Consider the following 288,358-nt stretch of genomic DNA (forward strand, 5'->3'; position numbering starts at 1 on the left):
AAAATGTTACGAGCTCATATGCCAGATCATAAACATATCGTAACATCAAAAGTAACTTTTGTCAGTTTTATCAATCAAATTGTACATGGTTGTATAAGACAAATAAAGCTCTCTCATGCAAACATCTGTGAAAAGTTAAACAGTATTATTATTCCAGTGATACAGAATTTTAATGGCGAATAATATTGGAGTGAAGGTACAGTTTCCTATTTTGACCTGGTAATTACAATACTCTAAATATTACAACAGTTCTTAAATATACCCGGATTCATTCCTCTATATATAAATGCACTAAGAACATCCAAGAATCTCAGACGTGTTCCAGAAGTTCGTAATCTGCTGTATGATAGGAACAGTTATTGGTACAATCTTTCATTGTTGCACAGCCTTGTATATTAACATACTCTAGTGGAGGGAATAAAACTGTACAGCGGGTGTTGTTTCCCTTTCTATGCTTGGTACATTTGATGGATGAAAGCAAATGAATAAAATTACCAGCTATTGTGTTTTCCTTATGTTGGTTGCAGGAATATGTTTAAGAAAAACAACAATTCATATATACGTATGTCTGTATGTATGTATGTATGTATCTATGTATGTATGTATGTATGTATGTATGTATGTATGTATGTATGTATGTGTGTGTGTGTGTGTATATGTGTGTGTGTGTGCGTGCATGCGTGTGTGTGTGTGTGTGTGAGAGAGAGAGAGAGTGAGTGTTATGTTGGTTGCAGGAATATGTTTAAGAAAAGCAACAATTCCTATATAGGTATGTATGTATGTATGTATGTATGTATGTGTGTGTGTGTGTGTGTGTGTGTGTGAATGAATGTATTGTGCTATTTTACTGTTTAAATTAGAGACTTGAAATCTTGAGGTATTATTGCAGATGTTCTGCTGTTGCGTACAATAGTTTTAGAATTTCTGTCCGTATCTTTGACGTAAGATTAGATGGGGAGTTTAGCTATGCATGTATATAAAACGTTTAACATAACCTCTGAGTTTCACATGTGAGAACATATAGGCTTCCCATGATGACCGTTTTTGAAATCCATGCCATCTCTTTGGAAATACTCTCATCACAAAAATATCATAGAAATGTATTAAATGAAATATTACATATCGTATTCTCCTAGCACAAAATCTGAACAGTCTGTGGGTGTGTGCGAATAATGTAAAAAAGGATACGCCGTATTTTAAAAGCCGAATCTTATTAGTTCCAATATATTACTGTTTTTGTATCAGCTTCTATAGGTTAGAAGACATTTTGTTTTCAGAACATGTGAATTCGACAGGAAATACAACTTATTTATTTGGTTTGTTTAAGTACAGATATTCGTCAACGTTGACTAATGTGTCAACACATATTATTTGAGATTTGATTTAAACCCGTGGGTCGAGACCCAAGGGAATACATGCGTGGTCCTTGAGTCATTGAAACCCGTCGGTCGAGACCCAGGGGATACATATGTGGTCCTTGAGTCATTGAAACCCGTGGGTCAAGATCCAGGGGATACACACGTGGTCCTAGAGTCATCATTTAGAAACTGCTGAGATACGAACGCAACATCCATGTGAGAATTTACTGACATATAAAAATAAATTCAGAATCGAGACTAACCTTTTCCCCTTGGTCTCATATTACCTTCAGAGAACTTGGCCCCTGTTTGTGACCTGGAAATTATTGACAACCACACCTTATAATATTATATTAACATACATACAAATACGATATTGAACTGAGACTGTATTCGGTGTTACTCTTGGGGTTCAGGTAGGGGAAAGGAAGTTGTAGTCAAAAGAAAAGCTCTTGGTTGTGTGTTTGGTTAAAAAACATGTTCTATGTTCACTTTACGTTATTGTATAGAACTTTCTTCTAACAATTTATACGTTCAATATATATTTAAAAATAAAATTGAAACACAAACATAATATGAGGCTGAAGTGTTATTATTTTCGAATAAGAGAGAATATGTGTTTCTGTATTAAAATATAACTCAATTAAAAACTTCACAAAAAGGGAGGATTTATTGTTTATGAAGTTAATTAGAAGAATTAATCATTCATCAGGACATTTGGGACTTTTCAGAAACTTAACGAATCACGAATGAAACAGAAGCAATGATTAAAATCAACTATAGTGTTACATTTTAATGACTGACAGGGACCGGATAAATATTTACCCATAAAATGAAAAGTAGAATTTCTCGTTTTGTCCTGATCGGTATTTTCAACTTATTTTCTGAAATAAAGATTTATTCTCTAAAACATCGCCACAGTCATGAGAACATTTCTTGAAGTAATTAATTAATTAATTAATTAATTTAGTTAGTATGTACGTGTGTATGTATGTACGAATGCATGTATGTATGTATGTATGTATGTATACATGCATGCATGTATGCATGTATGTATGTATGTATGTATTGGCCGAGTGGTCTAAAGCGCTCTCCGTTACGGATCACTGCCAGCTCACCTCTGATTGCGCCGGTTCGAGTTTCGGATTCAGCCAATGTGGGTATGTGACAAAGCTTGCCAGTAGCTTCTCGTGGGTAGGTGGTTCTTTCCGGGATTTTCCCGGCTTCTTCCTTCACCATTAATACTGGCCGCCATGTATAGCCTATAATGTACTGAAAAATGGTGTTAAACCCCACAACAACAACAACAACAACAGCATGTATGCATGTATGTATGTTGTATGTATGTATGTATGTATGTATGTATGCATGCATGTAGGTAGGTAGGTAGGTAGGTAAGCATGTGTGTATGTATGTATGTATATATGTGTGTGTGTATGCGCGCGCGCGTGCCTGCGTGCATACATGCATGATTGCATGGAAGGATGGATACATTTAGTTTACTGCATACATATTTTGTATCTTTATGAAGTAATGACATATAGTACAGTCTAGTCATGTTTGTTGTTATATTCCTTGTATATACCCTATCTATCTATTTATCTATCTATCTATCTATCTATCTATCTATGTAAGTATGTATGTATGTATGTATGTATGCCTGCATGCATCTATCTATTTATCTATCTATCTATCTATCTATCAGTCTGTATGTCCGTCTGTCTATACATATATCTCTTTGTTTGTCTGTATGTCGATCTAAGGGATCTACCTGTCAGTTTTCTCAATGAGAGTAGGGCGTAGGATTTTCTTTTGAGCCACGATATTTACCTTCTTTTACCTCAAGATAAATTGTTTTCTGAACTGCAGTAATGGATCTGATAGTTAATGCTTTATTCCTATTAACCATTGCAAGAATATTTTTATCAAGCTGTTTAGGGGCCGGAAAATGTTTTTCAAACGATCTCATCCTCCATACTCCCCTCCCCAACTAAAATTTTTGTTTCAATTTGATTACAAACAGATCACAGTAATACACCTGTGGCATATCTGTATACATTGGGAATTTGAATCTAATGTTTCCGTGTCCTCTTTGTCCAATCCAATTATAATATGCAGTTACATTTGTGAGTAGTTATAGAGGCTACTATGGAAATACCACGTTATAAATGGTCGATATGTTATGGTGGCCTGTGGGAATTTTACACGAATGACCACTATATTATGATGTGGAAAATTGACATTGGCGGCTACTATAGCACAAAATTATGGACGTTTAACATGGTATGACACTAAAGCACTATATTAAAATTTAATATGGTGTGCGGCTATGGGTCTAAAACGATAATTTAACATTACTGATGAGAGTATGTCCCTCTCAAAAGATAACATTATGGATGATAATAAGGCCTCTTGAGGGGAACTTCATTACCACCATTCCCTCGGTGGGAATTTAGCATTAGCGATCTATAATCCATATGGGAAGTTAAACTGAGCTATCTATATCTCCCTATCGAAACATGCCATTATCGGTTAATTGGGTAGTACGGGAATATAACATCAGAGGTTTACTTCCCATATACAATTGCAGATGCCACAATTGACATCTGTGACAATTTTACATTACTCATGAAGTTGTGGGACTTAACTGAATTGAACACAATGGGACATTCTCGGCTTATGAGACATAAACAAAGCAAATAAGACATACCTAACAAGAAACCGGACTCACTATGTCTGGCCAGTAAGTATATTATCTGGACAACACCTAATATCACTGAACACACACACACACACACACACACACACACACACACACACACACACATATTCTGACTGAGCAATACCTAATACCTAATTTGACTGACCAACAAATATTTTGATAATCAATACCTACTTTGACTGACCAATACATATTGAGACTAATGCTTAGCTATTTTGACCGAATATCTTATTATTATAACTCAACAACATTTATTGTTACTGCAGCAAAACATTTTTGTCCGAGCAACTTCTGTTCTAAATGATCAATGCCTATTATACTCATTCTGACTGGCAATATATATTTCACTGACCAACACATATTCAGACTAACCGCTCTCTTTTTAAAATGGATCATACCTTTATAAATGAGTAACACCAAATTTGAAAATCCAAAACATGTTCTGTAAATGACCGGTCCAATAACGACGCAAATCTAGCTTCTTTAATCCTCTATAAATGGCAACATATTCAATCTAACTTTTATAGCAATAGGACAGTTTACCTCATTCTATAAATTTGCAGTTGCAACATTGTATAAACTGTGGCAAAAAACGTCCTCTCAAGTTCTCAGTTTGACGCATGGGTTTGTGTACTTGCAAGTGGGCACTCGTAAAGTACAATGCTGTTTTTAATCTCAGAGAAATTTATTATTATTGCCAGTATAGACATCGTGGGAAATATTTCATGCGGTGAACAAACGGGCCGATGGACCTAAGTATGCCCGTTACAGACTATTTACTATATGATGTCATATCGATGCACGATTCAAGTTCAGTTAGGTAAGTTCGTTGTCGACTGTGTACTTCATAACTACGCATCATCGTACAGTGCGATTAAATAACTTCATTGTCGACTGTACGCTACATAATGCCTGGATAGATAAATCCTTGCAGTTTGTTATGTTATTTCCTTGTTTACTGTACTTTCCATAATGCCGGATCGATAAATCCTTGTAGTGTTTTACGTTAATTCCTTGTGTACTGTACGCGATAGAATACAAACTTACAGAGCCGATACTTAAGTGTTTTGTCGATTGTACGCTACATACTGCCTCAACATTGCTTTCATGTTATTCGATGTTGGCTGCGATTCGTAACATTGCATCGATATGTACTTACGCGGAAAGACTTAAGTTTGTCCTCACTGTAACTCAAGACATTCAGTGGCATAATGGCATTCAAGTTTCATATTTATACTTGCTTCTATTGTGATTGTCCAGGGCTTTATTGGGATACGTGACATAGATATTATTGCTCTTTTTCAAACGATCTAACGATTTCTAAATTCAGCGTAATGTGTCTGGAATTTTTATATTGAGTGGAGAGTTATACTTCTGTTTACCTTGAAACCAATATGCAAATCCACATAAGGGAACGAAGGAAAAATTGTTGTTTGCTTAAAATTAATCAGAGTTAGAGAAGGGACGTGGTAGGATCACAAACGTACACATACACACTGACGCAAATACATAAAAACATTTACGATATACAGCAAGGTAGGGTATTTTAATTTCTTTTTTAATACCAAGGAGGACATTGAGATCGTAACACGGAACACCAAAACATGTACACAAAGCATCATCGCTGACAATAATTTGTTTTGTCTCTGGAATGCTTGTTAGCCTTGAAACGTGAATGGATGGATGGTTATATGGATGGACGGACGGATGGACAGACGGAGAGACTGACATACAGAGTGACAGATATATATATATATATATATATATATATATATATATATATATATATATATATATATATATATATATAGATAGATAGATAGATAGATAGATAGATACATATATAGATAGAGAGATAGATAGATAGATAGACAAATAGATGTTAGGCGTGGAGAGTGGAATTGGAGAAATTAGTAGAGCTTAGAGAGAGATCTTCCGCACTCTTGGAATTACCATTCTCGAAATTGCATTGAGAAAGAAACAACATGATTCAAACTAAGGAACGAAAATAAAGTAGCGACTCTTATTTCCAGATGAACAAGAAAAAGTAATGAAGTTTGATTAAGAATCTAGGTGTGAATCTAATTTTTAGTTGCAAAAGTATTTATATTTATTTAAAATAATTTAAAGATTGTCGTCTTTTCTGTGCTCAGTAAACACGTATGAGTTCTACTTAATCTACAACAGAATACTCTATATACGTTTTAAAATAATCGATAGCAGAGCTTCACATTAATCGCATAACCTTTCGTTAGAAGACTCCAAAAGGAAATACTCAGGTAATTAAATCATTGACAAAAAGCAACAATTTCACAGTAACTGTACAATATTTTTGATACATATTTATTTATTTATTTATGTATTTATGTGTATATATATATATATATATATATATATATATATATATATATATATATATATATATATATATATTTATTTATTTATTTATTTATCGACTCATTTATTTATTTACATGCAAGTAAGTTTGTTAATATATAAATATATAAGTGTGCAGTATTACCGGTTTACATCGGTTCTTATTTCCGTACTTTTTCCTTTCTTTCATTTGTTCGGTAACTTAGGTCAGTAGGAATGTGCGGAAAGTCACGAATAATCTTGTGACAAATTTGACATTGGAAAACATTTTCATTTTGCACGACAAAATAATTCCTAAAATGATTACTATTTTTTGCGACAAAAATAGCTGTATCACTCAAAGATTAACTTCAAACATTACAAACGTAGCTATATTTATGAACCTTTATTCACATTTTTGTACAAGTGTCAGCTCATAATAAAGCGGGATGCTATTGCATTTTATGGATGGGGAAATGAAGCAAGACGACTAACAAGACCAGGAACAACAACATCCACAGGAGGTTTTAGTTAGTGAGATTAGGTGTTGTCAGTCAAAATCGCTATTGATCAGACGGGATGGATATTGATCAGTCAGAACAGTGTTTGGTATGTCAGGACAGGTTTTGATCAGTAAAGATATGTATTGGTCAGTCACGGTACATATTGGTCATTTTAACTGTATATTGGTCAGTAAACATAGGTATTTTAGTCAGTCAGAATAGGCATGGGTCAGTTTAAATATATGTTGATAAGTTATAATAGATATTGAGCAGCAATGAAATATATTGGCCAGTCAGAATAGGAGTTCATCAGTCAGAATATGTTTTGGTCAAGCAAAATAAGATTGAATATGATTATGTATTGGCTAGTAGAATATGTGTTGTAACATTTGATAGTCATAATATATATGTTTGAGTCAGAGTAAGTATTGATCATTAGGTTTTGGTCAGCCAGAATAGGTATCGACTAGTGAGTAAATATGTGATGGCCATTCAGAATAGATATTGGTCAGTTCAAATAGGTATTAGTAAGAATATATGTTTAGTTATAAAATGTGTTGGTCAGTTAGAATAGTTTCTAATAAGTCATAATTAGTTTCGGTCGTTTTTAAAAAACCTAGAAAGTCATGTCATAATAATTTCATTAATCCCTATCGTGTCTTTCTTAATGTAAATTCCCATAGTGAGTTATAAACTAGTAATGCTAAATTTTATTACCACCCAATAAACCGCAAATGTTAAATTCTCCTACACGACTAAAAATCAATAATGTTAAATTTCCGTAGTAGTCCATAAACCTCTAATGTTATAGTTTTATAGGGGTTATGCACAGCTAATCTAAAAGTCCCTTGTGGGTATATACTGTCCAAAGTGTGCAGTAACATGAATTGCCATGGAGACCATGCAGTCTCAAATTTCTCTTAGCGTCGTCCGTAAATGTTAGATTTACATAGCCCCCCATACTGTTCCATTACGTTAAGGTTCCGTAGGGTGCAATAGTGTCTCACAATGTTAAAGTTCCATATCGTGCTCTATTGTCCCACAATTTTAAAGTTCCATATCATGCTCTATTGTCCCACAATTTAAAAGTTCCATATCATGCTCTATTGTCCCACAATTTTAAAGTTCCATATCATGCTCTATTGTCCCACAATGTTAAAGTTCCATATCATGCTCTATGTCCCACAATGTTAAAGTTCCATATCATGCTCTATTGTCCCACAATGTTAAAGTTCCATATCGTGCTATATTACCAAACAATGTTAATTGTCCATACCGTGTAGTTAGTCTGGGACATGGGCGCTGTCTCATTGCCTCCGGAGAAACCACGCACGAAATTTTGTTTTATATTCGCCCTGAACTAAGATATAAGTATACTACATCTTCCTATCTTCTTAACACTAGACGTCTACTTCAATTCACTTCAAACTGTAATTAACACAAAACTAATAACATTATACGGTGTCCTGAAATATAGGTCTTTTACTATCAATTTTTATATTTATCGTAAATTTTTCTATTTCAAAACTTAATATAAAATATGTAAACGGAACCTGACGTTTAATTGTTTGAGCTGTCTCATACAGAGATCTCAATAAATATTCAGGCATAGTCTTTCATCTAATCGAAACGCCCAACATAACTTCAGATGATTTAAATACTCTATTCTGGACGGAATAGCAATATTTGACATTTGACAAAAGAAACTAGAACTCGGCATTGACACAACTAAAATTCTAAATAAGATGCAAGTCATTGGTCTATGTAGGGCCCTATGTTGAAAATACGGATTGGACTTGAATTGTGCCACGAATAGGTCACGTCAACCAAATATTTTGCTCAAAGAGCGTCAGTCTTCAGTAAATTGGTAAGAGAACTGGAATAAAAGCCACAGTCCAGATACTTGAGGCGGATTGATAAACACCACACGGTGGAACTAATAATATTCAGCCAAGCCCTTAGCTTTTTTTTCCCGTAACACCTCTTCCTGCCAAAAATTAAAAGTAGTCGAAACCGGTCTGTGCAACTTACTTACCTTCATGTACAAATTCCGTTGTTGCGATTTGAGTCGACATGACATCCTTCTTGTAATTTGTAAAACCTTATGCTAACAGTATGACCAACGAAACAAAAACAGCGCTTATTTCAAATATGGATACCAAAGAATTGCGTAATGTTTTGTTTGTTTAGTTTTATTTCCGAAATAAGAGTTGACTATTCTTTTACTTGTCTCAAATGTGTATCATTACTTAACACATTTTAAGTACACATTTCCGAGGGTCAAAGCTCAGTTTCAATGTTTACAAGTTATCAAAAACTTACTGTGAACCTTAGATTTAAAAATTTGCATATCCTTAGTAGTGAATAGGGGCGATTCAGCCTCAAGGGGAATTAGCATTAAAAACCACCCTGGGCCTGTTTAGCCTCTATGTAAATTTAACATTAACCACCCTGGGCCTGTCTAGCCTCTATGTAAATTTAACATGAAAAAAAAAATCTTGGGCCTGTTTAGCCTCAAGGGGAAATGGAACAGGGGAGAGGGATAAAACACACACACACACACACACACACACACACACACTATAGACAACAGACATTTTTTTTAAAAAAGGGGTAGGCAATGAAAGTCAAGTTCTTTTCGAGACCTATTAGGGGCCCTGAAAAGGGCCTTTGGTTTTATATTAATATACCCTTAATATTAACATTAAGGGCATCTGTGAGATCTTCTTCTTCTTCTCAAGCTGCGTCTGACTGCAGAGCCATATACTAAAACTCTCTTGAGGCATCCTTGCCTCTCCACATATATCCTACGTATCCATAGGCTGGTGTCTGTCCTATGGACAACTGTCCACTTGGATCGGACATACATTGGTATGTCCGTCCGGAACATCATGGAAGACACAAGTGTTGATGATTGCACGTCGGTCCACATGTTGGTGCCGAGAACAGGTGAAGGAATGCAGTGAACTGCGCTTATTTATTGGGAGAGGAAGGATTGAAACGGATTGAGTTCATTGACCAATCCAAACACGCGTTACAAAATTCAGTCAGCCCACGTCCAATCCGAAGACAGCCGGCTGTGACGTCACATGTCCTATATAGATTCGCTAGCGCCTGTGAGCAGCCAATCCATGCGGCAGTTTTTCAACATGACGGAAGCGCAGAAAACGATAAATTGGGGTGTACCAGCCGTGGGGACTACCCAAGGGAACCCGGACTTACTTTCAGAAGAGGTGAATTGGGATTTTGTGGATTTTCTTACCTCGCAAGAATTTGTTCCGGAACCTTCGCCACCTCTTCTTCATTACTGCACGTGGAAAATTTAGATAGAGACAGAAAGAAGAATTGGAGAAATTTATACAACAGCAAAAGGAAGCGGAACAAGCTTTTCTCCTACAGCAACAGCAGCAAGAAGAAGAGGTAAGAAAAAACAAGAAGAAGAAGAAGCAGCAGCAAAGAAAAGAGGGTGTGAAAGTCAAACGGTCACGGTACTGTTAGACATTTTAGCAGAGTTAAGAAGTCTGAAACAAATGTATCAGACTTCTTTATTACGACCGAAGAGAATACGACCTTCCCGAGCTAAAGACTCCAACCCTGTGACTAAGCCTACCGTACCGCCCTTAGTGATTTCAACCACATCATCATCATCAACAGTACGCAGTCCGTGGCAAAGGCTTAAGACAGTTAAAGCTGATTGCTTAAACTCACCCCTACCCCCAAAGGCCCTTTTCAGGGCCACCCATGTCTCTCGAAATTAGATAGACTTTCAATTGCCAATAACTAAAAAAAAAACATTTTACCCCTATAGTACGTGTCTATGCATGAGTGCGTGAGTATAGCTTCTTACTTTAAAATCAAAACCCAAAGACACTTACCTTTATATCTAATTTATTCTTTTTATAAATATTTACAATCCAATTCACAATTCACAACATAACACTTTAAAAAGTTCATAGACTTCTTCAATCTCATTGTACACTGTCTGTTTTTTGAATTTATTCACCTTCACAGTCTTTTCCTCCTCGTCCTCCTCACTTTCTTCCCTTCTTCTTTTCTTCTCCTGTTTCTTTTTCCTCACCTGTCTGCTTTCTTCCTCTTCTTCTTCCTCTCCAGTATCCCTCTCTTCTTCTGACTCCTCTTGTTTCTTAGGGCAATCTGGAGACTAATGTCCTTTTTCTTGACAATAATAACAGGTATCTTGACTTTTGTCTCTTTTAACCCCTGTTTTGCTTTTTTGACGGCCTGGACACTCTGAAGACCAATGCCCTTTCTTCTGACAGATATAGCAAGTATCTTGACTTTTATCTCGATAGGAGGGTGAGTAGTCCCTCGGCTGGTCTGAAGAGAATTTTCGGATGACCCCTCGCAAAGCTCTGATGAAACGTTCGATCTGTGTAGTCTCTTCCATCGTTGTGCTCGGTTTGAGAGTGAAATGAATAGTGGAAGGACAAGACACACACCCTTTATATACGCTGGTCTGTCATGACTATAAAGTAACCCATGGTGTTTAAATTTTAGTCATTTGACGTTTTGCTATCAAGATGAAACGATCCAATTCATTTGAGAAGAAAGAAGAAGAAAGTAAGAAGCAGAAACGTTATCTATTGCCTCGTACCAGAGCTGAAGTCTTGGCACAAATTCATGCCAGTGATTTTGAAGAGGACATGAGTGAACCAGAACCCAAACCCTCTAAACGAAGTTCACCGCCCTTAGTCAACCCTGAAAAGTACTATTCCATTCAAGAGACGGAAAAGCGTCCCTCTAGAAAATTTAGAACCACGGCTTACAAATACACGGTGAAGTTTAAGGATTTTAAGTCCGAAGTACCGTTAGAGAAAGCAGAAGGGTTCATCACCGAGATGTGGGATTCTTTGCTCACCACACTCAAGCGACAATAAGTCAAAGAAGACGATCGCTTGAGACTTTCCATACAACACGACGGCTTGAAATCCCCTGTTTGGATCTAGTTTAGCAGCCCTGCAGAATTGACCGCTTCCAAAGTCATGGACAAGATTCAACACGTGCAACAATCTAATGACCAGTTTGACATCACCGATGGAAAAGCCACACTGGACATGACAAAGGTCTCTCCTCCTCAAGGGACCGGACAACGCAAGAAGGTGTTATTGGTGAACGGTCTTCGGATCACCAAAAAGAGCCTCGTCCAAATTCACAATTCTCAAGACCAGATGTGTTTAGCCAGGGCTATTGTGGTGGGACGAACCTATGTTGACAAAAACGACACGGCAGAATGGAAAAGAGCCTGGAAAACTATTCGACAATCGGACCGAGCCAAACAACGAAACGAAGCAGAACTCCTGTTACAACAAGCCGGCTTGCCCAAAGACACACCCTGTGGCATTCCTGAGATGCAAAAATTGCAAGATATCCTAGCTCCACGCTACACCTTTAAGGTGCACCCTCAAGAAGTGCGCGGACCTCTGTTTTTTCGAGGGAAAGACTTTAAGGATGGAAAATACATTCACCTTTATCATCACGATGAACATTTCGATACCATTACCAGTATCACCGCATTCCTCGGATACAGTTATTACTGTGAGAAATGTGACTATGGCTATAACAATCGAGAGCAACACAAACATTGTGGATCGAAATGCTCAGGATGTTTGGCCTCTCAACCCTGTCTGTACGAAGGACAAGAACGAGTGCATTGTCCTGCTTGTCTGCGCACGTTTGTCAGTCCTGCCTGTTACCAACAACATCTGAAGACGCAAGGTTCACAGCAGAAATGTGCTTGTCAACTCCTGAGATTGTGCCCTACGTGTGGACAAGGCATATGTACCAATACTGTCAAGGCACACGTATGTCGAGGAAAGAAAAAATGTCACATTTGTCACCACATCGTGGACTTGGAACATCAATGCTGCGTGCAAAAAATACCAGTCTCAACCAGAGAAAGAGGACAGTCACAAGAAGAAAAAAGGCAATTGCATCTTTTTCGATTTTGAATGCATGCAAGAGACTGGCATTCACATTCCTAATTTCTGCGTGGCTCATCGAGCGTGCGAGAAGTGCATTCAAGAGCCTATTTTCAGTCATTGCCCTCACTGCAGCAAGATTCCTGGAGGGCGTGAAAAAATCTTTCGAGGACCGAACACATTAGCCGATTTCGCTCAATGGGTCTTAGACCCCATCGACAAGACGTGGAGCCAAGAGGACATCGAACGTTACGAAGATTGTCATCGTCATGCCACGGTGATAGCTCACAATTTCTCCGGATACGATGGACAGTTTCTTTTGAGATACTATACGGAACAAGGCACCGAACGTCCTAAAGTGACTTTGAACGGAACCAAAATCATTTTCATGCAAGTGGGACAAGTACAGTTTAAACATTCTTTGAGTTACTTGGCCATGCCTTTGAGTCGAATGCCTGAAACGTTTGGAATGACAGAAATGGTTAAAGGGTACTTTCCACACTTTTTCAATACGGAAGCTAATCAACACGCCGTTCTACCCCATTTACCTGAGACTCACTATTACGACCCCGACAACATGCGTACCGAACAACGAGAAGCTTTCTACGCTTGGTACCAGGCTCACGCCTCCGACCCTTTCGAGTTTCAGGAAGAAATGCTAAAGTATTGTCGTTCCGACGTGGACATTTTACGGCATTGCTGTGGAAAATTTCCAGAACTGTTCATGGAACACGGAGGGGTCGATCCTTTGAAAGAAGCTTGCACCATTGCCAAAGCGTGTTCCTTAGTGTAGCGGCAACGATTCATGCCTGAAAACACCGTTGCTGTCATCAGTCCTCAAACGACCAACTATGTCAAACGTCAATACTCGGTCAAAGCCCTACGCTGGTTACATTACTTGTGCGACAAGGAAGAAAAAAAGATTCAGTATGCCCGCAACGGAGGAGGCGAAAAGACCATCGGAATGCATTCGGTCGATGGCTGGGACTTAGAAAACCCCAAGATCGTGTACGAGTTTAATGGTTGATTATTTCACGGATGTACCGTCTGTTACCCTGACCGTGGCACTAAAAGTCAGTTTTCACAACGAACCATATAAACTTGTATCATGCCACTTGTCACCGACGCCTAAAGTTAGAACAGGAAGGATACCAAGTGGTGGAAATGTGGGAACACGAGTACTATCAGCGTTTGAAAACCGATCCCGAGTTTAAACGCCTCGTGGAAAGTTACCAGTTCATGGACCTCCTGAACCCGAGGGATAGTTTGTACGGAGGAAGAACCAATGCCACCTGTTTTCTGTACCAAGCCGACGAAGAGAAAGGAGAAGAAATCAAATACTTGGACGTGCGTTCGCTGTATTCCTACGTGTGCAAATATTGTCGCTTTCCTGCAGGGCACCCACAATTGTTGACGGAACACATCGACCTGAAAACATTCGACAATACAAGGCTTGATCAAATGTAAAGTTTTCCTCCCACCGACTTGTACCATCCCGTGCTACCTCACCATTGTCAAGATAAACTGATGTTTCCTTTGTGCCGTACTTGTGCCGAAACGTGCAACCAAGACCAACCTTGTCAGCACACCCAGGAAGAACGTGCCTTGACGGGGACGTGGGGTAGCGTAGAATTGTTCAAAGCTCTGGACATGGGATACCAGCTGTTAGAAGTGTATGAAATTTGCCACTTTCCCAAGACACAACAATACCGCAAGGGAGACCCCACTCAGAAAGGCATTTTCGCAGACTACGTGGATGCCTTTTTGAAACTAAAGCAAGAAGCCAGTGGTTATCCTTCCTGGTGTCCCACTCCCGAAGACCAAAAGACATTGAAAGAGAAATACTGGGTACAAGAAGGTATTACTTTAGAGCAAATCGAGAAAAACGAAGGCAGGCGATCGTTTGCCAAAGTGATGCTAAATTGCTTGTGGGGTAAAATGGCACAACGACCGTGTTTACCCAAGACGGAATATTTGACAGAACCTTCCCGCTACTTCCAGATGATTCACGACAAAACTAAATTCATGAAACACGTGGACGTCGTTCGCGAAGATTTGATCTTAGTAAATTACGAAGAAGATCTGGACTTTGTAGAAGCCGACCCCTTTGGAAATGTCGTCATTGCGGCTTACGTGACAGCTTATACTCGCTTAAAATTGTGCGAAGCTTTAGAAGTGTTAGGGGATCGCGTCCTGTACTTTGACACGGACAGTTGCATTTACATCGATCACCCGAGTCAACATCACCCTGACATCGAAGGAGACCGTTTAGGAGCCTGGACAGACGAGCACCCCGACGACAAGATTCTAAGTTTCGCAAGTGGCGGTCCTAAAAATTACGACTACGAATACCGGGACAAACAAGGAGAAGTGCACACGAAGTGTAAAGTGAAAGGATTGACTCTGAATTATCGTACCAGTCGAGTGGTGAACTTTTGACGTATTGACATCGTCAGTCGACCCTTGGAAAAAGTCTATCAAATCGTGTACCAGAAGCGAGTGCGACTTCCCAATCATTTCACCTTACCGTATGGACACGTCGGTATTGGTCTGTATATAAAAAGGAACCCTAGGCAAGATCGATAGTTCATTGTGACTACCAAGACCAAGCGAAGAAGATGAATACTTTCAGAGAAACACAAAACAAGCTGAGACAGGCACAATTCATGTTTGGGGTTTCTGAAGTGGAATGCGATTGTGAGCCTTGCGATGGGAACGATGCTGTACGCAGTGACCTTAACGATGCCGTAAAGCATCATGGGAACTTTGTTCTCACTGCCCCTATCATGGAAAGTGATGCTGTGCGTGTCAAACCTGAGGGATGCGAAAGTGATGCCGCTTGTCCTCTTGGACACTTTACTGGCTTTCGTTTTAAATGTGGATGTCCACCTTCACGTCTACCCCCCTACGGATGTCATCCAGCCCTGGGCAAACTCCTGTCCATGTCACCCAACCCTCATCGAAACGAACCTGTGAAAGACGAATATTCGTTTCCTGTGCGTCTGTCGAAATACTGCGACTTTAAAAATCGTCTTCAATCGTTCAAAAGAAAATGGCCTTAGTATCTGGAAGGACCGACCCCCGAAGAATTAGCCAGAGCCGGATTTTTCTACTTGGGCGAAGGGGATAAAGTCAAGTGCTTCAGTTGCGGTGTGTCACTTCACCACTGGGAACCACAAGATTCGGCCTACCTAGAAGATTCTCGTTGGTCACCGAATTGTCATTACTTACCCTTAGTGGGACCGAGACATTGAAGTAACTTACCATGTCGTTGAAGAAGAAACCAGATTGGTTAGGATTCAAATGTTGGACATCACCTAGACTAGCATTTAAGCTCCATTTCAAAAATGATATTGAATCATTACCTAAAGAACTGCAGGAGAAGATTTACAAGGAAGTTTGGCAGGGACTTGCCAGAGTTAAATCTCAATGGGTAACTGTAGAACTTTTGTGTCGAGAAATTCACAAGAGGAAAGTGAAAAAAGTCAACCAGTGTGTTAGATTTCTCTGGGTCAAGTGTACATTCATCCTATTATATCACTCTAGACCGTTTACATCAAAATATTTCAATGAGATTCTTGGACGTTACCCTGAATGGCAGTGGTCAGAAATTACTTACTATGTGGATTACTTTTGCTCTAGGAGAAGATTGTGAATTCTGACTGACCTATTCATAGATCCTTTGGTAGAAAACATTCGTGGATTGCCTGTGGAGTTGAGAGAAAGGATTTACCGAGAACTGGTCAAAATTCAAGTGAAACACAAATGCAAAGTCATTCATCCGTTTTTAAATTGTGCTCTTTTTCTAAAGTATAAGAAGACTGATCATGAGTGGATATTACATCAGTCACAAAGGTAAATGAGGCTATTGGCCACCACCCAGTGATTCCGAAAACAGTGTGTATACTTAATGGATACTTTACAAGAGAACATTTGGGCTTGCCTGTGGAGTTGAGAGAACGCATTTACCGAGAACTGGTCAAAATACAAGTCAAACGTAAAGAACAATTACATCCGTTACGTAACCAGATGTTTAACCACTGGTACCTAAATGCTATAAGGGAACTGATTCGTCAGAAATTGTTTCAGTGGTCAGACGTTGTTCAACACTTTGAGGTCACAAACGATCGACATGTTCATGTTTTTCGTAACTTCGAGATAAACCTACTGCAACGAATTGAGGAAGAAAAGTTGAAGAATTACCAACATATTTTATGTAACATCTGTTTATAGAAAGAGGAAACTTCTGAACGAACTGTAGAATGAACTTTGGAGTGTAGGTTAGCACACAGAGTATTTATATTCCTTACTGGAAAACGAATATCTCTAGGCAGAAAGTACATTTATTGCATCCGAAAAAAGAGCATAAAAACAGGCTGTCATGCCAAGTCTTTTATCACATGTGATTGAACAGATTCCGTGGAAGGAAGTCAATAACTATATTCAAACCGTGGATCATTACCATCACTTATTACAAGAACTGTATCCGTTTAATTTTAGTCGACAAGTGGTGAGTGTCTTAGTGACTTGTTTTCTGGGATTTCGTTTACCTGCCGATTCCTTGTGGACTCTTTACGAACAGTACTTAACACCCCATTCAACATGAAAGTGGTGCCTTTAAATGTTCACGAGAGACTCCTTTTGCTGAAAGCCTTGCGTTTTCATCTGGATACTTCTCGACCTCTACGGGAAGAAAAGATTCGTCAACTTTTAGCTACCGAAGACGTGTATGACGATGTGTGTGTAGTTTGTGACTTATACCCCCATTGGACAGATGTACGTGCCTGGAAAAAAAGGGGTTTTGAGGCTTGGACCCAAGAAGTGGCCCAGTATGCTCGAGAGTTGTGATCCTTCCTTTCAACGTCCAAAGAAAAAAGTTACTTTTCAACCTGTGTTAGTGACAGTAGCCAGAAGAAGAACTCGTCACTCAGGACAGGACTGTCGTTGACATGCCTAAAAGACCCTTTCGGGAGGACACTTGTGTGACCTTACCCCCTGTTGAACTGGTCAGAACATTACCCAAAACATGTTGTACAGAAACTTGTTTCTATTCCACGTTAATAGTTTTCATGTGCCTTTTATTCTTGTACTTAAGCCTTTGGCTTTTATGTACTTTTGTCTTTCGTGTTCATGTTTAAAACATTCAATAAACGTGTCATGAAAAAAGTATATAAACTCATTGTCTTGTCTGTTTTCGTGTCACAAGTGACATTCCTAACACTATGGCTACCTCTGCTGTCTCTGCTCCCTCTTCCTCCACTGTCAAAGTCATCGACGAACACTTAGATCGTGCCAGTTGGGAGGCTTTGTATATTCGCCATCCCTTTAACATGCTCATTGCTGGACCTAGCGGTTCAGGCAAAACCGAATTCGTCAAACGTTTGATCGAACATAAACATCATTTGATCGATCGGCCACCTCAACGCATCGTGTGGTGTTACAAAGAGTGGCAATCGGCGTACAGTCTCTTGCGAGAAAGTCAAGGCGATTCCATCGTGTTTGTGGAAGGCATTCCTAAAGAAGACGACGAAATCGTCTCTGACTCCCGTCAAACCCATTTGGTCATTTTCGACGACATGTTAGGAGAAGACGAAGAAGAAATTAAACTGTGGTTTACGCGCAAAGGGCATCACCGTAATGCCAGTGTCGTTTACATCACTCAAAATTTGTTTCAACAAAGTAAAGCCCACAGAAAACTAGTCGCAAGAGAGGCACTTCGGCCAGGACACAACCTTACACTCGCAAACCACGACCTGCAACGGCGGTGACCGTATCTCCGGTAGCCTCAGGTTCATTCACTTCTCCGTTGATGTCACCAAGAACTGAAAAGTACTTGGAAACGTTGATCACACCAAGAACTTCTCCGTTGATGACCCCAAGAAGTTCCCCAGTGTCAGGATCCTCCAATTTAGCGGCAGTGGCCGCTGCTCACAAAGTACCTTCTCCCAAAATCAAAGTTCAAGAAAGATCGGGCATGTTACATAGTTTACTGGATTTGTCCAAGCAAGAACTGGCTCGATTTAGTCCGTTGCGTACCCCTGCACGACGTGTTGATACGCCGTAAAGACAATCAGTGGCGACGCGTTCCAGTATAATAAAGGCCTGCAACCAAGTAGTGGTATCAGTGAACTTCCAAAAGATGTCATCTCCAAGAAGTGCACACCGTCACTATCGTCAAAAAAGAAAGAGACAAAGGCAGACTCGTCATCCGACAAAGCGTTTAGCCAAGCATCGACGTTACCTTAAGAAAAGATACAGTCGTTCAAAGAAAAAGAGGCGTCAACAAAGGAGAGGATTCCTTGGTGATTTTGGAAAAAACATTGTCACCTTTATGACAAAGCGATAGTCCCCCAAAAAGAAGATGTAAGGGCGTTTGTTAAGTCATCGACGTTAGTGTATGTTTGGTAAATGTCCCGGAACCCACAAGCAAAGGTGTCAGCCTCCAGAAAACATTCCTCTTCTAAACCCCAAGGGAAGAAAAGGAAAGGACTGCCACCACGTTTAGTCAAACATGGGGACATCCTATCTGTCCTGTCCAAAGTTTCTCCACCCCTGCGAAGAAAACTCATTCAATCAGCCTCCAAAGAGGTCATCAATACCGTGTGCGAATGTTGTTTGAACGTCTTGAAAGGCACGATCCCTTTGTCCAAACACCAGAAACTATGCTTAGGCAAACATCCTCACGTTCTTCGGCAAATGGTTCAAAAGAAAATTCCCATTCGTCAAAAAAAGAAGATGTTGGTCCAACGTGGAGGAATTTTACCCCACTTGCTAGATCCATTACTGAAAGGAGTCTAGGGAACCGTATTGGGTGGACTGGTGGGAGCAAGATAAAAAGACCCTCTGGAGTCCCAAGATCTCAGAATCGACCCCTGACATCCCATGGAAGGACTAAAACTAGCTTTAGTGCCTTACAAACGATGGATGGAATACCATCATTGGCAAGAACAACGCACCCCGCATTTACCTCCCAATCCCCATTTGAGCGAGATGTCCCAGTTACAACACGAATTGCAGTCCTTGATGGATCGCCAAGATTTGTCCGAAACAGAAAAATCGCAAAAGTACGGTCAACTCTTGCAACGACTGCAACTCTTTCACCAGAAAGCCTCAGACGAAACAGCTCTTCCCACTCTGAAAGATTTTAAAACCTTGATGAAAAGTCCAGCACCATCACTACTACCACCACTATCAGTGATCAAGACAGAAAAAGGAGAAGAAGAAGAAGAAGGGTTTCAAACTCAACCAGAAAAAGTATGCAAGTTAACTATACCACCTACCTCCAGAATTGGATGGATTAAAAAGATGCTGACCACTCCTTCTTCATCAGAAGACAAAAAGAAGGTGAAGACAGAAGTGGAACAAGAACCGATATCCCCCGCTCAGAGATCCTCCTCTGCGACACCTATTGCCTGTCGCACACGTAAAGCATTGCAATCCAAGAAAATACCCCAAGAGAAAAAGAGTAGCATCTTCCAAGAGTGGGTGCCTTATTAACAAACCAAAAAGATGGAGAAGGCTTTAACCAGCATTTCCTACGATCCCTCTCATCCTGCAGGTTACGCAGGAGTCAAAAATTGTATCGTGCTGCCAAATCTCGACTAAAAAGTCTCCGTTTACCTCAAGTGCAACGATGGTTACAAGAACGAGCTATTTACACAAACCCATTCGACGCAAGTTTTCCAGAAGTCGCACCCGAGTGGAAGGCATCGATCATCAATGGCAAGCCGATTTAGCCGATGTCTCTCATTTAGCCAGCTACAATCGCGGCTACAAATATTTGTTTTGTGTCATCGACGTCTTTTCCAAATTTGCCTGGGTCGTGCCATTGACTTCCAAATCGAGCAGTGAGTTAGTGCGAGCCCTGCAACGGGTGTTGAAACAAAGCGGTCGTCACCCTCTTCGATGGCAAACAGACAAAGGTACCGAATTTCTGAACCAAGCTTTCCAAAAACGAATTAAAGAAACGTGACATTCATTTTGTTACCACCGAGAATCCTGAAACCAAAGCCAGCATCGTGGAACGTTTTCAACGCACTTTGAAAGAACGCATGTGGAAATATTTTACGCATCACCACACTCTGAAGTACATCGACATCTTACCGCACCTGGTGCAAACGTAAAAGCAATCTTACCATCGAAGCACTGTACGTGCCCCGCAAGAGTTGACTCCCGAGAACGAAGTGCTGGTGTCTGATCGCCTGTTTGGTACGTCCCCGACGAGAGCTGTCCCCAAGAAAAGTGGAATGTTGGCCGTAGGAGATTGGGTACGCATTGACAAAACCAAACGCACTTTCGACAAAGGTTACTTACCTAACTGGACCACCGAATTGTTTCATGTCACTGGACGAGTGCATGGCCGTCATCCTGCCGTCAATAAAATTGGAAGACATGAACGGAGAAGTGCTCAAAGGAACGTTTTACTTACCTGAGTTACAACGTGTCACCAAAAAAGAAGACGACGTGTACGACATCGAAAGCATTCTCGAACGCAGAACCCGTAAAGTAGACAAACGACGTGTGAAAGAAGTCAAAGTACGTTGGAAAGGATATCCACCCAGTTTGATTCTTGGATCGACGCTTCGCAAGTCATCGACTATAAAAAGAAGTGACCATCATGCCCTTTCACACAGATGCAGCTACGGCGACCACTCCTTCACCCAGCTCTTCTCTGCAAGATTTGCAAAAACAACCTTTGTGGGTGTGGTGTGGAGAACGTGTGCCTAAAACGCAAATCGTCTTTTTCTGTCAAATCGTTGTGGTTTATTGTATCATCGGGGCAGCCATCGCCAATATGAGTTCGCAAGAAGGAGACAAACAATTGTGGACCATTTTATTAAGCATTTGCATCGGTTACCTGCTTCCCAATCCCTCCCTGAAATTCTCCTCGAACGGGAACAACGGGAACCTTGTGTCCAGTACCAGTGCCAGTCACCACTCCAATAACAACAATCCCATTTTAGGCGGAGACACGCCTCTGACTTCTAGTAACCCCTCGGACAGCCAGAGAACTCTGGAATTATGAGCAATAACAACCAGTTTTACTTAACCTTACCCAGTGGTTTTGGTAGAAATCATTCACCCGACGCAAGTCCTCAATCTCCTTCCCAATCAAAATTTTTTACGGTGGAAGTTCATGACGAACCCTTGCAAAAGTACTTGAATAGCCATGTCAAATATGATCACAAAACCTATGATGACAAAACTCAAAAGTGGTCCTACCACTTGTTCGTTCCTTCAGGCTATTATTTTAGTGGTCAACATTTGGTCAGCACCATGACCTCCAGATTTAATGTCGTATTTCTTAAAGATTTGGAAAGGGTCAAAAAAAAAGTGTCACCATGGAATACGACAAAGCAGCTTGTCGCTCCCTGATGAAATTTGACGGGGGTAAAATCATGTCTATTTTATTTTGTCCTGAATTGTTTGACATGTTGGGCGGGGACATGGACATGAGAATGACCATGATCAAGAAAAACGAATTACCAGTCATTTCTGACAACGATTCTTTTAGCAAGTTATTTCGTTCCCCGGTACAAATGAAACAAGGACTGAATTTGATCTTTGTGTACTCTGATGTGGTGGAGTACAAAGTGGTGGGACACGCCTCCGTACCGTTACTGCGTGTCATTCCTTTCAAAGTGGATTCTGCAACGAACGCTGAGAAGGAAGGTGGAAACACTTATCACGTTCACCGCTAATTTGTACATCATCACTATTTGCCTGTCAGCAAGTCTTATTTGGACACGGTCAACATTGCTATAAAAGGAGATCTGGGACAAAATATTCCATTCACCAAAGGGAAAGTCACGGTGAAACTCTATTTTCTAAAACGGTTCTCTTACGATTTGTAAGTCATGTATCCAGTGTACCGAGAGGTTGCTCGACAGCGAGGACACGGTTTAGGAGATATGTTAAAATCGGCCTTTCGTTCGGTGACTCCTGTGTTGAAACCGATGGTGGCACGCGGATTGCACTCCTTGAAAGATGCGGCATAGACACAAGGCCATAGTCGAAGAGGGAATGATAAAGAAGGAAAAGGAGAGAAGACAGAGGGAAGAGGAGGAAACGAAAATAGGAGAGAGGATGACTTACAATATACCAGAGACAGAGGATTGGGGTGCTGAAGCCAATCATCCTCCCTCTGCGCTCCCAGTCAAAAGAGTGAAAGGAGATTGGAGTAGAAGATGCGTTTACGGTGCCAGGCCAGGGAGGTGCAACCATTAACCAGGTGCCCTGGAGTTCAAAACAAACAGCCCTTTTCAGGGCTACCCCAATCTCTAGAAAAGAAATAGTAATCGATTTGCCAATGTGTGTATGTAGAGTAGTATATTTATAAACAATCACTCTTTTCGTGTTAAGATTGTATATGTTTATGTATATGATTGTGTGTTTGTTAGCGATCACGTAGGTTAGTGTGGATAGTAGATTATTGGGTTTTGTAATCACTCACGTATGTTTGTGTGGATAGTAGATTTGGGTTTGATTTTAATGCTTTGCGTGTGTGGATAGTAGATTTTGGGTTTGTTTATTGCTGCTTCGCGTATGTGGATAGTAGATAATACGAGATGAGAAAAGTAGGGGATGTTTTCCTTCACGTCCGCGTGTTTTAAGTGATGATCTAGGTAATATAAGATTTGAGTCTTAGGGATGTTTTCGTTCACGTCCGCGCTTTTCGTATAAGAACCCACAACATTCGTCATTCGCGCCATTCTACGGAATAAGCGAAAAGAAAATGGTAGCTGTAAATGACCTGTTCAACAACTTAAAGGAAACATACTATTGGATGATATACAGTGAATATGTAGTGGAAAGAATTGAAAGAGAATGGAGGATAAGAAACAGTTTGTACTTTGCTAACAAACTAATAGTAACCAGGGAGAAGATAGAGGAGTTAATAGAAGAAGAAGCGAAGAAGTTGAGAGGGTTTATTAATCTTCCCTATGTCAAAATTGGAATGTTAAAAGAGGCCTTGGATAATGTTGTAGAAGTAAGGTGGTTTTTTTTGGAAGGAATGGTGAAATGGTCAGATTGGCCCTTTGTCAAAAGGGGTCTGGAAAAGCTGAAGAAAGCTGAAGAACTAATCAGAACAGTGATGGTGGAAGAAGTAAATAAGATAAAGGAGAAATGGAGTAAAGAAAGAAAGGATAATGAAAATTTAAAGAAAAAGGAAGAGTTTGAGAGGCTCAATCAGAATTGGATAAAAGTTCAGTAACAGTTCAGAGCTCTAGGCCATCCTGACTGGATGCCAGAAAAGGAGAAGAAGAAGACAGGAATAGTGGCAAAAGTGAGAAGATGGTTAAAGATGTGGAGGAGCAGCAGAGGGGGCGAACAGACCGATTTTGGAAACGTCCAAAAACCGAAATAAGCCTTCCTAAAAAAAGGATTAATAACCTTAAAAATCAAAATAACTAACTACAGAGGCTGCTCTCTCAAAGAGTCCCTAGAGTCCCTAGGTTAGTTCATGTTATTTCTCCGCGATGGCGAGTATATTACAAAAAACGAACCAACTTGAGGGCATGGCCCCCTCTGCTGCTATTAATGTATCCAAATATTTTATCAAGTCCGATTCGATATCTTGTTCTAGGATCGTGCAAATTTATTGTTATAAATTCATGTGGGGTAGCTTGCGCTCGTGAAAAGAAATTTCTGAATTTAATTATATCCATATCACCGCTGCACCAGGTTTGATGAATATTTCGCAACGTGTGTGTATCAACTCCATTAAACACAACTAAAATATTACAGTTATCTCTGATCACTATTGGTATTTGTGTGTATCGTTGAGTAACATAAATGACATCGGTGTTTTATGTCTACCTCGAGAAAAAATCCTAGCTGGATTTGATTGCTTATCCAGCATCACATCATCGTATACAACTAAATTATTAATAAATCCGTCTATGGAATTAACTGATGGTGCTTCATCAATATCGGTTATAAACTCGATAACATCGTTATCATTATCTATTCGCGCGTTTTCATTAAAATCCTTAAGTACATCATAACATCGTTGATCATCAACTGACGGGGCTACCAAATACAATTTATCCCACTTTAACCATCTCCATTATAAGATTGAGTAACAACTGTGTCTTTCCACTTCCAGATGGTCCTATTATTATCATTCTGATGGAATTTGGTAACGCAGGATGGTGCTTGACAGGTTCTCGTTTTCTTGTCGCTGAGAAATCAATTATATCCATGCTGTACAAAATATCCATGGATTTATATTGTGTGAAGTGCAGGACGCGTACCCCGACGGATACACTAACAACTATTACCACAAAAAATAACAGATCAGAGGTTACGGGCAAGTGTACGCTATGTGGTACAAAGAGATTTAAATTTATTCCCGGTGATAATTCAGGGACAAATTCAGCGTTAAAAAAAAGCAACGAGGAGGTGATATTGCAGCAAAATTAACAAAATTACCCGGGACTCCATGGGCTAAATACCCAGGAGAAAAACATCTACCAGGATATAATTATTGCGGTCCTGGTACTCGACTCGATATCAGGCTTGATAATCAGGATCACCCAAAACCAGGCGAGGAACCAATAAACGCTATTGATAAAGCATGCCATGCTCATGATGTTGCGTATAAAAGCAGTGACGTACAACATAGGCATATTGCAGATGTGAAATTAATTCATGCGTTAAATGCTATAAAAAATAAAGATATCAACGAAAAATTAGCTAATTGGTTAGTAAGATCCGCGATGAAGGGTAAATTAGCACTAGGGGCTGGTAATATATACAATGGAATCGATTTATTATTCCCCAATTGGATACTGGAAGGGTAAAGCAGCATTTAGTAAACTCGCTGATGCAGCAGCGGTTAAACATTCTACTGCTAAAGCGTGGTTATCCAAACAGGCAATATGGCAAATTTTCCTACCGCCAGCTAAGCAAATTCCATTTGCACATTTCAGTGTCAGTGTTCCTAATGAAGTTCATCAAGCTGATATTCTGTTTTTACCACTTGATACTATACGTAGAAAAACGTACAAATACGCGCTAACTGTTGTTGATGTTGCAAGTAGATATAAAGATGCAGAATCCCTATCAACGAAAACAGCATCTGAGGTAGCCGATGCTTTTAAACGAATTTATCAACGAGGTGGTCTACGATGGCAACAGCTGCTACAAGTTGACCCTGGCAAGGAATTTCTTTGGCCATTATCATCGTTAATGAAGCAACATAATGTCAAAATACGACGAGGACAATCTGCAATTCATCGTGATCAGGCAATTGTTGAACGATTTAATCGAACACTTGCTGAGCGGTTATTTGGATATCAATACCTACACAACAACGTGATCTTTCAGCCCAGCCAGTATTAGGTAATATCACTATCAGGTATTTATACGAGCCCGGTGAACTTGAAGGAGGTAAAAAAGAGCGACTGATCCTATTTGGAGTATGACGACGCACAAGATATCCACCGTGACAAGATCCACTGGTAGACCCGCAATCTACAGACTCGATTCAACTGCTCCTCAACGTGGATTTGTACGTGAATAATTAGAGATAATTCCCGATGACACACAATTACCACCCGAATCACTTAACTAGAATCTCTACGTCGGTTACATTCAAGACAGGTCAACATGATATTTTCTCGTGTATGACCAAGATTGTTATTTTTTCTATCTACGGTAAATTGTCTTGGATCATTTTTCAGATACCGCCATAACATTATGCAATTACAACTTGCACAATGATTATTCTGTTACTGTTTCAGCGCATTAATAAAATCAGCATCAAGATCAAAATCACGTTTGTTTTTTTTGTCACCTTGTTTATAACCAGATAATTTTTTTCTTATTATATCGCTTTGACTTTCGTCAATATCATCACTAGTAACTGACGAGTCCATAACGATTCGTCTCAATTGAGATATTTTTCTAACTCGAGAAACTGCAAGATAAACTAGGTTCGACCATTCGATACGATCACCAACGATCCAAACAACTTTATCAGTAATAGTTAATCCCTGAGATGAATGAATCGTCATCGCGTATCCAAGCGTCCACGGGGATTTATCAGCACGTAGAGCATCTTCAACAACATCAACATCAACTGCAACAATATCATTCAACACAAGATTCTGTTTCCTTGACTCGGTCTGTCCTGGTATATCAACGTCAATATTTTGCCGTCGCGTATCTGGTGGTCGATAACATAACGGAACTGGCAACGTTGGAAACTTTTCTCGTTGTAACTGAAACAACTCCTGTTGCAGTGTATCACGAACTATCTTTCTACTTGCAACTATCAAATCGTTTGGTCTTCAGGCGCGCAGAAAGTCTTTCTTGGGTGTTTCTGAAATTATCTTGCGCATTACTTCACACTGAATATTATTCGGTTGTAGTCTGATTAATTTTTTAAATTCTTTCAACGTTGCATCAAGTCCGCTATGATCATCAACCACTTCTTTGAAGTCGTCAACGAAATTTTTCAGCCAATCATGTGGAGATGGTCCAACTACGGGTGGTGGTTGACCGTGATTGCCGCACATTATCACAGCAGTATTTCTTGTTAATAACCAATCTAGAAATGTTTTTAGTGTTTCTAGCGGTACAGTGCATATTTCATCCCATATTATAATCCTTGGAATGTATTTCTCCCCCATCCTTAAAGATGTCCATATATCACTCTTCCATCGAAAGAAGCTGTGATAAGTATATGATTGTACTCCTCGTTGTTTCATTTCTCGCGCGAGTCTGTGTGTAGGTGTTAGCACAATCATATCTGAATTCTGAAATAGTTCGATAGCTCGAGTGGTTTTACCAGAACTGCCAGGTCCGTTTAGATAAACTGTTTTGTGTCTAGTTATTGGATTGTATACCGATGGTGCAGAAGATATCTGATTATTTATGCCTGATATTATCAGGTAAATATCTTTAACCGCAACATCAGCGGATTCGGAATAATCGAGTATATATTCCTTTTTTATTCTCCACGTACCCCACGATGCACAAGTGCCTATGATTAATTTTTATAACAGTATTGAATATTTTTTACTTATATAAAACGAATCAGTTGCAACTCTGAAAGCGAGTGTAGAAACTTTATTTATCATCGATAATAGGTTTATTGAAACGTACGCGAGCATCGATGATCTTAAATGAGTATACTGAGTTGACTTACCGTCCATGTAGCTCACAATTGTACCTAGTTTAGTTCCATTTGACAAGAATTCTATTTCTCGACTTATAAACGTATTTCTGTTCGCTGTATCAGCGATTATAAAATCTAACTCAGCATCATCCATAATCAGTCTTGTACAATGTCGTCTGTGATCATATGATCCTCCTTGGGTAAACTTGCCGATTATTTTTCTACCAAGATCTTTTGTAATTTTATTCTCGTAATCGGTTTCATCCGAATACTCCTTTTGTTGTGGTAACCAAACTTCGGTTTGTTTCCGGTATGATATAATTTCTTCACTTACAATCAGCCGTGTTAACATCGCACAATCGAGCATATACCGCAATAGTACTATTGGTGTCCACATTTTTTCTGAAAAATGTTTTCCAAACCAAAAATAACAAATTGGATGAAGTCCTTTAGACATTTCGAATGACTCGATGCGAGCGAATCCAGTCAGGTCAAAATCCGGTAATGGTCCATTTATCGATACTCGCGTCATTTCGTGCGTCGGATGACCGAATCTTTGAAAGTATACAGAACAATCTCCGTATCCAAGAAAACTTCCGGGATAACATGCAATCATATCAACTGAAATAGCATCTCTGTGATCGTATTTAGTATTCCATAGTCCGCCGTGTCCATATTCGACACAACTGGATACTCTGTCATCAAGAAAATCAAACCTAGTTCGCTTCCACAAATTTTTCTTTCTAGCAAAATGAGCCGCAACTGACGGAACAGTAAAACAGTTCCTCAATAGTTCGTCAGTATCATCAGTATATTGCAGTGCAAGATTTTTCATTTTCTCGTGAAGAAGATATGTTCGATAAATAACGCCATTTGGTCTCACAAACTGATCAAATTATTTTTTCGTCGTTAGAACTCTGAAATAACCATACTGACACAGGATCGTTTTTACTTATTACTTATAATAAAATCAAACATATCTCCGCGATAGTATTTAACAGTTCGATCTCGTGGAAATATTGTTACTGCTTTAGTCCGCGCGTGTGCGTTATGAACAATAATTTCGATTGAAGCTCCTTTTGATCTATATTTTGATTCAAACAAAATCTCTCCTGTTATCGTCGCTACGGTTATTGGAAATTTTAATCTTTTTATAACTCAGCGACATCTTTGATAGACGCACCGGTATCTCTAACCATTTCTCCCCACGTGTTTATTATTTTACGTCTTTTATCCGTTAGTCCGTTTCCACGAGTCGAAACGGTAAAATCTTCTGTTACTCGCTCGGCTACCCAGTTTATTTTTGAAAATTTCATCGGCGCCAGTTTATCAACGCTGGGTTTTTCATTTATCACATAGATTCCATAAATAACCGCTGTCACAGGATATGCTCGTTCATAATACGGTTTGTCAATACCTGTCAATAGACCTGGTTTGGAATCTTTACTTAGTACGACAGTTTTTTTTATTACCGTGGACAGGATCATATTTGTCACGGATAATCCAATCATCTGTTTCTGTCAACACGACAAATTTTATTCTGAAAAGATATTTGCGATTATCAAGATAGTTAATGTTAATTGCTGCTCGTTTGTCGTTCATCATGGCGTCGATGATATCTTTGTTGCGTATAATCTTGAACGTTGACCAGACATGAGATGCACCATCTGTGTAAAATTCTTTCTTGGCGTCGTGAATTTTATTAATCAAACTTTTGTTTTTCGGATCAACCAGATCTCGCATCGGTAGGTTTGGAGATATTCTGTCGAGACTAAATTTATCTCCGCTCAGGGGCTTTATTCAGGATAATCTATCGAATTCGTTCATATTATATTTCAAACAAATATTTAAATTAAAATATTATGTATACAATGTCTCAATCCAAATGGCTCATGGTGGGTTCATTGACTCCTTGTAATAAATCCTGTAAAAAGGAATTCTGCGGACAACACATGCAAAACGTTCACCGTGGAAGCTTAGGACTAATGCCATGTCTACGTTGTGGTGCTGGGTGCAAAGAAAAACACAGTTGTGTGCGTGTTGTGGTGGTGAACGATACAGAGAGCTTAAAGATAGTATGACAGAAAAAGATAACGTCAATAACAACGCTATAAAATCCGTGGAGCATTATCTAACTAAGTTTTCAGACAAAGTATGATTTAAACAAATAATATTATTGTATAATGGAGCAAAATAAGTTTATTCCACATCCTACAATAACAAACTACGAATCAAATATTGATGGTATGATAAGACACTGTCGATTGAAAAAAACCAGTTGGTTTTGTTAATAATACTGGCTATCTATTGTTTACTGCAGCGAAGAAAACTTATCTCTGTCATCGTTTCACATACGAGTGTCACAAGGGGTTGATCAAAGACGGTCTTGTGATCGATCACATTAACGGCGTGAAAACCGACAATAGTTTATCCAACCTTCAGGCTGTAACACAGTGATAATTCTGCACATGGTAATACTTGGAGATGTAAAACAATTGTAAGGAGGGCAGTAAAATCCACAAACATAGAAACTGGCGAAGAAATTATATTTCAATCAATGAACGCGGCTGAGAAATAATTTGATATTAACTCGCGTGTGGTAAAATACGACGCAGAAAATATTACCAAATCTATTCTTTCCTGTAAATATAAACAGAAAATCACCTTCCAATATTGTTAATGAGATAAACTATCATCACTACCTTAAATTGTATATATTAACCATTTATTGTTGGGGGGGGGGACCCAGCATTGTATAATCGCATACTACTTATTTTTCGGTTATGCTAAAGGGAGATAATTTTGTAATATAGATTTATTCGTAGATTTCCGATTTTTATGGTTGTAATTGGTTAATTAATCATCTACGTCGTAATTAATATCAGTAATTATATCAAAGAAAAATACTTATGGTTTCTAGCTTACAAAATAGATAAAGAAACGTATTTCACATCGTACAATATAGCGAGTTTTTTTTAGATCTGTTATGAGAAATCGAGGCAAAACACGCTGTTTTTAATGCAGATATTTACAATCTGTTCAGAAATGCACAAGCATTTAAACCGATGTGTAGGTAAAAACGTTTGATGGTGCAGTGGTAGTATGTAAATATATTTTATCAAGACAGAACACGCTGTTAGTGCAAGATATTTACAATCTGCTACGAGAAATCTTGGCAGAACACGCTGCTCTCATTTACATATTCAGAAACCGCTGTTTTAATGCAGAAATATTTACAATCTATTCAGAAACCGCTGTTTTAATGCAGAAATATTTAAACCGATCTGTACCTTTATAATAACCTTTGAAACAAATATTGTTAGATTATTCGATAGCTCAGCTGATAACGTATCTGGCCGTGATACTCGAGGCCCCAGGATCGAATCCCATGACTGACAACTGGTCGGTGGTTACGCATATTAGCGATTTTTATAATCAATTGGGGCACCGCCAGCCCCCCTCCGCTCAACAGAACCCTCCAACCGCACGTCACTGGTGGTTGATACATGTTTTGTATCACCCACGGTCTGATTATTGGGGTGTGTGTTCTGTTGAGAGTAGAAAATGGCCTCATATATGTTTGTGCAGTACTTAATTAAGATTTCATTCATTGTATATATTTCATTTCATTCATTCATTGCATATATTTCATTTCATACTTACTGAACTTGCTAAACACTCGAATAGAGGTTCATTTCATTTATGTATGCTTGTGGCGTCCTTAATTAAGATTGTTATTCATTCATTGTATACTTACTGAACTATCTAAAACACTCGAATAGAGGTTCATTCATGTCATTTATATATGTTTGTGCTGTCCTCCCTCTTGGGCCTCTAGACCGTTGTTTGACGGGTTAGGGGCTCTCATAGGGGGTAGTGTCTCGTGTGACCGTTGAACTTGGTAGAATGCGGTGGCAAGCTACGAGTTCTGGGTTGTGCCGTCCTTAATTAAGATTGTCATTCATTCATTGCGTACTTACTGAACTTGCTAAAACACTCGAATAGAGGTTCAATCATTCATTGAATATGTTGTGCTGTGCCCCTTCCTGAACTTGCTAAAAGACTCGAATAGAGGTTCATAAGGGATATTTTTTATTTTAAAAATATATATATACCGTATAATAATGAACTACGAAAATATTAATGATGTAATTGTTGCTATTACAAAATTGCAAAAAGATGGAATTAATATATCCGATGAACTAAATCCTCAAAAAATAATTTCTGATTTTGAAATTTTACAAGAACGTAAAAACCAAGGAATACACACACTATCATCTGAATACAAGTTCATAAAACGGATTCAGGTGGCGATGTCCCGGTCACTAGCTACTGTAGAAGATGGTCAAGTGAAGGAATTCGTTCCTCTCTCTGCCGCAGTAGAAAAAATTAGATTAGAGTTATCCCACGAATATGAGGCAAAGAAAACGATTAGTATTCGTATAAGACAATTAAGAAAAATTATTTTAGATCGTGAAACGATCCAAAGTAACCTCGTTGGTGAAGTAGTACAAAATAATTCTGATGAAAATGAAAATGAAATTTTCGGTAACTGGGGTCCCTGTCAACGCTGACCACGTGTAATATATATTTATTCTGAAATATTATATATTTATTCTGAAATATTATATTTATTCTGAAATATTTTATTCATTCTGAAATATTATATATTTATTCTGAAATATTTTATTTATTTTGAAATATTTTATTTTAATTTATCATAGATCTTTGATCTTAATATTTTATTTTATCATAGATCTTTGATCTTAATATTTTATCTTATCATAGATTTTTGATCTTAATATTTTATTTTATCATAGATCTTTGATCTTAATATTTTATTTTTTCTGAAATTGATGGGTTAGTTGGTACTCAGAATCATGCAAACCAATCAATTTCGCAATTTTGATGGGCTAGTTGGTACTCAAAATCATGCAAACCAATCAATTTCGTAATTTTGATGGGCTAGTTGGTACTCAGAACTATGAAAATGATCAAATTTTCAGAAAAAATAAAATATTCCAATACTTTTTAGTCAAATTTGTTATTTTAGTGGATTTGTCAAGGAAAATTGATGAATTTTCCAATATCATTCTGGTCAAACCTCAAGCGGTTCTCTAATTGATTTATCGATAAATCGTTAAAAATCAGTAAAATTAGCTCAAAAAATTAGATTTTTCATGCGATTTTTGTTAATTTTTCTGGTAATTTTCGAAAAAAATGAGAATTTTTAAAGATTTATCGATAAATCAATTAGAGAACCGCTTGAGGTTTGACCTGACGAAAAACTGTAATTTGACGAATTTTCCTTGACAAATCGACTAAAATAGCTGAAAAAAATAACAAATTTGACTAAAAGTGTTGGAATATTTCTGATAAAATAAAATAAAATAAAATATTTCTGATCAAAGATCTATGATCAAAAATCATTACGATAAAAGTATTTAAGACATAAATCATTACGATAAAAGTCTTTAAGATTTCACATGTAGATTGACAATCAATCCCTCCCCACGCAGGTCAATTAATCGTCCTATGTGGTCTGTGAGTTTGAAATTTATTCGTGACAAATACTGATTATGTGTGCGTAGATAAACAGGATTGGTTGGTACTTGCACAATCAAATCCCCAGGGGGAACTTGTGGTGTGAACGTGTATAGGATATACAGTGGTTCCTTGACTTACGAGTTTAATTCGTTCCGTGATGGAGCTCGTAACTCAAATTACTCGTATGTCAAATAAATTTTCCCCATTGAAATTAATTGAAATGCCATTAATCCGTTCCGGATCCCCAAAAAGACCGCAATTTCTTTGTTACATGTTTTTAAATAAGAAAAATGTACTTATTAATAACGAATATTGTATAAAAACACAATGCAATAAACTGGTTTTATTAAGTATAATGTACAGCATTTACCTTGGAGATCAGACGACTTGAAGATGCTGACGCAGGTGGAGGAGAAAGGCTGAAGTGAATAACTGAATCTTATTCGCTGATTTTTGCCCTTTTCGCCACGCTTTCCTCACTTTCATCTGCAGGGGTTTTCGATAAAAACATGTCCAATGAGGTCTGTTTCATCCTCTGTTTCAGAATATTTCTGAAATGAGTTAAGCAAGTGTCATTAAACAGCGCAGTCGCACGCCCAGTTGCAACTTTTTCTGGGTGTTTCTTTTGAATAAAGTCTGAAAGTTTCTATTACATTCCCAACATTTCCTTTATATCACTTGTAGAGATCATCTCCTCAACCTCCGCCGCGTCACCTATTTCCTGCAAAACCTCCGTGTGCTGCTGCGTCTGTAGCTCCTTTAGCTCCTCCGTTGTCAGTCCCTCAGAGTGCTCCTCGATGAACTCGTTGATGTCACCTTCATCCATGTCCAGGCCCATGGACTTGCCGAGGGATACAATCTCCTCCACCACTGCCGCTTCGGGTTCGAGTCTTTCAAAGTCCGTTTCAGACACAACCTCAGGCAACAGCTTCTTCCGCGCAGAGGTCAAGGTCCTCTTTGTAACACCCTGCCAGGCCATATTGATAATTCTGAGGCATATCACGATGTTATAGTGGTCCTTCCAAAACTCTCGAAGGGTGAGGTTTGTGCTCTCCGTCACCTCAAAGCAGCGGCGGAACAGGTGCTTGGTGAAGAGCTTCTTGAAATTAGAAATCACTTGCTGGTCCATGGGCTGCAGGATAGAGGTGGTTTTGGGTGGAAGGTAGAGAATCTTTATAAACTTGAACTCTTCGAGGATGTCATCTTCGAGGTTTGGTGGGTGAGCAGGTGTATTGTCCAGGATGAGAAGGGCTTGCAGGGGTAGGTTCTTTTCCTGGAGATATTTCTTAACGTCAGGACTAAAGACCAAATTCACCCACTCCACAAAGAACTGCCTGGTGACCCACACCCTCGGGTTTGCCCTCCACATAACCTGCAGTTTTGCTTTCAGAATCTTATGTGACTTAAAGGCTCTGGGGTTTTCCGAATGATAAACGAACAGCGGCTTAATCTTGCAGTCGCCGCTCGCATTGGCGCACAGTGCGAGGGTTAGCATATCCTTCATGGGTTTGTGGCTTGGCATCCTCTTCTCCTCTGCCGTTATATTAGTCCTCCTTGGCATCTTCTTCAAGAAGAGTCCTGTCTCGTCACAGTTGAAGACTTGCTGAGGGATGTATCCTTCTACTGCTATAATTCCAGCAAAAGTTTTGAGGTAATCCTCAGCTGCCTTCATATGCGTGCCCGCTGCCTCACCATGCCTGACAACGGAGTGAATGCCGGTCCTCTTTTTAAAATTCTCGAACCAGCCCCAACTGGCTTTAAACGGCTTGCCCGATGCCTCGTCCGTCGAAGTGCCTGGGGTCTGCTGCAGAAAATCAGCATAAATAGCTCGTGCCTTCTCGCAGATTATAGCCTCCGTCACGATATCTCCTGCGAGCTGTTTCTCCGTCAACCACATCATCAGCAACTTCTCCATATTTTCATGGATAGATGTCCGCTGTTTAGAAATTATTTTAACACCCTTGACTGGTGTTATAGCCTTTATCGACTCCTTTTGCTTCAGTATGGTGCAGACCGTAGAAGTGCTACGCTGGTACTGCTTCGCCAAGTCGACTACACGCACACCTTGGTCATGTTTTTCGATAATTTCTTTCTTTAATTCAATGCACGTCATCCGCTTCTTCTTCTCAGCACTGTTTTTCGCACTCACTTTCCTTGGATCCATGGTTGGAAAAAAAGAAGTTTTGCAAAATAACTGCAAGCACAAATGCGAGCACAACACTGATGCTTCCACTGCGAGCTAACCGCTTAAAGTGAACGAGTGAGACACGAGATGCTGGGCGGGTGTTGCCACGTTCACTGTGGCGTTCGCTGCGCCAACTAGCGGTGGGGTATCTGAAGCTGGCTCGTAACCCGAATTTTTGCTCTCAACTCAAAGCAAAAAATCGGCAGAGAGACGGCTCGTATCTCGAAAAACTCGTTAGTTGGGACACTCGTAAGTCAAGGAACCACTGTATCCTTGTTAAGCCTGATTTGATTTTCCAAGATCTATTTGATAACTGCCATCGATCACATCACAAACTAGATTAACCGCGATTGTCGATGTTATATTAACGATTCCCGGAGATATGTGTCTGCCGCTGCCGTGTGGATCATTATTATATCTAAGAACAGTTGCTGGTGGGGCTATTTTTTCCACGCATCGATTATTTCAGGAAAATATTCATCAATGACATCATTAATAGATTTTCTTAATCTATCTGGATTATAATCAGGGAACTTAAACGTTGCAATGTCAGCTTCGTGTATTTTGTATTTGGTTGCGAAAAAACTTCTATAATCGCCCGAAGATTCAAAAACCAAGTTTATGATCCTATTATGAAAATATTCAATGGTATCAGCTATATGATTTAAAATTTCTATTGGTTTAATAATTTCTTCACGCGTAGATGTCCAATCAGACAAATATTCATAAAAAGAACACGCAAATTAACTAGTTGTTCTTTATGGTCTGAATTTATAATATCAATGACATTATTGATATTTATATCGTAAAATGAATTATACAGGTTATTACCGTTATCAGCGTTGTGTAAAAGCCAATAATATTCACCAGTTCGCTCGACACGAAATTGATCCCGTTTATCCCATACCCGTTTTTCTATGTTCCACCAAAAACTCGTATAATTCATTTCAATATTATGATGAAAACTTTTCGTCGATGTAAAATCAACCCGAGTTGGTTTTGGGATCTGTGCAGGTATTGGTGGTGATATTTCAGGCCAACCTAGCACGTTTCTGATTGATGATTGATAAATATCAACGACATGATCAGGAGAGTTTATTTCGGTTGCAGAAGACAGTGTTGGTTCATGAATATTAATTGATATTTTTGCTTCTTTTCCGGTTATTGATTTTATTCTACGCGCAAATTCATCATTGATTTGTTCGATCTCATAACTGCGAGTTGGTATTACGTGAACGTCATACTCGGCCCGCAACGTGGATAATTTACCATCTACGGTGTTGTAGTTGACGTCAACGTATTTTTTTGTTGCTGTGTCTTCGTCGGATGCTGGATCTCTTAAAACTACTATCTTATTTCCGTTCATGCTGAGTTCACCTGTCATGGTGTCACCGGTGTTTCTTACACGATTAGCAACACTTGCTGTAATTTGATCTCTGATGGTTGTAAACGATATACTTGAATCCCTGATTCTGCCGCCGTCAGTTAAACACGGGTATATTATCCATAACTGCACGAGTACTCGTCGAATTATATCATTCCATTTGATATTGCTGGTTTTTAGTTTTCCGTATCGGTCCTGAAAAATAACAACCTCATCTGGGTCAACACCAGCCAGGTTCATAATATCAGCGAGTTCATCTTTAGTCGCGTACTTCGACAGATCAATGTCATCAGACTTTTTCTTAACGCGTGAAGAAGATCTTCTGTAAATATCAACCATTATATAAGATCTAAGATCTAAGATCTGTTTAAAACGAAGCGGTTGCTTGTATAATTATGCACAACTTTATGTGGCGGTTTGGATGATTTTGATATAGCGTTAAGTACATTAATTACTTCACGGCCGCATATTGGCGGATCTGTCATTGTTTGTGTGGGTAGCGTTCAATACCAAACTTGAGCGTGAAGTGGTGCAACATACTTGATAAACTCACGCGGTGGAGCTAACACGTATGAATCGAAATAAACGATTCCACGTGGATCAACCGCGTATGATACCCAATGAGTACCAGGTCCTGAATTCGAGTCAAGATTAATAATACCTGTTTCGAGTTTGTTTGGTTGTTTCGGTAATTGATCTCGCATAAAAACACCTCTAAAGGCTTTTATTTTTAAATTTTTAGCAGCATCAAGTAAATCAAAATTTGATGCTGGAACGTCTAACGTGGAAGCCTTAGACCTCTCCCCCAACGAGATCCTGGTAATCTTAAGCCGCGTCCCTTTTTTTTTGTATCCATTTCCTGTTGCTTTCTTTAGAGCCATTGCAGCAGCTGTTCCAACAGAACCTAACGCGGCTGCTTTTGCTACGGCTGGAGCAGCAGCAGCTATTAGCGCTGGAATAGCCGTAAGAAGTGGAAATATACCACCTATTTTAACCATGTCTTTGATGGCGCTCGGGGAAAGATGAAATTGAACTCCAGTTTTTTATTCCAGGGCTTTATTGAAATGTTTAATCTGATTATTTGTCAACGATAATTTGTTTGGACCACCACCCATCTGATCTCGTTTTAGTGATATTTTAGTTCCGCATTTGTTGGCGGTTTTTGATTGAAGCTTTTTTACCTGACCAGGAGTCAGAGTAACATTAACATGACTATACGACATTTTTTATATAAATAATATTTTTCTGAATAATTAAAGATTTTCCGCTGGTGCATCAACGACTCTCATTCGACCACTACCACCTTCAAGTAACATGGCTTTATCGCTAAGTATGACCGCGATTGCTCTGTAATTAACATTACCGGTATTTAATGTTGCTTTGAGATGTATATCAACGACAGATTGTTTTGAGAGATCAAGATGTTCTAATGAAAAATAATAAATCGGATATAAAGTTCTGAAATCATGTTGCGATATTTGCAATCCAGTATCAACATTTTGATCATGTCCCATAAATGACATCAAACGATGATATGCACGTCCTACATAATTTTGTGCATAATTTAGTTGTATATTCTCTGTTGGTTCTTGTTGTCCGTTTATCCGTAAGGAAATATTTGTGAGACCTAGTTGGTCAAATATCATATGAGAACGAGTTTGTGAGTTTAAACGATTAGTTTCCTGAAACGCAATAAAAATATGTCGTGGTGCAGAAACACCCTGTTGTGATGCTATATGCCATGTAAACTGACCGTTAACGTTAGTTTGCATGCTATCCGTGCTTGTTGTTAACCATGACAACAAGAATTTACCACCAGTGTCCATGAAAGAAATCAACTTTTGTTCTTCTGCGATCGTTGGAGTCATTACCGGCATCCACAGTGAAAGTTTCGATAATACTACTTTACCAGCATCACCAGCGGGTCTCCACAGAGCACCATTATCATCACCTTTTCTCATTAGAACAACCGTGTGTCTAGCTCCAAAAATAACCTTTCTAACATTTCTACAAAATCCAAAAATATGCGATAGTGGAATTGTACATGAAAAACCTCTGTTGCCTACTAGCAACATATTTCTACGTACTGCAAATCCCAAGTTGAAATTTTCATTAGAACGATGAACCACTGGCGCCACATCAGCATCAGCGTTATTGACAAAATTTCTTGGTCGTCTTATATTATACTGATCGCTTTCAGGGTTATTAGAATTATCTTTCACAAACATCATTGTGGGACCTGCTGATCTTGTATAATCATCAGAATATCTTGCCAACCCTATTATTGTTGTAGCAACATCGACATCTTTCTCAATCGATTCGATATTTTTTCCATCAATCATATACGTGGCGCTATCAAATAATGCCATGATCCCGTTGTTGACAAAACCAATTTTTACTGGATCTAAGTAATTAGTATCATCCGTTTTTATAATTGTACCTTCTACCTCAATAAAAGCATCAGCGGGTAAAAAGTATCTACTTGTGTCATGAACTTGTAGTTCAATTCTTCCACGTTGATCTGGTACTCGTGCGTCATAAGAATAAAACTGATAATCACGTACGATTCATCCTTAAGGACGAGTGCTTCCATGTCAAATGCTGTGTCGGATACGCGCTTGAACATTTTATTATAATTATTTTTCGTCTAACAAGTTGATTACCGCGTTCGGGAAATTCCACTTCCGGATATCAAACTTGAGATATTATTTCCAGATTCACCTGCTAACGCCGCCAGTTTTTGATTTGCAGCCTGATTTATTATTTTACTGACATCTGCAGGCATCACCTCAGGACTTGGTAATTTTACTGGTGGTTGTTGTTTTCGTCGCAATAATCGTGCTAGTCTTTCTTTGATCGCCGAGAACGCCTTACCAGCAACATTGATAATTGCACCAGGAGCTTTATCACGAACAATATCAATGACCTTCATCGATAATTGTTTTGCAACGGGTGCTACTTTTGGAGCTATCCTTGTAAATAATCCCTGAATAACATCACCAAGTCCATCTCCGTAAGTAGCTCTGTAGATTGGTAATCGTGAGTTTACCGCTCTGACCTGCACGGGTTTACGATGATTATTATGTATGATCATCTTTTTTAATTTACCATTTATTTAACAACTAGTCATCAACAAGTTCATCGATAAGTTCTCGGTAAACGCCAATATCCATGATACCACCTTGAAATAATCGCCGACAAATATCAGCTGCTTCATTAATTATTTCTGGTGAGTTATTTCCGGCACGTTTTCCCCCTATGAGAACTTCTAACCGTGACACGTCATTGAGAATATTGTCAGGACGTAAACCAGAACCTTTTTTAGGTTCATCTTGAGGTGTTTTAAATACTGGTGGTTGCATTACCGGATAAAATGATTCAGTGGTGACCAGGTGTGTGCCAGGTGAATCACTTCGAAATCCACGTGGTGAATCTACCGGTGTAAATGTCATTACCGGCGCAGAAAGTTTTTTTACGTTGTAAAGGTGGAGGAAGCTGATATGAGGGTTCTTGCTGCGGTGGAGGAAGTTGATATGAAGGTTCCTACTGGGAGAGTTGTTCTTGTTCTAGTTGTTTTATTCTCTCTCTATAAAGTCTTTTAACTTCTTCATCAAGACTTTTGTGTTCTGGACCTCTAGCTTGTTTTTTGTTTCTATATACGCGATATGTCCATTTAATAAGATTATCATCACTTACTTTTTCATGACGGGGTTTTAAAATATTAGATTTATTAAATATACCTAATAATATTGTTTCGGGTAATATTTCTCTTTTAGTATTTCTAATATCTTCGACAAACCCTTTCCTAAATCTTGCAATCAATTCTACGTTTCCTTCTGCTGGTTTGGGTTCAGATGCAAGTTCTTTTCTCACGTCGGCGACTTCAGTTCGAAGTTCTCCAATATCTTCAAGTATTTCTTCACCAACGGGTGGACGTTGAGCTGCAGCTATATCAGTTGGAAGGTCTCTTAAAATCCTTTTTGTTTTCTTGGTTCTCGCCGCTATTTTTTCAGTTTGTTCTGCGGTTTGTTTTAATACTGGAAAAATACCCTTTTTCCTCTTCTCATCTTCCTCCTTAATATCTCCCCATATAGTTTTTTCAACAGCCCCCGCAGCTTTTTCAGCAGCGGCTTTTTCTGTAGCTGTAGTGACGGGTTTAAATAGTTTTTTAGTGCCTTCTTCGTACTCAACGTGTGCTTCCTGCTGCGCTTGTAGTTTTTTTCTGAATGAATCTCTAACAGGAAGAAATTTTTTGATTGCTTCTAAGCGTTCTCGAGCTATCCTTGCAGTATGAGATTCCAGATATACCATTGTGTTATAACATAATGATTTAATTAATAGCAGCAGAAGGGGCCATGACCTCAAGCTGGTTCGTTTTTTGTAATATACTCGCCATCGCGGAGAAATAACATGAACTAACCTAGGGACTCTAGGGACTCTTTGAGAGAGCAGCCTCTGTAGTTAGTTATTTTAATTTTTAAGGTTATTAATCCTTTTTTTAGGAAGGCTTATTTCGGTTTTTGGACGCTTCCAAAGTCGGTCTGTTCGCCCCCTCTGCTGCTGGAGGAGTTAGAAGAAGAAGAAGAAACCCAAAGGCCCTTTTCAGGGACCCTTCATAGGTCTCGAAAAGATCTTGACTTTCATTGCCTACCCCATTTTGTTTTATAAAAAAAAAAGAAAAGAAAAATAGAGACCCCTCCCTGTTTCAATTTTCCCCTGTTCCATTTCCATAGGCCCATCAGGTCGGGACCATATTAAAATAGGGTCCCGACCCTGTTCCATTTTCCCTTGAGGCTAAACAGGCCCAAGATTTTTTTTCCATGTTAAATTCCCTTGAGGCTAAACAGGCCCAGGGGTTTTTGCCCATGTTAAATTTATATAGAGGCTAAACAGGCCCAGGGTGGTTAATGATAAATTTACATAGAGGCTAAACAGACCCAGGGTGGTTTTTAATGCCAATTCCCCTTGAGGCTGAATCGCCCCTATTCACTACTATCCTTGCAGCAAGTTAAGAAACTAGCGAAGGGTTTTTGATTGTTGAAAGTTACATCACTTCTATCGGTTCGCTAATTTAATCACGACCCCAGTTTGTAATTAATGAATGAGAACTAAATATTCCTCAATAATACACTGTTGCTGGATTGAAACATATTCTCTTTATATATTTTAGATGCTCGTTTTTGATATAAGTGTTAACCAGATGTCTGATAAAAATAATAACATTGTATGAATAATTTTGATAATAAACCCACGGATATTAAGAATTCTGTTCAAGCACTATGCCACAACTTTATAGGATGTTTGTGTCACCACAGTCAGTATTTTACATTTTGATATAAAACCTTGCATTTAGGTGAAAAGCAGGAACAGTACAATTTTGCCTCGTTGTAACTTACAAAGTATTCAATGTATTCAAAAAGTATTACCGGTAACGTAATTTCACAACATAACGTGACCAAACGTTCAACACCAGCCTCGGTCTGCCAACAACCTTGTAAATAAGTATGTGTATATGTACGAGACAGCAACAATATACTAAAATTATGCATAGCTTTAATTATCTCCAATTATACATTGTTTTACTAACGTACCGGTAAAAATTTAACTCAAAAGTGGCTCTTTCTCTTTAATACTATTTTTATAAAGTCACCAAAAAGTAAAAATGTTGAGAAGTGTAAGGTACATGTCTGAGAAAGCCAGAAAAGATTTGTATTGGTTCATAAAAAGCCACACAAGAATTGTATTAGTTGATGCAAGGACAGGCAAGTATTTTATTGGTTAAAACAAAGCCAGACACGTTTTCATTGTTTGGCACAGTTCTAATAAAACGTGACAACTATTTAAATTCAGATTTGCATGATTTGTTCTAAAGGAAAACAAAAAGAGTACAAACAAACAAATAAACAAACAAATCATATTAGAAAATAACAAACTTCCGTCCACATACTCAGTTAAAAAAATCATGATCGTTATATACAAATTTATTGTATTGAGAGCTATACATGTAGCTAACGCAAAGTTGAATAATAAACAAAAATCAGAAGAGACGCACAGTTCAGCTCATTAAAAGAACACTCTTGAAATCACCAAAATTACTCAAATGTATTTATAAAATTCATTCTGTTACCATTAAAAGAGAGTTGCTATTAATTCTAACTTTTTGCTGTATCTTTGTTAGTATTAACCATGTACATATTTATTATGTCATGCACGTATACTATTTGTCTTGGAAGATACATACAAATGTTAATTTAATAACCTCGGTCATGAAACAACATACTTTGTTCTGAAAATTAGTCACGAATAAACTTAATAGTACAAGAACAATTGAAAATTAAATATGGAGTTACAACATGTCGAATTGCAACACCAATATTTAATCTTTTCTGTGAATCGTTTCTCCGGTGTTTCTTTTCTCGGAATGAGTTGCTTCAGTGTCCCTGACCTTTCTTTTTCCTCTTACAACGAGATACCAAACAAGGCACGAGGTGGCTGCAGCTATTACAAGACCCCCAAGAATAAGCAGGAGCTCATCTAAAGCAGGAAATGAAATTAATATTTATCAAGAATCTTGTCCTTTCCAAAAACAGACTCTATGGATACATATGTTTACGTTATTATCTGGAATGGAGGAAAGTAAAAATAAACAGCAGGGTATCATTTTATAGAGTGCCATAAACACGGAAAATATAGTAAGAAAAACAAACGAAAAACAAAACACGTGCTAATAGATCAATGCAAGTAAACTATATACGTCATTCGGTCACAAATATCTCCTGAAGGAGAAGGAAATCTTTTCATTATTTAGGAAAATGCTGTGAATATAAAATCAGAATGTTTGTAAGTCGAATTTATATCTAGGCAATAGTCTGTTAGAATATTTGCATGATGCCTGAATATACAATATTATTTCTATGATATACAAAATTATTTATATAATATACAATATGATTTCTATATTATGCAATATTATTTCTATAATCAAAGCTTTTAATAAAAAGTGAGCAATTTTTAAAAAATTATATCCTTCTGTCTGTTCATCATCTTTTGTCTTTTTCTGAAATATTTCTTTTTTTATTTGGCGTTTAGATCGTTATAATAAAAATCATTCAAGTACAAAAGAAAAAATACTCTCTTCGTCAAGGAGTTTAGATTTACAGAGAGAACGAAATCAATCATGAATTTGGTTATAGGTCTCGCCTATCTACCAACTTCAGCTTCAAGTCTTTGAGATTATATTCTACAGTTATAAGTTGTATTTCTATATTCCAAGCAATATATGCAGTCAAAGTAAAGTTTTGATCCAACATTTGAAATATTTACGTAAAATAACTATCCACTACTGGTTTTAAGACGATCCATATTTTTAATTTAAAAAATAGGAAATATGTTTTTGTTACCGACCTCTTGATTAACCCTGGATTAACCCAAACTTCACAGATAGCTAATCAAGATTATAGGTCTATAAATAAATATGCCCAACTTACTTTACCAAGTAGAGCTTCTAAATCGTTCAAAATAGTTTGGGATATATGCAAAGACATGCGATGATTAAGTTACCTCTAATAAGTCTAAAGTAAACCTGACAATGTGCTGAATTCACCAACCTCTTGGTCGAAACAATTTAATCGACTGGTCCGTATTTTCCGCATCATGTTAGTACTCTGTTAGTTTAAAAGAGAATATTTTTCCTCGTTCTTGCTCGTAAGGTTTGATCGTATACGACATATGATAGCCATTATTTCCATTCCAAAATCTTCAGTCAGTACAGATATAAGGAGACAGTTGAGCGACCCATTCGGAAATGACGTCACATTTAGCAGTTACAAGAACCTTATTCAGGAATTAAGGCAGTTGGTAAAACTGAAATGAGTCACTTGACGTTAGGTAAAGCGTTAAATGTCAGAACTTCCGTAAGAATAATTTATACCAGAGATTTGTCAGTTTATAAATATTGGTCTACAAATTAATTAATTACATTTTAAGAGTATAATCCTTTTTGATTTAAACGTAGTTTATTTAGTCAATTGTGCAAACGGATTCGGCATCAAATTCTCACATTCTTAGATAAGCCATCGTCCATATAAATACAGTTGTAAAAATTAATCAAACATGACAAGAGGCAGAAAAAAAACCCAACAACAAATTATGCCTGCTGATAAGGATGAAGCTTAAAGAAAAGGAAACAAGAAGAGATATATCCAAGGCAGATAGAGAGATATCCAAGGCAGATTGAGAGATATCCAAGGCAGATAAGCAATGATATGACTGAATTTCCCTTGTGTAGTGCTTTCAATCATTTTACTGAAATTTAGAAATTTGGTAGTATTTGTCCAGATTAAGTTGAGCTGACACGTTAAAAAATGTAATACTTACAAAAACACGGAAATCAATTAGAAAAGCAAAATGAGCTATAAAAAAACATAAACAAAAACACCCATAGTCTGATTTGGTACTGCGATATTACAAAATCAGTAATTCAAATTGCTAGTATTGGTAATAGTGGTAGTGTTGGTGATGATGGTGATAGTAGTAGGGGAAGGATTAGTAGTAGTAGTAGTAGTAGAGTAGTAGTAGTAGTGCTGATGATGGTGGTAGTAGTAGAGGTAGTAGTAGTAGTAGTAGCAGCAGTAGTAGTAGTAGTGATTTATAGTAGTAGTGTTGGTGATGATGGTGGTGGTAGTAGTAGTAGTATGAAAAATATGTATTAGTAGGTAAAAAAGAGAAAAAATAGTGATGATGGTGACTGTGATTATATCTGCAGCTGTATCAGGAAAACACAAATAATAAGAAGAAAAATAGGTCAGCGTGTGTGTGTTTGTGTGTGCGTGCGTATACGTGCTTGGTTCGTTTGTTTTCGTTTATGGAGTTATGTCTGTTGGAGTACAATGAGAAATGTGGAGAAGAGAGGGATGGGTAAATTTATAACCTGAAAAAATATTGATATCGCTTTTACATCTTTAATTACATTAGTATTATTCTTATTTCACAAAGATTTTTACAGTTCTTATTTAATGTGGAGATAATCTAATACTTACACAAACAGAGATTTGTATTTCCGACCTTTTTGCAGTCACAACGGTGACCTCCACCAGAAAGTCTTTTGCACGTCATCAACACGGAACAAGTGCACGCGTCAACCTCTGCTAATATAAATATATTCTTTTCATATGAATTAATCACAAAAAACGGGTAAAACACTTTCGTATGAACTAATCACAAAAAACGAGTAAAACACATTCATATGAACTAATCACAAAAAACGGGTAAAACACTTTCATATGAATTAATCACAAAAAACGGGTAAAACACTTTCATTCATTTTAAGTTATGAATCAAGTTAATGACTTGTCCAAATGATTCGAGTTAAACATAAATTATTACTTGGTATTATTATTATTATTATTATTATTATTATTATTATTAATTAATTAATTAATTAATTAATTAATTAATTAATTAATTAATTAATTAATTAATATATTTGAAACTGGATACACTCTTTGGAGTAGAACGTTTAAAAAAATGCAATAATGAACGTAAATACAGTCAATGTGAACCTGAAAACAGATTAATCAACAGTGCTACGTCGGCCTATGTTTACATAAATGAACGAGTTTATTTCGACTTATATGAAGGGTTGAAATAAATAAATAAATACAATGAACAAAGTCCAATATCAATTTAAGAGCATGCCTTTTACCAGGCACTTAAATTCTCTCTTATGTCAAGTATTATTTTCATACCAAAATGAAAGGGATAAAATATTGCAAATACTAAACCTCTGCTATAAAATATACAATGGTAACGTCAGTGGTAGGATTCGAACTTTTGGTCACGAGTCAGGCAAGATAATACTGTCCCATCGCGGTTTGTTAATTCTTCAATTCAAAGATAAGTTTTGTAATAACCATATAACTTTCGAGTCATGTTAGAAATGTAATATTCCAAAATAAAATTATATCCATTTATTATTTTTGACAGCTAGGATGAGAAGCCTTTAGTCAAACAAAGAACAATAGGCAATTTTGTCATTAAGGGTTACCGAAGAAATTTAACTGTTGTTACAGCGCTGTCGATGCCATCGCATAAGGTCGAGAGGGTTGTTGCTTTTTATGAAACATGCACAAGTTTAATTTAAACAAATATTTAATCATTACCTGTGGTGCCATTATTATGTTGAAATGCTGTGTCATTTCTTCCCGAGAAACCTGACGTTATTGTTGTTGTTGTCTTGTCTTTATTCGTTATTACTGGAAAACACAAGAAATTGAAAACTGAAATATAGTGAAAGCTCTTAAGACAGAAATCTAAGTGAAATGAAAGCGCCCTAAACACTGAAATAATTTTATGATCCCATAGTGTTCATTTATTCTATAAAATGAATTTATTAAACACAAAACTTCTCTAAACCAAACTTCCATTTTGGTTTCAAATGGTTTCGGTCTCGCCATGTCTAAAATAATGTTGTCAACATGATTCTGTCGCTCAAGTTGCTCACTAGTGCTTTTATGGTATTAGTGACTCTCGGAGGTCTCGGCAGAGAAATTCCAGGCATTCATTTATTTTTGTTTCTTTTAATGTTTTACTTAATAGCACACAGTTAGGTTATTTCATTCCTATACGACTGGAGCAAAGTGCCTTGACCAGGGACACACTGAGGTATGGAGGGGGATTACCGCCATAATTATATGCGTGTATTTCCTAATCTTCCTTGAAGCATTATTGTAAATGACTGTTTGCAATTGCTACTTTCAGAATTCTATCAATGTATATTGTATATTCATTGATGCAAATTATACGTGGCAGTTTGCATGTGCTACTTTCCTTTAGCATTATTGTAAATGACTGCTTGCAGGTGTTACATTCATAATTCTAGTCATGAATTTTCTATTTTTCATTGATCCAAACTGTAAATGGTTGCTTGAAAGTTTTTCGATCTACTTTCCTTCTGCGTCATTGTATCTTGCGATTTGACAACTACTGAAATGATTCTGTAGTTTGTCGTATGACAAACGCTATGTCAGTTATTAAAAGTTTTGTATATTTTGTTTATAAACTTTACAGTTACCTCATTCCAACTGCTGTTTTCATACAGATTTGGCAACATTGTAAATACTAATTTTTATCAGTATCGTCTTTCTTGTCCAACTCGTGTCGCCGTCTGTTTTCATAATGGCATACTAGAGATTAACTTGGCATTATGACAACAGACGGCGTTCTAAATTTCTAAAGTTTTCCTTTACCAGATATAATGAATGCTCCCCACGGAGCTTTACGGCATTCATTTTGTGTCGATAACAATTTCAGTCCCTTTTTTAAGGTGTACGTTAGCAACAAACTTTTAATCGTCTCTAAAACCATATGCTTTCTGAAGATCTAAGTAATTTATAGCACTTTACGAAAACAAAAACGCATACACTACAGCAGGGTGGTCATTCTTTTTTAACCCCAGTTTAACGCACTTAAGTATTCACCTTCACCGTTTAAGAAATCTACTTCTTAGTGATATCTCTCATTACTTCCGAAACAGTAATCATTTTAGCAAAGTAAGGATTAGAAATGACAATTATATATTCCCTCGAAATCTTCTTAACGAGCTTTCATCAGACGAACCCTGGTTGTAAGGATTGTATTGTACGTCACCCATTTTAACGCACCTCACAGACGTCTATCTTTTCCTGTGATACTCTTGTACATAAGCTCACGCGAAAATAAAATATTTCAGAGCAACATCAATATTACATAAAAAATTATAGGTAAGATGACATTAAAAAAATTAAGCATTCCTTAAAGGTGTTCTTATTCTTATCACGATCTTCATTTTGGAAAATATTTTGCCGCAAAAACCCGAAAAAATCAAACTGTGGAAAATCATGTTCGTATCATAATAAAAATGTTTGCTTGCGATTAGAAGTATCAGATTTAGTGTACAATTTTTTCCAATACTTGATTTGCATTGTTAATTTACAGAACCTCAATCTTTCACTGTATTTATATAAAAAACCAAAACAGCTATAAAACTGGTTTGCATCCTTTAAAACTTTTGTCTCGAAAAGTGGAAATGATCAGAGGCAAAAGATGTTACAGGAGATTTTACTTTTATGTATTGTAATTCTTCCCATTATCAAAGCAATTAATGATTTGGATCAAGAAATTTAAAGATATAAATATAGCACCTTTAGGTTCTAATTATTCATCTGCTCGTTGTCACATTAAAGATTAAAACAAAGCTTTAAAGAATTTGTGAAATATGATTGTAGTGATGCATGATTATAATATTTTAATTGTGCTGCTCTTTGAAATATAAAAGCAGTTTAGTGAATTATCTATGATCAAGGAAAGAGAGAAAGATCGATAGAGAAAGAGAGAATGCGCCAAAACTGCATATTTCATTAAGTTATTGTAATTGTATGCAAGTATCCTGGTCGATGAGTGTGTTTTGGGTCAGTCTTCAGCAAGTATCAAGAAAAGAATAAACTCTACTGATCTTACGCGATAATTATACAGGGTAGAATTTTACAGATCACTGTCTTTTAATTTGGTTTTTATTCTATTTAATTGCCTACATGTATCCTGGGTAGTTAAGGGTGTTTTGGGACAGTCTTTTGTTGTTTTAGGGTAGTCGTGGGGTCATTCATTTGGTGATAAATACCAGTATGGGGAAAAAAACTATCCTGATCTTACTCGATAATAATGCAATGTAGGATTTTACTGATAAATATTCTTTTCAAGGTTTGATTCAATATAATGGCATACATGTATCCTGGGTAGGTGAGAGTGTTTTCGGACAGTCTTGAGCTAGCACCGTTACATTCAGGGTGACAAATACAAAAATTAAACTGTTGGATGTCTAATCCATTCATAAGTTGTTGGAAATAATCAAACATAAAATTTGCTGGACAGATTTGGGGAGGCAAACAAGTGTTAAAAACATTGCCTAAACTTTTAGAACAGTTTTTTTTTAAATATTCTTCAAAGGAATAGACTATGGAAATCTTGAGGACGTACACATTATGGTGAACAAGTATTGGTTGCTTGACTTGGTATTAGGCAAAGAACCGACAATCTACCATTTTTCTGTTAAATGGCTTGTCAAATGGTCAAATGCAGGAATAGGTTGTAGATGTGCCTCAGATATCTTCTGATTGGGATTTCTTACCATTTGACAAATGTGACAAGATATATGGTACTTAAAAAAATCACTTTTAATATTCGGCAAACAAAAATGACTCAGTATCTTGTGATAAGTCTTACTGACACCAAAATGACCAGCTTAAGGAGTTTTATGAGCTGGACTATGCATTTTCTGTCTATATGACTTTGATTACTCACTGATCACTCATCACCAGCAGGTACATCAGGTGTCTCCATTTTCTCTTAATGACCCCATTTTTCACAAATTAACAAACTGATACTTTTGTCGCTTTACTTTCTAAAACCCAGTCTTGTGTCTTCTCTGAGGAATAGTACTTGGGGGCCTATAACTCACATTAAAATGACTTGCATGCTTATAAAGTAGCTGTTACTTTCTGCTCAGATATCTTACAACTGCAGTCGGAGATTGGCTAGTGTTTTAAATTATTCTAGGAAGATACCAACTTATGAATATCTCTCTGGCTCTCTCTCGCTGCTGAGTGATTAAGACATTTAAGTTATGGAATTTACCTTATCCATTGTTCTAAGGCACAGACATTAGGGATAAGAGGCCTAATTTACGCTTTAATCTCAGGTCCAGGTTCATAAATGTAATAGTTCTGTGAATGTCAAAGTATCAGAAATAACAAATAGCAAATAAAATATAATCCTTTTCATAGCTTTTTACTCAAGTGCAATAAACATTTTATTTTATTGCCCGCAAAATAAATTCATCAAAAAGTGAGCATTTTTGTACAGTGTATATATTGAATACAGATCCAGTAATGGAATGTTTTTGGGGATTAATTCTTGAAACAGACACTAGGGAATATAACCTGACTGTTCTTGAGTCATAATTTACAAATGTATGTGGTACACAAAAGGCATTGTGTCTTGGCCAATCCAGGATTTACAGTTTTAATTCCTCAGAATTTGCATTGATGAGTGTATGTCCAATCTAAAAGCCAGACTGTGTGAAAAGCTTGTCTTCATTCATGTTTTATTCACGTGAAAGTGAAAAATAAAAGGGATTGGCAAATAAATATATAAGAACAATGTAACAAAACAATCCTGGTATTTGTTCCTTATAATAGCCTACCTGTATTATAATTTTTGTTTCAGACTAATTCATCTAACAATATCGTTTTGATCAATGCCGGTTTAAATTAAACATTTCTTTTCTTATATTTCCTATGAAAAGTTAAAAATAGGACTGGATATTGTTTTTATTTATTTTGCTTTATTACATAGTTGTACTGCGCTGATACTTTTTGTGTCATGACAATATTAACTTATATTTTAAACAGGATAAAACAATGATAAAATCACAGACAAATGAAGATGTTTATGTGGGGTGGTGGGGTGGTGGATGCTACAACAGTCTGACCTGTGAGTAGCCTTAAAAACTTTACAAGTTTTTTAGAAAAAAATATGTGTGTGTGTGGGGGGGGGTGTCTTACACTTCTAACAGAAAACAATCACATCTGTAGAAGATACATCTAAAAATTTGTATTAATCTTTTTAACTACTACATTCATTTCATATCCAAATGTATCAAGCACTTTTAGTACTGTATTGTAGCATTAATAATACAAACAAATTAAGCTGGTTACTGTTTGCTGTAGCAATGTTATTTATATTCAATATATTATATTTTTATAATTGCTACCAAACGAGTCTGATGTTTTATCAGTGAGGTACCACACAATCAGTCATCTTATCAGTACTATAAATATCGCTTCATATATAGATAAATACGGTTTTAAATAATAAAACAATGTAGTTTCTAGTTTTATATATGTCGAAATAAAGCATCTCATAATTGTATGGAAGTGTTCTTTATGTTTACATATAGAAAATATATTTCATACTCAAGAATTTCTTTTCTTATATAATGAAATAAGTTCATATTTTTGTAGCATATATGTTTTGCATGGGATGTCATTGTTTCAAGTCATTTGCCTCTTGCTATTGTATTTTAACTGGAGATTTAAAATTAAATTGCAGATATGACATACTTGTCACAGACAACTAGTGACAATACTTGCTGGCTATTGCATAATAATTCATGCCATACATATATAAGAATTCTGTATAATTTGACTATTTACCTTACTTTTTGTTATATATATATATATATATATATATATATATATATATATATATATATATATATATATATATATATATATATATTTAAACTGCCACTGTAAACTGCAGATTAACAGCAAAATTTAATTACATAGGGCTGAGAGAATAAACAGAATCCTCATCTCTGTAATGTACTCTCTCTCTCTCTCTCTCTTTCTCTCTCTCTCGTGAATAAAGAAGAAATGAAAACATGGTCTCGAGGTGCAATTATCTGCAATTTGCTCAACCTTATGAGGTCTTTACTGCTACAAAAAGCAGAAATTGCACTGCACTCTAAAATAATAAATATGCTCTAAACTGATAATATTGTGAATGAGAATATATAAATAAATTAGGGCCTTAAATTTTGTTTGAAAGCGGCTACCCTATTCTGCCACCGTGCGGCAGTGGTAAATTAAACAGACAAAATGCTCAAATAAAATGGGGTTGGAAGGGTCAGCGGAAATATAATGTTGTGTAAATGGATCTAATTGTATACAATTTGATACATTTAATTTGTTTTGTGCTACTTGCAGGCCACCTCTCTTCCGAATGTTAATACTCTGAGACATCAGCTGCTGTAATTTAATTCGAATGATATTTTAAATAAAACGCCCAAACATGCCGTAAAGTGGTATAACCTCTTGTTGCTAGGGTCAGGGGAGTAGTCGTATGTAAGAAATGGACGTGTCAAAGCGCCATCTGTTGTCATAACGAGGCATTATTGTATACTAACTTCCTTGATTCTAACTTGTAACGTGCTTGATGCTACATTATAGTCATGATTTTGGAACGTGCAATTTGTGTAACGTGTGACATAGCAAGTTTATAAATAGAACGCTAAAACTTTAAATAACTGACATAGCATTTGTCATATGACAAACTACAGAATCAATTTAGTACAATGACGTAGGAGGAAAGCAGATCTAGGCACTTTCAAGCAGCCATTTACAGCTTGCATCAATGAAGAATAGAAAATTCATGACTAGAATCATGAATGTAGCACTTGCAAGCAGCCATTGACAATATTGCAGAAGGAAAGTAGCACTTGCAAACTGCCACGTACAGTCTGCATCAACGAATAATACAATATACATTGATACAAGTATGAAAGTAGCACTTGCAAGCAGCCATTTACATCATTGAATCACGGAAGATAAGAAAATAAATGCATACAATTATGGCGGTAATTTCCCTCGATACTGAGGAAGCTGACCTAGGATGATTGGAACTCGCACACCTTTGGCCACGAGTCCAAAGCGTAACATCGAGAAAGTTACCTGTAGTTATTCGATTTCAAAAATCAGCATATCTTCTAACATTTAAAATTATTTGTCTCATATACAAAAATAATTTATAATTTAAGTAAATAGTTGATTTTCTGATAATAGAAAGTCATCTAATTTTCTGATCATAGAAAGTCATTGGATTTTCTGATCATAGAAAGTCATTGGATTTTCTGATAATAGAAAGTCATCGAATTTTCTGATCATAGAAAGTCAATGGATTTTCTGATAACAGAAAGTCAGCGTATTTTCTGATAACTGAAAGTCAGTGCCATATTCCAATGACAATGCAATGAAAGTCATTGGATTTTCTGATCATAGAAAGTCATTGGATTTTCTGATAATAGAAAGTCATCGAATTTTCTGATCATAGAAAGTCATTGGATTTTCTGATCATAGAAAGTCATTGGATTTTCTGATAATAGAAAGTCATCGAATTTTCTGATCATAGAAAGTCATTGGATTTTCTGATCATAGAAAGTCATTGGATTTTCTGATAATAGAAAGTCATCAAATTTTCTGATCATAGAAAGTCATCGAATTTTCTGATCATAGAAAGTCATTGGATTTTCTGATAACAGAAAGTCATCGAATTTTCTGATAACTGAAAGTCAGTGCCATATTCCAATGACAATGCTTATTTCTCTTCAAGAACAATGATCAATAACTTGTAGCGTCAGAGTTCTAGGACAGTCGAGTTCTAGGACAATCGAAGCGTAAGTTAAGTGAATGAAAAATATATTAAATTTAAGAAGAAATTGAATCAAAACGCTCAAATATCTAGAGCTAGGTAAAGTATAACATTTGTGGAGCCATATGCAAACTCTTTTTCTCAAACGTTAAACGGACATTTTGGACACAAAATTTGAAGGTGTGTCGTCATTGTATATAGTCAATGCAATATTTGTGCTGTGTGAACTTTTGAAATAATTACTGGATGTTAAAAAATTCAGTTGATAAGCTGAGTTTCATCGTTAGTACTATTGTTATCATTTAATATAGGCTGCTGTTTGATGAACGTAAGTTTGTCTTCAACATATACCTAACATCTAAATTTTGAAGAAATGACGATTTGGCCGTAAGTGCCATTTTCTACATGATGCTGAACACCAATTACTTGTGACATAACACATAACCACATGTTGAACTCCTCAAGATGCCAGCATCCATTGTTAGAGGATACTGGTAACATCTAGATTCGATTTTGTTTCTTACATACGTGTATTTTATGGTTGCTTCATTTCTTGAAATAAGAAAATACGTCTCTATTCAACTTTCATTCGCACAAGAAATGCCGAGTATTATAGGAGAATGGCGTGCCCGACAATCACGATGTGAAGCAACGAATGTGCCGGAGAATATTATACCGCCTCTCTCTGTTGAAATATAAAGAAAGTTTGACTATAGCAGAGGATAGGTGTACCCGATACCTACAACGTAATAAGAATAGCGTACACGTCATGACTCATTTTTGTATCCAATGATGAAATGTCTCCTTGTAACTTCCTGTGTAAGTGTATTTAAGGGGTTGTTGATTGGGGCAGTGATCTTTCGAATCGTGCAAAACAGCATTTTTAAGACAAAGCGACTCACTTAAAAAGAAAATAGGAATAATTTGTTATATGCCCTTTGGGGATCTTTGTTGCTCTAGACTATTTAATTTAATAATTTTGCAAGATCTCTCCCTATGTCAAAAGAAATGTTCACTAAGAATGTATACAAGCCATAGTCATAATCAAAACGACCGCGCGTGACAAACGTTAGGTTGAAATCATTTTATACTCAATCCAGACGCAATGCAACACCCTTATATTACTAGCGTCAACCACAGTAAATGTGAGAAGATTATCCAAAAAAAATAAATACAAGACATGGGTTAAAATTGTTGGATAGTACATTATCAGTGCGTAGCTAATTATTTCAACCTATTTAATTCATTTTCACCATCAGGGTTAAATTGAATTTAACTGGTCTGGAATTCATGTCCATTCCACTAAAACACCATGTCTTACTTAACGATATATACCTGGAATTTCAGTCCATTCTGCTAAACTTCTATGTTGTATCTAACAATACACACCTATGCTGCAATCTTGACCAGTAAACTTCTATGTTGTATCTAACAATACACACCTATGCTGCAGTCTTGACCAGTAAATGCAGGAGGACAGATACATCTAAAGTTCCCCACTTCATCTTTACAGGTTCCTTCGTTGAGACATGGGTTACCATCACACTCATTTATATCTGGAAGGAATCATGCAACCGCAGCAAAATATCATGTATGGCCTATATCCTTGTTCTAAATCCGGCATTTTATTACAACAATGAATTATAGGATATCCCATTTCGAATTTTTCAATAATACAACGGAAATGGTCGATGATGTTCCGTGTGACTTAGCTCTCTGAACTAAGAAGTAGAATGAACCTCAGTCGCTTTGTCCAAATTACCAATTTCTAGAAACTTGACATACTCGAGTATTTTACAAATGATCCTTGTAGTAAATAATAAATAGAAATATAATGAGACAATACATTTAAGCCTATAGGATGTCTAAACCCATGACTACTACTACCACTACTATTACTGCTAAATAGGATGTCTAAACCCATGACCACTACTACCACTACTATTACTGCTAAATAGGATGTCTAAACCCATGACTACTACTACCACTACTATTACTGCTAAATAGGATGTCTAAACCCATGACCACTACTACCACTACTATTACTGCTAAATAGGATGTCTAAACCCATGACCACGGTCGCAACACTACTACTACTACCACTACTATTACTGCTAAATAGGATGTCTAAACCCATGACCACTAATACCACTACTATTACTGCTAAATAGGTTGTCTAAACCCATGACCACTACTACCACTACTATTACTGCTAAATAGGATGTCTAAACCCATGACCACGGTACTACTACTACCACTACTATTGCTGCTAAATAGGATGTCTAAACCCATGACCACGGTCGCAACACTGCTACTACTACCACTACTATTACTGCTAAATAGAATGTCTAAACCCATGACCACTACTACCACTACTATTACTGCTAAATAGGATGTCCAAACCCATGACCACGGTATTACTACTACCACTACTATTACTGCTAAATAGGATGTCTAAACCCATGACCACGGTCGCAACACTGCTACTACTACCACTACTATTACTGCTAAATAGGATGTCTAAACCCATGACCACGGTCGCAACACTACTACTACTACCACTACTATTACTGCTAAATAGGTTGTCTAAACCCATGACCACTACTACCACTACTATTACTGCTAAATAGGATGTCTAAACCCATGACCACGGTCGCAACACTACTACTACTACCACTACTATTACTGCTAAATAGGATGTCTAAACCCATGACCACTACTACCACTACTATTACTGCTAAATAGGATGTCTAAACCCATGACCACGGTCGCAACACTACTACTACTACCACTACTATTACTGCTAAATACTGCTGATACTTCGACCACTACTGTTGTTCTATGGTGACTTCACGATAGAACAAGAGTAATTCAACATTCACTGACTAATATTTCAATTATGATTTCACAAGTAAATGGATATTATCTTCCACTGATGGATAAATACATGTTTAGAAATGTGTTTTGCTACAAATATGAATATTATAGTAGAGCTGTGCTGTGAAAATCAACTTTAAATTTGAAACTGAAACCTAGGTTGTGTTTGAAATAAATACATATATGCTACATCGAATTCTTATTACTTTTACTCAGGCTGGTTTTAATACAGTTCATTTTCTTAACGTTACTAGTCGTTTTTATCAAGAACGAATAATTATGCATGTTCGTAACTCAGTTTTGGAATTGCTTATTCGCACATTTTGTTTGTTTCAGGCCAGTCACATGAAAAAATGATTAGGTTTCACAAGATCAGATTGTGGCAACACGTGCCTCAAAGAGCACGTTATGTCAAAATGGTTTTGGACGCAAAGTTTGAGACATTAAATAAAAGTCCCGAAAACATAACAATCTCGTCGTGCAGCTGAGTTTTAGTGGATACCTAGCTTTTAATTGACCTAAGCGCTTCTGTCTGTCACTAAGTCTTCGTCGAACAGTATTACAAAACTGAAACAACCAATCCAAAAAGTAAACGACATATAATGCGCTTAACGTTTCTAAGATTACCTGTCTCGCAATTTTGCCCCGTGAATCCTGTCTGACATGCGCAACTAGAGCTATTCACTCCATGAACACATGATCCATTATTTAGACAGGTCTTGCCAGAGCAGTTATCTGTACCTATAAAGGAGATTTCTTCGTAAATCTTTGCTGCTCACATTATTGAAAGAATACATCACATAAAAATAGACTTGAAAATTCACGAAACACAATATGGAAAATAATTAAGTAATACAGGAATCAAATGAGAGTTTGGTGCTAAGATTGATCTATTTACAATAATGCAGATGCTATATTTGTTATCAAAGGTCACCGTCGTTAAAAATTTTTATGATAAACGCATCTCGGTTACAAAGTGGTTTTGAGTAAAGATTTAGATTATAAAAGCAACGTTTTGTTCGCTTTGTCACATTTACTGTATTTTACCTGCGTTACAGCAAGGTCCCGTATATCCATCTTGGCAAACACATCTCCCAGACACATACTTTCCATGGATACAGGTCTCACTACAGTTTGAGTAGTCATACACGACCACCTCAGTAATGTTGTACGTACTACGGCAGTCAACGAGTGACCCATTGACAGTTGGACAGCAGAGACCTTTGGAGCGCCATTTGCTTCCTCCACCGCACGTAGTGCTGCAAGTGTTCCATGTCGACCAGAGCCCGTACGACCCTTCTGTAATGTTCGGAGGACAAATTCCCTTTACAGTCACGACGGAAGCCACAATGACAACCAAAGTTTGAAAAATCATACTTAAAATTGTGCGGTTGCAGGGTGTCGTAAATTTTGAAGATAACAAGGAAGTTATTTCATGAACGATTTTCCATCAAATGCAAAGATCCAAACCATGTCTGCAGTATTCATAGGGTATGTTTTCAGTTGCAGATCCCTGAACAGGGCTGCGCATGTCATGTTAGGGCATTACGACAGCAAATTCCGTGGAATGGTCTGTTTCTACCTGAGATAATGTTAAGTTAATTTTATTTCAGCCGTACAAACATAAATTATTGTTTATGTCACGAAGTAGTCTTATACATAATACAACATATTGGAAAGGTCACAAACATTGGCCTACTTGTGACCATAAGTAAATTGCACCTTTTGATTCATAATGAAATTTTGGCTTCATCAGAAGATTCGTTTGGCAAATTTTAATCAATACGGTATATTTCATGTGATTATTTGCTATGGAATTCAAAGGAAAATTTTTACTTTCAGATGCCTCCTTTATCCATGTGTTTTAAATTCCATTCCAACATTCATTCTTCTGAATTCTAGTTTTAGATGAATTGGTAAGTGCGGGTTTCATAAACTTTTTGTACAGTAAGTACAAAGTCTTATAGGTACATATTCATCACAAACACACACACACATACACACACGCGCGCGCGCATGCATATTCTAACAGAAACACACACACACACACACACACACACACACACATATATATATATATATATATATATATATATATATATATATATATATATATATATATATATATGTATATATATATATATATATATATATATATATATATATATAGAGAGAGAGAGAGAGAGAGAGAGAGAGAGAGAGGATGCAGTAAAAAAAAATTATCACAAGAAACAGCATAATTGGTGTGAACACAACCCATGTGATCGTGGAATCTACTTAAGCCGTTTTGAAGGGCACAAAACTCCGTAGAACAATTACACAAACGAGTCAAGAACAAATTATAAAGTGTAATTTCTTTACGGATGATACATGTTTAGTTGCTGTGTATATTTAAAAAAGAATACGTTTGTACAGCGATACTGGTTACGATGCCTCTGACGTTAGCGCCCAAAAGTAGAAAGTAGTCGTTTAGCACAAACGATTCCATGTTAGTGACGTTAGCAAGGTCAGTTTTGAACGATGTCCGCCATCTGGACGGTTGTCAAACGCTATCAAATTAAAAGATATATCCTATATAATATTGTGCTTTAGTTGCAAGGATTAATGGTGGTTCATGAACTGGGGCCAATTAAAAGAAAAGTTCCAAACATGTTAATGGATCCCAAGTTATGACTTTTCTGTTAGCAAGAATAACGAAAAAATCAAAAAGCCAATATATGTTGATACTATGTACGTTTTGTAACTGTTTCAAATGAGGTATATTGTTATTTTATTTCGTTGAAGATTCAAAAGCATTAAGGACATGCTCTCTCTCTCTCTCTCTCTCTCTCTCTCTCTCTCTCTCTCTCGGTGTCTCTCTGTGTCTCTATGTCTGTCTGTCTCTCTCCCTCTCCCAATGCCGCCTGCGAAAACTGACATACTAAATTTAATTATGCTTTATCCATGCTTGCAATGAATTCTTTATGGATGGGCGGACCATAGTAACCTTGTAGATTTGCAAAGGTTTGAATTAAGATATGGTCTTTAGAACGAATAATTGTTATTTTAAGTAAACAATATTATATTAAAACTATTACGTAATAATATAAACAGGATGTAGGACGGTCTTCTTTATAAAAAAATTCAAACTTCTCAACATGGTTAGGAACTTCCAAGTGGAGAACTGAAGTTCTAGAATCAAATTTAAAAAAAAAAAAAACAACAACAAAACATGGCTGCCTAATTTGATAACGATCTTAATATTTAATCCACAATGATTATGAAAAATAAGCTACGTATTTTGTTGTTTACAAAATAAATGTCACTAGCCAAGTACATCATTAACCTAATTTTGAACAAGGTCAAATACAAAATACAGATGTTCATAACACATAATCATTAGGAAAGCCATTAAACAGTGTAAATTAAATGTAAATAACAATATATTCGGATTATATTCCTTACTTTTGATTTCAGTAACCCAACATATGAAAGGCGATGTTTTGTTGGGTTTGAAATCTATTGGCTTGTTATCCGCCTTGAGAAAGTGATTCCTAAATCACATCCAAAATAATTGCTGGACTGTGCTGTTTCATGTTTCTCGCCCCCTTTACACACATATATATCTTACTATATATATATATATATATATATATATATATATATATATATATATATATATATATATATATATATATATACTCTAATGAAAGGCCATAATGACATTCAGTTTTTGACGGGATATATCGAAATATTCTAATTCCAGATTAACTTTACTAAGCAGTAACATGACTGTTTTATACTCGAGTCGTCAACCATTTGTTTTCTCACCAGACGCCCTTTGATCTTTCTTTGACTAGGGCTGAAGTTTAGCATGTATCAGTATATGTGGCTCCTTACGGTTTGTGGTCTCTTTTGAAAGCCAAGGGACAGTGCTAATGTGGCTCCTTACGGTTTCTGGTCTCTTTGAAAGCCATGGAACGGTGCTAATGTGGCTCCTTACGGTTTGTGGTCTCTTTGAAAGCCAAGGGACAGTGCTAATGTGGCTCTTTACGGTTTGAGGTCTCTTTGAAAGCCAAGAAAGTGTTAATGTGGCTCCTAACGGTTTGTGGTCTCTTTGAAAGCCAAGGGACAGTGCTAATGTGGCTCTTTACGGTCTGTGGTCTCTTTGAAAGCCAAGGAACAGTGTTAATGTGGCTCCTTACGGTTTGTGGTCTCTTTGAAAGCCAAGGGACAGTGTTAATGTTGCTCCTTACGGTTTGTGGTCTCTTTGAAAGCCAAGGGACAGTGCTAATGTGGCTCCTTACGGTTTGTGGTCTCTTTTGAAATCCAAGGGACAGTGTTAATGTGGCTCCTTACGGTTTCAGGTCTCTTTGAAAGCCATGGAACGGTGCTAATGTGGCTCCTTACGGTTTGTGGTCTCTTTGAAAATTAAGGGACAGTGCTAATGTGGCTCTTTACGGTTTGTGGTCTCTTTGAAAGCCAAGAAAGTGTTAATGTGGCTCCTAACGGTTTGTGGTCTCTTTGAAAGCCAAGGACAGTGCTAATATGGCTCCTTACGGTCTGTGGTCTCTTTGAAAGCCAAGGAACAGTGTTAATGTGGCTCCTTACGGTTTGTGGTCTCTTTGAAAGCCAAGGGACATTGTTAATGTGGCTCCTTACGGTTTGTGGTCTCTTTGAAAGCCAAGGGACAGTGTTAATGTGGCTCCTTACGGTTTGTGGTATGTTTGAAATCCAAGGGACAGTGTTAATGTGGCTCCTTACGGTTTGTGGTCTCTTTGAAATCCAAGGTACTGTGCTAATGTGGCTCCTTACGGTTTGTGGTCTCTTTGAAAGCCAAGGGACAGTGCTAATGTGGCTCTTAACAATTTTTGGTCTCTTTGAAAGCCAATGGACAGTGCTAATGTGGCTCCTTACGGTTTGTGGTCTCTTTGAAATCCAAAGGACAGTGCTAATGTGGCTCCTTACGGTTTGTGGTTTCTTTGAAAGCCAAGGGACAGTGCTAATGTGGCTCCTTACGGTTTGTGGTCTCTTTGAAATCCAAGGGACAGTGCTAATGTGGCTCATAACGGTTTGTGGTCTCTTTGAAAGCCAATGGACATTGTTAAATGAGAAGGGCGGCCATCATTCTGTCAATGTATAATTTGCGCAAACTTTGGATTTATTATGATGATCATAATGTGAGGTAACTCTTTAGTTTGCTTTTGAATGCTTCCGTTGGTAACACGCAGCGTCTCACGCTAGTCTTCGCAGCTTCTTGTTTTCTGCATCACGCGATTCAGTTTTAACCAATCTTTATGCTTATTACAAAGAACTTGTTAAATATATGCTTCTACGTGCGTAAATGGACACTGATATTGTGTGATATAATACTTTTGTTTTTAAATGTCTCAACTTAGCAATATATGGTACCCTTAGAGCTAGGTTTATGTGAAAAAGCACTTGTAAAATATACATTATTAATGTAACTATGAATGTGTTCTGCATGCAATAATCAATACATTATTAATGGAACAACTATGAATGCATTTTGTATGCAATAATCAATACATTCTTCTATTAATGTATTCGGTATGCAATAATCAATACATTCTTCGTGTAACTATTAATGCATTCCGTGTGCAATAACCAATACAATCTTGGTGTAACTATTAATGCATTCTGTATGCAATAATCAATACATTATTAATATAACTATTAATGCATTCTGTACGAAAAAATCAATACATTATTAATGTAACTATTAATGCATTCTGTATGCAATAATCAATACATTCTTTATGTAACTATTAATGCATTCTCTATGCAATAATCAATACATTCTTAGTGTAACTATTAAAGCATTCCGTATGCAATAATCAATACATTCTTAATTTAACTATTAATACGTTCTGTATGCAATAATCAATACATTCTTCGTGTAACTATTAATGCGGTCTGTATGCAATAATCAATATATTCATTATGCAACTATTAATGCATTCTGTATGCAATACTCAATACATTCTTCGTGTAACTATTAATGCATTCCGTATGCAATAATCAATGCATTCTTCGTGTAATTATTAATGCATTCTGTATGCAATAATCAATACATTCTTCGTGTAACTATAATCAATACATTATTAATGTAACTATCAATGCATTCCGTATGCAATAATCAATACATTCTTCATGCAACTATTAATGCGTTCTGTATGCAATAATCAATACATTTTTAATGTAACTAGTAATGCATTCTGTATTCAATAATCAATACATTATTAATTAACTATTCATGCATTCTGTATGCAATAACCAATACATTCTTCTTGTAAATATTAATGCTTTCTGTGTGCAATAATTAATATATTCTGTATGTAACAGTTAATATATTCTTTATGTAACAATCAATATTTTTCAGAATTTAAAATTGCAGAAATTCACAATGTGACAGCAAGTCGTATCAGAACGCACTTCTTATATTAATATTAAGTGTGGCTATACAAAAATAATTACAGTAAGAAACATATCCAAAACAAACAAAAATTTCAACCGCTTCCTCTGCCACATGTATGAAAGTCTGTCCCAACGTAATGGGTTATCGATCGAAAAATGAATGCATTTTGAAAAGAAAAATTTCCGAACGTAAAACTGCATTTAAACATTTTGACATATTGGATTTATTGATTCGTTGACAAAACAAGTACATAAGAAGCAAGTGTCAATATCACGAATTTTTTATTTAATGTTTCGTATTTTCAATTGCAATGTTTAGAACCACATCATAATTTAATACTCACACTTTTCTTTTCTTGTTGGTAAAAATGATATTGGAGTTTAAAAGACGCATGTAATACCAAGTAATATAAAAAAATGATCCGCAAAAAATGATGATTGTTATGGGTGTTAATATGCTAAAAATATAAACAGAGTAACAACAAAAATCTCATCAAGGTTGAGCCAAATAAATGATGGATGAAAAAATGGGTCACAGCACTGAAATGTATTCGTTTGCTAAACAATATTTTGAAACGTGTTTTATATAATCATGTTGCTGAAATTCATCTTAATATATACCCATGATTTCTGCAGTTGTATTTATAGCTACGGAAGTAGCAGCTGTGTTAGTGGTGCTGTTTTTGTGTGGTATTAGCTGCGCTGGCAGCAGCAACATTTGTAATAGTAGAAGTAGTAATCATGGCTGTGATTGTTGTTGAATGTGTTGAATGACGATGACGACGACGAAGAAGAAGAAGAAGGCATTAAAGAAACACTGAATTATTCACAAGGGCGAACATCAGTTGTTCAGGCGTTAATCAGTCGTATCGGAATCCGCCGCCATTGACGTAGTGTCAATACATAAATATCGGGCACCTGCTACTCGTGCATGTGTCTGAAAATATGAACATAAGTAAAGCCTAATACTTGGCTCTGCTGTTGCGAAACAATATGAGCACAAAACTGAACTCATGATTAAAAATACAACCAAAGATTGCTCTACTCTTAGCTTTATAAAACGATGATTATCCAGAATCTTGTCAGTCCTATTCCCACAATACAGGTCAAATTTCAAGGATCTTCAGAAACACTAAGTATGTTTTGAGTTTTGAAGGTTTGAATATCGATCAAATTGCCTGACTTCATAGTGTTGTACACCAGTTTTATAATCGTGACTATGGGGGCTCACACACGATAAATAACATTCGCCACTAAAAAATTCCTGACTACATAACTAAATACACTAGAGATAGTATTCACCAAAATACTGTCAAGACTACTGAGCTTGGTACATTGAGACAATATCCACCACAACAGCTTCGTGATCATAAACATCCGGTCAGGTACAATATAGATAATACTTACCACAACAGCTTCATCAGCATGATAATCGATCCTGGTACAAGAGGGATGACATTTACCGCAAATAACGCCTACCTACCAACCCCCTACACAATACATACGAACATACATACATACGAACATACACACACACACACACACACACACACACACACACATAATTACATACATACATGCATACATACATACATACATACATACATACATACATACACACACACACATACATACATACATACATACATACATACATACATACATACATACATACATACATACATACATACATACATACATACATTGGCTCTCTAGAGAAATTACGACACGATTTTTTTTAACACTTGTAGATTTTTAAGAGAAGGAATATACTTATTTTCAAAGGATTGTTTAGGTGAAGGTGAGCAGTCTTCGCGATAATAACTATTTCCATATGTGTTTAGGATTATTGCACAATTTGGCATGCCACCTGTTACTGGGGTACCTCACTAATTAAAATATAGAAAATAAATGGAATTGCCCATGATAACCTGGGACGTGATTTTTAATAGTTTACCTGTTTATCTAAATCTTTAGGGTTTATTATAATCTCTTCGTTGGTCAAAATGATTTCTTACATTATCAATATTACCTTTTGTACCTGGACAAAACCAAATATCCCGCGATTAAGTCAAGTTTAATCGTGTACCTCCCTGGTCAGGACCTTGCCAATTAACCTATTTATCGATACAGAGAACTGAGATTTTGTCAGGCAACAATCTTTTTGATCAAAACGGAAGTATCTGTCGATTAAATAATTTAGAAATATAATTTCTGTCAGTTAACCTAACCAGGATTGTTTTGTTCTTTAACAACCTATTTATTCGTTTATTACTCAAATATTGTTCTTTTGTTGCTGAAATTTCATAGTTCATCATTTTTAATCATTTTGCGGAAACTTTCATTATATCTTGTGATTGAAGCTTTATAGCTTAATTGTAGATTATTAACAAGCATTTTTTCATGATAAAGCGCAAAATAGGTACACCTGGAAGTTAAAAAAGTGAATTTAGGTGCGGACTATTTCCTTTTATACATTACCTGCATTAACTGGCATCATGTTTATTTCTGTGTTGTTGTTTTTTCGAGTCATTAAGTGGTAGTAAAATTTCTGTACTTCTAAAAGTTATATAACAAACCTGTCTCTCATAATTGTTGTGTTTTCTACAGTGTTTAACACCGTTCTGGCCAGTGGTAATGGTGACAAACACGTGACAAGAATATGGGGGCTCGAAACATACCATTGTATCAGTCCTGATTGGCTGCTGTGGTGTGTTCCTTGGCCAAGGCACTTAATTGTAATTGAGACGTTAAGAACTACACGTGTTGCTGTGATATAAAACATCAAACTTCAAACTTTAATTGGTCTATATCATTTCATTGTTTCTTCGTGAAGAATATTCGACGTTTCTTGACTTCGATAGTTGGGATTATCGAAACCTTTTAAGCTGGGTCAAACTCAAGGGTCGTATCTATATATGCGTTTACACAATCTTGAAACTAAACGTTTATTAAATATAAATACATACAGTGTAGTTCGTGTACCGACAGGAAACAATAATGAGTTTTTTATTTGTATTAATATACTTTAAATTTCACTAGTATATATAAGTCAATAAACTTTCCATAATTACTTCAGATGTATATCACTCAAAATACTTCTTGCCCCGTTTGGTCGTTTTCACTTCCTGCATTTCAGAGATTAAATTGGATAACGAATAATATTTCATTTTCAGAATATATTATCGCCTCCTCTGAAAAAGTCATGCTTCTATTTTAATACATCCTAACGTTAGTGTACTTAGTACCTGTTCATTGAGGGGGCTTATGGGGATTCTGGGAGCTGCCATTTTGAACATTTGTCTTCACTGAACAGCGCGTTGAACTGCGTGTTCTTTTGCTAACGCTAGACAGAAATAAGCTTCACTGACGCTAAATGAAAGCAGAATAGAGGCGTCACAATATTCGCTTCATTGTGCTTGTTGCAAATGCAAGCAACATCATCTTGTACAGCTCCTCTTTCAGAACTGCTTAACCAGTGCGCCTCTTGCAAAATTATACAGCATACATAATACTGGATACGTTTCGTATGCATAAACCACAATTCACGATTAATTACAAGATCAACCCACATGTTCTCATAAGCCTACGCGTATGGATGTGACAATGCATAACTTTAAGAGGTTTAATAAATACTATTTTCCACACAGATTACTATTTTGAAATCACCGACAGATTTAATATTTTCCCCGATATCTTCAACCAGAAATCAATGCTGTGACTACGTCAAGTAGTTGACATGTTCTCACCAAGGATTAAATTGTAGTCGTTTGATTGACACAAGCTATAATACGTTATACCAGAAGACGAATGTACTTCGGTTCTTTAAATACAACTTGGAAGCCCGAAGTCTCTAATTTTGACATCAGTCTATGTGCTGCTAATTTGATAATTTATAATTTTGCAAAGGTCTAGACCAAAGAAGATAAGCGTACTTATGGGATATTATCATTAAATATATGGACAATATAAGATACAGATGTTCATAGTTTGTTGGATATACTATCTGTATACCCTCTCCCACTCATTGGCCTTTTCATGTTAGCTTATTATATACATGACGTGAACAGCAAAGTCGGATACCTCGATGTGTAAGGGACCCAAAACTAAGTGATTTAAGTTGATTGGTGACGAGAATAAACCTTGAAATGTGCATTGACATTAGTTGATATATCGTAGTATACGATATCTAGTTTGCTGTTTTCCTTTTCTTTGTTTTGTCCTCTCATGATCGCCCTGGTGCCCTAAGTGCTTAGAGTGTCCGCCTCGGATGCGGGAGTCGCGGGTTCGAATTTTGGCCGAGTCATACCAAAGATTTTTACAAATGGTACTAACAGCTGCCTCGGTAGGCGAACAGCTTTTAAGAGGTTAGTGTTAGGACTGGTCGGCCTGGTGTCAGGATGATATGAATGGGTGGGACATGATGCTATACGTCTTCGGCATGATGCTCCAGTGCTAGACATCACTATGAACTAGCATCGTATTGATATGACTGAAAACTTGTTAAAGCTACGTTTTTCAGAGTTTGGATAAACACGTCTTTCAAGAATAATTCCATTATTATATGTTCTTTTTTAATTTCATTTAAGAAATGAACTTCAAATTTACATGATTCGTAAAGTCCTGAAGCTTGTACATTGATTGCACACTTTATGAATGGCTGTAGCGAAATGTAGATTGTTGGTGTGATCAATTGTTAAACTTCTCCGTTTCATAAATCCTGTTAATATTAAGTTCAAATCTTGTTATTACAAAACATTATACACGTAATAAACAATATAAACCAATAAGTAACACGTTTATGGTTTTAACAATGTTTATGAATATTACAAAAGCGGATAAATGCATATGCAATTCATATGTAATGTTTTAACTTAAAGCTTCTAGCGTTCTGTATCACGTGATTTGATTTTAACCAGTCATAATGATTTCTGCTAATAACGTGTTAATTGTGCAATTACATTATTAAATGTACCTTGCCACTGTTCGATTAAGTTCTTATTTTTTTGGTAAAATTTGGATCTGAGTCATAAATAATACACGCTGGTACTAGTTTAAATTGAAACGGATTTGTAAAATACGTGTGTGTGCTTGTTATATTTTGGTTTTTAAAGTAGTAATACAATATTTTCAGTCATATCGCTATATTTTCTGCTGTGTGGCAGTTCATAGTAATGTCGCAGACATGTAGCATGATGTCCTACCCAGTCACATTATCCAGACACCAGGCCGACCAGTCCTAACACTAACTACTAAATGACGAGCGCCTAGAGAGGTAGCTGTTAGTACCATTTATATAAGTCTTTGGTATGACTCGGCCCGGGTTCGAGCTTGCGACCTCCCGCATCCGAGGAGGACGCTCTAGCCACAAAGGTACCTGAGCGGTTATTGTAAAAATACAGATTCATTACGTAACTTTCAATACATTCTTTATTCGTTATATAACAATCAATACATTATTTATGTAACAATCACTATATTCTGTATGTAACAAACAATATATTCTTTATGTAACAATCAATATATGCTTTATGTAACAATCAATATATTCTTTATGTAACAATCAATATATTCTTTATGTAACAATCAATATATTCTTTATGTAACCATTAATATATTCCTTATGTAACAATCAATATATTTTTTATGTAACAATCAATATATTCTTTATGTAACCATCAGTATATTCTTTATGTAACAATCAATATATTCTTTATGTAACAATCAATATAGTCTGTATGTAACAATCATTATATTTTTATGCAACAATCAATATATTCTGTATGTAACAATCAATATATTCTTTATAAAAACAATCAATATATTCTTTATGTAACAATTAATACATTCTGTATGCAACAATCAATATATTCTTCATGTAACATTTAATATATTCTTTATGTTACAATTAATATATTCTTTGAGCAACAAGCAATACTTTCCACAATTTAAAATTGCATAAAATAACGATACGATGGGAAATTGTATGAGAACATAGAGTCCGACCACTTACTTCCATCTTTTATTATAAAGTATAACTCTATAAACTAAAAACAATAGGAAAAAAAGCCCAAGCAAAGCTTTCTATGTTGCGTCCTCTGCGTCATTTTTTTTTTGAAGTCTGTCTTTTAAAAAAGAAAAGTTTCAGAACCTGTAAATGGCATTTAAAATTTATTTGAAAACGTTTTAATATATCTGCTATATTTATTAGTTGACAAGTCAAAACAAGTACGAAAGAAATATGTGTCATTAACACGAATCTTTAACTTAATATTTCGTCTTTTCAGTTCCAATGTTTTAATTCACATCAGAATTAATCGCTCCCACCTTTCGTTTCTTGCGTGCAAAGATGAAAGTGGAGGTCAAAAGGGCGCACCCACCGACTACTGAACCCAGGATTATAAACAAATGATCTGCAAAGAAATAAATATTGCAAATGGTGTTAATATGGTATTAATGTGGTACAAAATAGTATCAATTCTGTGTTAAATAATTGCAGGAGGAGAAAAATTTACGTATCGAAGAAATGTTCCCAGCTACATTGAAATGTAGTCAGTTACTATACACTGTCTTTTCACGTATTTTTAATCCTGCTGCTCAAATTTTTCTTACAGTATAATTATACACTCAACAGTAGTATTTGTAGTTGCAGTATTAGTAGCAGTGGTAGTGGTTTTATATGGTGGTGATGATAGCTGTGTTGGCAGCAACAGTTGTAGTAGAAATAATAATTGTAATCGTCGTTGTGATTGTTATTATTTCATAATGCCACTGAGCTAGCCATTAGCAATACTGTGAAGTTAAGAAGGCTGACAGGAAAATTATCATATAACGAGATGAAATTTCCTCATCATATTGGACAAACGTTTAACAGTGCTGCGCCTATTACATTAACAGTCTCAGGACATAAATCTCTGAGAGAAAAAAATCCTTGTCTGAGACTGAGACATGGCAGCCGTGCATGTAAAAAAGAATAATCATTACGTTAGATGAAGGAGAAGACGACGAGGGCGACGACGATGACGACGACGGCGACGAAGAAGAAGAAGAAGAAGAAGAAAGAAGAAGAAGAACTTTAATTACGTAGGCAAATATCAGTTTTCCCAGCTTTGATACAGTCGCATCGGAATCCGCCACCGTTGACATTATGGCATGTCATGGTTATTGAGCACCTACTGCTCGTGCACGTTTCTGAAAATACGAATAAAATAAAAGTTTAATACATGAATCTTCTGTCTGAGCTTACAAACTGCACTCCTGAACAAATTAAAACAAAAGCTTGCTCACCAATAACTCTGCACTTAGCTGTGTAACATCAACATTATTCGAAATCTTGTCATTCCTTTCTCTCTACATGCAGATGAAATTTCAAAGATCTTGGACGACATTACGTATGTTCATGGGGTTTGAATCTGAGTTAGATGCTTATGCACAACAACTACATGACTAAGGAGTCTGGTGCATATGTTTTGTGATAGAGACTATAGAGGCCGATATATTAAAAGCCACAGACCCCAAAACATTTTCCTGACTACATAAGTTGATACGCTAGAGATAGTACTCACCAAAACACTGTCAAGACTACAGAGCTTGGTACATTGAGACAATATCCACCACAACAGCTTCGTGATCATAAACATCCGGTCAGGTACAATATAGATAATACTTACCACAACAGCTTCATCAGCATGATAATCGATCCTGGTACAAGAGGGATGACATTTACCGCAAATAACGCCTACCTACCAACCCCTATACAATACATACGAACATACATACATACGATCATACACACACACACACACACACACACACACACACACATAATTACATACACATACATACATACATACATAAATACATACATACATATATACGTACGTACGTACATACATACATAGATACATACATACATTTTTACATTCATACATACATACATACATACATACATACATGCATACATACATACATACGTACGTACGTACATACATACATAGATACATACATACATTCTTACATTCATACATACATACATACATACATACATACGAACGTACATACATACATACATACATACATACATACGAACATCCATACATATGTATGTGTATATGTATGTACGTATTGGTGTATGCATGTGTATGTATATGTGTATATATGTGTATGTGCGCATATGAATGTGTGTGTGCATGTATGTGTATATGAATATATGTGTGTATGTGTATGTATGTATGTATGTATGTATGTATGTATGTATGTATGTATGTATATATATATATATATATATATATATATATATATATATATATATGTATATGTGTGTATATGTGTGTATATGTGTGTGTATGTGTATATGTATATATGTGTATATATGTGTGTATGTGTATGTTTGCATGTATATATATATATATATATATATATATATATATATATATATATATATATATATATTCGTGTAAGTTTGTATGCGTATATATATATATATATATTTATTTATATATATATATATTTATATATATATGTGTGTGTGTGTGTGTATGTGTTGGTATATAAATATATGTATATATTTGTGTGTGTGTGTGTGTGTGTGTTTGTTTATGTATATTTCCTAGAGATTTCTATATTTTTTCTGTATTTAGATATCTCATTTTGTAAATGCATTGGTTGACGATGTATATATCATGCTTGCGTTCTCGTCTATGATGTGTCTCATAATCCTATGATATGTATAATATGTATCTTAGCAACCTGATATACTCTTTGTTGTAGAGGTTACTAAGTCATTTAGAAAGACAGTCATATATAAATGCATCCACGCACGCATACGCGCAAACAAGTATATATATGCATAAATACATCACATGTAAAAAGAACTACATATAGAATTGCACTGTTATAAGTTTTCCATTTCCTTTTCGTTGCTATCTCGAAGTTAATGTTAAGCACATAACAATATAGACGTATTAACTTTTCGAAATATTATCATCATCAAGCAATTGTTAAAAGATCAGTGCCATGCTCAGCCAAATGACTGCAGATTTGCATAATTGCAGGTATTGAGATATTTTGTTTTGTCAATACTGTAGCTGACACAGTACTACTGTTGTATTTTTGTCACTTTTCTGTTCTATTTTATGATCTTGTATTATCCTGAATTTGATTAATCTGATGTAATCTCTGCTGTAGATGAAATAAAGTCAGTCAGTCAGTCATACATACATACATACATACATACATACATACATACATACATACATAAATTCATGCATACATACATGCATACATGTATGCGCACATACATGCATATACATACATACATGCGAACATCCATCCATCCATCGATACGAACATACATACATACATACATACATACATACATACATACATACATACATACATACATTCATGCATACATACATGCATACATATATGCGCACATACATGCATACTTATATACGTACATACATGCATACATATATGCGTACATACATGCATACTTACATACATACATACGAACATCCATCCATCCATACATACGAACATACATACATACATACACACATACATACATACATACATACATACACACACACACACACACACACACACACACACATATACATATACATACATACATACATACATACATACATACATACATACATGCATATATGTTGGCATCCGTTAGTCTCGAGAGACGATGAAACTACGCCCATGAGAGATGTCCCGGTTGGTGGTTGTGCTGCGTCTGCTGTGGCTAAGAAGTCCAATGCGGGAGTGGCAGTCCCTGTTGCACTTGCTGCACTTGAAGGTTGCGCCAGGTGTTGGTTGGAGCTGCTTCTTCTTCCTCTGCGATCGTCTTTCTTCAGCTAGCAAGCGTTGCTTGTTCTCTCCGGCTTTCAGACCAGTGATCAGAGCATGTCGCCAACTTGATCTGTCTAGAGCGAGCTCTTCTCAGGTGTTGACATCGATATCAAGGGCTTTCATGTCGTGCTTACAGACATCCTTGAAGCGCAGATGTGGCCTTCCGATCGACCTTTTGCCAGAGGCGAGTTTCGAATAAAGAATGTCTTTGGGGATCCGTCCGTCATCCATCCGACGTACATGTCCCAGCCATCTGATGCGGCGTTGGCGGAGGAGTGTGATCATGCTGAGAATCTTGGCACGCTCGAGCACCTCGTCGTTTGTTACTCGATCGCTCCAGGTGATCCCGAGTATGCGTCGGAGGCATCGCATGTGAAAGGCGCTCAGTCTTTTCTCCTGTGAGGCGTACAGAGTCCAGGTTTCACTGACGTACATGAGAGTGCTTAGCACACATGCACGGTACACGGTGATCTTAGTGTTCATGGTCAGCATGCTGTTGTTCCACACTCTCTGTGACAACCTTGATAGAGTTGTTGATACCTTTCCGATCCGCTTGTTGAGCTCAGCATCGAGCGAGAGGTTGTTGGTGATGGTAGAGCCGAGGTACATGAACTGGCTCACCACCTCAAGTTCGTAGTTGTTGATGATGATGCTTGGGGGTTCCGCGTCCTGAACCATCACGTTTGTTTTCTTTAGGCTTATGGTTAACCCAAACTCATCGCACGCTTTAGCAAAGCGGGCCATGAGGCGCTGAAGCTCAGCTTCTGTGTGGGTGGCTAGAGCAGCATCGTCTGCGAAGAGCATGTCTCTGATGGTTACTTCACGTACTTTGCTCTTTGCCTTCAGTCGTGCCAGGTAGAACAGTCTGCCGTCTGATCGTGTGTGCAGATAAATCCCTTCTGTGGACGTCCCAAAGGTGTGCTTGAGCAGGACTGCGAAGAAGATGCCGAAGAGCGTGGGGGCAAGGACACAGCCGTGTTTAACTCCACTGCGGATGTCAAAGGGGTCGGATGTTGAGCCATCGTACTGCACTGTGCCTTTCATGTCATCGTGGAAGGACTGGATCATGCTTAGCAGCTTTGGAGGGCAACCAATTTTCGCCAGGATTGTGAAGATTCCGTCTCTGCTGACCAGATCGAATGACTTGTGAGGTCTATAAAAGCTAGGAAGAGGGGTCTGTGTTGTTCTCTGCATTTTTCCTGCAGTTGCTTGACAGAGAAGATCATGTCGATTGTGGACCTCTCTGCGCGGAACCCGCACTGCGACTCTGGGTAAACTCTGTCAGCAAGCGTCTGCAATTTGTTCAGGATGACGCGTGCGAAAACTTTACCCACGATGCTGAGAAGTGATATGCCCCTGTAGTTGTTGCAGTCGCTTTTGTCGCCCTTGTTCTTGTACAGGGTTATGATGTTAGCGTCTCTCATGTCCTGAGGCACTGCACCCTCGTCCCAGCACTGGCAGAGGAGGTCATGCAGGTGTGTGAGCAACACGCTACATCCGCACTTGATGAGTTCTGCTTTGATGCCATCCTTCCCTGGGGCTTTACCTAGGGACAGTTTCTCTAAGGCCTTCTTTAGTTCGTCTACATTAGGTTTCTCGTCCAGTTCGGCCATGAGAGGGAGGTTTTCAATGGCATTGAGGGCATCATTGGTCACGTGGTTCTCTTTGGAGTACAGTTCGGAGTAGTATTCGACCAAACGCTGCATCTGCTTGCCCTTGTTGTGGATGGTATCGCCTGTGGCAGACTTCAGTGGTGCTGTCAGTTTCTTCGTGCGACCCATTGTTTTCTTTATGCCATCGTACATGCCTCTGATGTTTCCAATATCTGCTGCTGACTGGATACTCTGACAGAGCTGAAGCCAGTATTCATTGGCACACTGCCGTGCTAATCTATGTACTTAGTTTCTGGTAGACCTGTATGCCTGTAGTGTCTTCTGGCAGGGGGATCGTTTGTATTGCAGGTGAGCACTGCGACGCTCTTATATGGCTGGCATGAGTGTGGCAGAGTTAGCCTCAAACCAGTCATTGTTCTTTGATTGCTTCTTACCAAAGATCCGTGTGACTGTGCTGTATACAGTCTCTCTGATGTGATCCCATCTTTCTTTGGCACTGCCGTTGGGGGGTTCTGAGTCAAACGTCTTGGAAAGAGCATAGGTGAATTCCTCAGCATTATCTGGATATGATGTCTTGCTCACATCAATGCGTGGTTGACCCTCTTGCCTAGAGCGGTGGATCTTCTTTGGCTGAAGCTTCATTTTGCAGCACACCAGCGAGTGGTCGGTGTTGCAGTCAGCACTGTGGAAGGTACGGGTAAGAAGCACACCCTTCATGGCTGACCGTCTTGTAATGATCAAGTCCAGCTGGTGCCAGTGTTTAGACCGGGGATGCCTCCAAGACACTTTGTGCTGTGGCTTTGTCTGAAAGAATGAATTGGTGATGCTAAGTTCGTGGTACGAGCACATCTCTAGAAGGCGCTGCCCATTCTCATTCATCTTCCCAACGCCAAACTTGCCAAGACAGGAGGGCCAAGAGTCATGATCGGCACCCACCCTAGCATTGAAGTCGCCCAGCAAAATTAAGTTCTCTTCCTTGGGAATTTTGTCGATGAGCGAGTTTAACTCATCATCAAACTCATCCTTGGTATCTGTGGAGGATCTTAGTGTGGGAGCGTAAACGCTGATCAGGTTGACAGGCACGTTTGTGGTGTGGAGGTGGAGGGATAGTAGTCTTCCATTTCCTTGTTGGCAGGGTTCTATCATCCCCAGCAGAGTGTTCCTGACAGCGAATCCAACACCAAACTCTCTGGCTTCATCTGCGTTCTTTCATTGCCAGAAGAATGTGTAGTTCTTTTCTATGAGGGACCCAGAATCTGGTAGTCGTGTCTCCTGTATTGAGGCGATGTCGACCTGGAGCCTTGCAAGTTCGTCGTTGATGACTGAAGTCTTACGAACATCATTGATTGTCTGGAGATCACCTAAAAGCCCAGTCAGCAACGTCCGGACATTCCAGGTACCTAGCTTGAGGATTGAAGCTTTCTTTTTTATTTTTATTTTGTTATTTCTTGATGCAGTAGTTGCAGTCCTCTTGTCAAGAGGTACTCGCGTACCTTAAGCCTCACGCACCCAGCAAGGCAGGCGAACTGTGGCGGGACGGCACCTTATTGGCTGGGGGCTACCCAGTTTGAGGCGGGCGGTATCTGTCCAGTGAAACATGTTGTTCTCTCCCGCCGTCAGAAGCAACCCCTGGCGTCTGGCTCTACGCCAATCGAGCGGTGACTTATAACCGGCAAACTGCTGCTTCCCGTGTTGCGTCGACGCTGTGGAGCGAAGCTGGAGTGTCCTCTCCAGGTGCCCAAGCCTGGGCAGGGTGATATGGATAACCAACTGTTGCCCATGCAGCTGATCCACCCTCTCCACGCAGCTGATGGATCAAAGGGAATGGACAAGCCGATACGTCATGGCACCAGCTGCGTCGCAGGAGTTGCCGAGATGACACTGAAATCAATGCCAAGTCGCCTTAGGGACTCCGTCTCCGGATTTTCTGTTGAGGTTTACTCTCTTAGCCTTTCCCATGAGAGGGTATAGTCGCAAGACAGCGAAGGTTTGAAAACGGAGTTTACCTTCTCCTAGATGGGCGACCACCCACGATTAACGAGCCCCATCTGCCCGAAGCATCTGGTTTTAAGGCGCCAGAAGCTCGCCTGTCATCCCTTCTCCAGTCACTTTAAACAGGTTCCGCCACTCGTGAAGGCCTGAAGCTGGATTTGGTTGTCAGAGGCTCTATCAGACGCAAGTCATTGGGAGATTTCCAAGGGAAGTGGTTGCTTATCTCCCACATCCGCCCCCGGCGATGACAACCCTTGAAACTCATGCATACATACATGCATACATATACATACATACATACATACATACATACATACATACATACATACATACATACATACATACATACATACATACATGCATACATACATACATACATACATACATATATACAAACATACATACGTGCATACACTTGACACACGAAATTAAGTGTGAGTTTACAATTGACGAATGAGGTAGACAAAATGCCACTGTCTTTTTCAGAGCGAAATGTATAAATGTATCTAGGAAATTTATCATACGAATTTTTTTATATATCAAATGCAGATCTTTAGGAGAAGAAACTTTAGCAAAAATATAATTTTCAAAGGATTGTTTTGTTCAGGTTAGCAGTCTTGACGATAATAATTCATTCAATATGATTGTTGAACATTTTTGCATGCAATCCGTTTAAAGACACATCACTGATAAAGAGATCGAGAAGAACTGAAATTGCCCATTTATATATCACCTGGGATGTGATTTGTAATAGTTTACCTGTTTATCTAAATCTTTAGGATTTAGTATAATCTCCTGTACTAAAAATGCAGTCTTACCTTATCAATATTACCTTCTGTGCTCAGTCAAAGCAAGCCTAATTATGTACCTCGAGAGCCAGGTCCCTTCCAAGGTAACCCATTTATCGATATATCTTGTCAGCCAAACCCCTTCTTGATCGAAAATGAAGTTATTATGGGTACAGTAATTTAGAAATAGCATGGAGTCTTTTACCGGACCCAACCAGGAGGTACTGTTTTATTTAACAACCTTTCTTATTCGTGCATAACTCGAACGTTTTACTTGAAAATGCATATTTCGTCATTTTAAAATTATTTTACAGGCACTTTCAGCATTTCTTGTAATTAGAGCGTTAACTGTAGACTATCAACAATTATTTTCCCGATACAACAAAATATTTGTATACGTAGAAGGTAAAAGTGCAAATTTACGGAATGAACATTATTTAAGTCCTTTACTTCGGTTATTAATATGTATAATATTTTGTATTTGTTCTATTTCGAGCCAATACAATAAAAATAAAAGTTTTATAATTGTATGGTAAAATCTTTATCCAGAAAAATACATAATGAATCTGTCATTCATAGCAGTTTTGATTTGTTAAGTGTTTAACTCCGTTGTGGCCCAGGGGTTATCGTGCAGAACACGTGACCGGGAGATTGGGCTTTAACTCATACAATTTTATCAGTCCTGATTGGCTGCCGTAGTGGTCACTAGGGCATGGTACTTATAACTGTCCCTTCACAGTATAACCTACACGTGTGGCTTTGCTATAAAATGTCAGAGAAACAACCTTTAATTCGGTCGATATCCTTTCAGTCTTTCTTCGGTGAAGAGTATTCATACAGCATTCATTTTGCTATTTAATCCAGACGAATCACTGGACATATTAAAAGGGACCTTATAAAAACAGTTGCTTAGTTTCGCATTCGTTGACAGTTTTGCCACAAACAACACTCGTTAAGAAAAGTTATTACTTAGGAACATTATTAGATTCTTCGCTAATGCTTTAGTAATTTTACATTTATAACGATGCAGTCATATTTGAAAGATGCTCCGTTGTTATGGTGAAAGAGCCATTACGACTTTTTAGGAGAGTAGGTATATGGTAGGTATGTGGTTTCCTCAGTATTCTAATATAAGATTTTAATATCATTTTTGTGTCTGGATTTCTGCACAGACTGAAAAGTGACTACTAAATTTTATCATACCTAGCACATGTGCGGCAAATTCATATTTTTATAATTGATGGATTTAAATGAAATAATACATATTATTATCTTAGGCTGCTCCTGTGTAACGTGGGTCACATTTTATACTCAACTATACATACCTATCGTACAGTTAGGACCGACGTATTCAGGAGGACAGGTGCAGTTAAAGTAACCAACGTTATTGTTACAAGTTCCCCCATTGTAACACGGGTTATTGTCACACTCGTTTATATCTGCAAGAAAACCCAAATTCTAAGTTTAAATTTCTTCTTGTTTCAAATCAAATTTTATTTCTTAATCAGAAAGTAAGCATTCTTTCGTATAGCGAGTGGAATACTATATTTTTTTATCGGTACAAAAGTTTATTAAATGGATTAAGAACAGAGTATAAAGGACTAGTCATGATATCACTGTCATTTACATGATATCACTGTCATTTACATGATATCACTGTCACATTTACATGATATCAGTGTCATTTACAAATACACTGTCGTTTACAAATACACTGTCGTTTACAAATACACTGTCATTTACAAATACACTGTCGTTTACAAATACACTGTCATTTACAAATACACTGTCGTTTACAAATACACTGTCATTTACAAATACACTGTCGTTTACAAATACACTGTCATTTACAAATACACTGTCGTTTACAAATACATTGTCATTTACAAATACACTGTCATTTACAAATACACTGTCGTTTACAAATACACTGTCGTTTACAAATACAATGTCATTTACAAATACACTGTCATTTACAAATACACTGTCGTTTACAAATACACTGTCATTTACAAATACACTGTCATTTACAAATACACTGTCATTAACAAATACACTGTCGTTTACAAATACACTGTCATTTACAAATACACTGTCGTTTACAAATACACTGTCATTTACAAATACACTGTCCTTTACAAATACACTGTCGTTTACAAATACACTGTCATTTACAAATACACTGTCGTTTACAAATACACTGTCGTTTACAAATACACTGTCATTTACAAATACACTGTCGTTTACAAATACACTGTCATTTACAAATACACTGTCATTTACAAATACACTGTCATTTACAAATACACTGTCATTTACAAATACACTGTCGTTTACAAATACACTGTCATTTACAAATACACTGTCGTTTACAAATACACTGTCATTTACAAATACACTGTCATTTACAAATACACTGTCATTTACAAATACACTGTCGTTTACAAATACACTGTCATTTACAAATACACTGTCATTTACAAATACACTGTCGTTTACACATACACTGTCATTTACAAATACACTGTCATTTACAAATACACTGTCGTTTACAAATACACTGTCATTTACAAATACACTGTCATTTACAAATACACTGTCGTTTACAAATACACTGTCATTTACAAATACACTGTCATTTACAAATACACTGTCGTTTACAAATACACTGTCATTTACAAAAACACTGTCGTTTACAAATACACTGTCGTTTACAAATACACTGTCCTTTACAAATACACTGTCGTTTACAAATACACTGTCATTTACAAAAACACTGTCGTTTACAAATACACTGTCGTTTACAAATACACTGTCCTTTACAAATACACTGTCGTTTACAAATACACTGTCATTTACAAATACACTGTCGTTTACAAATACACTGTCATTTACAAAAACACTGTCGTTTACAAATACACTGTCATTTACAAATACACTGTCGTTTACAAATACACTGTCGTTTACAAATACACTGTCATTTACAAATACACTGTCGTTTACAAATACACTGTCGTTTACAAATACACTGTCATTTACAAATACACTGTCATTTACAAATACACTGTCATTTACAAATACACTGTCATTTACAAATACACTGTCATTTACAAATACACTGTCGTTTACAAATACACTGTCGTTTACAAATACACTGTCATTTACAAATACACTGTCATTTACAAATACACTGTCGTTTACAAATACACTGTCATTTACAAATACACTGTCGTTTACAAATACACTGTCATTTACAAATACACTGTCATTTACAAATACACTGTCATTTACAAATACACTGTCGTTTACAAATACACTGTCATTTACAAATACACTGTCGTTTACAAATACACTGTCATTTACAAATACACTGTCGTTTACAAATACACTGTCGTTTACAAATGCACTGTCATTTACAAATACACTGTCATTTACAAATACACTGTCGTTTACAAATACACTGTCATTTACAAAAACACTGTCATTTACAAATACACTGTCGTTTACAAATACACTGTCGTTTACAAATACACTGTCATTTACAAATACACTGCCGTTTACAATACACTGTCGTTTACAAATACACTGTCATTTACAAATACACTGCCGTTTACAAATACACTGTCATTTACAAATACACTGTCATTTACAAATACACTGTCATTTACAAATACACTGTCGTTTACAAATACACTGTCATTTACAAATACACTGTCATTTACAAATACACTGTCATTTACAAATACACTGTCGTTTACAAATACACTGTCATTTACAAATACACTGTCATTTACAAATACACTGTCGTTCACAAATACACTGTCATTTACAAATACACTGTCATTTACAAATACACTGTCGTTCACAAATACACTGTCATTTACAAATACACTGTCATTCACAAATACACTGTCGTTTACAATTACACTGTCGTTTACAAATACACTGTCATTTACAAATACACTGTCGTTTACAAATACACTGTCGTTTACAAATACACTGTCATTTACAAATACACTGTCATTTACAAATACACTGTCGTTTACAAATACACTGTCATTTACAAATACACTGTCGTTTACAAATACACTGTCATTTACTAATACACTGTCGTTTACAAATACACTGTCATTTACAAATACACTGTCGTTTACAAATACACTGTCATTTACAAATACACTGTCGTTTACAAATACACTGTCATTTACAAATACACGGTCATTTACAAATACACTGTCATTTACAAATACACTGTCATTTACAAATACACGGTCATTTACAAATACACTGTCATTTACAAATACACTGTCATTTACAAATACACTGTCGTTTACAAATACACTGTCATTTACAAATACACTGTCGTTTACAAATACACTGTCATTTAGAAATACACTGTCGTTTACAAATACACTGTCATTTACAAATACACTGTCATTTAGAAATACACTGTCATTTACAAATACACTGTCGTTTACAAATACACTGTCATTTACATGATATCACTGTCATTTACATGATATCACTGTCACATTTACATGATATCAGTGTCATTTACAAATACACTGTCATTTGCAAATACACTGTCATTTACAAATACACTGTCATTTACAAATACACTGTCGTCGTTTACAAATACACTGTCGTTTACAAATACACTGTTATTTACAAATACACTGTCGTTTGCAAATACACTGTCATTTACAAATACACTGTCATTTACAAATACACTGTCGTTTGCAAATACACTGTCATTTACAAATACACTGTCATTTACAAATACACTGTCATTTACAAATACCCTGTCGTTTACAAATACACTGTCGTTTACAAATACAATGTCATTTACAAATACACTGTCGTTTACAAATACACTGTCATTTACAAATACACTGTCGTTTACAAATACACTGTCATTTACAAATACACTGTCATTTACAAATACACTGTCGTTTACAAATACACTGTCATTTACAAATACACTGTCATCTACAAATACACTGTCATTTACAAATACACTGTCGTTTACAAATACACTGTCATTTACAAATACACTGTCGTTTACAAATACACTGTCATACACTGTCATTTACAAATACACTGTCGTTTACAAATACACTGTCATTTACAAATACACTGTCATTTACAAATACACTGTCGTTTACAAATACACTGTCCTTTACAAATACACTGTCGTTTACAAATACACTGTCATTTACAAATACACTGTCGTTTACAAATACACTGTCGTTTACAAATACACTGTCATTTACAAATACACTGTCGTTTACAAATACACTGTCATTTACAAATACACTGTCGTTTACAAATACACTGTCATTTACAAATACACTGTCGTTTACAAATACACTGTCATACACTGTCATTTACAAATACACTGTCGTTTACAAATACACTGTCATTTACAAATACACTGTCATTTACAAATACACTGTCGTTTACAAATACACTGTCATTTACAAATACACTGTCGTTTACAAATGCACTGTCATTTACAAATACACTCTCGTTTACAAATACACTGTCATTTACAAATACACAGTCGTTTACAAATACACTGTCATTTACAATTACACTGTCGTTTACAAATACACTGTCATACACTGTCATTTACAAATACAAATACACTGTCGTTTACAAATACACTGTCGTTTACAAATACACTGTCATTTACAAATACACTGTCGTTTACAAATACACTGTCGTTTACAAATACACTGTCATTTACAAATACACTGTCATTTACAAATACACTGTCATTTACAAGTACACTGTCATTTACAAATACACTTTCATTTACAAATACACTGTCATTTACAAATACACTGTCATTTACAAATACACTGTCGTTTACAAATACACTGTCATACACTGTCATTTACAAATACACTGTCGTTTACAAATACACTGTCATTTACAAATACACTGTCGTTTACAAATACACTGTCGTTTACAAATACACTGTCATTTACAAATACACTGTCGGTTACAAATACACTGTCGTTTACAAATACACTGTCATTTACAAATACACTGTCATTTACAAATACACTGTCATTTACAAATACACTGTCGTTTACAAATACACTGTCATACACTGTCATTTACAAATACACTGTCGTTTACAAATACACTGTCATTTACAAATACACTGTCATTTACAAATACACTGTCATTTACAAATACACTGTCGTTTACAAATACACTGTCATACACTGTCATTTACAAATACACTGTCGTTTACAAATACACTGTCATTTACAATATACACTGTCATTTACAAATACACTGAAATATGGGTCATTATTGATACACCAATATCACTTTTCCTTTACTACAAATAAAAACAGAATAAAAATTTAAATCAAATACATGTTATGCAACTAGTATAAGTCCCCGATCTTTGTAAATTGTTTTTTATGATCTACTGGTCATTACTTAAGGAAATTCTACTGCATTATTACTTTTATTAGCGGGACAATGATTCCGTTTTAATTTACTTCTTTGTTTGCCGTTTGTGTCATGTATACATACATATATATCTATATATATATATATATATATATATATATATATATATATATATATATATATATATATATATATATATATATATATATATATATATATATATATATATTAGTAGGGGTGTATGTAAATTGCTACTAGCCACTACTGACGTAAGCTACATGTTTAATTTTATTAGCTGGAAAATTTGAATGTTTTTGATTTTTGTTGTGGTTGTCGTGTGGTCATGCAGATTAGACATTATATATATATATATATATATATATATATATATATATATATATATATATATATATATATATATATATATATATATATATATATATGTATATATATATGAGAAAGAGAGACTGTTGAGCAAAAGGCGCCTCAATAAAATACCTTAAGTTCATTAAGTTAATCTTTGTCACAGACTGCAGGAAACACTATATAGTAAATTAGTACAAGATAATTGTATGATAATATTTTGAATTGAAAATAAAGCTTTACCTTCTTGCTTAAAATCAACAATAATTATAAGTAATTTTATCTCCTTAATTGTGTTTTAGGATACTTGTGTGATTTTAATAGGCAAGTGCATGGTTCCACTATGCATTTCGGAGACTTATTCTGATAAAACATGCAAGATTATTTTTAATTTTATATGAAAACTGATTATGTTATATCTTATTCACTTTGTTAAAAGGTAACCACATGAGGTTTTAAAATTAAGTGTCATTGGGTGTACACAAATGTGAAAGAAGTCTAGCCACATTATTTTTGAAGGCTTTCATCTCCGGTTGTGACATCAGAACAATAACCCCAAAAAGGTAATAGGAAATAATTAATAATAAATTAATTAATAAATGGTAAATCTTGATTGTGGCATTTTTTAATTTTGAATAAGTTGAAAAGATTTTGCTGAATAAAAGCATATATGTTTTCGCAATGACAGTAGTATGAACTGTTATTACTAGATTTTTTTCATGAGTGGTGTATTCATGCATTTTCGTCCGTATTATACAAAAATATTTTTTTTCATTCTTCTTTTCCTTAGATTAGGACCAATTAGTTAATCCTTGTTTTTCTATAGAGATTGTCGCATAGCATTGTTGGCACATCAAGTTTGACCAGTCAGAATGTAGCTTACTCTGTACTTCAACATAAGCTTGCAATTCATCCGCATTCGTCATTGTATCAAAGTAATAAGACGCCAACCGGAAGTTATTGATAAATCATTATACCAATGTAGCAAGACGCCAACAAGAAGTGATTGATAAATCATACCAATGTAGTAAAACGCGAACGGTAATTGATTGATAAATCATCATACCAATGTAGCAAGACGCCAAAGAGAAGTGATTGATAAATCATACCAATATAGTAAAACGCCAACGGGAATTGATTGATAAATCATCATATCAATGTAGCAAGACACCAACGAGAAGTGATTGAATCATATATCTATGTAGCAAGACGCCAAGGGGAAGTGACTGATAAAACATCATATCACTTTAGTAATACGCCAACGGAAGTGATTGATAAACAGTAACAACACAAGTGTTCGTAAAATAAACCCCAGATGTGTTAATGATTTCAAATCAGTTGTTTAAATACAAATATGTTAGATTTGAACATACATAACTTCCTAATTTATGTAGGAAAATAAATGTGATTAACAAGGTCCCATCCTTTTGAAACTTTTAAGACTAATACACGATTAAGATTCGCTTTTTATATTTTCTGATAACAAGAATTAATTATGTATACAATGGCCGCTTGTCATTAGTGGAATTGTCGAAAACCTTATATTTTCTTAAAAAGCAAATTACGTTATGATAGAAAGGACACAACAATGGTATTGACATTTGATTCGAGTACGTCTGACAATATCGTCAGTTCATTATATTTATATTGGACTGGAAATGATCCAGTTTGTATATCATAGCTCATGGAGGACGTAATGCTGTAATTGAGGTTGTATACTCCAAATCGTAAATAACTGTACATTGATTCCATCAAAAGTGCTATGTGTTATGGTCAGTTCATCTAAAAGATAAGAGAACATCTGAAGTTTAAAATTATGATCGTCTGTCATTTTGAGGACTCATTGTTTATGGTCTGTCATTTTGAGGACTCATTGTTTATGGTCTTTATTGCTAAATAAGTATGAGTGATGACGTAATATGAAACAAAATTTGTAAAGAATTCATTTGTAAAAGAAATCCTACTTTCCTATATGTAATTTTTGTAGCGTTAACTTTTGAAAGGTAGAGTTTGGCGATTTTAAATTCGAAGCCGGAACAATATTTCGGAAATACTTCCAAACCTCGGTGGTAATGTTGATGCATTCGTCTAGCATGTTGCTGCAATATTGATTCACACGTCTATGATGTTGTTTCTATACTGATACATTAATTCACAGGTCTATGATGTTGCTTCTATACTGATACACTGATTCACACGTCTATGATGCTGTTTCTATACTGGTACATTGATCATGGATCATGCTGCTGTATTAATGCATGGGTCTGTGATTATGCTGTATAATTGATACAGGACTTTGCTGTATTAATACATAGGTCTGTGATGATGCTGTACAATTGGTACAGGACTTTGCTGCATTAATGCATGGGTCTGTGATGATGCTGTATAATTGATAAAGGACGTTGCCGTATTAATACTTGGGTCTGTGATGATGCTGTATAATTGATACAGGACTTTGCTGTATTAATACATGGGTCTGCGATGATGCTGTATAACTGATAAAGGACGTTGCTGTAGTATTGATATATTAGTATAGGATCTTGTTATTGTAATGATACATTGGTTTAGGTGTTGTAGTACTGATAGATTGGTATAGGTTGTTATTGTTTTGATACATTAGTCGAGGAAGTTGTTATACTGATGCATTAATGTAGGGTGTTGTTGTAATGTTACACATGTCTGGGTGTTGATTGTCTACTGATTCATTTGTCTCGATGTTAAAATTGTATTGATACATTGGTACATTAGTATGTTGTATTTATACTTTGGTCTAGGTTGTTTTTATTGTACTGCTACATTTGTCTAGGGTGTGTTGTAATAGTGATACATTATTCAAGCATGTTGTAGAATTATGTCCTTGATCTTCGATAAGACTAGTTTCAGTACTGCATTTTTTTGTATATCACGTGACTAGTTAATATATTTATGCACTGTTCAGTTTGTTTATGTAGCTCAACAGCAAAAACTGTACTGGATGCCCTTTCACCACTCCCCATATTAGGATGCAAAGCACTACTGGAATCCAGGGAGGTTAATCTTGTAGTCTCAGAAAATTTGATATTAAAGTGTTAATTCCCTTGCAAAACATCTGCTGCTGTGTTAAAATGCTATCGGAAGAACAAAAACGAAGTTCTATTCTAAAGATGGTTACAGGAAATAATGCCGACTGAAACAGTGACATTAGTGAAATAGATGAAATATTCCTTCTTCATCGCGATAAATGAGATGCTTCGTACCATCTTCATTGTGGTAAACTATATTCTGCATTCCTTCTTCATCGCGATAAATAAGATGCTTCGTACCATCTTTATTGTGGTAAACTATATTCTGCATTCCTTCTTCATTGCGATAAATAAAATGCTTGGTTCATTCTACATCGTGACAAATGAGATGTTGCGTTTCTTCTTCATTGCGGTATGGAAAACAAACGCACACCTGTATGAACCATATTCGTTTAAATCAATCAATGAAATGCTTATGTCCATTTTGAATGATAGAGCATATTGATATTGTTAAATTTTAAAATTTATAATGTATAATACAATATTTATTTATGATCTGCATGTTTATAATACAACAATTTCTTTATCTCAGAATTAATTGACATTTACACCAAAACGAGGTAAAATATGAGAGGAATATAGACTACAGTCTTTGTATAATGTTTATAGGATAGTCAAATTATAATTGCCAAAATCATTCCGTTAATAGACTACAGTCTTTGTATAATGTTTATAGGATAGTCAAATTATAATTGCCAAAATCATTCCGTTAATAGACTACAGTCTTTGTATAATGTTTATAGGACAGTCAAATTATAATTGCCAAAATCATTCCGTTAATAGACTACAGTCTTTGTATAATGTTTATAGGATAGTCAAATTATAATTGCCAAAATCATTCCGTTGATAGACTAATCATATACGTTAAGAAACAACTATTCGCAAACTGCAGTGTTGGTTAGAGATAATCCTCGCTGACTGAAAATAAAGAAACCAATTTATTCTTCTTCTTCTTCTTCTTCTTCTTCTTCTTCTTATTATTATTATTATAGGACATGTTACATTTGTAATTATTATGCTTCAGTTGCCATGGAAAAGATGATTTATGGGGAAGAATACTCCGAGAAGATTTTAGGAACAACGTTTTGGCATTAAGAAGCTGGGATGAATATAACAAGCTAAGATGGAATTGAATGTCAAAATAAAAGAAGATGTGGATAGAATGCAATAACTTATATCGTTTGTACCGGCAGAGACACAAGGACAAGAAATGATCCCATAGATGAATGGCCCTAAACTACCTGGATACTTTTCTATGCCAGAAACTCCCTGGATACTTTTCTATGCCAGAAACTCCCTGGATACTTTTCTATGCCAGAAACTCCCTGGATACTTTTCTATGCCAGAAACTCCAGAAAGTTATCATCTTAACCAGCTTCTGTTTTAAATCAGACACGACCCTTATTAATGTGTTGGAAATACGTTTTTCTTCCAATGTGTCTATATCCTGTTGCATATTTAATGTTCATGGATAACGGTATCTTTCCACGCTTACACACCAGGCGTTTAATGTTCATGGATGACGGTGTCTGTCCACGCTTACACACCAGGCGTTTAATGTTCATGGGTAACGGTGTCTTTCCACGCTTACACACCAGGCGTTTAATGTTCATGGATAACGGTGTCTGTCCACGCTCACACACCAGGCGTTTAATATTCATGGATAACGGTGTCTTTACACGCCTACACACCAGGCATTTAATATTCATGGATAATGGTATCTTTCCACGCCTACACACCAGACATTTAATATTCATGGATAACGGTATCTTTCCACGCTTACACACCAGGCATTTAATTTAGTCCTGTTCTTCGCTTGCTGTATCTGTCTACCACAAACATTTTATCTTCAAGAGACTTTTCTTCAATAAAATTAAAGCAAAAGTTGTATTCACCATGTAGTTGTTTTTTTTTTTTAAATTTGAAACAAAGTCTTATTTAGCTCTTGTATTTGCAGAAAGAAATATATTAAGTTAGTTTTGAAGAAATGGCATTACAATTTATGACTTATAGTTGGTTCTTCTTTGAAATTCATAATTAAAAATGCAGACATACTGAAAGGTTGTTCTTTGTACAGTAAATAGGTCATTATAGAGTGACCTGTAAAATATACGTGATCTCATCTACTACAGGTTTTCGTACAATACAAATCATTGTTTTATAGGCCACTACATACTACAACTTAACATATGTTCCTCGACTATTTATATGTCACCCCCATCATATTTTGTGATGCTCATCGTTGCTTCTTAATCCAAAACAGTTTTGGGATTATTCTACCTCCAAAAAATCCGTCCCTACCATAGCAAGCTGTAAAATAATAATTACATGTAATTAATAATAATAATAATAATAATAATAATAATAATAATAATAATAATAATAATGTTATTGTTATTATTTATATATAGTTTCTATCATTATTAATTCTACATCTGTGCAACGATTACTCCCACAATGATAATGTATGAGATATTTAAAAACCATTCAAACGTTTAAATTACCAGCGTCACAATTTGCTCCCGAGAAACCAGCTGGACAGGTACAATTATAGCCATTTACATCATCAACGCAAATTCCACCTTGTTGACATGGATCACTTGTACATTCGTCTATATCTGTTGAGATAAAAACAGACTCATAACTACAACGTTTTCAACGTTACGTATTATCAGTGGGACACATATAACACATTTTACTTTCAGGAACATACCGTATGTGACCAAATATTAAAGAAACTGCAGTTAAGCAGACGCATGGTGGGACAAATACTTTGCCCAGATAAAATGCCAGAGCAAGTGATATTTTGCAGCGTCGTAAATGTAATCAATGGTCGAGCAAATGAATCATACAGCTTGTTGAAGTAGTTAAAGAATCAAATAAGGACACAATTCCTTAATATTCCTCTATGAATTTACTATCGTTCAATCAGGTGATTTTTCTATGCCTATTAATGGAATGAAACACTAACATACCTGTCTCACAATTCCGTCCCGAGAAACCAGCAACGCAGGTACAGTGGTAGCCATTGACTTGGTCAACACAAGATCCTCCATGTTGACATGGGTAACTCGCACAGTCATCTATATCTGTAGAAACATGTTTGACTTGTATTGTTGACTGATACATCTAGTAGTCAATTGATAATTGTTCTATTCTTTGTAAATTAGTTCTATTACATAGCCAAGCAAATATTAATATTATTGGAATATGATTTTCAGGTGAATATATTTGTTTTGTCTGTGTTTTATTTAATTTTAAGAAACGCGATTGTTGGGATGCCTGTGTCGTCTTGCTGCAATGGAATAGAACTGTAATAACTCGAACAGAGATTTAATATTGCAAAAATGTTGTTACAAGTTTAGCACGATAAATTTTGAGAGTACTTTGAAATTTATATGTATATTTTGCTGTTGGTGTTTTCGTGTACTACACAGGGTCAACCGTTTTCCGAATTTCCAAAGAAACATGGAGCCATATGTAAAATATGCTTGGTCAGCACAAGATCCTCCATGCTGACACGGAGAACGCGCACAGTCATCTATATCTGTACAAATGTATTTTGTTGATTCGAACATGCCGTAAGAACTATTGATATATTTTATTCTTTCAGATTTAATTGTATCGCAAGCCAGGACAGTTATTAATATTATTGCAAATATATTGCATATATTCCTGCCGAAAATTATTATTTTCCTGGTTTTGTTTTCTCTCTTTACTGTGCTTTTGTGTGAAGAAAACGCGATGGTTTTGGTTTGTCTGCAGTAATGCTACATTCTAATATTCGTGAAATAAAACGAATATATTATTTAGATTTAATATTCCCTAATTCTATTATTAAGATGGCAGCGTCCTAAAAGTTGAGAGTGCTTTCGAACTTATATTCTCAATTATCGTTGGAGTGTTCTTGCATTGCACATAAGTTAGTGCTTTCCTAGGTTCAAAATATACATGGAGACCTACGTAGAATATGCTTATGTAGCCAGGTATGAAATAAACAGATGGATCCGCTAAATGCGGGGAAACGGGCTTAATTAATTATCCTACTTTATCATGCAAGGTTATTCCGTCGTTTCAAGGGACAGTACCTCAGTAACTAAGATCTGATTTAAAAGTAGAAAAAATCGGTGGTATTATAGAGAGATTATTTTTCCTAGATGTTTCGAAATGGGCGTAAATTGTTCGAGCTTTTCGATTGCTGTTTATGTTCCATAAGTTTTTATTATCTTTTGATTACATCATTTACTTATCCAGTGTAAGGATGTAACTATCGGATGACCACGCTTAAATTGGAATACTCTTCAGATTATACAGTAATAACATGAGTTGCATGTCAGAGATCTTTTCAGGGTAATCAAGGACTATTAATAATAACAACATCTACTAGTGATTATTGCGTTTCTATCACGTTACTGTATAATTGGGACCATTAACGTTATACAGAATCTCATCTCATGATGTGGGAGTATATCAGCTGCAATTTGCAATTTACCTGTCTCACAATTCGATCCACTGAAGCCATAAACACATGTACAGTGGTAGCAATTGATTTCATCAACACAAGATACACCATGCTGACATGGAGTACTTGCACATTCGTGTATATCTGAGAAAATATTTTTTTTTGTATATTCGCAGACACACAAAATTTGTATCAAAGGGATGTTGTTTTAACTTCGCTTGAAACATAAACAGTTTATTTTTTTTACTTAAGCTTACTTGTACCATTTCCATTTTAAAATGCTTCATGTTTGGTTTATTTACCACGAGTAAATAGAACTGAAAATATTAAGAATATACGACTCTAAGGTACCCGTAGTAAATACGATATGTTCCCCCTTGTTACAAGGGCTAATGACACAGTCATTAACATTTGATGGGAAAATATAAAACTCGGTATCTTCATGTAAATGGATTCCTATTGAGAGGAAATCATACTTGCTGCAAGAAAATGGAGGCTGTATATTTATTATGTGTTCTACGACGTTCTTATTCCATATGTAGCCTTCACACTGAAATGTCAACGTAATCTGACTTTTGTATTCTGCACCAAGCCATTGAAGCAGTGTTATATATTATTGTTGGTGACATTTCTGTTTTAAACCTTATTTACCATGAATTGTTTTCAGTGTTTATCTTTCAAATACTTTCGTTGTCTCTGAAATTCCCGTGATATATTGATTCTATGATGATAGAATTACACTATTTACCTTGTAGCATATGACGATTTCAGAAGAAATATTTTGTTATAAAAATATTTTTAAAGGAAATAAATGTACTGCAGAATTAACAAGAGTCGAATAATTGTTCCGTTGCTATCATCTATCGGATACAACCTGGTAAAATTAAATTTGAAAGAATTTTATATAACAATCTAGGAACTTGTGCCGATTAAACAGAAGTTCAAACTATTTAGATGGTACAGAAATATAAATTTTATTCGCCATTGCTTCATTCGATTATCTTCAAACAAGGAGTTCATTATTTTGCACTAATATTGCAGACGAAATTTCAATTTACCTGTCTCACAATTTCGTCCGGTGAACCCAGGAATGCAGGTGCAATGGTATCCGTTGACTTCATCAACACAAGATCCTCCATTTTGACATGGATCAGCTGCACATTCATCTATATCTGTACATATATTTATCATTTATTATGGTTTACATAGAGGTATTTTGGGTGGTTGTACATTGCATATCGGAAATGATATGATCGTATACATGTACACACACGTTTAACTCGTATTGCTGAAACAAACCTGTAGTAGGATATATTTATTTGTTTCATTCGCTCAAGATCATTACTATTCCACACCAGAACAAATAAAAGTATTATTGTAATTCATTTTGACATTATTTTCATTGCTTATTGTCTTTATTTGCTATTTAGTTTTAAAACGTGGATTATGTGTGTGCTTTTGTTATGATGCCACATACGAATGTTACTCTAATGAGTCCAAAATCGTAATTTGATTAGTTGCTAGAAACTTTAGGTAATATTTGAGTACATGTTCTATAACATTCGTATTCCATCCGTAGCCTTCACTTTGAGTTTTTCAACGTATCGGGCGTTTCTCTTTGTGTACCAGAAGATTCGATTGATGTAAGGTCTTATTTTTGTGACACTTCAAAGTCCAGTTGTATTTACGGCGTACGTCATTTGCTCTCCATCATTCAACTAGTTTACCATCGAATGACATACAAATGAAATACGCATCCTTTGATGACGGCTATACAGCATTTGGATCAGAATTCACGTCGATGTCAGTAGAAATGTTATTATTTCAAAAGTAATTGAAGAGAATATAAAATTATTATAGTATTAACAACAATCAATAAGTTGTTCCATTGCTGTACAATTTCATGGAAACAGCGTCAATGTAGAATCCATAGGAAAATATCGAGATATTAAGGAATATATTGATTCCTACTGAAATAACTTCTTTACTGACCAGCGACTGTAATAATGATTAGAAATATGGGTATTATCTTTTTGTGTTTCCTACATCATCCTTATGTCAACAATGGCCTTCTAGCAAAGCTATTTGACCAAAGTTTTTCTTACTTAAGAGGATAAAAAATAAATAATTGTTAAACATATGTTTGATGCAAGTCATGCTCAGCACTGGAATACGTACGAAGAAGATCTCGAGTGGATCTTTGGCAAATTATATTTTCTATTTTTCATGTATAGAGAAGATAAATGAGGATCGAATTTTTTTGGCTTGGAATACGCGTAATGTTTTGAAAAAATATACTGACAATATACAAAATCATTTCCACCAAATACAAATGTGAAAGGAGAAATCTAGTTTTGATATATCCTGCATTTCCTGCCCTTTTGCGTATTAATTTGAGAAAGAATGATGTCCAGCAAATAAAAATAAAACATAGGCTAGGTACTATCGTTATCATTTTGATAGGAAGACAAAGAAGGTATAATTGCCATTAAAATTCCGTAACATTCAATGAGGTGATAGTTCTATGCCAATCATTCGAATACAACCCTAACTTACCAGTCCCGCAATTCTGTCCCGAGAAACCAGCAACGCATGTACAGTGGTAGCCACTGATTTGGTCATCACAAGATCCTCCATGCTGACACGGAGAACTCGCACAGTCATCTATATCTGAACAAACATATTGAACACATACTGTTGACTCGTACATGTCGTAAGAACTATGGATATGTTTTATTCCTTCAAATTTAATTGTATCGCAAGCCAGAACAAATATTAACATTATTGCAAATCACTTTACATGGATTTCGGCGAAACTGGTTATTTTCCAGGTTTTCATTTATCTCTTTACTGGTTTTCTTTTTAACCCCCCCCCAAACCCCCCCCCAAAAAAAAACCACGAAGGTTTTGGTGGTCTGTAGTAATGCTACATAATAATATTAGTGAAATAAAACCAATATATTATTTAGATTTAATATTCCCTAATTACGAATGCTTTGGAACTTATATTCTCAATTATCGCTGGAGTTTGTCTTGCATTGCGCATAAGTTAGTGTTTTCCTAATTTCAAGATATACATGGAGACGGACGTAGAATATGCATATATAGGCAAGTATAAATTAAACAGATGGATCACCTATATGAGGGGAAACGGGCTTAATTAAAGTCTCCTACTTAATCATGTCAAGTTTATCTATCGTTTCAAGGGACAGTACGTCAGTAATTAATATCAGATTTAAAAGTAGAAAAAATCACTATAGTGGTATTGTAGAGAGATTTATTTTCCTAGATGTTTTGAAACAGGTGTAAATGTTTCGAGCTTTTCCATTGCCGTTTATGTTCCATGAGTTTTTATTATCTTTTGATTACATCCAGTGTAAGGATGTAACTATCGGATGAGCGCACTTAAATAGGAATACTCGTCAGATTATACAGTAATAATATGAATTGCATGTCAAAGATCTTTTCAGAGTAATCATCATCATCATCATTGGCGACTCGGTCTCGAAAGACCATGCGAATAGCGCCCTTGGGGTGTTGCCTGTCTCTGTTGGCAACGTCTGCTGTGGCTGTGCAGGCCTATACGTGAGTGACAGACCCTACTGCAGTTGGTGCAGACATACTGGGAAGTCTGCATTACTGTGGTTGCTGTTGCGTTCTTCTTTCTCTTACGTTTCTCTGCCACCAACTGGCCTCTCCTCGCATCAGCGACTGATATGCCACTGTTTACCATCAGTCTCCAGGTGCCTCGGTCCTCAGCCAGCTCTTCCCAGCCATCGGGTGAAATGTTGCATGCCTTCATGTCCCTCTTGCACACATCTTTGAAACGGAGTGAGGGGCGTCCGACTCTTCTCATGCCAGTGGCCAGCTGTCCATATAAGATGTCCTTTGGCAGCCTTCCATCCTCCATGCGTCGGACGTGACCCAGCCATCGAAGGCGGCGTTTAATTAGCAGGGAGTACATGCTGGGGGTACTTGCACGCTGCAGGATCTCACTGTGTGGAACACGGTCTTGCCAGCTGATTTTCAGGATGCGTTTTAGGCACCGTATATGGAAGGAGTTGAGCCGGCGTTCTTGCCTCATGTAGGTACTCCACGTCTCACTTCCATATAGAAGGGTGCTGAGAACGCAGGACTGGTAGACTCGGACCTTGGTGTGCTCTGTCAGCGCGTTGTTTTCCCAAACCCTCTTTGTTAATCGAGCCATGATGGTGTTTGCCTTTCCAAGCCTTCTGTCCAGCTCCATATCAATCGAGAGAGTGTTGCTGATGGTTGACCCTAGGTAGGTAAAGTTGTTGACTGCTTCCAGGGTGACACCGTTGATTTTGATTGAAGGGGCAATGGTGGTATCTTGCACGCTGACATTTGTTTTTTCCAAGCTGATTGTGAGACCAAAGTGCGTGCAGGCAACAGCAAAACGGTCTTCCAGTCTCTGGAGGGCTTCCTCGGTGTGGGCCACAAGAGCTGCGTCATCTGCAAAAAGCATCTCCCTGATGAGCACAGCTCTCACTTTGGTCTTTGAGCGCAGTCGTGCCAGGTTGAACAGGCTCCCATCAGACCTGGTGTGTAGATATATGCCATCCGTGGACGTGTCGAAGGCATAGGACAGGAGCAGGGAGAAGAAGATCCCAAAAAGTGTTGGTGCCAGCACGCAGCCCTGCTTCACACCACTGTTAATTGGGAAGGAAGTTGAGGATGATCCATCATACAGGACTGTTCCCTTCATATCTGCATGGAAAGAGATTATCATGCTGAGGAGTTTTGGGGGGCAACCGATCTTACTCAGAAGTTCAAAAAGGCCCTTCCTGCTGACCAAGTCAAAGGCCTTGGTGAGGTCGATGAACATCATGTAGAGTGGTTGACCTTGTTCTCTGCTCTTCTCTTGGAGTTGTCGTAGGGAGAAGATCATGTCTGTCGTCGACCTGCCTGCTCTGAAGCCGCACTGTGATTCCGGGTACACACGGTCTGCCAGCAACTGCAGCTTGTTGAGTATGATGCGGGCGTACACTTTACTAACAATACTCAAGAGCGAGATCCCTCAGTAATTATTACAGTCACTGCGGTCGCCCTTGTTTTTATAAAGGGTCACAATTGTGGCATCACGCATGTCTTGGGGGACTACTCCTTCCTCCCAGCAGCGGCAAAGTAGCTCGTGCAGTGGTTTAATCAATGCTGGTTTTCCACGTTTGATAGCTTCGGGTGGGATGCTGTCACTACCTGGTGCTTTGTCGTTTGGAAGGCAGTCGATTGCTTTGCTGAGCTCCTCTAAGGTTGGCACTTTGTCGAGCTCTTCCATGGTGGGCAGATTCTTTATGCTGCTGAGGGCTGCATCAGTGACTGACGTTTCTCGGGAGTATAGTTCTGAGTAGTGCTCCACCCATCTGGCCATCTGTTGCCCACGGTCTGTGATCTTCTCTCCCGTCAGGGATTTCAGGGGAGCGACCCCTTTCACTGTAGGGCCTAGAGCCTTCTTGATGCCACTGTACATGCCTTGGATGTGTCCGGACTCGGCACTTCGCTGGATCCCTTCACACAGTTGTTGCCAGTACTCGTTCGCACACTGTCTAGCAATGCGTTGGGTGTTACTTCGGGCACTTTTGAGAGCAGCAAGCGTCCGTTCATTAGGGCATTTTTTGTAAGCTATGAAGGCTTTTCGTTTCTCCTCGATTTGTGGTTCCATCCTTGATAGGTGTGCATTGAACCAGTCCTGGCTGGGTCGTTCCTTCTTGCCAAACGTTGACATAGCTGTACTGTAGATGGCACCCTTCATGGCGTTCCACTTGGCTGTAGCGTCATACTCAGGCAGGTCCTGGAGAGCCTTGTTCAGGGCAGACACATACTCCTCCACCTTGGCAGGGACTGACATCTGTGCAGTGTTTATGCGAGGACATCCTTTTGGTTTTGTGCGGTGTAGCACATGTGGCTGTAGTCGCACTCTGCTGCTCACAAGGGCATGGTCGGAGTCACAGTCTGCACTGTGGTAGGTTCTGGTGGAGAGGACGCTGTTAAGGGCAGAGCGCCTGGTGATGACCAAGTCGAGTTGGTGCCAGTGATGAGATCTGGGGTGTTTCCATGACACTTTGTGTTGTGGCTTACACTTGAAGAAGGTGTTTGTGATGCACAGGCCATGGTAGGTGCATAGCTCCAGCAGTCTCTGGCCGTTTTCGTTGGTCTTTCCAGTGCCATGATATCCGAGGCAGGTAGGCCAGGACTCTTGGTCCGCACCTACTCTGGCATTAAAGTCGCCGAGGAGGAATAGTGGTTCATTTTTGGGGCATCCTTTGATCTGTTCGTCCAGCTGCCCATGGAACTGATCCTTCACGTCTTCTGATGACGTGAGGGTTGGGGCGTAGACACTGATGATGTTGACAGGACCTGAAGTAGTGGTGAGGCGGATGGACAAGAGACGCTCAGTGCCCCCTGTTGGAGGTTCAACCGAGGCCAGGAGATTGTTTTTGATGGCAAAGCCCACTCCGTGCTGACGGGGCTCCTCAGGTTCTCGACCCTTCCAGAAGAAGGTGTAGTTTTCCTCTCTGAGGGAGCCACTAGAGGCGAGCCTGGTTTCCTGGAGGGCAGCTATGCTGATATTTAGTCTGGTGAGTTCTCTATCGATGATGGCCGTCTTTCTGGTGTCGTCCACTTCTCTGAGGTCGTCGGAGATGCCTGTACACATGGTGCACACATTCCAGCTTGCAAATCGAAGAGCTGGAGTCTTCTTTATTGGTTTCTTGTTTCTTTTGTCTGGTGTGGAATTACCGTCTGCTTGTCATGCTGAACAACACACTGAGCTCCAGACACCCACTGGAGCAGGCAGACGATGGCGGGTCAACACCTTATTGACCGGGGGCTGCCCGGCTTGAGGCGGGCGATAGTTGGCCAGTGGGACACGATGATCCCTCCCACCGTCAAAGCTGACCCGTGGCGCCCCTTCCCAACGCCAATCGGGTGGGACTTATAACCCGTAAACTGTCAGCTTCCGTGTTGTTTCCTCACTCAGTAGCGAGACTGGAGTGTCCTCTCCAGGGCGCAAGCCTGGGCGTGGAATATGGAGATCCTGGGCTGCCCAGACGTCAGGATCCACCTCTCGTCCTTGCTGGTGGGGTCCAAAGGAATGCTGAGCATGACATTTGGCACCAGTTTGGATGCAGGAGCTGCCGGAAGGAGGTCGTAGTCGACCCCCAGCCGCCTTAGGGGCTCCACTCCTGATTTTCTGTCTGGGTTTACTCCCGTAGCCTTTCCTTCTCCCGAAGATATCCACAAGGCAGTGGAGCCATAAGCCAATGGATGGGACTTGGTTGGTTTTGAATCAGAGTTTCCTTCTCCTAGATGAACTGCCTGACAAGGCTAACGAGCTTCATCTGCCCGGGTTTGGGGTCAGAGTTTCCCTTCTCTTAGACTGGTTGCCTGCCAAGGCTAATGAGCCCAGTCTGCCCACCCAGTTATACCGCCGAGTACTCGGTCGCGCCACACAGCAGGCTCTGTTAAAACAGGGGGCACCGCGTGAAGGTGCTGCTGTGGACACAATAGTGTAGGAGAGGCCATATGCAAGTAACCTCCTGCCCCGCAGAGCGAGACAGTGGTCCTGCGGCGATCACTACACCTGGGAAGGAGAGGCTATGAGAGACGCTTCACTTTCCTTTGGCAAGCGGGACGTCAGGCCCAGGCCACGCACCCCCCTAGGACTATTAATTAATAATAACATATACTAATGATTATTGTATTTATATCACGTTACTGTATAATTGGGACCATAAACGTTTTACAGAATCTCATCTCATGATGTGGGACTATATAAGCTGCAATTTGCAATTTACCTGTCTCACAATTCGATCCACTGAAGCCAGCAAGACATGTACAGTGGTAGCGATTGATTTCATCAACACAGGATCCACCATGCTGACATGGAGTACTTGCACATTCGTCTATATCTGAGAAAATACTTTAGTATTCGATGACACACAAAAGTTGTATCAAAGGGGATGTTGTTTCAACTTTGCTTAGACATAAACAAATATTTTACATTTTCTTACACTTCTTTGTACAATTTTCATTTTAAAATGTTTCTTGTTAGGTTTATTTACCACGAGTAAATATAAATGAAAATATAAAGAATATATGACTCTAAAGTACCCGTTGTAAATATGATATGCCCCTCCTCTCTTGTTACAAGAGCTTATGACACAGTCACTGATATTTGATTGGCAAATAAAAAACTCAGTATCTTCATTTAAACGGACTCCTATTAAGAGGAAATGATAATTGTCGCAAGCAAATGTAGGAGGTATATTTATTATATGCTCTACAGCGTTCTTATTCCATATGTAGCCATTATACTGAGTTATTTCACCGTAATCTGACTTTCGTATTTTGCACCAAGCCACGGAAACAGTGTAATATGTTACTGTTGGTGACACATCTGTTTTAAAAATGTATTTACCATTAATGGGCTACTTTGTTTATCTTTGAAATAGTTTCGTTTTTTTTAAATACCCGTGAAATACCTACTCAGTGATGATGGAATTACAACATTTACCTTGTAGGTTATGGATATTTCTAGAGGATTGTTATTGTTATAAAAACATTTTTGAAGCAAACAAATGTATTGCAGAATCAACAAGAGTATAATAATCGTTCAGTTGCTATCACCTATCCCATACAAACTGGTAAAATCCAATGAAAACCAAATGCATGTGAAAACTAAAGCCTTTTGCGTCTTAAAAAGAAGTTTACAATACTTTTTTGGTACCTAACTGTAAAATTCATACGCCATTGCTTCAATCGATTATCATCAACCATGGAGTTGATTATTCTGCACTAATATTACAGATGAAATTCCAATTTACCTGTCTCACAATTTGGTCCAGAGAACCCATGAATACAGGTACAATGGTATCCGTTGACTTCATCAACACAAGATCCGCCATGTTGACATGGAGAAACTGCGCATTCATCTATATCTGTAAATATATTTATTGTTTAGTATGGTTGACATACAGGTATTTTGGGTGGTTGTGCATTATATGATCATATACATGTACGAATATGTTTAACTTGTATTGCTGAACAGACATGTAGTAGGATATAGTTATTAGTTTCATTCGTTCAAATTCATTCCTATTCCACATCAGAACAAATAAAAGTATTATTGCAATTCATTTTACACGAATTTAAGATTAATTACATTATTTGCATTATTTATTATCTTTCTTTCTATTTAGTTTAAACAAAGTGGATTGTGTGTTTGGTTTTGTTATGATACCACATAGGAATATTACTCTGATAACTCCAAAATCGTAATTTGGTTAGTTGGAAGACAATTAAGACAGTATGACAGACTGAATGATGAGCACATGTTCTATGCTATTCGCATTCCAACCGTAGCCTTCACTCTGTGTTATTCCACCCTATATTTTTGTGACACTAAAGAATCCACATTGTATTTACGGAGTTCGTCGTTTTGGTCACTATCATTCGACTAGTTTACCATCGCCTGATATTAAAAGGAAATGCGTATACTGTGATGATGGCTATACAGCATTTGGTTCAGAATACATGTCGATGTATGTAGGAATGTTATTATTTCAAAGGTAACTTAAAAGCATATAAAATTATTACAGTATTAACAGCAGTCAATAAGTTGTTTCATTGCTGTAAAATGTTATGGACACAGTGCCAATATACAATCTATAGCAAAATGTCAACCTATTAATGGATATATTGACTCGTACAGAAAGAAATTCTTTGCTGACCTTAGATTGTAATAATTCTTAGAACTATGGGTATTATCTTCTTTGCAATACCTAAATCATTCTTATGTCATCAGTGACCTTCTGTGAAAGCTATTTGACCAAAGTTTGTCTTACTTAAGAGGATCAATCACAAATAATTGTAAAACATTTGGTTTTGTACAAGTCATGGTCAGCACAGGAAATCAAAAGATACATGGCGACGGGCGTAGAATATGCTTATGTAGCAGCAGAGGGGGCGAATCCGACATTTTGTCCAATCGTTATTTTGCTTGATTATTACTTCTGCACTCAGCGGATCCGGTGTAGTCAGCGCTGGTAAAAAAAAAACGACGACGTCGTTGGGGGATCGTCCAATCGTCATTTGGTTTAATTAATACCTTCTGCGCGTCGATCCCCAGCGTTGTCAGCGTCCGGTAAGCACATCGACGACCGCGTCGATGTCATCGCCCCCTCTGCTGCTTACAATGAGGGTCTTTATGATCTTACAAACAGAGTGATCACTAACTCCTCCTCCTGTAGATCAATTGGGTTATTTGACTGATCGGTGAGTTTAAAATTAATTCTCGTTAAAAACCGATCATGGCATCGCATATAGACCGGATTAATCGGATTCTCAACGATTAAATATCCCGGAGGGGCTGTTGGTGAAAATGAATAAAGGATATATCCCTGTTGAGCTTGATTTGATTGATTGGTATCCACCTGGTAACTCCCTTCGATAGCATCACACACTAGATTAATTGCTATCACCGATGCGATATTTACGTTGTATGGAGCAATATGCCTACCATCATCTCCGTTATCGTGTCTGAGGATATGAGTTGATGAACTGATAAAATCATTAAGAGACTTTCTTAGTTCTGGCGCGTTGTATCCTGGAAACTTGAAATCAGGTAAATCGGCTTCTGTGATATTATACTCGGTTAGGAATTTTTGTTTATTATCATCGCTGCTATCGGATATTACTTTAACGATTCGTTCATTGATATATTCCATGTCTGATATAAGTTGATTTAACACCTCAACGTGTTTTTGTGCTTTTGTCTCTCGTAGCTGTTCTAGTTGTAATTGGTAATAATGATTAATTTCGGCAAACATATCAGTGATATTCTTTAAACTAATTACGAATGTGGTGTGCAATTTAGGAGTTTCCCCATGCTGAAAATACCATTGCATGTTATTCCTGTCTTGAAATGCAAATATACTGGGTAATAACGCGTTTTTCATATTATACAATTTATTTTGATAATTGGGATTAATATCATGATACGATTGCTTGTCCGCGGGGGTTTTATGAGGTGGATTCTCAGGCCATCCTAGTATGGTTCTTATTGAACTGTTATAAATATCAACCATATACCCCGGTGTGCTTATTTCAATCGTCGACGATAACGTCGGTTCATGAACCGTAATAGCGATTTTTGATTCCTTTCCTGTGATCGATTTTATCCTGCGTTGAAATTCTTTATTGATTTGTTCTATTTGGTATGACCCAGTTGGTATTGTAACCTCCTCCCAGTCTGGGGTCCCATCGGGTTTATTTGTCCGTGCAAAAACCAGCGAGTTATTAGGTTGTTGTCCGTTAAATGCGTCCGCTCGGATATTAGGCCAACTGTGATATACTCGCAATTTTGCCAGCGCTATTTCCTTCACTGGAACCGGCGACGGGAAGTTCACACTGAATTCGGGTTTCGTTGACGTTATCGATATCATATTTGTTTGTACCGGAGTGGTGTTCTCCGCGATCCGCTGAAGTAATTGAAACCCTTCGGGGTTCAGCGACATTATTATTATTTGTTGTCTTTAGTGTCTAATTTCAACAACCAGGTGGTTCCGGCTTCCAGTTGAAAATCCTCGATTTTTGACATCGCGGAGCTATACAACTGGACCATCGTGGAGAATTCAACATCGGATACGAACAAATTATCAATTGACAACGAGATCAACCCGGATAATTTCGAGTACGCGTCGGATACTATTTGATGTTTTACTGTATACTCGTTGAGTTTTTTCTGAAAACACGATGATATCTTCCTAGTGATTGCGTTGGCGACTCCAGCAATTGTTGTCATCGCGGAGACGGCGATTGGAACAGCGATCGGGGCTATCGTGGTCACCGTGGATAAAACGACGCCGGTACCGGCCACTATACCCGACACCGAGTACACGACCGCGTCGATGGCGGTTATTTTTCGGCGGTATTTTTTTATTTTTGCACGGTATTGTTCGGAAAGCGTTTTCAAGTTCGCGGAAAATTCTTTTGCGGTATCGAATCGATATTGATGTGACGTCGGTGATACCTCTGATTCAATTTCCTTGGTGGTCATTTTTATTTTAAAAGAGCTAGTGTTTTTAATTACTTAGATTCGCTACAAATTCCACATACCATGTGATGTTTGCCCCGGCTAGATTTCTATCAACGGCATAAATTGTAAACAGTTCAGTTGCGTTCTTGTCTATAATTGTTGATATTGTATTGTTAAACCCGGATGAACTCGACGATAATATATTAAACTGCATCATTGAAACCAGTGTCAGTCGATAAATACCCTTAATAGTTGCGGTAATATTTACTGTATTCTGTGTAGGAGTCCAATCGAATGATCCATGCCGAATTGTGTATACTGTGTTGATGATGTTCTCATGAGGGGTTTTTATTTTTTCGAGTTGCTCTGCTACTCTCGGTAGCCCGTCTTTAATCGCTTCAACATCAGTTCTGATTATTCCTACTTCCCGCCAATGCGCGTCTATATTATTCTTGTTCGCTGCAACATTAGTTTTGATTGTTTCTATTTCACGTGTATTCTCGGTCATACTTTTTTTGTTCGCTGCAACATCAAGTTTGATTGTTTCTATTTCATATGTATGCACGTCTATGCCTTTTTTGTTCGCTGCAACATCAGTTTTAATTAATCCTATTCCCCGCCAATACGCGTCTACATTTTTTTTGTTCGCTTCAATATCAGTTTTGATTGTTTCTATTTCCTGTGTATGCGCGTCCGCACTCTTTTTGTTCGCTTCAATATCAGTTTTGATTATTCCTATTTCCTGTGTATGCGCGCTCATATTATTTATGATCGTTGTAACATCAGTTTTGATTGTTTCTATTTTCCGTCCATGCGAGTCTACATTATTTATGATCGTTGCAACATTAGCGCCGATTATTTCTATTTCCCGTTCATGCGCGTCTACACTCCTTTTGTTTGTTGCAACATCAGTTTTGATTGTTTTTATTTCCTGTCCATACGCAGTGATATCATTTATAGTTATTGTAATCTCATCCGGCTTGGTATTTTTTTTACCAAAGAATTTATCAAAGTTGTCATCGATCCTGTTAACATTTTTTCGCAACGGGGGTAAATTGGCCGACATCGCCGTAAGTTCCGAAATAGCATTTTTTATTATTACAAGATTTGGTTCGTCTGCCGTCGGGGGTCCCCGAAAAAAACTATCGACAATGTCTTGCACATCGGCGAAATGCGTTAGCATCGCCTCGAACCGTTCTTCATGCAAGTTAATTTCACTACGTAAACCCTTTAACGAATTTGACATGGTTATATAATTGTCGCCAAGTGTACTTATTTTTCCATTTATCGTCAAGATGGATTCATCCGGTTTGAGTCGTCCGTCGCCGGTATACAACGCGATAGCGTCCTCGGCGGCATCACGCTGTCGTGTTAAAACATCATCCAGCGACACATTACTGGATTTCAATTTACCCTGGCGGTCTTGAAATACAACTATTTCGCCTGGGTCAACACTTGTTAAATTCAACGTATCAGCGATTTCATCCTCGATTAGTTTTTTTATGTCATCGGTGGCGGGCGTTTCCGTGGGTTTTTTCAGCGCCGAAACCGGTCGTCCCCAAATATCAATCATTATTATTGTAAATGTTATTCTCTAAAATCCGTTGAGCTTCTACGACCCCACTAGTGTATTCGTTTACAACCACATGAGGTGGTTTCCGCGATGATGAAATCGCCGCGAGCACGTTCAATACCTCGCGGCCACATATCGGTGGGTCACTTAATCGCTGTGTTGGCAGCGTGGAATAAAAAACCCGGGCTGAACACGCCCGGGCTGAACACGCCCGGGCTGAACACGCCCGGACATACCGCATGAACTCTTTCGGCGGGGCTAACCCGTATGAATCAAAATAGACGATCGCACGCGGATCAATCGCGTATGCAACCCAATGAGTTCCCGCTCCGGAGGACCCATCGAGGTTAATTATGCCGGTTTCAATATTCCTTGGTGCCGCCGGTAATTGATCCCTCATAAAAACACCTCTGAAGTTTTTTATCGCTAGCGCGTTTGCGGCGTCTATTAAATCAAAATTAGACATGGGAGTCATTGACTCCTGCGTTAATAAACGGTTCCCGGTAGTCTTAGACCCTTTCCCGAGTACCATGAATACGGGGTTCCCGGTAGTCTTAGACCCTTTCCGGCCACGGATCGTTTTTTTAATAGCCTTTCCCGGTTGCCTTCTTCAATGCCATTCCCGCCGCGGTATCAACGGCTCCTAACGCCGCCGCCTTAGCCACTGCTATGGCCACCGCGGCAATCAACGCCGGAATCGCAGCTAACAACGGAAATATCCCACCGGTCTTTTCCATGTTTTTAATCGCTGCGGCCGAAAAATCTATTTGAACACCCTTTTTATTCTTCATCGCATCATTGAAATGTTTTATTTGACGCGCCGTCAACGATATCTTATGATTACCACCCGCCATCTGTGACGGCTTCAGCGTTATTGTGGTTCCACATTGTTTAGCCGACTTTGATCGTAATTTCTTGACTTGACCATCAGTCAACTCTACACTGACGACACTATACGACATTTTATTGTAAACGCGTTTTGTGCTTTCAATTACATGTTTTCCACTGGCGCATCAACGATTCTCATTCGTCCACCAACACCTTCTAGCAGCATTGATTTATCGCTGAGAATGACAGCAACCGCTCTATAATTGGCACCAGCCGGGGCTATACGAGCTCGGAAGTGTATATCAACGACGGATTGTCTCGTTAAATCAAGATGTTCCAACGAAAAGTAATAAATCGGATACAGGTTTTTAAAATCAAGTTGTGATATTTGCAAACCAGTGTCGACGTTTTGATCACGACCCATGTATGACAGCAATCGATGATACACACGTGCGATATGGTTGTCGCCGTAATTAAGCTGTATATCCTCGGATGGTTCCTGTTGTCCGTTTATTCTCAGCGAAACCTCCATGACTCCTAATCGATCAAATATCATATGGCTGCGTTCTTGACTGCCCAATCGTTCCCTATTCTGTAACGCTATGAATATATGACGCGGGGCTGAAACACCCTGTTTTGATGCCAAGTGCCATGTAAACGTATCGGCGACGTTATCCTCTTTAGCATCAGTTGTTACCGCTAGCCAACTCAACAACGATTTTCCTCCCTGTTCCATAAATGCTAACAATCGTGCTTCCGTGGTAACTGATGGAGTCAGCACCGGCATCCACAATGCCATTTTAGTTAAAATGACTTTACCGGCAGCGACGCCAGCAGCATGCCATATTGCATTGTTATCATCGCCCCTTCGCGTCAGGGCAATTGTATGCTTAGCCCCATAGATGACTTTTCTAACATTTCTGCAGAATCCAAATATGTGATGGAGTGGAATCGCGCATGAAAACTTTCGGCGTGGTCCTTGCAACATCCCTACTCGTGTTGCGAATCCCATATTGTAATTATCGTTGATACTCTTTATAATATTGAAATTAGCGCCTGGTCTTGCTCTGCGGTCTGGGTTATTTGCTTCAGCCTGTGGGTCAGTTGCGGTATCTCTTTCCACCAGCACGTTAACGTACTGAAGATGGTCAGCGTTATCGGTGGAGTCCTTTGCGAACATTATAGATGGGCCCGCCGATCTTGTATAATCATCCGAGTATCTCGCCAACCCAATTATCGTCGTTGCAACATCAACCTCGCGTTCTATTGATTCAATTTCTCGCCCGTCAATAAGATATCTGGCGCTCTCAAATAACGCCATGATACCGTTGTTGACGAAGCCAACTCGAACACGATGGTCATCTGCGTATGGTGCATTATCGGCGGCATTTGTCACGAGTTCTCCCTCAATTTCGATAAACGCTTCACACGGCAAAAAATATTTACTGGTATCTTGGACTTGAAGTTCAATTCGCGATCGTAGGTCAGGTTGCGCTGCATAATAAGAATAATATTGATAATCACGGACAGAATCATCCCTGCGCACTGGGGCGTCCATATCAAACGCGGGGTCAGCGGTTCGCGCAAACATTTTATTATTATTCATGTCGGTGTTTTCAATTGAAATCCATCAACGTCGTTTTCGTCGTAGACCACTCCCCGCTATCGCGTTCATGAGCGCGTTGGTTGCCGCATCGGCTGATGGCGAAGTCGCCAACGACTCTAGTTTTTCTTCCACGGCGTTATTTATTACTTTACTGACATTCGCAGGCATCACTGTCGTTGATGGCATCTGTTTTTTTCTCCTGGATTTTACCAATGACATTAGTTTGTCCCGCGCGGCTGAAAGCGCCTTTCCGGCAACATCTCCAATGGCACTAATACCCTTATCACGAATAACATCAATAGCCTTCATTCCTAATTGTTTGGCTAACGGCGCTACTTTTGGAGCCATTCTTGTAAATAACCCCGCAATGGTGCTACCGAGACCATCTCCATAGTACGCGCGGTAAACAGGCAATCGCGAGTTTACCACGTAGACGAGTACTGGTTTATCGTAGTTGTAGTGTATGATCATCCTTATTAAAAACACCAGTTTTCCAATTAGTGATTGTGATCACCAGTGATTGATTACCCCCCCCCCCACCGCCGTGTGGAAAACCGGAATAAATTTTATCAAAATTTCCTTGGGTTTTTGCCCTCGATAAAAATCCGGTTTTTTTCTGGTTTTTTCTTGATTTTTAGTCATTTTTGGTCGTTTTTTGTTGCCTATAGTCGTTTTTTTCTCGATTTTTCAGAAAAACATCGATTTTCTCTAAATGATTTCCTTGGGTTTTTGCCCTCAAAAAATGGCCAAAAACAGTCAAAAAATGGCCAAAAACAGTCAAAAAATGGCCAAAAACAGTCAAAAACGGTTAAAAATTAACAAAAACGATAATTTTATAATTTTATAATTTTATAATTTTATAATTTTTTTGATCATCCACGAGTTCGTCTGTGAGCGTTCGATATGCATTAATGTCCATGATACCGCCTGCAAATAACCGCTTGCAAATATCAGCGGCCTCATTGATTATTTCCGGAGAGTTATTTCCGGCTCGTTTTCCTCCAATTAGTACCTCTAGCCGTGATATATCACTGAGAACACTGCCAGGACAGGTAACGCCGTAGGATTCTTTACCAACAGAGTATCCTTTTCCTTTTTTTGGTGTTCTACTCTTAACTTCCTTGTGGAATTCATCGTAATCGGATTTACTACGATGTAGTAATGCGTCTCTATGTTTACTCGCTAAATACACTATTCTTGCCCAGTCCTTTAACGACTTTATATTTTTCTCGTAACCGCTATTGATATGCTTCTTATCTCGTATGCTCTTAGCAAAATTGTTGGCAGCAAAATTAATTAATTCTTCCCTGCTGCTGAAGCCTCTAATTTGATCTATTGTGCTCTTCTTGAGTATAACACGGGGTATATTCTCCTCTTTTTCTTCCGGTTCTCTTGCGGTGGCGCCTAGTTCTTCTTCCGGTATTTCTTCTTCTGGTTCTTTCGCAGTAGCACCTAATTCTTCTTCGTCGGCCATTGTAACATAAGGTTCTTGTGGTTCCGTTATAGCGAGTGGTGGTGGCCTCCGTGTTGTAGCAGCCGCTATTTTCGCAGGGAGTGTTTCTAAAGACCTTTTTGTTTGTTTTGTCTCTGCCGCTATCTTTTCAAGCGCATCGAGGACGGGTACAGTTGCCGCCGTAACATCTTTGGTCGCTTTAGTTACCGGGGCAAAGAGTTGTTCGCTTCCAACAGTAAAATCGGTTTGTAGTTGCTGCCGCGTTTGAAGTTGTTCTCGGACCCTGTCTCGTAACGGTATGAACTTTTTAAGCGCTGCTAGCCGCTCTCTGGCTAGCCGAGTAGTAAGTGATTCGCCTACCATTATTGCAATTGCGAAGCAATTTCTAATTTCTCGCCGGAGTTTTCGTCTATAATCCTTCTAATGTTTTTGATCTTACTAGAAATCTCCCGGCGTCGTTCATAAACACGTCCGAGTCTTTTTCGTATTATTTCAACGGCAGTGAATAGTCCAATGAATGCATTTGCGTCATTGTGGTACAAGTTTTCATTAATCGTATGTTGTAATCGTTTTATAAAAAAGTACTCGCGGGCCAGGGTAAAACGCCCCCGTTTCGATTGTTCGTTAATAATTTCATAATCGGATAATATTTTTTCACTGTCGAGACCATCAGATAATTCAATTCCTTGATTTTTTAATTTTGAAATCTCTGCTAATATATTATTGATGTCTTCGATATTCATTATTCTTATAGAACATCTTGTTTTTAAATAAAAAAAAATGAAACCCCGTGTATCAATCCCGAGGTGTTCATACTTTGTTTTCTTCCGGAATGGACAATTTATTGTCATGGCGACTTCGTCAGCGCCATAGGCGCCGGTGACTTCGTCACTCGCTGGTATTTACATATGAAAATCGAATTCTGTGCCCAGTCTTTTTTGAGATTGCTGTTTGATATACTCGTTCTGCTACTTTTCGTATTGAGGCGATACAAATGTCAAAGTATCTACTGGCTTCATTCATCGACTGAAATATTTTTTCCTCGTGAGTTGTTGTATCAAATGACTTTACGGGTTTTGCTTTCTTTGGGTATTTACCGGTTTGGCCTTTTTTGGTATTTTGACTTTGCGAGATAGCTTGCAAGTTTATAAGAGAATTATCAGTCTTATTATTATTAATATGATCAATCACAAGTCCATTTTCGATTAATCCGTGAAAACATTCATAGATGATTCTGTGAACAAAATATGTCTTCTTTCCAGCACCAAATTGCAAATACCCGTGATTATTTACGGTACCAACCGGCTTCTTCAGTTTGCGGTTTCTAACAATGCCGTCGCGAGATGCCTCGTAACTGACGAGCACAGGATGCGGCTGAAATTCTTGGTCCATTTGTATAATAATACTATTTGTCTAATTTATTATTTGGTTTAATTATAAATCTTTCAACATAGTCTTGGGGGGTTTTGATGACAAAGTCGGCGGTGGGGTCAATGACGGCGTTTTTAATTCGCTTGTCATAATAGCGTTTTAACTCTCTGTATCGCTTTCCGCCACAATTAATACACAACTGCGATTTTCTCTTACACCGACGTGACAAACCAAGCACGGTAGGGGGCCAAGAGAACCATTACGAACGCTTTGTAAATGATACCCGCAGAATTCACCTCTACATGATTTATTGCACGGGGTTGTCGACCCAATCATCAACCATTTGCATTTATTCATTATACTATATTCTTTCATTTAAATACTTGTTTTAATTATATGGATGAGTTCGAGAGATTGGCAGCAATTAAGCCCCGGAAAAATATTAAGTTCAATCTCGATAGAGTCCTCAAGGACACACCAAAAGCGTTAATAAACGATAGAACCCTGTTGAGTAAAATACGCGATTGTATCGATGAATTCAAGCGTGATGGCGCATCTCATAGTTGGTCAACATTTCGAATTGATGGCGTTGTTGATGCTACCATGAACGACAACCGCGCAGCAACGATAATATCACAACTTGACGGTAAAAGGTATTTCTTCAGAGTAAAATTCATTGTCCGGGTGGAATCAGGTAATTGGATCATACGTGATAAATTTGAACCAGTTCTCAGCGACATGAAAACAGTCATTGTTAGCCGCGACTCCAAGCCGGGGCTGTTAACCGGAATTGACAGACCATACTATGAACGAGCGTATCCTGAAACAGCAGTTGTTTATGGAATATACCCGTTAAATAAGAAACCTGATATCGGAAAACTGAAACCAATGAAACAGTCAACGGGGATAAATTGTGTAGCAGAACGAGTAATAGAGCATTTTACAAATGCGTGTCGAGGAAACAAATTGACTGATTTACGACGTAGCAAAATCAACCAGTGGGAACTAACCGTAAAAGAGCGTGGAGCGACCATCAGCGACATAGCGAGATTAGAAACGTCGTTGAGATTTCCAATAACCGTTACAACAACAACCGGTGAAGTATTATATGAATCAAAGTATAAATCAAATGGAGCCCCAATCAAAATTATTGATCATAACGAACACGCGTGGACGCCCGCGATCACAATATTTCCACGGGATAGAACAGTAAAGTATATACCCGAAGAATTCTCCCGGGATGGTTTTCTCGCGGAGAGGAAACTATTTGATGCTATTGCCTACTTGTGTAAAAACGACCCTGTATCAGTGTGGTTACTTCGCAGCGCTGTAAACGATGCGGATACCTTTGATCAGTTTGTAAGACCAAACGGCGAATTATATCGCACTGAAGCATTTCACAACAGGATGAAAAAAACCGCCATGGAATTTGAAGAGCATGATGAACAACTGCTAACAAATTGTTTTACGATTCCATCGGTTGTAGCTCATGTTGCAGCAAGGAAAAATGCGTGGAGACCAACGCGCAAGGAATTTCTGCCGGATGTACAATCCAGTTGTTTGGAATACTATCACGGTGGACTATGGAACACTGAATACAGCCGCGACGCTATGATCTCGGTTGATATGGTTGCCTGTTATCCAGCGAGTTTTCTCGGGTATGGATCCGCCGCTGAGTACTTTAGACGATTTGGACACCCCAGTCATGAAATGACTCGTGTTGCTATTAATGGACCACTGCCTGATTTTGATTTAACCGGATTCGCTCGCATAGTATCATTTGAATTCGCGGCAGGACTCCATCGCTGTTGCTATATTTGGATCGGTAGACACATAGCTGAAAAGAAGTGGTTGCCAATAGCGCTGCTACGGTATATGATTGATTGTAGCATGCTAGTTTCGTTGATTGTCAGTGACGCAATTATATCATACCGGGCGCAGACTGAAGTCTGGTTACCAGAACCGGAGCGTCTAGATAGCATAATTGACGAGTCCAGAAAAAACATTGATGCCGACGAGGAATATATCATCGAATGGTCCAGGAGGATATTTAACCAACGAAACCGCGAGGCAAAAGATCTCGGTAGAAGAATAATTGGTAAGTTCACACAAGGTGGAAAAAACCACGACTACAAACGATATTGCTCACGGCTGATTATAGATGACGCAGAATATGATTTCGTAATCAAGGACGCAGTGGCAAAAAATAGATACGTGAACTGCAAAACAGCTTTCTTGTCCAATGGAACGAGGTTGGGTACAGTTGTTACCTACAGCGACGGAGACAGCCCGGCGTATCCACATTTGAGGGCGTCTATGCTGGGTTATGCCGCTATCAATTTATTCTCGATGATAAATAGATTCCCCGATACCGCGGTTAGAGTAGCCGTTGATTCGTTTTATGTTGACGTAGCGTATAAGGAAAACGTAGCCGAGTTTACTAGTCCGGACGAGAGTTGGGGTACATGGAGAATTAAAAATGAAATACGACGCGATTATTCCCCGTCAGCAGATGTCACCGTTGAGAACAACTACTTACGCGGTGATAAATTGTCAGAATGGTCTAATGCACCATCGTGTTCTGATCCAATTTGTAGACACAAAACAGTTTATTTAAGCGGCTGTGGCGGGTCAGGAAAGACGACTCGGGCAATTGAATTATTTCGTACGCGGGCAAGTATAATCGTGCTTACACCGACCCATAGACTAGCGCGAGAGATAAAACAACGAAATGTTGACGCCGTTACTTATCACAGCTTTTTTCGATACAGCGGCGGTGAGTGGACTCCTGATCGAATGGGTGAAAAATTTATTCCCGACATTATCATCTGGGATGAGATATGTACTGTTTCGTTAGATACTTTACAAATGTTTCTTGAGTGGTTGCTGCGCGCGAATACAGCGGTAATCATGTGTGGGGACCATGGCCAACCACCACCATTTGTCGGCGAGGGTCCACATGATTGGTTAAAGGGTTTTGTGGACTATTATGAAGAAACTGATACTGATTACCGAGCACTTGATGAACAACTGCGCGAGGTTAAAAAATTAATCAGATTACAGCCGGATAGAATTCAATGTGAAATAATCCGCGAGGTGATTCCGGAAACGCCGTTAAATGAATTCTGGGAAACATGGAGACCAAATGATTTGATTGTAGCGAGTAGAAAGATAGTCAGAGACACACTTCAGCGGAGGTTGTTTACGTTGCATAAGGAAAAGTTTCCAACGCGTCCAGTGCCGTTATGTTATAGACCCGAGGATACACGGCGGCAGAACATTGAAGTTGAAATCCCGGGCCCGACAGCGTCAGGGACAAAAAAACAAATTCTCGTGCTGAATGATATTGTGCTCGTTGATATCAGCGTCGTCGAGGACGCGCTACGTGCTGATAAATCCCCGTGGACGCTAGGATACGCAACAACAATACATTCCTCGCAGGGACTAACCATCACGGACACAATTGTTTGGATGGTTGATAATCGCATCGAATGGTCGAATCTAGTCTATCTTGCAGTGTCCCGAGTACGAAGGATAAATCAGCTTCGAAGAATTGTTGTTGACGAAGCCACCGACGAAGCCGGCGACAAAGTCACCATCGATGCAAGCGTCATTGATAGAAAACTCTCGGGTTACCGCCAACAGGATAAAAAAAAACAGCGGCGTTTTGATATTGATGCCGAATTAATAATTGCGTTACGACAACAACAGAATAATCACTGCGCAAGTTGTAATTGTGTAATGCGCTGGCGTTATTTGGATAAAGACGCTCGCCAATTTACCGTGGACAGAATCGATAACAGTCTCGGTCATGTCAAAAACAATGTGAGGTTAACTTGTCTTGAGTGTAATAGACGCAACGGCGCTAGTTAAGACCACGCGGGGGTAATTGAGTATCGTCAGGTATCACTTGTAGTTGCTCGCGAGTAAATCCGCGCTGAGGAGCAGTTGAATCCAGTCTGTAGATCGGTGGTCTACCAGTTGATCGTGTTATCGTTGATATGTTATGTGTGGTAACACTCCAAATAGGATCAGTAGCCCTTTTTTTACCGCCTTCAAGCTCTCCTGGTTCATATAGATATCTCACGGTGACATTGCCGAGAATCGGCTTGAAAACGCTATTTATTTTTGATTTTCCGGGTATATACTCGTATTTAATCGCGTCGCTGAGCTTCATGTTGATTGCTCGGGTAATCTCGTTATTTAACGCTGCAATTACGCCTGGCAACCTTTTGACCCATTCACGAGATCGTTTTTCTTGGATGAATTCCTTCGCGTATTGATATCCAAATAACCGTTCAGCGAGAGTCCGATTGAATCGTTCAACAATTGCCTGATCACGATGTAGCGCAGTATGACCTCGTCGTACCGCGACGCTATGATGTTTCAGCGTTGATAAAACAGCGCCGCGAAATTCACTACCGGGATCAACTTGTAATAGATTTGGCCAGCGCAGAGAACCTCTTTGATAAATTCTTTCAAACGCAGCGGCTACTTCAGTTGCTGACTTTGTTTTTAACGGCTCCGCTTGTTTGTATCGACTCGCAACATCAACTACGGTTAGCGCGTATTTGTAACCGTTGTCATGCGGCAAAAATAGTATATCAGCCTGATGAACTTCATTAGGTGCGCTGACATCAAAGCGCGAGAAGTTGATTTGTTTAGGCGGTGGTAGATAAATTTGCCATATAGCCTGTTTGGATAACCAATTAGCCGCAGTGGCCTTTGTTACCTTTGCAGCGCTTGCAAGCTTACCAATTGCGGACTTCCCCTTCCAGTATCCTCTCGGAGAATAATAGATGGATTCCATGTTGTTATTATAAACGCTAGCGTATTCAATTACCAGCGCGAGAAGCCCCGCTTCCAATCATTAATTTACCTTTCATAGCCGATTTTACCAACCATGAGGCCAATTTTTCTTTGACGGATTTATCAGGAATAGCATTTAACGCGTGAACTAATTTTACGTCCGCGATATGACGCTGTTGCAGATCGCTACTTTTGTAAGCAACATCATGAGCATGACACGCCTTATCGATAGCGTTTATTGGATACTCACCGGGTTTGGGCTGATTTTGATCATCGAGTCTGATATCTAATCGTGTTCCGGGGCCACAGTAGCTATATCCTGGGAGGTGCTTTTCTCCTGGATACTTTGCCCACGGTGTTCCGGGGAGTTTTGATAACCTGGCTGCAATATCACCTCCTCGCTTTTTTTTAAAACATCCCCGGGTTTAATAGAAATAAATCTAAATTTCTTTGTACCGCATTGTGCACACTTACCAGTAAGGGCCGATCTGTTATTTCTTGTTGTAGCGGTTGTCATATCATTTGTGCCAGTACGTACTCTACACTTCACACAATATAGATCCATAATTTATGTATAGAGATATGAATATAATTGATTTTTCGGCGACTAAAACAAGAGAACCAGTTAAGCATGTTGCAGCGTTACCAAACTCGATCCGGATGATTATCATCGGACCATCTGGATCCGGCAAGACGCAATTGTTACTCAATTTAATAATGAGATGGATGAAGTGGGATAAGTTGTGTTTGGTTGCTCCTAGCGTAGATGATCAACGATGCTACGAGGTGTTGAAAGATTTCAACGAGAATGCATCAGCGATCGCTAAAAAAAATGTTATTGAGTTTATTACGGATGTCAATGATGCACCAGGTATCGATGGTATTGATGGCGACGTTAACAATCTAGTCGTGTACGATGATGTTATGTTAGACAATCAAAAAAACCCAGCTAGGATATTTTCCAGAGGCAGGCATAAAAACACCGACGTGATATATGTCACTCAGCGATACACTCAGATTCCAAAAGTAATCAGAGACAACTGTAATATTCTTGCTGTATTCAACGGCGTTGATACACACACGCTACGAAATATTTGGCAAACATGGTGCGGCGGTGATATGGACTTTAATGTTTTTCGAAACTTTTTTAGTCATGCTCAGTCGACCCCACATGGATTTGTAACGATAAATTTACATGATCCTCGGACACGATATCGTATCGGACTTGACCAAATATTCGGTTAGTTGTAAATAATTTTCATTGTAAATAACTCCTTAGCAGCAGAGGGGGCAATGACATCGACGCGGTCGTCGATGTGCTTACCGGACGCTGACGACGCTGGGGATCGGCGCGCAGAAGGTGTTAATTAAACCAAATGACGATTGGACGATCCCCCAACGACGACGTCGTTTTTTTTTTACCAGCGCTGACTACACCGGATCCGCTGAGTGCAGAAGTAATAATTAAGCAAAATAACGATTGGACAAAATGTCGGATTCGCCCCCTCTGCTGCTTATGTAGCCAGGTATGAAATAAACAGATGGGTCCGCTATATGCGGCGAAATGGGCTTAATTAAAGTATCCTACTTTATCATGTCAAGTTTACCCTTTGTTTTAGAATTAAACAGATGGATCCGCTAAATGCGGGATAACGGGCTTGTTTAAAGTATCCTATTTAATCATGTCAAGTTCAGCTGTCGTTTCAAGTGACTGTACGTCAATAATTAATATCAGATTTAAAAGTAGAAAAAATCGGTATAGTGGTATTGTAGAGAGATCTATTTTCCTAGATGTTTTGAAATGGATGTAGGTTTTTCGAGCTTTTCGATTGCTGTTTATGTTCCATGAGTTTTTATTATCTTTCGATTACATCATTTTCTTATCCAGTGTAAGGATGTAACTATCGGATGACCACACTGAAATAGGAATACTCGTCAGATCATGCTGTAATAATATGAGTTGCATGTGAAAAATCTTTTCAGAGTAATCAATGAATGTTAATTAATAATAACGTCTAATAATGATTACTGCATTTCTATCACGTTACTGTATAATTCGGACCATAGACGTTTTGCAGAATCTCATCTCATGATGTGGGATTATATAAGTTGCAATTTGCAATTTACCTGTCTCACAATTCGATCCATTGTATCCAGCAACACATATACAATGGTAGCGATTGATTTCATCAACACAAGATCCACCATGCTGACATGGAGTACTTGCACATTCGTCTATATCTGAGAAAATATTTTGGTATTCGATGACACACAAACGTTGTATCGGGGGGATGTTGGTTTAGCTTTGCTTGAAATATAAACAATTATTGTACGTTTTCTTACACTTCTTTGTACAATTTCCGTTTTAAAGTGTTTCTCATTGGGTTTGTCTAAGAGGAGTAAATATAACTGAAAATATTAAGAAAATAGAACTCTAAAGTAACCGTAGTAAATATGAGATGTTCCTCCTTGTTACAAGGGCTTAAGACACATTCATTTACATTTGATAGGAAAATATACAACACAGCATCTTGATACAAATGGATTCCTGTTGAGAGGACATGATACTTGTTTCTAGGAAATGTAGGAAATATAGTTATTATATCTTGTACGACGTTTTTATTGCATATGTTGCCTTTTCACTGAGTTATTTCACCGTAATCGACTTTCGTATTCTGCACCAAACCATGGAGCCAGTGTAATATGTTAATGTTGTTGACACTTCTGTTTTGAAAATGTATTTCCCGGGAATGGTTTTCGGTGTTTATCTTTCAAATACTTTCGTTTTCTCTTAAATGCCCGTCATATTCTTATTCTGTGATGATGGAATTACACCATTTACCTTGTGGTTTATGGTTATTTCTAGAGGATTGTTATTGTTACAAAAATATGTTTAAAGCAAAACAAAGTGTTACAAAATTAACAAGAGTCTAATAATTTTTCCGTTGCTATCACCTATCCCATACAAACAGGTGTATTCCAATCTGAATGAAATGCATAGGAAAACTAAAACCGTTTTCTCGCTTACAAAGAAGTTCACAACACTTTTTTTGGTATCTAACTGTAAATTTCATACGCCATTGCTTCAATCGATTATCATCAAACATGGAGTTGTTAATTCGGCACTAATATTACAAATGAAATTCCAATTTACCTGTCTCACAATTTGGACCAGAGAACCCATGAATACAGGTGCAGTGGTATCCGTTGACTTCATCAAGACAAGATCCGCCATGTTGACATGGAGCAACTGCGCATTCGTCTATATCTGTAAATATATTTATTGTTTAGTATGGTTGACATACAGGTATTTTGGGTGGTTGTGCATTATTTGATAATATACATGCACGAACATGTTTAACTTGTATTGCTGAAACAGACATGTAGTAGGATATTGTTATTAGTTTCATTCCTTCAAATCCATTCCTATTCCACACCAGAGCAAATAAAATTATTATTGCAATTCATTTTACACGAATTTAAGAGAAATGACATTAGTTTCATTATTTATAATCTTTCTATGCTATTTAATTTTAACAAAGAGATTCAGTGTTTGGTTTTGTTATGATACCACATACGAACATTACTCTGATGACTCCAAAATCGTAATTTGGTTAGTTGCAAGACAATTTAGACAGCATGATGGACACATGTTCTATGCAATTCGTATTCCATTCGTAGCCTTCACTCTGTGTTATTCCACCATATCTGGCGTTTCTCTTTGTGTACCAAAGCATTCAATCAATGTAAGGACTTATTTTTGTGACACTTGAAAGTACACTTTATATTTTGAATACACTCCAGCCCTGTTGATCTCTGTTGTTTTTTTCCACAGGGGTCTGTTCTTGGACTTGTTCTCTTCATGTTATACACTCACCCGCTCTCAAGTGTCATAGATAATCATCGAGTGTCTCATCAATTGTACGCTGATGACACCCAAATATACAAATCTAGCAACCAAACTGAAGTTGATGATACCATCCAAGGAGTAGAGAGGTGCGTTTCTGATGTGAAATCATGGATGTCATGTAAGAAGCTGCAGATGAATGATAATAAAATTGAGGCCATTCTGATCACAACACAAAGACTTTCTCATTTACACTCTTTACCTCAAACAATAAATATCAGCAACACCAACATTAAATTCACAGAATCAGTACGAAACCTGGGTGTTTCTCTGGACAGTACTCTCACATTGCACCAACATGTCATGGACATATGCAAGGATGCACATCTTGAGCTGAGACGCATCAGCTCCTTTCGCAAGCATCTTTCAGTTGATGCCACTAAAACACTTGTGTGTTCATTAGTACCTTCAGGAATTGACTATTGTAACTCAGTTCTGTCTGGTTTTGCTCCATATCTACTCCAGAAACTTCAAAAAGTTCGAAACACAGATGCTCGGATCATACTTAGAATACTACGATTAAAGAACACCTCCCCCTGCTATGTATCCTACACTGGATATCCATTCGATCCAGAATCACAAAATTTGTTCTCTGTGCTACGTTTCACTGACGGACTCTAGTCCAACATACCTATCGGACCTCACCCGTGTGCACACACCAGCAAGATACTTACGCTCCTCTTCTGACAATCTTATACTCATTATTCCGACTATGAAAACAAAGTCATATCGACCGAGTTCTTTTGCATACCAGGGCCCAGCAACGTGGAATGAATTGTCCACTGAATTTAGACACAAAGAAACAGTGATCCCATTCAAGAGTGCTCTAGAAACTCACTTATTTCGACTGCAAGAACAAGCTTAAAGACCTAATAATGTTTCCTACCTTAAATATTCTCAGCATGTTTTTTATGTTTTCTATTTAAATAGTGTTTGATTTTGTAATCATATCATTATATATATATATATATATATATATATATATATATATATATATATATATATATATATATATATATATATATATATAATAATAATAATAATAATAATAATAATAATAATAACAATAATCGCTCTTGAGTATTGTTGGTAAAGTGTACGCCCGCATCATACTCAACAGGCTGCAGTTGCTGACAGACCGTGTTTATCCAGAATCACAGTGCGGCTTCAGAGCAGGCAGGTCGACGACAGACATGATCTTCTCCCTACGACAACTCCAAGAGAAGAGCAGAGAACAAGGTCAACCACTCTACATGATGTTCATCGACCTCACCAAGGCCTTTGACTTGGTCAGCAGGAAGGGCCTTTTTGAACTTCTGAGTAAGATCGGTTGCCCCCCAAAACTCCTCAGCATGATAATCTCTTTCCATGCAGATATGAAGGGAACAGTCCTGTATGATGGATCATCCTCAACTTCCTTCCCAATTAACAGTGGTGTGAAGCAGGGCTGCGTGCTGGCACCAACACTTTTTGGGATCTTCTTCTCCCTGCTCCTGTCCTACGCCTTCGACACGTCCACGGATGGCATATATCTACACACCAGGTCTGATGGGAGCCTGTTCAACCTGGCACGACTGCGCTCAAAGACCAAAGTGAGAGCTGTGCTCATCAGGGAGATGCTTTTTGCAGATGACGCAGCTCTTGTGGCCCACACCGAGGAAGCCCTCCAGAGACTGGGAGACCGTTTTGCTGTTGCCTGCACGCACTTTGGTCTCACAATCAGCTTGGAAAAAACAAATGTCAGCGTGCAAGATACCACCATTGCCCCTTCAATCAAAATCAACGGTGTCACCCTGGAAGCAGTCAACAACTTTACCTACCTAGGGTCAACCATCAGCAACACTCTCTCGATTGATATGGAGCTGGACAGAAGGCTTGGAAAGGCAAACACCATCTTGGCTCGATTAACAAAGAGGGTTTGGGAAAACAACGCGCTGACAGAGCACACCAAGGTCCGAGTCTACCAGTCCTGCGTTCTCAGCACCCTTCTATATGGAAGTGAGACGTGGAGTACCTACATGAGGCAAGAACGCCGGCTCAACTCCTTCCATATACGGTGCCTAAAACGCATCCTGAAAATCAGCTGGCAAGACCGTGTTCCACACAGCGAGATCCTGCAGCGTGCAAGTACCCTCAGCATGTACTCCCTGCTAATTAAGCGCCGCCTTCGATGGCTGGGTCACGTCCGACTCATGGAGGATGGAAGGCTGCCAAAGGACATCTTATATGGACAGCTGGCCCTGGCATGAGAAGAGTCGGACGCCCCTCACTCCGTTTCAAAGATGTGTGCAAGAGGGACATGAAGGCATGCAACATTTCACCCGATGGCTGGGAAGAGCTGGCTGAGGACCGAGGCACCTGGAGACTGGTGGTAAACAATGGCATATCAGTCGCTGATGCGAGGAGAGGCCAGTTGGTGGCAGAGAAACGTAAGAGAAAGAAGAACGCAGCAGCAACCACAGTAATGCAGACTTCCCAGTATGTCTGCACCAACTGCAGTAGGGACTGCCACTCACGTATAGGCCTGCACAGCCACAGCAGACGTTGCCAACAGAGACAGGCAACACCCCAAGGGCGCTATTCGCATGATCTTTCGAGACCGAGTCGCCAATGATGATATATATATATATATATATATATATATATATATATATATATATATATATATATATATATATATATATATATATATATATATATATATATATATATGTTATAGGTGTTGTCTAATGTTGTAAAGCGCATAGAGCTTCTAAAGATTAGGCGCTATACAAAGTCCTCATGATTATTATTATTATCATTATTATTATTATTATTATTATTATTATTTACGGAGTTTGTCGTTTTGGTAACTATCATTCGACTAGATTACTATCACCTGACACAAAAATGAAATGCGTATACTGTGATGATGGCTATACAGCATTTGGTTCAGGATACATGTCGATGTATGTAGGAATGTTATTTTTTCAAAGGTGACTTAAAAGCATATAAAGTTATTACAGTATTAACAGCAGTCAATAAGTTGTTCCATTGCTGTAAAATGTTATGGACACAGCGCCAATATACAATCTATTGGAAAATGTCCAGCTATCAATGGATATATTGACTCGTACAGAAAGAAATTCTTTGCTGACCTTAGATTGTAATAATTATTAGAACTATGGGTATTATCTTCTTTGCAATACCTAAATCATTATCATATCATCAATGATCTTCTATGAAAGCAATTTGACCAAAGTTTGTCTTACTTGAGAGGTTCAAACACAGATATTTGTAACACACTGGTTTTGTACAAGTCATGGTCAGCACAGGAAAACGTAATCGAAGGATCTTGAGCTGATATTGGCACTTTACATTTTCTATGTTTCGTCTAGAGAGAAGATACATGAGGAATGAATTTATTTAGCTTTGAATACGCATGATGTTACTGAAAAACATACGGACTACATACAAAGTCATTTCCATCAGATACAAATGTGAAAGGAGCTATCTATGTTTGACATCTATCACATGTCATGTCCTTTTGCTTAATAATTTGAGCAATGTTTATGTCCAGCAAATAATTATAAAACATAGGCTAGGTACTATCGTGCACCTTTTAACAGGAAGACAGGGAACGGAGAATTTCCATTAAAAGTCGTTATCATTCAATGAGGTGATTGTTCTATGCCAATTATTCGAATAGGACCCTAACTCACCAGCCCCGCAATTCTGCCCCGAGAAGCCAGCAACGCACGGATATATTTTATTCTTTTACATTTAATTGTATTGAACGCCAGGGCAATTATTAATATTATTGCACAGAATTTGACATATATTTCAACCGAAAAACGTTAATTTCCTGGTTTGGTTTTCTCTCTTTACTGGTTTTCTTTTTCAAGAACACGCGATGGGTTTGGTGGGTCTGTTGAAATGCTACATACTAATATTCGGGAAATAAAACCGATATATTATTTAGATTTAATATTCCCTAATACTATTATTAAAATGTCAGCATTCTAAAGGTTGTGAATGCTTTGCAACTTACATTCTCAATTATCGTTGGAGTTTTCTTTCATTTTGCATTAGTTAGTGTTTTCGAAGTTTCAAAAGATACATGGCAACGGGCGTAGAATATGCTTATGTAGCCAGGTATGAAATAAACACATGGGTCCGATATTTGGGGGGAAACGGGCTTAATTAAAGTATCCTACTTTATCATGTCAAGTGTACCCTTTGTTTAAGAATTAAACAGACAGATCCGGTAAATGCGTGATTACGGGCTTGTTTAAAGTATCCTTCTTTATCATGTCAAGTTCAGCTGTCGTTTCAAGTGACTGTACGTCAATAATTAATATCAGATTTAAAAGTAGAAAAAATCGGTATAGTGGTATTGTAGAGAGATCTATTTTCCTAGATGTTTCGAAATGTGTGTAAATATTTCGACCTTTTTCTCGATCGCCGTTTATGTTCCATGAGTTTTTACTATCTTTTGATTACATCATTTTCTTATACAGTGTAAGGATGTAACTATCAGTTGACCGCACTTAAATAGGAATACTCGTCAGATTATGCTGTAATAATATGAGTTGCATGTCAAAAATCTTTTCAGAGTAATCAAGGACTATTAATTAATAAGAACGTCTAATAACGATTATTGCATTTCTATCACGTTACTGTATAATTGGGAATATAACCGTTTTACAGAATCTCATCTCATAATGTGGGACTATATACGTTGGAATTTGCAATTTACCTGTCTCACAATTCGATCCATCGAAGCCAGCAACACATGTACAATGGTAGCGATTGATTTCATCAACACAAGATCCACCATGCTGACATGGAGTACTTGCACATTCGTCTATATCTGAGAAAATATTTTAGTATTCGATGACATACAAAAGTTGTATCAGGGGGGATGTTGTTTTAGCTTTGCTTGAAATATGGTCAATTATTTTACGTTTTCTTACAATTCTTTGTAACATTTCCGTTTTAAAATGTTTCTCGTTAGGTTTGTCTAAAAGGAGTAAATATAACTGAAAATATTAAGAAAATAAAACTCTAAAGAAACCGTAGTAAATATGAGATGTTCCTTCTTGTTACAAGGGCTTATGACACATTCATTGACATCTGATGGGGAAATGTACAACTCAGCATCTTCATTTAAGAGGATTCCTATTGAGAGGAAATCATACTTGTCTCTAGGAAATGTAGGCTTTATATTTAGCATATGCTCTACGATTTTCTTATTGCATATGTAGTCTTTTCACTGAGTTATTTCACCGTAATCGACTTTTGTATTCTGCACCAAACCATGGAACCATTGTAATATATTATTGTTGGTGACACTTCTGTTTTGAAAATATATTTCCCGTGAATGTTTATTCGTGTTTATCTTTAAAATACTTTCGCTTTTTCTTAAATGCCCGTCATATTCTTGTTCTGTGATGGAATTACACCACTTATCTTGTAGGTTATGCCTATTTCTAGAGGATTGTTATTGTTATACAAATATTTTAAAGCAAATAAAAAGTCTTGCAGAATCAACAAGAGTCAAATAATTTTTTCCGTTGCTATCACCTATCCCGTACAAGTGCTTAGTTCCAATCTGAACGAAATTATACGAAAACTAATGCCTTTTGCCGCTTAAACAGAAGTTCACAATATTTTGTTGGTACCTAACTGTAAAATTCATACGCCATTGCTTCAATAGATTATCCTCAAAACATGGAATTGATTATTATGCACTAATATTACAGATGAAATTCCAATTTACCTGTCTCACAATTTCGTCCGGAGAAGCCAGGAATGCAGGTACAATGGTATCCGTTGACTTCATCAACACATGATCCGCCATGTTGACATGGAGCAACTGCGCATTCGTCTCTATCTGTAAATATATTTATTGTTTAGTATCGTTGACATACAGGTATTTTGGGTGGTTGTTCATTATAGAGTTATATACATGTACGAACATGTTTAACTTACATTGCTGAAACAGACATGTAGTAGGATATTGTTATTCGTTTCATTCGTTCACATTCATTCCTATTCCACATCAGAACAAATAAAATTATTATTGCAATTCATTTTACACGAATTTAAGAGAAATGACATTATTTTCATTATTTATTATCTTTCTTTTCCATTTAATTTTAACAAAGTGGATTGTGTGTTTGGTTTTGTTATGATACCACATACGAATATTACTGTGATGACTCCAAAATCGTAATTTGGTTAGTTGCAAGACAATCTAGACAGTATGATGGGCACATGTTCTATGCAATTCATATTCCATCCGTAGCCTTCACTCTGTGCTATTTCACCCTATCTGGCGTTTCTCTTTGTGTACCAAAACATTCAATCAATGTAAGGACTTATTTTTGTGACACTTCAAAGTCCACTTTGTATTTACGGAATTCGTCGGTTTTGTCACTATGATTCGACAAGTTAAACATCGCCTGACAGGAAAATGAAATGCGTATACTGTGACGATGGCTATACAGCATTTGGTTCCGAATACATGTCGATGTATGTAGGTTAGTTAGTATTTCAAAGGTAATTTAAAAGCATATAAAATTATTACAGTATTAACAACAGTCACTAAGTTTGTCTTACTTGAGATGTTCAAACATAAATAATTGTAAAACATTGGTCTTGTACAATTCATGGTCAGCAGAGGAAAACGTGGACGAAAGATCTTGAGATATTGGAACTTTACATTTTCTATGTTTCGTCTAGAGAGAAGATAAATGAGGAATGAATTTATTTAGTATGGAAAACGCGTAATGTTACGGAGAAACATACGGACAACAAACAAATTCATTTCCACCAGATACAAATGTGAAAGGAGTTATATATGTTAGATATCTATCGCATTTCATGTCCTTTTGCTTAATAATTTGAGCAATGTTTATGTCCAGCAAAATATTGAAAACCGTAGGCTAGTTAATATCGTGCACATTTTTGCAGGAAGACAACGAATGAAGAATTTCCATTAAAAGTCGTTATCATTCAATGAGGTGATTGTTCTATGCCAATCATTCGAATAGAACCCTAACTTACCAGTCCCGCAATTCTGCCCCGAGAAACCAGCAACGCAAGTACAGTGGTAGCCATTGACGAGGTCAGCACATGATCCTCCATGCTGACACGGAGAACTCGCACAGTCATCTATATCTGTACAAATATATTTAACATTTATTGTTGACTCGAACATGCCGTAAGAACTATGGATATGTTTTATTCTTTCACATGTAATTGTATGGAACGCAAGGACAATTATTAATATTATTGTAAACAACTTGACATAGATTTCAGTCGAAAATGATTAATTTACTGGTTTTGGTTTCTCTCTTTAATTGTTTTCTCTCTTAAAAAAACGCAATGGTTTTGTTTGGTCTGTAGTAATGCTACATTCTAATATTCGGGAAATAAAACCAATGTATTATTTAGATTTAATATTTCCTAATGCTATTATTAAAATGTCAGCGTTCTAAAAGTTGTGAATTCTTTGACGTTACATTCTCAATTATCGTTGGAGTTTTCTTTCATTGAGCATAAGTTAGTGTTTTCCAAGTTTCAAAAGATACATGGCGACAGGCGTAGAATACGCTTTTGTAGCCAGGTAGGAAATTAACAGATGGGTCCAATATATGCGGGGAAACGGGCTTAATTAAAGTATCCTATTTTATTATGTCAAGTTTACCCTTTGTTTTAGAATAAAACAGACGGATCCGCTAAATGCGGGATAACGGGATTGATTAAAGTATCCTACTTTATCATGTCAAGTTCATCTGCCGTTTCAAAAGACTGTACATCGATAAATTAATATCAGATTTAAAAGTAGAAAAAATCGGTATAATGGTATTGTGGAGAGATCTTTTTTCCTCGATGTTTCGAAATGGGTGTAAGTTTTTCGAGCTTTTCGATTCCAGTTTATGTTCCATAAGTTTTTATTATCTTTTGATTGCATCATTTTCTTATACAGTGTACGGATGTAACTATCGGATGAGCGCACTTGAATAGGAATACTCGTCAGATTATACTGTAATACTATGAGTTGCATGTCACGGATATTTTCAGAGTAATCAATGACAATTAATAATAACATCTACTAATGATTATTGTATTTGTATCACGTTACTGTATAATTGGGACCATAGACGTTTGACAGAATCTCATCTCATGATAATGGACTATATAAGGTGCAATTTGCAATTTACCTGTCTCACAATTCGATCCACTGAAGCCAGCAACACATGTACAATGGTAGCGATTGATTTCATCAACACAAGATCCACCATGCTGACATGGTGTACTTGCACATTCGTCTATATCTGAGAAAATATTTTAGTATTCGATAACACACAAAAGTTGTATCGGGGGGATGTTGTTCTAACTTTTCTTGAAATATAAACAATTATTTTACGTTTTCTGACACTTCTTTGTATCATTTCCGTTTTAAAACATTTCTCGTTAGGTTTGTCTAAGAGGAGTAAAGAGAACTGAAAATATTAAGAAAATACAACTCTAAAGAAACCGTGGTAAATATGAGATGTTCCTTCTTGTTACAAGAGCTTATGACACATTCATTGACATCTGATGGGGAAATGTACAACTCAGCATCTTCATTTAAATGGATTCCTATTGAGAGGAAATCATACTTGTTTCTAGGAAATGTAGGCTTTATATTTAGCATATGCTCTACGATTTTCTTATTGCATATGTAGTCTTTTCACTGAATTATTTCACCGTAATCGACTTTTGTATTCTGCACCAAACCATGGAACCATTGTAATATATTATTGTTGGTGACACTTCTGTTTTGAAAATATATTTCCCGTGAATGTTTATTCGTGTTTATCTTTAAAATACTTTCGTTTTTTCTTAAATGCCCGTCATATTCTTGTTCTGTGATAATGGAATTACACCATTTATCTTGTAGGTTATGCCTATTTCTAGAGGATTGTTATTGTTATACAAATATTTTAAAGCAAATAAAAAGTCTTGCAGAATCAACAAGAGTCAAATAATTTTTTCCGTTGCTATCACCTATCCCGTACAAGTGCTTAGTTCCAATCTGAACGAAATTATACGAAAACTAATGCCTTTTGCCGCTTAAACAGAAGTTCACAATATTTTGTTGGTACCTAACTGTAAAATTCATACGCCATTGCTTCAATAGATTATCCTCAAAACATGGAATTGATTATTATGCACTAATATTACAGATGAAATTCCAATTTACCTGTCTCACAATTTCGTCCGGAGAAGCCAGGAATGCAGGTACAATGGTATCCGTTGACTTCATCAACACATGATCCGCCATGTTGACATGGAGCAACTGCGCATTCGTCTCTATCTGTAAATATATTTATTGTTTAGTATCGTTGACATACAGGTATTTTGGGTGGTTGTTCATTATAGAGTTATATACATGTACGAACATGTTTAACTTACATTGCTGAAACAGACATGTAGTAGGATATTGTTATTCGTTTCATTCGTTCACATTCATTCCTATTCCACATCAGAACAAATAAAATTATTATTGCAATTCATTTTACACGAATTTAAGAGAAATGACATTATTTTCATTATTTATTATCTTTCTTTTCCATTTAATTTTAACAAAGTGGATTGTGTGTTTGGTTTTGTTATGATACCACATACGAATATTACTGTGATGACTCCAAAATCGTAATTTGGTTAGTTGCAAGACAATCTAGACAGTATGATGGGCACATGTTCTATGCAATTCATATTCCATCCGTAGCCTTCACTCTGTGCTATTTCACCCTATCTGGCGTTTCTCTTTGTGTACCAAAACATTCAATCAATGTAAGGACTTATTTTTGTGACACTTCAAAGTCCACTTTGTATTTACGGAATTCGTCGGTTTTGTCACTATGATTCGACAAGTTAAACATCGCCTGACAGGAAAATGAAATGCGTATACTGTGACGATGGCTATATAGCATTTGGTTCCGAATACATGTCGATGTATGTAGGTTAGTTAGTATTTCAAAGGTAATTTAAAAGCATATAAAATTATTACAGTATTAACAACAGTCACTAAGTTTGTCTTACTTGAGAGGTTCAAACATAAATAATTGTAAAACACTGGTTTTGTACAATTCATGGTCAGCAGAGGAAAACGTGGACGAAAGATCTTGAGATATTGGAACTTTACATTTTCTATGTTTCGTCTAGAGAGAAGATAAATGAGGAATGAATTTATTTAGTATGGAAAACGCGTAATGTTACGGAGAAACATACGGACAACAAACAAATTCATTTCCACCAGATACAAATGTGAAAGGAGTTATATATGTTAGATATCTATCGCATTTCATGTCCTTTTGCTTAATAATTTGAGCAATGTTTATGTCCAGCAAAATATTGAAAACCGTAGGCTAGTTAATATCGTGCACATTTTTGCAGGAAGACAACGAATGAAGAATTTCCATTAAAAGTCGTTATCATTCAATGAGGTGATTGTTCTATGCCAATCATTCGAATAGAACCCTAACTTACCAGTCCCGCAATTCTGCCCCGAGAAACCAGCAACGCAAGTACAGTGGTAGCCATTGACGTGGTCAGCACATGATCCTCCATGCTGACACGGAGAACTCGCACAGTCATCTATATCTGTACAAATATATTTAACATTTATTGTTGACTCGAACATGCCGTAAGAACTATGGATATGTTTTATTCTTTCACATGTAATTGTATGGAACGCAAGGACAATTATTAATATTATTGTAAACAACTTGACATAGATTTCAGTCGAAAATGATTAATTTACTGGTTTTGGTTTCTCTCTTTAATTGTTTTCTCTCTTAAAAAAACGCAATGGTTTTGTTTGGTCTGTAGTAATGCTACATTCTAATATTCGGGAAATAAAACAATGTATTATTTAGATTTAATATTTCCTAATGCTATTATTAAAATATCAGCGTTCTAAAAGTTGTGAATTCTTTGACGTTACATTCTCAATTATCGTTGGAGTTTTCTTTCATTGAGCATAAGTTAGTGTTTTCCAAGTTTCAAAAGATACATGGCGACAGGCGTAGAATACGCTTTTGTAGCCAGGTAGGAAATTAACAGATGGGTCCAATATATGCGGGGAAACGGGCTTAATTAAAGTATCCTACTTTATTATGTAAAGTTTACCCTTTGTTTTAGAATAAAACAGACGGATCCGCTAAATGCGGGATAACGGGCTTGTTTAAAGTATCCTACTTTATCATGTCAAGTTCACCTGCCGTTTCAAAAGACTGTACATCGATAAATTAATATCAGATTTAAAAGTAGAAAAAATCGGTATAATGGTATTGTGGAGAGATCTTTTTTCCTCGATGTTTCGAAATGGGTGTAAGTTTTTCGAGCTTTTCGATTCCAGTTTGTGTTCCATAAGTTTTTATTATCTTTTGATTACATCATTTTCTTATACAGTGTACGGATGTAACTATCGGATGAGCGCACTTGAATAGGAATACTCGTCAAATTATACTGTAATACTATGAGTTGCATGTCACGGATATTTTCAGAGTAATCAATGACAATTAATAATAACATCTACTAATGATTATTGTATTTGTATCACGTTACTGTATAATTGGGACCATAGACGTTTGACAGAATCTCATCTCATGATAATGGACTATATAAGGTGCAATTTGCAATTTACCTGTCTCACAATTCGATCCACTGAAGCCAGCAACACATGTACAATGGTAGCGATTGATTTCATCAACACAAGATCCACCATGCTGACATGGTGTACTTGCACATTCGTCTATATCTGAGAAAATATTTTAGTATTCGATAACACACAAAAGTTGTATCGGGGGGATGTTGTTCTAACTTTTCTTGAAATATAAACAATTATTTTACGTTTTCTGACACTTCTTTGTATCATTTCCGTTTTAAAACATTTCTCGTTAGGTTTGTCTAAGAGGAGTAAAGAGAACTGAAAATATTAAGAAAATACAACTCTAAAGAAACCGTAGTAAATATGAGATGTTCCTTCTTGTTACAAGGGCTTATGACACATTAATTGACATCTGATGGGGAAATGTACAACTCAGCATCTTCATTTAAATGGATTCCTATTGAGAGGAAATCATACTTGTTTCTAGGAAATGTAGGCTTTATATTTAGCATATGCTCTACGATTTTCTTATTGCATATGTAGTCTTTTCACTGAGTTATTTCACCGTAATCGACTTTTGTATTCTGCACCAAACCATGGAACCATTGTAATATATTATTGTTGGTGACACTTCTGTTTTGAAAATATATTTCCCGTGAATGTTTATTCGTGTTTATCTTTAAAATACTTTCGTTTTTTCTTAAATGCCCATCATATTCTTCTTCTGTGATAATGGAATTACACCATTTATCTTGTAGGTTATGCCTATTTCTAGAGGATTGTTATTGTTATACAAATATTTTAAAGCAAATAAAAAGTCTTGCAGAATCAACAAGAGTCAAATAATTTTTTCCGTTGCTATCACCTATCCTGTACAAGTGCTTAGTTCCAATCTGAACGAAATTATACGAAAACTAATGCCTTTTGCCGCTTAAACAGAAGTTCACAATATTTTGTTGGTACCTAACTGTAAAATTCATACGCCATTGCTTCAATAGATTATCCTCAAAACATGGAATTGATTATTATGCACTAATATTACAGATGAAATTCCAATTTACCTGTCTCACAATTTCGTCCGGAGAAGCCAGGAATGCAGGTACAATGGTATCCGTTGACTTCATCAACACATGATCCGCCATGTTGACATGGAGCAACTGCGCATTCGTCTCTATCTGTAAATATATTTATTGTTTAGTATCGTTGACATACAGGTATTTTGGGTGGTTGTTCATTATAGGATTATATACATGTACGAACATGTTTAACTTACATTGCTGAAACAGACATGTAGTAGGATATTGTTATTCGTTTCATTCGTTCACATTCATTCCTATTCCACATCAGAACAAATAAAATTATTATTGCAATTCATTTTACACGAATTTAAGAGAAATGACATTATTTTCATTATTTATTATCTTTCTTTTCCATTTAATTTTAACAAAGTGGATTGTGTGTTTGGTTTTGTTATGATACCACATACGAATATTACTGTGATGACTCCAAAATCGTAATTTGGTTAGTTGCAAGACAATCTAGACAGTATGATGGGCACATGTTCTATGCAATTCATATTCCATCCGTAGCCTTCACTCTGTGCTATTTCACCCTATCTGGCGTTTCTCTTTGTGTACCAAAACATTCAATCAATGTAAGGACTTATTTTTGTGACACTTCAAAGTCCACTTTGTATTTACGGAATTCGTCGGTTTTGTCACTATGATTCGACAAGTTAAACATCGCCTGACAGGAAAATGAAATGCGTATACTGTGACGATGGCTATACAGCATTTGGTTCCGAATACATGTCGATGTATGTAGGTTAGTTAGTATTTCAAAGGTAATTTAAAAGCATATAAAATTATTACAGTATTAACAACAGTCACTAAGTTTGTCTTACTTGAGAGGTTCAAACATAAATAATTGTAAAACACTGGTTTTGTACAATTCATGGTCAGCAGAGGAAAACGTGGACGAAAGATCTTGAGATATTGGAACTTTACATTTTCTATGTTTCGTCTAGAGAGAAGATAAATGAGGAATGAATTTATTTAGTATGGAAAACGCGTAATGTTACGGAGAAACATACGGACAACAAACAAATTCATTTCCACCAGATACAAATGTGAAAGGAGTTATATATGTTAGATATCTATCGCATTTCATGTCCTTTTGCTTAATAATTTGAGCAATGTTTATGTCCAGCAAAATATTGAAAACCGTAGGCTAGTTAATATCGTGCACATTTTTGCAGGAAGACAACGAATGAAGAATTTCCATTAAAAGTCGTTATCATTCAATGAGGTGATTGTTCTATGCCAATCATTCGAATAGAACCCTAACTTACCAGTCCCGCAATTCTGCCCCGAGAAACCAGCAACGCAAGTACAGTGGTAGCCATTGACGAGGTCAGCACATGATCCTCCATGCTGACACGGAGAACTCGCACAGTCATCTATATCTGTACAAATATATTTAACATTTATTGTTGACTCGAACATGCCGTAAGAACTATGGATATGTTTTATTCTTTCACATGTAATTGTATGGAACGCAAGGACAATTATTAATATTATTGTAAACAACTTGACATAGATTTCAGTCGAAAATGATTAATTTACTGGTTTTGGTTTCTCTCTTTAATTGTTTTCTCTCTTAAAAAAACGCAATGGTTTTGTTTGGTCTGTAGTAATGCTACATTCTAATATTCGGGAAATAAAACAATGTATTATTTAGATTTAATATTTCCTAATGCTATTATTAAAATATCAGCGTTCTAAAAGTTGTGAATTCTTTGACGTTACATTCTCAATTATCGTTGGAGTTTTCTTTCATTGAGCATAAGTTAGTGTTTTCCAAGTTTCAAAAGATACATGGCGACAGGCGTAGAATACGCTTATGTAGCCAGGTAGGAAATAAACAGATGGGTCCGATATATGCGGGGAAACGGGCTTAATTAAAGTATTCTACTTTATCATGTCAAGTGTACCCTTTGTTTTAGAATAAAACAGATGGATCCGCTAAATGCGGGATGACGGGCTTGTTTAAAGTATCCTACTTTATTATGTCAAGTTCATCTGTCGTTTCAAAAGACTGTACGTCGATAATTTAATATCAGATTTAAAAGTATAAAAAATCGGTATAGTGGTTTTGTGGAGCAGCAGGGGGGGGGGGGCGAATCCTACATTTGGCTAAAACGTCATTTGGTTTAATTGATACTTTCTGCAACTCAACGATCTAGCGTCGTCAGCGCCTGGCAAAAAAAAAAAACGACGTCGTCGTCGGGGGGTAATTGTCCGAAACGTCATTTAGTTTAATACACTTTCTGCGCGCCGATCCCGGTGTCGTCAGCGTCCGGTAAACACAGCGACGACCACGTTGATGTCATCGTCGCCCCCCCCCCCCCCCGCTGCTACACATTACAATAAAAATTATTTACGATCTCACAAATAGAGTAACCACTAACTCTTCATCTTGTAAATCAATTAGATTATTTGACTGATCAGTAAGTTTGAAATTAATTCTTGTTAACAATTTATTATGGCATCTCATATAGACTGGATTAATTGGACTTTCAACTATTAAAAACCCTTTAGGAGCCGTTGGTGCAAATGAATAAAGGATGTATCCCTGTTGCGCTTGATTTGATTGTTTGGTATCTATCTGATAACTTCCTTCAATTGCATCGCATACTAAATTGAGCGCTATCACCGTCGGTATATTTACGTTATACGGAGCAATATGTCTGCCGCCTCCATCTGGGTCATTGTTGTATTTAAGGAGCGTTAAATCCTGTTTAGGCTCGGCGAGAAAATCACCGATAGACTTCTCTAGTTCGCGCGCGTTGTATTCGGAAAACTTAAAATTCGGTAAATCGGCTTCTGTGATATTGTAACCGGTTAGAAACTTTTGTTTGTTATCATCGTTGTTATTAATTATCGTCTGAATGATTCGTTCGTGGATATATTCCATGTCCGATACAAGTTGATTTAACACTTCAACGTGCTTTTGTGAGTTTGTCCGCCGTAGTTGTTCCAGCTGTATCCAAAAATTACGATTGATCTCAGCGAAGTAACCAATGATGTCAGATAACGTGAGCGCTATGGTAACAGTTGATTCATCTGTTTTCTTAACGATAAAATCCCATTGTATGGTTTTTTATTTGTGAATATAAATCTTTCGGCTAATCTTTCTTTTCTTATTTCAGATAAATCATTTCGGTATGATAGATAAATTTCATTGTATGATGGCACACTTGTGTCAGGTTCAACGCGTCGTTGAGGTTTTATTTCAGGCCATCCTAGTACGGTTCTTTTTGAACTGTTATAAATGTCTACGACGTACCCCTCCGTGGATATCTCAATGGACGATGACAACGTCGGCTCATGAACTTTTATAGCTATTTTTGATTCCTTACCGGTGATTGATTTTATTCTACGCTGGATTTCAGCATCAATGTGTTCAATTTGGTAGGACCCAGTTGGTATCGAAACCTCTTTCCAGTCTGGTGTTCCATCGGGTTTATTACTGTTTGCGAACATCAGCGAGTTATTTGGTTTCTGATCATTAAACGCTACTGATCTGATATTAGGCCAGCTATGATACACCCGTAATTTCGCTAGCGCTATTTCCTTTACATAAATCGGCGAAGGAAAGTTTACACTGAATTCAGGGTTTGTTGACGTTATCGATATCATGCTTGTTTGTATCGGAGTTGTGTTCTCCGTGATCCGTTGAAGCAGTTCGAGTGACATTATTGTTATCACTAAAGTTATTTTCAATTTCTAATTTCAACATCGCGGAGGTATACAACTGGGTCATCGCGAAAAATTCAACATCGGATATAAACGAATTATCTATCGACAGCGAGATCAATTCGGATAATTTCGAGTACGCGTCAAATACTCTTTGCTAGCGAACTGTATACTCGCTGAGTTTTTCTGAGCACACGATGATAGTTTTTTTTGTAATTGCGATTGCAATCCCCGCGATTGTTGTTACCGCGGAAATAGCAATCGGAGCTATCATTGTAACCGACGACAAAATAACACCCGCGCCGGCCATGATCCCGGATATCGAGTATACAGCAACGTCAATCGCGGTTATCTTTCGATGGTATTTTTTTATTTTTACATGATATTGTTCCGAGCGCGCTTTTAAATCGGAGGCGTATTCTCGCACAATGTCGTATCTGTAACGTGACGGCGAATCCATTTATTAAATACATCACCGTTATATTAATTGACGTTAGGTATAACACCGGTTGCAAATTGTGATTTTCGCGTTCGTGGTGTCGCTGTTGAACATTGTATCGTAGCCGGATTACCGTTGCGATACCACCGCCGTGAAATTAATAATCGGCGGAGATGCTGTCAAGATTTGGTGGAATAGCAGATACATATTCTAGTATCCAAGGTACTTTTGTTCTAACTATTTCGTCGGATGTAGATACGTGAACCGCAGAATATTTTCTGGCATCGTTTATATATGTTATTGTGTTAATACCAGTTCGGTCCGGTATCGCGACAAGCAACTTAAATGGAATACGATGTAATGTTGTAAATCGATAACAAACTCGGAAAGCTACAACCAGCTGTTTTCACTATCAGAACTTATGGAGGCTTTAGACAAGGCCCATGATACTTCCGCTGGGCCTGACACAATACATTACCAGTTTTTAAAACATCTTCCAGAATCATCTTTAACATCTCTTTTAAAACTCTTCAGTGATTTATGGATTACTGGTAACCTACCTAAAATATGGAAAGAAGCAACAGTAATACCAGTTCCCAAACCCGGTAAAGATAGTGAAGATCCTACCAACTATCGACCTATTGCACTCACAAGCTGCATGTGCAAAACAATGGAACGAATGATCAATTCTCGGCTTGTATGGTACCTGGAAACTAACAATTTAATATCTCCTTTCCAAAGTGGCTTTCGTTATGGACGGAGCACCAACGATCATCTGGTTAGACTAGAAACATTCATTCGCGATGCATTTATCAAGAAAGAACATTTAGTAGCGGTTTTCTTTGATTTAGAAAAGGCCTATGACACAACATGGAAGTACGGGATACTAAAAGACCTGCACGATCTAGGTCTTCAAGGCCGTCTGCCCTCTTTCATATCCAACTTCCTCTCCGACAGAGAATTCAAGGTACGAGTGGGCTGTACTCTCTCAGATTTGCACGAGCAAGAGATGGGTGTGCCCCAGGGCAGTATTTTATCTGTGACACTTTTCAATATCAAAATTAATAACATCACCAAGTGTTTGACTCCTGGTGTGGATTGCTCACTATATGTTGATGATTTTCTCATATGTTATCGGTCAAAGCACATGCATACAATTGAAAGACAACTACAGCAAAATATCAACAAGATTCAAAATTGGGCTAGTACGAACGGTTTCAAATTCTCGAAATCAAAAACGGTATGTATGCATTTCTGTCAATTACGACGACACCACGATGAACCTAAACTCACGCTGGACGGAACACCTATTCCAGTTGTTGAGGAAACAAAATTTTTGGGTATTATCTTTGACAGAAAACTGACCTTTATTCCACACCTAAAAAACTTGAAAGCCAAATGCTTAAAAGCACTTGACCTACTTAAAGTAGTAGCACACACTGACTGGGGTGCTGATAGAAAAGTCATCCTGAATTTATATAGAACGTTTATTCGCTCCAAACTAGACTATGGTTGCGTTGTGTATGGTTCTGCCAGAAAATCGTATCTTAAAATGCTTGATCCAATTCATCATCAGGGAATAAGACTGGCTCTGGGAGCATTTAAAACATCCCCGTGTGAAAGCCTTCTAGCTGAGGCGAATGAACCACCGTTATCGCATCGTAGAGAAATGCTTTCAGCACAGTATGCTCTCAAATTAAAATCAAACCCTCTGAATCCTGCTTTTTCGGCTGTTTTTCAACCCAAATACAAAACTTTATACGAAAATAAACCAAACGCCATACCTTCCTTTGGCATTAGAATATCATCCAGCCTTGACACTACAAATATAGCTCTTTCAAAAATTCAGAAAACATCCATCTCCGAAACACCACCCTGGCTAATTAAACAACCAAAAGTACGTTTTACGCTACACGATGGAAAAAAATCCGAAACAAACCCTTCTATCTTCCACAACTCTTACCATGAACTCCTCTCCGAATTTAAAAACTACACCAGAATTTACACTGATGGATCAAAGGATGAGGAAAAGGCTGCTGCAACCTTTGTTTGTGGAAATCACACAACGCAAGTTCGCTTACCAAATGGAGCATCAATTTTTACAGCCGAAATCAGAGCAATAGACCTTGCTCTGCAACATATAGAAAAGAACCGTATTTTAAACAGTATCATCTTCTCCGACTCGCTATCAGTACTCCAGTCACTACACAATAGAAAACTGGAGAACCCATTATTGAAAAACATACTCGTAAAAAATACCGAGCTGAGTGTCTCCCACAATATAATATACTGTTGGTTACCTAGCCACATTGGTATTAAAAGTAACGAAAAAGCAGATCGCGCTGCTAAAATGGCCCTTTCTCAAGAACCATCTGATTTTAAAATACCATATACTGATTTTAAACCTTGTATCAGAAAGTTCTTACGTCAGAAGTGGCAGGCATCATGGAATGATGCTGTATATAACAAACTTCATGCAATCAAACCAACTCTAGGAGAATGGACTCCTTCCTACAGAAGCATTCGTAGGGAGGAGGTAGTCATTGCAAGAATCCGAATTGGTCATACTTATATCACCCACACCCACATACTAAAAGGTGAAGACCCACCAGAGTGCGTTTCTTGCAATGAACCATTCACTGTCAAGCACTTTATGATAGAGTGCTTTGACCTACAACCTACGCGCGATCGTTATTACGTTGTGCATGACATGAAAGAACTTTTTGATAATATAAACATCACTCGTATTATCGAGTTCTTGAAAGCCGTAAATATTTACTCAAAACTCTGACTTTTATGCTATCACCTTGTGCAGTTTTATGCAATATATATACCGTCCCATTTTAATACCTATTCATCTTTTTTACATCTCCCGTTGATCGGGAAGCTTTATTTTGCACCGTTACCATCTTACCGTTTTTAATTTCAACCATTTGTTCTTTTATATCGCTGGTCGATATAGAACCTTTTATAAGTTTTAAAAGATTATACAAGTAACACTTTGTTTGGCGCTAAATAGCCTAAAAGTGCTGATGCGCCGTTAAAAAACAAACAATCAATCAATCAACGATAACAACCTTGTACACCTTGATGGTCAAACGTCACACTATTGCGGTCACCACCCTTGACCCAATCGAGGACCCCACTAGCTACCGTGTACACGATGTTATCAACATGCGCGGCGGGGTGTGGAATTTTTATTTTGTTGATGGACGTGCTAAGGTCCGTAGCCATCCTAGCGAGTGCGAGTGAATCCTCGGTAAGTTTTGCGATATCGTTTCTATCCTTATTAATAATGTCACCTAAATCATTTTTTACTTTGTCGATCAATTTCGTTTTGATATCTTCAAAAAACTTATCAGCGACGCCGCGGGCGGATTTTTGCTCGTTAATGAACGTTTTAATTTCAGCGAGGGTCGGTGTAGATATAGCCAGGTCTCCAAAAAAATCCGCTCTAAGCTCGTTAATCTTAAGTCGTTGTTGAGACATAATATGATTGCGGATGTCATGATAAGTTATTGGGAAGTATTGGGGGTCGACAACACCCGGGAAAAAATTCTCGATGATCTCGCTGACCTTAAGTCGTTGTTGGGTTGTTATATGCAAGTAGATGTTATAAAGACTCTTTTGAATTTTTTCAAGGCTCATGTAGTTAACCTCGGCGGGAGTAAACAATTTATTTTTTTCGTAGTTATAAAAGAAGTTAGTAAAAAGGTCTTTGAACCTAATCTGTTCAAGGTCTTTAATATACCCGTTGTCGTGGTTATGACTGTCAATGAACGTTTTAATTTCAGCAAGAGTCGGTGTAGATATAACCGGGTCTCCAAAAAACTTATTAACGATGTTTCTGCGAAAACTACTATACCTTCGTATATGATCTTCCAACTCACTAGCATGCCTGGCAATCGCGTCTGTGATCGTGGATACAAGCTCACCCGGTTTCAATTTACCATCGCTGGAATACAACGCCATTTTGTTCTCGTCGACACCGTGTTGTCGTGTTAAAATATCATTGAGTGACACATTACTGGTTTTCAATTTACCCTGGCCATCTTGAAATACAACTATTTCGTCCGGGTCAATATTTACTAAATTTAGTGTCTTAGCGATTTCATCTTTGATTATTTTTTTTACATCTCGTGTTTCCACGATGGTTTTTTGCAGCGCTGACAGAGGCCGTCCCCAAATATCAGCCATTGTTATTGTAAAAACACTAGTGATTTCAATTTCGAGTTTCAACCCGACCACTCGTATATTCATTTACGACCACATGAGGGGGTTTTCGCGATGATGAAATCTCAGCAAGGACATTTAATACTTCACGGCCACATATCGGTGGGTCATTTAATCGTTGTGTTGGCAGTGTGGAATAAAAAACCGGAGTTGGAATATGTTGTATATAACGCATGAACTCGCTCGGCGGTGCTAATCCATATGAATCAAAATAGACAATCGCGCGAGGATCAATCGCGTATGCGACCCAGTGGGTTCCTTTCCCGGTGGAATTATCGAGATTAATGATGCCTGTTTCAATGTGCCTTGGTTGTGCCGGCAATTGATCTCTCATAAAAACCCCTCTGAAGTTTTTTATCGCTAACGCGTTAGCGGCATCTATTAAATCAAAATTGGATAACGGAGTCATTAAACCGTTCCTGGTAGTCTTAGACCCTTTCCGCTGTACCATGAATACGGGGTTCCTGGCAATCTTAGACCCTTTCCTCGCTTCTTTTTTTTATGCCCGGATCCCGCACCGGTTGCTTGTTTTAGTGCCATTCCTGCCGCGGTACCAACAGCTCCTAACACCGCCGCCTTCGCCACTGCTGGGGCAGCCGCCGCAATTAACGCTGGAATCGCAGCTAACAACGGGAATATCCCACCGGTCTTTATCATGTTGTTGATCGCTGCGGCCGAGAAAGTAATTTGAGTACCTCGCTTGTTCTTGAGCGTATCATTGAAATGTTTTATTTGACGCGTCGTCAATGATATTTTATTTGGGCCATCAGCCATCTGCGACGGCTTCAACGTTATTGTGGTTCCACATTGTTTAGCTGATTTTGATTGCAATTTTTTAAGTTGACCAGGCGTCAATGTAACACCGACAACACTATATGACATTTTTATTTAATTACAGATTGATCTAATTGCTACATGTTTTCCACTGGTGCATCAACGATTCTCATTCGTCCACCAACACCTTCCAACAGCATTGATTTGTCGCTGAGGATGACAGCAATAGCTCTATAATTAGCAATAGCGCCGCGAGTTACATCAGCTCGGAAGTGTATATCAACGACGGATTGTCTTGTTAAATCAAGATGTTCCAGCGAAAAGTAATAGATCGGATATAGTTCTTTAAAATCATGTTGTGATATTTGCAAACCGGTGTCGACGTTTTGATCACGACTCATATACGACAGCAACCGATGGTACACGCGTGCAATATGGTTTTGACCGTAATTAAGTTGTATATCCTCAGATGGTTCCTGTTGGCCATTTATTCTCAGCGAGACGTCAGTAACGCCTAATCGATCAAATATCATATGACTGGATAATTGATTATCAACTCTCATCATATCCTGCAACGCAACAAATATATGACGCAGAGCCGAAATGCCTTGTTGTGATGTCAGTTTCCATGTGAATATACCATTGATATTTGATTGCTTAGTATCTGTTGTTGTTGTTAGCCAACTTAGTAATGATTTTCCTCCCTGCTCCATAAAGGATAGCAATCGTGCCTCTGTGGTAATGGATGGAGTCATTACTGGCATCCACAATGACATTTTAGTTAAAATGACTTTACCAGGGTCATTATTTGGATTTGCAAGATCCGCTGGAATTCTCCAAATTGCATTTCTATCATCACCTTTTCGCATAAGCACCACGGTATGCTTTGCTCCGTAGATAACTTTTCGCACGTTTCTACAAAATCCAAATATATGATGCAGTGGAATCGCGCATGAGAAAGATGTACGCGGTCCTGTTAACATTGATATGCGTGTTGCAGCTTCGAGGTTGAAATTGGGATCGCTGTTTATAATCATATTCTCAACATCAGCGTTAGCGTTATTAGCATTATTTCTTGGTTGTCTTACCACAAATTGCGAGTTTCCAGCAGTGTTTCTAGTATCCTTTGCAAACATCATAGATGGACCTGCTGATCTTGTATAATCGTCGGAATATCTTGCTAGCCCGATTATTGTTGTAGCCACATCAACATCGCGTTCTATAGACTCGATCTCTCTTCCATCAATGAGATATCTTGCACTCTCAAATAGCGCCATTACGCCGTTATTGACTAAGCCAACTTTGGTACCATCTGGATACGGTGCTGGTACAGCAGGAGTATCGGCCTCTGTTACAAGTTCTCCTTCGATTTCAATAAACGCTTCACACGGCAAAAAGTATTTACTGGTATCATGGACTTGAAGTTCAATTCGCGATCGCATGTTGGGTTGTGCTGCATGATAGGAATAAAATTGATAATCACGGACAGAATCACCCTTGCGCACTGGTGCGTCCATATCAAACGCCGGATCAGCTGTTCGTTTAAACATTTTATTATTAATACGCTGATGCATCTAAATCATTGTCGTCGTTTTAAATTCTTTGAATTTTGTCGTGATTTTAAGCCACTTCCCGCTATCATGTTTGCGATGTCATCTCGATTATTGTTTACCAACGACGCTAGTTTTTGTTCCACTGCGTTATTTATTACTTTACTGACATTCGCAGGCATCACTGTCGTAGATGGTAGCACCGTTGACGGTTGTTTTTTTCTGGATTTTACCAATGATATTAGTTTGTTCTTTGCTGCAGAAAGTGCCTTTCCGGCAAAATCTCCAACAGCGCTAATTCCTTTATCACGAATAACATCAATGGCTTTCATCGATAATTGTTTGGCTAGCGGGGCTACTTTTGGAGCCATTCTTGTAAATAACCCCGCAATGGTATTACCGAGACCATCTCCGTACCACGCACGATACACTGGTAGTCTTGAGTTTACCACATACACGCTTACTGGTTTATCATGATTGTAGTGTATAATCATTTTTTATAATAAGTGTGTTAGTGTTTTCCAATTAGTGATTGATCACCAGTGATTGATCAATCGCTGTGATACCCATCCACGAGTTCGTCAATGAGTTCTCGGTATACATCAATGTCCATTATACCACCGGTAAATAAATGCCTGCAAATATCAGCGGCTTCATTAATTATTTCCGGTGAGTTATTTCCGGCTCGTTTTCCTCCGATGAGTACTTCTAGCCGTGATATATCTTCGAGGACATTACCGGGACATGAAACGCTAGCGTTTCCAACTAAGCCGCGACCCCAAGCAAAGCTTGGAGCAGAGTTTCCAACGAAGTTTTTAACTCTGGAGTTTTTAACTCTGCTTGAATATCCCTTTCCGCTTGTTTTTTTAGAACCAGCTTCTGCTTTTACGTCTATTTCTTCCGGAATTGGGTCCTCATAAGGTGGTGGTTGTGGACCACCTTTAACCATAGCTAGAAAATCTTTATAACCAGGGTGGCCTGTGGCTGAGATTCTGTCTCCACCGTGGTTTGCTAGATATATTTTTGATGCCCAGACCTCTTTGTCTTTTATAAAATTATTAAAGTTGCCTTTTAATAAATTCACTCTTTTCCCCTTTGGAAAATTTTCTTTAGCAAAATCAACTAATTCAGAATCGGTATTGATGTTTTTAATTCTACTTAATGCTGCGTCTGTGAATATATTTTCAGGTGAATAGTATTTTCCTGCAGCTGCACCTTCTTGTTCTTCAACTTCGCCTGGTCGATGTACCAGTGGTTCACGCGCTGGTGTGGAAACATCAATATCATATTCTCGCTGGGTTTTTATATCACTTGATAGTTGTTGTATCCCTCGCTGTGTTTGTTCGGTCTCTGCTGCTATCTTTTCAAGCGTATCAAGCAGCGGAGCCTTTTTCTTTCTTTGTTCCTCAGGGGTATCTCCGTATATCGCTTGTTCGGTGAGTTTTTTTACATCACTGGTCGCTTTAGTTATTGGGTTAAATAACTGTTCACTTCCAATAGCAAAATCAGTCTGTAATTGTTGTCGTTGTTGTAATTGTTGTCGGACTGGTATACATTTCTTAATTGCAGCTAATCGCTCTCGAGCTAATCTAGTTGTAAGCGATTCATTAACCATTATTGTAAATTGCGCTACAATTTCAAATAAAATTTTCCACCCGGGTTTTCACACACAACTATGCTGGCTAAAAAAAAATAAAGTCGCATCTCAATATACAGGCAAGGGTTTTGTCAGATGTAGACATACCTACTGGCTACTCATGCGGATAACCCAGCTAGATTAGCGGTGGGGCTCTCTACAGGGGGATCTTCACCCAACATTCTTTTTATGCTTTTCACCTTAGCGATGACCTCTCGCCGTCGCTCATAAGCACAGCCGAGTTTTTGTCGTATTGTTTCAACGGTAGTGAATAGCCCAATGAATGCTTTTACGTCATTGCCATACAGGTTTTCATTAATCGCATATTGTAGCCGTTTTATAAACGCATAACATCTGGGTAGTGTGTAACGACCCTTTCTTGAGTGCTCATCAATGATTTCATATTCCGATAAAAATTTTTCATTATCAAGCTTATCAGATAAAACAATTCCTTGATTTTTCAAATTTGAAATTTCATTAATTATATTATTTATATCTTGGATATCCATTATTGTTATAATATATTATATCTCTAATTTTACAGTCATTTTGACCACCCTCGTTATTTATGATAAAACGGTATTATCTCCACTCAAGTGATGTGGGGCAGACCGTAGGTATATTAAGGACGGTACAATGCCGTATTATCTCCACTCAAGTGATGTGGCAGACTATAGACACATAAATCTCCAAGAGGAGGGCCTAGCGCGGCATATACCGTACTAGTCCCCCCCCCAGAAGATGTGGTATGACGTAGATGATTTTCGCATAAATCTCCAAGAGGACTACTAGTACTAGTCCCCCCAGAAGATATGCTTATAAGGGCGAAACCCAGCGCATAAATCTCCACAGGGAAGTCTAACTCAGCAAACACCGTGTTATGCCTCCCAGAAGATATGGTTTGGGCTTTGGTGGTTTTAGATCACAATGCGATGAAGGGATGATACATATATACCTATAGTCTGCAATCACTCAAGTGGAGATAATACAGCATTGTACCACCCTTAATATGCCCATAGTCCTCCACACATCACTCAAGTGGAGATAATACGGCATTAGGGACGGCACAGACAGCACAACATGTAACGACGGGGCCGGATCTTCTACGGCCATTCGACCAATCAAAAGCAACCCATGAAATTAACCCGGTTGCATGATTGACAAAAAGCCAACCACACGCCCGTGTCAATGGCGTGAGTTGTTTTGTTTTGGTCGAAATGGCTTTCGAAAGCCCCAGGCTTTATACCTTTCATACCGTATATAAGGTGACTAATACGGCGATGTCAATCCGCAAGGTGTGTTATTTTTATTTTATTGAATACTTATTAGTGGCGTTTCACAGCATTTCAACAACACTGAATACCTCAATGAAATACTAAAAAAAATCATACAGTTGTTTGTAAATGCCGTGTATTTGATTTGTTTGTCCACAAAAAAAACAGATTGAGGTGTCGTCGAGGACTCATTAACTGTTGGCGACTCTATCGACTTTGTCACTGGCGACTTTATCCCCGGAGGAGTTATCTCCGCTGGTGTATGAAAACTTAATTCTGTTATTGAAGCGCTTAGAAAAAGCCGTTTTAGTTATATTTTCTGCCGCTCGCTGTACTGAAGGTATACAAATATCAAAGTATTTCCCGGCTTCATTCATTGATTGAAATATTTTTTGTTCGTTAGTTTTTGTATCAAATGATTTGATGGGCCTCTTTTTAACCGATCTACAAGTACCAGTTTTCCCTTTTTTAATATTTTGACGCTGCGTAACCGCCTGAAGGTTTTCAAGAGAGTTATCGGTCCTTACGCCATTTTTGTGATCAATCACAAAACCGTCTTTGATCAATCCGTAAAATGCTTCATAGATAATTCTATGAACGTAATATGACTTCTTCCCAACAGTAAATCGCAAATATCCGCTATTGTTTACACATCCAACTGGCTTCTTCAGTCTACGATTTCTGACAACGCCATCGGGGGATGCTTCATAATTGACAAGCACGGGGTGGGGTCTGAAGTCTTGGCTCATTTGTATAACAAATGCTACTTGTCTAATTTATTATTTGCTTTAATTATAAATCTATCAATGTAGTCTTGTGGGGTTCTGATGACTTTTGTCATTGACTCCGTCAACGACGAGGTTAATGATTCGTTTGTCATAGTAGCGTTTTAGTTCTCTGTATCGCTTACCGCCACATCCGAGGCATAATTGTGATTTTCCTCTAACGCCAATGTGACAAATTAAGCACGGGCTGGGGCCTTTTGAACCGTTTCTTACGCGCTGTAAATGATACCCGCAGAATTCGCTACGGCATGATTTGTTACACGGGGTTGTTGACCCAATCATAAGCCATTTGCAGTGGTTCATTATATATAAATTTCTTATTTAAATACTTGTCTTAATTATAATGGAAGCGGAGTTCAAGAGATTAGCAGCAATTAAGCGTTACAAAAATGTTAAATTTAATCTTGATAGAACCCTCAAAGATATGCCAAAACGGGCAATAAATGATAACAGCTTAAAAAATAAAATCCGTGACTGCGCTGCTGAATTCAAGCGCGATGGAGCATCTCATAGCTGGTCAACATTTCGAATTGATGGTGTTGTTGATGCCACCATGACCGACGAAAACGCAGCCATGAAAATCTCACAACTTGGCAGCAAAAAGTATTTTTTTAGAGTGAAATTTATTGTCCGTGTGGAATCAGGCGGTTGGATTATACGAGACAAATTTAAACCAATTCTCAGCGACAAGAAAACAGTCATTGTTAGCCGCGATTCCAAGCCGGGTCTGTTAACTGGAATTGACAAACCCTACTATGAACGAGCATATCCTGAAACAGCAGTTGTTTATGGGGTATATTCGTTAAATGAGAAACCTGATATCAGAAAATTAGCGCCAATGAAATACTCGTCGTCGCCACTCAATTGTGTAGCAGAACGAGTAACAGAGCATTTTACAAATGCACCCCGAGAGAACAAACTGACTGATCTGCGTGCTAAAAGAATTAACCAATGGGAACTAACAGTAAAACAGCGAGGAGCAACTATCAACGACATAGCAAAATTAGAAACATCACTGAGATTTCCAATAACCGTTATGACAATAACCGGAAAAATTTTATACAAATCAAAATATAACAAAAATGGAACCCCAATTAAAATTATTGATCATAACGAACACGCATGGACGCCCGCGGTCACAATATTTCCACGAAACAGAACAATAAGGTATATACCCGACAAATTCTTGAACGAAGATGGTTTCCTCGCTGAAAAGAAACTATTTGATTTTATTGCGTGTTTAAGTAAAAACGACCCCGTATCAGTGTGGTTACTTCGCAGTGCTGAAAACGACATGGATACCTTTGATCAGTTTGTGCGACCAAATGGTGAATTATACCGCACTGAAGCGTTTCACAACAAACTGAAAAAAACAATTAGTGGGTTAGAAGCCATCGATGATGAACAATTATTAACAAACTGTTTTACAATCCCGTCGGTTGCAGCACATGTTGCAAGAACGAAAAATGCGTAGAAACCAACACGAACTGAATTCTTGTCAGACATTGAGGATAGTTGTTTAGAATTTAGTCATGGCGGTTTATGGAACCAGAAATACGACCGTGAAAGCGTCATTTCAGTTGATATGATTGCTTGTTATCCAGCGAGTTTTCTTGGTTATGGAGAGTGTACTGAGTATTTCAAACGATTTGGACACCCCGTACATGAAATGACTCGTGTTGCAATTAATGGACCACTTCCTGATTTTGATTTAACCGGATTTGCTCGTGTAGTATCATTTGAATTCGCAGCAGGACTTCATCGCTGTTGCTATATTTGGATTGGTAGACACATGTCTGAAAAGAAGTGGCTGCCAATAGCGTTATTACGGTTCATGATTGATACAAAAATGTTAATTTCGTTGACAGTCAGTGAAGCAATTATATCGTATCGGAAACAAACTAATGTCTGGCTACCAGAACCGGAGCGTCTTGATAGTATAATTGACGAATCCAGAAAACATATTGATGCCGACGAAGAATATATCATTGAGTGGTCCAAGCGGGTATTTAATCTACGAAACAGAGAAGCAAAATAACTGGGTAGAAAAATAATTGGGAAATTCACCCAAGGTGGAAAAAAATGCGACTACAAACGACATTCTTCACGGCTGATTATGGATAACGCCGAATACGACTTCGTAATCGCGGATGCAGTATCTAAAAACCTGTATGTGGATCGCAAGGACGCTTTTTTATCCGATGGAACAAAATTAGGTACAGTTGTTACTTATAGCGATGGCTACAGTTCTCCGTATACACACCTGAGGTCGTCTATGCTGGCTTATGCTTGTATCAATTTATTTTCAATGATAAATAGATTTCCTGACACTGCGGTTAGAGTTGCAGTTGATTCATTTTATATTGACAGTAGTGCAGTTGCTGAATTCACTAATTCGGATGAAAATTGGGGATCATGGAGAATTAAAAAAGAAATGCTGTGTGATTATTCTAAGTCAGCAGATGTTGAAATTAAAAATAATTACTTACACGACGATAATTTATCAGAACTTTCTAATGCACCACCGATATCAGATCCTATTTGTAGATACAAAACAGTTTATTTAAACGGCTGTGGCGGGTCAGGAAAAACGACTCGGGCAATTGAATTATACCGAGGGCGAGCAAATATGATTGTGCTAACACCGACCCATAGACTTGCAAGAGAAATAAAGCAACGAGGCGTTGATGCTTGTACTTATCATAGCTTTTTTCGATACAGCGGCGATGAATGGACTCCTGATCGAATGGGTGAAAAATTTATCCCCGGTGTTATTATTTGGGATGAGATATGTACTGTTTCGGTAGATGTATTAAAAACGTTTCTTGATTGGTTGTTAACGAAAAACTGCGCAGTGATAATGTGCGGAGATCATGGCCAGCCACCACCATTTGTCGGCGCGGGTCCACATGATTGGCTGAAAGGGTTTGTTGATTATTACGAAGAAATCAATACTGACTATAGAGCACTTGATGAACAATTACGCGACGTCAAGAAATTAATTAGATTACAACCTGATAAAATCCAATGTGAAATAATCCGCGAAGTGATTCCGGAAACTACAATGAATGATTTTTGGGAAGCATGGAAACCAAAGGATTTTGTAGTGGCAAGCAGAAAGATAGTCAGAGACACACTTCAGAAAAAGTTGTTTGCGTTGCATAAAGAAAAATTTCCAACGTTGTCAGTACCGTTGTGTTATAGACCCGTGGATACTCGGCGGCAGAATATTGAAGTTGTCGTTCCTGGCCTGACAGAAAAGCAAATTCTAGTGTTAAATGATATTGTACTGGTTGATATCAGTGTTGTCGAAGACGCATTGCGCGCTGATAAATCGCCATGGACGCTGGGTTATGTAACGACGATACATTCCTCGCAGGGATTAACAATAACGGATACAATTGTTTGGATAGTTGATAATCGCATTGAGTGGTCAAATCTAGTTTATCTTGCAGTGTCCAGAGTACGGCGAATAAATCAGCTTCGAAGAATTGTTGTCAACGATGACACAACTAGCATCGTTGATGTTAGCATCATTAATAAAAAACTCTCTGGTTACAAACAACAAGACAAAAAAGATAAACGGCAATTTGATATTGATGCCGAATTAATAATTGCGTTACGACAACAACAGAATAATCACTGCGCGAGTTGCAATTGTATAATGCGTTGGCAGTATTCGGATAAAGACGTTCGCCAATTTACCGTAGACAGAAAAAATAACAGTCTCGTTCATGTCAGAAACAATGTGATGTTGACTTTTCTTGAGTGTAATAGACGCAGAGGCGCTAGTTAAGACCATGTGGTGGCAATTGAGTATCCTCGAGTATCACTTGTAATTGTTCACGTGTAAAACCCCGCTGAGGGGCAGTTGAATCCAATTTATAGATTGGAGGTCTACCAGTTGATCGTGTTATGGTTGATATGCTATGCGTGGTAACACTCCAAATAGGATCAGTAGCCCTTGCTTTGCCACCTTCAAGCTCTCCTGGTTCATATAAATATCTCACGGTGACATCGCCTTGGATTGGCTGGGAAAAATCTTTTTTTGATCTTCCGGGTGTATACTTTTTTTTCATTGCGTCGCTGGGCTTCATGTTGATTGCTCGGGTAATCTCGTTATTTAACGCTGCAATTACGCCTGGTAACATTTTAACCCATTCACGAGATCGTTTGTCCTGGATGAATTCTTTTGCGTATTGATATCCAAATAACCGCTCAGCAAGAGTCCGATTGAATCGTTCAACAATTGCCTGATCACGATGTAGCGCAGTATGACCTCGTCGTATCGTGACATTATGATGTTTCATCACTGACAAAACAGCGCCTTGAAATTCCTTGCCAGGATCAACTTGTAATAGATTTGGCCAGCGCAGAGGACCTCTTCGATAAATCCTTTCAAACGCAGAACCTACTTCAGTTGCTGACTTTGTTTTCAACGGCTCTGCTTGTTTGTATCGACTCGCAACATCAACTACAGTTAGCGGCAGAAATAATATATCAGCTTGATGAACTTCATTGGGTACGGTAACATCAAAATGCGAAAAGTTAATTTGTTTTGGCGGTGGTAGATAGATTTGCCATATAGCTTGTTTGGATAACCAATTAGCCGCAGTGGCCTTTTTCACTTTTGCAGCGTCCGCGAGTTTACCAATTGCTGCTTTACCTCTCCAATATCCTCTCGGAGAATAATAAATAGATTCCATATTACTTATAATTAGCACCCATCATTAATTTACCTCTCATAGCTGATTTTACCAACCATGAGGCCAATTTTTCTTTGAAGGATTTATCAGGAATAGCATTTAACGCATGAATTAATTTCACATCCGCGAGATGTCTGTGTTGCAAATCGCTGCTTTTATAAGCAACATCATGAGCATGACACGCCTTATCGATAGCGTTTATCGGATGCTCACCGGGTCGGGGCTGATTTTGATCATCGAGTCTGATATCAAGTCTGGTTCCGGGGCGACAGTAGCTATATCCTGGGTAGTGCTTTTCTCCTGGATACTTTGCCCACGGGGTTCCGGGGAGTTTTGCCAATTTGGCTGCGATGTCACCTCCTCGCTTTTTTTTAAAACATCTCCGGATTTCTTAGAAATGAATCTAAACTTCTTTGTACCGCATTGTGCACACTTACCAGTAAGTGCTGATCTGTTATTTTTAGTTGTAATCGTCGTCACGTCGTTCGTGCTAGTACGCGCTCTACACTTAACACAATATAGATTCATAATTTATTATTATAATATGAATGTAATTGATTTTTCGGCGACTAAAACAAGAGAACCGGTTAAGCATGTTGCGGCGCTACCAAACTCTATCCGGATGATTATAATCGGACCATCTGGATCCGGCAAAACACAATTGCTACTCAATTTAATAATGAGATGGATGAAGTGGAACAAGTTGTATTTAGTTGCTCCCAGCGTAGATGATCAACGGTGTTATGAAGTGTTAAAAGATTTTAACGAAAATGCATCAGAAGTTGCAGGAGAAAACATTATTGAGTTTATAACAGATATCGATGAAGCGCCAAGCATCGATGATATCGATGGAAGCGTTAACAATTTAGTCGTGTACGATGATGTTATGTTAGACAATCAAAAAAACCCAGCCAGGATATTCTCACGAGGCAGGCATAAAAACACCGATGTGATATATGTCACTCAAGGGTATACTCAAATACCAAAAGTGATCAGGGACAACTGCAATATTCTTGCTGTGTTTAACGGCGTTGATACATATACACTACGAAATATTTGGCAGACTTGGTGCGGCGGTGATATGAACTTTAATTTCTTTAAAAACTTTTTTAGTCACGCTCAATCAGTCCCACATGGATTTGTAACGATCAATTTACACGACCCTCGGGCGCGGTATCGTATCGGACTTGATCAAATATTTGGTTAACCCATAGCAGCAAGGGGGGGGGGGGCGACGATGACATCAACGTGGTCGTCGCTGTGTTTACCGGACGCTGACGACACTGGGATCGGCGCGCAGAAAGTGTATTAAACTAAATGACGTTTCGGACAATTACCCCCCGACGACGACGACGTTTTTTTTTTTACCAGGCGCTGACGACGCTAGATCGTTGAGTTGCAGAAAGTATCAATTAAACCAAATGACGTTTTAGCCAAATGTAGGATTCGCCCCCCTGCTGCTTGTGGAGAGATCTATTTTCCTCGATGTTTCGAAATGGGTGTAAGTTTTTCGAGCTTTTCGATTCCCGTTTATGTTCCATGAGTTTTTATTATCTTTTGATTACATCATTTTCTTATACAGTGTACGGATGTAACTATCGGATGAACGCACTTGAATAGGAATACTCGTCAGATTATACTGTAATACTATGAGTTGCATGTCAAAGATATTCTCAGAGTAATCAATGACAATTAATAATAACATCTACTAATGATTATTGCATTTATATCACGTTACTGTATAATTGGGACCATAGACGTTTTACAGAATCTCATCTCATGATAATGGACTATATAAGGTACAATTTGCAATTTACCTGTCTCACAATTCGATCCACTGAAGCCAGCAACACATGTACAATGGTAGCGATTGATTTCATCAACACAAGATCCACCATGCTGGCACGTAGTACTTGCACATTCGTCTATATCTGAGAAAAAATATTTTAGTATTCGATGACACACAAAGCTATATCAGGGGGGATGTTGCTTTAGCTTTGCTTGAAATATGAACAATTATTTTACGTTTTCTTACAATTCTTTGTACCATTTCCGTTTTAAAATGTTTCTCGTTAGGTTTGTCTAAGAGGAGTGAATAGAACTGAAAATATTAAGAAAATACAACTCTAAAGAAACCGTAGTAAATATGAGATGTTCCTTCTTGTTACAAGGGCTTATGACAAGTTCATTGACATCTGATGGGGAAATGTACAACTCAGCATCTCCATTTAAATGGATTCCTACTGAGAGGAAATCATACTTGTTTCTAGGAAATGTAGGCTTTATATTTAGCATATGCTCTACGATTTTCTTATTGCATATGTAGTCTTTTCACTGAGTTATTTCACCGTAATGGACTTTTGTATTCTGCACCAAACCTTGGAACCATTGTAATATATTATTGTTGGTGACACTTCTGTTTTGAAAATGTATTTCCCGTGAATGTTTATTCGTGTTTATCTTTAAAATACTTTCGTTTTTTCTTAAATGCCCGTCATATTCTTGTTCTGTGATAATGGAATTACACCATTTATCTTGTAGGTTATGCCTATTTCTAGAGGATTGTTATTGTTATACAAATATTTTAAAGCAAAGAAAAGTCTTGCAGAATCAACAAGAGTCAAATAATTTTTTCCGTTGCTATCACCTATCCCATACAAAGTGCTTAATTCCAATCTGAACGAAATTATACGAAAACTAATACCTTTTGCCGCTTAAACAGAAGTTCACAATATTTGGTTGGTACCTAACTGTAAAATTCATACGCCATTGCTTCAATAGATTATCCTCAAAACATGGAGTTGATTATTATGCACTAATATTACAGATGAAATTCCAATTTACCTGTCTCACAATTTCGTCCGGAGAAGCCAGGAATGCAGGTACAATGGTATCCGTTGACTTCATCAACACATGATCCGCCATGTTGACATGGAGCAACTGCGCATTCGTCTCTATCTGTAAATATATTTATTGTTTAGTATCGTTGACATACAGGTATTTAGGGTGGTTGTTCATCATATGATCATATACATGTACGAACATGTTTAACTTACATTGCTGAAACAGACATGTAGTAGGATATTGTTATTCGTTTCATTCGTTCACATTCATTCCTATTCCACATCAGAACAAATAAAATTATTATTGCAATTCATTTTACACGAATTTAATAGAAATGACTATTTTCATTATTTATTATCTTTCTTTTCCATTTAATTTTAACAAAGTGGATTGTGTGTTTGGTTTTGTTATGATACCACATACGAATATTACTGTGATGACTCCAAAATCGTAATTTGGTTAGTTGCAAGACAATCTAGACAGTATGATGGGCACATGTTTTATGCAATTCATATTCCATCCGTAGCCTTCACTCTGTGCTATTTCACCCTATCTGGCGTTTCTCTTTGTGTACCAAAGCATTCAATCAATGTAAGGACTTATTTTTGTGACACTTCAAAGTCCACTTTGTATTTACGGAATTCGTCGGTTTTGTCACTATGATTCGACAAGTTAAACATCGCCTGACAGGAAAATGAAATGCGTATACTGTGACGATGGCTATACAGCATTTGGTTCCGAATACATGTCGATGTATGTAGGTTAGTTAGTATTTCAAAGGTAATTTAAAAGCATATAAAATTATTACAGTATTAACAACAGTCACTATGTTTGTCTTACTTGAGAGGTTCAAACATAAATAATTGTAAAACATTGGTTTTTTACAATTCATGGTCAGCAGAGGAAGACGTAGACAAAAGATCTTGAGCTGATATTGGAACTTTACATTTTCTATGTTTCGTCTAGAGAGAAGATACATGAGCTATGAATTTATTTAGTATGGAAAACGCGTAATGTTACGGAGAAACATACGGACAACAAACAAGTTCATTTCCATCAGATACAAATGTGAAAGGAGTTATATATGTTAGATATCTATCGCATTTCATGTCCTTTTGCTTAATAATTTGAGCAATGTTTATGTCCAGCAAAATATTGAAAACCGTAGGCTAGTTAATATCGTGCACATTTTTGCAGGAAGACAACGAATGAAGAATTTCCATTAAAAGTCGTTATCATTCGATGAGGTGATTGTTCTATGCCAATCATTCGAATATAAACCTAACTTACCAGTCCCGCAATTCTGCCCCGAGAAACCAGCAACGCAAGTACAGTGGTAGCCATTGACGAGGTCAGCACATGATCCTCCATGCTGACACGGAGAACTCGCACAGTCATCTATATCTGTACAAATATATTTAACATTTATTGTTGACTCGAACATGCCGTAAGAACTATGGATATGTTTTATTCTTTCACATGTAATTGCATCGAACGCAAGGACAATTATTAATATTATTGTAAACAATTTGACATAGATTTCAGCCAAAAATCGTTAATTTCCTGGGTTTCTCACTTTACCAGTTTTCTCTCTTAAAAAAACGCGATGGTTTTGTTAGGTCTGTAGTAATGCTAGATACTAATATTCGGGAGATAAAACCAATGTATTATTGACATTTAATTTTCCCTAATTCTATTATTAAAATGTCAGCGTTCTAAAAGTTGTGAATGCTTTGACATTATATTCTCAACGTTGAAGTTTTCTTGCACTGCGCATTAGTTAGTGTTTTCCAAGTTTCAAAAGATACATGGCGACTGACGTAGAATATGCTTATGTAGCCAGGTAGGAAATAAACAGATGGATCCGCTATATGGGAGGAAACGGGCTTAATTAAAGTATCCTACTTTATCATGTCAAGTGTACCCATTGTTTTAGAATTAAACAAATAGATCCGCTAAATGCGGGATAACAGGCTTGTTTAAAGTTTCCTACTTTATCATGTCAAGTTCATCTATCGTTTCAAGGGACAGTACGTCAATAATTAATATCAGATTTAAAAGTAGAAAAAAATATAGTATAGTGGTATTGTAGAGAGATCTATTTTCCTAGATGTTTCGAAATGGCTGTAAGTTTTTCGAGCTTTTTGTTTGCCCTTTATGTTCCCTGAGTTTTTATTATCTTTTGATTACATCATTTTCTCATTCATTGTAAGGATATAACTATCGGATGACCGGACTTAAATAGAAACAATCGTCAGATTATAGTGTAATACTAAGAGTTGCATGTCAATGATCTGTGCAGAGTAATCTATGACTGTTAATTAATAATAACGTTTAATAATGATTATTGTATGTATGTCATATTTCTTTATAATTGGGATCATAAACCTTTTACAGAATCTCATATCATGGTGTGGGACTATGTAAGCTGCTATTTGCAACTTACCTGTCTCACAATTCGATCCACTGAAGCCAGCAACACATGTACAATGGTAGCGATTGATTTCATCAACACAAGATCCACCATGCTGACATGGAGTACTTGCACATTCGTCTATATCTGAGAAAATATTTTAGTATTCGATGACACACAAAAGTTGTATCAGGGGGGATGTTGTTTTAACTTTTCTTGAAATATAAACAATTATTTTACGTTTTCTTACACTTCTTTGTACCATTTCCGTTTTAAAATGTTTCTCGTTAGGTTTGTCTAAGAGGAGTAAATAGAACTGAAAATATTAAGAATATGCAACTCTAAAGTAACCGTAGTAAATATGAGATGTTCCTTCTTGTTTCAAGGGCTCATGACATATTCATTGACATTTAATGGGAAAATATACAACTCAGCATCTTCATTTAAATTGATTCCTATTTAGATTAATTATGTTTGTTTCTATGAAAGGTGACCTGTATATTTATTATATGATACACGACGATGTAGCCTTTACACTTGAGTTGTTTCAGCGTAATCGACTTTCGTATTCTGGTCCAAGCCATGAAAGTAGTGTAATATGTTATTCTTGGTGTTTTAAAAATGTATATTCCATTATTAGTTTTCGGTGTTTGCCTTTCAAATAGTTTCGTTTTCTCTTAAATGCCACGATATTCTTATTCTGCGTTGATGGAATTACACCATTTGCCTTGTTGTTTATGTAGATATTTATAGGAATGTTATTGTTATGAAGATGGTTTTAAATAAAGAAATCTTTTGCAGATTCAACAAGAGTGAAACAGTTGTTCCTTTGCTGTCATTAATTGATTACAAACTGGTAAAATCCAATCTGATTGAAATTATATGTAAGTTAAACACTTTTGCCCCTTATAAAGAAGTCGACACTGTTTCGTTGGTACTTAAAGATAAATTGCTTTTGCCATTTCTTCATTCGCTTATCCACAAACATGGAGTTGATTATTCTGCACTAATATTACAGATGAAATTTGAATTTACCTGTTTCACAATTTCGTCCGGAGAAGCCAGGAATGCAGGTACAATGGTATCCGTTGACTTCATCAACACAAGATCCTCTATTTTGACATGGAGCAATTGCGCATTCGTCTATATCTGTAAATATATTTATTGTTTAGTATGGTTGACAGACAGACATTTAGAGTGGTCATATATTGTATATTCTCCATGGGTCGATAGTATACTTGTACGAATATGTGTAACTTGAATTGTTGATTCATAATTGTAGAGGGAAATAGCTTTTTGTTTCGATCTTTCAAATTAAATTATATTCCATACCATATCAAATATTAATAGCATTTCAACTAAATTAAGATAACTTAAGATCAATGTATTCTGGTCTTTATTTTTTGTTTTTCTCTTTAAAAAAATATACTTTCAACTTCATTACATTGTTAAAATTACACTGTGGTAAACTGGTAGGGTGATTTGAAACTAATTCCTTTTATTGTCATTGATTTCTTGCATTGCGAAGGATTGAATATTTTCCTACTTTCCAAAGATAGAGACAGATCACGAAATATACTACTAAACAATGGAATCATTAAACAGATGGATCCGCTGTATCCTGAGGAACAGCTAAGGGAACCTGCGAAATCATGACAAATTGCCCCGTTGTTACAAAGTCCACTGACACATTATGCTTAGATAGAAACCGAAAATTGTGATTGCTTCGTTTTATCATCATCATAAGTTGAGATGTTATTTCGGACTAATATTATAGGTGAAATTGACATTTATTCGTCTCACAATTCGACTGGGGAAGACAGTAAAGCAGGTACAATTGTAACGGTTGACTTTATTCACAGAAGATTCCCCATTTTGATATGGAACAACTGACCATTCGCCTATATCCGTTCAGATATTATTTCTTCTACCTTCCATTTATTGTACGTATTTGTAACTGGCGAAAGGTACAAAATGCGTTCCTTCGTCAGAACTAAAATTTCAATGCAGAAGAGTTATCGCTTATCTTTGGCGTTTTGATTTTCAGTTTTTCCTCTGGAGAGTGCATAAATGAGGAATGAAGTTCTTTTTTTTTCTTTCAATATGCTTATTTGTATGAAACAAATCCATGAAAATCATACAATTCATCTAGACTGGCAAAGGTAAAAACATGCTTTTCAGATATCTTGAATTTCATTTCTTTATCCCTAATAAATGGTCCAAGTCAGCACACGATCGTCCATGCTGACATGGGGAACTCTCATAGTCGTCTATGTCTGTACAAACATTTTAAACTTGTATTTTTGACTCTCACATTTTAGTTGGAAATATGTATTTGTTTATTGATTTAAATGTAATCCTATCGCACACCCTAGTAAATATTAATAACATTGCAACTCACCTCGCATGATAATGGTTATTTTTGTTTTCGATTTCTTTGGTTTCGTTTTGTTAAGTAACACGATGGAATTTATATTCCGTAACTGTTCTTAAAACGTCACTATTCTCAATGTTGAGAGTACTTTGAAATGTTTCTTCCCGTTTAGAGCTGGTGTTTTCTTGCGTTTTAGAGACCAGAGTGCTTTCCTAATTTTCAAATGGGAGAGAAAGGTAGAATATATTTTTGAAACCATGTACCTGTTAAACATGTGGATCCGCTATATCCGGGGGAACATGTGCAGCTAAAGGACCCTACGTTATCGTGACAAGTTGCTCCGTTGTTACATGGGCTACTGGAACATTCGTTAATATCTGAATGTAGAATAAAACCACAGTATAGTCATTTGAATGGATTCCTGCTGAGCGGAAATCATAATGGTTGCACGAAAATATAGTTAGTTTCTTCAATATATGTTCTACAACATTGTTTCCAATCGTAGCATATACATTGAGTTATTTAACCGTACATATTATTTCGTTTGGTACACCAAATAACAGAATCAGTGAAGGCTAACATGTTTAGCAACGCATCTGTCCAAAAAATTAACTTCCGTGAATGATTTGTGGTGTTTATATTTTAACTATTTTTCTTCTGTTCCGAAATTAACATGCTTGTCGTATCCTGTAATGATGCAATTACGACATTTACCTTAGAATTTATCTTGGTTTCGAATGGAATGTTATTGTTATCAAAAGCAAATTTTTAAGGATCGAAATCATTACAGGATGAACAACAGTCCAATAAGTATCCAATTGCCGTCACACCATCCATACACACTGGTAAAATGCAGTATTTAGGCAAGCATAAAGAAAATTGAAAAACATTGTCTGTTTAGTCCTGATACCAACACATTTGATACATAGACATACATTGTCGTGGCCATCGTCACGTTTCATTTTCACTGAGGTGATAATTCCATATTTATATTACATGTGAAACCTTTACATGTCTCACAATCTCGTTATGAGAACCCAGTTAGTCATGTAAAATAGTATCCGTTGACTTCTTCAAGACAAGATCCACAATTTTGTCATGGAAACCTAGCACATTCGTCTATATCTGTTCAGACATTGTATTCTTTAGTATAGTGGAAACGCATATGGATTGGTCATTGATTATGCATGGGTAACAATATATTTGGAACAAAAATTTTAATCAAAGTTTGTCAAAATCTCCATCTGATCTAGTTTAATAGGAAAGTCCTTTGATTCAAACATTTTATTTAGTTAAATGGCGAGAGGTTTCGAATGTGATCATATTACAACGTATCGTTAAGGACTACCGCATTCTCAAACTTGTTTTCTATTCACGTTTCCTTATTCTTTCTTTTCACAGAGAGTAGAAATAAAAGTTTAATTAATTTATAAACATGTTTCGTTATCTAAATAAAACTTTGCTTCCTACACACAAATGTATTGGTCAGTAGATCATGCAGATTGGAGCACCTAAAGAAACCATTTTGTCATGACAATGTTATATTCCATTAATGACCTCTGCAACATTCATTTGATGTATGATAGGAAATATAAATACCACATTCGTAAAGAGTGAGCAATGGAATGATTCCTACTGAAATTAATTCATAGATGAACTGATAACGTAATAAATATTAGAAATATAGTCTGGAACGTGTTTATGATTTTCACACCATTATTGTGTCATCCAAGGAATTGTCTCAAATATATTTTACATCTTTGTGTTACTTAAGACGATCGAACATAAGTCATTGTAAAACAATTGATTGTAAAACTTTGTACAACTGCATAAATTCCAATCCGGAATCACTGTTTAACACTGGCTTTCCCTTCATGATGTCAGTAAAGTCTCTTATTTCCTTCCTCGTGGTACTGTTCTTTCTACCGAGAACTCTGACGTTATCCAAAGAAATAGTATGCCCTGATAATTTGCAGTGTGCACAACAGTCATGAATTCACTTTTTGGTGTACAAGTGTTATTTTCCACAATTGCCACAATGGTGTTAACCAATGACTTGACACTTTTTATTCAAATAAGTTGGTCTTTTCGCAGATGGTGTTATAGAGTTTGTGGATCATATTAGTTGCATATTTATGGAACAGGTTTTGCAATCTCTCGGAGATTTCACCAATATATGTATGGGAAACAGTTGCACATTTATCTCTTTTCTCCTTCTGATGTTCCTCACTTGTTCATTTTTATTTCAGGAAACACCAACATCCAGTCTTTGTAACCGTTGACCAATTACGCTTATTTGATACGATGCACCTGCAACACCCGGTATTCCTCAACAATAACAATGCTGTTAACAAAATGCAACAGCGATCGCACCACTGATCTCTTGTGTTCAAAATGATGGATGGAGCTGGACTTGTGGGTAGGTTTGAGGTAAAGGGTAACTTTTGTTCCTTAATTATTACCTACAATGTCAACACAATTATCAAATCACGGCAACTCCCCATTCTAAATGGACTGAATATTTGTAAAATGGAATTGAAATGCACTGTGAATTGTTCAATATTGCATTCATGCATCAATGTGAAGTGTCATCCACATAACGAAACCACACAACCTGAGGATGGGGTGCAGTGCAAATAGCATTGAGTTCAGAGTATTCCATACTTATTTCCGCATTTGGAGACCCTGGTGAACCGTTTTCTGCCTTGACATCCTGTTTATAAAAATCTCCTTGATATACACAAAATTAGTGTTCAAGACCCATTTAAAAAGAGTAGTTATTTGTTCTAACACCCAAACAGTGAGTTTTGTTAAATTTGTATCATCTAAGAGTCTCCTTTGGATGACAAGACAAGGTCTGGTACAAAAGGCGATCATGTAATATGATACTAATAAGTTCTCTGGGTTTTGTCACGTGGTCAACATTTAGTTGACAACGTGGCTTCAGTTCAGACGTCATTTCTCTGATGAAGTCCTTACGATAGTTCCAAAGCGTAGGAATTACATCCTGTCATGCTATAGAAAGTTTTCGTAATCTGAGTTAATCCTGCAAATCAAATATGAAACAAAGGAGATGTAACCTGAAGGAACACTGACTTACCAGTCTCACAATTCTGTCCCGAGAAACCAGCAATGCAGGTACAGTGGTAGCTATTGACTTGGTCAACACAAGATCCTCCATGCTGACATGAAGAACTCGCACAGTCATCTATATCTGTTCAAATATGTTTAACCTTGTATTGCTGGTTAATACACGTAATATCAAATATCTAATGTGAGAACAGTTATCCCAATATAGCCATGGGATGGATTTCTACTGAGTAGAAATTATAACAATTGCAAAAGAATATAAGATTTGTTTTTGTAACACGTCTCAGCTCAAACTGTATTTTCTGTGAATGGTATTTGTTGTTTATATTAATCTACTATATTTTTCTCATGAAGTGACGTGTTATTACTAATTTTTTGATGTGGAATTCCAGCATTTACTTTAGAATTGTACTGTTATTTATAATACTTTCTAATGCATAGGAAAATAGTAAAGAATGGATAACAGTCCAAATATTATACCACTGCTGTCTCCGCTTCCATACAAAGTTCGAAAATGGAATCTATAAGAATGTAATCAGGGGGACGAATGCCTTCTGTAGCTTACAAGATGGTCCAAAACAGACGGTATACAAAATAATAAGTGAAATGACCATCGGTGTATTAGACAATGTGTAAGCATTGAGTTGATAATTATGGCCAAATGTTACAGGTGAAATTGTAATTTACCTGTCTCACAATTTTGTCCTGAGTAGCCAGGGATGCACGTGCAATGGTATCCGTTCACATCATCAACACAAGATCCCCCATGTTGGCATGGAACACCGGCACATTCATCAATATCTGTATCAATAGGTATTCTTTATTATGGCTCACGCATGTATTTTTTGTTCAATGGAAATAATATGACACTAAAATATTTATAATAACTAGTCAATAGAAAGGTCTTTAAAATCTCCATCTGGTCAAGTTTAAGGACTGTTTGAACTTTTACATTCGATTTATGGTTCTTATATTGTTACGAGTTTAGGCTCCTACAAAAGTAACAAGAAAAAAGAGAAGACAACAAGCTTTGTAAAATTTAACAAATAATTTATTCCCTTAGAATAATAAAGTAAAAATTAGAAACAATACTTATGGTTTCACGAATCAAATCCAAAAATAATCCAAGAATAAAAAATGGATGTTCTAGAATGAAAGCATCCTAATAAAACTGAATTTGAATCCTGATGAAATCCAAAAATGGAAGGAAATGACGTATTATCTGATCAGCGTCGTTCTGTTGTGTCAACATTTGTTTGTTGAATTACAGAAAATATTGTTCTTTTGTTTGAATTTTGTGTATATTTCGATAAATGTCTTTCTCCAAGATTTAATTTAGAGCAGTAGTATTTCCAGGAAAAACAAACAAGTCATAACATAAAACACTTTATCATCTCAAGTGTTATGGCAAGAATAATCATTATTTCTCAAAACATCAGTAATAAATCTAAGCACAACGCAAAACAGATGCCCAGATGTGGGTCAATCCAAGTATGGTATCGATTCTTTTTTATCAATCTTACTCTGAGAAAGAACAAAATAAAAGTTGTTTACAGAAATCTTACTGGTCCTTAATCAAGGTCAGGAACTAGTTCATCTTTAGATACAATGTCTCTATAAAGTTGTTTACAAATAATTTTTTAGTCAAAACTAAGCTCTAGTACAGTAAATAAAGTTATATTGCAACAGCATGTAATGGAATAAAAGAAATTAAACTTACCAACAAACAATTAAATTAAAGCAAATATAAATTAAATCAAATATATCTAACATTTCCCCCATAAAGAAAAATAAAGGTTTATATAATAAAGCTTTATTTTTACCATAGATCTATTATGCATGAGGTTTTATTTAAGAAGTCTTCTGTATTATACAAAGCATATATGAAAAAATATTTATATACACAGAAAAGCGCATCTTCTATTAAATTATATTTTCCTTTGATGTGTCTGACGTCAATATTATATTCCTGAAACAACAAAGTCCACGTCAGTAGTCATTGATTTATTTTCATCTTGCCGAGGAAAGTAAGGGGGTTGTGACCACTAAACACAATAATCGAAGAAGGAACTGAACTAATATAAACTTCAAAATGATGTAATGCCAATATCAAAGCCAAACATTCCTTCTCGATTGTTGAATAATTTCTTTGGTACTTGTTTAATTTCTTAGGAAAATAGCATGCAGGATGATCAACACCATTTTCATCTTCTTGAATCAATACTGCTCCAACCCCGACATCACATGCATCAATAGACAGCTTAAATGATTAGTTAAAATTTGGAGCTGTAAGAACTGGCACGCCTCCAAGTATGGCTTTTAACTTATCAAAAGCATCCTGATATTTGTCAGTCCAAAGAAACCTTTTTGTTTTGCTCAATACATTTGTCAGGGGTTCAGCAATTATGGAACCATTTAAACAAATTAGTTTCCAGCCATACCTAAAAATCGTATCAGTTGCTTTTAACTAACAGGCACACGAATTAAGAGATAGCCTTGACCTTAACATCTATACGTGTAACATGTTGATGTCCCACGATATATTCAAGAAATGTCAGACTAGCACAGCACAACTAACTGTTGGATATTTTAATTGTCATCATTGGGTCTGTCAAAGAATTTCCGAATTGTTTCTAACGATTCTTTTAAGGCGTCGTTGTAGATGATGACATCATCGATATAATCATCACAAGTATCGAGACCAAAGGTGATCATATTCATTAAACGTTGAAAAGTACTAGGCTAATTATTTATCCCTAACGGCATCACTTTATATTGATAAAGTCCATCTGGAGTCCCGATTGATGAAATTTCCTTCCCTCTTTCCGTCAGTGGAGGTTGCAAAAATCGTTTCAGAAGGTCTAATTTGGTGACATATGTGGCATTTCCGATTTTATCATTGCAGTCATCGATTCTTGTTAATGGAAAAGAATATGTTTTGGTCACACAGTTCACCTTCCTGTAATAAGTGCACATACAGAAAGTTTTATCTGGTTTCGGAACAAATATACATGGTGAACTCCAGTGACTTTCACTGGGTGCTATGAAATCATTCTCAAGCAAATATTGGATTTCTGTTTTCAAGTATTCCTGTTTGCGAGGGTTCATCCTGTATGGATGTTGTTTCACAGATGTGGAATTTTAAAATTTCAAAGTCATGGAAATTTTTGTTCATGTAGGAACATGTGGAAATAAGTGGTCATTTCTCAAATATTAGCTGTTTAAGTTCATTCCTTTATTGCTCTTGCTAATGTAAAAAAAAAAACTGGTCCAGATTATTCACAATATCTGAATTACGAAGATTTGTCACTCCAACATCAGTGGAGCTTTATGGTTTTACTTCACTTAAAACTTCAATGAGTGGGACAGGTACAACTAAATTAATTGCATGTTTAACCTGGCTATCTCTTTCAATACACTTATACTTCTTTCAATTATATAGATCCCAGGAGTACTATCATGATAATTTAACTTTGTAAGGGCCTTAATATCTAATCTGAAGAATGATCAAGAGAGACGGAACTAAATTACCTGACTGAAAAAGTTCTCTCCATTGAAGTTCTGTCAAAACATAATTTTACTTTTGACTTGAACTGCTGAATACCAAATTCAAGCGTAATTGGCTGGAAAATTCCGGACCTAAAATCTGACTCTTGATCAGATTGGACAAATTCAAGAAGGCTAAATTGAATATAAAACTTTTTATCAATGTTGTTACTATGGTTTTAACTTTAATAGTCCTCAAAGGAATGGCATCTGAAAACCTGCTTGACGTACACATTATGGTCAACATGTATTGATTACCTGACTTGTTCTTAGGTAATGGACTTATTCTATCAACAATCTAGCATTATTCTGCTAAATGGTTGGTCAAATGCAGGAATAGGTTGCAGATGAGCCTTTGATATCTTCGGATTAGGTTTTACTACAATTTGACAAGTATGACAAAATGTGCAATATTTACAAACACCACTTTTGAATTTTGGCCAATAGAAGTGAATCAAGATCTTGTGATAAGTCTTATTAATCCATAAATAAACAGCCAAAGGAATTTCATTAACCCACCTCACCGTAAAACAATCAATGTCTAGTGAAAGGTATGGTTGGAAGTGGAACGTGCACGAGTAACAGCTTGTACTTGTATTTAACACTTTAGTTTTCATGTGTCCTCACCAGGACAGAATAGAAAGATGAAATGATTGTATCAAGTGTTACATATGAATAGTTGCAAACAAATAAATAAATGTAATTCATAATGAAATCATTTTATCGAAAGTATAGAGGCACAAGTCAAATATAGTGTCGGTATAACTTGTATTTTGTTTACTTTTATATATTACTTTGAGCTAATCAAGTGTCATGCAAATCAATCATAAAGCATAAGAAATATAAGCAGATGGAACACATACTTACCAGTCTCACAATTCCGTCCCGAGAAACCAGCAACGCAGGTACAGTGGTAGCCATTGACTTGGTCAACACACGCTCCTCCATGCTGACATGGAGAAATCGCACAGTCATCTATATCTGTTCAAAGATGTTTATATTGTATTGATAACTTGTAAATGCAATAGCGCATATGTATTTTTAATGTGTCAAATTTCATTCATATCCCATAGCAGAACCAATATTGATACTCGTTATTTTCGTCGTTTTGCTTTCTTTGTTTCTTTTTGTTGTATATTTAAGAAACAATAGGTTTGGTGGTTATGGTATGGTGCCCCGTAAGAAGAGTACGTTAATAAAATCAATAAACGATTTGGAATTATCATTCCCTAGATGTGTTTGTAATGTCAGTGTTCTAAAACTTGAAGTGCTTTACAATTTTCAATCTCATTTATTGTTGTTGTTTTCTTGCATTACACATGACTATGTGTTGTCTTAATTTTCAAAGATAAATGAAGACAGATTTAGAATATACTTAGGAAACCATGAACCTATTAAACAGGTGGCTCCACTATATCCAGGAGAGCAAGTGCAGCTAAAGGAAGCTACATTATCAACACAAGTTGCCCCGTTGTTACATGGACCACTGGAACATTCATTGATATCTGATGGAGAAACATACAACTCAGTATAGTCATTTTTATGGATTCGTACAGAGTGGAAATCATACCAGGTTTACGAAAATCAAGGTACTATGCTGAATATTTGCTCTACGGCATACTAATTTCAATGGTAACCTAAACACTGAGTTATTTTATCGTAAATTGTCTTTCGCTTCGTACACCATAACACAGAAACAATGTAAGATTTTATTTTTAGTAACACTTCTCAGTTTACTGTATTTTCAGTGAATAATATTTTGGTGTTTAATTTGAACTACTTTACTTCTTTTATGAAATTAACGTGTTATTTTTATCCTGTGCTGTGGAATTACAGTATTCACCTTAGAATTCATGACGGTTTCTGATGGAAATGTAATGTTATGCAAAGTCCCTTTTAATGCATTGGACAATGTTATAGGAGGACCAACAGTCCGATAATTGTTTCATTGCTCCCCTCCCATCCGTACAAAGTGTTAAAATGCAATCTACAACAATGTAATCAGATGGAAGAATGCCTCCTGTAGCTTAGAACGTGGTCCGAAATAGTTGATATAAAAATATAAAGTGTAAAGGCCATCGGTACATTCGACAATCTTTAAGCATTGAGTTGATAAGTATCTCCTAAAAAACATAAGTGAGTTGTAATTTACCTGTCTCACAATTTGGTCCGGAGAATCCAGAAATGCAGGTACAATGGTATATGTTGATTTTATCAACACAAATCCCCATGTTGGCATGGAACACTAGTACAGTTATCTATGTCTGTACCGATATGTATTATTTACTATGGTTGACCCTCAAATGTGGTGGTCATTGAATGTGTATTGAAAACAATATGATTCGAGAATGTTTCTAATAACACTTCAATAGCAAGTTCTTCACAATCTCCCTCTTGGGTACTTGAAAATCCCTTTTAACATTTACATTTGATTCATAATTTATATTTGCCTAAATGACACAAGCTGTAGAGAATGATCATAATAAAAACGTATCATTAAAAGAAAGATCGCATTCCTAAACGTATTTTCGATTAATATTTCCTTTTTGTTTCTTTTGATAGTGCATAGGAACAAATGTTTATATTCATGCTACATTATTAAAGAAGAATGAAGCTGTTTGTATACTATGTGTCTATCACAAATATTATGACAGGTAAATATGCAGATTGCAGCAACGAAAATAACAATTATTATCACGACAAGTCCATGCTCCAATCAAGACCAGTGACACATTTATTGATGTATCATATAAAACAATAAAACCATTGTCTTTAAAGTGGTCAGTACAATAATTCATAATGATTGAAATTCATAACTCACTGGCTAACATAATAATCATTAAAATATGGACAGTGTCATGTATGTGCTTTCTACATCATGAGTGTGTCAATCATTGCGTTGTCTTGACGTTATTTGATCACATTTGGGTCAATATTTGAGAATCGAACACAAACAAATCATCGAAAAACAATTGATTGCTTGCGCAATTCTTTGTCTGAAGTTGAATATGCACAAGTAAGATTTTGTGCTTATATTTTACACTTTAGTTTTCGATGTTTTCCCTCAGGACACAATATAAACAGAGAGCGAATGTATCAATCTTTGATTAATAATCGTTGTATGATAAAAATGTACGGAGATCATAAAGAAATCATTTAAAATAGAAATTATAATGATAAAGGTCAAATATACTTTTGATAGATCTTTTTTGCGGCTAATTTTGTCTAATAATTTGAGATATTCATTAGCAGCAGAGAGACTGAGCCCACCAACTATTTCGTCAAACAGAACCTTCTATCGAAAACACTCTTGAAAGAAGTATTGTCTTCACAAAATAAACCCTTCTAGACAGAAAACACTGATAAATAGGCTTTCTTCGCTGACCAGAAGGGTTATCTCATGAAAAATGTCTACCTATATAACTACTTCTCGATACAAGGGTCTACTAGACGAAACATTCAGTGTTGTTTCAGTCTCTCTGCTGCTCCTGGAAAAATCCTTTAGGATTTTAATGCTTGCATTTCTAATCCTTTAGGATTTCTGTGAATTAAAAAATTATAAAATCAATAACAATGGCAAATATCGGAGAAGCATATAGTGTTAGATTAGAAGCAATTAAAAAATTTCTTCCTGTCCGCGATAGTTTTAGAGAAAAACTTCAACAACGACAGCAAGCACAAGTTGAATTTGCTACGGGTACATAACAGTTATTTAAACCCGTTACAACAGCTACTGAAAAGGCTGCGGCGGTCACTGAAAGAGCTTTATTGGGAGATATTACGGAAGAGGAAAGAGAAAAGGGTATTCTTCCAACGCTAAAACAAACCGCTGAGCAAACTGAAAAAATTGCAAGGAGAACTAACAAACAAAAAAGATTTTACAAAAACTTCCAACTGATATAGCTCAACCTCCACCCACCGCTGAAGAAGTCACTAAAGTCGCCGAAGCTGCTGCACCCAAAGCAGCAAAGGAAATTATTAAACTGACTGCAAAATTTGATCCGGGTTTTATTAAAGTCCTTAAAAACACACCAGAAGACAAATTACCTGAATTTATATTAGATGGTTTATATGACAAACATAAACATTTAAGCGAGAAATATAAGTCCACGACTGATACCAATTTTGTTAAGTGGGTGTATCGTGTATACTATGATAAGAAAACGGTCAAATCTAACGATTCAAAATTTTCAACCCTTGTAAATGCAATGAAGAAACTTGACGAAAGTAGACAACAAGGGCTTCCACCTCCCTATTCACCGCTATTGGAGGAGCGTCCAGATGAAAAAGATGATGATATTCTTGAAGATCTTGGCCTCCATGGAGCTACAGGTAGTGGTCTTGGTGGTCACATTACTTGTCCTAATAGTGTTCTCAATGATGTATCGCGGTTAGAAGTTCTCATCGGAGGCAGACGAGCTGGTAATAACTCACCGGAAATAATTAATGAAGCAGCTGGTATTTGTCAGCGATTATTTCAGGGTGGTATCATGGATGTTCACGCGTATGGATAACTTATCGATGAAATCATTGACTGAAAGTCATCGAGTTAGATAAAAAAAAATAATAATGATCATACATAACGCTCACCGTGGACCCGTCGTGGTCAGGGTAATAAATTCACGACTACCTGTTTATAGAGCAATTTACGGAGATGGTGATGTTATTCAAGGTTTATTCAGAAGCCTAGCACCCAAGGCAGCTCCGATTGCAAAACAACTATCAATGAAAGCTATTGATGTTATTAAAGATATAGCTCCTGGTGCTATCGGTAATATTGCCAGCAAGGCATTTAGTACAATCAAGGAAAGATTAGCGCGATTACGCAGGCCAGTCAAATTACCAGCCACCGCAGAGATGCCTGTGGATGTCAGTAAAGTAATAAATCAAGCTGCAAATAAAAAACTAGCAGAGATACTGGATCAACCAATAAATACAAGTATGCTATCAGGAAGTGGTTTTCGTTTTAGATGACTATGATTTACTATAAAATGTTTAAACGCGTGTCTGATCCAGCTTTCGATATGGATGCACCAGTACTCAAGGATGAGTCTTATCAGTACTATTCTTATGAAGCACGAGAACCAAATCAGCGGAGCAGAATTGAATTACAAGTGCAGGATACAAGCAGATATTTTTTGCCCGCGGAAGCATTTATTGAAGTTACAGGTGAAATCGTAACAAATGTTGTCGCTAATACACCATATGCAGCTGATGTCCAAGTTGGCTTTGTAAATAATGGCATCATGGCACTATTTTCCAGCGCCAGATATCTCATAGACGGCAAAATAAATTGAGACAATTCAAGATAATGTTGATGTTGCTACGACAATTATTGGGCTGGCAAGATATTCAGATGATTACACTAGATCAGCTGGCCCAACTATGATGTTCGCCAAAGACAATTCTAACTTTCCTGATGGAAGACCGTATTTGGAGGTACAAACAGCACGAAATACTGCGGTTGATCCACAACCCGTTGGGATGCCGCCTAGACCAGGTGATGCATTTTCGATATTAAGACCCAGCCCAGAGTACAACTTAGGGTTTGAAATACGAAAATCAATGTTGAAAGGTAATAATAGAGAATTTTCATGTGCGATTCCACTGTCTCACGTCTTTGGATTTTGCAGAAATGTTAGAAAGGCCATTTTTGGAGCCAAACACACAGTTGTTCTTCATCGAAAAGGTGATGACAATGATGCTATCTGGCGAGCAGCTGGCGTTGCTGACGGTAAAGTAAATATAAAAAGACTTGCTCTGTGGATGCCGGTGATGACTCCGTCACTCGCTGCAGAACAGCGGTTAATTTCTTTCATGGATCAAGGTGGTAAATCAATAATGTCGTGGCTAACAACAACCACTGACGTTAATCAAAATTATATTGATGGGCTATTCACGTGGCATATATCATCACAGCAAGGTGTTGCGGCACCAAGACATGTCTTTCAACTTAATTTACGATTAAACAATCAAGAACGTTCTCATATAATATTTGATCAACTTGGTATCACTGCAGTATCCTTGCGAATAAACGGACATCAAGAACCATCCGAGGATATAATATTGAACTTTGGCACTAATAATGTAGCACGTGTATATCACCGTTTGATGACATTTACGGGACGTGATCAAAATATTGATACTAGTTTGCAAATATCACAGTTGGATTTTACGAGTATGTATCCGATTTATTACTTTTCGCTGGAGCATCTTGATTTAGCTGAACAATCTGTTGTTGATTTACACCTCAGAGCTAACGTAAACTCAAGTAACCCTTACAGAGCAATCGCGGTCATACTCTCTGATAAAACAATGCTACTTGAAGGTGCTTGTGGACGAATGAGAGTCGTTCATGCCCCAGTGGAAAATATGTAACATTGCTAGCAGCAATATGTAACAATTAGATCAATCTCGTATTAAATAAAATGTCATACAGTCATGTTAATGTCACTTGGACTCCTGGTCAGGTGAAGAAATTACAATCGAAGAACCTGAGCACATGTGGGACAAAAATAGCACTAAAACACGATCAGCTATTGGGCGGTCCAAACAAACTGTCATTAACTAAAACCCAAGTAAAACATTTCAATAAAGCAAAGCAAGCAGCTACTGGAACTCAACTTGATTTCTCTCCAGCCGCGGTCAAAGATATGGTTAAAACAGGCGGTATATTTCCTCTTCTCGCCGCGATACCAGCACTGATAGCTGCTGCTGCCCCCGCAGTCGCTAAAGCAGCCGCGTTAGGGGCTGTTGGAACAGCTGCTGGAATGGCACTAAAGAAAGCCACAGGGAAAGGATACAAAAAATGGGACGCGGGTTAAGACTTCCAGAAACTCCACCCTCATGGTACCCAAAACGGTTCTGAAAACCGCTGGTTTTCTACCGATGTCAAATTTTGATTTGCTTGATGCTGTTAAACAATTAAATATAAAAAATTTCAGAGGCGTCTTTATGCGAAATCAATTACCAACACGACCGAATAATCCAGAAACCGGAATTATTAATCTTGATAACAGTGATGGTCCAGGAACTAACTGGGTTGCTTACGCGATCGATCCACGTGGAATTATCTATTTTGATTCGTACGGGCTAGCACCGCCAATTAAGTTTCTGAATTATGTCAGCAGAGTACAAAGTACTCTGGTGCCAGGCACTGCAATTTGGTATTCAACGTTACCAATACAAACACTGACCGATCCTCCGATATGTGGCCGTGAAGTTTTAAATGTTCTCGATGCAATCTTGAAATCGAAGATTTCTCCTCACAAAGTCGTGCATGAATACACGTTGAAATCACAGATGTGATTTCCAAATTTAAACAATCCCATAACTAATAATGGTTGATATTTACGGAAGATCAAGCAGAACAAAGGAAGAAAAAAAAAGATATCGATTTATCAAAGTATGCGACCAAAGATGAAATTGATAATCTTTTAAATCTAACTGGGGTAGACCCAGATGAGGTTGTAATTTTTCAAGATCGACATGGCAAGCTAAAAGCCAGTAACATTAAGTGGAATGACATAATTCACAGGGTCCTTTTAGCTACCGCGGACAACATCGCTGTATTCACTGACAGCGGCAGAATCAGAGATTCGTCGATATCAATTGCGATGCTGCGAGATGATGCACGAAAAGCCGCAGGGGATTGTTGTTGTTGTTGTTGTTGTAGGGTTTAACGCCATTTTTCAGCACACGATAGGCCATATATGGCGGCCAGTATCAATGGTGGAGGAAGAACCCGGGAAAACCCCGGAAAGAACCACCGACCCACGAGAAGCTACTGGCAAGCTTTCTCACATACCCACATTGGCTGAATCCGAGACTCGAACCCACGCAGAAAGAGGTGAGATGGCAGTGGTCCGTAACGGACAGCGCTTTAGACCACTCGGCCACTCGGGGCCCCACGCAGGGGAACGTGTAAGTCCGGTGATACAATGACATGTGAACTCAGCATGAACGGTAACAAAATAACCGTTTTAAGATATCCAACATCCCCGGAAGATGCCGCAAACAAACAATATGTAGACACCGTTGACAGTAAACTAACCACGTTGCGGGCTGAGTATGATGTTCACGTGGGCGCGTTCACAAGACTTCGAAGAAACTTTGCAAAAACTGATGATGCCGTGGATAAGTTCTTTGGGACTCCTCCAGTTGTCGACATAAACCTTTCTGAAATCAAACAAAATCTTATTGGTAACGCCAGCGAAGTCAACGCGATTAATACCCGATTAGGTGTAGTCAGAACAGATAGAAGTTTTTCAGATCAAATCGCGTTGATACAAAATAGCATTGACACGATCAAACAAACACAGCAAGATATCGTATCGGGAATTCCTGAGATCGTTAACAAAACCAGTCTGATTAAGGTCCCCACTGGAGTTACCCCCGGGCATATCATCAACATCGTATATACAGTATCATCGGGATTCGCAACATGGTCCAAACAAAATAATACTATCAAATATACAGCAACAGCCACAGGCGTGTATGGACTGTCTGTGTTCAGTGCCGCTAAATTTGAGATCTTCACAACATATCCCTGGAGACATTCCACCGATAAGTATTCCGGGGTTGTGACTATCATATTAAACAAGGAAACCGAAGAAACATTTATACTGGAAGCCGCAGACAAGAAATTAACCGCAACATCTTATTGGTGGTGTTTGGAATTTGTAGCTGAAACGCCTCAATTGGTTACCGCGTAAAATAATAAAATGGCATCAGCGACAACTCTAATGACAGAGTCATTAAGTGCGCAGCAATATAGATATGATCAAGTACGCGAATGGCAGTCAGAGTTAAAAGATACTATTGACAAATGCGCAACAAAGATAAAAAGTACAAACGGCGTGTATCTGTATTAGACACAATAGTGTATTCGGTATCCGCGGTAGTTGCATCTACTGGGGTGCTATTATCAGCGCTGACCCAGGGACAACTGCAATCGCGGTCACAATTACAGTTTCAACATCAGCGACAATTGCAGGAGTTGCTAATATAATTGCGAAAAAATATCCTCGTGTGCGCTAACAAAATTACACGAATATGAAAAGTTAAACAGCGCAGCCACGAGCACCTACTCGAAATTGTCGTCGCTGATATCATCCAGCCTTGACGATACAGTTATATCCGATTCCGAATTCACGTTGATGTCCAGCGCATACAACAATTACGAAAACACAAAGTGCTTTTCAAAGAACTTTGATTTGAAAACGATGAATATAAATAATGACGGAGATACTTCAAAAGATAGCCGCAAACACAGCTCCGGTAAAAACATCAATGATAACAATATCTTCGAAGCAACCAGAGTTTAATATTAATTTTCCAACTGCAATTCCAGTAAAAGAAATCGCACTGGCACAATTACGAGTATATCACAGTTGGCCCAACATCAGGTCGACATCATTTCACGGACAGTTGCCAGATAATTCATTTGTATTTTCGTATCAGAATAACCCCGACGGTACTCCAGATTGGGACGTCATTCATTTACAAACAGGGTCTTATCAGATAGAAGAAATCAACAAAGAAATACAGCGTCAAATAAAGCGTATCACGGGAAAAGAAGCAAAAATATCAATAAGTGCTCACGAGCCAACGTTGTCAACGATCATCGAAGTCGCTTCACCGGGTTACGCCGTAGACATTTATAACAGTTCAATCAGAACAGTATTAGGATGGCCTGAAAATCCACCACCGACACCACCGATACCACCAGAACCAAAAAAGTCTGATTATATCACTGACGCGCAGTCATATCACGGAATTACCCCGTCATACAAAGACCATCTGGATGTTATCAAAAGTTCAACGTTGAGTAGTGGTTTGAGCTCCTACAGTGCGGACGAAATTTATTGGTTTTTTGGTTATGACGGAAAACCCCCAGATGCTGCTTCTTGGGCTTCTTCTGGTTATGAAAGAGGACCCCAAAAAGATGTCTTCGGTCTTGGCCCAAAAGATAGACTTCCAATTAATAATATCATATTATAATAATGTCCAAAAAGTCTTCGATTTTCAATGAAAATGCAAAGCATTTTCCAAAGACTCCCAAGAAATGCAAAGCATTTCCGAAAAAATATGATGATGATGAAAATGTCTCTGACATTTGCACCGACAGTGATTTTATTGTTAGTGACAGTGATCTCTCTGACAGTGACGACAGTGATTTTATTGTTAGTGACAATGATCTCTCTGACAGTGATTTTATTGTTAGTGACAGTGATCTCTCTGACAGTGATGTCGGCAACAATAACAGTGCCATCACCATTAAAATAAATTATATTAAATGATAAAAAAATATAGCATGTATCAGCACGTACAATGTTCCATCCACGACAAACAAGTACTTGAAGAATATATCAAGAAAGCATCAAGCGGAACGTCGTTGATAGGTGAAGTTAAAATAGTTATTGATAAATACGGTAATGATGATTTTTTACTGACAGAATCACAGTTGAAACAACTACAAGAGAATCATATCACAATGATCATGTGTTTTCCAGACCAAGTCATGAATTATGCTCACTCGTGTATTTCACGGGATCATCTTGATAAGATAATGCAGTAAAAACGCTAGCGTTAGAAATGTCAAAGACTTTTCCAGAAATACTCTTTTTGCTAGTAAATCGGACGGTAAAAAAAGTAATATTTCTTTTTTACTTCGATTTCACTTCCTTGATTTTATCAAGATACTCGATTTCCAAGTAAATCAAGGTGAGGTATTTATTTCCTCGTTGACGCTGTCATCGCTGACTTCTGAAAATCCTAAAGGATTTTTAATGTAAGCATTTTCAAGGGACATACAATGTTTCAATTTTCTAACGCGATTATTTATTATCTTTTTTGTTTCATACTCGGCTGCCAATGCCAGCCTGATCTTTTCAATTGCACGAGACAATGGAACAAATTCATTTATTTGTGCTTCTTCTACGCTGGCCAGCGATTTATACAAATTATTTTGGATCATCTTTATGAATCGATATTGAGCAGGAAGAATATAATGCCCTGCGCATTTAGCTTCATATAATGATTCAAAATCAGACAGAAATGTTTCAGGATTTAGTGATATATTAAATCCTTGTTTTTCTAATTTTTTAATAGCATCAATCACATTATTGATATTTTCGTGATTCATATTTATATAAATATTATATCTTTAAAATAAAAAAACATCACATCTCATTTGAGTCTCTAGGGTGTCTTATGACATCCTACCAAACTCAGGAGCGGAAACACGACCCCCAATGAGCCCCTAACCTGTCAAATAACAGTCTAGAGAGCCCAGAGGGTGTGTTTGCGAACGACGAGACATTCCCCATTTGTGAACCCCTAGCTTACCATTTGAAATGCTAGCAAGGGTTATATAGGGACAACACATAACATATAACTTATCCTAGGTACTTAATTCTAACTTATCTTAAGATGGTACAACATATAGACAGCGGGGTTATATTCTACGTCCAACAAAGTTGCACTCCCTCCCCGAAATCAATCCCGTTGAGTGGTAAAAGACCACCCCTAACGGGGCGATAACGGAGAAAGGTGTGCAACTTCGTTGGGTTTCGAAACACCGTATATTATTCGGACGATATTGTATATAAACCGACTAATACCTGGAAGTTCAAAAATAGCTCAGCGTGTTAAAATGTTTTTTCTTAAATATGATCGTGTGGAAAATACAGCTGTACCATAACCCCGAACAAGTGTAATAAAATAGTGATAGTGTCTGTAAAAAAAAAAGATAAATACGCGTTTGTCCCTGACAAAGTCAGGGATAAAATCATTCTTGACATTGTCACCTTGACTTTGTCAAGGGGAAATAAAGGGAAGTTATTTACTTCCTTGTGCAAAAATCCGTCTGCATTGCACAAAGGGAGGGAACTAATTGCATGAGATATGCCTAACGGAGTTATCTCCGTTTGGAAAATCCTCGTGATAATGAAAAATAATTTTCTGCTTATTATATTGTTTTGACAGAGCTGATTTATATATTTTTTCTGCGACTTTTCGTGCTGAGGGTGCACAATTACCGAAATACTTGCCAGCTGCATATATCGATTGAAATATTATTTCTTCATTTGTATCTAAATTTATGGATACAACTGCCCTAGACTCTCTCTCCCCCCCCCCCCAGCATTCCCAGCCCTACAATTTTGGCGTTGCGTCACAGCTCTCAGATTGGATAAATTATTATTAAGTCTTTGTCCATCAACGTGATCAATTACAAGGCCGTCTTTGATTATCACTCGAACGCGAACCTATGATTATAATAATGTTTTTTTCCAGCAACAGTAAATCTAAGATAACCAGCATTATTAACGACACCAACTGGTTTTTTCAATCTGCAATGTCTCACTATTCCCTCGCGAGATGCTTCATAATTCTTAATGGTTGGATGTGGGACAAATTCTTGATTCATTTCTACTATAATGTATTTGTCTAATTTATAATTTGTCCGAAAACTTAGTTATATAATCACTCTCGGATTTCAGCGCATCTCCATTACTTTTTTATTGTAGTATCGCTTGAGTTCCCGGTATCGCTTTCCTCCGCACCTTGACATAACTGTGTGTTACCCCTGACCCCAATACCACATGGAAGACACGGTATAGGTCCTGTGCTTCCTCGTGTGATGCTTTGTATGTGTTCACCGCAGAATCCTTCCTGCAGGGCTTATTACAGACTGTTACAGATCCAACTTTTAACCACTTGCAGTTATTCATTTGTATGTATATAATATTTAAATTTAAATATTTGTCTTAAATATAATATGAAGGAGTTATTTGGCGCCGGGAGATTCGATCTTGACAGACTAAACAGAGACTCACGGCGACGGAATCTAACTGATCTATTTAATATTATCAGGAATGCCAAAAAAGAATTCCGCGACGACGGCGCATCTCATGTATGGTCGTCATTTAAAATTATCCGCAACATTGACGAAATCATCGATGACAGCATCGATGTTGACGAAGTCATTGATGCTACAATGACTGATTCCCGAGCAAAAACAATTATTGATTATCTTCCCCTTGATAAACATCAACGCGGTAAGAAATATTTTTTCAGAATAAAATTTATTGTGCAAACAGATTCCGATACGTGGATTATCCTTGACAAACTCGACCCCGTTCTTGCTAACGGAAAGACCATTCTGTTAAGTAAAGATTCCAAACCAGGAATGCTGACCGGGATTGATAAACCATACTACGCTCGAGCGTATCCTGTGACCTCAGTCGTTTATGGAATCTATCCGGTAAAAAAAACAAAAATTGATAAACTCACCCCGATGAAAATGACTTCGTCATTAATGACTTCATCGTTGGCGTTAAATTGTGTAGCCGAGCGAGTAATGGAACATTTTAAAAACGCAAAACGAGGAAACGGTTTAACCGACCTGCGACGTGAAAAAATAGCAGCATGGGCTGAGCAAGTCAAGGATACTGGGGCATCAATAAATGATGTTGCTGTGCTATCAAGTAAATTAAAATTTTCAATAACAGTAAAAACACTAACCGGGGAAATATTATATAATTCGAAGCGTTATAAAAAGTCAGGATCACCGATTGAAATTATTGATCATAACTCTCATGCCTGGAGTGAGGCAGTTACAATATTTCCACGAGATCGTGTTGTAAAATTTTACTCGGAAAACATATTTGATGTTATTTACACACTGAGTAAAACCGACCCTGTGTCTGTGTGGTTATTTAAGAGTTCCGAAGATGGCGAATATGATCAATTTGTAAAACCCAACGGTGAATTATACCGGATGGAGTCGTTGCAACAACAAATGAAAAAACTCGCAGAACAATATGTGAAAGAAAACATTGAGCAGTTATTGGTTAATTGTTTAACAGTTCCAAGTGTTGCCGCTCACGCCGCAAGAGAAAGAAATTCGTGGAGACCAACCCGAAGTCAGTTTCTTTCGGATATACAATTGAGTTGTGTCGAGTATGGGCATGGCGGGTTGTGGAATACCCGGTATGACTACCGGGATATGATTTCAGTGGATATGATTGCTTGCTACCCAGGAAGCTTTCTCGGGATGGGCGAGTGTCGCGAATATTTTAAGCGATTTGGACATCCCACGAACTCGATGACACGAGTTGCTATAAATGGTCCTTTACCCGACTTTGACCTGACAGGATTTGCTCGTGTGACTTCGTTTGAATTCGCCGCGAGACTTCATCCGTGCTGTTATGTTTGGTTTAGCAGACACTTCTCAGAGAAACGCTGGGTATCAATAGTGTTATTGCGATATATGCTTGACAGCCGAATACTGGTATCGTTGACTGTCAGTGAAGCAATCAATCATATCATATCAACCGCAGACCTCAGTTTGGTTGCAAACACCGGAGCGTATCAGTCTCGATGAAGTTATTAGCGAGTATGCACGAGAGAGTCCAAATACCCCGATGGATGTCATTATTAAAGAAGCTCCTAAAGTTCCCAAGATCAAACTTAGCAATAGTGAAAAAACAGCAAAAGATCTCGGACGAAGAATAATTGGTAAATTTACTCAAGGTGCTGCATATAATCACAAACTACATCACTGGCGACTGATTATCGATGACGCTGAATTGGATTTTATAATTGCTGACGTTGTTGCGAGAAATATATTTTGTAATCGGGAGGATGGGTTCTTGTCGGACGGGAAAAAGTTGGGCACAATTGTAAGTTATATCGACGGAGAATCGCCTCAGTACACACATTTAAGATCTTCAATGCTGGCTCATGTTTCTATAAATTTGCTATCAATGATAAATCGATTTCCTGACACCGCAGTTAGAGTTGCAACAGATTCATTTTATCTAAGTAAAAAATATTCAGAATCACTGGCTCGTTTCACAATGAAAGTCGAAGACTTTTGCGATGAATCATGGAGTTCGTGGAGAATAAAAGCGGAGATGTTACCTGAATATTGTGAATCCGCTGATGTTGCAATTAAGGATGATTATTGTAAATTAGAAATGTCAGAGACATTTTCATCGTTGTTGCCATCTGTGTATGATCCAATCACTAGACACAAAACTGTTTATTTAAACGGGCCGGGTGGGTCTGGTAAGACAACTCGAGCGATTGAATTATTTGGAAAATCGGATATGATTGTGCTAACACCTACACACAGGATTGCCAGGGAGATGAAACGAGGAGTCAATTCTTGTACTTATCACAGCTTTTTCAAATACAGCGGCGGTGTGTGGACGTCAGATCGAATGGGAACAAAATATATTCCCGAGAAAATAATTGGGGATGAGATATGTACGGTGCCCTTGGAAACATTAAAAACATTTCTTGATTGGCTGCTAGCGAAAAATACTACAGTGATTATGTGCGGCGATCACGGTCAACCACCTCCGTTTGTCGACACATCTCCACATGATTGGTTAAAAGATTTTGTTGATTATCACGAAGAAGTGTCTGATGATCATAGAGCACTTGATGCAACGTTGAAAGAATTTAAAACATTAATCAGATTACAACCGAATAAAATTCAATGTGAAATTATGCGCGAGATGATTCCTGAAGCTTCGATGAGCGACTTTTGGAGCTCGTGGAAACCAGACGATTTGATCGTGGCAAGTAGAAAGATAGTCAGAGACACACTTCAATGGCAGCTATTTCAATTACAACAAGAAAAGTTTCCAATGTTGCCAGTGCCGTTATGTTATAGACTAGCTGATACGCGGTTACAAAATATAGATGTTGATATACCAGACTTAGGGAAACAGAATTTAGTATTGAATGATATTGTGTTAGTTGATATTAATGCTGTCAAAGATGCACTAAAAATGAATAAATCCCCGTGGACGCTAGGATACACAATGACAATTTATTCATCTCAAGGACTAACTATCAGTGATACAACTGTCTGGATCGTTGATGATCGAATCGAATGGTAAAACCTAGTCTACCTAGCGGTGTCCAGAGTCAGAAGAATATCTCAACTGCGAAGAATTGTATTGGAAGATTCAATAGCTGATAAAATTAATAATGAAAACAACAGCATCACCGGTGGTGATGTAATAAAAAGAAAACTCGCCGGTTACAGAGTGACAAAAAAAATAATCGCGATTTCGACCTTGATGTTGAATTTATTATTGAGTTAAAACAACAGCAGAATAATCATTGCGCGAGCTGTAACTGTATAATGCTATGGCAGTATTCGAGTAATAATCCAAGACAATTTACCATAGACAGAAAAGATAACAATCGCGGTCATACACGTGATAATATCATGTTGACCTGTCTTGAGTGCAATCGACGTAGAGGCGCTAGCGCTAGTTAAGTGATCGGGGTGGTAATTGTGTGTCCTCGGGAATTACTTGTAATTGCTCACGTGTGAATCCACGTTGAGGAGCAGTTGAATCCAACCTGTAGATTGCTGGTCTACCAGTGGATCTTGTTATGTTAGATATCTTGTGTGTGGTAACACTCCAAATAGGATCAGTCGCTCTTCGTTTACCACCTTCAAGTTCACCCGGTTCATATAAATATCTAACTGTAACATCACCCAGTATCGGCTGTGCTGAAAAATCCCGTCGTTGTGGTATATGTTTTTTTGTCATCGCGATGGCAGGTTTCATGTTGGTTGTTCGAGTAATCTCATTAATTAGCGCAGCTATCACGCTTGGTAATCTTGCAACCCATTCACGAGATCTCGTATCCTGAATGAATTCTTTCGCGTACTGATATCCAAATAACCGCTCAGCAAGTGTTCGATTGAATCGCTCAACAATTGCCTGATCGCGATGAATTTCAGTATGTCCTCGTCTGATGGTGACGTTATGTTGTTTCATCAGTGATGATACTGCACCCTGAAATTCTTTGCCAGGATCAACTTGTAATAGATTTGGCCATCGCAGACCACGTTGATAAATTCGTTTAAACGCAGAAGCAACCTCAGATGCTGTTTTAGTCGTTAACGGTTCAGCATCTTTGTATCTACTTGTAACATCAACTACAGTTAACGCGTACTTGTATGTACGTCTTCGGATAGTATCATGTGGCAGAAATAATATATCAGCCTGATGAACCTCATTTGGCATACTAACATCAAAATGTGCAAAGTGAATTTGTTTAGGACGCGGTAGATAAATTTGCCATATTGCCTGTCGGGATAACCAATTTTTAGCAGCAACTTTTGTAACTTTTGCTGCTTCAGCGAGTTTACTAATTGCTGCGCTACCTCTCCAATATCCGCTTGGGGAATAATAAATCGACTCCATTATATACCAGTACCTAGCGCTAATTTATCTTTCATTGCGGATTTTATCAACCAGGATGCTAACTTTTCTTTGAAAGGTTTATCAGTGATGGCATTTAACGCATGAATTAATTTCACGTCCGCGAGATGGCGTTGTTGCAAATCCTTACTTCGGTAAGCTACATCATGAGCATGACACGCCTTATCAATAGCATTTATGGGATACTCACCTGGATTGGGCTGATCCTGAGCATCAAGTCTGATATCAAGTCGGGTTCCAGGACCACAGTAATTATATCCTGGAAGATGTTTTTCTCCTGGGTATATAGCCCACGGTGTTCCTGGTAACTTGGCTAACTTGGCTGCGATATCACCTCCTTTTTTTAAAAATAAATTTAAACTCTTTTGTGCCACATCGTTCACACTTGCCTGTAAGCGCTTGTCGATTATTTTTTGTTGTAATTGTTGTCATATCCGCAGTTGAGGTACGTGCTCGGCATTTCACACAATATAAATTTATATTAATTTTATGATATATAAAAATGTCAAAGACATTTCAAATGGAGATTACTGACTTTTCTGCGTCAAAGCGACGAGAGCCAATCAAACATAACTCAGTGCTACCAAATTCTGTTCGAATGATTATTATAGGTCCACCTGGGTCGGGTAAGACACAGTTGTTACTTAATTTAATAATGAAGTGGATGAAGTGGGATAAATTATATTTGATAGCCCAATCTGTGGACGATCAGCGATGCTACAGCGTGTTAAAAGATTTTAACGAAAGTGCAAAATCGATAAGTGAAGAAGATGTTGTTGATTTTATAACTGATATTGATGAAGCACCGAGTATCGATGATATTGATGGGAGTATTAATAATTTAGTCGTGTACGATGATATCATGTTGGACAAACAATCAAACCCTGCCAGGATATTTTCACGTGGACGACACAAAAACACTGATGTGATTTATGTAACTCAACGATATACACAAATACCAAAAGTGATCAGAGATAACTGTAACGTTCTCGCGGTATTTAACGGCGTTGACGCACACACGTTACGAAATATTCATCAGACCTGGTGCAGCGGTGACATGGACATAAATAAATTCAGAAATTTCTTTAGTCGTGCTCAGGCAAAACCACACGGATTTGTAACGATAAATTTACATGATCCTCGGACACGGTATCGAGTTGGGTTAGATACAATTTTTAGTTAGAAACGCTAGCGTTTCCAGAAATCCTAGGATTTCTAATGCTTGCATTTTTAGTAATACTTTGTATTTCGAGCAGCGGAGAGACTGAAACAACACCGAATGTTTCGTCTAGTAGACCCTTGTATCGAGAAGTAGTTATATAGGTAGACATTTTTCAAGAGATAACCCTTCTGGTCAGCGAAGAAAGCCTTTTTATCAGTGTTTTCTGTCTAGAAGGGTTTATTTTGTGAAAACAATACTTCTATCAAGAGTGTTTTCGATAGAAGGTTCTGTTTGACGAAATAGTTGGTGGGCTCAGTCTCTCTGCTGCTTCATTTGTTCTTTGAATCAATTATAAATCATAAAAAATGTAATCGAATAGAACACTAACTTACCAATCTCACACTTCCGTTTTGAGACACCAACTTCGCAAGTACAGTTGTAGCTATTGTATTGGTCAGCACACGATCATCCATGCTGACATGGAGAACTCGCACAGTCATCTATATCTATTTGTTTACCTTATAGTGTAGACTCATACATACAATAGCGAATGTATATATCGTTTAATCTGTCAAACTTCATTCCTATCTAATATCAGAATAAATGCTATTGTTATTATAATTTAGCTTCATTCAAAAATCTTCAAGCTCACAGTTAATAATTCTACACTAATATTTCCAGTGAAATTTATTTTACCTGTCTCACAATTTAGTCCCGTGAACCCAGAAACGCAGTTACAGTTGTACCCGTTGACCTGATCAAAACAAGATCCACCATGTTTGCATGGAACAATAGCACAGTCGTCTATATCTGTATAGATATTTAATATTTATTATGGTTTACAAGCTCATGGAGTGATCATTGGTTGTGAATGGGAAACTGTATGACACTAGAATTTTTATCATTACCATTCAAAGGTTGTCGAAATCTCAGTCTGGTCCAATTAAAAAGCAACTGTACTTCTGAATTCCATTGCTTTTTTTTCTTATTTGTATGGCATATTTTTGTAGCCTACGTTGACTAATTTTCAAAGATAAATGTCGAAAGACGTAGAGTGGTTTCATCATACAACGTATCATTGTGTTTCCAATCCACGTTCCCATTTTCGTTTTAAGAGTATATGACAAAATGATTGATTAATGTTCATACATATTACGTGGTTGAAGTAAAGCAATGCTTTTGATATGTGTCTATCCCACACTTTTGGCAAATCTATAATTCAGGTAGGAGTAGATAATGTGACATCCATTATCATCACAAGGTCCTGTTCCATTAGGGACGACTGGCATATTCACTAATATACAATGGGAAAAGTGAAGGCAGAGTCCTTAAGAGTTATTAATACAATGATTAAAACTGAAAGAAATTCTTAGCCTGCCTGTTAACATATAATCATTAAAACTATGTGTAGCATCTTGTCTGCGCTTTTTGAATCATTGTTAATTCAACCATGGTGTGCTCTCAAAGCTGTTTGACCAAATGTGTTCTTACTTAAGAGGAACAAACACAAATCATAGTCAAACACTTGATCGTTGGTGGAATTCTTGGTTATATCTTGAATATACGTGAGTAAGAGCGTATGTTTGTCTTAGACCTTTACGTTTATCTGTTTCTACTATGAAGAGAACATAAATATGTAATGAATGTATTTAGCCTGAATACCGTAATTTTATGAAACAAATGTATAAACATCATAATCAATCATTTTCAATAAATAATATTGCTAAGGATAAATACACTTTTGACATCTTTTGTATTTCCTCTGCTTCTGCCTACAAATATTACCCAGGCATGTGTCCAGCAAATAAAATACAAAGCATGGGGGATGCAATGTTGTGAACAGCAGTGAGGGTGAACAGACCTCTTTTTAGAAGAAACGTCTTTTAAAATAAAACTTCATACGAACAAAATGAAAAATATATGGCCAATAACGCCAAACCGAAGCTTCTAACAAAAATCCCGAGTTTGTCTAATTTGGTTAGCTCATTTTGTTACTTCATCTTTGTCGTTCGTGTTTCCAAATATGTATGCGTGTTTTGTTTACCCACCATGACACTCATTTTTGGTCGCACTCTCCCTGCTACTCTTTAGATAAAGAATTCGAATTAAGAATTATTTATATGTCTCTTAATCCCGAACGTGTAGCAGGAAATGAATTTAAAAATATTATAGATGAAGCAAAAGGAAATCGTATAAATGAAATAATACGAGTCCAAAATGAGTCTAAATCAGAGTTAGATAGAACTAATCGACTTATAAATTTACTGATGAGGAATCTAAAAGTTATGAAAATATTATGTATTTTTTAACCAAAGATTGTATCAAGACCTATACGATAATGCGACCGAGGATCGTGTAAATGTATTATTATAAATCCGTGTGAGGTAGCTTGTGCTTTTGAAAAGAAGTTTTTGAAGTTAATCATGTCCATATCCCCTGAACACCAAGTTTGATGAATATTTCGCAGAGTATGTGTATCGACTCCATTAAACGTAACTAAAATATCACATTTATCTCTGATCACATTAGGAATTTGTGTATATCGCTGAGTAACATAAATCACATCTGTGCTTTTGTAACTGCCTCGAAAAAATATCCGAGCTGGATTTGATTGTTTGTCCAGCATGACATCATCATATACTACGAGATTATTAATAAATTCATCGAGGTCATCTACAGATGGGGCTTTATCACTATCGGTGATAAAAACAATAATATCATTGCCATACTCGTCCATAAATTTTGCGTTTTCATTAAAATGTTTAAGCTTATCATAGCATCGCTGATCATCTACTGATGGAGAAAATATATACAATGTATCCCACTTGAGCCATCTCTTTATCAGATTAAGCAACAATTGCGTCTTACCAGACCGAGATGGACATATGATAATTGCTCTGATATAATTTGGTAGCGCTGGATGATGCTTAAATGGCTCTTGCTTTGGTGTCGCTGAGAAATCAATGATATCCATGCTGTAGAAATATAATAAATTATATTGATCTATATTACTTTTGATGCAGAGCTCCCACTTTTACAAGTGGATTAACAACAATAATAACAAAAATAAAAAGACTCTTCTAAAAGGAGTTCGGTTCACCCTCTCTGCTGCTGTTGTGTTATATTTAAGTAGTAAATCATTGAAATAAAGACAAATTTTCGTTAACAATCATTCATTTACTTATGTTCATTCAGTGAGGTGATTGTTCTATGCCAATTAATGGAATGAAACACTAAATTACCAGTCTCACAATTCCGTCCCGAGAAACCAGCAACGCAGGTACAATGGTAGCCATTGACTTGGTCAGAACACGATCCTCCATGCTGACAAGGAAAACTCGCACAGTCATCTATATCTGTAGAAACATGTTTAACTTGTATTGTTGACTCATACATGTAGTACCAAATAGCTATTTGTTTTATTCTTTCAAATTCAATCCACTTCCATATCGGAACATATCTAAGTATTATTGCAACTCATTTCTCACGAATGGCACATTAATGTCTTAGTTTTCTGGTTTTCTCATAACTAACGCGATGGCTTCCGTGGTTTTGGCATAGTGCCTTATTGAAAAACACCTGCAATAAATCCAATATAGTACTTAGATCTAATATCTCAGAAATGTTGTTAAAGTTTCTGAATAGTAAATCTTTGAGAGTACTTCGAAATGTATGTTCCCATTTATTGTTTTTGTTTTCTTTCTTGCATTGCACAGGATTGCATGCTTTTAATTTCCAACGAGAATAGGGACAGTGGTAACATATACTTATGAAACCATGTACCTACTAAACAGGTGGATCGGCTATATTGGGGGCAACAGGTGCAGCTGAAGTAACCTACACTATCATGACAAGTATCTCCGTTGTTACAAGGGCCACTGGCACATTCATTAATATCTAATTATAAATGGAACACTGGGTAAAATGATTCGTTGATATCTGATTAAAAATGGAACACTGGGTAAAATGATTCATTGATATCTGATTAAAAATGGAACACTGGGTAAAATGATTCATTGATATCTAAATATAAATGGAACACTGGGTAAAATGATTCATTAATATCTAATTAAAAATGGAACACTGGGTAAAATGATTCATTGATATCTGATTAAAAATGGAACACTGGGTAAAATGATTCATTAATATCTAATTAAAAATGGAACACTGCGTAAAATGATTCATTAATATCTAATTATAAATGGAACACTGGGTAAAATGATTCGTTGATATCTGATTAATAATGGAACACTGGGTAAAATGATTCATTGATATCTGATTAAAAATGGAACACTGGGTAAAATGATTCATTAATATCTAAATATAAATGGAACACTGCGTAAAATGATTCATTAATATCTAATTATAAATGGAACACTGGGGAAAATGATTCATTAATATCTAATTAAAAATGGAACACTGGGGAAAATGATTCATTGATATCTAAATATAAATGGAACACTGCGTAAAATGATTCATTAATATCTAATTATAAATTGAACACTGGGGAAAATGATTCATTAATATCTAATTAAAAATGGAACACTGGGGAAAATGATTCATTGATATCTAAATATAAATGGAACACTGGGGAAAATGATTCATTAATATCTAATTATAAATGGAACACTGGGGAAAATGATTCATTAATATCTAATTAAAAATGGAACACTGGGGAAAATGATTCATTGATATCTAAATATAAATGGAACACTGGGGAAAATGATTCATTAATATCTAATTATAAATGGAACACTGGGGAAAATGATTCATTGATATCTAAATATAAATGGAACACTGCGTAAAATGATTCATTAATATCTAATTATAAATGGAACACTGGGGAAAATGATTCATTGATATCTGATTAAAAATGGAACACTGGGTAAAATGATTCATTGATATCTGATTAAAAATGGAACACTGGGTAAAATGATTCATTGATATCTGATTAAAAATGGAACACTGGGTAAAATGATTCATTGATATCTAAATATAAATGGAACACTGGGGAAAATGATTCATTGATATCTGATTAAAAATGGAACACTGGGGAAAATGATTCATTGATATCTAGTTATAAATGGAACACTGGGGAAAATGATTCATTGATATCTGATTAAAAATGGAACACTGGGTAAAATGATTCATTAATATCTAATTATAAATGGAACACTGGGGAAAATGATTCATTAATATCTAATTATAAATGGAACACTGGGGAAAATGATTCATTAATATCTAATTAAAAATGGAACACTGGGGAAAATGATTCATTGATATCTAAATATAAATGGAACACTGGGGAAAATGATTCATTAATATCTAATTATAAATGGAACACTGGGGAAAATGATTCATTAATATCTAAATATAAATGGAACACTGCGTAAAATGATTCATTAATATCTAATTATAAATGGAACACTGGGGAAAATGATTCATTAATATCTAATTAAAAATGGAACACTGGGGAAAATGATTCATTGATATCTAAATATAAATGGAACACTGGGGAAAATGATTCATTGATATCTAAATATAAATGGAACACTGGGGAAAATGATTCATTAATATCTAATCAAAAATGGAACACTGGGGAAAATGATTCATTGATATCTAAATATAAATGGAACACTGGGGAAAATTATTCATTAATATCTAATTATAAATGGAACACTGGGTAAAATGATTCATTGATATCTAAATATAAATGGAACACTGCGTAAAATGATTCATTAATATCTAATTATAAATGGAACACTGGGGAAAATGATTCATTGATATCTGATTAAAAATGGAACACTGGGTAAAATGATTCATTGATATCTGATTAAAAATGGAACACTGGGTAAAATGATTCATTGATATCTAAATATAAATGGAACACTGGGGAAAATGATTTATTGATATCTGATTAAAAATGGAACACTGGGGAAAATGATTCATTGATATCTAATTATAAATGGAACACTGGGGAAAATGATTCATTGATATCTGATTAAAAATGGAACACTGGGGAAAATGATTCATTCATATCTAATTGGAATTGAAAAATGGGTAAATTGAGATTATAATGATTCATAATACTATGAAATTCCAGATTAACAAATGTATACCAGTCGCAAAATGTTCTCAGAGTTATTTCACTGAAAGCTGTGTTTCATTAATGATGCTGGCCAGGAAACAATTTGGCAGTTGATTTTCATAGAGATTTCTCTGCCGAAATAAAAAAAAATCAATTTTAGATTGGTGCCTATGTTCTAAGACTTCTACTTCTATTTTGATCATACATCATATCCATGTTAATACAATAAACATCCGATGATAGCACTTGAATTGAAATATTTGTTAGATTATGAAATAATAATATCCACAACAGGTCAAAAATCATTTCTGACGAATAAAGGTTTATTAACGAATAATACAAGATATCAATGATTGTTATATTGCTATTACTTTTACTGTATGATCGGGGCCATCAAAATACTCCGGAAACTCATCCGAAAATGTTGAGCTATATCGGGTGGAATTGCAATTTACCTATCTCACAGTTGAATCCAGCGTAACCAGAAACACATGTACAGTGGTAGCCATTTACTTCATCAACACACGATCCGCCATGCTGACATGGAGTACTCGCACATTCGTTTATATCTGAAAATATATTTTAATATTCACATACACAAACATATTGTATAAAAGAGAAATTTGATTTAAGTTTACTGGAAATACAAACATTTTATATTGGTTCCTTAAACGCTGTTGCATAATTTCTATTATAAAATTGTTCATGATATTATTTTTCCAAGTGTAATCGAATAAGAAAAAGTTACTAAACATATGCAACTATGGTAATCTAGGTAACTATGACAAGTTCTACCATTGTTACTAGAATCACTGGGACATTTATTGATATCTGTCAGAAAGCGTTAAACTAAATAAACCTACAAATGAGAAGGTTGTTTCCTTTCTTTGGATAAGGTATGACTTTCAGAGTTTTTACTTTGTCAGAGCATAAATATTTTAGAATTCAGAACAAGAATAAAATGGGAAACAACAGGCAAAGGATGATGGATCAGCCAAAGTTGCTGTGTCTAAAAGTCAACCCACGCGGACCTTGACTCTTTTCCAGTCACCATCTGGAACAGTAGAAGTCAGTTGTGAGATCTTGATTGCATCGAGCTAAATCATTTATTACTGATGAGAAAGATCGAATTGACGAAGTAGAGCATGTGCAATCTACACAACGAGGAAATGGATTTTTAGAAGTAGAAAACAACCCAAAAATAAAACCATTAGTGGCCCAAATAAAAACCAGTATCGGTGTGCCATACATCCACGGTACATCAGAAGTCCTAGCTTGATTATTCAGACAACATGGGATTAATGTATATCACAAACCATACAATTCGTTAAGAGAACAACTTAAACATGTGAAGGAAAAAAAAAATAGTGAAAATAAATGGTACGGTTTATATCAAATATAGTTATTGTGGAAATAACCATATTGGTGAAACAGAGAGATTGTTAGAAACAAGGAGTATGGATCACATCAGTAGAGAGTTTTGTGGGATACTTGAACATTATCGCATTATTCCATGCTTCCCAAGGTCATCACATAAGGACAATAGATGGAAAAGGAAAGAGAAAGGTACTATTAAAAAAGTCAGTACAGGCCAACACCAAACAGGTAAGAGGGGCTTGAATTGCCAACCATCTACACCAGTCTCCTCGTATCAGGTGATCGTTAAAGGTCACGCGATAACCAGTAGTCGCCGATGGAGGCATTTCTAAGTCTAAGATATTTATGCTCCGAGAAAGAGAAAATTCAAACAGTCATAAGTAAAATTACTTTATAGTTATTTAGTCGGATATGAAACCATATCCTACCTACCTAAATTGTATTGCTAAATGTATCTGATATTGTGTATATATTGTCAACATCATCCGGATGTGAATCGTAATATTTTCCCCCAGGTATGTACTGTATTTCTTCTTTCTTTAGAGCTTTCCGAGCATAAATAATTGAAACACTTGATTATAGGCTAAATTTGCACCAATGATATGAAATTTCCATCGGTGTCCATCTTTAACATTTGTATTACTGTTTTAAAAGTATATCACTTTGTAATGTAGGAAGAATGTGAAAGATGCTGATTCCATTTACGTTTAAAAGAAATGAATACACAGCATCTAACAAACATCAAAAAAATAACATAGGCGAAAAGAGCTTCAATAAGAAATGAACTTTAATATAGATGCTTTAATATTTTGTCATTAAAATTCTTCATAAATATACTTAATAGTAACGTCCTCCATTACAAGTCTTCAGGAATATGTCTAACATTAAAGTCTTCCATTAAAGGTCTTCTGGATTATACCTAATATTAAAGTCCTCCATTACAAGTCTTCAGGAATATACCTACGTTTAAAGTCCTCAATAACTTATATTTAAATATGATTTCAATGAACACCACTTCATTCGATAATTAACTACCACTGCATTGTTTGTTTTATACAATATTACGTGTTAAAATATAATATACCAGTGTCACAATTCGGCCCGAAGAAACCCGGAACGCACGAACAGTGGTAGCCGCCAACCTCATCAACACAGGATCCACCATTACGACATGGAATACTTGCACATTCGTTGAGATCTGCATAGACATGAACGAACGTTTTTCAGTTTGAGCACAAATGTTTTAGATTTTATTATGAGTAAAACAGCTGCACAAATTATTATTTAATTGCATGTATTATCCAGAAGACAGAAAAACATCTCTGTGATTCGAACATAAAATGTATACGCTCATGCATTTTATCCGAATAATTACGTGAAAATTTAATATTCGTTTGGATTTGTGTGTTTAATAAAGACCAATGTTTCAAACACTATTAATCTTAAAATGTCCTGATAACTTCGTAACATATTTAGCGATTTAATACCACATTTTAGCGTAGGTTTAAGACAGAAATCTTGAAAATTGTAACATTTGACTATGTGGTTATCAGGCAAGTAGAACTATATCCTGGATAATCGGTACATGTGACATTTTGGATGTTATTATGCCACGTTAATTAGCACATGACGGTTTTGTACACCGTTAACTTTACATTGTCAGAATCGTGCACCCCTTTCTGCTGCATTACAAGTGTCTCAATATTGTATCGTGTATTATGAGCTACTTGTAAACAAACCATGTACACTCATGTCGCTCTTGGTTGATTAGATTTGTTTTTGAATGAAATATACAAGTTCATAATGCTGCGCGCCTAGCGAGGCACTGCTATTACAATTGTTTTAAGTCTTTGGTAGGACTCGGCCAGGGTTCGAACTTGCGACCTCCCGCATCTAAGGCGTTTGGGAGATGCTATGAACACATTCATATTGTTACTGTCTATTGATAAATCTACGGACGTGTCTTTACTTTGAGATACATAATAAATTCAAATAACTTTGTTTCAGTTAGTGTATACCTTTATTATCAATTCTTTATGTAGGACAACGAAATTAGTAAAAAGGTCACAAACACTTCCCCTCATTTTAATGAGATTTTTATAGAACAGGCGTGTTGATATATTCACTATACCATGAAGAATTATTGCCAATGTTTACAGAGAGGCGATTGAAATGTTGATATTTTTTTAAAGCGTACAAAAAAATATGTACAGAGAGAGAGAGAGAGAGAGAGAGAGAGCATAACAAATTAATACTCGATGTGACTGTTTATTTTTACAAACGGGCCTACTGTACATATTCCATTGATGGTGATTGCGCCTTGAAATTATGTCGTATAATGTTAGAACGCTCACGACTTGTAAAATATGTCACTGGATAAAGGCAACCAAAATTCAACAAATTCATTATCTCCCAGTTTTAAACTGCCTATCATATCTTCGTTAATTATCTGATTTGTTAAAATTACGAACTAATGTCCATGTAATCAGCTATTTTCCACTGTTGGCGTTGGCAGATTAAACTGCTGATGAATGAAGTAAGTTAGTTGAAACCCGACTAAAAAAATCAAAGCAAACAAAGCAAAAACCAACCAACAACAACAACGTAAATACACACACACACACACACACACACACGCAAACACAAACGTATATTCACTTGTCACCTGAACTTTGACCATCGTTTTATTCTTGAGAACGTGTATTGGTTATTTTGCACACATTTAGTAAATATGCACAAAAATGTTGCGTTGGTACTTTTCGAGGAAAACCAAACCCTTTTGAACATTTTTGGACTCTCCCCCAACAATTGACCTGATCGGGCCCTGTAGCTGAATGTTTAGGAGACATATAAGCCAACACAGAATGAAAATGCACACAATTAAGAAGAGACATATAAGCCAACACAGAATGAAAATGCACACAATTAAGAAGAGACATATAAGCCAACACAGAATGAAAATGCTCACAATTAACAAGCATTTAAATGTAAAAATTGTGACACGTTGTTTGCTGAGATTGCCCTTTTAAGAAAGTACTTGAAAATACATACCTTGGAAATAACATGCACATGGGAAGTTTCTGACCAAGTTTTTTTCTTCTTTTTAGCATATTCAATCAATAAGGAGCACATGAAAGACTGTGAAGAAAAACCACACAAGTGTGGACTATGTGATGCGTCATTTAAAGATAGTAATGTTTTAATATAGGATGTGTTACAGCCTATGTTAATTCGCACTGTGGAAAAGACACATAATTGTAAATTTTGTGATAAAAGCATTTCACAACGGCAACACTTAAAGAATCACAAAGAAACGCACAATGGACAGAGAGCAAAACCAGATGTGAAGTTTGTGAATAAACCAGGCACCTGAAAATTCATAAGAGGTCACATTCGGGAGACTAACATACAGATGTTATCTTGCAAGAAACGTTTAGTGCGAGTTATTCTTTAAAGAAGTACATGAAGTGTGAAGTGTATGGCATATTGTTTAGTCACTATAAACAATGGCAAGGCACATGAAAATAGTACATGAAGCGTGGTGCCTATGGCAAATTGTTAAGTGGCTATAACAATGGCAAGGCACATAAAAATAGTACATGAAGCGTGGTGCCTATTGCAAATTGTTAGGTGATTATGACAATGAAAATAGTACATGAAGCGTGGTGCCTATGGCAAATTGTTAAGTGGCTATAACAATGGCAAGGCACATGAAAATAGTACATGAAGCGTGGTGCCTATGGCAAATTGTTAGGTGGCTATAACAATGGCAAGGGACATGAAAATAGTACATGAAGCGTGGTGCCTATGGCAAATTGTTAAGTGGCTATAACAATGGCAAGGCACATGAAAATAGTACATGAAGCGTGGTGCCCATGGCAAATTGTTAGGTGGCTATAACAATGGCAAGGCACATGAAAATAGTACATGAAGCGTGGTGCCTATGGCAAATTGTTAGGTGGCTATAACAATGGCAAGACACATGAAAATAGTACATGAAGCGTGGTGCCTATGGCAAATTGTTAGTGGCTATAACAATGGCAAGGCACATGAAAATAGTACATGAAGCGTGGTGCCCATGGCAAATTATTAGGTGGCTATAACAATGGCAAGGCACATGAAAATAGTGCATGAAGAGGTGAAGACTTTTAACTGTGAATTTTATAGCAGACTAGTTTTAACGCAGTTAATATAAAAAAAAAATATGTCAGGAAAAAGACACGGTAGATGGAAAGGACATTTTGGTTTAGATTTCTAGGGTTTTAATGCCTTTTTCCAGCACATGAGACGTGCTATACATGGTAGTCAGTATATTTGGTGAATGAAGAACCTGTGACGACCACAGGAACACAATCGACCCAAGGAATGAAAAGCTTGTGCACCCACCCACCTCGGTCGATCCAAAACTGGACCTCACGCAGACAGCGAGATGTGTGAGTGATCTGTAAAGGCGAGCACCTGAGGTTATTCGTCAACTCAGAGTCTCGGGAAATGACAGACTGTGATAGCAGATTTCTAGAAATAAAGGATCATTAGGTGAAGAAAAACAAAACACTGATAAATCATATGATCAAAAAGCCAGGATAAATAAACACGATATAAAGGTGCTGATATGTCTACATTGACAAAATTGCAGACCATAAAACTGTCAGAAAATATTATTACTCAAACGGAACATGAGTTCTCAGGCATTCACTGAGTTACGGTAAGGTATCATGCATATGATCAAAAATCATAAGTGTGCAGTTTTCCATTTCATTACATCAAAAATCAGGAAGATAATCATTTCAGGAAACTAAGAATTCATTTTGTGTTTAGTCCAGATGACCAGATGAATTCTAAAATATGACAATAGCTATAAGAGAGATGTTTGACTATGAGGAATATGTTGGACAATCTGATTTGGCCACTAACATCTGCACTAGACTTGATGGTTCTACCCGGGGTTTTTCCGGGTTCTTCCTCCACCATTAATACTGGCCGCCATGCATAGTCTATCGTATGTTGAAAAATGGCGTTAAACCCCACAACAACAACAACAGCAACAGACGCTTAACGACATCATCTACGCTGTCTTGCATTTTTTCTCCCAAAAGCCATGAGTTAAATGCAGATCGTTAATCGGTGGATGCATGTAGCAAGTACAAGCTCGATGTAATGGTGAGCGATGTTAACAGATTGTCCCATATATGCGACAGGTCGTAACGACCCCTTTCTCTGTTCGGCATCGGATTGTGCGTACAGATGTGAATCGATTCCTTACCCACCCACCCCTCCCCCGACTTGTTCTCGATCCCGGATTTTTGCTAGATCGACAACAATGATTTTTTCTTGTCCATTATCAAATTACTACACAATTAAGCGTTCACTAAAGTACATGTGTGATCCTATTGAAGTCATTTACACATGTGTTCCTATAGCAGTGAATTACATGCTTTTTCTTGCTGCAGTCAATTACATGTGTGATTCAATTGCAGTCAAATACATTCTTTATCCTATTGCAGTCAATTACATGTGTGATCCTTTTGCAGTCAAGTACATGCTTTATCTTATTGCAGTCAAATACATGTGTGATCATATTGCAGTCAATTACATGTGTGATCCTATTGATGTCAAATACCGGTTGTTATCGTGTTGCAGTTAAATACGTGTGTGATCCTTTTGCAGTAAATTCCATGTTTTATCTTATTGCAGTCAACTACATGTTTATCCTATAGCATTAAATCACAAGTGTGATCCTGTTGCAGTCAATTACATGCTTTATTTTACTGCGATCAATTACATTTGTGATCCTATTGCAGTCAAATACACGTGCAATCCTGTTGCAGCCAATTACATGCTTTATGTTACTGCAGTCAATTGCATGTGTGATCATGTTGCTGACAATTACTTGTTTTATCCTATAGCAGTCAATAACATGTGTGCTCTTGTTTCGGTCAATTGCAAGCTTTATCTTATTGTAGTCAATTGCATGTGTGATCCTTTTGCAGTCCATTGCATGTTTTATCCTATAGGAGTTAATTACAGATGAGATTACTTTTAGTCAGTTACATGCTTCATTTTATTGCAGCCTATTACATGTGTGATCCTGTTCCTGTCAAATACATGCTTTATTTTATTGCAGTCAGTTACATGTATCAACTTGTTTCTATCAATTACATGCTTTATCTTATGGCAGTCAATTACATGTGTGATCCTTTTGCTGTAAATTACATGATTTATGCTATTGCAGTCAATTACATTTGTCATCCTGTTTCAGTCAATTACATGCATGATCGTATTGCAGTCATTTACATGTGTGATGATATTGCTGTCAAATACACGTGTGATCCTGTAGCATTCAATTACTTGCTTTATTTTATTGCAGTTAACTTCATGTGTGATCCTATTTGCTCTCAATTGCATGATTTATCTTTTTGCAGTCAATTACATTTGTGCCCCTATTGCAGTCAATTACATGCTATACCTTATTGCAGTCAATTACGCAATAACATGTGTAATCCTATCCATGTCAATTACATGCTTTATCTTATTGCAGTCAATTACTCGTGTGATCCTATAGCAGTCAGTTACATGTGTGATCCTTTTGCGGTCAATTACATGCTTTATCTTATCGCAGTCAATTACTTGTGTGATCCTATAGCAGTCAGTTACTTGTGTGATCCTTTTGCGGTCAGTTACATGTTTTATCTTATTGCAGTCAATTACTCGTGTGATCCTATAGCATTCAATTACATGTGTGAGCCTTTTGCGGTCAATTACATGCTTTATCTGATCGCAGTCAATTACTTGTGTGATCCTATAGCAGTCACGTACTTGTGTGATCCGTTTGCGGTCAATTACATGCTTTATCTGATCGCAGTTAATTACTTGTGTTATCCTATAGCAGTCAATTACTTGTGTGATCCTCTTGCGGTAAATTATATGCTTTATCTGATCGCAGCCAATTACTTGTGTGGTCCTATAGCAGTCAATTAATTGTGTGATCCTTTTGCGGCCAATTACATGCTTTATCTGATCGCAGTCAATTATTTGTGTGATTCTATAGCATTCAATTACTTTTGTAATCCTTTTGTGGTCAATTACATGCTTTATCTTATCGCAGTCAATTACTCGTGTGATCCTATAGCAATCATTTACGTGTGTGATCCGTTTGCGGTCAATTACATGCTTTATCTGGTCGCAGTCAATTACTTGTGTGATCCTATAGCAGTCAATTACTTGTGTGATCCTACTGCAGTCAATTACATTCTTTATCTTATTGCTATCAATTACATGTGTGATCATATTGCTGTCAAATACATACTTTATCTTATTGCAGCGAATTACACGTGTTATTCTATTGTAGTCAATTACTTGCGTTATCCTTTTGCTATCAATTACATGTTTTATCTTACTGCAGTCAGTTACACGTGTTATCATATTGCAGTCAATTACACGTGTGATCATATTGCAAGCAATTACACGTGTGATCATATTGCAGTCAATTACACGTGTGATCATATTGCAAGCAATTACATGATTTTTCTAATTGCAGTCAATTACATCTGTGATCATATTGCAGTCATTTATATTTGTATCATATTGCAGTCATTTATATTTGTATCATATTGCAGTCATTTATATTTGTATCATATTGCAGTCATTTATATTTGTATCATATTGCAGTCATTTATATTTGTATCATATTGCAGTAATTTATATTTGTATCATATTGCAGTCATTTATATTTGTATCATATTGCAGTAATTTACATGTATGATTCGATTGCAGTAATTTACGTGCTTCATGTGTGATCCTATTGCAGTCATTTATAGTCTTCATCATGTTGCAGTAATGTGCATGCATAATTCGATTGCAGTAGTTTACATACTTCCTACCCTTGGAATCATTCACATGCTTCATACTAATGGAATAATTTGCATGAGTGATCCTATTGCAATCATTTAATGCAGTCGTGTCCATGTTAAATTCTTATGTCATGACTGAAAATTGTTTATAGCAGAGATATTATTTATTTACGGTTTCAAAATCCATCCAGCGTCCAATGAAGGATTTTAAATTTATTATATTTTAGGTTTAAAGATAAAAGCATAGTTGTAAAGCTGTTCAATTTCGATTGACTTAAACTACCAGAAATCAAGATCAAAAGTGATTCTTTCGATTGATATCTCTACACATATCCTAAAAATGGGACAGCCTATAATCCCAGTAGTGGACCCTAAAGAATGAAGAATGCCCGCCTGGGTTATATATAAATTTAAAGTCATTGGTGGTATGGGAATCAATCTTGGCGAGACAGGTTTAGCAATCGCGATCAGGAGGCAAATGAAGGTGCAGGATGCGATATTCTGTGACTAGGGTGACAGTTAATTGTTCATAAATTTGCCATTATGTTCTGTCGTAAGTTAATGTGTTTTGTCATCTTTGTCATTTTAGTCTTGCTTTCACGATGCATAAGTATTAATATGCCTATATTGCAAGTTAATATGAATCTTAATATACTGACCTGGAATGTTAGAGGAATTATGTCCTCTGCTCTTAGCTTTAGTGTAATGCTGGATAAATATAATGTTGACGTAGCTTGCGTAACTGAACATAAACTATTACAGCACATACTTCCATTTTGCGATACTATTCGTTCTGATTATAAATGCACTGCTAAGGCAGAGGATATTTCCTCTAATTGTATGTTAATAAAATGTGGTAAAGGAGGAGTTGCAATCTTCTGCAAAACTTCTCTCATGAGATATGCTAACTTTATAGATGAAGTTAATAGTGACAGAGTTGTTGGCATAGAATTCAAATTTCCTGATATGCAAAATGTATATATTTTTTGTGTATATATGCCGACCCTATTATATGGCATAGATTGTTACAAAGCGCAAATTGAGTTGATTCAAAATCTCTATGATCAGTACTCACAGCTGGGGGACGTGTATTTTACTGGTGATTTCAATGCAGTAGCTGAACCAGCCACTTTCAGAGATTACAAAGATAGAGTATTTCATGAGTTCTTGCGATATAATAATCTAGTGAGTGCTGGACATTTAATAATATGCACTGGTTCCCGCTATACGTTCACTCCAGCAAGAACGATGATTGATCATTTTGTACTGTCGGATCAATGCATAGGTAGATTACGAAGTGTGCACATTGTTTCAGATCACGAAGAGCACGCGATATCTGACCACCTCCCTATCCTTACTTCCCTTCGTACAGTGACCTGTGGGAGAGACTTCAGACAGTCTATGAAGAGAAACAACATAGCCTGGAATAAATTAAACGCTGATATCTTGAAAAACTATCAATCTGAGCTGGACCTTCGCCTGAAAACTTTAGATATAGATACTATTTCGGACAATGTTGATAGCTTTTACCAGCACATTGTTAATGCAATACAGCAGTCAAGCGACATCGCGCTTCCAAAGTCTAAATTCAATTATCATGCCAAACCATATTGGTCAAATGAACTCAAAGAAGCACATAAACTTCAAAGACATGCTAGGTATACTTGGATAAATGAGGGAAGACCGAGGGGTAGTCAATTTAATTCTTACAGAGAATATAAAGATAAGAAGAGAGACTTTAGAAACGTTCAAAAACTGGCTGTGGAAAAATATATGGGGGAGGTGTATGAAGAAATTGAAAAAGCACATGAATGCGATGTAAGACACTTTTGGAAAATGATCAACATTAAGAGAGGGAACAATACAAATTTTTGTCAGGAACTATCAACTGATGGAGTTTGTGTCCGTGATGATGATTCCATCGCAAATGGCTTTGCTAGATACTATGAGGACATTCACACGCCGAATTTAAACCATAGTTTTGACGGAAACTTTTATGAATTTATAGAGAGAGAATTAAATCGGGGTCTACAGGACGAAGTAAGCCATATCGAGGCCTTACAGACCAGTATCAGTTTAAATGAAGTAAGAGAAATCATTAAAGGTCTAAAGAAATCAAAAGCATCGGGCCATGATCAAATTTGCAATGAACATTTGATCTATGGCAGCGACTACCTCATCGAGTGTATGACAATTTTATTTACTCGGATGATTGATCAATCTTACATACCTGTAGATTGCAAAAAAGGGTTAGTAATACCACTGTACAAAGGTAACAGAAAATCAAAGAACTCCCTCGAAAGTTACAGGCCTGTTACTTTACTGCCTGTTATCTACAAAACCTTTGAGAAAATTATTCATGAACGTTTGGTAACTTGGCTCAAAGATACTAATTCTAGTATACCCAGTTCACAACAACATGGTTACCAAAAAGGTTTAGGCTGCACAACAGCGAGTTTTGTGCTGTTGCAATCAGTACAATATAATGTAAACATGGGTTCACGGGTTTTTGCTGCTTTTCTTGATACAAAAAAGGCATTTGATACCGTGTGGCACGAAGGACTGCTTTTTAAATTATTCACGTTGGGAATTACGGGTAAATCCCTTTTGATATTTTTTAACATGTATACAAATTTACAGAGTAAAGTTCTTGTAAATGGGCAATTTTCAGATTGGTTCTCAATTGGCCAAGGAGTGAGACAAGGGGGTGTTTTGTCAACCTTGATGTACACAATATTTATAAATGACTTGCTGCTACAGTTAGAAAATAGTGGATTTGGAGCAAAGATTGGATCCTTAGCTGTGGGAAATCCAACCCTAGCTGATGATATTTCACTTTTGGCTATATATCCTAGCAATCTACAAAAGCTGTTAGATATAGCATACGACTACAGTAATAAGTGGCGATTCGAGCTTAGTGTTACAAAGTCATACATTATCATTTTCGGACCCCAATACAAGAATTTTATCAATATGAAATGGTATCTTGGCCCGTCATGTTTGCCGGTCACCGATTCGGCAACACACCTGGGTCACCGGATTAACTCAAAGCTGACGTCGCATGACGCAATACTCGATGCATGCAAGAAAGGGAAAAAATCTTTTCACGGTCTGTTTGGTATTGGCATTAAACCGAATGGTTTAAATCCTTTGGTTGCTGCAAATGTAATTAAAAAGGTAATTTTCCCTTCAATGTTTTATGGAAGTGAATTATGGTGTAACATTTCAAAAAGTGACCTCGCTTTATTGGATAAAACTCTGAGGTATTTTGCCAAACATTTACAAGGTTTTCCAATACATACAAGATCAGACATTGCCCTGGGAATGCTAGGATGGACATCAGCGCAGTCCGAAATTGATAGAAGAAAATTGATGTTTTTACACAGATTGTGTTTGATGCCTAACAATGTACATACTAAACGTGTGTTTAACGTTGCGTTATTTCACTTCATTCTGAGCGGATGCATGTCAAGCTGCGGGTTAATTTCAAATGTATATTATACCTCAAAGAAGTTTGACTTGCTCGGGTATCTAACTGATTATTTACATTATTCTGAAATTCCAGATAAACATAATTGGAAAGAAATTGTAAGGTCAAAAATTGTTGGTCTTGAAAATAGCCTCTGGAGAGTTCGTATGTCTAATCAAGCAGATTTTGATAGATTCTCTTCGATACACGAATACTTACGACCTGCCTCAGTGTGGCAGTGGGCTAAAACTAGACAACACACTAAGGTATTTACATATGTAGCTAAACTATGGGCTGCTGTTCCACAAACACAGCTTGATATGTGTATTAGATGTGGGAATGTTTATACAGACTTGATACTTCATTGTTGTGTTAGTTGTCCTTATATGTCGAACTTTCGAAATTCTTTCTGGGATTTCCTTACTGATAAATTTCCCCTGAGCCTGCACATTACGTTATTTAATGCAGAAGATGAGCTGCAACTACAATATCTTTTAGGTAAAAGGTTACCATCAGGAGTAATCGACAAAGAAAACTCCAAGCTATTCGTCCTGTATGCAGCATACTTTGTCATGCAGTGTGCAGCTATCTTCTGTAAATAAGGTACTGAAACTTGCAACTTATGAGTTGACGAACACTTTGTTGATTGATATTGTGTAAGAATTTGTATTCCAATATAGAATATTTTTTTTTTTTTTTTTTTTTTTTTTTTATATTTATTGATTGTATTCAGATGATTTATTCTTATATCATGTAATCTTCCATGGAAGGAAATAAAGATGATGATGATGATGATGATTGATGTGTGTTATTTCCGTTTGGTTGCTATTTAACCTGTGGAGCAGTATTTTATGTCCATTGTGTCTATAAGTTGTAAAAACCTATGATTAATTTTGGTAGTTTATTCTAAATCACATGGAACATACACTCTGTTTTCATATGAAATATGAATTTAACTAATAAGCTGTTATAATAGTCGATGATCATGTACTGGAATGACGTTACGTACTGGAATGACGTTACGTACTGGAATGACGTTACCCATGCATGTACTGGAATGACGTTACCCATGCATGTACTGGAATGACGTTACGTACTGGAATGACGTTACGTACTGGAATGACGTTACACATGCATGTACTGGAATGACGTTACACATGCATGTACTGGAATGACGTTACGTACTGGAATGACGTTACGTACTGGAATGACGTTACCCATGCATGTACTGGAATGACGTTGCCCATGCATGTACTGGAATGACGTTGCCCATGCATGTACTGGAATGACGTTGCCCATGCATGTACTGGAATGACGTTACGTACTGGAATGACGTTACCCATGCATGTACTGGAATAACGTTACCCATGCATGCATTAGAATGCCGGTAAATATAGCCTTAATAAAAGGTTGTATTACAGTCCGTAATTTGAGATTATGCTACTCTGCTAAAACTGTATAATGTACGAATTCTGTTTAAGGAAATTGTCCCCGAAAAAACGAATTTTAATGTATACATATAGGTTTATAAAATCTTTGAAAACGTTGTACTCAGTTGCGATGTCTCATTATGTTCCCTGAAGTGGAACAGAACTTGCTGAGTTGACTCATAGTCAGCAGTCAATCAAACTTGATTTTTCATGTAAGCAAATTTCAGTAACTTAGCAATGTACGTACAATTACTATGAAATCGGTGAAAATAAGCTATTAATCAAGTCATCATAATATATTTTTCACCTACAAACTAGTAACGTCTTCATGGTGTTTGACAGGTATAGAAACGACTACTGACCTTTAATTATTACGGAATCATATCTTCTTCCATAGAGTCTATATCAAAAATATAAAGTAAGATTGTATTTCCTACGAATACTTAAATGTTTATTTTCTGCTTTTTAAGCAAACAAACGAATTAACACATAAATAATTTTATATTTTTTAACAAAATATTTGTACCTGTACTGCAGCAGGAATCAGTATAACCATGGTCGCAGCTACAGCGGTCGGTAATGAATGTTCCATGAATACAAATTTGGTTGCATGGTTTTACGTCATATAAGAATATGTCTGTTAGGTTATAGGTGGCGCGGCAGTCTGCCCAATTACCACTGGCATCAGGGGGACAGCACAGACTCTGCCATCTCTTTTGGGTTCCTCCACCACATGAAGCATTGCAAGCACCCCACTGCGACCAGTTGTCATACGTTCCAACGGGACATTGTGCTGAGGTTAACACAACACCAAAAACAATCACTAAGGATGCAATGAGAAATAATTTCTTGCACTCTTGCATAGTGTCTAAGAGTCCGATTTTACCTTTATTCTGGAATATGAATCTGATAAAAAATGTGAACCTTTTCTGTTTGTGTCGTTTGTGTCGTTTATAAAGGCAACGCCAGTAATTACTCGTTTTATGTGCTCCTGTCAACTGTTGTTAATATACAACGTTGGGTATTCAACCTCCACATGTGATGCCTTGATACTGAGTGGTGAAGGAATGGTAATGTTTTTATACTTGCCCATACCCCTGCAAATATTTTCCCAGGATTATACAGATGATATTGATTCAAAAAAGAATTGAACTTTGAGCCCTACAATTAATTAAAAAACCTTTTAATGCGATTTGTTCATGACTCGGAAGCGATAACCTGAGATTATCTGGCAAAAAATCCACATGTTACTGATTGCAGGTTATTATTTTTTAAAGCTTACTTTTTGCCTACTTTGCTACAGATAACGACATATGTCACGTATAATGTGTTTCATTTTTTTAAAGAACATTATGGCAATTAATGCAGCTAGCTTCGAGATGGCACAGATCAATACAGGTCTGTAGCATTAATCTGTTTAGCTTACACTGATGTGGACCTTTCGAAATCCTGTCCGCGACCATCTACATAAACCACGTGTTCAGGTATTTAAAGAAACTGTACATACTTATTGTACGTGAACAAAGAGTAAGAACGGTTGAAAGTTTAGGGAATATCCAAACGGTACTTTCAATGACAGGTTAACTTGAAGTCGCTATAGCTACATATATATATATATATATATATATATATATATATATATATATATATATATATATATATATATATATATATATATATATATATATATATATATATATATATATATATATATTATTATATATATATATATATATATATATATATATATATATATATATATATATATATATATATATATATATATATATATATATCCTTTAGGTAGTCGAAGAACATTTTCTACATGTGTGTACAATATTACATAACATAATGCAAGTGATCACAGCAGGTCTAAGATGACACCCATCCTAGTGGCCACAGTTAATTAGGTACGAGCTGTTAAGCAAAGTTTGATATCCATGTTGGAAAGGTCTATTGTTGTCAGCGTTACATTAATTCAGAGGGAATCTCAGTTACGTCAAATTTCGTGTGAATAAACATGTAAAAAGGTCAAATTAAAACGTTCTATGTCAATCAGTTTACCACATTAGCTAGGAAAATAAGTCCCGTGTGTGTGTGTGTGTGTGTGTGTGTGTGTGTGTGTGTGTGTCTGTGTGTGATTTGGAGTTTAAACGTAGCTTTAACATTTTTTCATTTTCGCTATGAAACCTGCAGTGTGACAGTTTATAGTGATGCCTAGCACTGTGGCATCATGCCGCAGACATGTAGCATGATGTCCCACCCAGTCACATTATCCTGACACCAGGCCCACCAGGCCTAACACTAACCTCTTAATGCTGAGCAACAAGGGAGGCAGCTGTTAGTACCATGTTGTATGTCTTTGGCATGACTCGACCGGGGATCGAACCCACAACCTCCTGCATCCGAGGCGGACGCTTTAACCACTAGGCCACCTGAGCGGTCCCCAGTTGTTGAGTAACAGGCTAAGAGAAGTATTCAGTGTAACATGGTAACAAAGTATTTCGTGCGTTTAATTGATTTACATTTTACAAACTTGAGTGCGTGAGTCTGGACATTATGCACACACAGGGGGATTATTTTCCAAGTAATTTTCAAAGTAACGGAACACGTTGCATCTGTCTAATTTTATTAGTCTATAATCTTTCAAATGAAGTGTCAATCTTGCAAGCTCTTATTACACCTAGACTGATCGGACAGTTTCCAGAAGTAGATAAACCATCGAGACACTTGACCACTAGACCACTAGAAGCATATACATCATCCAGACACTTGACTACTAGACCACTAGAAGTATACACACCATCGAGACACTTGACCACTAGACCACTAGAAGCATATACATCATCGAGACACTTGACCACTAGACCACTAGAAGTATATACACCATCGAGACACTTGACCACTAGACCACTAGAAGTATATACATCATCGAGACACTTGACCACTAGACCACTAGAAGTATATACACCATCGAGACACTTGACCACTAGACCACTAGAAGCATATACATCATCGAGACACTTGACCACTAGACCACTAGAAGTATATACACCATAGAGACACTTGACCACTAGACCACTAGAAGCATATACATCATCGAGACACTTAACCACTAGACCACTAGAAGCATATACATCATCGAGACACTTGACCACTAGACCAGAATGAACAAGATTAATCCAGAGTAGACCCATAAATGATACATTATAGTTCAATTGTATTTCAGTATAATAATCGATCGATCGATCTGTCTATCTATCTTATATATATATATATATATATATATATATATATATATATATATATATATATATATATATATATATATATATATATATATATATATATATATATATATATATATATCGTTGTAGTTCTATCATCAATCCCGTGATCACCTAAGGAGAAGCAGCGTCGAATTGCTTTCACAAGAGAGGAATTATCTGGTTGAATAATTACGTTTTTTAGTGCGATAGAGCATAAAATGTGCTATTTTATATTACAATTTTATAGTTAGTGATGTCACGGGAAATTCATAAATTAAAGGTCACATCGACCTCCTTGTCTGATCAAAAACAGTATATCATGCACCGGCTATGTGCTGCACATGCAACCATATAAACAGTACGTAAGATTTTTGGAAGCACCTGCATCCACGTAAATAGTATGTACTAAAAACAAGACGCATCTAGCCTATACAGAAAACGGAAATGTGTTTGTAGAACCAGGACTGCCCCATCACCTCGTAGTCATAGAAGTGTGACATGTGTAAAACTTGTACAGTATTACAGGTATGCCACAGAGGTGAAGGATATTATCATGGCAACGGATCTGCAACAATATGTATACGCACTGTTAAACAAATGGTGGAATAAAGAACCTTTCAACATTTATTTATACAAAGAACGATATTCATTTGTTCATACTTGTTTTCCGTATCAATAAATTTCCTGTGACTTGTTCGTTGATCTGGTTACATCCGACACTGTGAATATGTAGCTTAACAATATATATATATATATATATATATATATTTCAAAGGAATTTCTAAGGACTGCACAGTTGAGTGTATATATTTCAAAGGAATTTCTAAGGACTGCACAGTTGAGTGTATATATTTCAAAGGAATTTCTAAGGACTGCACAGTTGAGTGTATATATTTCAAAGGAATTTCTAAGGACTGCACAGTTGAGTGTATATATTTCAAAGGAATTTCTAAGGACTGCACAGTTGAGTGCATATATTTCAAAGGAATTTCTAAGGACTGCACAGTTGAGTGTATATATTTCAAAGGAATTTCTAAGGACTGAACAGTTGAGTGTATATATTTCAAAGGAATTTCTAAGGACTGCACAGTTGAGTGTACTTTTTCGGTAGGCTTTAATGTGGTACAGAAAACAATTTTATTTTTTATTTTTTTAAAGATATTTTTTTATGAACACATTTATTTAACTGCTTTATCTTTTATATTCCATGTGTATTTAATATTATTTTCTCTATGATAACGTGATATGTGTAATTGTATTTTGGACATTACATTTTCCAAAATCAAGTTAATTGTATACCTGACAGGTAACTTTTATTTATTAAGCAAATAAGACATGCTTAATATTTCTCTATGAGTGTGGTTTCAATATTAGGATCATTATCAATGAAAGTAAACATGTTTATGTTAATCTGAGTTTAAGGCGTTGAAATTACCCCATGGTGTACTTGATGTTTACCAATTTTCTTGATTATAATTTTAGTAATAGACCTTGTCTTCTTGGCAACTTAGAATATCCTAGAAATGAAATTTTGGACCAACAGTTTGGTTCTGTTTTTGTCTTTGCTTTTTATATAATGTTGTGTACTTCGGAAAAATTGCTAATTCTTGCCTTAACATATTGATGCAGAATCAGTCTTATTATTATTGTGTTCAGATATTCGTTTCCGTAGAATTGTTTTTTTAATTTAGTATTCACTGGAAATACAAAGTGTTCGTCTATAATATTTTTGACTGGAACATTAATTTGGAATTATAGTGGTTTTAGGCAAGAAATATTAAGATTATGCTATTGTGATACATCAAAAGACGTAGCACATGGCCACACTAGAGGACCCTGTCACATGATCATATTCGAGACTACAGGCGCATAAAAACATTAACACTAGCATTTCATTGGCATACCACTGGAATTCAGTTGATACGTAAAACATTGGGCTTGTGATAAAACTCAAAGGACTATTTGTGATTCGATTCACATTACTGTACTTAAAAAAAATGTTTTATATATTTGCATTCAAGAGAAATAAATTATTTGCTGAATATTTCAAAACGTATTTTTGTTGTTGCTTTTCTTCTACTTAGTTTAAAACCATAAAACCATAATAACTTCAAAACTTCCCGCTTCACCATGGCAAGCGAACGAATAAGGAATAAGGCGAGAAAGAAGTTGACGACACAGTTAGAAATTTGATCGCTCCGGGATACATTTGCAAGGATTTCCCGTACCCAAATGACGCTTTTTTGTACCTGATTGTAGACCTTTTAATTAAGGCATGGAATGAAAATACAGCACTTACAGAAACGAATGGATCCGTTCTAAGATGAGTATTATATATATATATATATATATATATATATATATATATATATATATATATATATATATATATATATATATATATATATATATATATATATATAGAAGATTCCTTGGGCCTCTGTATGTGTAAAGGTGTTACTTGTTGATTTATTCGCATAATTGCCGATAAAGGAATATGCTTGCAGATTGGAAGCAATATGGTTTTGTTTTAGTCTTCCACCTCAACTTCGATTCACATTCAAATAGTACTATCTACTTTGTTTTCGTCAGTTGGTGAGACACTTTTAATGATACATATCAGCTAATTCTATAAGAAAAGCTAGACAAGTATAGGCCATTTGAAAGACTGGTTTTACATTAAAAAGGCATATAAATGAAGAAGTGGTGAGCAATATTTATTTTGTAGCGCCTAAATCGTTGGAGTTAGTTGGACAATTCGCTGTGATGAAAACATAGCTATACTACTTTTAAATACTAACCCAGCTGAGTCATACCAAAGACTTACGAAAATAGCACTTGGATCTCAGCATTAAGAGATTAGTGCTAGGGCTTGTCGGTCTGGTGTCAGGAAAATGCAACTGGGTTGGACATGATGCTACATGTCTGCGGCATGATGCCCCACTGTTAGACATCAGTATAAACTGCCGCACTGCAGGTAACGTACCTGTATGACTGACACATTACTAGAGCTACGTTAAAAATCCAAATCACACAAACACACACGCACGCACACAAACAATTAATTCAAGTTCCTTTTCTTCCAAAACTGGTCGCATTATGTAAAATCATGTGCACTTTCGTGGTGAGGATGGCAAATGGCTACATATTTATAAATAATAAAAGATATTACAATCTTTTTTAAAACAACCAATTTAAAATGGTTTTTGTTAAACGTCAATTAAATTTACAATCACCCCTGAATCATTTTTGTGGAAAATAAGAGTCAAACAATCCGTATTTTATATATTTAGTATTACCAGCAACAAATATGTTGCCTTAATATCAAGAAAACATAGATATCGATCAAGAATCTGTACAGGGGCTCCGGTTCCAGTTATTTGTTTCGTGTCCAGTGTGAAGAAATATCTGTGCTGGTCCGTAGGCATCGTAGCCGGTGCAGGATGATTGACCAGTGTCATTTAGCACGCAGATGTACTTTCTTGCAACAGTAATGGAAAAGGACACATAAATTAGGAAGAACATTTGTATGGATGGACAGCTCACAAAGAGACATATATATTAGGATCACATGTGCCTCTTCCACAGTTGTGAAAGCCAGAGAAAAAGAAAGGAAAGAAAGATGAAAATAATATAGCATTATTGGAAAATTAAGTTACTAAAGCATACGTCAAGCACAAATAAATTTCCGTTTTTCAGAAACTAAGCGATGTACGTTAAAATTTGAAAAAGAACTATAATCATATCATTTGTTTGATCGGTCGCCTGTGTCTCCCCTGTGAAGATCATTAGATACGATTTGTCAACATCATTAGATGTAATTATTGTAATATAAATACTCAAGCAAACAAGCCTTGTGAAATTAGATATATACTGATCGCCCCCAGGATTTCGTTCTTAATAAAATCCGTTATTGAAATAGGTAAAACATCACGTACACATCAGTTAATAATGTTAAGTTCCTGACAAGTCATCGTTTTCCACTTGCATAAGTAGATATGTGATGATGCTTGAAAATCGATGTACAGGTAGAAATTACTGATTTTAGCGTGATTGATTTTGGAAGGTTATCAGAACATGTCAAATATTTCTTGCCGAATCATCATAAAAAGCAAACGAAAATTATTGCTTTTAGTATCCACGTATTTTTCTAATTATATAATCTCAATATTTCTGCCGTAAAACTTACAAAAAGTTGATCAAAGAAATAATGAAAGCTTTTAACATCGTTTCATCTGTCAAGATACGCGGTATTTGGTTCTAAACGATAATTCAAATATACCTGCGTAAATTACTCCACATATATCATCACTAATATGTAATGACCGATAGACATACGGACAGTGAGACAAGCTTGCATACGTATATGTCAACATACATTGTTCAAGTTAGAATCCCAGTGCCGTTTTTCGAATCTACATATAGCAATATTATCAGGGATAAAATGGCTTAATAAAGAAAATAAGTATAGTTGCATTTCTTACAGATTCAAAATCATCGTTTTCTAATATAACTGCTAAAACGCTAGTACTTCTTTAAAAGCCCAAATTTTATTTTTACCGTTATCGTGCATCTTAAATCAATCTCCTAAAGTAAAATTAATGACACTTTGTGTTTGAATTATTATATCAATTTGTCTAATTGTTTATGTTTTTATTCACATTTTAATAATATCCTAAAAGAAAGTAAACCCTTTTACATCAAAACATTGAAAACGCCGATACATTTTCACGTCTATTTTCACATGCATGAGCATGTAATTTAGAGATCGCATGTCTCCATGAAGGCCTATTATGTAATTCAGAGATCTCATATATCCATGAGGACTTACTATATAATTTAGAGATGGTATGTCTCCAACAGGGCTTATTATATAATTTAGAGATGGTATATCTCCAAGAGGGCTTATGTAGTGCTTTAGCCCTTAAAGAAATTATTTCTTTTATACATTAAAGAGTCTACTGATCGCATTAAAGAATTGAAGTTATTCTCTAGTTATCTCAAAATTCCCTGTTTGTAACTCTAGATGTTACTTATGTATATAAAAACATACAGCATGCAGATGCTATTGAGGCATGTCCAAAATTTCTTGGTTACGATCCTAACATCAGCAAGATATCGAGGGAAGATATTTGTAAACTGGTAAATTTTTGCTGGAAAACATCCCATTCCAAATTATTGATATAAATTGCATCACACCAATGGGTATAGCTGTGGAAAGTATTATGACTCCGTGTTTCGCTTCGTGGGTTAATTATATATTTATTTGAACTACAATCAGAATCTCACACCAACTATTTTGTTAAGAATCACAAATTATATATTTTTTTTAGAAACAGTCAAAAGACGATCTACATTTACTTTCTGATCGCCGAAATGATTTACACCCCACACTTAAGTTTATTGATCCCGTATCCTGTACGTAATGAGATACTTTTACAATGCTATCTCTCTAAATGTCATTTCCACGTAACTAATATTCACTGATAGGTGGAACATTCATCGTGTGTCATGTACAATTGGCACACTGTATAGACAGCCAACAGATGTACAAAAATAGAATACTGTCAATTTCAAGTTTTTCTAGATGAATCAAAAACTCAGCTGCAAAAAGATCTATCCTATGAAAATAATTTATTCTCACTTTAATAACGTCTGTATTATTATTAACGAAAAAACCATAAAACAGCAGAATTTACGAAACAAATATAATTCCTTTGGTAATACAATACAATCCGCCATTACGCAATACATGTGTTATGAAAAGATTTTGATATAACCTTCTTCTCACTTCTTGCTATGAGAAGGAATTACTCATAACTAAGGAAATGTCTTTGCCCATGGTTAGAGAGAGAAAAGAGTTCAGGTTCCCTTAGCAAAAGATGTCGCTCATAACGGTGTTGATAGAGCTACATCTTTTATATATATATAGGGATATCACTTCACATTCTGTCTGGTGTATATTTATAATTCTCTATAATTAATTTTATATCCGTTGATTTTTTTTCTTAGGAGTCTGAAATGATTGTGTAAATAGATCGGAATTAATGACTTGGTCGTCATGCGAGTGTTTCTACTACACACGAGTGCGTATAACACCGATTGAGTAGTATCATGTTTTTGATGATGTGTGCTTAGTCTAGAATAAAACGGTCTATATAGATTGAGAGCAATTAATGGCACATGAAAAATATATTCTGCGGGATGCTGACCTTAGGCGGGAAGTATGGTTTATCTACAAAGAGGAGTTTACCACGATCCGTATCGGTTGTGATTCTTATCAGCGTCAACACATACATGAGCAAGATTTTTCAGAGAATTGCTGATATTTGTTGTTACAATAAAGTGTTATAATTTGTTGTGTTCAACTAAGTCGCCTTGCTTGTAGCTCGTTTCAAAGTTTACAGTAATATAGTACGTTTGGACTTTTTGTTTCATCTGTAAGCTGGAGATTATCATTTGGTTAAGATTTGAAGTACCTATAACTCATTCTCAAGACCAAAAGGTTCCAGCTACAATTAATGGAACGGTGTGACCTATTCTGTAATATTCAGTGGTCAGTAATGGAGTTGCCAAGTGGAATTTAATATGGGGAATATTAAGATGGATGGGAATATAGAGGGAAAAAAAGCATTGGGACTGTATAGGGACAACATGAATGGAACAGATAGTCGACGTCACGGTACTGACTATTTGCAACAATGTAGCAAATGGCTGACCTGAATACTAGCTATCTTATGCAAACACATGTATAACACATGTGTAACAATACAAATATTGTTTTAAGCAAGAAAACAAATCGTTTCGAGACAATGAAGTGGCCCTCAAAAGGGCCTTTGGTTTTCATCACGGATTTATATAATTTCTTCTTTTCCTCTACCAACTTCTTATTTTTGCCCTAAAGTTTTATTTTTCGTCTCCTATTTCTGCTTCTCTTTTTTTCTCTTCTCATTCTCCTCCTCTTTTTCTATTTGTTCTTTCCAGGCTCTCATCCTCCTTTTTGTCCTCTTCATCCTCCTTCCCCTTCTTTTCTTGTTTCGTCAGCTCCCTTAGCCTTTCCTTTGTCTTTCTCACATTGTTGATCTCCATTTTTACTCTATGTGGGATGCGATAATAGTAATCATATTTTAGTTTGACGAGCATCTCCTCCTTCATACCCGAATCGTCTACAGCTTCTTTCAGCATCTTCATTATGTCCATGTCATTACTTGCAATCTTCTTGGTTTATTCAGTGTTGAATGGCGCGAATGGCAGTCAGTCAGACAGTTTAATTAGAGTCATGTACGCACATATGGGCATTTACGACTAGTTAATGTCCCGTTTGGGAATGATTAATTTTTTCGAGGGGGAAGGAATGGTGCCACTTCCCCCAACGCATTATTACACTCATTTGAGTGCTGATTGATTAGCCGACAGTTCGTGGGAGAATAAGTCCCTTTCGACCTGTATGTAAGGCTATCTCGAGTGGGATTGGACTCCACAAGCACTTAAGTTAAGTAAATGTTTATGTTGGAAGGTATAACTACAAGATAAGACGTCTCACAGGATTGGGCACTGGTCTTATGACGTCACCCCGGTTCCTTGCATACACGAATAGCGGCGATACTGGTGATGGCATCAAAATGTTCATGGTGATAATAGACGTAAATGTATTATCCGTCTTTGAAATTTTCGCCCCGAAACAACACGCACGTCTTGAGGGTGCTCTTGCAAAGTGTACCGTTGAGCCAAGACCTCTTGCAATATTTGCATTTCAGGAATGGCACAGAGTGTGTCTTTGGATAGCCCTGCTTGCTGTAACAGGAGTTCTGCTTCTATTTCTTGTTGGGTTCGGTTCGATCTTTGAATGTTCTCCCAGGCTCGTTTCCATTCTAACGTGTCGTTCTTGTCAGCATACGTTCATCCCACCACGACGGCACGGGCTAAACACATCTGGTAAATGCATTTTTAATTTGAACAAGGCTACGCTTGATGCTGCGAAGGTTGTCCACCAATAACACCTTTTTGCGCCCTGCCCCTTGGGGAAGAAAAATGTTGGTCATGAATAGTGTCGCTTGTCCGTCGGTGATGTGAAACTTGTCGTTGGATTATTGCACGTATTGAATCAAACGTGTTGAATCAAACGGGGGACTTCAAACTGTCGTGATGAATTGAAAGATTCAATCGGTCATCTTATTTGGCTTCACATTGTCGTTTCAGAATGATCAACAAATAATCCCATACATCGGTGATGCATTCTTCTGCTTTCTCCAGCGGTACGTCGGACTTGAAATCTTTAAACTTCACCGTGTACGTGTAGCCCGTGGTTCTAAAGTTTCTCGAATATGAAATCTTTGTCGCATTGATTTACTTCGCACAGACGCTAGTGCATCTACATATGGAATGTGACGTCACATGTAGCTCTCTTCGGATTGGAAGACAGATTCCACACTGTGACTGAATTTCGTAACGCGTGTTAGGATTGGTGAAAAAAAACTCAATCCATTTCGATCTGCTCTTCCACTTTAAATAACCGCAGTTCATTTCATTCCTTTCACCTGTTCTCATCACAAGATGTGGACTAACTTGGAATCATCTTCCCTCATATAGTCGGCTGCTGTTTCGCACGGACTTACCCATGTATATGAAATCATCTCGGACAATTATCCGGATCACCGATACGACCGTTTGGAAAAGACGAATATATGTGGAGAGACTCTGTGAAGCGAGTCGTCATCTACGACATAGAAGTCAAAAGAAGTATAAGGAAAAGAAGACGACCTATGCGATGCCCTCGGTGTTAACGGAATTATGTTAACATAAAAACCAAAGGCCCTTTTCAGGGCTATTCCATTTCCTCGAAAAGATTTGCTTTTTTGTCTAAAATAATATTTTTTTGTGTTATACATTTGTTATACATGTGTTTACCTAAGATAGCTTGTATTCAGGTCAGCCACTTACTACATTTTTGCCAATATTCAGTACCGTGACGTCACCCACCTGTTCCATTCCTATCGTCCCTATACAGTCCCAATGCTTATTGTCCCTCTACAGTCCCACTCATGTTAAAATTCCCCATCTTAAATTGCCATGGTCCCTATACGTTCCCAGGGTGATTTGAAAAGTCTTGTCTCTATACATTCCCAGGGTGTTCATCCTTATGTCTCCTCATGTGTCTCACCTTATCCCCTATTACTACTATTATTTCCTCGGCAGAGCCGTTTGTAATTAGAATGTCTTCTCTTGCCAATACTAAAACTACGTGAGCTTGTTTCGTTTATTTTGCAGTGTCACATTTATGGAATATTCGAATACTATCCGTTGTAGATGGGTAAAATGGTTTATGTCCTTTATGTATCTTGGATATACTTATATTTTAATATCGAGAAGAGTGTTAAGATTGCTTTTGTTCGTTAAGAACCGCCATAGATAGTGCGTTCTTTTGGAAGGAAATCATGACTTGACGCGTTTGTCGTTTCGCTTGGTTCGAAGTGAGCTGCATAATTCTAGCTCAGTTATTGGTAATATTGTTCTAGATTCCAGGCGAATAATGACAGTTGTAGACATAAGAGGCATACGTAATTGTATTTGTCGTGAAGAGTTAATTTGTCCTTTATATAAACTAGTATTATCAACACTATAATACACTTTTCGATTCAGTCGACTTACATAACACGTGTGTAATTAATGAAACCGATGGTTCCTCTGACGCGTCTTCCCCACCATACCTCAAGATAGGTACATCTTTATTGTATGTAATAGTCCATGGTTAAGCTCATTCCCGATGCTTAGAACAACCAAATTTATATTCCATTTGCTAACTTTTTATTTTTTAAATTTTTTTAAGGAGAGAAATTGTTAAAACTGGTGACACCTAGCATACACATTTCTACAAACTTGTCAAAACCCATTTACACATAATTACATTTTCTCATATATTTTATTTTACGTCTGTACTATATAAAATCTTTAACCTCGACTAAATGGCCATGATGACAAATTCTGAGAAACCGTTACTTATTATCTGTACAGCGAAAATTCCCACGAGTTCTAAATTTGGTATGCATATTCCGTTTCATAAGAACATATGTATGTTAAAGGTTTTACTATCGCACTGCGATAATTGTTATGTTCATATCGATATCAGAATTAGTCATAAAAGTACATTCATTTTTAGTAGCATTGTATACTTATCAGCCTCGAAAAAAAATTGATATGTTCATATCGACAGTGAAGTTTAACAAGTCTAACTCTCTCTCCGAACTACTCACAACTACCAAAATGACTTTCTTGTAATAATCTTATCAAGGTTGATAAGTATTATTATTATTTTTATTTACAGGTTGACCGTTCATTTCTGCGATGAACCTGATATGTATCTTCAACATTTTCTGCCGATGCAGATCAGATTCGTTATCATACCAGTTAGAGATTGTCGTAAAATGGGATAGGAACCATTCTTGCAAACTAATTTGATGAAGAGTTATCAAAACGTGTTTTAATAGAACCAATATTATTTACTTGAGTGTCTAAGCTATCATTTTGTTTCTGACAAAAGAAATTAACTATAATAACACTAGTTATAAGCACAGCTAAATAAAGACAGATAAACTTTATACGTCAGTAAGTTAATTCTGTTTGTTATTGTGGGATGGTTGGTTTTCGTTTCCTTTATTTCGTTAGAGTTACGAGTATTAATGTATTACTCTTCACATCGACATTATCGAAATGTTTTCTAATGGCTGCAGATTACGTATCTGCTGTTCTAATGTTTTAGAATGTTAACATACATGCTTTTGTGTTTTAATTAATGTCATTGTCGTTCAGGAAGGGAATAAGTTTTGTTTTCTATATTTCTTAAAAGTGTTAATGTTGTATATCTTTTGATTAACTAATGTTCCTAACAGAAACTAAAGCCTGGTGGCAACGTAGTTCAGATTTGGTATGTCCTGTTTGTGCATAGTGACTTATATCATGGTCGAATGCACTTTTTTCTAAGAATCACTTGACAGCCTCTGTAAGTGCTATTAATTAACGAGTCGACTGTACATCAATATTACAGTGATTATGAATATTTCCTAATAGTAAATGTTGGCTGTGCGGCTTGGAATATTTTATTCAACATTGTATTTTCCTTACAAGAAAGTGTGCAGTTTTCTTTGGTTGATATTATAAAATTATTGCACGAAACAAAAAACACAAGGCAGGAACGTATATTTGATCAATTTTCATTGACCAAGTTGATAGTTAACATATAAATAATGGTAGGCATTGTGAAAGTTTAGTTGAGGCTTAATTTTTGACAGCCCCCGTTTCTCCCACCTCAGTAACATCTGCCTTCTCCGGTATAATCTTTCTCTTCTTCCGAACAATGATAATGGTCGTTACAAAAGCAGCCATTCCCACCATAATGGAACCTAGGATAGTAAGTAGCGCGTCTGAAAATAATAATAATAATAATAATAATAATAATCACTAGTAGTGTCTGAAAATACTACTACTAATAATAATACTAATATTACTACTATTACTACTACTACTACTAAAAATAATAATAATAAGTAGTAGTAGTTGTAGTAGTAGTTGTGACAGTAGCAATGCATCATATTCTGACATAATGGTAGTAAATGAATAAAGCAGAAAAAAAAGAAAACAATTTTTAAAGGTACACTGATCTGAGAAACATTGAAAATAAAAAAGTTGGTATTTTCTCCTTGCATATATGCCGTCTCCCTGAATATATGCCGTCTCCCTGTATATATGCCATCTCCCTGTATGTATGCCGTCTCCCTGTATATATGCCGACTTCGGTCATTTTTCTACCAATGATTCGTACCTCAGAATCTCCCTGTATATATGCCAGCTTGAGACAGTTTTCTGCATTGCTACGCACCTCAAAATCTCCCTGTATATATGCCGACTTGAGTCATTTTGTGCCAATGCTACGTTCCTCATACATCCAATCTTTCAAACTAAGGCTAATATTGTTCCTTATGTCAAAGATTGAAATAGAGATTAAAACCCGTCCTACAGTATCTACAATTTGGTTATATGTATTGTATATGTATTTATGTTTATACGTACGCATACGGTCTGTATTCATTGTAACAAAGTAAAGAAGGATGAGAAAAGACAGTAAATATTGTTTGTCCGATCCTAATTCAGCGCTTAAAACACGTGCATCTGCCGAACCGTGAAAATTTGCTACAATCAAAGTTCGTGCAAAGAACGGGCGCTGTCATTTGGGCTGCGCAGTCATCGTACCGGTCCTGTGAGCAAGCCTACATTGAATGTCGTGGACTTTCCTGAATAATTTTTGGACATTCGGTGGGGAGAAGGTCAAAGTGATATCCCGTTTCAGGGGGCTTCAAGTTTGATTTATCTTTGAGCTTTTAGCGTTCCATGTGAAGTTGGTAACTAATATTGATCGTCGACGTCAGTGTGAAAAATGGATGCACTGGTAGTTATCTACAGGTTTTAAGAGATATTTTTCAATGTACAATTAATACCAGGGACGTAATCTACTTACTTGTGTAAGATGCCAAATATGCGTTGCAATATGTCTGAGATTATTGATATTTGTGGCATTAGCATGTACTGTGTATACGTATTGGTCAAATCTGTTCCACGTAACAACCATACATGTATGTATCTAAGCTATTTCCAACAATTGATTTGCCTGCCCTTTGGGTACAATTGCCATGTGTTGCATTTGTCAATAAATGCTACTTAAGAATTTATGTTGCATATTTTGGTCGACACAGAGTTTAATAATGATTAGCGACTGACAGGATATATTCATGATGAAACTACAAACACATTATTTATGCTCATAGATAAAAACTTTCTGTCAAGAGGGAGACAAAAGATTATCACAAGAAAGTTTGTTAATTAACTTCTTGAAGGGAGTAGTTTTTCTTTCCTCTTTCCTTTACTTAAAAAGAAACTTTTGGAATGCAGGTCTGTATATTACATTCATTAGTCCTAATTGGTTTTACTTATCATAGCATACATGAAAATTAACATAGTAAATATGGAATATAATTATATAATGGATGATTTAAAAAATGTTTAGAATAAATGAAGTGTGTAAATAATTTTGATCACGTTTTTTTCTTCTTCTTTTTCCTCGGCAAGCAAAATATAATGGTAATCTTGAAGATTTCAGCTTTTAAAACAGATTCCTAATGCAAGGGAAATAACTCTTATCGGTATGTTATGTCAAAAATGTGGTTTTCCTAACTCTAGCGTGTTTTTATTGTATGGTTTAACGCCATTTTCAGCACAAGATAGGCTATGCATGGCGACCAGTATGACTGGTGGAGGAAGAACCCTGGAAAACCCCTTTCAGCACCACCGACACACAATACGCTACTGGCAAGCTTCCTCACGTACCCACATTAGCCATGCCTTAGACCAGAACTAAGGCCGACATGTGAGCTGGCAGTGATTCGGAACGGTGAGCGCTTTAGACCACATGGCCACTCGGGTCCCCTAACTCCAACAAGAAAAGCTAGCTTTAAATAAGCAGATATGAAAAGTTTCAGCTAATAATCCTTGGATAATCTTGAAAAAATGGAAAGTTTGTTTCAGTACAGCATACAAATTGGGGGATTTGGGGCCATTTTTTAAGATTCCAACTTTCTGTCCAATTACACGATTTCATTTCAGAGTATAGTTACAAATATATAGAATAGCTTGAAGAGCCGGTGTTTTTTCGGACTCTTATATACATGGTGACCTCATGATAACATGAGAATATATAGACGATAGTTGATTGTTGCGAGTGAATAAAGAATATATTTCATCAATATGAATATCAGACTGAAGTATCACATTTATCAGAGTATTCCGGGCAATAATGTCAGCTGTTTACATTTACATTCTTATGTGTATATTCGCAACGGAAATGTCAGTAATAATCATTCTCGTTTCTAAATCAGGCAACAAATATTGAAAAAATTGGCAAATTCTCGAATTTTAGCCATGTTGTCCTGCAATATATTTGGCAATACTTACAAAAAGAGCAAAACAAAAAATTAAAATGACAGATCAACGTTCTTGGTCATAATGATACGCATCGACCGCGGAGACAACACTACGCAAAATATTTAGCTCCAGTAAATGATCAAGTCCACTTTACCCAGAAAGTCCAGTAATTCAAGGTTTGGCATAAAAGACATTTATTTAATCCTTAACGTATAGGTATAATACTGTGTTACTATATACATATTATTTATGTGGCTGGAAAACGTGTATTAAGCAGGTACACACATATTTACTTGGTCTTTAGTCTGTTTGAAGGGCTTGTTTTAGAGGGAGTGGCGTTTTGCATTGTTTGTTTGCTTTCCTTGTTAGTTATTTTTCCCCCGCCCAATGAAAGCTACGATTTTTCTGTTTCGTTTTGCTCTTTTCGGAAGCATATTGGGTTTGTATACCAGATCAACACTAGCAATAACAGTGTTCTTGATTTTGTGCAATGCACTTAGTATTATAAATGCTATCATATAATCGTTCACATAGAACCGATTTTACTTAGAACTTTTAACACAAGGTGTAAAAGAGCATCATATAATTAATTTATACGTTCGGTCTGAGTCAATACATATTGCAGATATACTTTAGTAGTTGTTGGGGATCTCAGGAGAAGATGATATTTTATTTCTTAAAGAATATCAAATATCCAGACTACATTTCACACTTGACTGGTAAACGAAAATTACTTTCTGAACGTATAGATATATTAGTGGATAATAATTTTCAGTTAACTGAGGGGAATTTTAAAGATACTTTTAGTTAATACCTAACTAACATGACGTATTAGAGTGCATAGTTTACCTAAACGTTTCATTACTGTTTCTATACCATATATAGTAACTGCAAATGTTATATGACTATAATTGATTAAAAAATAATGGAATCTGATTTATTCGTAATATAATTTGGTACAATTGATTTATTGACTATCAAGATATTGGACAGTTTCTAAAGAAAACTATTAACATCGAGTATAAACTTGGGGATTATCGTCCAACTTAGAGATTATCGTCCACTCTGATAAAAGTAATTATTGTATGCGAGTGATAAACCTAAGCAGAATATTTCAGATTAGAGTACCATTTCATGCCAAAAAGTCGCATTAGCAAGTGGGATTAAAAATGTGCTCCCATAATTGTACATAGGAATCCGACAGGATTTCTTAAAGGGTGCGCTATTGGAGAGATCACAAGAAACTGTCGTTATAAACTGTCTTACACAAGACAGGACCAGTAATCCAAGGTTACTTCATTTAGTTAACTTTTAAAAATGTTTTCACTCATTTTCAGGGTTGCAGACATTCAGAGGAATGAGAGCTTTCAAACGATAATTGTGATGAAATGTTTATCTGTCTCTAAAATTATATACTCTTTAATTCTCGTTATCATGTCCATATAAACGGCTTAGTGAACTAAAAATCACTCATTTCAAGCTTAGATAGGTTTCAAATAAACATTTCCTATCAACATTATTTATATAGATTATAAAGCATAATTTCATCTATAAAGTTACGTATAAATATTGATTTAGTATTAATTATGATTAAAATATTCAACAATCTTTTATAAAAAATGCCGTGTGCAACATTGTAAGAAATAACAATTTTTTATAAATATTGTCGTTTACAAAATTATGAGAAAAAATAAAGGATTTAAGGGTATACATTAAAAATTGATTGGAAACAATGAAGTACAACACTTGTAAAAAATAGGAATTTTCAATTTGGCAATTGAGAAGACTAAGGGGATTTTTTTATTGTCACATAACAAAGTTTGTTTTAGAACTATAGTTTTCATCGGATAAAATTAATGTTTCATGCAAATACGTTTTAACTCACGAACATTATTATGTTTAAGGACAAAACGTAGGATGGTGATATATTTAATGCGAAAATTTCATTCGCAAAATAATATATTTATAAATGCTGATTTAATAGAGACAGGGCAAGTTTGCATCAGTCTAAAATAACTTTTATTCTAATTTTAGTGTAGAAAAAAGCGCTTATTGATATTGTGAATATAATGTTTTTTTAAATAGATTTTTTTTTTTTACAAGCAGTTGATATATTCATAAAGTGTTTAACTGGAGACACACAAATATATATCTATATGTCTATTTATGTATCTATCTATTTATCGATCTCTCTATCTATCTATCTATCTATCTATCTATCTATCTATCTATATATATATATATATATATATATATATATATATATATATATATATACCGATCTATACAAAGTATGAATTATCCTGATACTTTAGTGGTGAGGTGTGTGAATGAGTATATCGATACATGAATGATATCTGTATTGCAGAAATGCCAATATGTTCCATGTATCTATAAAATATATGTAAACAATGTTTCCTTTTTTATTCTGTATTCTCTCTCTTTCCTTAACTTCTTTTCGTTCATCGTACAGAGACTGCAACTTCATAAATTGTTTACATTTGATTGAACCTTCAATCAATAAATATGTATTGCATGCACGTGACATCTTTTGTAACTATAAGACCTTTTAAATGCAACTACAAAATTAAAGCAAATCGTACAAAAGACCCTCGCCTAATCAGAACACTTACTTAATTATTTGAGCAGTTTTTTTCAAGAATGAGTTTTACGGATATGATGCCAGCTTAAACTAAGAAGAACTTTATAATTCTTATATTTTCCAAATTTTGTGTTCAACTTTACTTTCGCGTCCACATGTTTTAGTACACACGTGGAAATAAGATGGAACTGTTTAGTGCGAGATTATGCTGTCGAAAAGATTACAACCTAAATAGCAATGGTTAAGGCCAGAAATAGCAAGGAAGCACGAGACACAATACATAAATAGCCATGGTTAAGGCCAGAAATAGCAAGGAAGCATGAGACAATACCACGCCGCCTTAGATATTAATGAGTAAATAAGAAAACCATACATGGATTGGAGATAAACGCATGTAGATAATGCTTTCAGTTTGTTGGCGACACATTACAGGAAAGAAGCCGAGGAAACAGGTAAGTAAAGAGTTAATATGTAAATATATCTTGAAATGAACACAATATTATCTTATATATATATATATATATATATATATATATATATATATATATATATATATATATATATATATATATATATATATATATATATATATATATATATATATAGTGTGTCTTTTAGAAACATTTGCTTAAGTAGCATTTAATTGTTTGAAGTAAAGAATTATGTAAAGATGATTAAACAGGTGAAAAAAGTTATACACGTACACACACAGAGGTCCGTGTTTCCGACCTTCTTGCATTCACAGTGGTGTCCGCCCCCGGATAGTTTCTTACATACCATCAAAGTAGAACATGTTGTACTTGTGCAATCGTCTCCAAATTCTAAAAGAAAAATAAACCAAAATATAAAAATGCATTTTCTTTTGAACAATAGGAGCTATTGTGCAAAATTGTAATGTAAGAATTCAGTTTTATTTGAATCCCTGTGTGTGCGCGTGCGTGTGTGCGCGTGCGTGTGTCTGTGTGTGTTGAATACGCTGAATCCTACTATTGAATATGACCGATCCGTTATTACTGCGGTCGCAAATTAAATCCGTCCATTTGTGACAGATTCCACGCTATTTAAATTTACTGTACACACAGGCCAAAACTTCACAGATTTCATTGTATATACATATTATTATACAATACACTAAACATAAAAAATATTTTTGTTGTACTAATTCGTATACATAAATACAACGAACTTGTACAAAAGTCTTCCTCCCTAACCGGTATGTGAGAAAGCTGCCAATAGCTTTCTGTGGATAAGTAGTTCTTACCATGACTTTTTTCGGGTTTTCCTCCACAAATTATGCTGCCGCCGTGTATAGCCTACAATGCACTAAGACATTGAGGTAAACCCAAAACAACAACAACAACTCCTCCGTAACTCAGCCTCCACTGAAGACAGACTTGATCCCAATGAGGCCATTCTGTTATGACTTTATACATTGATTAACTCCAGAAAACGTATAAATTCTTTGATCCCACCGTGTCCGATTTAGGAAAGCTTTACCATTTTACAAAAGTCTCTACAAATGTAAATTAAACATATCACATTCAGCTAAATATATAATTCACATTTCAAAGAAGTGGATACAGAGTGAAAGTATTTAGCTTTTAATTGTGGTATTAACATATGCCATTTATATATATATATATATATATATATATATATATATATATATATATATATATATATATATATATATATATATATATATATATGTATATACTTCTACGAGCATACGCAGCCTGGTGACTTGAGTGATCATGTGTCATCAGCGTAATATTCTTTGTACTGACAGTCGTAATTCTCAAACGCGTTGTTTCTATAGCAGTTTCTGTAGCTGCAGTAGTCGTACTCGTACTGGGTGTTGTTTCTATGATAGTAGTACTCGTATTTGGTGTTTTTGTTACTGTCGTAGTACTCGTACTGGGTGTTGCTTGTATGATAGTATCACTCGTACTGGGTGTTTTCATTACTGTAGTAGTACTCGTACTGGGTGTTGTTACTGTAGTAGTACTCGTACGGTGCTCTGTAGTTACTGTAGTAGGATTGGTAATGGGTGTTGTTGTTGTAGTACTACTCGTACTGGATGATGTTGTCACTGTAGTATAACTCGTATTTGGTGCTGTTGTTTCTGTAGTAGTATCGGTACTATGCGCTCTTGATGCTGTATTAGTATTCGTACTGGGTTTTGATGTTGCTGTAACAGTATTGGTAGTGGATCGTGTGGCTAGGTCACCAAGAGCAATCTTTGTTGAAACCATTGGCTGCCCTAAAGAATATTCCAAAAATATACAAAATGTAGAGAACGGTATTTATTAGTAACATTAATTTATGTCTTCAAAAAATATGTTTTATTCCAGAATGCATTGCACTGAAGAGTAGATCAATCATTTGCGATCTCGTTTATTCCGACAGTTGTTGTCCTTTCAGTTTAACATACAAGCATGAGCACAATACATCATAGAGCTTGCTCCTGATATCCTATGACATGTAAAGCTATCACCTCTAGCCCGGTCTCTTTACAATTTAGTTGACATGGACACGGGTAAATAAACCTTTGAATATTCGTTCACCATTGTGTATAATTAATAAACAACGATACACTAATTTATTGGTCTAACTATATCATTCATTGCAAAAGCATTACAATGCAGATTATCTGAGTAAACTGACTCTTACCTGCCAGGAATTACCAAGATTTAGTTACAAAATCGGCTGAATGATGTAACCAAAAACTACTGAAAGCGAGTCACAAGGACTAGGATATTACGGACAACTCTTCTTGAACATTTCGTTCTTTTTTTTGTAAACATGGCTAACATAACTAAATTTCTAGCAGAAGATGCTAGATTTAGTGTCCCGTGGTTATCTAAATTTCACTGTGCGTTTTGGTAGCCCTACCATATGTTTTGATGGAAATTACCCAATATTTCATTTTGAATTCCCAGATCCACTGACATATTTGCATCAACAGTCATTGCAAGCGGAATATTTAATTGCGAAAAATATCATAACAATTGGTACGTATGTGTTTGATAAAAATAAAAGCATGGTCACCCTGGAATCGGATGAGGAAAAATTAAATATTCAAATTAAGTGAAAATGTTTTCTTACGAGTAAGGCAGCACATATCATTGTAGCCAGGATCACAGCTGCAGCGACCAGCGATGAATGTTCCATGTGCACAGATCTGGTTGCAGGGTTTTTCGTCAAAATTGAATTTATCAGTAATGTTATAGGTGACTCGGCAGTCTGACCACTGACCATGAGCATCAGGGGGGCAACAAAGGCTCTGCTGTCTTTTCTGTACTCCCCCACGGCACGAGGCACTGCACCTATCCCACGCAGACCAAGTGTCAAAAGTGCCAACTGGGCAGTTTGCTGAAGCTAGCGCTCCACCAAGTATTACCACGCAGACAGTTATGTGAAAGAGATGCATTGTGTCCTGCTTGCGATCTAATCAATTCCCATGCAGTGTTTTTGAATAAGTGTATTCCTCATCAGCCTGGACTTGTATTAAGTAAATGCGGACGTCTTTATACTCCTGCTTATTGGACCAAATATACCACGTGGGATCATTTATGTCACATGAATCGGGAAGTACAATGTTTCATTGGTTGAATATGTATAACTAATCAGTTTCGTATTATTGAATAGGATGTGATTTCGAACAGACTTATATGACACAATTTCGCTCTCGTTTGTTTTCAATGGCATTATGAATGCCATATTTTATCTTGTTTGCACAAGTATGTGCTTCTAGTGCAGAAACGCATGTCCGCTTGCCACGTTCAACAAAACGCATGTGTGCTTGCCACGTTCAACAAAACGGATGTGTGCTTGCCACGTTCAACAAAACGCATGTCCGCTTTCCAAGTTCAACAAAACGCATGTCCGCTTGCTACTTTCAACAAAGCCACGTTCAACAAAACGTTTTGTCTTAAAATGAGCACGAGGTGCTGTCCATGTTCTCCTTCATGTACTTCTTTTTATAGTTTTCATAAAACCTATGTAGTAGTTGATTGCATCGGGAAACATTTCCACTCATAATACTTGGGTATAGTTATCTCCACCAAATCCCTATTTTTATATGAAATCTCTCTGATTTTTGTGAGTTTAGTGTGATGCTTAGTGAGGTTGAAAATCGCTAGATTTACGTAAATTAACCCGTAGTAAGGAGTGGTAGGTGTGACTCTAATAAGGTAATATAATAAGGAGACAATTGTATGTGTTTATCATTGTAATTGAATTAGAGGTTTATTTTAACAGCAAGTGACTTCAAAGGTGGGCTGTTATACTTTCCATCTCTACGGCATCAAGAGAAAACAATGTAGTGGCGCAATAGCTGGATCCCATGTAGAAATATGTCAAATGGAAATCAGATATAATTATATCAATATGCAATAGAACTAATATTTACAAAATTGATATTTTCGCTTGAAAGATATTTGAATAATTTATTCTGAATGATTGTCAAACAGATCTGGAATTTGGGTAGACTTAGCACACAGTTTCTCTTAGCACACAGTTTCTATATTGCTTTCATAAGACATAATGATGGACGCATACGTGTGTGACTTGGAATGTTTTAAATAAGGATAACTCTATTTTGTTTCGCAGTGTTGCTTTTTGGCGCGGTGCTGACAGATGAAAACAAACTATAAGCTGATGAGCTATTATGCCAGAAAGTCAATAAACAAACTTTTCAAATATGATTTTTCCGTGCTTTGCTTGCTACACCCTGTGGTGATCTAGCACCTACATAAACACCTATAACTTTGTATATAGAAATAACATTTCATTATCATATCATTTATATAGGTATTTTGGGTCATATATGACAGGACATACCTGTTGTGAATTAATAATAGTACATAGCTTTTCTTCCTAAAACATCAATATGTGATATATTGAAATGTTCTAGTTCGAGAATAATTTTCATCGTCTGACATTACAGAAAGTGAATATGTCTTCTTTAAAAAAAAAATAATAACTTTCACAAGATGTATCTATCCGTGTTTCTTGTTTCTGTCGCACTCAGAAATAATATAATCTAGAGATATTGGTCCACAAATATCCGAAAGGCGATTAAAGTGTACATCAAACCCATTGCATTCATTAGGAAATATAATTGGTACAAAGTTCTTCACTTTTACTTATATCTTATAAAATATCTCAGACTGATAGTGGCACAACTTTTCAAGAAGTTATGAAGTTTGATAACAATTCCAGATAATTAGCATCAGGAAATATTTAACATTAACTGCTGCAGATCTCAACCTTAAGGATTATACTGTTTAGATGTTTAATTGAATCTAATAATGTTAAATGCATATTTATTAAATCCAGTGGGTTTTGCTCAATATATGATTCATCTGTTACATATCTGTAACGCACATCTATTTCTTTCGTGTGTTACTTTGTAATTGTCGTGTTCGTACATGTTTGTACAGTCTCTATTCCGTATTTTACGCGTCTGTGTTTAGTTGTTACACGTTTTATGCCAATATTGTACTTATATGGAAATCTATTTTACCGTGATACGTTGTCCATCTTTGCCTAGTCTAAATATTTAATTTGCTATGTTGTACCACACCACTTAAAATAAACCCACAACAAATTCAACAAAAGCCGAAAAAACAACAAAAAAACAAACAAAAAACAAAACTCAATTAACAATGATATCAATAAACAGCCTAACATTTAGGGATACGTCCAGTCGGTGCGGACGATATATATATATATATATATATATATATATATATATATATATATATATATATATATGCCTGATCTTGCTTTCATATTGTTCTACACTATGGTTGGTACATTGGTACATCATCTTTGCTTTAATACATAAGTTTTAAGTTTAAAGCAAGGGATTCTTCTGTAACTAATCTAAGACGACGCGAAATATCGAAATTAAAATTAGTGCAACGGACTGTTCAACCACAATATATGCTTAGCTTTTAAAGACCAGGGAATCATCATTCCAATTCAAAACAATTGTAATAGAGACGTTAACAATAAAATGGAAACCTTAAGAATCTTTTGGCAAGCTAAATAATTTATTTACTGTCATCATCATAACTGGATCACGCGTTTTCAAAGAATTTTTCTTATTATTCTCTATGTTAATACGCAGACATCAGTTTTTCAAATAAATGCTTTCTTTTCGACACAAATTTATTAAATAATACAATTATTTCACTGGTCAATTTATAAAGGAATTTGATTGTTCTCGTTCGTTTCCCCAAATATATAGAACTACATTTGAATCGATGAAATGACACGGCTGTTCGGCATATCTGTACTAGACATGTTTTTCATGTGTTTTTTCTGTGTATTAATAACGACAATGGCTTTGATAGGGACCAGATTCCGAAGGAAATCGGACTGCAAACCATCAACAGAAATGTTAAATCATGACATAAATGTAAAACTCGGCCCTGAAAATAATAAAGTTTTCCTAGGTTTCAAGTCAAAGAGTTTACAAAAGCTCTATTGTGAATCAAGAATTCCGGAATTGTATCATAATATGTGGTGATTATGAAAGTAATGATTTTATAGTCTTAAAGTTTAACATTTTCATACATATTTATAAATTAGGTGTGAAGTATGAAAATTATTGATAAAACATTGTTTATTTCACATGTGAGAAATATATCCTTATATTGTGACATGGTTCAAATACCAGATTTCCTATCATATCAAGCGAGGGATGATATTGTGTGCCAGTTGAAGTGATACTTGTAACAATAATAGCACTTATTATGTGAGCTGAGAAATAAACGGATGACATCTCGGGCATGGAAATGCTCCTCCATTTAGCTTATTGACGAAGTTATGCCACCTTTACTATCTTGATAACAACGTAAAAATCCAGCCTGTCTCAGCTCTCCATCTGACTTGCTTTGCATTAAAATAGTTTACAAGATGTATGAACTGAAATTTATTTAGTGTTCGCTATTTGCCGATTTTTTTTTTATGAATACCAAACAGATTCGACTGAAATAGAGGTGAACTTCCGAAAACCGTGGTTTGTCGGCAGAGTGCTCAAGAGTAGATCTGAAACTTTACGTTTCAGTTCGGAAGCAAGATTAGAATATAATACGGAAATACTGTACACTAAATCTCTCTCGACAGTAATAACGGACAAATATACATACTTTGGATCGCACTGTGCAAGGAACCTCAATACATAATGTTGTTCTATCGTGTAACAAATAAGAACTTGACCAAATATATAAATCAGTTGGAACGAACGGGCAAATGATGGACACCTTGTTATGAATAATAGCACTGATATGCGTCTTTCCGCATTTGTGTTGGAACACAAAAAGCTGAAGAATTTCAGATCTCTGTCAGTTAGGGCAATAATTTAACATTTTGTTGGCTTCATAATAAATTTCAAACGAATGTTTTCTCCGTAAATATGCCTTCAAACCTAGTACCCATAAACCATACGATATATAGGTTTAATTACTGGATTTTTTATTGATAATTGCATACTGGTATGTATTATATGACAATCAGTATGAGGTATATTGTCAACATTATCCACAAATAGGATTCCTAGCCACTTGATACGATCTCTTTCCTTTATTTTTGTATGAAAATATTCATATCTATCTATCTATCTCTGCAAAAGGTGGCACATTCTTTTTTAAATATAAACATTGAAAAAAGGAATGCAAAATAAAGAAGATATACCCAATAATGAGATTCCTCGGACTATTGAAATAAACACACTAGTACGGAGCATTTAGTATAAAGGGTCATTGCTCCATGACTATGTTTATTCAAAATTACTCCCGAGATGATGATCTCTCAGTATACAACACGATTCAACTTATATGTACTGACCACCTGGTTACCTTCCCCCATTCGATGATCCCTTTGATTTAAGGCAAAATATCACGTACTCTAACGATCAATTGTCTGCAGACAGGTCGATTCCCTCAAAAAAAGATACCATACTACTGGATAACATCTCACAAACCTTAATGATCAATTTGGAACTTATTGCTGACTTCCAGACAAATTTATTTATTTTTATTACGGACTGGTAGGTATATTATATGTAAGTAATTAGTATTGATTTTTGATGTGATTGATCTGATTGATCTAGGTGATGGAGTATATAATATCGTAATTACAAAGAGGCAGGGGCTCCGAGTGGCTGAGTGGTCTAAAGCGCTCACCGTTACGGATCACTGCTATCTCACCTGTGTCTGCGTGGGTTCGAGTCGCGAGTTCGGCCTTTGTGGGTATGTGAGAAAGCTTGCCAGTAACTTCTTGTGGGTGGGTGGTTCTTTCCGGTTTTTTTCCGGGTTCTTCCTCCACCATTAATACTGGTCGCCATGTATAGCCTATGTGCTTAAAAATGGCGTTACCCTACCCCTCCAACAACAAAGAGGCACATTATTTAATTGACGAAATTCTACCAATCAAATTAATTTTTTCGTTTGTAGTTTTAAAACTTCACTAGAACATGGCAGTGGTGCACTGAGGTCTTCACAAAAGTGTTTATTTATATTCAAACAATAGTGTTCATCTAACCAAATCACATTATTCGTCTATTCAAACAATGGTGTGCATCTATTCAAATCACATTATTCATCTATTTATACCATAGTGTTGATCTATTCCTACCACATTTTCATCTATTAAAATCACATTACGCATCTATTCAAACCATAGTGGTCATATAGTCAGATCACATTATTCATCTATTCAAACAATAGTTTTCAGCTATTCAAATCACATTATTCATCTATTCAAGCCATAGCGTTCTTCTATTAAAATCACATTATTTATCTATTCAAACCATATTATTCATCGATTCAGACAAAGTGCTCATCTATTCAAACCATAGTATTCATCTATTCAAACCATAGTATTCATCTATTCAAACCATATTATTCATCTATTCAAGCCTAAGTGGTCACTAATGTTATGGATGAGCAGAGTCAAGTTTATAACAACATGCTGTTGGGGTTACTTAAAAAATGTGATCCATTTGCGCTTTGTCAATTTTGATGTTAACAAAATGTAAAGCTACCATTTTGACTAAATGACTTATAACGATCACTGAAGAACACTAATGAATTCAGACTGTCTCTCGTACATCATGTTAATTGCAAGGTTTTAGTTAAAATTTAGTGTTTTGCTTTGTTTATATTTTTCAGCCCCATGATGACTTTTTTACTTGTATGGGATAAATCGATATGGAATTCAGACAATTCATTCTGCGATACACTCACTCACCACTAAACATCAGGGGTACAAACAGTGCCGTATTAAAGACTTCCAAGGTGTTATTCGTGAAAATATTATGGTGCCTACACCCGCAAAATGTGAAACTCAGCATAAATAATATTAAAAACTAAAAAGGTGGGAAAATACCAGTGTTGCCATCATTTCAAATCAAAATCCTCATACATGCAGATCGAAACTGTCGTATATAATTCATTCAATTTTGTCGTCAACCATTAATTTGAATTTTCTCTGGTGCCTAAGCACGTGCTCAGTGTGCTAAATGGGTGATCCGGTACTGGAGCATACAAGTTAGTCATACAAAAAAATAACTACGTTCTCGTTCTGGTTAGTTTGCTCATTTGCTTATATTTTCCAAATCACGTTATATGTTGTCTTCACACTTTGGCTTTCGCATGCACCGTACTTCTTGTTTAAGAAATAAAAGCAAATAATAACTGCAGTCAGAAACCAATGAGTAACATATTACTTAACACTCATCCTTTTATTTGTATTTATATAGAAATACAGTTACGCAAAACGGTGAGTTGGGGTATTCCACAGTGGGGCCATGACTATATTTCTCTGAAAATATATTCAAATAAAGCGGTCATTATAAGTGCAGATGAAATTGGAAGTTGAATAGTGTCTTGGTAAAATCACTACGCAGCAAAACTCGTTGTAAAGAATTGACAGTTTGCTGACAATGAAACTAGGAATTCATTCTTTACCTCCATATAAGAGAATAACTTGATGAAAGTATAATGGCATAAATGGGAAAGATGACATGATAGCTAAATAATAGATTGTGCCGATAAAAAAATGTTCCGAGAATGTAAAAATAACTTATCCGGTCCTATTCCATTTTATCTCAACTAAATGAAACACATTGTGAATCTTTTCAGCAAATGCAGCTGTTGGGTTCTTGGAATGATGCCGTAGCCATTCGTACAGAAACCGTTTTATGCCATGTTGCAGATGTTTCATTCGAATGAGAAAAACATTGAAGACAGCAACATTCTATTTCCTATTTTTATTTCCCTCTGTCTGTCTGTCTGTCTCTCTTGTAGCCTGTCTTAATTATTTTCCACAACTCTTGCCTGCACGCTAATTTAATAATTCATTAGATTTATAATGATAAACATGCAAGTTGATACAAACTTTTTTCCAGTCCTTTTGCCTTGCAGACATATTTGTGTTATACCTAATACAATATATTTTTAAACCACTCATCATAACACAACAGTCATGTGACAAAAGCTATTATTTACTTAGATTCACAAGAAATAGCAAGAAAATGTTATCTGTAATCTAGATTGTGAATCTCGAATAATTTGCAGGTTTTAAATTGAACGGTGAATTTGAATTATTTTTCAGAGGGATGTAGGACTCATCCTTGCACTATTATAGTAATATTGACGATAAAGGCATCAAAGGATATATTGTAAGTCGTTTAGTTACAAAAGTATTTTTGGCGTGCCCATTACAATGCAAACATCTGATTATGACTCTATTTCTCAGACTTAATATAGCATATGGGATGGCTTTATAAAACTAGCAGGATGCCATCAAAATCTATCTATCTGTCTGCCTATCTATCTATCTATCTGTCTGTCTGTCGGTCTGTCTGTCTGTCTGTCGGTCTATCTATCTATCTATCTATCTATCTGTCTATATATTTGTCTATCTGTCTATCTATCTGTCTATCTATCTATCTATCTATCTATCTGTCTGTCTGTCTGTCGGTCTATCTATCTATCTATCTATCTATCTATCTATCTATCTATCTATCTATCTATCTATCTATCTATCTATCTATCTATCTATGTATCTGTCTGTCTGTCTGTTTGTCTATTTATCTATCTATCTATCTATCTATCTATCTATCTATCTATCTATCTATCTATCTATCTATCTATCTATCTATCTGTCTGTCTATCTGTCTGTCTGTCTGTCTATCTATCTATTTATCTATCTATCTATCTGTCCGTCCGTCCGTCCGTCCGTCCATCCATCCATCCATCCATCCATCTATCTATCTATTTATCTATCTATCTATATATCTATCTATCTATCTATCCCTGCCAGGTGTTAGTATATCAACGTTTAAAGTATCGACGGTCTTATAGAGGAATCATTATTAATTATCAGATGATGTGATGCTTTCTCGTTCGCATAATTTGAAGAGAAGATCGAAAATATACGTAGATGGCATATATTCCTACCTATAGTTTTTATTTGTCATTATTTGTGTATAATTACAAATGGTCGTGTATGGCTAAAAATATAATTTCTATATCTTCACTCAAAACTATGCAATAGAGTGTGAAACGTTACCGCAAATTATGATGATACTCTAGATTTGGCATTCAATTACACAATAAAATATTTTAAGAGTGCAAGGACAGTTAAACCCTTAAATGAAAAAATAAATGAAATGAATGTCCGCTCATCTTTGAAGTTTGAGTCATTATTATACTACATAACTATATAAATGTTCTTGTTTATAATGTTCACTTCCTTCCTTCACTTCGTCGCCTTTGTGCTATATTAATATAAGTACTCCATCATGTTAATGTTGAACCTATTTATTTGTTTTCATACAATCCTGTAAGCTATTTTCTAATTACAGAAGCAGTGCTTAAAATAAACGAAATATTTACAATGGTATATGTCAACATATCTAAAGGGAGATGACCCTTGGCATACCAGACGAGGATCAACTATATTTGAGATGCTGTCTCCCTTTGTGTTAATTTAATGCACTCTTTCTTTCCTTAATGTGGTCTCTTACGTACGTATGGTTTTACTTTCATTCTCCCTTTGCGGCCTATCTATATCATTATTTAGTTTAAAATTAAATTATCTGGCAATAACAATCAACATGTCTAATGATTATCATATAGGGAGGGACGGATCCAGCACCATCTCCATGAAACAAACGACCATAAAGATATGAGCAAACGAAAATAAACGTTTCATAGAGAAAGTTGTATTTACCGGAACTCGAGGCGGTTTCTACCTTAGCCCCCTATGTTGTTTCTATCCTTAAATTCCTCTCCTACTTGCTTACGCAATCATGAAAAAGAAATTTATTGATTCGCACTGCGTATGAGAGGTATTTTAAAATGTCTGAATAGTAGTGCTCTGTAAAACAAAGCTATTTGTTAGTGAAGGAGTACGACAGTTCATCTCCTAAAAAAATATTTCCCGTGCACGTCTTTGCAGTTTCTCCATCTGATTATCGAATTATAAATGATATTTTACAGTCATTTTTTATTTGTTCTTCATTCATGGAAAATTATAATTCCAACCGCTTGACGGGCATTAAATCATCGGCAATGTGATTCAGAAAATAATTTCTTGCAGTTAAATCAAATGATGGAAGAAAGTGTGGACGCTGTTTTCCTGCTGAAAAAAAGGCTGATTTATGCATAGTGATGGAATAGATAAATACCGGTAGGTGGAAGTGTGGCTTGGTAGTTTCCAACAATTGTTGGTAACACTTTAGTGGCTCAGAATGTCCGGTGTCACTAGCTGCTGTCACGTACAGGTGGCTGGACAACGGGCGTTTTACATCGAAAACGATTGATAAAAAAAATTCCCTGAGATCCCTAATAAGCCGATATATTTTTGGTCTCTACTCGTTTTATTAGATCCATACTTTCATTTTTATGTCGAGTCGTGACAGTCTGATTTGAACGTTGATGGTCGCACTTTTTATAATTGTCGAGTAGCTTTTTCAGCTTGGAACTATTTTATATATCAGACATCAATAAATAGGGGACCAATCTTTGTTTCAAACTTGTCTTTATATAAAAAATATTACGTGACTTTCTGTACGTGATACTAGCAAACTTAATGTTGCAGAGGATCTAATCAATTGCCCCCTTTCATAAATTATATAATAATAAAAGATTTTCAACGCGTTATAGATCATAGAAAAATGTATGCTTATGAATTACATTTCTCTAGAACGATGATTTTCGTTTATTACTTTTTTGTGTGTTTCTCTTTAGTATTTGCGCTGAAATAATTCATGAATGTACCAGCAGAAAAGGGGAAAGTGAGATATAAAAGGATATTTTAGAAAAAAATAGGATATTTTAACAGAGGCGTTAAAGTGTAAAAGGCCTAGTTTTCATATGATGGCATTGCAAACATCTTTTAGACACTAACGTTTCTAAACAGAAAGACTTTTATCTTGTATAAAATAGCACTCAATTGACAGACGATAACAACACCAACATAATCAATCTTTTAATAAAATTTATTCTTGTTTCTTGATACCAGATAATAATTCAGTGATCGCAATTTGAAACTTTCTATATGAAATATTATTTAACCAAATTTTATGTCTCACCTAACTTTAATATATATTTTGGAAACGTCAATATTTCAATTGAGAATATCAAATGATTTTCAAATTCACGCTAAACTCTTGACTTTTAACTAAAGCAACAAACACATTTAGCTGCAATTCACAAACTGCATGTTTGTTGTCAGATGTTCACATAAATATATAGAAATATTTCACAAGCTAAGTGGCTAACTCAACAGTGACACTATAAAATGGCTCCACTTCAAGATGTGTAATATATCCGTATATCTTCTGAAGCAGCGTTGATTTTCTTTTCATTATATATTTTGTTAGGATATTACCGTACGGTGACAAAGAGATTAACAGTTGCTATACTACTTCATTTATAACATGGAAATTCCTATATCTGGCAATACATTTTAGGACACATATATTTTACAGATTGCTCTACATCTAACGTGATCATTCATCCGTCATTAGCTGATGATAAGAGGTCTACAGAAAGGAGATCGGCACACGTTGTCATATGTTAACCGTCCTTTGTAGGCATTTATGAAATCATGTACTTCAGATTCAAAACATAAAAGTACAGCACCTTCTTCATGTCCCGCGATTCAGTTTAATACTATACATTAGTCGACGTATCTTAACTAAGTTAACATATCGCAAATAAAATGGCGATACAATCTGAGAACACTAGAAATTAGAATCTACAGCTACTATGATCGTGTGTGGGTCTTTATATCCGGATGAGATCTCTCTGTGAAGCTTTCTTGAAACCCATTTGTGAAATCGTGGACCAAAAGATACTAGTAAAGCATCGTTCCCATGTCCTGTATATCAGATGCTTCAGATTAAGCAGTTTAACACAGCAACCAGATTAAAAATGCAAAGTTTTAGGCATGCGTGATACATACTCGTTGCAACTTAACATACGCGATTCTGTGAACAGATATAGCACGCATTATGACTTGAGATTTTGTCAGAATAAGCGAACTGGGCAGGGTAGGTGGGAACAGCAGGTGGAGAAATTTGGTATAGTTAATTAAATATATTATCTTGTTTCTTGTTTATTCCAATATGCATGTGGTAGCTGAATGTCAGATACAATAATGAGATGATGGGAAATTTAAATCCACCGAAAATAACACATGAAGAAAACAATTAAATTTGATATGTCAACGTTTTTAAATACCCCACATCAGAAATGGAATACCTGAAGGGAAATAAAAACATATTTGATTGTAAATTGACCAGAAGATACAACTCTACATAATGGATTTCCTTTTCCTAAAACTGTTGTTGTGTTGGATCGTTATGTTTGTTTTTGTGTTCGATCGTTATGTTTGTTTTTGTGTTCGATCGTTATGTTTGTTGTTGTGTTGGATCGTTATGTTTCCAAAATGATGATTGGAGCGTGTATTACATTTCTGGTATATGATGCCTTTGACACCATATCACATGGCGATTTGGAATTTTTAGAAAACACTATTGAATTAAAAATAGCTGAGTCTTGGTGAAGAGTACCTGCGCAAACGAAATAGTACTATGATTTTACCAAGCACTCATTTATATTAATAATCATAGTTTATAAACCTTGAATACATCTATGGTGATTTCTTCTCGTTGAATGACCGTAAATAAACTGACAAGCTGCACGAATTCTGCCATAACGTTTTGATTACGTTTTCCATCAAAATAAGCAAATAGCAAACCCTCCAATAAAAATCAAACAGTAAAACAGCATGTTCTGCTAGGAAAGAAACAACCTATCCAGCACTAGTAAGCAACCAGCTTATTGCATTCCCAATATTTCCAGAAAATATTATTCCAAGTATTTATTATATCAAGGAACGAAACATCTGGACCTCCTGATCGAGCAATACTGTGCGTGTTCCATTATACCTACTGCACTTTTACAAAATGTGCAAGATTTAGTAATATCTATGACAGTCTCTATCAACGCAATTGTTACAATCTTTTTTGTTGTTGTTGTTGAAATAATTGGTCTAACCTTTTATCTAAGGCCAGATAGAAGTATGTGTAGCTTTAGTTTCATTGAAAACAATATTTTGAGAAGGTACGCAGACTGGTCATCCAAAAGCATGCTTCGGTAGTAGTGGCATACGTTTTCCCAAATGTTTAAGTACAGGCCTGCAGCACCTGGAGCGTCAGGAATACAGCAAGAATCGGCTCAATCATGAAATTTCCAATATTCTTCATTCCTATTTTAGCTCTTATAGTACTGAGAAAAAGTGTATATTGTTTCCCGCTCAAAAGGATTCCGAATCAAATCGAAAAAAGAATCATGATGAAATATACAAAAATGGTTGACACATTTTTTTCATAAGGTTTTCAGTGTTATTTTGAGAACAAAGTAGTAAGCAGGAATTCATGTATGAATTTTATGGTAGCTTGACATTCATGGGAAGCATAGAATACAAAGATTTTCCAACATGTGCACCTAATGATTTTTATGTATGGCGTTGTTTAATATTGGCAATAATTTTAGCCTAATCAGTGATTTCGATGTTTGAATGATGATTATGGTTACTCCATATCAAGAGGAAACAATTGACCTAGATACAACTTACAAGATACAACTTCCTTTAATACGTCTTTTAATTAGTTACTGTTTAAAGGCCCTGAATATAGCTTGTCTGAACGACTAGACTTGTGAACACACTCAAGAGAGAAAACGCGTTGGAAATACTAATATGTTGGTACTTAATAAAGCAAATCAATGTATCGAACAAATGTTAAACGGACAATGATATTGAGAATTTATTAGAAATAGTGTTACGATTGTTGCTTCTAAAATATGTAACACAATTAAATAAAACCGACATTTTTAGTTAAATCAACATGGATGTTATGTCTCTACAAGGCAAAGTGAAGTTGAAGAGAAATGTGTAGTATTATGATTTTAATCCCAAATAATCCAATATGTTTTATCCCAAAATCATAGAATGTACCGACTGAATTCAATTAGTCTCGAATGTCCTGACCTATGACCAGGATGCAGTTCAGAATATCTTTTGAAAGTATTTACAGTACTCCAAAGCAGTGTATATACATTCAAACGTAAATGAGAACTTTAGTAATTCCAATAAATGTTTTAATAAATAATTCCCCAGAAATGATATATGATATCAACAACACAAATGCTAAATCAGATCATGGATTCCCACAGACTGATACTGAACAGGAATGAACTCTGTGTTTATTAACTCTATTTATATCAAGTCCCTGTCTATGTACACTTTCACTTTACTAACATCCTAATAGAATGGCAAGTTTTCTAAGTCGGAAACTCAGTCTAAGTGTAAATATGACTGGGCTTGAACACTTGCTACGTAAAATGCTGTTTACAACTTACAATCATGACCAAACCTTAGCTACGTGAATATTATATTATCAGCTTACAATCATCGACGCACGTTAAGCACAAACTATACATTTAATGTACATATTAAACGATAGTGTCATTGAACATTTATTGGAAGTTTTACATCACAGAGTTGTACACGAAATAAGTGAAAGCATAAGATGGGTGTTTGACAGGATGTTAATATTGCACATATATAAACACCAGCCTTTCAGAGGAAGCTAATACACATTTTCGCTCGAATGGATTAACAACAAAGCTGCAGCAATACCGACATAACTGTTTTCTCTTTGTTGAAGAATGAATTTTAAACTCTTATAAAATGATGTCCTAAAAGCAATGAAAATAAAAATACAGTATAACAAAATCAAAACGGAATAAGGTGTGATATATAAAGATGAAATATATATATATATATATATATATATATATATATATATATATATATATATATCAATAATCGTATTACCCTGATAAAGATCGTTTCGTTATATAAGTAACAATTATCAAACAAGTTTATGAAATCACTACCTTTAACAGCAAAACATAAACTGCTTTACATTTAAACCTTTTCGATACAAATTTAAAATTAAATAGATATGGGATAAGGTTATTAGATGGTTCTGGATTTTTCTAGATTATTGCCTCATGAAAGTAATTGAATATTGCATAATTTTGCTTTGATTAGAGGTTGATTATTTTCGATTTACAGTAATATGAGTAGTGAAAGGGGCCACCCTACGTACAATGGGAATTAGCATTACAGGGACCCCTGGGCCACTCTACGTACAATGGAAATTTAACATGGCAAAAAATCGTGGGCCACTCTACGTACAAGGGGAATTTAACATGGCAATAAATCGTGGGCCACTCTACGTACAAGGGGAATTTAACATGGGATTTTTTTTTTAAAAAAATTTTTTTAAAAAAGGGGTAGGCAATGGAAAGGCTATCTCTTTTCGAGATATATGGCTGGCCCTGAAAAGGGCCTTTGGTTTATGTTAATATGCCCTTAGCATAAAGGGCATTTGCGACATCTTCTTTTCCTCAAACTTCGTCTTACAGCAGGGCCATACATCAGAGTCCTCTTGAGGCAACCTTGTCTCTCTATATAGACTCTTCTTATCCACAGGCTGCTGTTGGTCCTGTGGACAACGGTCCACTTGGATCGGACATACATGAGCATGTCCGTCCTGAACATCATTGTTGACACAAGGGTTGAAGATTCAACGTCGGTCCACATGTTGAGGCTCCGAGAATAGGTGAATCAATGCAGTGAACGGCGCTTATTTATAGGGACAGAAAGGATTGAAACGGATTGAGTTCATTCACCAATCCGAACACGCGTTACAGAATTCAGTCAGCCCGCATCCAATCCGAAGAGAGCAGTCTGTGACGTCACGTAGTCAATATAGATTCGCTAGCGCTTGTGTGCAGTCAATCTATGCGACAGTGATTCAACATGACGGAAACTCAGAAAACGATCCAGTGGGGTGCACCAGCAGGGGAGACCGCCCAAGGGAACCCGGACTTACTTTCAGAAGAGGTGAATTGGGATTTTGTGGATTTTCTCTCCTCGCAAGAATTTGTTCCGGAACCTTCGTTACCTTCTTCATTACCGCAAGTGGAGAATTTTAGACAGAGACAGAAAGAAGAATTGGAGAAATTTATACAACGACAAAAGGACGCGGAACAGGCTTTTCTCCTACAGCAACAGCAACAAGAAGAAGAGGTAAGAAAAAAACAACAGCAAGAAGAAGTAGCAGCAAAGAAACAAGAGGGTGAAAATCAAACGGTCACGGTACTGTTGGACATTTTAGCGGAGTTAAGAAGTCTGAAAAAAATGTATCAGACTTCTTTATCACGACCGAAGAGAATACGACCTTCCCGAGCCAAACATGTCAACCCTGTGACTAAGCCTACCGTACCACCCTTAGTGATTTCAACCCAATCATCATCAACATTACGCAGTCCAGAAGTAGGCCTTGGCCGTGGCAAAGGCTTAAGGCAGTTAAAATTGATTGCTTAAACTCACCCCTACACCATGAAGAAAAAAGGCCCTTTTCAGGGCCACCCACATTTCTCGAAAAGAAATACAATTTCAATTTGCCAATAACTCAAAAAAAACCCCCCACCCATTTTACCCTTATAGTACGTGTCTGTGTATGAGTGCGTGAGTGTAGCTTCTTATTTTAAAATCAAAACTCAATGACTCTTACCTTATATCATTCATTTATTCTTTTCTCCATTTTTTACAATCCAATTCACAATTCACAACACAGCACTTTAATATAAAAGTTCATTGTCTTCTTCTGTCTCCTTGTTTAGTCTCTCTGTTTTTTGAATTTTTTCACCGTCACACTCTTTTCCTCTTCTTCTTCCTCCTCGCTTTCTTCCCTTTTTCTTTTTTTCTCCTCTTTCTTTTTCTTCACCTGTCTTCTTTCTTCCTCAGAAGAATCCCTCTCTTTCTCTGAAGAATCCCTCTCTTCTTCTGAAGAATTCCTCTTTTCTTCTGATTCCTCTTGTTTCTTTTTTGGGCAATCTGGAGACCAATGTCCTTTTTCTTTACAATAATAACAGGTATCTTGACTTTTGTCTTTTTTAGCCCCTGTTTTTGTTCTTTTTTGACGGTCTGGACACTCTGAAGACCAATGCCCTTTCTTCTGACAGATATAGCAAGTATCTTGACTTTTATCTCTAAAGGAAGGAGAGTAGTCCGTAGGCTGGTCTGAAGAGAGTTTTCTAATGACCCCTCGCAAAGCTCTGACGAAACGTTCCATCTGGTTAGTCTCTTCCATTGTTGTGCTCGGCTTGAGAGTGAAATGAATAGTGAAAGGACAAGACACACACCCTTTTATATACGCTGGTCTGCTATGACTATAAAGTAGTTTATGGTGTTTGAACTTGAGTCATTTGACTTTTTGCTTTCAAGATGAAACGATCCCATTCATTCGAGAAGAAAGAAGAAGAAAGTAAGAGGCAGAAACGTGATCTATCGCCTCGTACCAGGGCTGAAATCTTGGCACAAATTCATGCCAGTGATTTTGAAGAGGACATGAGTGAACCAGAATCCGAACCCTCTAAACCAAGTTCACCACCCTTTGTCAACCCTGAAAAGTACTATTCCATTCGAGAGACGGAAAAGCGCTCCTCTAGAAAATTTAGAACCACGGCTTACAAATACACGGTGAAGTTTAAAGATTTCAAGGCTGAAGTGCCGTTAGAGAAAGCAGAAGTGTTCATCACTGAGGTGTGGGATTCTTTGCTCACTGCACTCAAGCGACAATGTCAACCCAAAGAAGACGATCGCTTGAGACTTTCCATACAACACGACGGTTTGAAATCCCCTGTTTGGATCGAGTTTAGCACCCCTGCAGAATTGACTGCTTGCAAAGTCATGGACAAGATTCAACACGTACAACAATCTAATGATCAGTTTGACATCACCGATGGTAAAGCCACACTGGACATGACCCACGTCTCTCCTCCTCAAGGGACAGGACGCAAAAAGATGTTATTGGTGGACGATCTTCGCAACACCAAAACGAGTCTCGTCCGAATTAACAACCCTCATGACCAGATGTGTTTAGCCCGTGCCATCGTGGTGGGACGAACCTATGCCAACAAGAACGACACGGTAGAATGGAAAAGAACCTGGAACACTATTCAACGTTCCGACCGAGCCAAACAACGAAACGAAGCAGAACTCCTGTTACAACAAGCCGGATTGCCCAAAGACACACCCTGTGGCATTCCCGAGATGCAAAAATTGCAAGATGTCCTAGCTCCACGCTACACCTTGAAAGTGCACCCTCAAGAAATGCGCGGGCCTCTATTGTTTCGAGGCCAAGATTTTAAGGACGGAAAATACATTCACCTTTATCATCACGATGAACATTTCGATACCATTACCAGTATCACTGGATTCCTGGGATACAGATATTACTGTGAGAAATGTGACTATGGTTATAATAATCGAGAGCAACACAAACATTGTGGATGGAAATGCTCAGGATGTTTGGCCTCTCCACCCTGTCTGACCGAAGAACCAGTGCCTTGTTCAACTTGTCTGCGCACGTTTGTCAGCCCTGCCTGTTACCAACAACATTTGAAGACGCAAGGTTCACAGAAAAAATGCGCTTGTCAACTGCTGAGATTGTGCCCCGTGTGTGGACAAGGCATACGTACCAATAATACCAAGGCACACGTATGTTCAGGAAAGAAAAAATGTCACATTTGTCACCACATCGTGGACTTGGAACACCAATGTTACGTGCAAAAATACCAACCCCCATCAGAGAACGAGGACGGTCACAAGAAGAAAGGCAATTTCATCTTTTTCGATTTCGAATGCATGCAAGAAACCGGCATTCACATTCCTAATTTCTGCGTGGCTCATCGAGCGTGCGAGAAGTGCATTCAAGAACCTATCTTCAGTCATTGCCCTCACTGCAGCAAGATTCCCGGAGGGCGTGAAAAAATCTTTCGGGGACCGAACACGTTAGCCGATTTTGCCCAATGGGTCTTAGACCCCGTCGACAAGACGTGGAGCCAAGAGGATATCGAACGTTACGGAGATTGTCATCGTCATGCCACGGTGATGGCTCACAATTTCTCCGGATACGATGGACAGTTTCTTTTGAGGTACTATACGGAACAAGGCACCGAGCGTCCTAAAGTGACTTTGAACGGAGCCAAAATCATTTTCATGCAAGTGGGACAAGTACAGTTTAAAGATTCGATGAGTTACTTGGCCATGCCTTTGAGTCGAATGCCTAAAACGTTTGGAATGACAGAAATGGCTAAAGGGTACTTTCCACACTTTTTCAATACGGAAGCCAATCAACATGCCGTTCTACCCCATTTGCCTGAGGCTCACTATTACGACCCCGACAACATGCGTACCGAACAACGAGAAGCTTTCTACGCTTGGTACCAGGCTCATGCCTCTGACCCCTTCGACTTTCAGGAAGAATTGTTAAAGTATTGTCGTTCCGACGTGGACATTTTACGACGTTGCTGTGGAAAATTTCGAGAACTGTTCATGGAACACGGAGGGGTCGATCCTTTGAAAGAAGCTTGCACCATTGCCAAAGCGTGTTCCTTAGTGTATCGACAACGATTCATGCCTGAAAAGACCGTGGCTGTCATCAGTCCTCAAACGACCCACTTTGTCAAACGTCAATACTCGGTCAAAGCCCTACGTTGGTTACATTACTTGTGCGACAAGGAAGACAAGTGGATTCAGCATGCCCGCAACGGAGGGGGCGAAAAGACCATCGGAACGTATTCGGTCGATGGCTGGGACTTAGAAAACCCCAAGATCGTGTACGAGTTTAACGGTTGCTTATTTCACGGATGTCCCGTCTGTTACCCTGACCGTGGCACCAAGAATCAGTTTTTGCAACGAACCATGGAAGACCTGTACCAGGACACTTGTCAGCGACGCCTAAAGTTAGAACAGCAAGGATACCAAGTGGTGGAAATGTGGGAACACGAGTACGATCACCGTATGAAAACCGATCCCGAGTTTAAACGCCTCGTGGAAAGTTACCAGTTCATGGACCCGTTGAACCCGAGGGATAGTTTGTACGGAGGAAGGACCAATGCCACCTGTTTGCTGTACCAAGCCGACGAAGAGAAAGGAGAAGAAATCAAATACTTGGACGTGTGTTCGCTGTATCCCTACGTGTGCAAATATTGTCGCTTTCCTACAGGGCACCCGCAATTGTTGACGGAACACATCGACCTGGTCAACATTCGACAATACGAAGGCTTGATCAAGTGTAAAGTTTTGCCTCCCACGAACCTATACCATCCCGTCTTACCTCACCATTGTCAAGGCAAACTGATGTTTCCCTTGTGCCGTACTTGTGCCGAAACGTGCAACCAAGACCAACCTTGTCAGCACACCCAGGAAGAACGTGCCTTGACGGGAACCTGGGTCAGCGTAGAATTGTTCAAAGCTCTGGACATGGGATACCAACTGTTAGAAGTGTACGAAATTTGCCACTTTCCCAAGACACAACAGTACCACAAGGGTGACCCTACTCAGAAAGGCATTTTCGCCGACTACGTGGATGCCTTTTTGAAACTGAAGCAAGAAGCCAGCGGCTATCCTTCCTGGTGTCACACTCCCGAAGACCAAATACAATTCAAAGAGAAATACTACGAACAAGAAGGCATCACTTTAGACCACATCGAGAAAAACGAAGGCAGGCGATCTTTTGCCAAAGTGATGTTAAATTGCTTGTGGGGTAAAATGGCACAACGACCGTGTTTACCCAAGACGGAATATTTGACAGAACCTTCCCGCTACTTCCAGATGATTCACGACAAAACCAAATACATGAAACACGTGGACGTCGTTCGAGAGAATTTGATCTTGGTCAATTACGAAGAAGATCTGGACTTTGTACAAGACGACCCTTTTGGAAATGTCATCATTGCGGCTTACGTGACAGCCCATGCTCGCTTAAAATTGTACGAAGCTTTAGAACTGTTAGGGGAACGCGTCCTGTACTTTGACACGGACAGTTGCATTTACATCCATCACCCGATTCAACATCACCCTAACATCGAAGGAGACCGTTTAGGAGCCTGGACAGACGAACATCCTGACGACAAGATTCTAAGTTTCGTCAGTGGCGGTCCCAAAAATTACGGCTACGAATACCGGGACAAACAAGGAGAAGTGCACACGACGTGCAAAGTGAAAGGACTGACTCTGAATTATCGTACCAGTCGAGTGGTCAACTTTGGGGTATTGAAAGAAGCCTTGCAATCGGGAGAGGATGGAAACTTTAAAGTGACCACCTATCAACCGAACAAGATTGTACGTTTACCCACTCACCACATCGTCAGTCGACCCTTGGAAAAAGTCTATCAAATTGTATACCAGAAACGAGTTCGACTTCCCAATCATTTCACCTTACCGTACGGTCACGTCGGTATTGGTCTGTATATAAAAAAAGGAACCCTAGGCAAGATCGATAGTTCATTGTGACTACCAAGACCGAGCGAACAAGATGAATACTTTGAAAGAGGCATCGTTCCAGTTTGGGGATTGTAAAAAAGTTGTATCTTCCTCTAGTGTGACTAATACTGGATGGATAAGACCCATGCATTGCGACGGAAAATGTCCGGAAGGAAACTGCGATTGTCCATGTGGTTACCATTGTAATTGCGTAACGGAGTTTGCAGACGAGTGCGATTGTGAGCCTTGCGATGGGTACGATGCTGTACCTTGTGACCTGAGCGATGCCGTAAAGCATCATGGGAACTTTAGTGCCCCTACCCCTATCATGGAAAGTGATGCTGTGCGTGTCAAACCTGTGGGATGCGAAAGTGATGCCGCTCGTCCTCTTGGACATTTTACTGGGTTTCGTTTTAAAGGGGAATGTTCACCTTCACGTCTACCCCCCTACGGATGTCATCCAGCCCTGAGCAAACTCCTGTTCCTGTCACCCAACCCTCATCGAAACGAACCTGTGAAAAACGAATATTCGTTTCCTGTGCGTTTGTCGGAATACTGCGACTTTGAAAATCGTCTTCAATCGTTCAAAGGAAAATGGCCAAAGTATCTGGGAGGACCGACCCCCGAAGAATTAGCCAGAGCCGGATTTTTCTACTTGGGCGAAGGAGATAAAGTCAAGTGCTTCAGTTGCGGTGTGTCACTTCACCACTGGGAACCGCAAGATTCGGCCTACGTAGAACATGCTCGATGGTCACCGAATTGTCATTACTTACCCTTAGTGGGACCGAGACATTGAAGTAACTTCTTACCATAATAATCTGTTCATGGATACTTTACAAGAGAACATTTGTGCTTTGCCTGTGGAGTTGAGAGAACGCATTTATCGAGAACTGGTCAAAATACAAGTGAAACGTAAAGAACAATTGCATCCGTTACGTCACCGGTGTTTGAACCACTGGTACCTGAAAGCTATACAAGGATTGATTCAATTGAAAGTGTTCCATCGGACAGACATTGATCAACGATCCTCTAGTTTTAAAAAGGATTGGTTTGGTATGGACGATTGTAGTTACATCATTGTAAACGTACTGCATCGAATTCCAGAGGAAGAGTTAACGAATTACCAACATCTTGAACACAATGTCAACTTAGTGAAAGAGGAAACTTCTGAACGAATTGTAATGTGTAGATTAGTGACTCAACGATTTAAATTCGACACTGAAGTGAAACCATGTTTGAGCAAAGAGTACATTTCTTGTGTCAGACCAAAGAGGATTTAGTATGACCTATTCATGGATACTTTACAAGAGAAGATTCGTGCTTTGCCTGTGGAGTTGAGAGAACGCATTTACCGAGAGCTGGTCAAAATACAAGTGAAACGTAAAGAACAATTGCATCCGTTACGTCACCAGATCTTTAACCACTGGTACCTGAAGGGTATAAGAGAACTGATTCGTCAGAAATTGTTTCAGTGGTCAGACCTTGTTCAATACTTCCAGGCCCCCGATGATTCACGTGTTGATCATTTTGGTTACTTCGAGATTCACCTAGAGCAACCCATTGAGGAAGACGAGGTAAAGGATTACCAACATATTTTACGTGGAATCTACTTAGCGGAAGAGGAAACTTCTAATCGAACTCTGACGTTTCGGTTACAGTATGCAAGGTTTACATTCCCCACTGGAAAACGAACATCACTGGCTAGAAAGTACGTGTATTCTTTTCGAAACAAAGAGACTATAAAAACAGGCAGCTATGCCACGAGTTATGTCGTATGTAATCCAACAGATTCCGTGGAAGGAACTCAATGACCATATTCGAACAGTGGATCATTACCATCGATTATTACAAGAACTGTATCCATTCAATTTGGGACGACAGGTGGTGTCTGTCTTAGTGACTTGTTTTCTGGGATTTCGTTTACCAGCCGATTCTTTGTGGACTCTTTACGATCAGTACTTACCACCTCCATGGCCTTAAATGGTCACGAAAAACTCCTTTTGCTCAAAGCCTTGCGGTTTCATCTGGATACTTCTCGACCTCAACAGGAAAAAAAGATTCGTCAACTTTTAGCTACCCAAGACGTGTATGACGATGTGTGTGTAGCTTGTGACTTACACCCTCATTGGACAGATGTTCGTGACTGGAAAAAGGGGGGTTTTGAGGCTTGGACCCAAGAAGTGGCCCAGTATGCACAAGAGTTGTTCAAGGAAAAAAGTTACTTTTCAACCTGTGTTAGTGACGGTGCCAGAAGAACCCGTCACCGAGAACAACCACTCGCTTCAGGACAGGACTGTCATGGACATTCCTGAAAGGTCATTCCGGGAGGACACTTGTGTGACAATACCTCATGTAGAGACTGTAAGAACATTACACACTGTCCCTAGGACATCTTGGTTACCCAAAACATGTTGTACAGACACTTGTTTATATTCCACTTTGATCGCTTTGCTGTGTTTTATATTCCTGTACATCACTATTTGGGTTGTATGTATTTTTGTCTTTCGTGTTCATATTTGAAACATTCAATAAACGTGTTCTGAAAAAAGTATATAAACTCTTGTCTTGTTTGTTTTTCGTGTCACAAGTGACATTTCTCACACCATGGCTACCTCTGATGTCTCTGCTCCCTCTTCCTCTACTGTCAAAGTCATCGACGAACACTTAGATCGTGCCAGTTGGGAGGCTTTGTATCTTCGCCATCCCTTTAACATGCTCATTGCTGGACCTAGCGGTTCAGGCAAAACCGAATTCGTCAAACGTTTGATCGAACATAAACATCATTTGATCGATCGGCCACCTCAACGGATCGTGTGGTGTTACAAAGAGTGGCAATCGGCGTACAGCCTCTTGCGAGAAAGTCAAGGCGATTCCATCGTGTTTGTGGAAGGCATTCCTAAAGAAGACGACGGCATCGTCTCTGACTCCCGTCAAACCCATTTGGTCATTTTCGACGACATGTTAGGAGAAGACGAAGAAGAAATTAAATTGTGGTTCACGCGCAAAGGGCATCACCGTAATGCCAGTGTCATTTACATCACCCAAAATTTCTTTCAACAAAGTAAAGCCCATCGCACCATCAGTCTCAATGCGCATTACGTGGTCTTGTTTAAAAGTCCTCGAGATAAATCGCAAGTGCAAGTCTTAGCCAAACAGTTAGGAACGCCTTGGCTGACTCAGGCGTACGACGATGCCACTCAAACGCCACACGCCTATTTACTCGTCGATTTGAAACCTACGACTCCCGAGGATTTGCGATTTCGTACCCACTTGTTTCACCACTGGTGCCAAGACGGAGGGCCTGTCCTGTACACGTCTCCGTCCTCGACTTCATTTCACTCCCCATGAAAAAAATCTATAAAAACCTCAGACCCTTTTTCGTCTGTCTCACACAGTGTGAACATGACGTCCCTTCAGTCGCATCTTCCCGTCAAATTGATTCGTGCCTTGTATGGCATCAGTCGAGAAAAAGATCCACAAACACGAGCCCGTGTCTTAGAAGCTAGTCTCAAAGAAGTCTTACGATGGTTCACGGTGACGGCACGTCAATTACTCCAAGGAATCATTCAGATTCCTCATCAAACCCAACGCTTTTTCGATCGAAACAAAGTCGCTTTGGTCCAACTGGCCGATCCCCGCATCGACACTCAAACCAAAAAACAAATCATTTTGAAACCTGGAGGGAGCGGTACTCTAGGAGGGGTCATCATTCGCTCACTTTTAAGATGGGATCCTAATGCCCCCAAAGTTATCCCCAAGACAAAAGTTCAACGAAGCCCCAAGAAGAAAAAGAAAAAGACCAAGTCCCCAAGAAGAATAACTTCTCCAGTGGCAGGACCCTCCTCTGACCAGACACCACCACCCCGGAAAAAGAAAAGAAGTCCCCAGAAAAAGAAACAGAGAAAAAGTCCCCAGAAAAAGAAAAGTCCACAGAAGAAGAAAACTAGTCGCAAGAGAGGCACTTCGGCCAGGACGCAACCTTACACTCGCAAACCACGACCTGCCACAGCGTCTCCGGCAGCCTCACGTTTGTCCACTTCTCCGTTGATGTCACCAGGAACTGAAGAGTACTTGGAGACGTTGATTACACCAAGAACTTCTCCGTTGATGACCCCCAAAAGAACTTCCCCAGTGGCAGGACCTTCCCATTTAGCGGCAGTGGCTGCTGCTCACAAAGTACCTTCTCCCAAAATCAAAGTCCATGAAAGATCGGGCATGTTACAAAGTTTACTGGATTTGTCCAAGCAAGAACTGGCTCGATTTAGTCCGTTGCGTACCCCTGCACGACGTGTCATGCCTGTCCTCAAACTGATACGCCGTAAAGACAATCAGTGGCGACGCGTTTCCGTATAAAAAAGGCCTGTGACCGAGTAGGGTATCAGTGTTTTTAGGTGCTCCTAAAGACTCAAAGATGTCACCCTCCAGAAAACCCCAAGGAAAGAAAAGGAAAGGACTGCCACCACGTTTAGCCAAACATGGGGACATGTTATCTGTCCTGTCCAAAGCTTCTCCACCCCTACGAAAAAAACTCATTCAAACGGCCTCCAAAGAGGTCATCGATACCGTGTGCGAATGTTGTTTGAACGTTTTGAAAGGCACGATCCCTTTGTCCAAACACCAGAAACAATGCTTAGGCAAACATCGTCACGTTCTTCGGAAAATGGTTCAAAAGAAAGTTCCCATTCGTCAGAAAAAGAAGATGTTGGTCCAACGTGGAGGCATTTTACCTCTCTTGTTAGGCCCCATACTGAAAGGAGTCTTGGGAACCATGTTGGGAGGACTGGTGGGAGCAAGATAAAAAGGCCTTCGGAAGTCCCAAGATCTCAGAATTCACCCCTGACAACCCCATGGAAGGACGAAAACTAGCTTTAGTGCCTTACAAACGATGGATGGAATACCATCGGTGGCAAGAACAACGCACCCCGCATTTACCTCCCAATCCCAATTTGAACGAGATGTCCCAGTTACAACACGAATTGCAATCCTTGATGGATCGCCAAGATTTGTCCGAAACAGAAAAATCGCAAAAGTACGGTCAACTCTTGCAACGACTGCAACTCTTTCACCAGAAAGCTTTAGACGAAACAGCTCTACCCACTCTGAAAGATTTTAAGACCTTAATGAAAAGTCCAGCACCATCATCATCATTACCACCACCACTACTGTCATCCCCAACCGTCACCAGAGATGCTACCCCACAAAGACCTGAGGAAGAAGAGACGCGCGAAGTGTTTCAAACACCGTCAGCAGCTCCCATTTCGAGTAAGATTGCAGCATCCTTATTGACCCCGTCCCCCACACCCCAACGAGAAGAAATGAAAGCTTGGGTTAAAAAGATGATGTCCACGCCTCCTTCGACAGAAGTGAAAAAGAAAGAAGGGAAACCAGAAGCGAAAAAAGAAAAGAAAACCAAAGCCATTCCATTGCCACCTCCACCACTACCTTCGACTTCTACTCCCGTAGCCCATCGGACACGTAAATCTGTTTCCAAACCACCCTTTCGACCCACCCAAAGTAGCATCACCGAAGAGTGGGTGACTTATTAACACAAAAATGGAAAAACTCTTAGCCAGCATTTACTACGATCCCTCGCATCCTGCAGGTTACGCAGGAGTTCAAAAATTGTATCGTGCTGCCAAAACGCGACTGAAAAGTCTCCGTTTACCTCAAGTGCAACGATGGTTACAAGAACAAGCTACCTACACTTTACACAAACCCATTCGACGCAAGTTTGCCAGAAGTCGCACCCGAGTGGAAGGCATCGATCATCAATGGCAAGCCGATTTAGCCGATGTCTCTCATTTGGCCAGCTACAATCGTGGCTACAAATATTTGTTTTGTGTCATCGACGTGTTTTCCAAATTTGCCTGGGTCGTGCCCTTGACTTCCAAATCGAGCAGCGAGTTAGTGCGAGCCCTGCAACGGGTGTTAAAACAAAGCGGTCGTCACCCTCTTCGATGGCAAACGGACAAAGGCACCGAATTTCTGAACCAAGCTTTCCAAAAAGAATTAAAGAAACGTGACATTCATTTTTTTACCACCGAGAATCCCGAAACCAAAGCCAGCATCGTGGAACGTTTTCAACGCACTTTGAAAGAACGCATGTGGAAATATTTTACGCATCACCACACTCTGAAGTACATCGACATCTTACCGCACCTGGTGCAAGCGTACAACCAATCTTACCATCGAAGCATCGGACGTGCCCCGCAAGACGTGACTCCTGACAACGAAGTGTTGGTGTTTGAGCGTCTGTTCGGTACGTCCCCGACGAGGGCTGTCCCCAAGAAAAGTGGAGAGTTGACCGTAGGAGATTGGGTGCGCATTGGCAAAACCAAACGCACTTTCGACAAAGGTTACTTACCTAACTGGACCACCGAATTGTTTCGCGTCACTGGACGAGTGCATGGCCGTCATCCAACCGTCTATAAATTGGAAGACATGAACGGAGAAGTACTCAAAGGAACGTTTTATTTGCCCGAGTTACAACGTGTCACCAAAAAAGAAGACGACGTGTACGACATCGAAAGCATTCTCGAGCGCAGAACCCGTAAAGTGGGCAAACGACGTGTCAAAGAAGTCAAAGTACGTTGGAAAGGATATCCACCCAGTTTCGATTCCTGGATCGACGCTTCGCAAGTCATCGACTATAAAAAGAAGAAGTGACCATCATGCCCTTTCACACAGCAGACGCAGCTACGTCGACCACTCCTTCTTCCCCTAGTTCTTCTGTGCAAGATTTACAAAAACAACCCTTGTGGGTGTGGTGTGGAGAACGTGTGCCTAAAACGCAAATCGTCTTTTTCTGCCAAATCTTCGTGGTGTATTGTGTCATCGGGGCAGCCATTGCCAATTTGAGTTTGCAACAAGGAGACAAACAATTGTGGACCATTTTATTGAGCAGTTGCATCGGTTACCTGCTTCCTAATCCCTCCCTGAACTTCTCCTCGAACGGAAACGTTGTGTCCAGTGCCAGTGCCAGTCACCACTCCAACAACCACAACCAGAACCCATTTTGGGCGGAGACACGCCTCTGACATCCAGTAATATCCCCTCGGACAGCCACAGAACTCTGGAATTATGAGTCACGAAAACCAATTTTACTTAACCTTACCCAGTGACAGTTCCATGGAGGTGTTTCCCCACAACACGTTGTGCTGTTACACGGCCAAATTACCTCAAGCCATCCCCTTAGATCACGAAGCCCATTGGGAAGTGGCTTTAGTAGAAATGATTCACCCGACCCAAGTCCTCAATGTCCTTCCCAATCAAAATAAATTTGATGTGGAAGTTTATGACGAGCAATTGCAACTGTGGAAGGATACCCATAGCAAATATGAAAAGAAAACCCTTCCCACAAAAACTCAAAAGTACACCACCTATCACTTGTTCATTCCCCCAGGCTATTATTTTAGTGGTCAACATTTGGTCAGCACCATAGCCACCAGGTTTAATGGCGTGTTTCTGAAAGCTTTGGAAAGTGCCAATAAAGGTATCGTCACCCTGGAGTACCACAAAACAGCTCGTCGCTTCCTGATAAAATTTCCTGAGGGGCGTAAAATGATGTCTTTCTTATTTTGTTCTGAATTGTTTGAAATGTTGGGCGGAGACATGGAGCTGAGGAAGAAAGTAGAACAAAAACCCGAATTACCAATCATTGCCGACAACGAGACCTTTGCCAAGTATTTTCGTACCCCGGTAGAACTGAACCAAGGACTGAATTTGATGTTTGTGTACTCCGATGTAGTGGAGTACAACGTGGTGGGACACACCTCCGTGCCGTTACTGCGTGTCATTCCTTTCAAAGTGGATTCTGCCGCAAACGCTGACGAGGAAGGTGGAAACACTTACCACGTCCACCGCGAATTTGCCCATCCTCACTATTTGCCTGTCAGCAAGTCGTATTTGGACACGGTCAACATTACTATAAAAGGAGATTTGGGACAAAATATTCCATTCACCAAAGGAAAAGTCACGGTGAAACTCCATTTTCGAAAACGGTTTTCTCACGACTCGTAAGTAAGTCATGTATCCAGTGTACCGAGGGGTTGCACGACAGCGAGGACACGGTTTAGGAGACATGTTAAAATCAGCCTTTCGTTCGGTGGCCCCGGTGTTGAAACCGATGGTGACACGCGGATTGCACGCCTTGAAAGATGCGGCACTGACGCAAGGCAAAGAATTTCTCCAAAATGTCATCATCGACAAACAAAACCCTAAAGAAGCCTTGATGAGGGCAGGCAAAAATGTCTTGCTGCAAACGGGTAAAGACATTTTAGGCCGACGAGACACACCTATAAATGCCCTGCACGCTACCGAATCAAGCATTCAGCAAGGACAAGGTAGAAAGAGACGACGACGAAGAAAACACCCTTTCACCAGACTTCAAGCGAGAAAGGCCAAGAAAAGAAGAACCGTTCGAGACTTAGACGTTTTCGATTATTGAGACACAGAACAAAAAAATGATGCACCGAGAGTCTTGCGCTTGTTCCAAGACGGAACTGGATCTGTTTGCCATGCCCCCCACCATGATGACGATGCAAGAATCTCAGTGGGTGGAATTTCACCCTGTCTCCTCATTGACCGATTCCGCTCCCATCGAGTTTGAAATCAAAGGACAGCCAGAAGATTACATCGATCTGAATAGCAGTTACTTGTACCTGAAAGTCAAAGTTGTAGATAAGACAGGAGGTGCTATAGACACTGAAGCAGTAGCTCCCGTCAACAATTTCATGCATTCCTTGTTCAGTGGAGTGGACTTGTACTTGAATAACAAACTGGTCAGTAGCAGCATGGATACTTACCCTTATCGTGCCTACCTGGAAAATCTCTTGACGTACGGAATAGATGCCAAGAACACTCATCTCAATGCCTGTGTGGTATGGGAAGCTGACGATGAAGGTCAGTTTGAATTATTTGAAATTGATACAACCAAAGACCACAATGCGGGATTCGTAGAACGAAGAGACAGAATCAAAGGAGACAACAAAAGTTTAGAACTGATGGATCGTTTACATTTGGACATGTGGTTGCAAGAGAAATATTTGCTGAACGGAGTGAATGTTCGCCTGAGACTGAATCGGAGCAGTACCGCTTTCCATTTATTGGCTAGTGCTGACGATTACAAAACCAAAATCCAAGAAACCACACTCTACGTGCGACGTGTGGAAGTGCTACCTAAAGTAGGTAACGACATCAGTCAGACGTTGAGCAGAACGACCGCCAAGTATCCCATACGACGCGTGGAAGTGAAAACTTTCACCATTCCCAAGGGACAGCGATCCATGATCGAAGATCATCTGTTCCAAGGACAGCTACCCAAACGTTTGATCGTTGGTATCGTCGAGAATACAGCCTTCAACGGAGCTATCGAAAAAAATCCTTTCTACTTTAAACACTTTGACGTGTCTAAGATTGAAGTCAGTCGCGATGGCAAGACCTTGTGTACCCGACCTTTCGAACCTAACTTTAAAGAGAAGAATTACTTGAGATCGTACTTGTCCCTGTACGAAGCCACGGGACAGTTAGGGACCAACACCAGTCACGGCATTACGTACGACAATTACGCAGGAGGCTACGCTTTGTGGGCTTTCGATTTCACTCCAGACCAAGGCAGCGACGAGGGACATTTCCACCCTATAAAATCAGGCCAGATTCGTGTGGAAATTCAGTTTGCAATCAAAGACCCCAGTGCTGAAGATAATCCAACGTTGAACGTCATCCTGTATGCAGAATTCGATAATACCATAGAAATCAACAGTTTGAGAGAAGTCATTCTAGACTATTAGTAACCATGGAAGATTGTTATCCCTCTTTACCTAGTGGAGAAACTTTGAACATGGAATGTGAGGAGACCCTGGAAAAAGAAGAAGAAGTGATCATGATGAAATCAAGATGGCCAGAACAAGAAGCCCATTTAGTCTCCTGTTTTGCCAAACACTTGGTCGACAAAATGACGGAATTGATCAAGAAAAATTGCTATGGATGTCAAAACGATCATCCCAGTCAAATTCAACACGATAAATGCCTGATGTTGAGTCAAGAAGAAAAATTGGACGAGTATCTGGACGAAGCTTGGAGTCTCATCTCGAACGAAGACGTGTTGCACCAGTGGTATAAAGACTTGCGTGAACATTCTTGTCCACCATTAACCACTCAAGAGATCCATCGTATCGAAGCTCTCCTGAATCAGAGTGAGGAAACAGAACGAATAACCGTTTATTCGTCAGACATTTTCAAGCAAAAAGTCAGGATCGAATTGACGACTTATTATTACCTGTGAAGAAGAAAACACAAAACAATGGATACCTGGGAACTTTATTACCTTTTGAACCACAGTTCGTATACGGCTTCTTGGAATCCTGTCGTCTGTGCTAAAGATGAACTCCCTCATCGCAAACCTAAAGACCATCAAGCTTACGTGATCAACACGGACGACAGTCATCTCCCAGGAACCCACTGGGTAGCCGTCTACTTTCCTCAAGAAGGATGTGTGGAATATTTCGATTCGTACGGATTGCCCCCTTTGGAAGACGATATCATTGACTTTATGAGAAGAAATGCTCAAACCACCCGATTCAATAATGTGAAATTACAAGGCACAGATTCCTTGGTGTGTGGACAGTACTGTGTGTATTTTCTGCATCATCGCAGCCTGGGCTATTCCTTAGAACATTTAGTGACTCATTTTGATCCTCGTTCTTCTGCTAGAAACGATGTGAAAGTAGATCGATGGTTTTGTGACCATTATGCTTATCTTTTGTCTCAAGCTAGGAAACGTAGTGTCCATCAATGGCCTAATGATTTCCAACAGTGGAAATCACAATTTCATTCACAACGTTGTCAGCCCTGTTCAAAGTAGATTGTCTATTGAGAAAAAATGTTGGTGATTTGAAAAAAATTGCTTGATGTTATAGTGTTGGATTATTGTTAAAAAATGTTAGAGTTGTTGTTGTTTAGTGTTAAGTGATTTTTGAATAAAAAATGTTGTGTTTTGAAAAAATGTCTTTGTCTTTTGTTTAGCTATAAGAATGTTGGATTGATGCTCTTTCATTTCTTACTATCCCTCTCATGAACGTTGCGGCTCGAAAACCGTGTGGGGGATGTTTTCCTTCACGTCCGCGCTTTAACTTTAAGAACCGGGTTGTTCCCAGTCTAGCCATCCATTGTCGACTCATCCTCCTAAGAAGATGTGCTCCAAACTAGCTAAGCTCAACGAAGCCTACGTGAATCTGCATAGGGTCAGACACAGTCTGATACCGAAACCAGAAGAAATAGAGAATGTGAGAATGTTAAAAATCACTGAAGACCTGATAGAAGAGCTCTTCAGAGAAGAAATGAACAGGGAGAAAGAAGAATGGACAGAGAAGTACAGACTTCAGAGACAGCAGCAACAGCAGCAACAACAGCAACAGCAGCAGCAGCAACCTGAAGCTGACAGAGGCTTTGTCGATTGTCGTATCGACACCAAAGAATTCTTCTTCTCTTTCCGAAGAAGCAGACCTATCGCCAGAAAGTCTATCCTCAGAGGACATCGCATTCTTAGAAACTAAAAAAGAATGCCACAGCAAAACAAAAAAAACAGCCCTTTTCAGGGCTACCCAATACTCTAGAAAAGAAATAACCATCGATTTGCCAATGTGTGTAGGTAGAGTAGTGTGAAAATAAACACTAAATCTTTCTTAAAAAATGTGAGGGTATGTGTTTGTGTGTTTGTGTGATTGTGTTTGTAAGTGATAAAATAGGTTGGTGTGGATAGTAGATTAAAATGATAGTTTTTTTGGCTGTTAGAGGTATATATTTTGGGTTAGATTGGATTGCTTTTGAGTATGTGGATAGTCTATTGAAGTGATTCATAAAAATTTTACAATAGTGGTGGGTAGCATAAAAAGTGAGTGAGTGTTTCTTTTAGGTCCGCGCGTTGTTGTTGTTTTTTTTGGTCATGATCTAGGTAAGATGAATTTTATGTTTTTAGGGGATGTTTTCCATCACGTCCGCGCTTTCAGTATAAATTGAAACTCGCTGGGCAGTCAAGCTACCCTTGTTGATTGATCAACACAAGAATGAATAGCAGAATAGTGAAACTGTTAGAACTCCAGATGCACCTGGAATATGCCAGGCGCATAGTAAACGAACTATCAGCGGAGGCTATAGTAGAAGAAGCAAGAGTAAAGAAGGAAGAGGAGGAGAGAAGAGAGAGCGAAGAAGAGGAAAAGAAAAGAGAAGAGAGGATGTCGTTCAATATTCCCGAGACAGAGGATTGGGGTGTTGAAGCGAATCATCCTCCCTCTGCGCTCCCCAGAAGAAAGGTGAAAGAAGACTGAGGAAGAAGATGCGTGTGTGGCGCCAGGCCAGGACGGTGCAACCATTAGATAGGTGCATCAGGAGTTCAAAAAACAGCCCTTTTCAGGGCTACCCAATACTCTAGAAAAGAAATAACGATCAATTTGCCAATGTGTGTAGGTAGAGTAGTGTGTATATAAACACTAACTCTTTTTTAAGATAGTGTGAGGGTATGCGTTTGTGTGTTTGTGTGTTTGTGTTTGTAAGAGCTCAGGTATGTTTGTGTGAATAGTAGATTATGGGTTTCTTAGCGTATGTGAAGAGTATAGTTAGGGTTTTATTATATGAAATGAGAAAGTAGGGGATGTTTTCCTTCACGTCCGCGCGTTGTTGGGTCATGATCTAGGTAAGATCCATTTTATGTTTTTAGGGGATGTTTTCCTTCACGTTCGCGCTTTGAGTATAAAACTAACAGTGTTGGCCATTGGAACCCATTCTACGGAATAAGCAAACAAGAAGATGCCAGCAGCTTCAGCTTTATACAACGATCTTATGGGAAGTTGGTATTGGATGGTAGATGGATTGAGTGTAGTAGAAAGGGTTGAACAGGAATGGAGGTATGCAGTGACAAAAGACTTCGTCTCAAGACAAGTAACCAGCCTCCACTTATCCGTAAATATTGTAAAAGAAATGATAGAGGATGAGGAGAAGAGAATCAGAGGTTTAATTAACCCACCGTATGTCAAAGTGGGTAAGTTAAAAGAAGCGATAGATCATGTGACGAGTGCAAGGTGCTTTCTAGAAGACATTGTAGAATGGACAGATTGGTGTTTCGCGAAGTGGGGGTTAGAAAAACTTAAGAAAGCTGAAGAACTAATGAGGAATGTGCTGACCGAAGAGGTCAAGAAGATCAAAGAAAAGTGGTCAAAGGAAAGAAAAGAAGAAGAAAATAGAAAAAAAAGGGATGAATTAGAAAAACTGAACACAAACTGGATGAAAATCCAAGAGAAGTTCCGGGCCATGGGCCACCCGGACTGGTTGCCGGAAACAGAAAAGAAAAAGAAGAAAGGAATGATGGACAAAATAAGAGGATGGTGGAAGAAGTTCAGAAGTTAAAAGAAGAAGAAGAAAAAACCCAAAGGCCCTTTTCAGGGCCCCCATATTTCTCGAAAAGAGATAGCCTTTGAATTGCCTACCCCTTTTTTAAAAAAATCCCATGTTCCATTCCCTTTGTCCCTAAACAAGCCCAAACTCTATTCCCCATGTTAAATTCCCCTTGTACGTAGAGTGGCCCACGATTTATTGCCATGTTAAATTCCCCTTGTACGTAGAGTGGCCCACGATTTTTTGCCATGTTAAATTTCCATTGTACGTAGAGTGGCCCAGGGGTCCCTGTAATGCTAATTCCCATTGTACGTAGGGTGGCCCCTTTCACTACTAATATGCATATTCTACTTGATAATCTGGTGTACGTAATGAAAGAACATGATTTTAAATGTCTTATATGGTTCCAGTTTCTTGTTATCCAATTTAATTGCCTTTATTGAATGTACATTTTCAGTTGAATTAGGTACTAGGAATAAACGAACCAATCTGGTTTAGTAAACGTCAAGAAATAATGTATGTCCCCTGAATACAAAGTGAAAGTTTAAAAGGAACGTACAGTAGTACGAATTAAAACCCAAATGATCCTAAGTTTGATCCAATTCAATGTCTTGTGGATTGATCTGTTGCGGCTTCAACGATACACCCTGGTCTTTGTCTGCATGGTAATGAGATTCAACCCTGGGTTCTGCCGTATACAGGAAGGGATGTCATATTTAGGTCTATTTTAGTTTTGACATGCTATTGTAATTAAGTCTACATATAGTCAGACTTGTTATGCGAACAAGGTTACTAAGTCATGATGTTAACCTAATATATTTATGTTATCAGAATAAGCTATACCTTTTGATGTGGATCTGACAATTGTCCCTATCTTTGCTGGACAATGTCACACCTTGCATATGAAGAGGACATTTGTTTAATGTAAAAAGTCAACCTGTGTCCATTTCTGAGAAATGAACAGAGTAAATTAAGCATTTTACTGCACGTTTTAAAAATCGTTTTATGTCACATGAGTAAGAATATTTCGAATAAACGTTAGCCATTGCCAAACAAAAATATAAAAAATGATAAATAAATAAATAAATAAATAAATAGATAAATAAATAAATAAATTAAAATAAATAAATAAGTGTTTATTCTGAATTAAATTGCGTACTGGATCATAATTTTATAAGTGTCAAATCTCATAAATCGATTGAAACAAATTGAAATATATCAGAAATTGACACTGTTACCACTGGACTTTATTTAATTTCCTTTGAAAAAAAATGCATTTAGTTTTTCGTCCTTTTCACTGATTCAGCCCCCGATTCTGCATATTGGTGTTACAAATTTAAGATTACACAGTCATCTTATGAACACATTTTGACTTTAAGTAATTAAATATTGGACATTAGTTTATTGTTATTATCTTGAGCTTGGCTACCTGTTATTATTCTGTCCGTAAATAAACAAATCTTATTAAAAACAATTTTTCAGTGTTTCATATGTAGATATAAGAGTATGGAAATTGGTATTCTATCTTACTGCAGGTGACATTGACTTTGAATTTTATCAACAAAGCCGCTAACAGGTTGAAATGACGGCTAAGATTAATTCTTTCACACAAATTGTATAACAAGGTATTCCATAACCTTTGATCTACCTTGGTATCCAGTCTCAGTCTGGCATAAACTTCGGGTTTTTTAAAGCCCAAACATTATTATGTCGTAAGAGGATGCTCTGTATATAATCAATATATTTGCTGTTAAAGAAGTAGCCATAGTGAACAATAAGTATAGTGTATTGTCGGATAAAGAATACACTCAATTGAAACAAATGTTTCAAAAATTCAAACTGCTTTTCATTAAGTCCAATAACATTCTGAAAATAAGAAATAGTATATACGTATGAGTTTTCACAAGTGAACACTATAAGCGTACCGAATTAACCACGTAAACTACATGCACGGAATCTTTACTCGCTAATGAACAGAGAGCCATAATACTGTACACACATAATACTACCAGTATTTGTTCAAGTATCTACCAAAATATATAATTTATGTGAAATAAAGATCAAGGAAGTCACACCTAATTTACATTGTATTTGTGTCTCATGAAAGGAGATTGACTATGTTGGCCCCTTAATGAATAATTAGAGACTCTGACATTGTCAGCAGTTTCCTCGTAGAAACTATGATAGGAACAAAATGCTGGCCACACCAACTATTATGGAGATTTGGTCTGAGACATTAAAGATCAAACTTACGCTCTATGTATTACTTTGATACTTTCAAACATTCGCTGCCATTTAATAACATTAATTTGTTTAATAAATATATTATATGTTTAAACATTTTATGAACAGTGGTTGCAACTTTTTGAATTAGTTGATTGCGCGTCAAACCTTTTGTGATTTTAATGACTATTATATAAGCATTTTTGGCTTCGAATGAATTTCCATATTTTTGTCGTTCACCTAGTCCTCACACGAGATTCGATAAGGCGCTGAAGACGGTGATGATTTTGGCTTCAGTATGCTTTGTTAATCTGACTTAGGCCAGACGTGTTTCTTCTTGTTTCGTCGTAAACAGCATGATAACACACATACAGCCACGATGAGTATAACGTCTGGTACGATGAAAAAGAAATCTGAAATTACAACAAATTTACTTGAAAGCTTATAGTCATGCAGCACGATTTTTCTCCATATGCAGAGTATATGTAATTACAGTTGCTAATCAGTCACTGTGAAAAACGAAGAAACAAATGATATATAAATAGGTGCAAATATGTTAAATTCTACGTCTTAACGGTACACGTGCAGTTTATACCTGTTAAAAAGCAAAGTGATCTCATGATGATGATCCTCCTAAGATCTGATATGCGTATTACTACTCATTACGGAAAATGTTGCTAGTATTATTATTCGCTTGTTTCAAAGGAAAATGGGAATTATCAGGATTTAATGATCATATTAGCATGTTTGCGGGTTATGTACATTTAACCTAACACTAGCAAAGTTAAAACAGTCCAGAGGGCCTTATTGACATTGCCAGTGATTAGGTAACAGCTACATGTTGAACCACACCCAACCAGGGTCACTTAATCCAATAAAGACAGTCTGCTAGCTTCATTATCCGATTTATTCTTACATAATCGTAATACACACTTACTTTTGCAAATCACTTCACTTCTTTACGGGACGTTGATGTATGCACATTAGATAATATCTTCTGTATCTACGCATTCATGTAGGAAAGGCCAGATGACTCTATCACAGTCGTGTTTCTCGGCTTTCTCTGCTGGACAAAATTTTGTGTATCGTTCTAAGATTTTGTAAGTGGTCAGTGGTGTGTGTATATGTATATTTGTGATGATGTTTGTGTCTGTGTAAATGAGACGGCTGATTGATTAGTAATTCTGTGATTATCTAATCCAATTCTAAAGTATTTGTGTCAAATATAATTAAACACAGACGAATTGCAGCATCGACTTCATTTCAGTTCTTTTATTTTGTTTTATTTTTACAGTCATCTACAAGAAGCAATATAAAATGTCATCGATTGGATAACTAATATAATATTTTACATTACATAATGCACAACATTGTTCGATAACTTCTATTCAGACATGGTGTATGTGAAGATGTTATATTACTTTTTAGGTTATAATCTAGCGTCTTTTGACATCTACTAATGGCGAATAAAATATCATTAAAATAAATGATTAGGAAGATACAAGTATTTAAGAACCTTTATCAAACTGTAGTTTTTCTGTCAAACTTATGTTCAACAAAAGCAACTTTCATGATCATAAACGATATCAAATGAATAGCTTTGACAAAGCCCGAAGTATTACTCCATGCATACTCGCAAGTGAGAGATGCAACAGTGTTTAAATAAAAAATAAAATAAAAACATATGAGATGATTGAAGTTCGAATGAGGACTAGAAACAACAGCAACAACAACAACATCCCTAACTTCCAGACATTATAATTTATATGCACGATACGTAAGAATAAACAAACATCCACAAACCATAGACTTAATGAAAGTATCTTAATCTTCTTTCCTTACCAGGCCAAAAATTTAAATCTTTCAGTGAACAATAATAAATTGGCATGTAATTCCCTTGCCAGCTGAACAATTCTGAAGTAATCAGCATTCGTGAATTATGTATAATGATTAACAATATCATGATTTAATAAAGCTGAATTTTACTTGGCGAAGCTGTTGATTGGTATAACACGTAAGGAAAATATTATATTTATCCATAGTATAGCAAGGAGAGAGGTGTCCGCCAAATACAAAGGTAAAATTAAGTGAAATTTTCATAACAACTGAAAAATTGTTCTCCATAAAACCCTCAATATACTGGCAAAAGAAAACCGCCTCCTGGATGGTCGATACATTGTTCCGTGCGCCACACGAGTTCGAAGCGCAGTTAACAGTTGCTGACACTGAAGTATTATTTAAGATGAGTAATATTGTATTTAAATCAGAAAATCTTCTGGTATGCAATGTACTGATAAAGCACAAACAAAAGAAAGTAGTAAGGTTGCTTCCTTACCTAATCTGATTTATACTGATGTCTGAAGATCGGGCTATTCAACGTAGGTATAAGCCGTCGTTCTCAATTTTCTGGAAGTTCGTTTTTGCGTTTCTTAAATGTGGTAATATTATTTATGGGCCGAACAATTTTCTTATGGCTTGAATCAGAACTCTTGGTTTTGTGGCATACGCGAAGATCGTTAATTCAAGCTCACTTATGTTGTATTCGAAATCGCAACCACAGATTGGAGCTAACACTTGAGTTGTTGTGTGAGGCGATACGGAACGTCGTACCTTCTTACTTTCTCAATGAAATCGTTTCATCTTATTGCAAAATTTGATTTGACTAGGTTTCATACGCAGCAGGTCCCTGTATATAGGGAGAGTGTCTTAGAGTCAGAGTATTCATTCAACTCTCAAACGATCAAGAAGATGGAAGAGTCAGCACAGATCGACCTGCTGCTCAAAGATTTGCTACGAGTCATACGAAAGCATAATTCACAGGCGAAAGTGGCAACAAATCTTACCCTTATGGTCGCTGATTTGATGAGAGTCATACGAAAGTGTATAAGTGCTGATGAAGTTTGCTATATATGCAAGGTAAATGGGTATTTGCCTCCAGAATACCTGCTTCGTCCAAGAAAGAGAGACAAAAGTCAAGATACATGTTATCATGAGAAGGACACTTGGCTTAGAGTGCCCCGAGAGAAAAGAGAAGAAACAAAGAAGAGGAGAAAGCGGAAAGGTATTAAGAAGAAGAAGAAATTGAAGATGAGGAAGAACTTGTGCTAGTGAAGAGATGGAAATGGAAAAATTGACAATGCCGATGCGTTGGCCCTGATGTGTAATTTCATACTAACTGCTAAAAGAGTACTGACCAGAAAGAAAACGCAAGTGTCTCTTGGTCTTGCTTTTTATAACGAAGATGTTGTGTTTTATTTTTATTGACACTGCAAACATATGTGCACATTCACCTCTCTCTATCCCTCTGGGTCATTTTTAGTTTAAATGGAATGGATGTGTTCCTTCACGCACGAACTTTAGGCATACAGGTGGGTAAAAAATATTCACTCTATTCAATCACCATTTTGTGTCTTGATTGTTTATAAAATCACACACTGATGCCATATAATAACGGCTTAAATGGGTTTGGGAGTGTGTGGGTGTCGGTGTGGGTATTTGGTAGAGTTGGTCATTGTAGGTGAGGGTTTAAGTGCTTTCAAACAAAAAACGTTTTCTTCACTCTATGTTGATAGTATATATAATTGATCATTTCATCACTCTGTGTAGATATTATATAATGGTTTTCCTCTTTCCTCTGTGTGGTAAGTATATTATGATTTGTTTCTTATTCCCTCTGTGTTGATAGTGTACATTGCATTATTCTTTTTCATTTCCTGTTTTTGAATAGCATATATGTTGTTTTTTTTCTTTATTTCTCACCCGTGGTTTTGATAGTAGATATGGGATTTGTTGTTTTGTTCCTTCATCCCTGTGGATAGGATATGTTGGGGTTGTTTTCCCTCTCTTATGTGTTGATATTATATTTAGGGTTTGTTTTTTTCTCCTTCCCGTGTATGGATAGTAGATTTGTGGTTGGTTTTTACCTCTTCCTCTGTGTAGGTATTATATTTGGGGTTTGTTTTCCCTCCCTTCTGGGTGGATGGTAGATTTTGGGATTGTTTTTTCTCCTTTCCGTGTGTGGATAGTATATTTTGTAGTTTGTATGCCTTTGCTTACGTTTGTGTGGATATTAGATATTGTGTTTGTATGCATTTGCGTACGCTTGTGTGGATAGTAGATATTGTTTTTGCATGTATTCCCGTTCGTTTGTGTGGCTAGCATATTTGGCATTTGTATACGTTCACTTACGCTTGTGTGGATGGTAGATATTGTGTGTTTTTTTTTTTTCTTCTTCTCGTTTGTGGATATTATATTTATGGGTTAGAGGATAGTATATAATATTTTTTTTTCTTCCCGAGTGTAAATAGTAGATATTGTGTTTTTATTTCCTTCCCGTGTGTGGATATTAGATATTAGATATTGTGGTTTTTTCGTCTTCCCGTGTGTTGATAGTAGATATTGTGGTTTTCGCTCCTTCCCGTGTGTGGATAGTATATTTTGGGTTTGTGGATAGTACTATATACTAGTGTTTTCTTCTTCCTGTGTGCGGGTAGTAGATATTGTGGTTTGTTCTCCTTCCCGTGTGTGGAAAATTACGCTGGGGTTTTTGATAGTATACTTTTGGGTTTCTATGCGTTCGCGTACGTTTGTTTGGATAGTAGAAATAGGGGTTTGTGTTAGTATATATAAAGGCAAACGTCAGTCATTCGCCCCATTTTACGGAATAACCAAAGAAGATTATAGCTTATATTACCATTGATCAAATACTGACCTTACAGAAAGTGGTGGACAATTTGGGAATGATAGAAGAGATGCTGCTCAGACTGGATAAGGATCACTATTCCTACGGATTAAGATGGAAATAAACAATTTGAGAAAGTCTAAGGAAATACTAAGGGAAGTGGGGGAAAAAGAAATAGATAGGAGGATGAAGAAGAAGAATGAAAGCATGGAAAGAACAAATAGAAAAAGAAGAAAATGAGAATAGGAAGAATGAGGAAAAGAAAGATAAACAGGAGGAGGAAGAGAAAGAGAAAACAGGTGGGGGAAAGGAATGAGAAGAAAACAAAATTTGTAGGACAGAAAATAAAAAGCTGGTGGAAGAATACAATAAAATTTAAAAAAAAGAACACCGAAAGGCCCTTTTCAGGGCCACTCATATACCTAGAATTGATTTGCTTTCTTGCATAATTTTATAGTCGGGTGTATTGTTGTTTGTGTGATAGATTGATGTTCATCAGTCTATGTCTGTGTGTTTTATGTTGTATGTGTTATATATGTCTATGTCCCGCCAAACATTCTAAGTTTTTTTCCCCTGCTCTTTGGTCCCTATTGAGGTCAGCCACGTCCATCATTGTTGCAACATTGTTGCTACTGTTCAGTACCGTGACGTCAACCCTGCTCCATCCCTATTTTCTCTATACAGACACAATCCATTCTCTGTGTTAAATTCCCTTGACCCTATACAGATCCACCCACGTTAATGTCCCCTAAACCCCATAGTGCCGCGGCACCTTTTTGACTGGGATTTCTATAGTCCCTATATCGCCCCCTATTACTACTAATACGGTTTTCAACTATTCTTTTCTTATACTTACAATTATTTTCTGATATGGCATGACATATGGGATTCAAAAATTGCATGAATCAAAATGTACAAGTTCACTATTAATTAAAATATGATTTCTCACGCCATATAAACGATAAACGACGTTCATGATGTAGATTTATCTTTGCGTTATTATTGCTATTCCAGCTTCGCTTGAGTGAAAACGGTGTGTTAGTTCAACACAGTCAAATAATAAATTAAAGCAGTAATAACTATCCTTGTCACTTATATGGTGTATGGCGAATCCAAAATTCATACTCACCCATATTTACTCGTATGGGAAAAGTGTCTTATTCGGCAACAGTAATTAAACAACCGTTAGATAGTTCCTTGGAACAGAACGTCTCACCAGCTTGTCATTATAACCACTGTTTCTGTCTTTCCAAAACTTCAACACAGAGAGTAATTTATATTTATATTGTTACAAATCAGGGGTATTTGCTATGACCGAGCGGTGTCAAACCCTGGTTCGATTCCGCAAGAAGTCATACGTTTACCCTAATCGAAAGACCTCTGTACAATTCTGTTGTAAATAAGAAAGCTCAACGTGTCCATTCCATAAATAAATTTAGTCTAATTAATGCAGGGCCTCAGATCTTACAAATTTCCAATTGTCTATCAACCGCACTACTGCATGGTTTCTCTTCAACATCTTTCTGTAACGTCAGCTGTTCATGCGTAAAATTATACAGCTACCAGTCTCCAGCCATAAATACAGCACCTGCAGTGACACGACCAAGGTACACCACTAAATTTTAATAGGGACTAGGGAACGACAGGGATACTCATGCGGCTTTGACCTTAGTTTACCAAAAGTAAACCATGGTATCATGGAAACTCACTAACACTTCACTCCGTGACGTTTGCTCCGAGTAATTAGCTAATCATTTCCGGCTAATGAATATTTCTATCTACGAATTCCTTACAACAGGGCGCTATAACTAAATGCGCATACACCAAATTTATTATAATATATATATATATATATATATATATATATATATATATATATATATATATATATATATATATATATATATATATGCGTGTATACACAAAGAAAGGTGAGCAGAAGGGTCATCAATAAGATACATAAAGTACAATAAGATAAGCATTGTGACAGACTGTAGGAGCAAGGAGCAATCGTAAAACAAATTATTAAAAGAAATAAAACTGAAAAATAATATTAGAATTGGAAAGAAAACTTTACCTGCATGCTTGAAAGCAGCAAGAATTGTCCATAATTTAATTTCATTTGGTAATTTATGCCAATTGAAAACACTAATGTTCTTAAATCTCCTTTGAAACAATTTAGTCTTGAAATTTAGAATACTTTTGTATTTTTAGCAGAAGAGTGCATGATTCGTATATGCAGTTCGGAGACTAGAGTATAAAGTACTTTGGACATTTTTTCCAGTTTATGTTTAGCTCTATGCATGGAGACTGGTTATATTTTTATCTTATTATCTATGCATGAAGACTGGTTATATTTTATCTTATTATCTAGCTTTGAAGACTGGTTATATTTTATCTTATTATCTATGTATGGAGACTGGTTACATTTTATCTTATTATCTATCTTTGAAAGGTAACCATTTGAAGTTTTGAAATTAAGTTACAGTACGTGTTCACGATCTGAAAGAGGTCTAGCCAATGGATAAACTTTTGCAAGCATTTATTGCATTTTAAAATATAAGATAAACAGCCACAACAAATACTGGTACAAAATAATCTAACTACGGTATCTTGATGCTAAAACAATTAATAAATCTTTAGTCTTTATTTGGGCATTACATATTGCATTATTTTTTTATTTAAAAAACAACTTAACTTTAAGACATTTTACAGTATAATAAGCGGACTTGGGTTTGCTATGACATTGGTCAACGATGTTGTTCTAGAATTGATACATTGGTCTAGGATGTGTTTGTGGTAATGATAGGTTAATGTAAGATATTTTTGTAGTATTGATACATTGATCAACGGTGTCTTGTAGCATTGATAGATTAGTCTCTGGTGTTTCTCTAGTTTTGATAAATTAAAATAGGTTGTTGTTGATACATTATTCCAGGGCGTTGTTGAAGTATTGATACATTATTCTGGGATGATGTCGTATTATTGACACACTGTTCTATGATGTTAGGGTAGTATTGGTTATTTTAAGATGTCGTTGTATTGATACATAAGTTTAGAATGTTTTTGTAAAATTGATACATTATTATATGATATTGTTGTAGTATTGATACATTATTCTAATACGTTGTTGTATTTTTGGTAACATTATTCTACGACGTTGTTGTAGTTTTGATACATTATTGTAGGATGTTGTTGTAATATTGATACATTATTTCAGGATGTTACTGTAATATTGATACATTTTTCTAAGACATTGTAATATTGATACATTGTTATACAATGTTTTGTAGAATTTATACATTATTTTAGGATGTTGTTGTAATATTGATACATTATTCTAATGATGTGTTGTATTACTGAATTATTATTATATAATGTTTTGTAGCGTTAATACACTAATCTAGCATGTTGTTGCAGTATTGATACATGAGTCTGATATGTTGCTGTTCTACTATTTATTGTTCTAGGGCGTGTTGTAGATACATTTGTCCATGATGATGTTATACTAGCTGGTCACATGGTATACAAAAAATGAACTAGTAACTAGTCTTGGTCGAAGATTGAAGAAACAATTGTAGAATTAGACTAAGACTAGTTACTAGTACATTTTTTGTATACAATGTGACTAACTAGTATAATTTATAAATTGTACAATATCTATATTTAGCTGACATGGATGGGCTATACTTGATGTCCGACCCTATTTTATGATAATAACTATATTGGACTGAAGGGAGGCTAAAATGTGGTCTTACGAAATTTGATATCTAAGAGTTAATTCCCCTCAAAACTGTCGGCTGTAATAGAGACGCTGTGTTAAAAACGCTATCGGACGAGTGTGTGTTTGACTCGGATTTTTAATGTAGTTTTAACACCTTTTCAGTTATATCGTTACGATGTATGCATTGTGGCAATTTATATTGATGTCCAGCACTGGGACATCATGCCGCAGACATGTAGCACGATGTTCCCACCTAGTCACATTATTCTGACACCAGGCCGACCAGTCCTAACACTAACCTCTTAATGCTGAACGCCTAGCAAGTCAGCTGTTAGTACCACTTTTATAAGTCTTTGGTATGACTCGGCCGGGGATCGAACGAACGACCTCCCGCATCCGAGGCGGACGCTATAACCACTAGACCACAGGAGCGGTTTATTGGAGCTATCGGAGAAAGAAAAACGAAGCTTTGATGAAGGCCAAGTACTTGAACATTCAAAAATAAAAAAAGACTTAATTACCAAGGAAATGATTTTTCGTTTATTCAAAAAATGGTTACAGTAAATATTGTCGACTGAAAACATGGAAATTAGTGAAATACGTGCTTATGGAGACGCGGCATTCCTTCTTGATATTGGTATACCTCATGCCTACTTTATCGTTTTAAAAGAGATGATGTGTTCCTTCTTAAACTTGGTAAATGAAATGCTTCGTACCTTCTTCATCGCGGTAAATGAAATGCTTCGTACGTTCTTTATCGCGGTAAATGAAATGCTTCGTACGTTCTTCATCGCGGTAATGTAAATGTACGTGCAGCCGTGCGAACCATATTCGCTAAAATCACTCAAGACATTCTTGAAATATACCTTGCCAGTAAAATCTAATCACCATTTATACACACGCTTTAAACACACCCTTTATACACACACTTTATACACACCCTTTGTACACATCATTTATACCAAAATTTATACACATCATTTATACACACCCTTTATACACACCCTATATACACACCATTTCTACACACCCTTTATGCACACACCGTTGATGTGGAGCCTTCATATATTTTCACCATATCATTGTTGTTTTTTCTTTGCGCTTTTACCGTTCATTGGTAATAAGTCATTTTGATTCATACTATTTTACTATTTAACCATTCTCCTGGCGTTATAGCGCCTTACAGTGCTGGTGCGTTGTACGCTCTACAACCAATCAATTAATCAATCAATCAATCAATCTAGGATCTAAGCCTAGCCGATATGGTCTTCACCACAAGGCGATAATATTAGACAAACTAGGGAAATCAATATAGGTGTTCCACACACTGACCACAAATTAGCTAAGCCTGCGATATCAAGATACACGTTATTTTCATTATATGACTTCCAGCAGTTTTTAAAAGTGAATTTATATGTTAAACTATGGTGTCGTCGTTTTCAAGAAAGAGTCTTAACTTCGTGTTTTTTATGACTAAATTTACTTCGGTGGCTCTTTTAAATCTTTTCTCACAATTACTACCATAACATGGATTTAATCTCTATTCGCAAATTCTAATTCAAACAGTATACAATTTCGTCTTCCAATATGTTGTTTGTGGTTGACATTTAAACGAGTAAACAACAATATCCATAAAATAAGCGCCTATATTGGGGAATTAGTTATTGATATTCGTGAGTGGCTCAATGGGGGAACTTACTGCCGACATTCGTAAGACCACAAATTTGGGCACTTATCAATATTCATGAAATTCCGAAACTGGGGAACTTATTGTTATAATCATGAGGTTATAAATTGGAGAACTTATCGATCTTCATAAAAGCCTAAATTGGGGACCTATTTATCGATATTCATTTTCGTTATTGTGACTACAAATTTGGTCTTCACCTAGACGCTTGTATCTTCCTCCATCGTGGTTTCTGTTTTCAACGTTGTCATATTGTTGCTGGTTTTTTTCTAAAATGACTATCGACAAGATATATAAAACAAAACGATGATTAAGATGATGACAACGACGAACATTGCTAAAGCCGGGTACCACATATCTATAACCAGGCATTTTAAAAAAATTCGTTTTGTAGACATCGATTCATATAATTTTCAGAATTCATCATATAAAATGATTGGTTGGCCAAGTCGTTTCGTTGCTTCTCGTTGCATCTTGTTTCATGACATTTTCAATATATCTCCGAATTAACATCTGATTTTCCGACTCATCTATATCTGGAAATGTTTCTGTTATATAGTTTCATTGTTATTCACAGATATTGTTTATTCTTTATTTATAGTCTCCTTTTCCTCTATACCCGCCACGTCGTAGCTCCTTTCTTTTCAAAGCAATTGTAAATACCACATCAGCAAAATATTCGTTGGTTTTCATTCAGTCGAGTAAGCCAAATTCTGAATAACAGAAAAGGATGTGCCATTTACAAACGTATATGTCAATCTACTTAAAGGGAGACGACCCCTTAAAGACCAGACGCGGATCAAATATATTTGAGAGCTGTCTCTCTTTATCTCAATTTTGAGTGCTCTTTCTTTCCTTTATGTGGTCTTTCATACGTACTACTTGTTATACCTTCATTTTCCCTTTACCTTTTTGTTGCTTTTCTTTTCTGTTGTCAATCTGCATCATCAGATAATAGAGAATCAGCTCAGTTATTTTAATCCTTTAGTCCCGAAACTGTTTTCTTTGCTGAAGTTTCTTATTGCTAAACAAAGAAACACAGCTATGTTAGAAAATGTTTAAGCCTTTCCGAATTGTTATTTAAAATTAAATTAGCAACAATAATTAACATATTTAATAATTATTACTTGCGATCTGGCATATCAACCACCACCCTAGAGAAAGGACCACTATAAAAATAAGAACAAGAAATGATACTCATTTATCTTTATTTACAGTGAAATGGTTAGACCTATTCAGGAACTTGAGGCAGCTGCGACCTGTGTGGCATTAGTGCCGGCTAGGGTTTCATCCCACATACTTTTTGCCTGCTTGTTTATGTCCTCCTCCAGCGAAATTTCTGGATGCACGCTATCTTAATGAACATGTTTTCAAGGTTCTAAATCTTAGGGTTCTGCACTCCATTAGTGAAACAGTATGACAGAGCACCTCCTCGAACGTACTGCACATGCACCAGTACAGACTTTCTCCATCTGAATATGAAATTATTAATTGCCACTTTATAGTCATTGTTCATTTGTTGTTTTTTAATGTTCTACACGTCCAACAGCAAAGCAGCCTTAAACAAATCGCTTGAAATACTGTGTTAACGTGATGCTTGTAGTTAAATCAAGGCTGTGAAGAAAGTGGCAAAGTATGGATTCTTTACTCCTTCAGAGAATCTGTCAAGACGTCTGATTTATGCGCCGGTGGGTCGTTATGGAATATACACCGCATGTTTTATTGGTGGCTGGGTAGTGTTCAACAACTTTTGACAACACTTTCGGAAGACCAAAATTGTCCAGAATACAAAAAGCAATTAGACACATGTGTCTCGAAGACCAGGCTTTTACATTGACATTTTACTTATTGACAGGTTCAAAGAAGCTGAATAAAGGTTTCCATTCAAAAATTTTCTATCATCCCTCCTATAATCAAATGAACAAACACAAGCATACAGTGATAGGGAAAGATGTGTTTTCTACCGAGAAAATATTTTATTTAGATTTTTGTTCGTTTGAACCTAGTCACAAATTATATCAGTCGATGTCTTAAAAATGACATGAATACACATTATATAAAATTTTGATCAAAATAGTGAATGAATAGGAGTAAGGTTTTTAGTGCAAAACGTTCATGACACTTTACGGTAAAATAACGATGTAATCATTAAGACAACAATTCCCAGTAAATTATATTTTTGCAGGATATGATATTATTTTAGTTTCCTAAGATAAACATTTTCTCGATAAATGAAATAATAAAATAAGATTTAGAACGCCACACAGATCATTGGAAAATGAATGTTTAGGAATTATATTCTTCTAGAATGGTGATTCACGTTTTTCACATTTGTCCCGAAATGACCAAAGTTTTCATATGATTGTTTTGCCAGCCGCTATATACTAACATTTCTAAGCTAAAAGGCTTTAATATTTTAGATTAAAACACCATTGGTTATAAATAGCACACTACTGGTAAGATAGCAGAAAGGGATAAAGCTTTCATCAAAGCTTCTTTTTGTCCCAGAGAATAATTCATTGCTGGCGTTTTCAAAATTTCTACACGAACAAATAGGTAATTTAATTGTATGCCTCATTTTCCTTTAACACACAATTTGTGTCAAGTCCAAATTTTAACTGACCATATCCAAGACTTTGTAAGCACATGCAGAAATCTTGTAATTCTATGAAGCAACAAACAGGTTCAGTTTCAATTTACAAACTGGATGTATTGTGATCAATCCGTCATATATAGATATTATATGATCTACAAGTTGCGTGCTTACAAATACAAATGATTTTCACTGAAACGGAGATATTAAATACATTTGTATTTTCATTCAGTCATACTGATACATTCACAAAATATTGAAAAAATAACTGGTAGCATCCATATCACAATCACAAGGTATGTTAATCCCCTCGCTCGGTCGGATGATTAGGGAGCCACCACGCATGGCCCGATTTTCCCCAATCTGCCGAATGATCCATCAAGAGCCCCTTTTTCGCTGCTGACACGTTGGTCCAGAAGCTTTGGTCCCAAAATCACGACACAAACACTCCGATGTCCCAAAATCACGTCAGTAGTTAAGTGGGATACCCTAGCCTCAATGGGAATTAGCATTACAGAGACCCCTGGGACACTCTAGCCTCAATGGAAATTTAACATGGAGAAAAATCGTGGGACACTCTAGCCTCAAGGGGAATTTAACATGGGAAAAAGTCTTGGGTCACTCTAGCCTCAAGGGGAATTGAACATGGGATTTTTTTTTTTTTAAAGTTTTTTAAATTTAAATTTAAATTTAAAAAAGGGGTAGGCAATTGAAAGGCTATCTCTTTTCGAGAAACATGGGGGCCCTGAAAAGGGCCTTTGGGTTTTTTCTTCTTCTTTTAACTTCTTAACTTTTTCCACAATCCCCTTATTTTGTCCATCATTCCTTTCTTCTTTTTCTTTTCTGTTTCTGGTATCCAGTCCGGGTGACCCATGGCTCGGAACTTGGCCTGTATTTTCATCCAGTTGTTATTCAGTTGGTCGAATTCTAATTTCTTCTTCTTATTCTGTTCTTCCTTTCTTTCTTTAGTCCACCTTTCCTTTATGTTCTCTACTTCTTGGGTCAGCACTCGTTTCATAAGTACCTCGGCTTTTATAAGTTGGTCAACACCCCGTTTCACAAAGACCACTCACTCCAAACTAAGATATCTTGTAGGAAGCATCTTACTAATGTTGTATTATCCAGAGCTTCCTTCAAGCTACCTACTCTTACATAGGGAGGGTTAATGAATCCTCTTATTTTCTTCACTTCTTCTTCTAACATACCGTCAAGGAGATCCATAGCTAGTTTCAGACTCCTCACTTGTCTGGTCACAAAATCCCTTGTAACTGGATATTTCCATTCCTTTTCTACTCTTTCTACAACATATACTCCATCTACTATCCAAAAATAACAGTGTCTCAAGTTGTTGAACAGGTCAGATACAGCTGCCATTTTCTTTCCGTAGAATCGTGCGAACGACGAACACTGTAGGTTCTTATAGTGAAAGCGCGGACGTGATGGAAAACATCCCCCTAAAACATAAAATTGATCTTACCTAGATCATGACCGAACAACGCGCGGACGTGATGGAGAACATCCCCCACTTTTCTCATTTCATATAATAAAACCCCAAACTATACTCTCCACATACGCAAAGAAACAATAAAAAACCCATAATCTACTATTCACACAAACTTACGCAAGCCCTTACAAACACAAACACACAAACACATACACTCACACTTTTAATAAAGAGTTAGTATTTATATTCACACTACTCTACCTACACACATTGGCAAATTAATAGTTATTTCTTTTCTAGAGTATTGGGTACCCCTGAAAAGGGCTGTTGGTTTTTTTTGAACTCCAGATGCACCTATCTAATGATGGCACCTTCCTGGCCTGGCGCCACACACGCATCTTCTACTCCAGTCTTTCCAGTTGACTCGTTTGGCTGGGAGCGCAGAGGGAGGATGATTAGCTTCATCACCCCAATCCTCTGTCTCTGGTATCTTGTAAGCCATCCTCTCTCCTATTTTCTTTTCCTCCTCTTCCCTCTGTCTTCTCTCCTCCTCTTCCTTCTTTATTCTTTCCTCTTCTACTATAGCCTCCGCAGCCAGTTCATTTACCAGGCGCCTGACATATTCCAGATGTATCTGGAGTTCAAGAAGTTTGCTTATTCTGGTATTCATTCTGGTGTTGATCAATCAACAAGGGTAGCTAGACTGCCCAGCGAGTTTCAATGTATAGTGAAAGCGCGGACGTGAAGGAAAACATCCCCTAAAAACATAACATTGATCTTACCTAGATCATGACCAAAAAAACAACAACGCGCGGACCTAAAAGAAACACTCACTCACTTTTTATGCTACCCATCACTATTTTAAAATTTTTTCATAAATCACTTCAATAGACTATCCACATACGCAAAGCAATCCAATCTAACTCCAAATATACACCTCAAACACCAAAAAAAGACATCATTTTAATCTACTATCCATACCAACTTACTTAAGCACTTACAAACACAAACACACAAACACATACCCTCACATTTTTTAAAAAAAGAGTTAGTGTTTATTTTCACACTAGTCTACCTACACACATTGGCAAATCGATCGTTATTTCTTTTCTAGAGTATTGGGGTAGCCCTGAAAAGGGTTATTTTTTTGTTTGCTATGGCATTCTTTTTTAGTTTCTAAGAATGCGATGTCCTCTGAGGATAGACTTTCTGGCGATAGGTCTGCTTCTTCGGAAAGAGAAGAAGAACTCTTTGGTGTCGATACGACAATCGACAAAGCCTCTGTCAGCTTCAGGTTGCTGCTGTTGTTGTTGTTGCTGCTGTTGCTGCTGTCTCTGAAGTCTGTACTTCTCTGTCCATTCTTCTTTTTCCCTGTTCATTTCTTCTCTGAAGGGCTCTTCTATCAGGTCTTCAGTGATTTTTAACATTCTCACATTCTCTATTTCTTCTGGCTGCGGTATCAGACTGTGTCTGACCCTATGCAAATTCACGTAGGCTTCGTTGAGCTTAGCTAGTTTGGAGCACATCTTCGTAGGATGATGAGTAGACAATGGATGGTTAGACTGGAAACAACCCCGGTTCTTAAAGTCAAAGCGCGGACGTGAAGGAAAACATCCCCCACACGGTTTTCGAGCCGCAACGTTCAGTGAGTGTCATGAGAGGGATAGTAAGAAATGAAAGAGCATCAATCCAACATTCTTATAGCTAAACAAACCACAAAGGCATTTTTTTCAAAACACAACATTTTTTATTCAAAAATCACTTAACACTAAACAACAGCTCTAACATTTTTAACAATAATCCAACACTATAACATCAAACAATCTTTTCAAATCACAAACATTTTTTTCTCAATTGACAATCTACTTTAAACAGGGCTGACAACGTTGTGAATGAAATTGTGATTTCCACTTTTGGAAATCATTAGGCCATTGATGGACACTACGTTTCCTAGCTTGAGACAAAAGATAAGCATAATGGTCACAAAACCATCGATCCACTTTCACATCGTTTCTAGAAGAAGAACGAGGATCAAAATGAGTCACTAAATGTTCTAAGGAATAGCCCAGGCTGCGATGATGCAGAAAATACACACAATATTGTCCACACACCAAGGAATCTGTGCCTTGTAATTTCACGGTATTGAATCGGGTGGTTTGAGCATTTCTTCTCATAAAGTCGATGATATCGTCTTCCAAAGGGGGCAATCCGTACGAATCGAAATATTCCACACATCCTTCTTGAGGAAAGTAGACGGCTACCCAGTGGGTTCCTGGGAGATGACTGTCGTCCGTGTTGATCACGTAAGCTTGATGGTCTTGAGGTTTGCGATGAGGAAGTTTATTTTTAGCACAGACGACAGGATTCCAAGAAGCCGTATACGAACTGTGGTTCAAAAGGTAATAAAGTTCCCAGGTATCCATGTTTTTTTTCTTCTTCACAGGTAATAATAAGTCGTCAATTCGATCCTGACTTTTTGCTTGAAAATGTCTGACGAATAAACGGTTATTCGTTCTGTTTCCTCACTCTGATTCAGGAGAGCTTCGATACGATGGATCTCTTGAGTGGTTAATGGTGGACAAGAATGTTTACGCAAGTCTTTATACCACTGATGCAACACGTCTTTGTCCGAGATGAGACTCCAAACCTCGTCCAGATATTCGTCTAATTTTTCTTCTTGACTTAACAACAGGCATTTATCGTGTTGAATTTGACTGGGATGAGCGTTTTGACATCCATAACAATTTTTCTTGATCAATTCCGTCATTTTGTCGACCAAGTGTTTGGCAAAACAGGAGACTAAATGAGCTTCATGTTCTGGCCATCTTGATTTCATCATGATCACTTCTTCTTCTTTTTCCACAGTCTCCTCACATCCCATCTTTAAAGTTTTTCCACTAGGTAAAGAGGGATAACAGTCTTCCATGGTTTCTAGTAATCTAGGATGACTTCTCTCAAACTGTTGATTTCTATGGTATTATCGAATTCTGCATACAGGATGACATTCACCGTTTCATCAGGGTCTCGGTCTTTAAACTGAATTTCCACACGAATCTGGCCGGATTTTATAGGGTGGAAATGTCCCTCGTCGCTGCCTTGGTCTGGAGTGAAATCAAAAGCCCACAAAGCGTAGCCTCCTGCATAAACCTCGTATGTAATACCGTGACTGGTGTTGGTTCCTAACTGTCCGGTGGCTTCGTACAAGGACAAGTACGATCTCAAGTAATTCTTCTTGGTAAAGTCAGGTTCGAAAGGTCGGGTACACAAGGTCTTGCCATCGCGACTGACTTCGATTTTGGACACGCCAAAGTGTTGAAAGTAGAAAGGATTTTTTTCGGCAGCTCCGTTGAAGGCTGTATTCTCGACGATACCAACGATCAAACGTTTGGGTAACTGTCCTTGGAACAGATGATCTTCGATCATGGATCGCTGTCCCTTGGGAATGGTGAAGGTTTTCACTTCCACGCGTCATATGGGATACTTGGCGGTCGTTCTGCTCAACGTCTGACTGATGTCGTTTCCCACTTTAGGTAACACTTCCACACGGCGTACGTAGAGTCTGGCTTCTTGGATCTTGGTTTTGTAACCGTCACTATCAGCCAATAAATATAAAGCGGTACTGCTACGATTCAGTCTCAGGCGGACATCCACCCCGTTCAGCAAATACTTTTCTTGCAACCACATGTCCAAATGCAAACGATCCATAAGTTCTAAAATTGTGTCGACTCCCGTGATTCTCTTTCTTCGTTCTAGAAATCCATCATTGTTGTCTTTCTTTTCATCAGTTTCCAATATTTCAAACTTGGTAGGTACGTCAGCTTCCCATACCACACAGGCATTGAGATGAGTGTTCTTGGCATCTATTCCGTACGTCAAGAGATTTTTCAGGTAGGCACGATAAGGGTAAGTATCCATGCTGCTACTGACCAGTTTGTTATTCAAGTACAAGTCCACTCCACTGAACAAGGAATGCATGAAATTGTTGACGGGAGCTACTGCTTCATCGTCTATAGCACCTCCAGTCTTATCTAGAATTTTGACTTTCAGGTACAAGTAACTGCTATTCAGATCGATGCAATCTTCGGGCTGTCCTTTGATTTCAAACTCGATGGGAGCGGAATCGGTCAGTGAGGAGACGGGGTGAAATTCCACCCACTGGGATTCTTGCATGGTCATCATGGTAGGGGGCATGGCAAACAGATCCAGTTCCGACTTGGAACAAGCGCAAGACTCTCGGTGCATCATTTTTTTGTTCTTTCTCAATAATCGAAAACGTCTAAGTCTCGAACGGTTCTTCTTTTCTTGGCCTTTCTAGCTTGAAGTCTTGTGAAAGGGTGTTTTCTTCGTCGTCTCTTTCTGCCTTGTCCTTGCTGAATGCCTGACTCGGTAGCGTGCAGGGCATTTATAGGTGTGTCTCGTCGGCCTAAAATGTCTTTGCCCGTTTGCAGCAAGACATTTTTGCCTGCCCTCATGAAGGCTTCTTTAGGGTTTTGTTTGTCGATGATGACATTTTGGAGAAATTCTTTGCCTTGCGTCAGTGCCGCATCTTTCAAGGCGTGCAATCCGCGTGTCACCATGGGTTTCAACACTGGGGCCACCGAACGAAAGGCCGATTTTAACATGTCTCCTAAACCGTGTCCTCGCTGTCGAGCAACCCCTCGGTACACTGGATACATGACTTACTTACGAGTCGTGAGAGAACCGTTTTCGAAAATGGAGTTTCACCGTGACTTTTCGTTTGGTGAATGGAATATTTTGTCCCAAATCTCCTTTTATAGCAATGTTGACCGTGTCCAAATACGACTTGCTGACCGGCAAATAGCGAGGATGGACAAATTCGCGGTGGACGTGGTAAGTGTTTCCACCTTCCTCGTCAGTGTTCGTGGCAGAATCCACTTTGAAAGGAATGACACGCAGTAACGGTACGGAGGTGTGTCCCACCACGTTGTACTCCACCACATCGGAATACACAAATATCAAATCCAGTCCTTGGTTCAGTTCTACCGGGGCACGAAATAACTTGCTAAAAGACTCGTTGTCGTAAACGATGGGTAATTTGTTTTTCTTGATCATGGCCTTTCTCATGTCCATGTCTCCGCCCAACATGTCAAACAGTTCAGGACAAAATAAAATGGACATGATTTTACTCCGTTCAAATTTCATCAAGAAGCGACGAGCTGCTTTGTGGTACTCCATGGTGACATTTTTGTTGACATGTTCCAAAGCTTTCAGAAACACGACATTAAACCTAGAGGCTATGGTGCTGACCAAATGTTGACCACTAAAATAATAGCCTGGGGGAATGAACAAGTGATAGGTGGTGTACTTTTGATTTTGTGTACTGGTTTTCTTGTCATATTTGATATTGCTATCCATCCACTGTTGCATTTGCTCGTCATGAACTTCCACATCAAAAAAATTTTGATTGGGAAGGACATTGAGGACTTGGGTCGGGTGAATGATTTCTACTAAAGCCACTTCCCAATGGGCTTCGTGATCTAACTGGATGGCTTGAGGTAATTTGGCCGTGTAACAGCACAACGTGTTCTTGGGAAACACCTCCATGGAACTGTCACTGGGTAAGGTTAAGTAAAATTGGTTTTGGTGACTCATAATTCCAGAGTTCTGTGGCTGTCCGAGGGGTTACTGGACGTCAGAGGCGTGTCTCCACCCAAAATGGGGTTCTGGTTGTGGTTGGAGTGGTGACTGGCACTGGCACTGGACACAAGGTTCCCGTGGTTCCCGTTCGAGGTGAATTTCAGGGAGTAATTAGGAAGCAGGTAACCGATGCAACTGCTCAATAAAATGGTCCACAATTGTTTGTCTCCTTGTTGCAAACTCAAATTGGCGATGGCTGCCCCGATGACACAATACACCACGAAGATTTGGCAGAAAAAGACGATTTGCGTTTTAGGCACACGTTCTCCGCACCACACCCACAAGGGTTGTTTTTGTAAATCTTGCACAGAAGAACTGGGTGAAGGAGGAGTGGTCGACGTAGCTGCGTCTGATGTGTGAAAGGGCATGATGGTCACTTCTTTTTGTAGTCGATGACTTGCGAAGCGTCGATCCAAGAATCGAAACTGGGCGGATATCCTTTCCAACGTACTTTGACTTCTTTGACACGTCGTTTGCCCACTTTACGGGTTCTGCGTTCGAGAATGCTTTCGATGTCGTACACGTCGTCTTCTTTTTTGGTGACACGTTGTAACTCGGGCAAATAAAACGTTCCTTTGAGCACTTCTCCGTTCATGTCTTCCAATTTATAGACGGCAGGATGACGGCCATGCACTCGTCCAGTGACGCGAAACAGTTCGGTCCTCCAGTTAGGTAAGTAACCTTTGGCAAAAGTGCGTTTGGTTTTGCCAATGCGCACCCAATCTCCTACGGCCAACTCTCCACTTTTCTTGGGGACAGCCCTCGTCGGGGACGTACCAAACAGACGCTCGAACACCAGCACTTCGTTGTCGGGAGTCACGTCTTGCGGGGCACGTCCGATGCTTCGATGGTAAGATTGGTTGTACGCTTGCACCAGGTGCGGTAAGATGTCGATGTACTTCAGAGTGTGGTGATGCGTAAAATATTTCCACATGCGTTCTTTCAAAGTGCGTTGAAAACGTTCCACGATGCTGGCTTTGGTTTCAGGATTCTCGGTGGTAAAAAATGAATGTCACGTTTCTTTAATTCTTTTTGGAAAGCTTGGTTCAGAAATTCGGTGCCTTTGTCCGTTTGCCATCGAAGAGGGTGACGACCGCTTTGTTTCAACACTCGTTGCAGGGCTCGCACTAACTCGCTGCTGGATTTGGAAGTCAAGGGCACGACCCAGGCAAATTTGGAAAAGACGTCGATGACACAAAACAAATATTTGTAGCCACGATTGTAGCTGGCCAAATGAGAGACATCGGCTGAATCGGCTTGCCATTGATGATCGATGCCTTCCACTCGGGTGCGACTTCTGGCAAACTTGCGTCGAATGGGTTTGTGTAAAGTGTAGGTAGCTTGTTCTGGTAACCATCGTTGCACTTGAGGTAAACGGAGACTTTTCAGTCGCGTTTTGGCAGCACGATACAATTTTTGAACTCCTGCGTAACCTGCAGGTTGCGAGGGATCGTAGTAAATGCTGGCTAAGACTTTTTCCATTTTTTTTTTGTGTTGATTGGTGTGTTAATAAGGCACCCACTCTTGGAAGAGGCTACTCTTTTTCTCTTGGGGTATTTTTTTGGATTGCAATGCTTTGCGTGTGTGACCGGCAATAGGTGTTGAAGAGGAGGATGTCTGAGCGGAGGATATCGGTTCTTGTTTCACTTCTGTCTTCACTTCTGTCTTCACTTTCTTTTTCTCTTGTGAGGAAGAAGGGGTGGCCATCATCTTTTTAATCCATTGAATTCGGGAGGTAGGTGGTGTTGTTAACTTGCGTACTTTTTCCGGTGGAGTTTGAAACCCTTCTTCTTCTTCTTTTTCTGTCTTCGTCACTGGTACTGGTGGTACTGGTACTGGTGATGGTGCTGGACTTTTCATCAAGGTCTTAAAATCTTTCAGAGTGGGTAGAGCTGTTTCGTCTAAAGCTTTCTGGTGAAAGAGTTGCAGTCGTTGCAAGAGTTGACCGTACTTTTGCGATTTTTCTGTTTCGGACAAATCTTGGCGATCCATTAAGGACTGCAATTCGTGTTGTAACTGGGACATCTCGCTCAAATGGGGATTGGGAGGTAAATGCGGGGTGCGTTGTTCTTGCCACCGATGGTATTCCATCCATCGTTTGTAAGGCACTAAAGCTAGTTTTTGTCCTTCCATGGGGTTGTCACAGGTCGATTCTGAGATCTTGGGACTTCCGAAGGCCTTTTTATCTTGCTCCCACCAGTCTTCCCAACATGGTTCCCAAGACTCCTTTCAGAAAGAGGCCTAACAAGAGAGGCAAAATGCCTCCACGTTGGACCAACATCTTCTTCTTTTGACGAATGGGAATTTTCTTTAGAACCATTTTGCGAAGAACGTGACGATGTTTGCCTAAGCATTGTTTCTGGTGTTTGGACAAAGAGATCGTGCCTTTCAAAACGTTCAAACAACATTCGCACACGGTATCGATGACCTCTTTGGAGGCCGTTTGAATGAGTTTTTTTCGTAGGGGTGGAGAAGCTTTGGACAGGACAGATAACATGTCCCCATGTTTGACTAAACGAGGAGGCAGTCCTTTCCTTTTCTTTCCTTGGGGTTTTCCGGAGGGTGACATCTTCAGGAGCACCAAAACACTGATACCCCGACTTGGTCACAGGCCTTTTTTATACTGGAACGCGTCGCCACTGATTGTCTTTACGTCGTATCAACTTCATGACAGGCATGACACGTCGTGCAGGGGTACGCAACGGACTAAATCGAGCCAGTTCTTGTTTGGACAAATCCAGTAAACTTTGTAACATGCCCGATCTTTCTTGGACTTTGATTTTGGGAGAAGGTACTTTTTGTGAGCAGCAGCCACTGCCACTAAATTGGAGGGTCCTGCCACTGGGGAAGTTCTTTTGGGGGTCATCAACGGAGATGTTCTTGGTGTAATCAACGTCTCCAAGTACTCTTCAGTTCTGGGTGTCATTAACGGAGAAGTGGATGAACGTGAGGATGCCGGAGACGCAGTCACTGCCGTGGCAGATCGTGGTTTGCGAGTGTAAGGTTGCGTCCTGGCCGAAGTGCCTCTCTTGCGACTAGTTTTCTTCTATGGACTTTTCTTTTTCTGGGGACTTTTTCTCTGTTTCTTTTTCTGGGGGCTTCTTTTTCCGGGGTGGTGGTGTCTGGTCAGAGGAGGGTCCTGCCACTGGAGAAGTTCTTCTCTTTGGGGACCTGGTCTTTTTCTTCTTCTTGGGGCTTCGTTGGAGTTTTGTCTTGGGGATAACTTTGGGGGCATTAGGATCCCATCTTAAAAGTGAGCGAACGATGACCCCTCCTAGAGTACCGCTCCCTCCAGGTTTCAAAATGATTTAATTTTTGGTTTGAGTGTCGATGCGGGGATCGGCCAGTTGGACCAAAGCGACTTTGTTTCGATCTAAAAGCGTTTGGTTTGATGAGGAATCTGAATGATTCCTTGGAGTAATTGACGTGCCGTCACCGTGAACCATCGTAAGACTTCTTTGAGACTAGCTTCTAAGACACGAGCTCGTGTTTGTGGATTTTTTTCTCGACTGATGCCATACAAGGCACGAATCAATTTAACGGGAAGATGCGACTGAAGGGACGTCATGTTCACACTGTGTGAGACAGACGAAAAAGGGTCTGAGGTTTTTTATAGATTTTTTTATGTGGAGTGAAATGAAGTCGATGACGGAGACGTGTACAGGACAGGCCCTCCGTCTTGGCACCAGTGGTGAAACAAGTGGGTACGAAATCGCAAATCCTCGGGGGTGGTAGGTTTCAAATCGACGAGTAAATAGGCGTGTGGCGTTTGAGTGGCATCGTCGTACGCCTGAGTCAGCCAAGGCGTTCCAAACTGTTTGGCTAAGACTTGCACTTGCGATTTATCTCGAGGGCTTTTAAACAAGACCACGTAATGCGCATTGAGACTGATGGTGCGATGGGCTTTACTTTGTTGAAACAAATTTTGGGTGATGTAAACGACACTGGCATTACGGTGATGCCCTTTGCGCGTGAACCACAGTTTAATTTCTTCTTCGTCTTCTCCTAACATGTCGTCGAAAATGACCAAATGGGTTTGACGGGAGTCAGAGACGATGCCGTCGTCTTCTTTAGGAATGCCTTCCACAAACACGATGGAATCGCCTTGACTTTCTCGCAAGAGGCTGTACGCCGATTGCCACTCTTTGTAACACCACACGATCCGTTGAGGTGGCAGATCGATCAAATGATGTTTATGTTCGATCAAACGTTTGACGAATTCGGTTTTGCCTGAACCGCTAGGTCCAGCAATGAGCATGTTAAAGGGATGGCGAAGATACAAAGCCTCCCAACTGGCACGATCTAAGTGTTCGTCGATGACTTTGACAGTAGAGGAAGAGGGAGCAGAGACAGCAGAGGTAGCCATTGTGTGAGAAATCTCACTTGTGACACGAAAAACAAACAAGACAAGAGTTTATATACTTTTTCAGAACACGTTTATTGAATTTTTTTTTTCAAACATGAATACGAAAGACAAAAATACATAAAAGCCAAAGGCTTAAGTACAAGAATAAAAGGCACATGATAACCATGAACGTGGAATAAACACAAGTGTCTGTACAACATGTTTTGGGTAAAGTTCTAACCAGTTCTATAGGAGGGGGTAAGGTCACACAAGTGTCCTCGCGAAAGGGTCTTTCAGGCC

At 37.4% G+C, this 288,358-nt stretch overlaps 1 protein-coding gene across 1 annotated transcript; it reads right to left on the reverse strand.

The window, feature by feature from the left end:
* Positions 1-55,792: 55,792 nt before the first annotated feature.
* LOC149775121 (uncharacterized) lies at positions 55,793-211,366 on the reverse strand. The gene is made up of 38 exons (XM_089944352.1): positions 211,289-211,366; positions 205,068-205,539; positions 192,877-192,990; positions 190,871-190,984; positions 187,570-187,683; positions 185,024-185,137; positions 167,296-167,409; positions 166,772-166,885; positions 163,046-163,159; positions 162,369-162,482; positions 159,532-159,645; positions 157,930-158,043; positions 156,928-157,041; positions 155,772-155,885; positions 154,482-154,595; positions 153,455-153,568; positions 133,834-133,947; positions 132,545-132,658; positions 131,520-131,633; positions 130,361-130,474; positions 129,072-129,185; positions 128,047-128,160; positions 126,887-127,000; positions 125,598-125,711; positions 124,575-124,688; positions 119,084-119,197; positions 118,057-118,170; positions 101,078-101,191; positions 100,049-100,162; positions 94,791-94,904; positions 93,293-93,406; positions 92,265-92,378; positions 90,748-90,861; positions 90,277-90,390; positions 79,241-79,354; positions 70,742-70,849; positions 69,986-70,071; positions 55,793-55,930 (listed from the first exon to the last, which is right to left on the reverse strand). The coding sequence occupies exons 1-38, from the start codon at positions 211,364-211,366 to the stop codon at positions 55,793-55,795; spliced, it is 4,644 nt and encodes a 1,547-aa protein (XP_089800478.1).
* Positions 211,367-288,358: the final 76,992 nt, after the last annotated feature.

This window comes from Sinohyriopsis cumingii, chromosome 19 (assembly GCF_028554795.1).
Source record: "Sinohyriopsis cumingii isolate HCF-2022 chromosome 19, ASM2855479v2, whole genome shotgun sequence".
Taxonomy (NCBI): Eukaryota; Metazoa; Mollusca; class Bivalvia; order Unionida; family Unionidae; genus Sinohyriopsis; species Sinohyriopsis cumingii.

Coding starts and splice junctions, on each gene's coding strand:
- LOC149775121 (XM_089944352.1), bottom strand. CDS start 211,366: ATGTCTCTTTGTGAGCTGTCCATCCATACAAATGTTCTTCCTAATTTA. Junction 162,483..163,045: donor AGGACAAAATTGTGAGACAG/GTAAATTACAAT, acceptor ATATTTGAACAG/ATATAGATGACTGTGCGAGT. Junction 119,198..124,574: donor TGGATCGAATTGTGAGACAG/GTAAATTGCAAA, acceptor ATATATTTACAG/ATATAGACGAATGCGCAGTT.